Source organism: Schistocerca cancellata, chromosome 4 (genome assembly GCF_023864275.1).
Source record: "Schistocerca cancellata isolate TAMUIC-IGC-003103 chromosome 4, iqSchCanc2.1, whole genome shotgun sequence".
NCBI classification, from domain to species: Eukaryota; Metazoa; Arthropoda; class Insecta; order Orthoptera; family Acrididae; genus Schistocerca; species Schistocerca cancellata.
The window spans coordinates 215,780,869-216,063,438 of record NC_064629.1 but is presented as its reverse complement, the minus strand read 5'-3'; the positions used below and the strand labels follow the sequence as shown (position 1 = coordinate 216,063,438).

General features: G+C 41.1%; 1 protein-coding gene across 1 annotated transcript; it reads right to left on the bottom strand.

Moving 5' to 3' along the window:
* Positions 1 to 39,213: 39,213 nt before the first annotated feature.
* LOC126183299 (Fanconi anemia group M protein) lies at positions 39,214 to 277,181 on the bottom strand. Its single transcript, XM_049925138.1, has 23 exons — positions 276,734 to 277,181; positions 251,179 to 251,241; positions 216,023 to 216,171; positions 210,414 to 210,581; positions 207,961 to 208,133; positions 162,446 to 162,535; positions 151,710 to 151,856; positions 149,867 to 149,944; positions 149,566 to 149,728; positions 141,264 to 141,409; positions 140,836 to 140,952; positions 137,262 to 137,393; positions 125,466 to 125,672; positions 125,242 to 125,341; positions 124,684 to 124,830; positions 119,487 to 119,555; positions 105,003 to 105,098; positions 80,854 to 81,063; positions 78,143 to 78,324; positions 67,644 to 69,422; positions 54,122 to 54,288; positions 44,388 to 44,493; positions 39,214 to 39,488 (listed from the first exon to the last, which is right to left on the bottom strand). Exons 1-23 carry the CDS (start codon positions 276,805 to 276,807, stop codon positions 39,309 to 39,311), a joined length of 4,743 nt encoding a protein of 1,580 aa, XP_049781095.1. The 5' UTR covers positions 276,808 to 277,181; the 3' UTR covers positions 39,214 to 39,308.
* Between the last annotated feature and the right edge of the window lie 5,389 nt (positions 277,182 to 282,570).

Sequence of the window (282,570 nt, the reverse complement as noted above, 5' to 3'; positions counted from 1 at the left end):
AAAATGTAACAGCAGGTGCATTACAAATGGCGACTCATTGAACGGACTTCGACCTTATTGCAGTCTTTAGAGACAGTCGATGCAGATAAACAACATTATTTCGGTATGTGGCAGCATAGCAGCTCACCGTTTCCATGCAAATGGCGTTGAATATGAATGTGATAATTAGCTGTAAACTGTGAACTTTATGCAGGAAAAATTTAACTGCTTTAGACTACAAACCTATTAAAGTCGTCATACTTTTCATAAATCCGAGAACGATCTGTCCCCAATCGATTGTTTCAGATTAAAAGCGCTTTGTTCACCATTGCGTAAATTCTGCGTAATAAAATTTGGCTCTGATGTAACATAAATACGAGTTTACACTGAGTTTAAAAACATGCTTCTGTATGCAACAGTGTTTCATCAAGTCTTCGACGTGTTTGCAACTGTGTTCGTCCTTTAGGTCCCTGTCTACACTAGTGACAAAGGTTTCTACATATTCACATCATCTGATATGCTGAACTGGTAGCAAATATCGCACATTTTGCATTCGCATCAAGAGGATGAATTAATGATATGTGATGCTGCATTAGTAATACCTGAGCAGACAGACTAAGTAGTCAGCATTAGTGAGAAAACGTAGTATAAAAAACGTGGTGGGAATGACAAGCTGTGCAAGCTGAATTTGGAAGGTAGTTCTAACTTTCATAACTTCGCTAGGATATCACTGTCTGATTTTGTAATGGTAGCTAATTTGACAGGGCCAGTTGTTTCAAAGAAAGACACAAATTATAAAAAAAAACAACAACTCATGTGAAGCATAGACTTGTTGTTTCTCCTCGGATTTTGGCAACAGGAGATTCCTATTAAAGCCTTGCATATTTATTCTAAATTTCAAAGCCAGCTATGTCTCTAACATACTGTCCAGTCAAATGAATGTGACCACCTGTTCAACGCCTGAATAAATACCTTTTAGAGTATGGACCACAGTGAGACGTATAGTCGGATAGTGAGATTCTGAAAGGGAGCAACAGGGATGTGGAGCCATGCTGACTCCATTACCATGACCAGCTGTGCTGAGTTTCACAGCTGAGAATCCAATCTATGTGGTCCCACAGATTCTCGATTGGGTTTATATTCAGGGAGTTAAGTGGTCATGGGAACATCATAAACTCATGCTGGTGTTCTTCTAACCACACACATACACTGAGAGTTGGGCGACACAATGCACTGTCCTGCAGGTAGATGACATTAAGCTGAGGAAAAACAAACTGTTTATAAGGATGGACATGGTCCCCAAGGAAAAATGAATACTTGTATAGATCCATTGTGCCTATTAGAATGACGATATCGTGCAAGGAATGCCCTCCAGCCTGAACCTTTCTGAGAGTTGTTGCAGGGTGATTCATCTGAAAAGGCCGTCTGTCGCTTCTCAATGGACGTCTAGTTGCGGTACTGGCGTGCCAATTTCATCCTTTGTCGTCTATGAACAGCAACCAGCATGAGTGCATGAACCAAGTGCGTTCTGCAGAGGCCTATACGCAGCACTGTTCGCTGGACACTCGTTGAGGAGACACTGTTAGCTCGTTGGTTCATCTGTGTGGTCAGTTGCTAAACAGTCGCCTGTATATTCGCCTGTACACATCTCTGCAGCCGTTGTTCACTCTTGAAATCTATGTCTCATCGTGCACCACAGTTGACTAGGCATCAGTTTTGGATATTGTCATTTTTTCATACTCAATACAGCTTAACCACACAGCCACAGAAACAATTTACTAGCTTAGCCATTTTGGACATGCTTCCATCCTTGGGTCAAAGGCAATAATCATGTCTATTTCCACATTATGACAAATACTGCACTGTTTTCCGCATTTCTCTGAGATGTTTTATATAACCTCCACTGGTGGTCCTGCCACCTGCAGTCTGTGAGCGGTTATTGCACACTGATACTGAACATATGTGATGGGCACATTAATTTGACTGGACTGTGTAGTTTCTGCAATTTGTGAAGCTTTGGTTAAAGTATTGAGGGATTATGTGAAGGTAATTCAATTTTATTAACAATATTGAAATATACATTTCATTGATCACTGATTTATTTGTAAATTAAAACTACACCAAATCATCATCATTTTCAAGAAACAGAACTTCTTCCACCTCACTACTAGTACTAAGCCCCATAGCGATTTTCTGTAATATGTTCTGCTTCATGTTAGTATTGTTATAGTAGGTGCTACATACATGCCCGAGATACTCCTCTGCCTCAAAGAGTGTGACAACTTCGAATGTCTGGTTTCTTGTCTATTCCATTTTGTGAAATGTAACAACATGTAATACAACACAACAGAACACAACACAACACGCAACACTGCACAAAGTAGGATAGAGCATAAACAAACACTAGCATTGAATAACGTCATTTAGTGGTAACAGACCAGAAATAAAGTTTCCTGTGATCTATACTGACACAGCCACGCAACACTGTTCTTGTGTTTGGTACATGTTGCAAACATTAGTAATAGCAACAAACAACGTTGCAGACATTATTGCAGAAGCTGTATCAAACACAGTGTGAATGTGAAGTAACAGTCACTTTCGATCACTCCACAAAATTGCTTGAAATCATCTATCCCTTTCAATACCAATCTTTTCACTTATATTTAGTTTGTCAGTTATCTTTGTGCAGTTAAAGATTTGGGTTTGGTTTCTCTTTTAGAACTTATTCGCAACTTTACTGAAATGTTTTTTTAAATGCCTTCTTGATGCCTTCAGCTGACACTATATTTTATGTACTTTTGTACAATTTTGGCCATAGGCCATTGTGAAGTATCTAAAACAGAAGCATTATACACTGGATGTACTAGTAACACTTATGAACTTGACATATGAATAAATCATATACCAAGATATACGAGGGTAATCCCAAACGTAAGATCTCCTATTTTTTTGTAAGTACATAGACCTGTTTATTTCTACGTTGATTTACATCAATTACAGCTTGAACATTTAGCTATTTTTCGACATAACCACAATTTCTGTCGATGCATTTTTGTAGACACCGTGGCAATTTTTGTATGCTTATGTCATACCAGCTCGCCGCCATGCTATTCAGAAAGTTATGAACCTCTTCTTTCACCTAGTCGTCGGAGCTGAATCGCTTTCCGGCCAAATGTTCTTTTAATCTAGGGAACAGGTGATAGTCACTGGGCGCTAAGTCAGGACTATAGGGTGTGTGGGTGATTATGTTCCACTGAAACTGTTCCAGGAGAGCAACGGTTTGCCGAGCGATGTGTGGGCAAGCGTTGTCATGGAGAATGTGTATGTCCTTGCTCAACATTCCTCTTCTCCGGTTCTGAATTGCCCATTTGAGTTTTTTCAGAGTCTCACAGTACCTGTCAGCGTTAATTGTGGTCCCAGCGATTCAGTTCTGACGAAGTGAAAGAAGAGGTTCATAACTTTCTGAACAGCATGCCGGCGAGCTGGTATGACATGGGCATACAAAAATTGTCACAGCGTCTACAAAAATGCATCGACAGAAATGGTGATTATATCGAAAAATAGCTAAATGTTCAAGCTGTAAACTGATGTGAACCATTGTAGAAATAATCAGGTCTATGTACTTATAAAATATAGGAGACCTTACTTTTGGGATTACTCTCATACTAAGAGGATTATAGCTGACTTTATGGACAATCCTTTAATGGAATATTGTGCCATACATGTTTTTTACTCCTATGACAGCATGTTATTATCATAAAATAAGTTAGAAATGGCTTTTCGTTATTTCAGTATCATGTTACTTTGAGCAGTTGTTGTAAAGCTCTGGTATATAAGGTCGATGTTTTTAACGTGCTTACACTAGGAAGATTATAATAATTTTATAGAAATTCGTTAATTAAGCTATGCAGATTTTTATTCTCAACTATATTTAATTGCTGTTCGACACTGGTGTAAATATGAGGGTAATTCTAAGAGTAAGGTCTCCAGAGTGCTAGGAAGATTTTTGTGTAGCTGTTGGCTGTAATGTTTTTTTTTTCCTTGGTCTCTCCACTCTCTACAGAAACTACCGTACATCCGCTGTAGCTTTCAGTCTTTTCTGAGGTAGCCAGTTGTGTTGAAGTTCCTGTTAGCCACTGTTGCCAGGTGCGAAGTTCATGCAGTTATTTGATTTTTGAGTGCAAAGGGCGTTAAACCAATCGAGAGTTGATGGAAGTGTATGGAGAGTCGTGTATGGATTTCAAAAACGTCGGAAAATAGTGCAGAGAGTTTGCAGGTGGTCGTACTGAAATACCTGACGAGGAAAGTAGTGGGAGACCGCCAGTTACCGAAGAGACAATCGCAATGGCTGTGACAACTTGTATTTCAAGATCGGCAGATCACTCTCGATGAGCTCTGTAATGTAGTTCCTGAGGTTTCACGAAGCACCATTCACCAGAATTTGAAGTGTTGCAGAAGACCACAAACGGCAATGCGTTGAAACTTCCCGCCAATTTCTTCAATGCTGTGCAGATGAAAAGAACAACCTTTTGGATTCAATAGTCATGGGTGATGCAACCTGGGCTTTTCCACTTCACACCTGAGACCAAACAACAATTATGTGAGTGCATTCCGATTTAGCCAAGCCTCGAAAATTTAAAAGAACACAAGTCTACCGGTAATGTCATGGCAACTGTGTTTTTTGGATAGAAAGGGGATGTTGTTGGTCGACTTCATGGTTGCTGGGACAACAATAAATGCCAACAGGTATTGCCAGACGTAAAGAAAACCTCAGACAGGGATTCAGAGCTGAAGATGAGGACTGTTGAGAAAGGGCATAAGCCTTCTCCATGACAATGTTCGCCCTCACATCGCCCATCAAACCGTGGATCTTCTACAACAGTTTGGATGGGACATCATCACCCATTTGTGTCTGGACTTGTTTTCCAAGTTAAAAGAAGTCTTGCCTGAAAGTTGCTTCAGTGATGATGATGTGGTGAAAGATGAGGTCTGGGGCTTCTTCAATAGCATGGCGGTGGGCTGGTATGACACAGGCACAAAAAAAAACTGCTACGTTTACAAAAATGCTTCTATCGAAATAGCAATTATGTGGAAAAATAGAAAAAAATGTTCAGACTTCAACACTGTGTACAATTTATTGTAGTTAAATGTTTCTTTTGTTTTTAAAAACATTGGAGACCTTACTTTTGGGATTAACCTCGTATGGCTGTACGTATTTGTACGAATTTATTAATATTAGGTATTTTGAGGTTGGTGTCTTGCAAGTGTGCAGTAAAGGTGGATGGGGTATTGTCGCTTATTGTTGTGTGTCCTTTAAAGTTGTGCTAACTTTCCATCCACACATATTACATAAGTTACAGAAGGTAAAATCACAGATGCGCTGGAAGAAATTGAAATTTACATTCATATAAAAGACCAATCAGACAGAGTTCTAAATGGACAAAAATAGCTGCAAAATGGAAAATTACTGGACAGTTTTCTACCAGTTCTATGGCGGAGCATTATAGAACCACAGAAAAAATAATAATTGGTATAATGACTAATAAATATGACTGTTATGCGAAACATCATACAACCAGAGAGCAGGTCACAAAACGTATTATTCGATTTTTATGTTTTTAGTACTGTTTCATTAGAGTTCTGTGACTATATATATATATATATATATATATATATATATATATATATATATATATAAAAAACTTTGTAACAACTATTAAAAATGATATGCTCCCACAACAATAGGACAAATATTTACAAGTTATTTTAAAGATATTACAAGCAGTCATATTTACGCCAGTGATGAACGATAATTAAATTTAATTGTGAACCAAGACTAATACAGCTTAATTAGTGAATTACTGTAAAATAATTATAACCTCCTAGTGTAAGTACGTTAAAAACATCGACCTTATACAGATTGTTTCAGAAGTGATGGTCAATATTCAGGGATATGACAGGAATGACCATTAGAAACAAATAAGTCATGTTAAAGTGAAATCTAAATCGCACAACTTAAGAGCTGTGAGCAATTTTTGATCTTAGGTATTATGAAACAAATCTCTTCTACTGCAAACTCTTTGCTTTCCATATTTTAGGATGTGGTAGTATGAACTAAAACAAGAAAAAATGTCCAGTAAACATGTACTCTAAAATGCATATCTTAAGAGCTATCAGCACTTGTTCATCTTCGCTACTTTCAACCAAAACTCTTCTAATGAACAAGTGCTCATAACTTTTAAGGTGTGTATTTAAGAGCACATGCTTACTGATGTTTTTTCTTGTTTTGGACCATACTACCACTTCCCAGAATATGGAAAGCAAAGATTGCAGTAGAAGAGATTTGTTTCACAGTATTGCAGATCAAGAATTGCTCATAGCTCTTAAGGTACGCGTTTTAGAGACTATGTTAACTTGAAGTTCTTGTTTCGAATGATCATTCATATCGATCCCTGAATATTAACCATCGCTTCTGAAACACCCTGTATACAAGAGCTTTGCAACAACTGCTCAAAAATAATGTGCTTCTAAAATAACGAAAATGTATTTCTATCTTATTTTATGACAGTACATGAACCACAGGGCAAAGACATACATGGCATAATATACCATTAAAGAATCGTTCTTAAAGTAAGCTATAATCATCCTATTACATCTTGGGGTATGAATTGTTCCTATCTTAAATTCATAAGTGATACTAATACATCCAGTCTCTAGTGGTTCCGTTTTAGATACTTGAAAATGGCCTAAGACCGAAATCTTAAATCAAACGAAGAGAATGTCAGCTGAAGGTACCATGAAATTATTCAAAAATTCATTGCAGCTGCAGACACTATTAAAATGAAGATTACTAAAATGTATTGGGAGTCAGAACCACCTCTTATTCATAGAGACATAATAGGTTTTGTAGAAGATAGCTTCCACCAACAAATCCTGCGAAACATGTTATGAGATCACGTTTCATCTTAATCTTGACACATTTTTAGAAAAGCCTTTTAGTGCATTCCATGTATTTCAACAGCTCGGGATTAGCTGAGCGGTCTAAGGCGCTGCCTGCAGTCATGGACTGTGCGGTTGGTCCCGGCGGAGGTTCGAGTCCTCCCTCGGGCTTGGGTGTGTGTCTTTGTCCTTGGATGATTTAGGTTAAGTAGTGTGTAAGCTTAGGGGACTGATGACCTTAGCAGTTATGTCCCATAAGATTTCACACACATTTGTATTTCAACTGAGACAGGAGGTAAAATACCTCACCTCTGACAACTAGTTTTATTTAAATGATGAAGTTTCAATAACTACTAATTAATTGAAACATCGATAAAGGCATATCAATAAATTTCATAATATTCTGCCTAGATGAATCCAGTTACAGTTTGGTAATCGTCTGATTGAATATAACTGTTTAATGTACATATATATTCTGTTTGATTTTTAGTTTAGTATTTTTAGCGATGTTTGTTTCTGTATGTTCTTAGCTTTGCCCACTCATTTCAATCCAGTCCAATCAAAATATTATAAACACAATTTGCATGCAAATGGAGCTGGAAATTTACGAGGGACTCCCAATGTAATTTGGGTGCACCTGCCTATATAAGTAGCCATCAAAGTAACTTGAATTTATACAACCCTTAATTTTAATCATTGGAAACGTCGAAACACTGATGTGGGGCTTGGTTGATGCGCTGGCGATAATGTCACTAGCCACTAGAATAAAAGGATCAGCCTGCTGAGGCAACAAGCACTTGTGCTCCTATTTTGCAGTAGCACTTGTGTGGGCAGTTCTTGTGAGAGTCTTGGCAGACACGTTAGCAGACGACAGATGCGCATATGTTTCCAAGACAGTGTTGCATTGTTTTTGTCAAGGATGAAGGTGGCAACACAGACTCATTGGGGCAGCAAGATATTTCTGTGCATCGATCATATGTTATTATTTTGTATGGAAGAATAAAAAACAAGATGATTCAGAGTTCTTGTCTGTCATTTATAAAGTTAAAACATTAACTCAAACATCCGTATAAAGCCATGTACCTATGACCCAGACACCAAATTATTACAAGATAAATATATCCACAGGAATTGCGGATTTGGGAATCTACATTATTATTGGCTGCTCGTATTAATACCATTAAAATAATAAATAAGTAGTTCTTAACTTATGAATGATAGTGGCGAAGATGTAAATATGCAGGACAGTTCAGTAGTTCATGTAGAATCGATTATGAATTCTGAAATGTATATAAATAATGAAAATATCCTGTTTTTCAAAATGAATATCTGGGGTTTAAGGCTTTGTAGCATTTATTACATTCAATTTACAATTAGAAATATTACAGCAACTTAAAGAGCAAGTGAAACAGTTTTGTTTGTACACGTGTGCAAATACAATGTTGTCTGCATCTTCCAGATGATTTTCTGGATCATGTCGTTTTCAGCGATGATTCGACATTTTAGCTACGGAGAAATAGGAAAAGCATAATGTACACATTTGGGTTCCGCAAAACCCCACGAGATGCCACAGTTGCAATTATACTCCCTTAAATTGAATGTTTTTTGTGGGATATCCCGGTGGAAATTTAATGGGCACTATTTTTTCGGCGAAGAAATTGTAACTGGGATTTCTTATCTGGCTCTTTCCTCAAGAGGAAGAAACTGAACTATGAACTTTTTTGGCAGCAAGACGGTGTTCCTCTTCACTGGAGGAGGAGATTAGTGTTTAACGTCCCGTCGAGAACGCGGTCATTAGAGACGAAGCACAAGCTCGGATTAGGGAAGGAAATCGGCCTTGCCCTTTCAAAGGAACCATCCCGGCATTTGCCTGAAACGATTTAGGGAAAACACGGAAAACCCTAATCAGGATGGCAGGATGCGGGTTCGAGCAGTCGTTCTCCCGAATGCGAGTCCGGTGTGCTAATCACTGCGCCACACCGCTCGGTCCCGCCTCACTGGCATAACTCAGTATGCGACTGGTTAGAGAACGTTGCTCCCGACCGCTTGATTGGCCGTAAGTGGCCGAATAACAAAGCTTGTTTCGCGTGGCCTCCACGTTCCCCTAATCTGATGCCATGTGATTTTTTACCTTTGGAGGTTCATACGAGGTGTATGTGCCTCTGCTACGAGCTGGACTACCCAACTTAAGAAATAGAAATGAAGCAGCTGTTGCACCAATTACTCGAGACACGCTGATCACGGTTTGATAGGAACATGCCTATCGACTCGATGTGTGCCATGTGACGAATGGTGGTCACGTTGAATACTTGTAAGAAAAACTGTTTGAGCTACTCTTTGATTTGATGTACTATTTATAATTGTAAGTTAAATATAATAAATGCTACAAAGACCTAAGACTCCTATGTTCATTCTGAAACACCCAGTATAACGCTTAAGTGTCAAGAGATTGGAGAACAATGAAAACAAGAACAACTATCAGTAATGGAATGTCAGCAGTAGTTAACTGTTTGAGTATATGAACCAAATGATCCATAATGTGACAAACCATTAAACAAAGAACCAATGAATTAAGTAATAACGTGAAACGAGAACCACATTAAACAAATCAAAACCCCCAAAGGTCAGAAAATCAACTCAAGGAGAGTGTGCTAGAATGTCAGAAGATGGTCGAGCATACACAGAAAGAACTTACAGAAACATTCACAAAGAAACATACAGATTTAAGTAATGAAATCCTTGCTGAGCAGAAAGAAATTAAATCTAATCTCGACCAAATTACAACTCAGCAAGCGAAAGGTCGAAAGAATTTATTTTTCACTCGATCAAGTAGCAGTAAAAAATGAATGAACACAGCATGGAGAATGCGAACACAAAAGGCAACTGTTCAAGAAATGAGCAGTGGCTTATGAAACGAAGTTTAGCACCTTAACTTTTATGAGCCCTGAGCTGCCAGTGACGGACGGTGGGTTAGTTACCGCCTGCCAGACTCTTTTGTCTTACGCAATACAGCAACCCCTGCGGTTCACAGCTCTGCTCAGTCTTCTGGGAGGCGGCAGTAGTGGCTGGTGGCGGAATTATCGACCACAGAAAGCGAGTTCCCCCTGAAAGCGTATTTGTCTAAACAAAGGGTCAAGTGTTCCTACTAAACGGTGTACAGTGTGGACTTTAACTTAGTGGAATAAGTCGAGAGGCGAGGTGCTTGTTTAAATAAAGACGCGTCCAAAGTTAGATTTAGAAGGAGCAGTTACCATACACCTCTGAGTGAATAGGAGTCGGGGAAAACACGTCAAGTAGGTCAGCAGACAGGCCTGGACCTGCACAAATATCCTTTGTCTCCGATGTCATAGGGTTAGTACTCCAGAACTGAAATTTTCTGATGACATAGGGCCTCTTCATCTACATCTACATCTACATTTATACTCCGCAAGCCACCCAACGGTGTGTGGCGGAGGACACTTTAAGTGCCACTGTCATTACCTCCCTTTCCTGTTCCAGTCGCGTATGGTTCGCGGGAAGAACGACTGTCTGAAAGCCTCCGAGCGCGCTCTAATCTCTCTAATTTTACATTCGTGATCTCCTCGGGGGGTATAAGTAGGGGGAAGCAATATATTCGATACCTCATCCAGAAACGCACCCTCTCGAAACATGGCGAGCAAGCTATACCGCGATGCAGAGCGCCTCTCTTGCAGAGTCTGCCACTTGAGTTTGTTAAACATCTCCGTAACGCTATCACGGTTACCAAATAACCCTGTGACGAAACGCGCCGCTCTTCTTTGGATCTTCTCTATCTCCTCCGTCAACCCGATCTGGTACGGATCCCACACTGATGAGCAATACTCAAGTATAGGTCGAACGAGTGTTTTGTAAACCACCTCCTTTGTTGATGGACTACATTTTCTAAGGACTCTCCCAATGAATCTCAACCTGGTACCCGCCTTACCAACAATTAATTTTATATGATCATTCCACTTCAAATTGTTCCACACGCATACTCCCAGATATTTTACAGAAGTAACTGCTACCAGTGTTTGTTCCGCTATCATATAATCATACAATAAAGGATCCTTCTTTCTATGTATTCGCAATATATTACATTTGTCAATGTTAAGGGTCAGTTGCCACTCCCTGCACCAAGTGCATATCCGCTGCAGATCTTCCTGCATTTCGCTACAATTTTCTAATGCTGCAACTTCTCTGTATACTACAGCATCATCCGCGAAAAGCCGCATGGAACTTCCGACACTATCTACTACGTCATTTATACATATTGTGAAAAACAATGGTCCCATAACACTCCCCCGTGGCACGCCAGAGGTTACTTTAACGTCTGTAGACGTGTCTCCATTGAGAATAACATGCTGTGTCCTGTTTGCTAAAAACTCTTCAATCCAGCCACACAGCTGGTCTGATATTCCGTAGGCTCTTACTTTGTTTATCAGGCGACAGTGCGGAACTGTATCGAACGCCTTCCGGAAGTCAAGAAAAATAGCATCTACCTGGAGCCTGTATCTAATATTTTCTGGGTCTCATGAACAAATAAAGCGAGTTGGGTCTCACACGATCGCTGTTTCCGGAAACCATGTTGATTCCTACGTAGTAGATTCTGGGTTTCCAAAAACGACATGATACTCGAGCAAAAAACATGTTCTAAAATTCTACAACAGATCGACGTCAGAGATATAGGTCTATAGTTTTGCGCATCTGCTCGACGACCCTTCTTGAAGACTGGGACTACCTGTGCTCTTTTCCAATCATTTGGAACCTTCCGTTCCTCTGGAGACATGCAGTACACGGCTTTTACAAGGGGGGCAAGTTCTTTCGCGTACTCTGTGTGGAATCGAATTGGTATCCCGTCAGGTCCAGTGGACTTTCCTCTGTTGAGTGATTCCAGTTGCTTTTCTATTCCTTGGACACTTATTTCGATGTCAGCCATTTTTTAGTTTGTGCGAGGATTTAGAGAAGGAACTGCAGTGCGGTCTTCCTCTGTGAAACAGCTTTGGAAAAAGGTGTTTAGTATTTCAGCTTTACGCGTGTCATCCTCTGTTTCAATGCCATCATCATCCCGGAGTGTCTGGATATGCTGTTTCAAGCCAGTTACTGATTTAACGTAAGACCAGAATTTCCTAGGATTTTCTGTCAAGTCGGTACATAGAATTTTACTTTCGAATTCACTGAACGCTTCACGCATAGCCCTCCTTACGCTAACTTTGACATCGTTTAGCTTCTGTTTGTCTGAGAGGTTTTGGCTCCGTTTAAACTTGGAGTGAAGCTCTCTTTGCTTTCGCAGTAGTTTCCTAACTTTGTTGTTGTACCACGGTGGGTTTTTCCCGTCCCTCACAGTTTTACTCGGCACGTACCTGTCTAAAACGCATTTTACCATGGCCTTGAACTTTTTCCATAAACACTCAACATTGTCAGTGTCGGAACAGAAATTTTCGTTTTGATCTGTTAGGTAGTCTGAAATCTGCCTTCTATTACTCTTGCTAAACAGATAAACCTTCCTCCCTTTTTTTATATTCCTATTAACTTCCATATTCAGGGATGCTGCAACGGCCTTATGATCACTGATTCCCTGTTCTGCACTTACAGAGTCGAAAAGTTCGGGTCTGTTTGTTATCAGTAGGTCCAAGATATTATCTCCACGAGTCGGTTCTCTGTTTAATTGCTCGAGGTAATTTTCGGATAGTGCACTCAGTATAATGTCACTCGATGCTCTGTCCCTACCACCCGTCCTAAACATCTGAGTGCCCCAGTCTATATCTGGTAAATTGAAATCTCCACCTAAGACTATAACATGCTCAGAAAATTTATGTGAAATGTATTCCAAATTTTCTCTGAGTTGTTCTGCCACTAATGCTGCTGAGTCGGGAGGTCGGTAAAAGGAGCCAATTATTAACCTAGCTCGGTTGTTGAGTGTAACCTCCACCCATAATAATTCACAGGAACTATCCACTTCTACTTCACTACAGGATAAACTACAACTAACAGCAACGAACACTCCACCACCGGTTGCATGCAATCTATCCTTTCTAAACACCGTCTGTACCTTTGTAAAAATTTCGGCAGAATTTATCTCTGGCTTCAGCCAGCTTTCTGTACCTATAACGATTTCAGCTTCGGTGCTTTCTATCAGCGCTTGAAGTTCCGGTACTTTACCAACGCAGCTTCGACAGTTTACAATTACAATACTGATTGCTGCTTGGCCCCCGCATGTCCTGACTTTGCCCCACACCCTTTGAGGATGTTGCCCTTTCTGTACTTGCCCAAGGCCATCTAACCTAAAAAACCGCCCAGTCCACGCCACACAACCCCTGCTACCCGTGTAGCCGCTTGTTGCGCGTAGTGGACTCCTGACCTATCCAGCGGAACCCAAAACCCCACTACCCCATGGCGCAAGTCGAGGAATCTGCAGCCCACACTGTCGCAGAACCGTCTCAGCCTCTGATTCAGACCCTCCACTCGGCTCTGTACCAAAGGTCCACAGTCAGTCCTGTCGGCAATGCTGCAGATGGTGAGCTCTGCTTTCATCCTACTAGCGAGACTGGCAGTCTTCACCAAATCAGATAGCCGCCGGAAGCCAGAGAGGATTTCCTCCGATCCATAGCGACACACATCATTGGTGCTGACATCAGCGACCACCTGCAGATGGGTGCACCCTGTACCCTTCATGGCATCTGGAAGGACCCTTTCCACATCTGGAATGACTCCCCCCGGTATGCACACGGAGTGCACATTGGTTTTCTTCCACTCTGTTGCTGCCATATCCCTAAGGGGCCCCATTACGCGCCTGACGTTGGAGCTCCCAACTACCAGTAAGCCCACCCTCTGTGACCGCCCGGATCTTGCAGACTGAGGGGCAACCTCTGGAACAGGACAAGCAGCGATGTCAGGCCGAAGATGAGTATCAGCCTGAGACAGAGCCTGAAACCGGTTCGTCAGACAAACTGGAGAGGCCTTCCGTTCAGCCCTCCGGAATGTCTTTCGCCCCTGCCACATCTTGAGACGACCTCCCACTCTACCACAGGTGAGGGATCAGCCTCAATGCGGGCAGTATCCCGGGCAACTAGAGTCGTAGTCCGATCGGGGATGCGTGGGACGAGCTGGCCGTCCCCAACAAACCCCCATCCGGACCCCCACAGTGATGCCCATTGGCAACAGCCTCAAGCTGTGTGACCGAAGCCAACACTGCCTGAAGCTGGGAGAAAAGGGATGCCAACTCAGCCTGCATCCGAACACAGCAGTTGCAGTCCCTATCCATGCTAAAAACTGTTGTGCAAAGAACGTCTGAACTAATCTACAGAGAGCGCAAACAAATCGACACAAAATTTAAACGGTTATTAAAATACAAGACTGCCTAGTAAATGCAGTAATGCTGCTACTTGCGCACTGCTGACACACTGCTCGGCGATGGAAGGAGACTACGCGATTTTACACTATTCAGGTACTAAAACGCGATGCTACAACTCTCAAATACTATAATACGCCCGAAATTTATGAATTAGACAATGAAAGTACCAAAAACACGCAAAGAAATTAAGAATTAAACTATGTAACAAATGAGTGAGCTGGGAGTATACGACTTGCTGCTGCAGCTGCTTATCCAACGGCGGTAGGGAGCACACTGTATATCCACACCAGTATACCCTGGTCGCTATGTTCGACCACTATCTTGTATTCCAGGCTGCTCATCTCGGATTCTGATATCATAGTAGAGCACGCCAGTATCTCAAGTTTGAGCCACATGCCACAATTCCATACTGTAATAAATTGTCTGACAGGTCTGAGTTGGATTGTAACATCACAGAACAGTGTCAGTATGACCAGGTCGCCATGCTCGATCGCCATCTTGTGTTCCAGGTCAGCCATCTTGGATACTGACATCATAGTTAAGCTGGTGCTCGTATTCCAAATCTTGGATTGTGACGTCATAAAGCTTGTCCCAGTTTCCCAGGTTATTCAGTATGACAATGCACCATTTTGGAGTTACCATCAGTCTACAGGGTGTTACAAAAAAGTACGGCCAAACTTTCAGGAAACATTCCTCACACACAAAGAAAGAAAATATGTTATGTGGACATGTGTCCGGAAATGCTTAATTTCTCTGTCAGCAGCCAGACTAAGGAGTTACCGTGTGAAGCAAAGGCTATAGTTAAAACCACAACACAAACAGCTGGGTTTTAGTGGTGTCATTACCAGGATTGCTGATGAATGGCATCGCATTGGGTTCATTGATGAATCACAATTCTGTACGCCCACAATGACCATCCTCAATAAGTATGGTGGCAACCTGTAGAGAGGCCCCATTCTTCCAATGTTCCGAAGAGTCAAAGCAGTGTTACTCCTGGCATTATGGTGTGAGTAACCATCAGGTGTGTCTTCATGTCATGGCTAGTAAATATTGAAGGAACTACAATGGTACATCACAGGCATCCTGTATCCTCGTGTGTTACCTCTCATGTGGCATTATCATGGTGCCATTTTTCAATAGGGCAATGGTTGTCCTCACGATACATGTCCCTATGAACTATCTAAGTGATGTTGAGGTAAACCTGTAGTCAGCAAGGTCCCCATATCTATCTCCAATGTGTGGGAACACCTCAAATGTCAACTCCACCTCAGTGCCGGTATCTAGGATATCTACGACCAGTTACAACAGCAGAGAGCCAGCTTCCGTCAGGAGGGGGACACAACAGCCTTATTACAGCCTCCCCAACCGAATCAGTGCATGCATCCAGTCATGTTGATAAGTGTTTTCATACTGCCAAGTTATTTGTTAATTTGACTCGATTTTGCAATCACTGCGAACATCACATACCTGTCAACCCATTAAGTTTCATTTCTTTTCCTCATCTACACCTATATCTACATGGTTACTCTGCAGTTCACACTTAAGTGAATGGCAGAGGGTTCATCGAACCATTTTCATACTACTTCTCAACCATTCCACTCTCGAATGGCGCGTGGGAAAAAGGATCACCTAAATCTTTCCGTTCGAGCTGTAATTTCTTTTATTTTATTGTGATGATCGTCTGATGATTTTACTAGACGGTAAATTACCGCATCATCTGCAAACAATCTAAGGGGGATCCTCAGATTATCACTTAGATCATTTATATACACTCCTGGAAATTGAAATAAAAACACCGTGAATTCATTGTCCCAGGAAGGGGAAACTTTATTGACACATTCCTGGGGTCAGATACATCACATGATCACACTGACAGAACCACAGGCACATAGACACAGACAACAGAGCATGCACAATGTCGGCACTAGTACAGTGTATATCCACCTTTCGCAGCAATGCAGGCTGCTATTCTCCCATGGAGACGATCGTAGAGATGCTGGATGTAGTCCTGTGGAACGGCTTGCCATGCCATTTCCACCTGGCGCCTCAGTTGGACCAGCGTTCGTGCTGGACGTGCAGACCGCGTGAGACGACGCTTCATCCAGTCCCAAACATGCTCAATGGGGGACAGATCCGGAGATCTTGCTGGCCAGGGTAGTTGACTTACACCTTCTAGAGCACGTTGGGTGGCACGGGATACATGCGGACGTGCATTGTCCTGTTGGAACAGCAAGTTCCCTTGCCGGTCTAGGAATGGTAGAACGATGGGTTCGATGACGGTTTGGATGTACCGTGCACTATTCAGTGTCCCCTCGACGATCACCAGTGGTGTACGGCCAGTGTAGGAGATCGCTCCCCACACCATGATGCCGGGTGTTGGCCCTGTGTGCCTCGGTCGTATGCAGTCCTGATTGTGGCGCTCACCTGCACGGCGCCAAACACGCATACGACCATCATTGGCACCAAGGCAGAAGAGACTCTCATCGCTGAAGACGACACGTCTCCATTCGTCCCTCCATTCACGCCTGTCGCGACACCACTGGAGGCGGGCTGCACGATGTTGGGGCGTGAGCGGAAGACGGCCTAACGGTGTGTGGGACCGTAGCCCAGCTTCATGGAGACGGTTGCGAATGGTCCTCGCCGATACCCCAGGAGCAACAGTGTCCCTAATTTGCTGGGAAGTGGCGGTGCGGTCCCCTACGGCACTGCGTAGGATCCTACGGTCTTGGCGTGCATCCGTGCGTCGCTGCGGTCCGGTCCCAGGTCGACGGGCACGTGCACCTTCCGCCGACCACTGGCGACAACATCGATGTACTGTGGAGACCTCACGCCCCACGTGCTGAGCAATTCGGCGGTACGTCCACCCGGCCTCCCGCATGCCCACTATACGCCCTCGCTCAAAGTCCGTCAACTGCACATACGGTTCACGTCCACGCTGTCGCGGCATGCTACCAGTGTTAAAGACTGCGATGGAGCTCCGTATGCCACGGCAAACTGGCTGACACTGACGGCGGCGGTGCACAAATGCTGCGCAGCTAGCGCCATTCGACGGCCAACACCGCGGTTCCTGGTGTGTCCGCTGTGCCGTGCGTGTGATCATTGCTTGTACAGCCCTCTCGCAGTGTCCGGAGCAAGTATGGTGGGTCTGACACACCGGTGTCAATGTGTTCTTTTTTCCATTTCCAGGAGTGTACATCAGGAACAGCAGAGGGCCTATGACACTACCTTGCGAAACGCCAGATATCACTTCTGTTCTACTCGATGATGTATCATCTATCGCTACGAACTGTGACCTCTCTGAGAGGAAATCGCAAATCCAGTCACACAACTGAGGTGATACTTCGTATGCACGCAGTTTGATTAATAGTCGCTTGTGAGGAACGGTATCAAAAGCCTTCTGGAAATCTGGGAGTATGGAATCAATCTGAGATCCCTTGTCTATAGCACTCATTACTTCATGGGAATAAAGAGCTAGCTGCGTTGCACAAGAACGATATTTTCTGAATCCGTGTTGGTTATATATCAGTAAGTCATTTTCTTCAAGGTAATTCATAACACAGCTCTACAGGGAAGTTTGAACGAAAATGGGATATTGTTATGATACTCATTACGAGTATATTTGTACTTTTTCCAAATTGGCTCTGGTTTTTGAGATATAGGTTATTTGTGGAAATGAGAGTTTCATGTGGATAATATCGACTGCAGGGTCCATATATGGTGTAATGTATTTGCTACCTGTTTTTTAATTAGTTATATTGTACTATCTTTATTAAACAATTGTGCTCAGGGAGTGCATCTGTGTGGTTGAGGATTACATCATGCAAACATCACACTGTCAGCATGTGTTCAGTCCTGTTGTGTGGTGCGTGTGTTGAAGATATTGAGGGTTGTGCAGATTTGAATTCGGCGGTACTCGACATTCATTTGTTGGCCGAGGTAATCCCTGCAACAGCCGATAGGTAGCGTTCAGTGTAAACAAGAAAAATGGCGATGGTCGAAAGTCACACACATGTGCAGTGCAGCTTCAAGGAGATAGAACCTTTTCATCGTGACGTAGCAAATAAGAGGTGAGTATTCATTTCACACAAAACAATTAATGATGTTTGTTGGATGTGATTGACATGCAAATACAAGAAAGTTCTGCATAATATGTAGTATTTGTGCAATTTTGTTTTAGGAAAACATGAGTTCTTCACGCCGTCTTTGCGTGAACCATCCAGATGAGTTCTGCTACATTTGTGGTGAATACGTTCTTCAAAAGAACAGGAAGAATATCACTCCTTTTGTGAAGGAAGCGTATCTGGCATATTTCGGAATTAAACTTGGAGATCAAGACAAGGCGTGGGCATCCCATAAAGTTTGTAAATACTGTGTGGAGTGCTTACGGCAGTGGACAAAACGAAAAAGGAAAAGCTTAAACTTCGGAGTGCCTATGGTATGGCGAGAGCTGAAGAACCATACAGATGATTGCTATTTTTGCATTGTTAATGTGAAAGGTTTTAATAGGTTCAAAAAACGAAAGTGGGAATATCCCGATTTGGAGTCAGCAAGAAGACCGGTGGTGCACAGCAACGATGTTCCTGTACCAACCTTCACAACATTACCCACGCTAACATCATCAGATGACGAGGTGCACGGCGAGGAATGTACAAGTAGTGGTTCGGAATACGAAGGACGTGAGACACAACCCCAGCAGTTCGACCAGAAGGAGCTCAGTGACTTGATACGAGAACTCAATCTTTCAAAGCAAGCATCAGAACTCTTAGCATCCAGGCTTAAGGAAAAGAACTGTCTTCATCCAAGTGTTAAAATAACAGCTTACCGGACGAGAGAAGAAAACCTTCTTCCATACTACAACCAAGAAGAGGTTATAGTGTATTGCAGCAATATACCTGGACTTTTACTTGAATTGGGGCTGCCGGAATATAGACCAGAGGACTGGCGTCTCTTCATAGACAGTTCCACTAGAAGTTTAAAATGTGTTGTCCTACACAATGGCAATCGTTACGCATCTATTCCAATTGCCCACTCAACAAAACTTTGTGAAGCATATGCTAACATCAAGATGGTTCTGCAGAAAATTCAGTATATGCAGCACCAGTGGTTGATTTGTGTTGATTTGAAAATGGTGAACTTCTTGCTTGGACAACAAAGTGGATACACAAAGCACCCATGTTTTATCTGCATGTGGGATAGTAGGGCAAAGCACGAACATTGGAAGCAGAAAATATGGCCTCCAAGGGAACATATGGCTGTTGGTGAAGCAAACATCATTAATGAACCTCTGGTTAGTAGGGACAAGATTGTTCTTCCACCATTACATATTAAGTTAGGACTAATGAAGCAATTCACCAAAGCTTTAGACAGAAATGGTAATTACTTCACATACATCTGCAATACGTTCCCTGGACTCAGTAGTGAAAAACTTAGGGCAGGAATATTTGATGGTCCTCAAATTCGCAGGCTCATCAACGATACCAATTTTACAAGTGTCATGACTGTCACTGAAGCATCGGCCTGGAACAGTTTTGTCGTTGTTGTAAAATGTGTTTTGGGCAATCATAAAGCTCCCAATTACGAGGAACTGGTCAAAAACATGCTCACTAACTTTCAAATCTTAGGAGCTAACATGAGCATAAAATTGCACTTCCTTCACAGCCACTTGGATCGATTTCCTCGTAATCTAGGTGATTTCAGTGAGGAACAAGGAGAGCGGTTCCATCAAGATATGAAAGGAATAGAGGAAAGATATAAAGGAAGATGGGACAGGCATATGATGGCAGATTATTGCTGGAATCTGCAACGTGACTGTTCTGAAGAGACCTATAAAAGGAAAGCGTGCAGGAAGCGGTTCGCCATGGACGGAAAATGATATACTTATAGAGAAACTTTTCAATTATGTTTTATACGTGGACAAATGCCTATCAGGTTTTCATAGAAGCTATTTATAAAGATTATTTTCTTTTTTCATTGTAGTTTGTAGCGTTTGAGTTCAGTATTAGCAATTTTTTTCTAATTTTTTGAATAAATCATGCATTATCTCAAAAACTAGAACCAAACTGCATAAATGTTTGCTATATTCGTCCTCAGCACCACTAACCCATCCTAAAGCCACTCAAATATCCTTGGCAAGAAAATGAGTGTTGACCAATGTAATGTTAGAGTACAGAGTATGCACCAAACTCCTACTGCAAATTGAGGTCAGTGATATGGATCTGTAATTTAATGGGTTACTCCTATTTCCCTTCTTGAATATTGGCGTGACCTGTGCTACTTTCCAGTCTTTAGGAATGCTTCACATTTTTGTCAGGCAGTGTATTTCCTTTCTTGTGCATTTGTGTGGCGTGTACAGCTTATCAGTCGGTAGGTATGGATCTGTCATCGTGCTAATCATGTCCGTTCAATGAGATAGCCTTATGCCACCTTACTGGGAAGGCCTGTATGCCCGCACGGTACCACCCTTCTGGTCGACGTCGGAGCCAAAGTTCTGCTGCATTAATAACTTTCCCATCATCCACATGCATCTTCCTGTGGAGTGCATCCTTCACTGGGCCAAACAGATGGGAGTCGGAAGTTGCGAGATCTGGGCTATAGGGCTTATGGGGAAGAACAGTCCAACGAAGTTTTGTGAGCTCCTCTCAGGTGCGCAGACTTGCGTGAGGCCTTGCATTGTCATGAAGAAGCAGAAGTTCGTCTGAATCTTGTGCCGACGAACACCGTGCAGGGGACATGGCTATGTACGGTCGGCTGGCATGCGGGAGGTCGGACAGGTCTGCGCTACCGAGTTTCGATGATGACCGGCGTCTCGCGCAACAACTCGCCGTGCTCTTGTTCTCTACCAGGTCTCCGTAGACATTCAGCAACCGCCTATGATTATCTGCGCTGTACTGTTTTTCCGCCAAAAGAAACTCAATGACAGCATTCTGCTTGAAACGCACGTTCGTTATAGACGTCATTTTGCTAGGTGTAGCGTCGCCATGTATCTGAAACTTCACGAAACTACAGAGGCTGGAGCGAGAATATTCCAGCGATGTGCTACAGCAAATTCCGCATTTGTTCAAGCGAAACTGGCGGAGAAGAAAATGTGTTGCTGTAATTATTGAATGCCTCTCGTACTAAATTACCCATGTTGGCACTCGTTCTTGATTTGGATACTAGAATATTTATTGCGTCTTCTATGCTGAAGGACTTTCGGAAAGCCGTGTTTAGTAACGCCACTTTGGTGACGCTGTCGTTAGTAACATTACCACTGTTATCGCACGGTAAAGGCTTTGATTGCCTTGCTGTTGGAATATTTTTACATACTCTCTGGATCACTCTACATTTTATACCAGATTTCGAGACAATTTCGTCGCTGGTCAAAAAATGGTCTTGGTGTTTATTAATTTGGGAATTACCTATATTGTTTTCATACACTCAAAGATGATTGTTGAATGAAGTTTTGCTTCATGATACTTTGAGTAAACTAGTTATCCAGGCACTTTTTTGTTTTATGAAGGTAATCACCTGCTGTAAGCTAATCGTGATAAGTTTCTAAATAATTTGTATTTCAATGCAAATTTTAATCGTGTGTTTTAATGTTCCTTGGATTGCGTGTTGCATGAGCAATTGCTGTCACCACGCCGAAATATTGTGACATCAGCCCTGGTAGCCACCAAGATCACGCACCAATCCTCACCAATAGCTTCAAAAAATACACTCATCAAAAAAAGTTTTACATCACCCCGGTTCCCAGAACTCCTAAAGATAGACGTTGACTGTGGATCTTGTACCACAGAGACAGTCATTTTGACTGATCAGAGATGTCACTAAACCCGCCCAAATATGTAAATTGCCATGCGTGAGCAGCGCCTATTAGACGGAAGGGGACCGACAGCCGATCAGTTCCAGTCATTCCACCAGGAAGGAGGTACACAGCTCGTGTTGTCTGTAGTTCAACCATGTCTAGACGGTCAATACTGTTGTTCGATCGCGTCCGCATTGTTACTGTGTGTCAGGAAAGGCTCTCAACAAGGGAAGTGTGCAGGCGTCTCGGAGTGAAACAAAGCGTTTTCGTTCGGACTTGGAGGGGATACAGAGCAACAGGAACTGTCGATGACATGCCTCGCTCAGGCCGCCCAAGGGCTACTACTGCAGTGGATGACCGCTACCTACGGATTATTGCTCGGTGGAACCCTGACAGCAACGCCACCATGTTGAATAATGTTTTTCGTGCAGGCACAGGACGTCGTGTTACGACTCTAAACTTTACTCAATAGGATGCATGATGCGCAACTTCACTCCAACGTCCATGGCGAGGGCCATCTTTGCAACCACGATACCATGGAGCACGTTACAGATGGGCCTAACAACATGCCGAATGGACCGCTCAGGACTGGCATCTCTACACTGGTGAGTGTCGCATATGCCTTCAACCAGACGATAGTTGGAGACATGTTTGTAGGCAACTCAGTCAGGCTGAACGCCTTAGACACACTGTCCAGCGAGTGCAGCAAGGTGGAGGTTGCCTGTTGTTTTGGGATGGCATTATGTCGGGCCAACGTACGCCGCTGGTGGTCATGGAAGGAGCTGTAACAGCTGTGCAACACGTGAATGCCATCCTCCGTCCAATAGTGCAACCATATGCGCAGCATATTGGCGAGGCATTCGTCTTCATGGACGACTATTCGCGCCCCCATTGTGAACATCTTGTGAATGACTTCCTTCAGGATAATGACATCGCTCGACTAGAGTGAGCAGCATTTTCTCCAGACACGAACCCTATCGAACATGCCTGGGTTAGATTGAAAAGGCTGTTTATGGATGATGTGACCCACCAACCACTCTGAGGGATCTACGCCGAATTGCCGTAGAGGAGTGGGAGAATCTGGACCAACAATGCCTTGATGAACTTGTGGATAGTATGCCACAACGAATACAGGCATACATCAATGAAAGAGGACATGCTACTGGGTATTAGAGGTACTGGTGTGTACAGCAATCTGGACCACCACCTTTGAAGGTCTCGCTGTATGGTGTTACAACATGCAATGTGTGGTTTTCATGAGCAATAAAAAGGGCGGAAATGATGTTTATGTTGATCTCTATTCCAATTTTCTATACAGGTTCCGGAACTCTCGGAACCGAGATGATGCAAACCATTTTGTGACGTGTGTAGTTTGGTTTCGATAAAATGTAGCTGAATGCGTATTATATCACTTTTGGGATGCTTAAGGTCTCTATGGCTCAATTCATGTAAGTGATAGACTATCCACATTTCTCTCGAAAGTAACATGGTATTGACTAGTGTTACCGATGACAATTCTCGTACAAACTACACAACGATAAACATCTCTATCTTGTCACCGCTAGAACAAGTAGTGGTGCTGTAGGTTATAGGCGCTCGCTCCGATGCGTAGGGAATGTCTGGACGATGGTCGTCTGCCGACTGCCAACACAAACTGTTCTGAGACGGGTGTAAAGTTCATTTCAGCTTTATATTTTTTTTCCAAAGAGGTAAATTTTTCAGAAACATAACAGTCCAGTGGGAATCATCATAGGTAGTAAACTTTTCAGTACCCATCTTAAATTAAAAACAACATTGGGGACTACAGATCAGATCAGCTAAGTTGGTTACTTGCTCCAAGACTCTAGGAGGGTGTTTATGCCATAAATATTTTGATTTTAACCAACTTTGACTCCATAAGGAACCGTTGTGCAAAGCGACTGTAGATTAATTAAGGAAGAACAGGAATACAACAATCAGTCGCCACCCCGCTGTTTTTTTATTATTCTTGCATATTCAAATGTCAGCTATAAATAGCCATATCCAGTGCTAAAATAGAAGGAAATTACAGAATCAGAACTGATTTGCATAAAACAGTAAGTAAAACACCACATTATCCAATAACAATTGGTTGGTTTGTTGATTTGGGGAGGGACCAAACAGCGAGGTCATCGATCCCATCGGATTAGGAAAGGATGGGGAAGGAAGTCGGCCGCGCCGTTTCAAAGGAACCGTCCCAACATTTGCCTGAAGCGATATATAGAGGAAAACCTAAATCAGGATGGGTGGGGGCGGGTTTGAACCGTCGTCCACCCGTATGCATCCAACAAACTCGTAGACGTACATCTCACCATATGACTTTACTGGTGTATAAGCAGAAGGAAACTGATGTTTTTGTTTACGACAAGTACAGCAGCCTCAGTTTGCATCAAGTAGTAGAAATTATCTCTTCTATATTACAAAAGTAACTACCCCAGTTTGTTTCCAATATATTTGTTTACAACCCTTTTAAACAAATAAATTTAGCAGGTATATTCGCGTATCCATTTAAAATAATCAAGGAATGCCGATCTACGATATAAAAAAATACTTTCCGGCAGGCCTTGAGGACCCAACGATACCGACCGGCCGTCGTGTCATCCTCAGCCCTCAAATGTTCAAATGTGTGTGAATTCCTAAGGGACCAAACTGCTGAGGTCATTGGTCCCTAGACTTACATACTACTTAAACTAACTTATGCTAAGAACAACACACACACCCATGCCCGAGGGAGGACTCGAACCTCTGGCCGGAGTGGCCGCAGAACCAGTGACATGAAGCCTCTAACCGCGCAGCCCTTGAGGCATCACCGGATGCGGATACGAAGGAGCGTGTGATCAGCACACTGCTCTCCCAGTCGTCGTCAGTTTTCGTGAACGATATCGCTACTTCTCAATCACGTAGTTTCTCAACTGGCCACACAAGGGATGAGTGCACCCCACTAGCCAACAGTACTCAGAAGATCCGGACAGTGGGCCCATCCAAGTGCTAGCCAAGCCCGACAGTGCTTAACTTCGGTGAGCTAACAGGAACTGGTGTTACCACTGCGGCAAGGCCGTTGGCTGATTTACAATATGTTTGTTTATATATTAGTGGTGAAGCGATTCACCAAATCTTACGTAAAAGATCATTAATAGGTTCATACAACTGTGCTGTACATAACTGTCATATCACATTAGAAATAAAAAAAATGATTTTTTAAAGATCGTATTGATAAACTATATTTCCATATCAATTTGAAATTCGTCAAAAGCTAAAATCTAGCATAGTCGCTCATATTACAGTGGTTCAGTGATCTGCTAAATGACTAATATAAGAGCCGGCCGGAGTGGCCGAGCGGTTCTAGGTGCTGCAGTCTGGAATCGCGCGACCACGCAGGTTCGAATCCTGCCTCGGGCAAGGATGTGTGTGATGTCCTTAGGCTAGTTAGGTTTAAGCAGTTCTAAGTTCTAGGGGACTGATGACCTCTGATGTTAAGTCCCATAGTGTTCAGAAGCATTTGAACCACTTTTGACTAATATAAGATAAATATAAGCAGGTTAATAGAAATCGTTTTTATGAAGATCTGTTAACCGCATAGATAAATACTGTCATAGATACAACTGTCTAGGGGGTGATACAGTCAGGTGAGCTGCAGCCCTGTACATCAGTCAGGCTCTCCAGTTGGGGTGGCTTCCACCGTAAGCCAGAATGTCAATCCCTCCTGCTACAGGCCACATATTCCCAGCACTGGCCACATATCTTTTATCACTGTACTTACAATTAAATATTACGATTGCACCCTCAATTGAACAACATTCAACAATGAGCAAAGTATCGGAATTATCCCCTCCTGACAGCTGTGGCTCTGAAAATAAAAATATCTGTACCATTCTTATACTGGATATAATTTTTTCAAGCAAAAAAAAAACCTATCATTTTCCATATGGCTATACCAGTTTTCCACATCAAATCCATACCTTCCTTACAATAGGACATAATCATTTTCTTTGCACATATTGGAACACACATGTACTTTATAAGCCAGCTGATCATAGCAAACCTATCATGCACCCCCCTATGATTAAGTATAATACTTCACCAATAACTGAACACTGGTGGTGCCAAACAGTGCTGAGCGAAAAGCTGCGATGGATGTATATGTCTTATAAGTTTTTCTTGCTAGTGGTACCAGTGTGTCTTAGAAAGAGAGAAGTCATCGTCTTACAAGCCACCAGATGATAAAAACACTATCGGAACGACTGTTACTTTCACAATCGGTCTTGCTTCTACCGCCACACAGAAGTATCCAAGTTAAAAACTATACAGGCTTTATAAATCGAGGTAGGCTATTGCTTCTGAATGAAGTTGTTTTCCACACGAATATGGTGACAATGAATATAGACAATGATTGCTGAGGTGTATATTAACAGACCAACAGTAGAGGTACACATTGTTGGCGGTCTAAGCTCATAATAAAATACCACCAGATTTAGGATGTGATGCTGCTAAGGAACACGGTATGAAGCCGGTATTCGCAACACCCTCACCCGGCCACTAGATATTTCTCAAGTAGCTGTAACACATTCCGTCTCGATGCCAGGTCAGAGGTTCTGTGATATATCCACTGGCTTACAGTCGATGGTTGGTTGAGAATAATCACATACAGTAGATGGTGTGCTATGTGACAAATCACTTTAAAAAAAAAAATGTAATGCTAGACTGAGGTCATAAGAAGTGTGCATTATTTTCATATCTATACTGTTATGCTTTCCGATAGAAATGCTGTCTTCCAGCCACAGTACAGCAAAGAAAATATACAGGGTGCTGAGAGGAAGGCCTGTCAGTAACAAAATAGAAAATAATTCCCCATATTTCAGCTATCCACAAATATGGTCAAACATTTTGGAAAGCACGCTACCAAAGCACGTGAAAGGGAGCTGTACCGAATAGTCAACAGGGTGGAACCAGCAAACCAAAAACTAGCTCAGATAAAGCCTAAAGAAGCAGACAAATGTGATGCCTGCAACTATTGCGTGGACCCTCGGGATGACAGGTCACGCAATCATAACGAAGCGACAGACAGACCACGTCGTCTTCCTGCTGGACCTCTGGGAGGAGCATAAAGGTGCTCAGCAGCACCCACAAGAACTTCCAGACCTTCCTCTGGGTACCCTGCAGGCAACCATCGACGACACCCTCCCCAACGCCATGTGACCACCAACAGCCCTCCCATGATCATCCGGACAGCAACATCCAAAGTGAAGTGTAGTAATTAAAGTATAAATCTAAAAAGTACAAGTGAAAGTAAAAAGTGCTCCGAAACTGATCAAGGAATATAGCAAAGTAAAAAGAAAGAAAACGTGCTTTCTCTGTATATACTCCCATGTCTTAGACTTCACTGGTACAATTTCCCACACTCCACAAAATAATAGGTTTAGTTTAAAAATGTTTAAAATTGTTGCTCCAGTGCGGTAGAAGCAAGACCGATTGTGACAGTAACATAGTCGTTCCGATAGAGTCTGCAATTTGGATTAAAGTCTTCCCATTCATCCACATACCTGTGTTGGATCCTATGGAGAAGTCTTTTAATGATTACACCTGCTAGTGAATCGTAGTCATGGCACTCTCATATCTCGAAACGAGTCACCTTTTTTTGAACCTACCTGCTATAGTAAAACTAGGATGCGTTTTTTAAGGCAGTCCCTATGCATTGTGCAACTGTTCCTCAGACTCTGCTGTGCCATCTCTGAAGCTTTGTGTGTGTGATCGTTCCCATTTAAATCGGAACTGAGAAGAAGTCGAAGAGCCCTATGTCTACCACCTTCTGCAAATCGTGCAGAAACAGCGTATGCCGAGTTACTGTGACAGGACCGTGTTTTGGCCATTCGCTGGGAATGAGAAGAATAATGTCATACCTCCACCAACTGTCTACAATGAAGCTTTCTCCTGCAACACGAGGTCGTAGTATAAAGTGACAGTATGGAAACTGGGAGAAGGATGAGGATTCTGCTACTGTATTACGAAAGAAGAGAACCACCTGTCTCTAAACTTACTTGCATCTGTGTTAAAGGGTGACAGAGAGTGGATGGAGTGATCGGGTGAGATGGAGTTGTAAGATTTAATGGTAGACTGATGACGCATTCTAGAGAGGGATGGAGATGTTGCTAGAGGTCATCTGATCATTTTTCCCGTTGTTCTGTCAGACTGCATCAATTGTGTGACACAACCAGTTTTCGACTCATATACAACTGCCTGTTCTGTGTGCGACTTAGAGCACTATCTACTCGCAATTGTTAACAGCAAATCTCTCAGTCATAAGAGGACTTCCACCTCATGTGCGCTGAAGCATGATCATCCTGTTGCCACACATTCCTCTAAATGAACGGATATTTATGCGACGTACTTCATTCCCCTGCCACATCTTGGACATAAAATCGAGTCTTCAGTTTCATAACTACAGTGATCCTAAGTTAGCGACAGGTGTTTGAGAGGTACTGCAATCCCACATGTATACATCTGCTTGACAGATGTCCTGTTTACAGAGTTAGTGACAGCATGACGTGTGATTTCACATGTCAAACACTGCTGATACATGTTTATCTGTTTCCTTGTAAGAGGCATTCTCAGTTACTAATGATCATTTTATAGGAGTGATGCGAGCATAGTATAATTTCTGAACCATGACCGGATGTGAACAGTGGGCACAATACACCTCTGGAAAGCTATATTGTTTATGTATCTCAAAGAATCGATGATTTAAGGAAGTAGTTTCTTCATTTTACAGTTTGCCACCATAGTTTATCATAGGAACCCGCAAGAAGGATGTAGGTTATGTGCTGGAAAACAAATACCGTCTATTTACTGGCATCAAGTATAAGTGCCGACCCCATTAAATATACAGGTATTGATCCATTCAGTTCCCTGCACAGACTAGTGTAAAGTGTCAACGCCTGTACTGTAGGAGGAGGAAGAGGACTATATCCAACAGACTATCATCACTCCCTGTGACCCTGTGTCATTGTTTGAAACATTGTTTTTCTGCTGTAACACGACCAAACAGTGTATGACACACTTGGTACACTGCCGTACATTTTGTTTTTTTCCATAACGACTTCGAGGTCTGTCTCAGGTTTGAAACTGACATTAATTCGCTTTGATCCATTGACTCTCACACAAAACTAGACATCGCACAGTGTTAATCATGTTGTTGCTGCTGCTTCCACAACACCCACACTGGATGATTGAAATAAAAGACAGTCACAGTCTACGAAAACTGGAAAAGTTTTGCGGCATTGTGGTGTGTTTCCAAATGGGTCTCCAAAGGTGACTGATGACCTCTGCCTTTAAATTCGTTTGTCACAGGGCAGAGGGGGGAATAGCTGATGGCTCTGTGTTTGGTTTCAATTAATTTCTCATATTGCAGTCATGTCAGTGATCACTGTTTCAGTGGCAGCCATCCCCAAAAGGTGTTGCCCCTCCACCAAGACTCTCTCTCCATCTCAAACAAGCAAGTCAATCAGTCATTATGTGGTAATCAACAGCATACCAGTGGACGAATGGGATGGAAGAGACACCACTGATGTACTGTAATAATAAGCATCACAGTCGATAGTGTGATCAATTTTAGCAATTTTACCATAATTTCAACACCGACCAATGACGGGGCACCATGCTTCCCAGTTTCCGTATCATCGCTAAATCACCCCTTGTCTACTTTGTGAGTACCATTGCGAATGTAGATAGACGACTGTGCAATACTGCATTCAGTGTTCATTGTTATGATATAATAGCAGACAGTTAAGAAGAAGAAGAAGAAGAAGAAGAAGAAGAAGAAGAAGAGGGCGAAATGGGTAGTTTTTATGCATAATGGAGCTTCAGACGGATGGACTTTGAAGTGTTTTATGTAAATCAATTGCGCTATCAATTCTGAAGTATAGTTCTAGAGTCTGGGATCAGCACTGAGAAGACATTGGTACGAGAGAACATAAACACATGCATTCCTAAAGCTACATGGTTCTGCACTTAAAAAGTACACTATAGTGTTAGAGTGGAATGGTTTCCGACACGTATATATGTAAGTTTTCTGTCGGATGAAATTAGCGGAGTTCTTTATAACTAATAGTTTTTTATTCTCTGTTGGGTGGTACATGATAAACAGAATCTTTGGGTGACAAACATGGATGCACTATGAGAGATGCAGATCTCCTTCAGACTACAGTACCTGTATAATACACAGGTATATTATATATTACAATATCAGGTATATATTATAGTTTGGAGATGCATCATAATACAGTAGCAAAATCCTTGTCCTTCTCCAAGTTCCTGTACTATCATTTTATACTACGACCTCGTGTTGCAGGAGAAAGCTTCGTTTGGCACTGGCCTTACACACTGTACACGGTTGGCTGGGCTATGACAACATGTTCCCATCTCGACCGATTGGTTGAAACATGGTCCTGTCACACTAACTCAACATACCCTGTTTCTGCACATTTTGCAGAAGGTGGTAGATATAGCGCTCTTCGACTTCTTCTCAGTTCCGATTTAAATGGTAACGATCACACACACAAAGCTGCAAAGATGGCACGGCAGAGTCTGAGGAACAGTTGCACAATGCATAGGGACTGCCTTAAAAAACTGCCTTAGTTTTACTATAGCAGGTAGGTGCAAAAAAGGTGACTCGTTTCGAGATATGAGAGTGCCAAGAATACGATTCAATAGTGGGTGTAATCATTAAAAGACTTTATTCCAAATTGCAGAGAGCATTTCTATCAGAAAGCATAACAGTATAGATATGAAAACTAATGTACAATTCTTACGGCCTCTATTTAGCATTACATTTTTAAAAAAAGTGATTCTTCACATAGCACACCATCTACTGTATGCGATTATTCTCAATCAACCCAGTGGACATATCACAGAACCTCTGACCTGGCATCGAGATAAGAGTGTGTTACAACTACTGGAGAAATATCTAGTGGCAGGGTGAAGGAGTTGCAAGTACTGGGTTCATACCATGTTCCTTACCTGAATCACTTTCTAAATCAAGTGATTTTTTATTATGAGCTTACACTGGCAGCAACATCTACCTGTAGTGTTGGTCTGTTAATATACACGCCAGCAGTCACTGCCTACGTTCAATGTCGTGCTATTCGTGTGGCGTGCGCACCTGACACAGCTGGTCATCATTCCGTCTTGGACCTCTGTAGGGAAGAGATCGCTGATATGCCATGGTTGAATTTCTTAACAAAAGTTAGAAAGTGGTTTTACATGCATTGAGTGTTTGTGAATTGCATTATTTCAGCTGTTTAAGCGTTGTAAGCATGTTTGTAGAGCGTTATACATGGATTATTTTGGCAATTATACACGCAGTGAACGTGTCTGTACATCAGTGTACTGCATTATTTTGGTAATTTATGAGTAGTTGCAGGTCTGTTGGCTATGTATTGTGACTCCAACCATGACAGGGCGAGTGTTTTGTATCAACGTAATAAATAAACTACGTGAAACCCATCCCTAAATAAACTGTTCCAGCTTCCCACTGAAAATGAATAAAGTACACTCCTTCTTCTCCAGCAGCTGGACAGAGATTGAGCGTTTCTTACCAATTCCAAGGAAGAGGTAATGGTTGGATCACTTAGGTTCAGTGGAGGTATCCCAATTGACCTATTTTCCCACCATTTTCTTAGGTTAGTGGAGGTAGCTCAACTGGCCTATTTTCCCATGCTTTTTTCCCGCCATTTTGTTAGGTTAGCAGAGGTAGCCCAAGTGACCTTTTTCCCACCTGAATTTGAGCTTCCCACCATGACGTCATTGTATCATTGCCACATCTATGGCCACTATCTTGAATAAATTTGGCAGAAATGCACAGTGGGGCCATGTCCTTGTTGCTCTACTACTCAGGTTTACTACTGAACAGGTGCCAGATTTTCACTTCCTGTATGGATTCTCAATACAGTGTAAGAGCTGCACAATGATGCCACACTGAGCTATTCCTACAGTGTTGCCAGTCACATCACAGTTCTTTTGCATTATGTTATGAATGACAGGTCCCTAATAAAAAACTGCATACTTCAATGTTACATTTGGTGGTAGCATGCTGCATGAATCATAGAATATACCAGTACTCAACGACAAGCAGCCAGGGAGCGTTATATCAAAATACGTGGTGTGTTCAAAAAGCAACAGCATTTTTAAATTTTGGGTGTTATATTAGTCCGATTACGATTTTTTTGTTTTAAGTACAGTGCTAGGCAAATCAGATATTTGGTCTGTTGTCAAGTGTCAAAAAAATTACATATGTTTTGGTACTATTGGTGATTATTTATTTTGTATAGAAATGAATCACAGACTCTGTATTACAAATTGGGATAAGAAAGAATACAGCCCAGTGAAGTTTTACCAATGTTGCAAACTGCTTTTCGTGAGTCTGGTATGAGTAACAGAAGGATTTGCCGAATGGTAGAAACATTTCGAAGAAGGCCGTAAAAATTATGATGACGAGCACCCTGGTCTGCCAGCACATCATCGACTGATGAAATTGTGGAAAAGAAAAAGTGTGCTGAATCATAGTCAGAGGAGTTGCTGATGATGTTGGCATAGGAACTGGCCCATCCCAGGACATATTTTCACATTTTTGGATACGAAATGTGTGCCAGCTTTATTTGTTCCTAACCAGTAGAATTTTGAACAAAAACAGCAGCGAATGTTAGTCAGGAATCGCTAGACGAACTGAACAATGGTGAAGAACTACTGAAATGTGTAAAAACAGGTGATTAAATGCACATTTTCACATATGCCATAGAAACTAAAGCTCAATTGTCTCTGTGGAAGCACTCTGCGTCACTCAGACCAAAAAAAGCTTGACAAGCCCAGTCAAATGTGGTGGCTATGCTCACTGTGTTCCTCAATTCTAACAGCATAATGCACCATAAGCTCTTTGTTCATGAGGTTGTACGATAAATGGTGAGTACAGTTCAGTACAAGTTCAGCGACATATGTATGATATGGAAACCAGGGTAGATTCTGACGCAGATAGCAACCTCATCTCACGGTCACTTCTGGTCTCAGTTGGCACCAGACTTAATTTCTTCAAGGTCACCAGAGGAATCACTACCCTGTCCACAGTCAGGCATTTGTATGTAATACATTAAATATCAGCTTTCCCTTTATCACTGGGCTAATGGGAACAAATTGAAACGGCAACTTCCCCCCTCCCCCCACCCCCAATTAGGAGAGAAATTGCGTGGGCCTCGTCATTCGAGGTCTTTGCGATGTGGTGAAATGATCATCGGCAGCAGAGTTATACTACTTAAAAATGACAGCAAATATTACCACAATTTAAGGGGTAAGAGACTATCAAATTAGTGCGTGGTTGAATTACTATAAATTCATGACATCATGGCATATTCTGCAAAATGTAGATTAGTCCATTCACTCATCCAGATGAACTATATGACAGGGTATTATCCTACTTCAAAATTACCATAAAAATCGTATAAAATTGCCACCTTCAAGTTTCATATCGCAATTAACACAACTGTATTGGGCATTTTCTGTAAGCACTACAGCTTCCGTTGCTATTTTTAATTGTAGCCGATTTTTCCATGAATACCCACTCAAAGTATGAGATTGAGCAACCAATAGACTATTTCTAAGAGGAACATGTCCCTGCATTATTAAAGTGTGACATCATAGTTTATTAAAAACAACTGCACCAGTGATACACATCCCACTGCCATTTACAATTTTGGTCGATTTTCTCTAAAGACACATGAATAAAAATAAGACTGAACAGTTACCACAGTGCAACAAATAAACTATTGCTACAAGAAACTTGTCCCTGTGTTACTGATGTGTGATGTCACAATGTGTTAAAAAAACAATGACATAAGCACTCCATCTCCTAATGCTGTTTATCTTTTTTGACCGATTTTCCCCAAATACAATGTTTCCATTCTCACAAATATGTAAACACATGATTTTAAATGTTTAATAATTACCAAAGTGCATTATTTTAACAAAATATGTCAATATTATCAACTAAACAATTTCTGCAAGGCATTATTTAACAATAAACACATTCCTGCATGCACAACAACATAAACCCACATCCCTCTATTGCTATTTACAATTTTGTTTATTCTCCCTCGTTATTCCAAAGACACAAATGCAAATACGAGACTGACCAATTACCACTGTATGACATTCAAACAAATCACATTGATATACCATGCTAAACAACTAGCACAGTGCATTATTTTAATAAATGCATCCACATCTGTTAAAAAAATAGCACAATACACACCAAGTCCCTACTCAATTTTTTCAAATTTAGTTCTTGATAAAATACTGACAAGTTTCCTGAGAATGTGGTAATAGTCTTCCAAAATTAAGATCAATAAAATTAATCTATTAAAATCAAATCTTTGTTTTGACAAACAGGGATCTGAACCTGCTAAAATGTTGGCATTTCCTGTAAGATTACACGAGTTCTTATTTGAAAAGATCATAAAATTTTACTTAGGACACAAAGATATAATTATTTCAATGACACAAGCTGAAGATTAGAGTCATTGCTTTAATATATCTTATTAACAGGCTCAACCACCATGCAGAACAATTATTATAGACCCTTAAAAAAAGGTAAATTTGCTGATAACAGATGTATACTATTAAAGTACCTAACTTCAGAACCAAAGACATGGAAAGTGTTGCTAAAACATTTATGCCACAGTTGTTCCAAGAAGATCAAAAGATACACTGTGTTCCGTGATCTGAAGGTTCAATGCAACATGACACAATTTTTCTGAAACTGTGACTGATGATAAGACAAGCTCCTACAATTTTGAACTGCAAACCTACCCATTAGTGAAGCCAGTGGAAAACACCACAGCCAGTGTCATTGAGGAAAAATGATGCACCAAGTGAGAACATGTGAAGAAGACACTCATTTGCTTCTTTGGTGTGAAAGAGATTGTGCATATATAACTCATAAAAACATGGAAAACTGTTAATCAAGATCTTTAACTGATGTTTTGAAGAGACTGCACACAAATGTGCAACATAAATACCCCAACATGTGGTGGGTGGGAAATGGTTGCTGTCAATATCAAGCCCATGCTGCCTTGCAAAAATTGAGGCAAAAATTAACTTGGCAGCTCTTCTTCGATCTACCTATTTCCTGTACCTGGCATCTGCCCTGTCTCTTATTCCCATGTGTGCATCAGAAGTTATAGGTCAATGTTTTGCTGATGTGTATTAAATTAAGGAAAGCCATAACATCATTTCAGCTGGGAGACATATCATTTTTTCTTTGATGAACCTCCTGAACATTACATCAATCAGTCAAGAATAGAGTTAAAGAGATTATAAAATTATGATTCTTATCCCCCTATATTCAGTTCAGTATTTATAGAATTCACTCTCTTTGTACAGACAAGCACATAAATGTTCTCCAACACACCTAAAAGTACACAGAATGGACTCTGCTCTTTTTATGACTATTGCAAATATGTGGACCTTATCAATACTCTCAGAATTCTTCTTGAACAAAGTGCGGAGTGGCAACACACCCTCTACCTTACCTTCATTGACTTTGAAAAGGCTTTCAACTCTGTCAATAAGAGATGTGGGACAGGCTCAAAGATCTAGATTTTGCAGACATTTTCTTAATGGCACAACGATATTAAGACATCGAAGAGAAATTGGCCAGGTTACAGAGAGAGGTAGAAGTTGCATGCCTCAAGATAAATGTTTGCAAAAGGAAAGAAATGCGGATTTGACCATCACGAATAGGCTGGCCATTAATGGAGAGGACATAGAACAGGTCCAATCTTTCCTCTATTTCGGAAGTATAGTCACGAGTATAGGAGGCACTGAGGAGGATGTCTGCAGTTGCATCTGCAAAGCAAATGGTGCATTTGTACAACTGTACCCTGTTTGGAGAAATGGGAACATCTCAAAGAAGACCAAACTCCGGCTTTTCAATAGCAATGTGAAGGTTGTTCAGTTGCGAAACTTGGAAGGTGACTAACCACATCAAAAACTAGCTCCAAGTTTTTATCAGTCACTGTCTCTGGCATATTTTAAATGTGAGATGGCCAGATATAATGACAAATGAAGATCTCTGGAGGGAGAAAAATCTGCAACCAATCAATATACAAATCAAGGAAAGAAAATGGAAATGGATTGGACATACATTGAGGAAAACAGATGGAGCTGTTGAAAGGGTGGCATTGGATTGGAACCCTCAAGGAGTTAGAAAACGTGGTTGTTCCAAACAGACATGGAAAAGGACGATCGAGAGAGAAGCTGCAGAGGATGGGAAAACCTGAAATGAAGTGAAGAGTCTTGTTAGAAATCGTACCAGGTGGAGGAACTTCGTCACGGCCCTATGTTCAGCAACATACTATAACTTCATAACACAGCTGAAAAAGAAATCGTACATGCTAAATAGTAAATGTGTGTGTGAAGAACTGTCAAACGACATTCGAAGAAGCATTCATTACTACTATGAAATTCACATGCGTTTTCGCACAGTGGTTTTATTAATATTTTAAAATATGGTATCGATTAACACTGATGAATCAAAATTTTGCTGTGTTCTTTTCCATCTCTAGCTCAAGAAGATGTTACACATATTTTTTTTAAAGAAAAATATGTACTATGATGGGTAATTTAATACTTAACTGGTCTCTTTACTTAACTGGACATTTCTACGAAAAAACATAAACAGATATAACATAAAATACTGACTGGCATGTCAACATAAACTTCTTGGATGTCATCGTGACAAGTTGTGAGGTAGCAGCACTCATTTTTACTATGAATACTGCTCTGCTATCAAAACCATTCATTTAAAAAGAGGAGGAAGTGGATAAGGAGAGGGGCTGGCGAAAAGAATGGGCAAGAGAGGAGATGGGTAGGGAGAAGAAAGTTAGGAGGGTGCTAAGGAACAGGAAATGGGAGAAGTCACGAACAGTAGGAGCAAAGGGTCTGGGAGAAGATGATGGTGATAATGTAGACCAAGAGAACTTACAAGGGGAAGAGTGATATGGGATAGAACATGAAGGAGAGAACCTAGAAGATGTGGAGGGGAAGGAAGGTAGAAAGAAAGGAAGGAAGGAAGACAGACTACAGTTTAATGTCCTGTTGTCATCAAAGTCATTAGGGATGGAGCACAAGCCTGGGTTCTTTCAAGTATAAGGAAGATTATAGTTTAATGTCTTGCTGACAGTGAATTCATTAGAGACAGAGCATAATCTCAGGTTGTATCGGAGATGGGGAAGGAAATCAGCCATGCCCTTTCAAAGAAACCATTCTGCATCTGACTGGAGCGACTGAGGTAAATCATAGGAAACCTAAATCACAGTGGCCAGACACAGATTTGAATGTGGAAGGAAAGGAGTAGACTGTTGAAGAGGAACGACAAGAATTGCAAAAAGTAAAAGCAAGTTGAAAGGAAGAATGGTGAAGTGGAGGGGGAGAATGATGAAAATGCAGAGGTGGAGGTGGAGGAGGAGGGGGGAATAGACAAGAAGTGGCTGGTGGTAGTGGTGGTGGTGGTGGTGGTGGAGGAGGAGGAGGAGAGATGAAAACATAAGGAGAAGATGAAAGAGAGGAGGAGAAGATGAAATGGAAGAAGAAGAAGAAGAAGAAGAAGAAGGAGGAGGAGGAGGAGGAGGAGAGGGAAAGGGAGAGGGAAAAGGGGAATGGGATGGGGAAGGGGCGGGAGAGAAATGGGGGTGGGAGAGAAAGGGGGGCAGGAGAGAAAGGGGGAAGGGAGAGAAAGGGGGGACGGAGATAAAGGGGGGAGGGAGAGAAAGGCGGGAGGGAGAGAAAGGCGGGAGGGAGAGAAAGGCGGGAGGGAGAGAAAGGCGGGAGGGAGAGAAAGGCGGGAGGGAGAGAAAGGCGGGAGGGAGAGAAAGGCGGGAGGGAGAGAAAGGCGGGAGGGAGAGAAAGGCGGGAGGGAGAGAAAGGCGGGAGGGAGAGAAAGGCGGGAGTGAGAGAAAGGCGGGAGGGAGGGAGAGATAGATAGATGAGAAGGTTCAAAAGAAACAAGAGGGGATGGGAGAAAGAAAGAGAGGGGTGGGGGAAAAAGAAAGAGAAGGAAGGAGGGCAAAGAAAAAAAGGGAGGGGGGAAAAAGAAAAAGGCGGAGCAAGAAAAGAGGGGAGAGGGTAAAAGAGAGAGAGAGAGAGAGAGAGAGAGAGAGAGAGAGAGAGAGAGAGAGAGAGAGAGAGAGAGAGAGAGAGAGAGGGGGGGGGATAAAAAAGAGGGGAGGAGATAAAGAAAAATAAGGGAGGGGAGAGAGGGAAGGGCAGGAAAGGGAAAGGGAAAGGGTGGATGATCAAGTGGGAAGGAGAGAAGGATTTGATGGTGAGGGGATGAGGATTACATGGAGGGTTGATGAGGATCAGGTGGTGAAGCTATAAGGAGCAGGTGGGAAGAGAAGCAGGTGCAGGTGGTGAGGTGTGGGGTGGAGCAAGTGGCGTGGGTTGGGGCAGGGGACGTGGTGTGGGGCAAGTGGCGTGGGGTGGGGTGGGGCAAGTGGCGTGGGGTGGGGTGGGGCAAGTGGCGTGGGGTGGGGTGGGGCAAATGTGGAGGGATGGATGGGAGAGGTGGAGGTGGAGAGGGTGAAGGTGAGGGTGGAGTTGGAGCAGGTGGGGAGGGAATGGAGAAGGGTGGAACAGTAAGTGGGTGCAGGTCAGAGGTGAGGAGGAGGATGTGAGAGGATGAGGGGTTAGGGGTCTTTGTGGGTGAAGTGAAAGGTGAGCTAGTTAGCAGGAGGAGGAGGAGGAGGAGGAGGAGGAGGAGGAGTGGGAGTGGGAGTGGGAGTGGGAGTGGGAGGTAGAAATGGTGAAGTGAGGGGTATGCAGGTTAGGTGGCTGACGTGTGTAGGAGAAATGGGGACTGAAGAAGGGGGAGAATAGAGAGGATGGAGGCAGGGGTATAAAGAGTATATGAAAATTGGCAACAAAGCTTAAAGGGATGGTGAGTAATGATGCATTAACGTCTACTGACTGCAGCAGAAAACTGTAAAATTAATGGGAGGTACTATCAAAGTAGTATCACCAGCATCTTAGAACTATGACACTTTAATATATGGTTCATGTAAAGATCAAAGGTAGTAAGATAGGTCTTTTGTTACCATAAACAACATCAAATATAGTAATTTTTAACATTTATTTAAAAACTCAACACAGTGAGTAAAGACTAGATGTTTATTTTAATTTCCAAACTAAATCTTCTCAATCAGTTTCATCTGTATTTGAATCATGACAACCAGTAATACGTCTCCATCTTTTAGATGACTTTTTGAGTACTTTTCTGCGTCTCTTTCTTATATAAAGCCTTGATTCCTCAATATCACATTCATTTTTATCAGAATGCAGTGACTCCACCTCCATGTCATCAACACAAAAGGAATCCTGAAAAGGTACAAATAAAACGTACAGTTTCATAGCAAATTAATTAAGTTTATGTCTGACCCAACATGCATTTTCCATACGTCACATCACAAATGAGAACAATCATATTACAAATGTGGAATAATCAAAAATATACTGTGTGTCCCAGGAGCAATGGTCAATATTCACGCACATTTCAGGGATGATCTAGTAAACATGGGCTCTAAAATGCATACTTTAAGAGGTTTGACCACTACTACATCTTCAATACTGTGAAACAAATCTCTTCTACTGCAAGCTATTTCATTTTCACATTTTGACAGGTAGTAGTATGGACCCAATTTAAAAAAAAATGTCCAGTAAACATGGGCTCTAAAGTGGATAACAACGACCTATGAGTACTTGCTCATCTTCGCTACTGTGAAAAAAATCTCATTTACTGACCACGTGCTCATAGCTCTTAATGTGCGCATTTTGCAGCCCACGTTTACTGGACATTATTCCTTGTTTTGGACCACACTACCACCTCTCAAAATATGGAAAAGAAAGCGCTTGCAGCAGAAGAGATTTGTTTCACAGTATCGAAGGTGAAGTAGTGTTAATAGCTCAATCTTAAGGTACACATTTTTAAAGCGAGCCGATGTTTATTAGTTTTTTCTTGCTTTGAATGATTGTTCCTGTTATATCCCTGAATACTGACCATTCCTCCAGTGACACCCTATATTAGTGAAGTGAGGCAACTGTAACTGAATCTGTTATTCACAAATAGTGCTGACTCCATTGCATCTAAAATGTAATTGGTGAAAGAAAAACACCTTGTGTTTATCCTAGTTACACAGTTGATCTGCTGTTTACTCCTAAGTGTATACTTCACATGAATGTGAGTTTATCAGTTTTGCTAATGAAAATATTTTTCTAAGTACAAAGATTTATTTGAGCAGAAAGATTACTTTGTACATGCAAGGAGGCTTATAATACACAAACAATGTTTTCAGAACATTTATAAGAGTTGTTACTAAGAATATATGTTTATAACTAATAGTTGAACATATGTATATTTACATTTTTCTGTCTTATTTGGAGAGAGTTACTTATACTATAATCTGAGCTCAATTTTGAGTTCAAAATATTGTGTAAAAGTAAATTGGAAATATCTTCAGACCTTGTGATGCAGTTGTTGTACTGTTTTTAAGATGTAGAAGGACTTTTATTTGTAAGTACAAATCTCATTACCAAATTATGCAATAAATTGCAGAGAACCATCGAAGTTTCACTATTAATTTTATTTATTACTTGATGACTAGTTTCAAACTAAGCTTATTATCAAATTATCCAATAAGCTACACAATAATATCTATTGAATGAAGTTCAGCCCTGCGATGCTTTACAAGTTGTGTTTAACTAGAATGAAAAATCATGGAGCTGTCGTAATGGGTGTTATTGCATAGTTTATCCAATGATTTGATAATGAGCTTAGGTTTGAAACTAGTTATCAAGTAATAAAGAAAATTAATAGTGCAACTTCAACAGTTCTCCACAATTTATTGCATAATTTGGTAAATCATACAGTTGCTGAAATCATGACTTCCAGAATGCTGGAAATTAGTAAATCTTATTACCATCTGGAATCTTACTCGTTACTGTTGACACCACTTCCCATACAGCACCTATTACCATGGGCATGGCTAGAAGTCTGCACTGATGTGGATATATCTGTGAATGTTTACAGTAATAGTTACTTTGTTGATAAAAGGTTGTGAGAATTCTGATATCTGTGGGCATATCAGTGCGTATCTGTAATAATCTACTGAAAAGTTAGAGGCAGTGTCAATATTATCATCAATTTTTGTCAAATTGTATTAACAGCAACCAACAAATGTGACTGCATGAAACAGCACCATACATCTATCTATTGTAATAGTAGCTGAAAACTTGCAGTCTGTGGGCATCCTTGGATTGTCCACAAGGCTTAGGTTTGGTGGAAATCTGTTTCTTTCCTTACCTTCTAGCTAGAATGGTAGAAAACATTACTAAGAGGTTTGACAAAATTAACAATCTAAACATAATGTCATTTGAGGTGAAGCAAGACAGCTACAGATTAATGCAAGAAAAGAAATTATATCATCGATTTGGAGGAAATCTGGTTAAATTTTTTATGGGAAGGAGAAAATCAAAGGTGTGGAGGGTATGAAACTTGGAGATGAAAATGGGTACAAAATTTCATCTCAGCAGAAGGGCTTAAATATTAATAAGGAACAAAAATAATTTGTGTTAATCTTTGATAAAGAAGGAAATGTGTTCAAATTTGACATGACTTACTTCGAAATATGTTCAGCTGTTAATTTAAAGCAAAGCTTCAAAGCTGAATGCATACTTAAGCAGACAAAAATTAGGGACTGGCAGAAACTTGTTGTCAGAGCTATGGTGTATAAAACAGGAGCAAGATTGTACCGAATGGTTGAAAGTGCTTTCCAAAACTTTAATATCTAAAGATGAATAACAAAGACTTGTAGATAGAGATTAGGGACAGTGGGGTACTATTTTTCTTATCCATATAAATTTCTAGCCATGGCTTTACTGCTGTCAAACACTACCTCTTTCTTCTTCTTCTTTTTCTTTTGTTTCACCGTCTTTGAGGTATGCTGGATAAATAATTTCTTTTTGCACTGTTCTTTTCTTAGGGTCCAGTATTTCTTCATTCTTTCTGATCTTCTTTTCCTCTCTTCTTCTGAGATGAAACGGTTTGGACTTTTGTGTAGATTTGTCTTGGAACCTTATGTTTTCATCTTTAGTAATTAATTTCGATGTTCAATTGATAAGTGAATTTTCTGAAATCTTTAATTTTACTAGGCCTTTCTCAGCTTCTTTAAACCAGTTGGGTTTTGTTTTGCGGTTACAGAAAAAGTCAAAGATTTGTTTGGTTAATCTGTTGGAATTCATTCTGCGAAGATGACCATAAAATTTTATCCTCCTTTTTCGCATAGTATCTGAAAGTTTTTCAGTTTTCTTGTAGAGTGTTTCATTTTTGATGTATATAATTTTATTGTGTTGAAATTTTGGTCCTATGATTTTTCTTAAAATTTTTCTTTCCTTTAGCTCAAGTTTCTCCATTTGGCCTTTGAAATTCATGTTTAGTGTTTTTGCTGCATACAGTGCTTCTGGCTTAATCACTGTCTTGTAATGTGTAATTTTGGACCCCCATGAAAGGGATTTTTTGTTGTGTATTTTTTGTTAGTTGGAAGGCCAATTAAAGTTTATTTTTCCTGGATTCCATTGCTTTGCTTTTCCAAGCATTCCAACTAATCCATTCTCCATGATATTTGAATTCTTTTACTATTTCAATCTTTTGCTCTTTAACTTTAAGGTATTTACATGAGTGCTTGATGTTTGTCAATATTTTAGTTTTATCAAAGGAGATGTGAGGACCTATTTTAGCTGCTTGTTTCTTTAGTTCAATTTTATTTATTTATTGTTTTACACGTCTATTTCCATAGGACCAAATCTGCAAGATCATGGAACATATCAACAACAAAACAGTAATGACAGATAAAATAAAATGTTTATGAACCCAAAAAAAAAAGACAAGCCATAAGTTTATGTGAACACAATCAACAATGTAACACAAGAATCATCTTAATTTTTCAAGGAACTCCTCAACAGAATAGGAGTAGTGATCCATGAGGAAACTCTTCAGTTTCAATTTGAAAGTGCATGGATTACTGCTAAGATTTTTGAATTCTTGGGTAGCACACTGAAAACAGATGCAGCAGTATACTGCACACCTTTCTGCACAAGAGTCAAGGAAGTGCAATCCAAATGCAGATTGGATTTCTGCCTAGTATTAACTGAGTGAAAACTGCTAATTTTGGGAATAAGCTGATATTGTTAAGAAGAAATGACAGTAAAGAATATATGTATTGAGAGGCCAATGTCAGAATACCCAGACTAATGAACAGGGGTCGACAAGAGGTCTACGAATTTACACCAGTTATTGCCCAAACCACCCATTTCTGAGCCAAAAATATCCTTTGAGAATGGGAAGAGTTACCCCAAAATATAATGTCATATGCCACAAGCAAATGAAAATAAGCAAAGTAGACTACTTTTTGTGTTGAGCTATCACTTACTTCAGATACCGTTCAAATAGTAAAAATGGCAGCATTAAGTCTGAATGTGGGCTTTCCATGAAAGTTTGCTATATATCTGAACACCAAGAAGTTTGAACTGTTCAGTTTCACTAATCATAGCCCATTCTGTGAAATTAAAACATAGGGTTTTGTTGAATTGTGTGTTAGAAACTGTAAAAACTGTCCTGCTGTGATTTAGTGTTAGTTGTTTTTCTACAAACCATGAACTTATGTCATGAACTTCACCATTTGAAACAATGGCAATGTTGCACACAACATCCTTTACTACCAAACTAGTGTCATCAGCACACAGAAACATTTTCAAATCACCTGTAATACTAGAGGGCATAACATTTATATAAATAAGGAACAGAAGTGGCCCAAGCACTGGTCCCTGGGGCATCCCCCACTTCACTGTGCCCCACTCAGACCACACATGTCACAAAGTGTCAAATTCTAATTACTTTTAGGTGCACTCTCATCACCAATATTCCCATGTGTCACAAATTTCTTTACCAAAGATATCAGACAACCATTCTACAATAAACTGCATATTTATGGAATATGTAAGTGATTTTGGTTTGCTTGAAACTGCAATATATATGTAAGATTAACACTTAGGTTGTGAACTGAACAAGGTTAACAACCAATCAATCATCGAGGTAGCGTATATCTGATGTTATGCCATTCTGAGTTTTGTTTTCTTTCTCCCTATTAATTGAAACTCAGCTTTGTTATTAAGATGAGACTGTAAACATGCAGCATTTACACCATGTCATTGACAATAACTTACCCTTGCATATGTATCATTGAAGTCATCTGCATCTGATGATGTATCTAATTTGTTATGTTGTTTTATTTCTGGTATTTTGAATTGGCCTCTTCCTTTCATTGGGCTTCTGTAAATGGAAAAAGTACCTGTTGACAGCACTGTAATTCACTATAATCTCATATTATAAATGAAAACTGTAACCATACATACAAACTTTATAACCTAAGTTCTAGTTTATAAATTTTTGCACTTCACATTTCCTTGACCTTAAATCAAATTTCTGAAATGGCAAGTTAGCAAGCACCTGCAGTGAACATGTGTTGCGAGTAGCCTAGTGACAGCAGGACAATGTGAACACAACTATAAAAGTGTGTGAGGGCCAACAAACACACTATGGAATAGTTCACTGACCATATCAACTAGGAGGTAACAGTACTCGAGTGAAACACAACAATCTTGCAAATAACCCATGGCATGTAGGCTTTCTTTATGTGCCATTACCTCAGCTTCACAGGCAGATGTACTGTACTTTGGTGTAAGTTTGAAAACAACTGAATTGTGCCGATTCCTTGAAGAAGTCAAGTTGTCAGGAGCAGCATTATAGACTGGTGAATATTTTCATGGTATTCTCTAGCACAATTAGTGCAATGGAGATGCATTTTTGAGCTATTTGATTATGGATCCATACTTGCAGGCCTGTTCACCCATAGATAATGATGATTGTTTTCCATGGCAGAGGAAGCATTTATTAGCAAGTTAACTTGTCTTGTTATACCACTTAAATTGTCTACACATGACAAAGTGCACGATAAGAAGTATTTTCCAACTTTCAAACAGACAGTTTTCCAGATAAGATTAGATTCAGTTTTTATTGCATAGACCCAGAAATTAGATGATTCTCATGGGTGTGGACAAGTAAGAAAATCTAAAATAAAAACATAAAACATTTGAGTATAATACTCACTACCGTTGTCAGGAGATTTTCAAAATACGTGAATGCATTACAGTGAAGTGGAACTGCTAATATTTACAGAATTAATACATTGTCAGAATGAAATATAGTTACGCACTTCTAACAAATTTATCATACAAAACATACCTAATCTTGACTGTTATGACCAAGTGCTGTCAAAACTGCAATCTAACAGTAATTTTTATTAAAGCTGGTCTAACAGTCCTTGTTAAGTTATTCGTCTATAGGGAAGAAGGAGTTGCCTACAAAAAGCTCTGTCTAAACTGTCTTTTTAAAGTAAATTGTTCTTATTCCAATACTGATACTATGTATTGAGCTATTGGTTGGAAATAGACACATATTACTTGCAACAAATTTCGTTAAGGAATAAATATACTGAGAAGCAGTGGTCAGAATACAAAGTTCCTTGAACAGGTTTCTACATGACATTCTCGAATGTACACCACAAATGATTCTCATTATACGCTTTTGCACGCAAAAAAATTTTTCTCAGTTAAAACTTTTTCTCGGTTTGACGCACTAGCCCAGAATATGTCACCATATGACATAACAGAATGAAAGTAAGCAAAGCATGCAAGTTCTTTTAATAAATCTCCTACATCTGACATCATTCTCACTGCAGATACAGACTTGTTTAGGTGCTTCAACAATTCTGCTGCACGCATTTCCCAGTTGAATTTATTATTGAGTTGTAATCCCAGAAAATTAATAATGTCAATCTCTTCGAACTGTACGTCTTCATATGTTATACATATGTGGAAGCAAATCTCCTACAGGTTCTGAATTGCATATAGTGGGTCTTTTCAACGTTTAATGACAGTGAACTGGATTTAAATCATTTGTTAATGTCAGTGAAAACTTGATTAGCAGCCGTTTCTGAAACGGTACTTAATTTACTACTTGTTGCAATGTATGTATCATCTGCAAACAAAACAAACTTTGCATCTGGTAATGTAACACACATGAGATCATTATAATGTATTCACTAATAGTCTCATCTAAAACTATAACCAAACAAGGATTCAGTTCATAGATTTTTTTTTTTTAGAATTTTCTTTCCTTTTCTTACAGTAGCTGGATGATTAAAAGTAATCATTTCTAAATTATTATCTAATTATGTTCGACTGTGTGCATGATATAGAGTGTGTTTGAGAGAGGGCATGGAAGACATATGTGGAGTGTGAGAATGTCTTATCTTATTGAAAACTACATAAAAAGTAAGTATGTGTGGGGAAATTTTTGTCCAATCATGAGTCGTGTGACTTATGTCCAGTGTGCATATTTTGTGTAAGAGCAGCCAGAACAGAAAGTTAGGTATTAAATCAATTTATATATATTTTTTTGGGATAATTCAAACTTTGTTCTATTTTACTTAAATTTTGTTTCATAAATCCAAAAGTTCTTTTATAATTTGCTTTTTGTAACCCTTTTGAATGAACTGGGAATTACTGTGAGTATTTGAGGACTGGAGCTTCTCTGGCTATCTGTCAAAATCATTAGCCAATAAGATTCAGCATTTCCTGCATTTTAGTGTAGGGCTTTGTACTGTGCTTCTGTGTCTCAAAGAGTTGCTCATTAAGCTCCTTATTGTGAAGAACACGTGGAAATATGCCACACAAATTTCAGCTAAGATGAATGAAATCTTTTGTTCTTTTATCATAATTATGAAACAACTACAGTTTTATGCCTGTTAGCAAAAGTTTGGAAATTTTAAATGATTTTGTTTGGAAGTTATTTGTGTGTGAACTTTCTTGTTGTACAGCAACTCCACATGGCATGTTTTGTGAACATTCTCCAAATATTATCGCAAGCAATTCCTCTAACAAGGGAACCTCCCCATCGCACCCCCCTCAGATTTAGTTATAATTTGGCACAGTGGATAGGCCTTGAAAAACTGAACACAGATCAATCGAGAAAACAGGAAGAAGTTGTGTGGAACTATGAAAAAATAAGCAAAACATGCAAACTGAGTAGTCCATGCGCAAGATAGGCAACATCAATGATGATGTGAGCACAGGCGCGCGGTGGTCCCGTGGTTAGCGCGGTTAGCGTGAGCAGCTGCGGAATAAGAGGTCCTTGGTTCAAGTCTTCCCTCGAGCGAAAAGTTTGCTCATTTTATTTTTGCAAAGTTATGATCTGTCCGTTCGTTCATTGACGTCTCTGTTCACTGTAATAAGTTTGGTGTCTGTGTGTTGCGATTAGTAGACGAAAGGACATGCCTCTCCAATGGGAACCGAAAACATTTGATCGCAAGGTCATAGGTCAACCGATTCCTCCACAGGAAAACAAGACTGATATATTCTATACGACACTGGTGACGGCATGTGCGTCACATGACAGGAATATGTTGTCGACCCACCTAACTTTACACGTGGCGAATGGGTAAAAAGATTCTTTTACCTTGCCCGATTTAGGTTTTCTTGTGGATGTGATAATCACTCCCAAAAAAGTGATGATGACAGGAATATGTTGTCGACCCACCTAACTTTACACGTGGCGAATGGGTAAAAAGATTCTTTTACCTTGCCCGATTTAGGTTTTCTTGTGGATGTGATAATCACTCCCAAAAAAGTGATGAAAACATAAGAGTTTGTCACATAAACTGCAACAAATGAATGCAACAGTTTCACAGTCGCACAGTTTTCTCTGTGCTCTGTCAAAACATATGTTTTTAAAGTTTTCAAATTTTTCCGTGTGTAGACCGTCAAATCCTGCATATGTCCAAGCAAATCTGAACATGTCCTGGAATTTTGGAGAGTGAAGTTGATTATTTGTGAGTGCCTGAACTCTGATAATTGTCTGAAAATAAAAATTTCACTCAAGGGAAGACTTGAACCAAGGACCTCTCGTTCCGCAGCTGCTCACGCTAACCACGGGACCACGGCGCTCCTGATCTCACATCGTCCTTGATGTTGCCTATGTTGCCCATAGACTACTCAGTTTGTATATTTTGCTTATTTTTTCATAGTTCCACACAACTTCTTCCTGTTTTCTCGATTGATCCATGTTCCGTTTTTGAAGGCCTATCCATTGTGCCAACTTATAACTAAATCTGAGGGGGGTGCGATGGGGAGGTTCCCTTGTAAGAAGACCACTGAATGACTTGAAACAGTAACTCAGGAATAGCTGTGGGTCAGTGGCTGTGCCAAATGTGGAGTTTATTCTGATTAGATTTGTAAACTTCTGTCTGTTTTCATGTGAAGACTTGTTTTAAAACAGTACAAAACTTGCAATGTTAATGTTCTTTGACAGTAAATGTGGACTTGAAAGAAATTTAAAATTTGTTTCAGAGGAAATAGAACCTAATTAATCGAACTTTAAACCTTTCACCCAAGTTATTAGAATCCCAAACACCAGATATTTTCACCAAACTTATTGATGCTGCCTCCAATCTTGAGTTATGTGGCGTTGTTTGGTAGATAATTAGTCAACGTTTTTTCAACATCGCTTTTCAGTGGCTGAAACAGTTACAGTAACTATCACCAAATAATGAAGGGAACGGTCTTCAAGAAGCCTATCAAGGAAGGTGAAGTGCAATTTCTTCACCAAAACTCCAAATGTGGACTTTTAGTAGAGTAACAGAGGTAAGATCCCACCCCACCACCAAATGATGCAAAAAAAATTGCATATATTAATGTATTACCATCAGAGGTCCTGGATAGAGACCACTGACTGGTAATAAACAACAGAAAAATAAAGGTGGGAAAAAGAGTAGAAAACCAAGAAGGTGAATAATAGCATAGAAGCTAAAAGATGGAAGACTGGAAGCATTTTCAGAGCACAGTTGTAGAAGCAGCAAAGGAAGTGTGTGGAAGAGCTGGTAATAGGAGGAGATACAAGGAGACACTTCTGTGGAATTCTGAAGTTAAAGAAGCAGTTTTCTAGAAGATAAGGTGTTTACAGTATGGTTTCAACAAAGGGCATTAGACACAATGGAAGAATATAAACTGAGAAATGAAGAGGCACAAAATGTGATTGCAGAGAAAAAGAAAAAAAAATGGATCACAAAATGGACCACGATGATGGACAAGATAGTAAACAAAGTACGAAAATACTGTTTGGAATGATAAGAAATGGGAGAAGAGGAATGGCAGAGAATATAATAATGGTTGATTATGATGGGAATAAGGTAGAGAAGGAAGATTTTAAAGGGTTGTGGAGGATATATTTTGATGATTTGTTGTATTGAGATGGAGCAGTGGAAGAAGATAAGACATGTGTGGGAAATAGATGGTGAACTGGACATGGAAAAGGATCTAATGTGGGTAGAAGTGGAGAAGCCACTGTTGAACATAAAAAGGAGTAAAGGTACTGGGATTGGATGAAATAAGTGTGAAAATTGACAGAACAGTGGAAAGTGTGGGTACATAGTGACTGTATATAGTTATGAGAGCTGTATGGAAGCAAATGAAAGCTCTGTAGGCCTGGAAGACAGGAACACATTATTATTATTATTATTATTATTTCTTTACATCCAACTGGCTGAGGAAGTCAAGGACATGTAGCATCAGGATAAAGTTGACATTATACCAATCATACTATCAACTACAGGAGTCATACCACACAATATCCACCAGTACATCAATGCAATACAGCTACATCCAAACTTATATATACAACTACAGAAATCCATAATTATTGATACATGTTCAATTACCCGAAAGTTCCTAAATGCAATATAACATATACCGTACACTTAAAAGGAAGTCACACTTTATTATTATTATGGGAGAGATCTATCAATGGCTTTCCTGGATTCAGAGAAAGCATATAACATTGTATCCAAAAATAAAGTGTGGGAGGCATAAAAAAGGAATGAGGTGCAGAATCAGTGGGTATTGAAAATAAAGGAATTGTACCAATAAAGTGCAAGTTTTTCAGACATGAGAAGAGAGAGAACAGGATAGCTGACACAGTTTAAAACAAGAAAGTATACTGTCTTCATTACTTTTCATAGTGGTGGTTGGTGATGCAATGATACAAGTGGCAAGAGAGACAGGAGACAGGATGACAGCAATGATGTGTGCAGATGATATGAGAATATGGGGGAACTAGAAGGAGAAGGTACGGAGGCAAATAGGTGTTTGGAAATAAGTTGTGCAAGAGGATGGCCGCAATTTTATTGAAAATAAGTGTGAGCTAGTGGTCACAACTAGAAAGAACGATACAGGTATTATAAACACAACACAGTGTGGGGAGCAGCTGATAGAGGTGGGAAGCTTCAAGTTCCTGCTGAGTATAAAACAGGAAAATGGATGAAATTACAAAGAGATAAGTGGACATGCAGGATAGCAAGACAACCTGATAGCTTTATGAGCAGAGTGAGATGAATTATATGGAACAAGTCCCCCAGAATAGTAGGAAGGTGATATAACAAATATACAGAGGGGTCCAAAAAAATGTATCCACTGTTTAAAAGTCCATTACTGGCAGACTAATTGACGGAGTTGTCTCATCTTTGGTAGTGAAATAGTTTGTAGTTCCGGCAATCGCCACACAAGCGTTGTATTGCGTACTTTTGACAGTTGCCAGATAGTCAGTGTTTTGTTCTTAGTTGCACCTAGTTACTCGAGTAAACATGGCTGGCGCAAGGCTTACATTCTATGAAAGGAAGTCAAATTTGAAGTGGTATTTTAAGTATGCAAACATTAATGAGGTTCAACAGCAATGGCGAAATGAATATCAAACAGAGCCACCGACACGTTTAACAATTCGTCGCATTCGAGACAAATTTGAAGCCGAAGGCTGTGTTAAAGATGTGCACAAACAACGATCTGGACAACCTGTAACAATAACAAGTCCAGCTAACTCCCGTCCTGTGTTATAACAATTCACTCGCTCACCACAGAAGTCTGTGAGACAGTGTGCCCATGAAACTGAAGTGTTCAGCGAATTTTGAAGACAAGGATGACCCAGATCGTAGAACGGAGTACTGCAAGTCGTTTATTAACATGGTGCGCAATGATGAAGAGTTTGCAGAGATGATTGTGTGGTCTGATGAGGCACAGTTCACACTCAATGGTACAGTAAATCGCCACAATTGCATCTACTGGGCCGCCGAAAATCCTAACATCGATGTAGACAAAGCCGTGAATTTGCCAGGAGTAAATGTGTGATGTGGGTTGTCTTACAGGGGCTTGATTGGGCCATTCTTCTTTGACGTCACAGTTACCAGTGAGGTGTACTTTCAAAAGCTTCAGAAATCCATTTTACCTGCCATCCGAGACTTGTATGGAGATGGAAGAGTTTACTTTCAACAAGATGGTGCCCCAGCAGACTACCAAAATCGTGTTAGGGTGTACCTCGTCGAAAATATACCAGGAAGATGGGTAGACTGTAGAGGTGCTGTGGAGTATCCACCACGTTCCCCATACCTAACTCCTCTGGACTTTTACCTGTGGGGAACACTAAAGGACATCGTTTATTGACAAAAGCCACGCACATTGGATGAACTTCAAGAATCCATCATACATTCATGTGCAAATATTCAACTGAACGCGTTGCAGTCAGTAGTTTGTGCTGCAGTTCGGTGGCATTGTTTGCGTGTGGATGTTAATGGTGACCATTTCAAACACCTACAGTGATATCTTTAAGTTGGACTTTAAGCTACACTTTCACCAAAAATGAGACAACTCCGTCAATTAGTTGGCAAGTTATGGACTTTTAAACAGTGGATACATTTTTTGGACCCCTCTGTATTATACACCAATTCTACTGCACAGGTGCAGAAATCTGGGTTATGAAATAAGGTGAATAAAGTAAGGCATCAACAAGTGAAACAAAGATTTTTTGACAAATTTGATAGGTGAAACAAAAATGGAAAAAAAAAAATTAGAAATAAATGTGTTAGGAAGATAACACATGAAGAGCCCGTACAAGAGAAGATTGAGTGGCAAAATTTAAAATGGTATGGGGATGTGAGGAAAATGGATGAGATTAGGATGCCCAGGAAGATGCACAAGAAGAAGACAGGGAGCAGGAGGCATGGAATGAAGGCCAAGGGACAAGTAGCCAAAAGAAGTGGAAGAAAGCATTCAGAAGAGAGGAGAAGACTTGCCAGAATAGCAACAGAGAGGTGGTGCAAAGACTGGAGACGAAAGCAAGGCTTGTATTCCAAGCAAATCCAGCCAGTGATGGCAAACTGTACATGAGACTGCTTATGGTGGTTGTGCTGCAGGCCGAGTGCAATGTGTTTGGTTTCTTTCTGATGGCTCTGCGTAGTAATATTGTGACAGCAACATACTCTATTATTGTGCCACTTGGTTGGCTTTTCCGAAATTTTTTCCATTGTTAAGATTCCTTTTTCACAATCTGTGAAAACAGTGAATTAAAATGATATAAAGGAGGTACAATCAGAATTATAGTCATATGTTGAAATATTTACATACCAAGATGCATTTCTGATGCCAGGAAATACAGGGTGTACATAAAGAATATCCCAGTTTCAATGGTATGTTATAACAGTGTAATTTAGACTATTCACAGCAAATCATACATCAAATTCAAAGTAAACTAACATAGTTTATCATACAAATGATCAATATGTGCACCTTCAGTTATATGGCACACATCCAATGTAAAAACCAATTCTTTACAAACTTTGGTTAAGAAGTCCAGAGTAATGGAAGCAATAGCACTTTCAGTTCCGTGTCTCAACTCTGCCAAATCATTAGATAGTGGAGGAGCATAAACACGATCTTTTATAAAGTCCCAAAGGAAAAAAAATCACATGGCATGAGGTCAGGCAAACGTAGAGGACAGCAGAAAAGAACTCTATCATATTGACCATTATGAACAGTCCAACAGTCTGGGACTTTGACACGTTCAACCATTCTCGTAAGAGATGCCAATGGGGAGGGGGGCTCCATCCTGTTGCTAAATGTAGTTTCTAGGTTCACTTAATTGGGGAAAGAGCCATTCTTGCAACATATTCAAAGCTGCATTCCCTGTTATGATAGCTTCAGTGGGAGGGATGGGGGGAGGAATCCCTCTGATACTGTACAGGTTCATGATGTTGTTCTGACCCTCCAGATATGAACAATGTGTGTACTTACCTTCCCACTTGGATGGAAAGTTGCCTCATCGCTGAACTTCAAATGATCAGGTAAGTTATCTTCCCACTATAACACTTCACTTGCAAAGTTATAATATACATACATACTTTAAAGCATGTATCAAACTTTAAAACATGTACCAACTGAAGGATGCATGTGTAACTCTTCCTTTAGAACATTCCATGATGTCATCTTTGGTAACAGAAATTCAAGACTTGCCTTCTGAACAGAATTCTTAGGACTATGAAGGTAAGATGCCCTAACATGATCATTATCCTTTTCGGACACTTTCGGTGATACCAAGGTTTTCTTTTTACACATACAACCACTTGTTTTGAATTAACTATACCATCAACTGATGTTTTTGGGACACGGAGTATCACAATTAAACTGTAAACAAAATGGAAATTGAACTGAATCTACAGTTTCACTCTCAGCAAAGTGGAGAACACAAAACACTTTACGTTCAGCAGTTCACATTTTGATTATGTGGCACCATAAGTGGGAAACAACAAAGCAGTACTTGTGCATGCACTTATCTAAAACTGTTTGAGTTACTCATTAATTGGGACCTCGAACCAACACTCTACAATGCTTACAGTTCATACTAGTGAAATTTACAACTGGGGCCTTCTTTTAAGCACACCCTGTAGTAACAATAAGCAAACAATAAAATAAAAAAGAAGAGGCTTATATTAAAATACTAAACTATTAACAACATAACTTACCTGACAGATTCTAAATACTTCCCAACCATATAATCAGAATCCTCTGATGGAATCTCATTCAAGAAACTGGCTTCATATTCACTGTTACCTTCTGATTCTTCATCCTCTGATATTGTAAGTGAGGCGATTGACACTTTACACTCATCATCAACAAATCTGATCTTATGCTGAAAGTTCATACACACAAATTATAAACAAACACAGTATAATTCCATAATTCTTTTCAATTACATGAAATAAGACAACTAATACACCACAGTACACAGTTTTATGTGCTGGCTAAGGAAACCTAACAGCACAAAGACAATTTCATCTGCAAAAATTTATTGTTATGATTTAAATAATATTTAGAAAAACTAAATACTTTTGGATTAAATGATACACACACACACCTATACCTATGCCCCTACATAGTGCTGGTGGGAGTTGGACTGGTTGTGGTGGGGGTAGTGTAGGGTGTGGAGGGGGTTTGGGGGGGGGAGGGGGTAGATGGAGAGGGAGATGGTGGGAGACTGGGAGAAGGACTGGGGGTGAATGGATAGCAGCTCGGAGGGGACAGCCTGTCTGACGACTAGTAATGGAGAGTGGTGGGTGGTAAGTATGTGAACTTGGCATTTAATGCACAAATGTAGTGGCCTTATGGGAGCAGAGGGTCCAGATCGCCTGGGTTGTGAAGCAGCCATTGAAATTGAGCATGTTGTGCTCAACTGCATGTTGTGCCACTGGATGGTCAACTCTGTTCTTGGCAACAGTTTGGTGTTGGCCATTCATCCCGGTGGACAGCTGGTTGGTAGTCACACCAACATAAAAAGCTGTGCAATGTTTGCAGACTTGATAGGCTGGGATATCTGTGAAAGCAGTCATACCATTTACCAATTAACATCCCCACACTGCCTTCAGCGTGCGCCACTCCCCACCGGGGCTTACAATCGTTCATTACGTGTTGAGTCCATACACATGCCATTTCTTCCTGCTGCATTCCAAGCCAGCAAACTAGCTGCCTCCCTCCGAGCTGCTAGCCACTCACTCCTTCTCCCTCTACCCAAGCTGCCCAAGACTACCCCTACCACAACCAGTCCATTTGCTGAAAATCTTTAGTTCACCAGCACTATGTAGGGGCATAGGTGTGTGTGTGTGTGTGTGTGTGTGTGTGTGTGTGTGTGTGTGTGTGTATATAGTTTTACACTAGTTCGTCAAAGATAGCTCCAAAAGCTAGCAAGTTTTCTTTCTTTTGTGTGTGCCTATTGATAATATAAGGCTTCAGCTTATCGGTGAGTAGTATCCTTTAATCCAAAAGTATCTAGATTCTACAAAAAGTTTTCCACAACATTTTAAAAAAAGCTAACATTTACTTGAATTGAAAACTCCCTCAATGTATCTGATTGGAGGCAAGCAGTTAGGGACTGCTGGTTTTAATTTTACTGATATTTCAGCTGCGTGCCTTCTCATCAATGTCTGTGTTCAAGATGTTATTTTTAATATTTGCAGTCAGTAAAAAAGTGTATACAGCCACAGATATTAAAATTAATAAATTATCATAGCAAAATATTAATTGCTACTGTCCACTGCATGGACAAACGTAATATTAAAATCTTTGCCACTGAGTCACCTTCCTAGGACACTTATCAAAAAGCTGTTGAAATAAGGTTGCTGGATTTTTAACAATGGCTGCTTCTGTTCAACACATTTTGGAAACTGAACCAACATTTAATTAGTTCACATGTAGCTCCATTTGTTGACAAAGCACTTTCTATTACTCATATGTTCTATGCATAGACTACTTACTACATGATTGACAATTAATATTAATATTGGCATGCTTTAATGTATATGGCTGCAAGCACATTTTCCATAAATTTAGGTATTTAAGAGCGTCTCTGACTCACTGAGAAATTGTCTGGAATGTACACAGCGAAATCATCAGTTCAAATGCGCATTGGACACCCATCCTGATCAATCTGATGAGTGCACTACACTATGTGAAAGCAGTGAGTAAGGATAATGGATGTAACTCATGAGGGGCCAACATTGGAGGAGGAGTAGGAGGAGGAGGAAGGTGGTTGCACATATCCCAGTATTTTTGGTGATATAAATTGCTAATAAACGGGAACAAACAAAACACGTCACAAATAAAGTCGTCTTTGGCATGCCTGAGGGAGAGGGAAAGGGGGGAGGGGGGAGAGACAGAGAGGAGGAGAAATAGAAGTAGAAGTAGTAGTAGTAGTAGTAGTAGTAGTAGTAGCAGCAGCAGCAGCAGCAGCAGCAGCACATATGTGTGTGTAAATAAAACTGGATTCAAAGTTACCAAATGTTAGCCATAATAAGTAAACAATGTAACAAGTTAGAACAGAATCAGAAGAAAAAAGGCTGGCTGTCATATTTAGTTTGTTCAAAGACATGGGAAATTATTTTGGCCTGTCTGTTGAAGATGGTAATTTTAGGCAAATATTGCACTAATTTTCTGCCAATGCCTTCTTTCTAGCCTCCAAATATTTTTGAACCACTTTTCTTTTCTTTTTTTCCATGTGGGAGTAGGCAAAAGTCAGAAGGTCCCAAACTTGATCAACAGGGTGGATGTTACAAGATCTAGTACTTCAAATCGCTTAATTTTTCCAATGCCAAAGTACTTTTGTTAGCAAGTGCACTAATATAATTTTGTCATCATCCTTTTCCAATCCTGCTCTTCTCATGCAGGATGAAACAAAATCCATGCACTTGGATGCTATAGGTCTATTCCTTGTATACAAACAGAACAAAAAAGTCTAACAAAATTTTGTTCCATGTATATTTTCAGCAAGATTAGGATAAGAAAGGAAGGCAACACTGAAATCACATGTATGAAAGGTATCCTGATCCAATACTGTTTAACTCTGCTGTCCTGTTAGTGCAAAGGGTTGAGTTTTGTGTTTGTGTACTCAAGTTTGATTCCATGTGTAGGTGTAATTTTTTAAACTTTGATCTGCTCAGTAATCAATAGCACACTGTGTTTCTTTAACAATACATAGCCTACAACTACATTTCTTATCTTTAATGCTGAACACAACAGTTACAGATTGGACATGTCAAAAACATTCATGAACTACATTCAGTTAGAGTAAGCAGTTGCAATATTTTAAATACACTATCAGTGACAGTGCCTTCCACAAAACACATGGAGTCTTCAGAGTAGATGCTCAATCAGATCTCCTCTAACTCCAAACATTTGTGACTTGCTGGATCATGCTTCTCTAAATTCTTCACAGCATAGATGCATCCGCACTCACAATAGAAGCTTGGAAGCATCCTTCGAGTTCTTCCACATTCATCAGCATAGTAGAATAAATGTAGTAGAGTTTGGTAATTATCTATAGCTGACGATGTAATATCTTAAAGAAATGTAATGGAGATGAAAGTGGTAACCATGGTAGTCGGTACAACATTTTTTTTGCAAAAGAATACAGTAAGATGATGATGATGATATGTGATCTGTATGGTTCCCAGAGAATTACTTAGGATAAAGGAAGCAGTGACCAAGAAGTTGAAGGGTGGCATGACACTTTCTTTTTCTTTTTACTTTGTGGGAAGGGGTATAATAGAAAATGGAAGCAATGCTGGCAATGGACTGGAAAACATGGTGTAGTGATGTGCTTGGAAGAAGAGAAAACATTTCAAGGCAAAATACATCATTAAAAGTGGAATAATAAACATGATTGTACTCCTATTTGTGTGTTGGTATTATACAATTTTGTGTTTATTGTATAAAACACACAGTACATGCTGTATAACAATTAAGATTTCAGATAGCGCATGACACAGCACAAAATTATAAAATTACCCTTAGACACAGTATGCTAATGCAAAACTCTACCCACTGCACTAACTGGACAGCACAGTCACACATTATTGAATCAGGATATCTGCTACACATGTTATTACAGTGATGCCAAATTGCCTTTGTTTGATGTCCATTTTCCACTGAAAATATGCACACAACAAAATTTTGTTAGAGACTTTTTTCTGCATTTTTAGCACACAAGGAACAACGCTGTGTCATTTGAGTGCACAAATTTTGGTTCATCATCTATATTTTTTATCCATTTGATCCAAATGACTTGTGTAGTATTCATCTGTTACTGTCTTACACTTCTTAAGGTAATCAACAAAAATAATCCCTTTTGCATCCAAGAAAATATTAGCCACAGATTTTCTAGCAGATGAAATAGGCTTCGCCTTTTCTGTTGCATCCAATACATGCTTTGATTTCCGTACTGTATATTGAAGCTGTGGACCCACATCTTTTTCATAGTACCAAACCAGTACACAAATTCTGTTGCATTTTCCAAAACACAGATTACTTTTCATATATGTTTTTTGTCAGCCTTCAACAAATACAGAACCCATCTTGCTAAAAGCTCTCTCATAGTTGATTCTTTGTGTGAAATATACCATACTCTGTCTTCTAATATGATTATGGAGTCCGCTATTTATTACACCTGTAACTGTTGATCAATCAGCACCATTTGTAGACTTATGATATTTTAATCTGTGGTTGCAGTTTTGGTAGATCTTTCATGTGTGTCACATTTAGGAGAAGTACATCCATATTTAAATTCAGTTGTCCATTTTTTACATTTGAAGTAAACCATCTAAAATGTAGAACTTTAGGCTGGCAGATACAAGGGTGCACATGAACTCAAAAATGAGTCAGAGAATATTTAATATTTTATAGGTAATGTGGTGAAGGACTGAATTAAAGAAGTTTCTGAAGGGGAAACTCCTGCTACTCCACTGAAGAGTACCTTTACAGTAACTCTTATAATTAATGTTTTCACAACGTATAGTAATTTAACCCTCTGAATCTGTCACACGAATGGTATACCAGGGACACAGTGACCCTCAATTATTTGCTAGAGAAACAGCCTGAATATAGAATATTTTATATTGAAATAGTGGCTCTCATATAATAAAAGCATTTTATTCCACCTCTGTCATGTACTTTTTTGATCAATATTAGGACAGATATATCCAAAATGAGAGAACAAGTAAAAACTGCCATGGAAGCTTTTCAATTAGGTAATTTAAAATTGATCCAGAAGGAAAGACTTTATTTGCAGTTTATTTAGATGAAGAAGCTATTAATGAAAGGTACATATTACACAAATATTTTTAAGTGTTCTAACTTATTCATAAATTTATTCATCCACACTCTGGGAATTTGGACTACAATGTTACGGGTAACTGGCAGGCCTTTCCTATTAGGGAAAGCCATGTTAAAATAATGACTGTGGATGACTGTATTTTCTTCATCATTGTCTGAAATTCAGCAGACTGACCAGTTTCACTATTGTCCGTAACTTGCAGAAGCACCAGCTTCAGAATCACTTTCATCATGAAAGTCACTTACGCCACTTTTACAACTGAGTTGTTCTAACAATGCTTCCTGTATAACATATTCTGTTAGTAAAATGTCATTTCTACATGCCATTTTCACACAAATGTTCTTCACCCTCAGCTACTGGATACTTACACGATGTGTACTCTGGGATCACAATGACTCTACAACAAATATTTCTCCACAAATTAATTAAATAACAATGTCTCACAACTTCGAATGTTCACCTCAACTAGGCCTCACTCAATGCTGAAATTACACTGGTGGCAGCAGACTGTGTGTGTGCAATGGTGCACGCAAAGAAACAAACTACTACAGGGTCAGACTGACTCCGATGTACACTTCTAGGGTTAATTTAGTAAGATGTACATCCTTTCATTTCCTCCCACATCACTGAATTTCTCCACGTGATACAGCTCCACGAATAGAAACAATGTAATGTATATGCGACACAAGTTTTACATACATAGATCATGTGGTTTGAGAAAATGAAGCATGGAGGTTACCTGGAAACAGTAAACTGTGGTACACTGTCTTCCCCACAAAATGAATGGTAAAACCTAATTGACTGCAGTCTGAATCTTCAGCAGCTGAGTCTACAATTATTGTGAAATGTTTAGATTCACTTATGTCCTTGAATATCTGTTGCCTTGCAGACTTTCCCATTGTGCCAGTAAATTATCTCTGTGTTTTAAATGACACTATGTATTTCCCCATGCAAGATTTTTTAGTCCGATCTATATGAAAAGCTAAGAACGTATCAAATTTGGCATTTAGATCCATAGATAAGATGAAACTGCTGTTTCTAAAGGAGAATTTTTTTCTGATTCTTCTGAAACAATAATTCATCAACGAAAGTAATTCACTATACACTGTACCTCTCTATGAACATTTCTCTATTTCACTTATTTATTCTACTTAGAAGAACCTAGTCAGTATATGGAATAGAGCATTTCTTAAGCTAAAGTTTAAAACATGATGATAAAATTCACTTATGATTTAATACTGTTACTCTGCCATTACAACGCTTCAACAATGATGTGATGTCTGGCTTTAAATAACTCTGTTTCAGACATCTTGTCCTTAGTGTCTGGTCAGTCTATTTGTGTCACTGATCCTGATGGAATGACAGTCTCACTAGTTACAGATTAACTCTACAGGCAAACTGTGATGTGCTCTCTGCTGCTTGTTTGAAGGCTTCATCTGTAAGACTGCAGCCTGCCCCTTGTGGCTGGGCTTCATCACTCCACATGCCACTGAAGATGGGTCATAGCTGTGACTGACAGAAGGTGTGGGCCTGATGGGCCTTCCTCTGGTGAAGGGCGAAACCAACTGAGAGTAAACAGCCATCTTCTGCTTACTGGCCTCCAGGTTTTATGTGTACTGCCTTCCTTGCTGTACACTTTGTGTGCTGAGGGAGCCCTGCCCTTCTGCCATCATGACATCCACCATCCAGAAAGTGCTGCGGGTACAGGTCTAACAACATGTCATCTTTGGGAGTGCTGAGGTCCAGTGTATCTACACAGGCATATCCGCAGTTGCAGATGCAGTCACCTCTCCTGTTTCAGAGGGGACACCTGAGCCTGTAAGATCCGGACAATCACAGAACATGGGATTATTGGTAGTTGGGAGCTCCAATGTTAGGCATGTTATGGGCCCCTTAGGGACATGGATGCCAAGGAGGGGAAGAAAGCATACTGGGTGGAGTCATTCCAGATGTGGAACAGGTCCTTCCGGATGCCATTAAGAGTACAAGGTGCAGCCAACTGCATGTGGTGGCCCACATTGGTACCAATGATGTGTGTCACTTTGGATCAGAAAAAATTCTCTCTGATTTCGAGCAGCTGACAGAAGTGGTAAAGGCTGCCAGTCTTGCTTGCGAGATGAAAGCAGAGCTCACCATTTGCAGCACAGTCGACAGGACTGATTGTGGACCTCTGGTACAGAGCCAAGTGGAGGGTCTCAGTCAGAGGCTCAGATGGTTCTGCGACCATGTAGTCAGCAGATTCCTCAACTTGCTGGGCAGCTACATGGGTAGCAGTGGCTATGTGGTATGGACTGAGTGGTTTTTTAGGTTAGAGGGTCTCGCGTAAACACAAAAAGGGCTTCAGTCTCAAAGGGTGCAGGTGGAACAAAGGAAGAATGTAGAGAAAGGAACCATCAGGATAATAATTGTAAACTTTCATAGCTGTGTTGGGAAAATGCCAGAACACCAAGTGCTAATAGAAAGCACTGATGCTTAAATTGTTACAGGCACTGAAAGCTGACTAAAGCCAGAGATAAGTTCAGCTGAAACTTTTGCAAAGAATTTAATGATGTTCTGAAAGGATAGGCTAAATGCAGTTGGTGGTGGCATGTTTGTTGCTGTTTGACATAGTTTATCTCATTGCAAAATTGAAGTAGATAGTTTCTGTGAGTTAGCATGCATAAAGGCCATTCTTGGCAACTAGAATAAAATAGTAATTGGATACTTTTACTGACCTGCCAACTAAAGTGATACAATTGCTGAAAGGTTCAAAGATAACTTGAGTTTAATTTCAAACCCCTACCCGACTCACAGAATTACATTTGGTGGTGACTTCAATTTACCCTTGATATTTTGGCGAAAATACGTGTTTAAATCAGGAGGTGCGCATAAATCATCATCTGAAATTGTGTAAAATGCCTTCTCTGAAAATTATTTCGAGCAGTTAGTTCTTGAGCCCAAGCGTATAGTAAATGGTTGTGACAACACACTTGACCTCTTAGCAAGAAATAATCCATTGTTAATAATGAACATCAAAACAGATACAGGGATTAGTGAACACAGGGTGGTTGTAGTGAGACTGACTATTGTAACTCCCAAATCCTCCAAAACTACACAAAAAATGTACCTATTCAAAAAACAGATAAAATTCTTTTGTTGTCTTTCTGAGAGAGAATCTCTATCTTTCCAAATTAACAATGTGAGTGCAGACCAGATGTGGCTTGAATTCGAGACTTATACCAAATAAATTAACAAACAATGGAGCTGATCCTCCTTGGTACACAAAACAGGTGATAACACTGTTGCAGAAAGAATGAAAAAAGGATACCAAATTTAAATGAATATCAAATCTCCAAGACTCGCGATCTTTTACTAAAGCCCCAAATTTCATGCTATCATCAATGCAAGATGCTTATAATAGTTTCCACAATGAAACTTTGTCTCGAAACGTAGCAGAAAATCCAAAGGGACTCTGGTTGTATGTATGGTATGCTAGTGGCAAGACACAATCAATGCCTTCTTTGCACGACAGCAATGGAAATATTTTCGATGACAGTTACTAAACACAGTCTTGTGAAATTCCTTTGCCAAAGAAGATGAAATAAATAATCCCCGATTTGAATCAAGGAACTGTTGCCAACATGAGTAACTTAGACGTAGATATCCTCAGAGTAGTGAAGCAACTTAAATCACTTAACAAAAGCAAGTCTTCCAGTCCAGACTGTATATCAATTATATACAACTGCTTGCTCGGCGAAAGATCTGTACCTAAAGACTGGAAAGTTGCACAGGTCACACCAATAGGACTAATCCACTAAATTACAGGCCTATATCATTAACGTTGATATGCAGCACCGATTTTGGAACATGTACTGTGTTCAATCATTATGAAGTACCTTGAAGAGAACAGTCTATTGACACACAGTCAATACAGATTCAGAAAAAATCTGTTCTTGTGAAACATAACTGGCTCTTTACACGCACAAAGTGCTGAGTGCTACAGATAAGGGATTTAAAATTGATTCGGTATTTCTAGATTTTCAGAAGGCTTTTGACACTGTACCACACATGTTGTGAAATTGCATGCTTATGGAATATCGTCTCCGTTGCGTGATTGGATTTGTGATTTCCTGTGAGAGAGTTCACAGTTCGTAGTAATTGACAGAAAGTCAACGAGTAAAACAGAAGTGATTTCTGGCATTCCCTGAGGTAGTGTTATAAGCCACTGCTGTTCCTTATCCATATAAACAATTTAGGAGACAATCTGAGCAGTTGTCTTAGGTTGTTTGCAGATGATGCTGTCGTTTATTGTCTAGTAAAGTCACCAGAAGGGCAAAATGAATTTCAAAAGGATTTAAAAAAGATATTTGTATGGTGCAAAAATTGACAATTGATCCTAAATAACAGAAAGTGTGAGGTCATCCACATGAGTGCTAAAAGGAATCAGTTAAACTTCTGTTACATGATAAATCAGTCAAATTTAAAGGCTGTAAATTCAACTAAATACCTAGTAATTACAGTTACAAATAACTTAAATTGGAAAGAACACATAGAAAATATTGTGGGGAGGACAAAACAAAGACTGTATTTTATTGGCAGAACACTTAGAAAATGTAAGAGATCTACTAGGACACTGCCTACACTATGTTTGTCTGTCCTCTTTTTAGAGTACTGCTGTGTGGTGTGGGATCCTTACCAGATAGAATTAATGGAGTAAATTGAGAAAGTTCAAAGAAGGGCAGCACGTTTTGTGTTATCATGAAGTAAAGGAGAGAGTGTCACTGAAACGATACAGAATTTGGGGTGGACATAATTAAAACAACACGAAATTTCAATCACCAACTTTCTCCTCTGAATGTGAAAATATTTTGTTGGCACTGACCTACATAGGGAGAAATGATCATCATGATAAAATAAGGGAAATCAGAGCTCGCATGCAAAGATCTAGGTGTTCGTGTTTTCTGCGCGTTGTTCAAACTGGGATAATAGATAATTATTATGAAGGTGGATTGATGAACCCTCTGCCAGGCACTTGAGTGTGATTTGCAGTCTCCATGTAGATGTAGGTGTAGATATCTGTGCACCCCTCAAAGTTTCATGGTACGTGACATAATGCTTTACCTTCCCCACTCAGTTATAAATTGGTTATACAAAGGCATGTTTCATCAGACCAACACCCAGCTTGGCTGAAGCTAACACTGAGAAATACAGTTGTGCCCTCTGGTACATTGATAAAAAAAGATGTTATTAAATTTGCTACCACAGGATTGATAGGAGGAGAGGGCACACTCTGCATAACTTTAATTTCTGAAATTGTCCTAGTGGCTATTCCTTGTCAGCTTGCAGTGGTACTGCTTCGATTCTGTAATGTCCCAGTTCCCCACTTTTCTGCTCTAGTGCAACTTGTTATCTAACAATTTGTTCTGTCATCGTGGTAAGAGAATCACTCATATTAGTGGAAAACGTTTCCATCGGCATATTGCTTACGCTACTCGTGCCAATCCAAAAAATTGTACAAGGGAAGTTAACACCAGGTTCAAATTTAAGGTACATAATACAAAAGGAGTTACTCTAATTCTTATGGTGTATCATAGCCCATCTACATTTGTTGCAATCCCATGCCAAAGGACCCCAACATCATCAAGTAAAACATCTGACTGGAACAGCCTTGGTACACAGCACCTTGTGCCCAGGAAGATTACAAAATGCTCACCTAAAAGTCATCAAATATATTTTGTGACAGTTGCCTCTGAACTTGGAGAGGTCATGAGGTTAACGATACTGTACCAGAGTTACTTTCAAATTGAAATGAATGTTGTTGCAATCTACCACAGCCAACAAATTATACAATGAGAAAAACACCTTCTCAATCACCACCCTTCATTTGGAATTGCAGGTTACAAGTTGAGAGAAGTTGACTGCAGTGATGTTCATGTGATGACAATGTCTGGTGTTGTGAAGACCACTCCTGGACGTAGGTTGTGATGACGACAGATGGCGAGACTCCCATTTCTATACACTAGTTGTCGAGAAGCCCATTTCTGTACTGACCTCAGGTCAGGAGGTCAGTGGGAATTGAGATTCAACAGGTGAGGTGGTAATATTACAAGTGAATGAGATCAAGCTCTGAGGGCTGGTGAGTGATAAAGTCTTACAGCTGAAGGCAGCAGTGAAACACTGGTACTTGTAATAACATTTATTAATGTGATTCCTCCAATGAATTCAGTCTTCGCTGGGGGCTGCTCAGTCAGCAGTCCAACAGCTCACGTAGCTTGTCAGGCAGGCTGCCTGACAGTGGGGTGTAGTAACAGGGGCTAGCAGGACAACCTATGGACATGCCTCTGTTGATACAAAGGGTCTCAGCAGTCTCGTAGATGATGCACACTTAGACCTGTACCCACAGCACCTTCTGGATGGCGACTGTCGTGAAAGAGAAGCAAAAGGCTCCAGACTCCCTAAGCACATACAGCATATAGCCAGGAAGGCAGTAGCCATACAACCTGGGAGGCCAGCAAGCAGAAGATAGAGGCTGGCAAGAACATGGCTGCATGCAGTCAGTTGGTTTGGCCTTTCACCAGAGGAACACCCAGCAAGTCTGCATTTTCCATCAGTCACAGCTGTGATCCATCTGTAATGGCAGTGTGGAGCAATTAAGTCCAACCACTGGCGGCAGGTTGCAGTCTTGTAGATAGAGTCTTGAAACAGACAGCAAGCAGCACATCACTTTTCGCTTATAGAGTTAATCTGTAACTAGCAAGACTGTCATTCTATTGGCATTGGTGACACAGATAGAATGTCCAGGCACTAAGGACAAGACATCTGAAGCAGGGGTATTTAAATCCAAACATCATGTCAAGACATCACTGAACCATCATTATAGCATGGTAGGTGGCCATTTGCCCTCGTTTAACCAGAGGTGTCAGCTGTCCTGTCCACACCGTGACAGTCTTCGCTGTGAAGACCACTCCTGGACGTAGGTTGTGATGACGACAGATGGTGAGACTCCCATTTCTATACACTAGTTGTCAAGAAGCCCATTTCTGTACTGACCTCAGATCAGGAGGTCAGTGGGAATTGAGATTCAACAGGTGAGGCGGTAATATTACAAGTGACTGAGATCAAGCTCTGCCCCATCAGTACTAGAATGCCTTGGAGCGGCATTGTTAGGATGATACATGTCATCAGTCCATATTGTAGAGTTTGCAGAATGACATTCTGGATGCTGTCATACTGCACCGTTTGCGCTCCATGCTATGACTCCACTCGCTGTGTGGCAATGAGTTATAAGTGTTGCCCTGGTTTTGCAATATTTGCTCTCTCTGTGTGCTTTAGATTATGATTGTGACATAGTCTGAGTTGGACTTGGTTCTCTTACTGTTTGTGTCAAGCCAATAGCTTTGAAAATTTATTAGTGAACCAGGGAACAGGGTTGCTGTGCAACAAAAGTTTAGACTTGGATGGCTGGGGGTTGAGGGACTAAACATTGAAGTCATCAGTCCCTTGGTCAAGTAGTAGTTCATCTGGAGTTAGTGATGTCTGACAGAAATTTGATCAGATCATGAATAAAATTGGGATATTGGACAAAATATAATGCATAGGTGAGATACAGTTTCATTCACCTAGCTTCACAGTTAGTCAGTTAGTACCTAGTGTATAGTGTCCAGCAATCAGGAGAATAATGACCACACATACTCATTTATTTGTTGGATGATAGTGAACTGGTGATTGGTCAACTTATAATGCAACCACATGCAGTATTAAAGAATAACATTTCTGTTTCATGACATGGTCATTTCTATGTGGTTTTCTCATTACTCATATCTGTTTTAGAGAGATTTTTTTCTCTACATCACATAGGCTGCAGTGCCTACACCGACATCTGTTTCCTTTTTCGTAATTATTAACCATCAAAAGTATCATCCTAAGAAATGCCAATTGACAAAAAAGAATACCAAAAATAGTTTTATAATTTCATTCAGTAAACAATGGAATTAATCAGAACTGCAAAAATGATAGAACAAATTTAAAAAAGCCACAAGTAATAATGATAACTTAAAAACCATAATGCTAGGTATTGGCGTGGAAACAGAACAGTATTGAGATTACATATACCAGTAAACATTTTCTCAGAAACAGATCTAGTAGTAAAACAGGACATATATTTGAATGTTAAATTTATAAATGCATCTTTAGACTTAAATAACACAATTGAACTCAAATTAATATACACACTATGGTCATAAGCTGTTTACTGTCCGCTGCACTTACACACTAGTTGTAATGAAATAGTTCTTACACATTTTAAAATAATATGAGTGTCCCTACTACTATCAAAGATGTCTACATGTCTAGAGTTTAACTTTGAGGTGAATAGCAGCATTAACTAAAAATAGGATGAAACTTACATGCTTATGTTTCTCTTTTCCATTTTTTGCCTGGTTATCCTCTAGTTCAGCTGTTTTTCTTGAGAGTGTCTTTCGATGATTTATGCTGGTTTGCTTGTTGCACACAAATACACCATCTAACGATGATGAATCACTACTGTCATGTGTAGAATGTGATGCAGAAGTATCTTCATTCTCTGTATCACACCTCTTCATGTATGTAGAAGGATTTGTTTTTGTTTCCTGATTAGCAGTTGTTTTTTTATTGTTGTGAGAAATTTTAGTTGATGTCTTTTTTTCTCCCTGGTGTGCATTAGAATATTTGTCTGTTATTGCCTCTGTATCACTTGGTGAAGTACTTCCAGGACACCACTTATTGTGAGAAATTTTAGGCTCTGCCTTGTTTCCTCCATGTTGCATGCTAGAATACCAGTTAAATATTGATTCTGTTTCACTAAGTGAAGTACTACTACGAAAACACCCAATGCTTTTTTTGTAAGGTTTCTTGCATATTTCACTGTCTCCAGAATCTGAAGAGAGTGAAATGCATTTTTGTGGTTCTGTCTCAGGTTTTTCCATTCCATTTCCTCCAACAAAATGTTCAGTAACCATTCTGCAAGGTGAATCAAAGACTTCTTGCCTTTTGGCTTGATCTGTGTGTTGAGCTTCTGATTCTTCATCAGCACAGACTTTTTGGTTTTTAGATTGTTTTGTGCATTGTGTTATGGATTCTTCATCAGGAAGGACTTGTTGGCTGTTAGACTGCTGAGTGTGTTGAGTTACTGATTCTTCATCAGCACTGTCACTGTCTATACCACTGAAAAGTAATTCTTCCTCCTCTGGGACTAATTTAAACATGAAATTTAGTCCATCCTTTAATTTTGAGTCATGTACTTCTAAAGAACTTTCTGTTATTATTTCTTCTCTTGTACTCGTATCTTTGTGATTACTTTTCAGTGTAAGCTTTGAACCACTAGTAAAAGTGCGAGTAGGATTTTCTATCTTGAATAATGTTCTCTTACTAATTTTTGGGGTGGAACAGACTGGATCTTTTCGTACCTTCTGGGAGAGTACTGGGGATGAATCACCTATATCTGAACCTATATCTGAGTAATTAAATATTTTATCACTTAAGGGGCTTACGTGAACTGATGATTCCTCTGCAGTTTTGAAATCTGAATTTTTGTTACAGTTTATGCTGTCATTACTACTTTTAATTTGTGTATATGAAATATTTTCAAAAGCTGCCTTTGATGTACTAGGGACTTCTAAATCTATTGCAGTGTGACTGCTAATATTTGAAAGACACGGTAGTTTAATTTCATGAAAATGAGATTGTGTAGAATCAATATCATGAAAATATCTTTTATTTGTGTCTTCATACTCTGGTGATAAATGCAAGTCTGATAAAAACTGGTCTATGTTACAGACCAAATTGAATTTTAAAACACAATTGAAATTCTCACTAACTGGTTCCTCGTAAGTTGCACACAATCTGTCTAGGACACCAGGGATGAGAGGAGGTTCTGTTACATCTGTAACAGAAACTGAAAGCTGTTGCAATTTTGTGCAAGATATCACCGGTTCTGAATAGCAACAGTTCTGAAATTTGAAACTTTTTATAAATAAATTTGCCATATTACTCAATTCTTGCACTTTCTTTAAGCAGTTTCTTGTCTCTTCTTTCAAATCATCTAATTCGTTGCATTTGGGTGCCACGAAATAACATTCTGTATCAACTGGTATGATGGTCTCATCTTCATCTTTTCTGTGGTCCTGAGTGACATTACTTTTACCAACCTGGAAGAAACAAAAGAAGTTACTGTTTTCTGTACACAATTTAAGAAATTATTTCAGTAGTACATCTGTGAAAATATATACAGGGCAAGTCACATAAGACTTAACATCCCTTTTATTTCCTGTATAGTGCAAGGTAATGAAATGGAAGTTTTCAGCAATTGACAATGTGCAGAGGGGCATGTGATCTTGTTGCACAGTTAATACTCTAAATTTTGTATCAAATAAGATAGTGAAGCAAGTATGTTTTTTATGCAACAATGTATTTCAAAGGGATTTGAAAACTCTTAAGAAGACAGCTACAGTGATGTAACACTTGTTAATGTTGGCATTACATTTTTTTTCAAAAGTAGTTAAGAAATGTGTAAAAAATTGAAAGCCAAGGCAGTTGGATTCAGCTATTGCAGTGTCAACAACATCAAGAGTTGCTTTCATGTCAGGCTTTGTCATTATTTGCAGCAAGAAGATAGGCCTATGTTACTAGGATACATTGTACTTCCTATTTCAGTTAACTGTCATTTTCATAGTGCTTTCTACCAAAAAAAAACCCTTTAATTTAGAAAAGAGATGGTAATCACTCAGGGTCAAGTCCAGGCTGTAAGAGGAGTGCTCAAAGACTTCGGCCGTAAACTGCCAAAGAAAATCCTTCGACAACACAGCAGAAAGCAGGATAGTAGTATTGCAAAAAAGCAACACAGTACCACTGGACAACAGCCCTTGCCATTTGTTTTGAACTGTGCATAATGGTCGGTGAAGGCTCTGACAATAGGCCACTACATTTATGGTATCTTCTCTATGTCTTAAGTCAACGAATTGTATGCCCTTTGATACCAAAATACTGTGGCCATAACATTTTTGGTCCTCAGATATTGTTCGGCTTTTTTTGATTTTGCTCAGGATTGTGAATGATACCATACCATTGACTGGAACTTTGTTTCTGCACATCCTTATTTCCTACAGGCAGCTGGCACAAGTGGTGAACACTACTGGCCTTGCTTGCGGGGTGCAGGCAGAGCTTAAAATTTCCAGTGTTGAGTGGTGGTGTTTGGTTTGGAGTCGGGAGGACAGTCCCAAACAGAGGCTCCATTGATTTTGTGACAGTCTTTGCTGCAGATTTTTTGGACCTGCATTATAAGGTATTCCCCTTGGTAGGTGATGGGTGCACTACACAAAGAAAGCAGCTACTCAGGTAGCAGAATACGTATGGAGTGCACATGCCGCCACCCCCCCGCCCCTTTGTTTATTCAGGCTAGGCAATAGTTTGACGTAGGGCTCTTGATTAAATATCGATATATTGATATTTTTTCAAAAAATATCAATATATATTGGCGATATATCAATATTGAGTGCCGATATTTTTATTTTACATTATTTTTTCGCAGTTTTTGGTGAATATTTGAAATTGTTCTTTTGAAACGGTTGTAGATAATTGTACTTTCACTGTGTGAAGGAGTTTTACTACTTTTTGAGCTTTTATCACATCCAGTGTTTCTCTTTGACCCTGTGAAGCAAGTATAGGTAGCACAAAGAAGAAGTCCAATTGCACTGTGGGTTCGCGATGTGAATGGAATAACAAGGTTTCCAATGTGAAAACATAGCACACCAGTTGCATTGAAATTTTTTTTAATGTGTCTAGTGTGCTATTTCTTCACATCAACATTCTTCAAAAACAGTTGCTGAAAAAGATGAACAAAACCCCAAATGACAAGGCTAGTCTTTGTGGTGAGCTGAGACATGTGATGTGAAATGCTGAGGTAATCAGCAATTGCTGCTACCAACAGAAACTGGAATGTTCAACTTTACCACTAAATTCTGACACTACAATTGCTAGTTTTCTGGTGTGTACAGAAATTAAAAAACTGGGAATTTGACATGAGATGTTTCGGACAAATCTGACATGTGACAAAACCAAATGACAGACCCATCAGACAAAGTTTTTTGTGCCACTTCCACGCAGTTACCATCATTAGCAAAGTTGTTAACGCAAAGCGTGAATGTGCATAATTTTCCTTTCAATTCTTGTTCTAAGAGGGACAGGCAGGGTGCTAACTTGTTGATGTACAGGATATCAATAATAAATCAATACCTAAATATACAGCTCTAAAACCGGCAAAATATTTACAATGTGCTGCTGACATTTTTGTAGGCTGGTACATTGATATTTTTTCTGGCAATGTATCGATAGCCAATTTTTTTTAAATATCGATATATTGGATTCCTGATTTTTAAAAATATCAACAGTCCTAGTTTGCTCCCCAGTCAATACGTACAGAACGAAATCAGATGACATACAAGGTAGAGACACTTCCAATGTCAAAATTTTAACAGTAAATTGCTGAATCATTTGAAACATATTCACTAAATTTACTGCCCTCCTGGAAAGGTATTAGACTCAAGATATACTAGTAACTGAGAGTTGGATGAAACCTGAAATAGAAAGATGCAAAATATTAAATGAGACATGGCATGCATATCAAAAAGATATGTTAAATACCGCAAGGAGGGGGTGCGTTAATTGCAACTGCCAAAAAAATTACATCTGGTGAGGTATAAAATGAGTCTAAGTGTGACGTTATCTGGATGTGAGTAATAATGCTATGTGAACAAAAATTAATAACTGGATGTTTTGAAAATCCACCCAATTCTGATGTAACAATTGCATTATCATTGAAAGAAAGTCTTTCCTCACTAGTGCGGAAGAATGCTGATCAATACGTATTAGGTGGAGGTGATTTTAACCTAATGAGTTTAGACTCTGTTATTTACGGATTCATTGCAGGTGGTATGGCCAGATAGTCTTGCAAAAAAGTTCTGAATGTTTTCACCATAAACTGCTATGACATATTTTATATCTTGTAGCTACAAATAGGCCTTATTGACAGTGTTAATACAGAGGCAGCGATCAGCAATCATGAAGCCATCATAGACATGAAAATTACTAGGGCGTTAATAATTTCATCAAGAAGGTTAATGCCAGAAAGTGCACATAAACAGTTGTTAGCATTCTGCTTAAACAATGAATGGGGACATAGAGGAATTATGGGCAAGTATGAGGAGTAGTATGCACTGAGTAAGCAAGAAATTTTGAAAAATCAGTGATTTTTGCACTCTGTTCAAAAAACCATAGAAATGTTGACAGGCAAAACTCACTAGAAATTCATGCATCCATAAGAAGAGATGCGCTAAGCACACAACAACTTCTACCATCTGGTATTACAGAAAGATCTTCCTGAGAATCGTGGAAAATTCTGGTCTGATACAAAATCACTAAGCATGTCAAAGGTTTATATTCACTCACTCATAGACCAGTCAGCTGGGGCAATAGAAGACAGAAAAACAACAACAAAAGTTTAAAATCTTCCATAAAAAATCATTCAAGCAGGAGGACCATACAAAATTGAATACCACACACTCTTTCTTATGGAGGACACACAAACATGCATCAAAGGCATTGAAAAACAGCTGAAAGATTTGAAAACAAATAAGTCACCCGGTCCAGATGGAATTCCAATTCAGTTTTACAGAGTGTGTTCTTCAGCACTGGCCTCATACTTAGCTTGTGTTTATTATAAATCTCTCACCCAGCACAAAGCCCCAAGCGACTGGAAAAAGCACAGGTGGCTTCCACATGTAAGAAGGGTAAAAGAACAGACCTGCAAAATTATAGACCAATATCCTTAATGTCAGTTTGAAACAGAATTCTTGAGTATATTCTAAGTTTGAACATAATAAATTTCATGGAGGGAGGAAAAAAGAGCTTATTTCCACAAAGCAATATGAATTTAGAAAGCAGTGCTCATGCAAAACATAATATGCCCTTTTTTCACATGATGTCCAGCGAACCATGGATCAGGGGAATAGGCAAATTCCATATTCCTACATTTCCAGAAAGCATTTGACACAGTGCAGCACTGCAGGTTGTTAATGAAGATCTGAGCATGTGGAATAGGTTTCCAGATATGTAACTGCCTCAAAGACTTTTTAAGTAACAGAAACCAGTTGTTATCCTGGATGACAAGTGGTCATCAAAACAAAGGTATCATTAGGAGTGCCCCAGGGAAGTTATACTACCTCAGCCAGTCTTATTAGTACAAAAAAGCTATCCCAAAAGATCTCTATTTGTATATGAAAAAGACTCATATTTCTAACTTACTCAAAGAAAAATGTGTACAATTTCATGCCACAGATATTTACAAATTAGAAATGATATGAAGATTACAAATAATGGTGACCCGCGTAAATCTTGTGGAATAAGACATCAGTATTGTGACTGGTGTATTACATATTTCCATTTAATTTCACAAACAACAAAAAACTTGAGCATTCAACAGTAATGTCTTGTCCTGAAAAGTTTCTTTTACAAGTCAGTGGCCAAAGCAAAAATACAGTTATCTACTTTTGTTGGTGAAACAATTAGTAGCAAATGGAACATGTAGCACTATTTGTTTTAGTCCTTGTAATTTATAGGTCCTTTGACATCACACGCATGTAACACTAAGGTGAGAAAGAAAAACAACTTGGCTAATTAAAGAAAAACAACTTGGCTAATAAGTGAATAAGTTCAAGGATTCATTTATTGAGGAAAACATTGAATTCACTAACTGTTCTCTTTTAAGCACTTCTAAGATAATTCTGTGTGTCCCACAGTAAGAGTCAGTGATAGCTTTACTGTTAGAATAGCAAGTAATAACAGTGTGTTCTGTGTTCAACAGTCCTGTTACCTTTGTCCTTAAAAAAACTGAGTTCTGAAGTTCATCAATTATTAATGCCAGAGGCCCTCATAACTTCCATGTACACCAGAACCTTTCACAGCCGAACAGGAGACTTTGTTATCATTTATTCCCAGGTTTCTGGGTTTTAAACAAATTGCTTGACTGGGTTGTTCTTTTAGACTGTCTAGACATTTATTCATAAGAAAAATGTCTGCTCTAAGTAATTACTTTTCCGCCTGCTAGCCAAAATATCCACTGGTATATATTTATTCTTTATGCCATATTATTACAGGTCTAGTGTGTGTGTGTGTGTGTGTGTGTGTGTGTGTGTGTGTGTGTGTGTGTGTGTGTGTTTCCACCAAAATCTTCTTTTGCTAGTGTTGCCATTATCTTTATTTATTTTTATTTATACGTCAAATACCATAGGACCAAATTGAGGAGCAAAACTCCAAGGTCATGGATCGTGTCAGCACATGAAATTACAACATAAAAGTAATAACAGATACAAATAAAAGTATATGAACTCAAAAAAAGTCAAACCATAAGTTTAAGCAAATTTAATCAACAATATAACATAAGAATCAGCTTAATTTTTCAAGGAAGTTCTCAACAGAATAGAATGAGTAACCCATGAGGAAATTCTTAAGTTTCAATTTGAAAGCATGTGGATTACTGCTAAGAGTTTTGAATTCTTGTGCTAGCTTACTGAAAATGGATGCAACAGTATACTGCACACATTTCTGCACTAGAGTTAAGGAAGTGCAATCCAAATGCAGATTGGATTTCTGCCAAGTATTAACTCAGTGAAAGCAGCTAATTCTTGGGAATAAGCTGATATTGTTAACACAGAATGACAATAAAGAATATGTATATTGAGAGGCCAATGTCAGAATACCCAGACTAGTGAACAGGTGTCGACAAGAGGTTCACGAACTTACACCACTTATTGCCTGAATCTCCAGTTTCTGAGCCAAAAATATCCTTTTAGAATGGGAAGGGTTACCGCAAAATATAATACCATATGACATAAGCGAATGAAAATAAGCAAAGTAGACTAATTTTTGCGTTGAATGATGACTTACTTCAGATACTGTTCAAACAGTAAAAATGGCGGTAAGAAGTCTTTGAACAAGATCCTGAACATGGGCTTTCCACGAGTTTACTATCTATCTGAACACCTAGAAATTTGAGCTGTTCAGTTTCACTAACCATATGCCCATTCTGTGAAATTAAAATGTTGGGTTTTGTTGAATTGTGTGTTAGAAACTGTAAAAACTGAGTCTTACTGTGCTTTAGCATTAGTTTATTTTCTACAAGCCATCAACTTAGATTATGAAATGCACTATTTGAAACCGAGCCAATGTTGCACACAGCAACCTTTACTAGCAAACAGAAGTATTTTAGAGTTACCTATAATATTAGTGGGCATATCATTTATATAAATAAGGAACAGGAGTGGCCCCAACACTGATCCCTGGGGCACTTCCCATTTTTACTGTATCCCACTCAGACCCCGCACCACAGTCATTCTCAACACTGGGAATAATGACCTTCTGCTGTCTTTTGTAATGTCTGTATGTCCTTATTCCATTTACAGAAAACAACAATACTTTGAACTCTCTCTCTCTCTCTCTCTCTCTCTAAACACAGTGGATCATTATATATACAACTGTATAATGATATTTACCATTAACATTTACAAATATTAGAAATACTTATACTATCATTTACATTCAAGAAAATTTCATATTTGACATTACATAATTCTCATATACCTGTAAAGCACGCTAACAACGCCATGACAATTGATAATTCTCTAGCTCAGTAAAGCATTCTTAAAATGCCACCTAGCAGATGCTAGCATTACTTGTAAACTAACTTGCACCACTTGTTACTTACAGGACTCTTATGTATCAACTCCAACATTTACATCTCACACTAACCTCATGCAGGAAATGAAAATTAATTATAATTTGTCAGTACAGATGCCACTGACATTCACTCAAGAGTACTCCATTCTGTTAATCTAATGATAAAAAAAATATATGTGACTCCTAGATACGTCACAAAGTGTAATATGAATTCTATTGTTCTCTATATACTTCAGTGATCTGACGGACAGAGTAAGCAGCAATCTGTTACTCTTTGCTGATGACAGTGGGCTTGGAGAGATTTTCTATTTGGTCTGATAGATGGTAACTTGTTCTAAATGTGGAAAAATGGAAGTTAATGAAGATGAGTAGGTAAAACAATCCCATAATGTTTGAATACAGCATTAGTGGTAAGCTACTTGAGGCACTTACATATATTAAATATCAACCCATAACATTGCAAAATGATATGAATTGGAGGGAGCACATAAGATCATTTGTAGGAAAGGTGAATAGTAGACTTCAGCTTATTGGAGCTATTCTAGGAAATTCGTTGCTCATCTATAAAGTAGACTGTTTACAGAACACTTGTGCAACAAATTCTTGAGTATTGCCAGAAAGTTTGGGATCGTCCATAGCTCAGATTAATGACGAAATTAAGATGCATACAGCTAGAATTGATACCAGTAGGTTTAATTAACAAGGTAGTATTGCAAAACACTCCATGCACTCAAAGGGAATCCCTAGAGCGAAGAAGACATTCCTTTCACAAAAAACTGTTGACAAAGATAAGAGAACTGACATTTGAGATAGACTCCAAAATGATCCCACTGCCATCAACACACACTGTGTATAAGAACCACAAGGACAAGATAAGAGAAATCAGGGTTTGTAAGGAAGCACACACACAGTCATTTTTCTCTTGCTCCATTTGTGGGTGGAACAGGAAAGGGAATTATTAACAATGCTACAGCATGCCCTTTGCTACGCACTGTATGAGGGCTTGTTGCATATATATATATGTAGATGTAAATGTTAATAAAGAACTGATCATCAAGTTTTAGGAAAGCATACATTTAGTACATAAATAGCAAAATGTCTATCCCATTAAATTTTGTTCCCAATCATTGATGTGAATTCATCAATCACAGCTGAAGGTCAGCCTATTTGTTATTTACCAAGAATATTCACTAATCTGCCATTAAACACTGCGCATTATTTTCAAACTGAAGCTACATTCATCAGACTTCCATAAATCTGAATTATCTGTTTGCAAATTTGGCAGTATGAACTCTTTTTCCATTCAGAAACTATATTACACTACAAACCAAAGACAAATAAACAGTTACCCGGCATATGACGTGATGGCCTGGTCAAAGATGGGGGAGGGACGGCATTTAAAGGCAGGTTCAAAATGAAAAAGAGAAATAAACTGAATTTTGATTGTATTCTGAAATTACAGGCTACATAAGGGCTCATCCAGGACAGACTGTAAGGTCATCTGCCAGTGTGAGTGTGAGTTGGAAACAGGGATAGGAAGAGTTAGAGTAGGTGGTTCACGATCAAGCTAGTTGGTGACGGGTCCGGGAGAGCACGGAGAGAGGTAGGCTGCAGGAAGCCGTCCGCATGGTCTGGAAGCTGAAGTACAAGAGAGCGACTCAACTGCGTTCTATTCCCCAGGATGCGGCTAGCAACACAAACCCCATGACCCCTTTCTCACGCCTCTTATTGGCAGACACGTGGGGTTGGTTCATTCAGTACAGTGGTGCCATGACGCTTGTTTACTCAACATAGCGCTGGAAATGTGTGATGTTGATGCTATGGTTCTCACAAGTTCATAGATGCTACAGGATCTCACAATAGAGCTTAGTTGTAAAACACTGAAAAAGAAATAAAATTTTTGTTTTGAACTCTAAAAAATTCCCAGGCTGTTGGATGCCCTGTAAACAGTAAACAACTTCTGCTGCTCATTATTAGTGTCATACTGGAGCCAACAGTTCACAAGGTCTATCATATGGCAATGGAGGTGGTATGAGAATTGAGCAGCACGGTCAAATCAAAACATTCTTTACTTTTGGAATGACCTTCATATGTAACTTAAAGCACATCACCAGAACATTATTCACAACAAAAAGCTAACCTTTCTTATTCTACTTGAGGGTATTCCCACAGGCAATTTGAACGTTTTGTCGAACAATAGTGATGCATCTTCAAGTTTTTTCCTTTTTGCTTCTGTTGTTTGTAGGCCTTTTGCTTCAGCTGCCCTCTTTCGTTTCCTAGTTTTTGGTTGAAGGTTTGCACTGTCCATTTTTTTTGCCAGTTCTGTGGAAGGGTGCAATAATTTAGCAAATATCATGTTAACTAATTAACTTAAAGCTACAGACAAGACTTTAACTATTGGTATTAAGGAAGCCAGTTGATTAAAGCATTGTACTGACTTTCTAGGCAGTTTATATAGGAAGTAAAAATTAATTCAGAAAATACTATACATCAGAGAATAAGATTACAACACTTTCTACAACAGAATACAACAATAAATAGTCACTGTATTGCTTCTGATGTCACTGCGATTGCCCATGCTGAAAATGAGCCTAGAAATGAAAGACACTAAATATGAATATTGAACACCCTGGGTGGAAAACCAATAATGGAAGGAATAAAAGTGGAAGGCAGGTTGCTCCAGGCACATGTGCCATACGGGGCAGTGCTCCAGCACTGCCCCATATGGTACCAGTGCCCATCAGCTCACCTGTGGGCATGTGCAAGTAGTGTAGGCTACTTGTTAGGTGTTCTTACTGCACATGTTCTGCACATACACAAGCCAATTGGTCACCCCTGCCTGTAGGTGCTCACCCATCGCAGTATCATTGCGTAGGCTGCGTTCTGGCTGTCTGACTGCCTACATGTCATCTGGTTGCACACCTCTGCCCACTGCAGTCTGATGGAGTTGACTGGCCGGGGCAAATAGAACAGAGGAAGAGGAAGAGGAAGACAGCGACAGGAGAGGAGTGTGTGAATGCAGAATGAGTGTATGAGAGTCATGGGAAAATGGATGGAGGTGGGACAGGACCTAGCAGGTCATCTACATACACGTGAAGAGAAGCTCATGTTGGCACAGGTTGTGAAGCAGCCATTGAAATGTGTGTTTGTTTGTGTTTTTTGTATTAGTTATATCTGAAGGAGGACATTGTATAGTAGGTTAGCAATATTAACATTTATAACAATAATGGAAATTCCTGAATGGAACAATACATAAATGAAAGGAAAAGCAACCACTCACTCATAGCGGATCAATTCTTGGAGCACAGAAACACGTAACAGAAAACAGCATTCACAGCAGCTTTTGACCACTAGCTCTTTTCTAGAACACAGCCACCCAACTGCACACTCCTGTGACCAAGGCCAGACTAATTAAAAGAGGCAGGTGACCCTGCAGCTGCACAAGACGAAAAGAGTACAGGGGGTGCCACAGAAAGAGATGTAGGAAGAGGGAGAGGGGGACAAATGCGAAGATGAAGAGAGAAAAGATGCTTTTGTGTGTGTGTGTGTGTGTGTGTGTGTGTGTGTGTGTGTGTGTGTGTGTGTGTGAGAGAGAGAGAGAGAGAGAGAGAGAGAGAGAGAGTGTTCGAAAGAAGCAAGACCATGATCATAGGGAATGTTGATATATAGGGAAGTGATGTTAACAGTGGAGATTTAAGCCAGGGGTATCTCGAGAGAACAGGATGGTTTGGAGAGAGAATTTTCACCTGTGTAGATCAGACAAACTTGCACTGGAAGGGAGTATCCAAATGGCCCATGTGATGACGCAGCTGTTCAAGTCATTTGTGTTGTGGTGTGCAGTGTGACTGGAAACTGGATGGTCCACTTGCAGAACACGCTGCACACCACAATACAAATGATCTAAACTGCTGCTTCAGCATGCATGCCATCTGGGTACTCCCTTCAAGCACAAGTTTCTCTGAATTATGCAGATGGATTTTGTCTCTCCAACACATCTTGTACTCTCAAAATCCCCCTGGTTTAAATCTCCACTAACCTGTTCCCACTGCTTCACCCGTCCTTTTTCCTTTCTCTCTTCTGTCCATACCACTCCTCCTCCGTCTAGTTCATGCACTACTTTCTACCGCCCCCCCCCCCCCCCCAAACGCTCTCTCCCCCCTCCCCCCTTTTTTCTCTCCACCCTCTCTACTCTTTACTCTTTTTGTTTTGCTGTGCGACCATGGAGTCACCTGCCTCTTTCCCACTACTCTCTCCTTGTGACCCCCCTACCGTCTCCCCACTTCCATCAGCTCAGGCAAATGCTTTCAGTAAGTGAGTATCAGTAATTAGTCTTGCCATGGTCACAGAAGTGTGCATTTGGGTGTCTGTGGGATTGTGTGGATGAATGTGTTGTTTTGCTAGAAAGAGGTAGTGCTTGAAAGCTAACTGTGAATGTTCTTTTCTGTTGTGCATTTCTGTGTTTCACATGTTGGTCTGGTATAGGTGAGTGGTTGCCTTTTCCTTATTTTACGTAATATTAACTGGGACTAGAAGATTTGGAAAACAATGTAAAAGTTATAAATTAATTTCACTGTTTAGTATTTTCATATTAAATTGTACTCTTTTATGGCTTGCAAAAAAGAATTATTTGAAGAAAATTTAACAGTTTATTTTGATTTAATACTAAATTAGCTTTTATGTGAAGAAAGGTAAAGTGTAGGTTAATTTGTGATGACAGCAAATAAAGATTCATATTGTTCCCATGTTTTAAAAAATGGCACTATGATTTTACACGCAAAGTCTGACAGAAGTCCTCAACTATTTTCAAGCGATGTCTTCTACATCCTCCAAACTGAATACATGCAAGCTTACCAGCAGTTTGTGTTTGTGGTAAATTTTGTTGCTTTGATTCAATGAGGTTAAACAAAGATTTCATATCATCTGTCAGGAATGAGTGGCCAATTAGAAATGTTTTTTGAAACTGTGGAGTCCATTGGTGATGCATCAGGAGTCTCTCTGTTACCGGACTTTTGTTTCCAGGTAGTTGTGTGGTTGGATGATGAAATATATCTTGAAGTTCATCTGGAAACAAACATTAGAATTTTTTTTAACTGTGAATAATTAGATTACACTGATATGTAACTTAAAATAATAGCAGAAAAAATCTGCCCTAAAATCAGTACTGTAATATTCCTTCAAACCAGCATAAGCCAACCATTTGGCAATATGTTGAAATGTTAGAACTAAAAAGTTTAGGCTACAGCCTAGACAAACCATGTAATTTTAAAATGTGTGCCTCATTCATTTTAGCAACAGTTAAAATAAAATCAAGATCCTCCCTTTCAATGAGCAGCTGCCCTCCAGTCAGAATATGACATTCACTCAGTTAAAATATAGCTTAGTGAAATATTTATGTCATAAACACAACAGAATGGTGCACCCTTCAGTAAGAGTACAACGCCACATTCCAGATGGCAGCACTATACAAGTGATAAATCAAAGTCATTTCATTCTAACTTGGTGAATGGAAATAGGAATGCAACACCTGGGCAATTACTCCCACTGTCTGCAGATGTCCTGTTTTATTTTCAACCATCCCTCTTCTGAGTCACTCATGACTTAACTCAACAATGAGATGGGAAACAAAAAGAGGCATAGCATTTTGTTCAACTTTGTATCCCGTGAAGATCTCTTTTGCTACAATGTCAATTTTTTCATTTCTCTGAATGCCAACATGCTTTGATGTGCAATTGAATAAAATGTACTTCCCTGCCTTTCCTCTAGGAAATGGGAGTCGTACATTTTGGGCTGTTTCATTTGGTGGTACATTTACTGACGAGCATGGAACACCCCACATAATTGGTGGAGATAAACTACTCCCTTGTTCACATCTTATCTGCTCTTGTGTCTACATTTCTGCAGCAAAGATTATTAATTCACTGATGGGGAGGCTCCTGAAGAAGTTGTCACAGAAAACAACTGAATGATCCCCTATTCATAACCAAATGTCAAAACTGTGCAGTCACTGTAAAATATTATAAAGTACTTACATGAAAACAAAATTAAGAGTGGTTTCTTTTCTAAAATATCTCCACATTAAATCTACTTTGGTCCTTAGCAAGAATACTCAGCAGCATCAGATAATCCACAGTGGAACTGAACTCACACTCTAAGATGCTATGTTCCCAAGTGTCTGTGAATTATCTCCTCCAATTCTCCATTTCATGACTTGTGAAAAAAACTTCATTTAGGGAGATTTGATCCTTTCCAGGCTTCATGGAGTCATATTGAAATAAAATATCTTTGAAAGTAAGAAGCTGCCTTGTCTCTCATATTAATATCAAAAGAGCAATGTCAATTTCTGTAGTAGTCCTTGTGAAGAACCTGAGCCATCTTCATAGCCGAGGATGCTAACGCATGCCTGTGTGCTTGGACTTAACTTTGGTGGAAGCAACTTCAGATCACAGCCAGGGGGGTGGAAACTATCATTATTATTACCCTGACAAAGGGAGGAGAGGTCGTGGCATCATGGGAGATGTTTCCTCATCACCAGATTTTGCACCAATGACTGGATTAAATTCCAAACCTTCCTGCAGTGTCTCATGGAGTGATTGCATGTGACTGTTGATGGTGATCCATCTGTCGGATGAATATGTTCAGCTCGGCTGTCCACTTGGTGCTATTCAAGAGGAGTGGCCTGTGTACCAGCACTGGGCATCAACCTCTTCCTTCTCTAATCATCATCATCATCATCATCATCATCATCATCATCATCATCATCATACAGGGTTGGCAAAGAAAACTAGCCCAGAAAATATTGTAAATATGACTAGTGATGGATTGACCCTTGTTAATTAACATCATAGAAGATGCACGAAATGGCTACCATTGATGTTGAAGAACCAGAAAACTCCTGATTCCACTAAAAGCCATTGGCAGAACTCAATAGGAAAAAATTTGACAGGGCACTTCACTTGTGGATAGCGGTATAATTTGTAGGGCTACAGATGCAGGTCATTTTTGATAATGTTTGGACAGAATTATCTCTTACTTCTCACTTGCACAAATACTCTTGAGTAAGGTTTTCTAGTGTTTGAACTCTTTTAGGATAGTTACAGTTTTTATTTGCTACAGAGCCCATTTCACACTATTTTGCCACTAAGTTTCGCACTACAGACCTTTTCTGGAGGTTTTGCCAAAACACTTAAAGTCTTAAGCAAACAGTTCCGCACAAATTTTTGATTAACTGCACTTTATGTAACAATCGACAATGAATGTTTCACTGCGAGCACCATTTTGTGTTGCGTTCAACAGGTCACTAAATATATATGCTCCTTTTACTCACTCAAAAGTAATGACACAGTGAAGTACTTGGGACAGAGCAGGCTGTTCCAGTCCAAGAGCTCTGCTGCGAGCAACTGGGCACCAGCAGACAGGAATGAGTAAACAGCTCATGCACAATGTCACAGGTAGACAGGGCTGGGCAAGCAGCTTTCATGACGCACTTTGCACAAAACACTGGCCAGGAAGAAGACCATGTACAAGGCAGTACTGGGTAGCTGATTATAATTAACAAAAACATTAATATTAGCCAAACGTATGAACACTTTATTTAGTTTTTAGAAATACATTTCTGTTTATTCATGATTAATGAAATATTGGGTGTCAGTTCTTGAGCTGCCACAAGATGCACAATACTCTTAAGTATTGGGTCCTGCTGCTGGGATCTTTCTGCAGTTTTTATTCTCTTCATTATAGAAGACAGTTGTTCACAACCATAGATTAGATTAGATTTACTTTCATTTCAACTGATCCATAGTGAGGAGGCCCTACAGGATATAGAACGTGTCGCAAAAACAATAATAAATGACAAATATTTACAACTAAATCAAATAAGCTAATGTACCCTCCACAGGTCCCAAGTGGAATGATTGTCTTTTTTTTTAATGAACACTCATTTACTAATATGACATTAATGTACTGAATTTAAAAAAAAATGTTTTTTTTATTTATAAGGTAATAAACATTTAATAGAACTACTACAATACTTATTTACCATGAACACATTACTGCATTGAAATTGTGCAGAAGACACACACACACACACACACACACACACACACACACACACACACACACACACACACACACACACAAAAATCAGTTGGTTCTACTGAGAAATTCATCAGTGGAGTAGCAGGAATTGGCCACGAATAAATCTTTTAGGCTTTTCTTAAACTGAATTTCATTGGTTGTTGAGCGTTTTATGCAAGTTATTGAAAATTTGTGTTTCTGAATAATGTACACCATTTTGTACAAGAGTAAGTGACTTTAAATCCTTGTGAAGATTATTCTTATTTCTAGTACTGAGTCCATGAACTGAGCTGTTGGTTTGAAAAAGTGATATATTTTTAATGACAGATTTCATTAAGGAATAAATATGTTGGGAAGCAATAGTTCCTTAAACAGGCCTCTGCAGGACGTTCTTGAGTTCACACCACATATAACTCTCATTGCACATTTTTGTGCCCAGGAAACTTTAGCTTGGCTTGATGAATTACGGCAAAAAATTATACCATGACATTAGGGAGTGAAAGTAAGCCTAGTATGCCAGCTTTTTCATTTTTATACCCCCTATGTCTGACAGAATTTGCGTTGCAAATAGAGATTTGTTTAGACGCTTCAGCAGTTTTGTGGTGTGCTCCCCCCGTCCCCAGTTGAATTTATTATGAAGCTGTAATCCCAAGAATTCAACACTGTCCACTTCTTCTATCTGCTTGTCATCATATGTTAGGCATATACTCGTGGGACACCCCTTACAAGTTATGAAATGCATGCAGTGTGTTTTTTCAAAGTTTAGTGACAAGGAATTGGCTAGGAAACAGTGATTAATGTCCACAAATATTTTATCAGCCGATCTTTCTAAGACTCCACTTGATTTGCTATTTATTACAATGATTGTATCATTGGCAAACAAAACAAACTTGGCATCTGGTAATGTTACTGATGAAAAGGCCATTGATATACACAAGAAAAGGAATGGGCCCTCAGATGGAACCTTGTGGGATCCCACATGTAATTAGTTCCCAGTTGGATGATGCTTGATAGCTTAATACATGTCTCTTTCCTAATAACACCCTTTCTTTCCTGCTAGAGATATCAGATTTGAACCATTTTGCAGCATTTCCTGTTACACCATAATATTCTAATTTACTTAAAAGGATATTGTGATTAACACAGTCAAATACCTTTGACAGATCACAAAACATACCAGTTGCCTGCAATTTTTTGTCTAATAAATTAAGTACATTTTCACTGTAAGTGTAGATAGCCTTCTCAATATCAGAACCCTTTAGAAATCAAAATTGCGACTTTGACCGTATGTTATTTGTGATAAGATGGTTATAAGGCCAATTGTACATAACCTTTTCTAAAATTTCTGAGAATGCTGCAAAACTGAAATTGTATGAAAATTTGACACTATTCCTTTATCTCCCTTCTTAAACAGTGGCTTAACTTCAGCATATTTCAACCATTCAGGAAATATTCCACTGATAAATAACTAGTTACACAGATAGCTTAATATGTTACTTAACTCAGAATCACACTCTTTAATTAACTTTGTTGCTATTTCATCATACCCACTAGATGTTTTTGATTTTAAAGATTTTATGATGGACATTATTTCTGCTGGGGTAGTGAGAGTCAAATTCATATTATGGAAGTTACTTGAAATGTCTGGTCTGAGGTATGACATGGCAACATCTACAGAACATGACAACCCCATCTTTTCAGTAACAGTTAAAAAAAACATTTGGTAATAAGTTCTGCAACACTATAAACATTTGTCACCAATGTATCATTTACTCTTAATGCTATTTGCCCCTCTTCACGTCTAGTTCTACCGGTCTCCTCTTTCACTATATCCCACATTGTCTTTATTTTGTTATTTGATATGACAATCTTTTCTTGTAATATATTTGCTTCGATGTCTGTATTACAGTCTTTAATATTTTCCAGTATGCCTTATAATGTGCTATAGCATCAACATCAGAACGGTTCTGGATTGACAGATACAGTTTTCTTTCTGTTTTACAAGATACCTCTATTCCTTGAGTAATTCATGGCTTCTTTGTAGATTTTGCTCTAACCTTGGTTAGTTTTGGAGGAAAACAGTGTTCAAATAATGTAGGCTCTTTATTAGCAAAAGTGTTATATTTTTCATTCATGCCATTAGCAGTAAACATCACTCCAGTGAATGTCTCTGAGGGGTGTCCTAAAATAATCAATTTTTGGATTATTGATTACTCTCTTGAGTTGAGATTTAACAGATTTTATATCCTGTTCAGTACTAACATTTAACTGAAGGAACCGCATGTCATGGTCTGAGAGGCCATTCACTACTGGTTTTGTAATACGAAGGTCGTCCACAAAGTAAGTTCCCTTTATATTTCTATCCGCAGCAGTGCTACGATTGCAGTTCCAAGCACGTGCGGCAGTTACTCTGACTTAAGGAGAAGACATGTACACCATTTTCAGATTGCTGCTGCTGAAGTGTACTTTGTAGTGCTTCTTTATAATGTCAGCCGTAATTGAAAATGCCGCCGCATGTGAAATCAGATCTGTGATTCATTTCCTAAATGCAAGGAAAGTTAAACAAAGGAAATTCATTGGCAAATCTGCAAGGTTTACAGACAAAATGCTATGAGTGAATCAATGGTTAGAAGATGGGTCAGACTGTTCAATGAACAATGTGATCAAGTGCACGATGAAGAACAAAGTGGACACCCGTTTGTGGTTACTGACGAACTGGTTCACACAATTGAAGAGAAGATTGAGCACAACCCTAAGTTTACACTTAGTGCCCTTGCTATGGAAGGTCTGTGGTTACTGATGAACTGGTTCACACAATTGAAGAGAAGATTGAGCACAACCCTAAGTTTATACTTAGTGCCCTTGCTATGGAAGTTCCAGAAATCTCACGATCACTAATTCATGGAATTGTTACGGAAAAACTGAAATTTCGAAAACTTTGCTTACTGACCAACACAACAGATGGGCAGTGCACTTCAGTTTTTGACATGCTACAATGAAAAAGGCAATGGTTTTCTTTCTCGGATAGTCACAGGGGATGAAACTTGGGTATCGTATGACACTCTGAAACAAAACAGCAATCAATGGAATGGAGGCACACTTCATCCTCAATGAAGGTTAAGCCTAAGCAAATCTTGAAACCTCGAAAAGTCACGTGCACCATATTTTGGGACAGAAAAGTCATTTTGCTGATTGATTTCTTACCATGAGGCCAATCAATCAATGCACATGGTTACTGCAAGACCATTAAGAAATTGTGCCACGCAATACAGAACAAGCACCGAGGATTACTGCCAAAAGGTGTTGTTTTTTCTATGATAATGCCTGACCTCACACGGCAAATGTGACCAACCAACTCTTATGGGAATTTCACTGGGATGCGTTTGATCATCCTCCATACAGCCCGGACCTCGCTCCTAGCGACTTTCATCTCTTCTTACACCTGAAATCTGTCCTTGGTGGTCAACACATCAACGATGATGACGAGCTGAAAGAACATTTTGCCACATGGTTGAATACACAGGCACCAATCTTCTATGAAGAAGGCATATAAAAACTTGTGCCACGCTATGACAAGTGCCTACAAAATTTCGGAAGCTATGTAGAAAAGTAGTTTAACAGCTGTACATTTTTGTATAATAAGTATTTTTTATGTATCTGTACATGTTTGTTTTACATAACCAAATGAAACTTACTGTGTGGACATACCTCGTATAATTTTGTTCACTGGACTTTTCTATAAAGATATTATCAATGGTTGTTTGTGAGCAATTGGCTACCCTAGTTGGGAACTTTACAGTGAGAATTAAGTTGAATGATAGTGTTACTAACTCAAATAAGCCCTTATTGGGAGAGTCTTTAAGGAAATCTACATTGAAGTCACCAGCAACCACTATTTCTTTGTTTTCTGTTGTTAAAAGGGCCAATACAGCTTCAAGGTGGTTTATGAACTGAAGCCAGTGTTTCCACCATTTCCTGTGATGGGCAATTCTAATGTTCATTAAGAACAAACATTACCCCACCAATCTTATAAATATTTTGCAGGGCAGCTTAATTTTACTCACCCCGTACAACATGCTGTAAATACATTCATTACAGTCACCTACACTCATCACATACACTCCACACACAGCTCTCAAACATCGCAAGGAAAGGAGCCATTGTGTGTGAAGGAAGAAAAGCCTTTCTAATTAGGTGTCTGAACCTATCCCTCGGCATCTCCCATATGATTCTTTCTTTTTGTAAGGAACCTCAACAAGCTATAAAGAACTGTGCAATTATGATTCAGCGTCATATCACAAGCCTCAGACAGTGCCAGATCTAACTCCCACATAGAGAATGGGCAGTTGGAAGCATTACTACTGATGGAATTGGAGTCACAACTGTTCCTTTCTATGACTCTTCTGAATCAGCAAAAAGCTAGATCCAGGTTGTTGTTATTAGCAGTAATTTGAGCCAAAGCTCGGCCTTGTGATGATTAATAACTCCCTAATTTTTGGGCATACTTTCGTTCTCATTACAGTACCCATAGTTCACCTCCTATTCCTTATAAATTCCTTCTGAAAGTACAAGGTTATTAAATGCAATAAACCGATTTCTTCACTGTAGCTATGTTTACTGACTATTGTCATGAAAATCAACACTCATATACAATAAATTCAAAAAGCTTTGTATTATTGCAGCTGCACTTCAGATTTCTGCTACAAGAGTGCAGCAGCGAGCAGTTAGGCAAGATGGCGACAGGCATTGAGAAAATACATACTGTGCTTGAAATACACATAGCCCACAGAAGTTGATGAACAGAATAAGTAATAGCTGAACATTCCACAACCAACCATTTGGAAGATCTTAAGGAAATGAATGAAGCTGAAGCCTTACTGCTTATAATCACTGCAAGTCCTGAATATCAATGACAAAAGTCAGACTTTTGAACTTTTGACACAGTTACAGCAGTTATGGAAGAGGAAGGGGTTCATGAGAAACTCACAATCAGTGATGAAGTAACATTTTTTGAGAATGGCACAATGAACAGGCACAATGTGCGAATCTGGGGGAAGAGAATCCCCACTCTATTGTGCAGCATTTTCTACATTCACCAAAAGTTTGTCTACTGTGGAGTCTCAATATTTAAAGTTTACAGTCTCTTTTTCTTCTGCAAAAACAGACCTTCATAGGACCTATGTATCTGCACATGCTAGGAAATTGGCTCATGCCACAATTGGAGATCAACAGTGTGGACTTCATCTGCCAATAGGCTGGTGCTCCACCTCATTTCCAACTCGATGTTCGTGAAGTCTTAAACAGGAAATTGAGAAACCAATGGATCAGTTGTGGTGGGGTTGACGATCATCAATTCATTTCATGGCCTCCACACTCTCCCAACATAACCCCATATGATTTTTTGTGTGGGGTTATGTGAAAGATTTAGTGTTTATGCTTCCTCTACTAACAGAACTATGTGCTCGTACCAACAGTGCTTTTGAACAATTGACAGGGAAATGCTGCACTGAACATGGGAAGAATTTGATTATTGACTTCATATTTGCAGAATCAGTATGAAACCACATATGAAGCACTTGTAATAAGTAAAAAAAAAAAAAAAAAACTTTTTGGGTTTTTCTATGTGTGCGCGAAGCCCTATGACGATATGTCAAATAATAAATCTACAGCACATCTGTTAAATAACTTCAATAATTCATTCGAAGAATTCTTGCGATGATGTTGCATTCCTCGCTTCAGTAATTTACAATATGTTACTGTCACTATCCTGAAGATGATGTTTACAACAGTAAATTTATGCCTGAATCTTTACTGTGACACTCTACTCGTTCTTTATTCAACAGCATCACTCCACACAGAGGCACTGATGCATAACTGGTGTGGTGCCATGATCCATCAATTATTGGTCACTGGCTTGATGTTCAAAGAGCTTCAGTTAGCTGTGCAGCTTAACAACAATGACAACAACAATTTTTGTGTGTTCATAATAACTTTATGAACTTGGATTTCATAAATTTTTTTGTACATCTACAACAATAATATTATGTCATAAATATACTGAATACATACAAAGAGTAGCATTTTAGATATTATTACACAAATATTTACCACCACTAATATCCTGCAATACATAAAATGTGTCATCTCACCTTTTAGTAATGTTTAAGAGTAAATTCGTACAGTCAGTAGTGCAGTTGTCATTTCTTTAGAACAGCCAGATACACAGCTCAGCAAGGAGCCACCCTCCACTGATGACACACCAGGAGCGTAGCAAGTTGATATTTAGCTTTCTCTGTGTGCTTTTATAGTTAATTCCACACATTAGTAGTATTAGGATGGATAGGATGTGTGCATTCAGGATGTGGACACAAGAGAAACCAGCCGAAGATTGTGAACAGGTGAAGACTGTTTGGTCATGGTCAGCCATCTTCAAACTGCCAGCTCAGGTTGTAGCAGTAGTGGAGAATCTGGTACATCACCTGGACAACCTGAGGTTGGCTTGTTTCAATCAATGGTCCTGCTGCTGAAGTACCTAGCAGTGTACATGATGTAGAGGTTCCGTCCTCATTCATGTAGCTTGAGACGGAGAGTCAATGTGGAGGTTGGTTGTCTGGCTTAATCCATTCACCCTGTGAGTGGACAGGTGGCCACTCTTTCAGTAGGATCCAGGCAGGCACATGAGGACACAAGTTTGCTAGTTATGGGCAGCTCCAATGTTAAGCATGTTCAACGGTCCCTTAGGAAAATGGTATTCAAGGCTGGAAAGAAATCCAGGGTGTGCTCGGTTTTTCCGTCATGGGGCTTCATGTGGAGGAGGCCCTCCCTGCAGCTATTAAGAGGGTAGGATGCAGTCATCTGTGAGTTGTGGCTCACATCAGTTCCAAAGGCATCTGTGGCTTAGGTTCTGAGGCCAGCCTCAGTTCGTATGGGTGACTGGCGGAAGTGGTGAAGGCTGCTGGTCTCACTCGCTGGTTGCAAACAGAGCTCACAATTTGCAGCATCATACCCAGAGTTGATTAGCATCCTTTCGTTTGGAGTGAAGTGGAAGGTCCAACCACAGGATCTATTGCTTCTATGACGGTCTTGCCTACAGATTAATGACCCTGTGTTATGTGAATGAGAATTAATTGTAGGACTCCCCTTGATAGGTCAGGGGTGCAATACACAAAGGAAGCTGCTACTATGGTAGCAGAGTACTTTTGAACACACTTGGGTTTTTAGGTTTGGTAGTAGTCTGAGGTCTTTTGATGAACACTTGCCAGTTGATACAAAGAGAGTGAAATCAGACTGTGTATTAAGTAAAGACATTCTAGCTGTCAAAATTTCAATAGTAAAATGAAAAAGTACTTGTAACAGAAGTCCTGAATTTACTACCTTGTAGAAAAGTTGTTGCACTCAAACTATTCTCAGAACTGAGACCTGGTTGAAACTTAAAGTGGAAAGATGTGAAATATTTAGCAAGACATGGAACATTCACCAAAAAGGCAGATTCGAAGTTATAGAAGGGGGTGTGTTCATTCCAGTTGACAAAAATATTATATCTATAGAGGTGGACACTGACTAACTGTGAAGTTATCCAGACAAGAGTAAAAGGCCAAGGTGAACTCAAGGTAATTATGAGCTGTTTTTACTATAGACTCATTCAAAGAAAGTCTATGCTCAGTAGCGAAGAAATACCCAGATCATGCAAATTTCTTTGAAGGCAACTTTAACTTTCTGATCATAGAATGGGACGTCTATGGGTTCATTGCAGGTGATACAGACAGACAGTCTTGTGAAGCAGTTTTGAACACGTTTTCCAAAAAACTGTCTTGAGCAACTAGTTCAGTAGCCCACACGCAATTGAAACATTTTAGATTCTGTAGCTACATATAGGCCTGACTTTATCAATAGTGTTACCATAGAGACAGAGATTTGTGATCATGGTATCATAGGAATGATGTTTACTAAAGTTAATAAATCCATCAAGAAGACTAGAAGAGAATTTTTGCTAGAAAGAGCAAACGAGGAGTTGTTATGAAGCCACTTACACAATAAATGAACATCATTTTGTTCTGATACAAAGGACATAGAAGAATTACAGATTGTGAACTGCATTATGGAGAAGCATGTGCTGAGTAAGTGGATTAAGAACAAAAAAAACCCACCGTGGTCAGAAAATTCTGGGAAAGTGGAGACTGTTGCTCTCTCAGTTCAAACAAGAATGTGCAAATGACAACAGGTTAAAGTTATTAGAAATCTGCGTGCCTGTGAAAAGAATGTCATGTGAATCATGCAACTACTTTCACTGTCATGCCTTAGCAAAAGACCTTGCTGAGAACCTGAGTAAATTCTGGTCCTACTTAAAATTGCTAAGCAAGTCAAAGGCTTCTATCCAGTCTCTCAATGACCAGTCTGGTGTGACAGTAGAAGATAGCAAAAGGAAAGCTGAAGTTTTAAATTTCATTTATCAGAAATCATTCAAATTGAAGGATCATACAAACACACCATCATTTGATCGTTGCACAGACTCCTGTATGGAAGATGTAGTAATAGGCATCCCTGGTGCAGAAAAGCAAATGAAAGAATTGAAAGCAAACAAGTCACCAGCTCCGGATAGAATACAAATTCAGTTTTGCAGAGTGTTCCTCGGCACTGGCCTCATACTTAGCTTGCATTTATTGCGGATCTCTTACCCAGTGCAAAGTCCGAAGCAACTGGAAGAAAGTGCAAGTGCCTCCTGTATATAAAAATGGTAAAAGAATGGATCTGTAATATTACAGACAAATACCCCTAACATCAGTTTGCTGCCATATTCTTCAAAATAGTTTGATTTTGAATATAATAAATTTCCTTGAGACATAAAAGCTTTTGTCCACAAATCAGCATGATTTAGGGAGCATTACTTGTGTGAAGCTCAGCTTGCCCTTTTCTCATGTGATATCCTGTGAACCATGGATGAACATCAAAACGGAGATTCCAAATTCCTAGATTGCTGGAAGCATTTAATATGTTGCTCCACTGCAAACTGTTAACAAAGCTCTGAGTGCACAGATTAGGTTCCCATATATGTGAATGGTCTGAAGCCTCTTTTTAATCTGACATACAGGTGTGGGCAGTAATCTGTGATTGTTTGCTGAGGACATTCTGGTGTGCACGAAGATGTCATCGTTGGCATCAAAGCAATCAGAGGTGTGCTGCTACATTTGTTGCCAGTAGGTACAAAGAACATATGAGTATTATGGAGAAGCTTCATGAACTCTGGAGGAAAGTCAACATTCTTTTTGCAGAACACTTAGAGAAAATTTGGAGAACTGTCATTTGAAGCTGACTGCAGAACTGTTCTCCTGTGCTAACATACATTTTGTCTAAGAACCATGAAGGCAAGAAAAATTAGGGCTCATATGGAGGCATACAGACCATCATTTTTCCCTCGCTCTATTTGCAAGTGGAACAGGAAAGGAAATGATTAATAGTGGAACAAGATGTCCTCTGCTACACATCATGCAGTGTCTTAAGGAGTATATACATATATATGTATGTGTACGAATGTATGTATACAAAAATAGTACTGTTGATTACGGCATTCAGAAACCTTTGAGTGGATATAAAAATCTTTTAATTAACTACCATTTCAGCTTGCCCTTAAGAAGATTTCCATGAAATTGCTACTGCTATAGATTTGTCTTCCAGCAGCAAGTGGGCTATGACCTGTAGCTCTTTTGTTACTCATAATCCTATGATACTGTATTTACTCGAATCTAAACCACACTTTTTTTCCGGTTTTTGTAATCCAAAAAACCGCCTGCAGCTTAGAATCGAGTGCAAAGTAAGCGGAAGTTCTGAAAATTGTTGGTAGGTGCCGCCACAACTAACTTCTGCCGTCGAATATATGTAGCGCTACACAGGCATGCTTTGCAAAGATAAATACTGGCGCCAAAAGCTCTGAGGGGGGGGGGGGGGGGGGGAATATATATATGGGTGGAAGACGAGCTTTTTTTCTCCGCCCCGAGTTTCGACCACTGCATTTTCATACATTATACAACGAAGTAAATACAAATTCCGTATTGTTCATCTTCGAGTGTAGCAGCATTTCAATGTACTATGAAAATCCGACTGGCAAGAATGTTTGGGATGTTTATCAATATGGCCAACTCTAAATTCTGAATTTTTTCCTACCTGTGAGAAGAGATGGTTGCTAATAGGAACTTTTATGAATTGTGAATCACATGCAGTATTCTCTTCACCATAATAATAACACGAATATAAACATTTTGCCATGTATTCTTTCATGTTTGCTGCTATCTTATTTAAATCTTGTCTGCCTAATAAAATACGAAACTAGTGTGAGACAACAGCAAACACGGAAGAATATACATATCATGTCATGCTTATATTCGTATTATTCTTATGCCTAATAGTGATACAGTCAGAAATGAAGCACGGCAATTGACTAGATTTTTAAATCTAAAATGACTAATTTCTGTGCAGAATGTAATGTACAAAAGAGGCGTCTGCAAAGATTTTCAAACGGCAAAAAATTTTAGCTAAACTCTCGTTCAGAACATCTTCTATCATAAGCAGTCTATTATTTGGTTCTTGTTGATCATTATCAAAGAAAGTAGCAGTGTAAGTAACAACAAATAGCAGTCTCTTGCCATTGTTTCACTAATGAGACAATTCCTCTCTTTTTTTATCGTAAGCGGCGGTAGCGCACACAAAAGCAAGCCATGCCGCGAGCGGCAACAGGTCGTAAACACACATTATCAGAATGCAACAAATAATGCATGAGACAGTACAATAATGCATTTTCAGCTTAGAGTGACATAAACACCTATAACAAAGAGAACAGCACTTATCAGATCAAAGAAAAATAAGCAATCGATTCAAACCAGAGAAGCACATGAAAAAGGAAGGGTACCCATATAAATACGGACGGAGCGCCTGACGCATAGCAATTGCTACCTGGTAAAGCTAAGCTTACGACTCAAACCAAACTACCGTAGCTGTATCGTCACTCATTCGACCTAAATTGTTTCTCATATTACAATGGGCCAACTTTGTTTCAATTTGGAGGTGTGGCCTAAAACTTTTCTCTCCCTTGAATTTCGAGTCTCAAATTTCAGGTGTGGCTTAGATTCGGGAAAATTTTTTTTCCTTGATTTCGAGTCTCATTTTTCAGGTGCGGCTTAGATTCGAGTGTGGCTTAGATTCAAGTAAATACGGTAATCACATTTTGTTTGTGTATTGTAATGATTTATGTCTGTCTCTAGTTATTACCCTAATTTATTCATTTTCTTTTAGAAATACAATTGTCTTAAAGGCATGCTGTGAACACAGTCAGCAAATTATACTTCATGAAGAACTTGCTACACAACTGGTATTTGTTTATATTAGCATTTCTTCTAACTGGCCTGAATATTGTACCCATATAGATTATGGGTGTCACACCCCCAAATATCAATCCTACAGTATATTGAAAATGCAAGTGGATTAATACTTAGTGTATTTGCCTTAGGACCGGAGTAGTTATATTTGTATGGCATTTCAGTAAGGAAATTTTGCAGGTAATATTTTTACAGATGCATCTGACATGTCCTTTCCACATAAGACTTTTCATCCATTACAATGTCTAAAAATTCATGTATATAATATTTTTCAGCTGTAGACAGAGATTCAATATTTGTGTCCACTTTAGACTGGTTATAATTTAACAAGAACTTCATTTGAAACTTCCTGGTAGATTAAAACTGTGTGTCGGACCGAGACTCGAACTCGGGACCTTTGCCTTTCGCGGGCAAGTGCTCTACCGACTGAGCTACCCAAGCACGACTCACGCCCCATCCTCAAAGCTTTAATTCCACCAGTACCTTGTCACCTACTTTCAAAACTTAATTTGTTTATTTATCACATTACAGGGGACCATGGAAGCCAATGTTATTTGGTCATGGAAAGAGTTAGCATACATTATGTCCCAGCAGGAATGATCAGTATTTACAGATGACAGGAATGATCATTTAAATAAAAAAAGTCTAGTAAACATGGGCTCTAAACTGTATACCCCAAAGCCCATGAGCACTTGTCCAGTAAAAGAGATGTGTTGCACAGTGGCAGAGATTAGCAAGTGCTCACAGCTCTTGAGGTATGTACGAGGGTAATCCCAAAAGTAGGGTCTCCCTTTTTTTTTTTTTAAAGTACATAGACCTGTTTATTTCTACAATGGTTTACATCAGTTTACAGCTTGAACATTTAGCTATTTTTCGACATAACCACCATTTTTGTCGATGCGTTTTTGTACCAGCTCGCCACCATGCTGTTCAGAAAGTTATGAACTGGCGTAATTGTTGCTTGGTCTCAGGTGTAAAGTGGTACGCCCAGGTTTTGTCATTCGTGACAATTGAGTCCAGAAAGTTGTCCTGTTCGGCTGCAAGGTGGTGAAGAAATGCGCAGGAAGCATCAACTCATTGCTGCATGTGGTCCTCAGTCAGCATGCGTGGCACCCATCTTGTGCACACTTTCCGGTAGTTCAATGTTTCAGTTAAAATTCTGTGAGCGGTGCTTCAGGAAACCTCAGGAACCAATGTGCAGAGATCAACTAGGATGATCAGCGATCTTCATGCATGCTTTGCTCAACCTTCAACACTGTCTCCTTAGAAATTGACGGTCTCCCGTTCCTTTGTTAGTTGTGAATTTCGGTCCGACCAGCTGCAAACTCTCTACACCACTTACAAACATTTTGACATCCATGCACGACACACCATACACTTCCATCAATTGGCGATGGATTTCAATCAGCGCAGTGCCCTCTGCGTTCAAAAACTGAATAACTGCGCGCAATTCGCACTTGGCAGTAACATCCAACGGGAGCTCCATTCTCAATGGCTGCCAAGCCAAGACTGAGCGCCTCAGTGCAGTGTGCGCATGTTCACACAGCGGGTGAAGCACTCTTCATAACAGTGTGACCAACTGCCACAAAAACAGAGTTCTGTACTTATAAAAAGATAGGAGACCTTACTTTTGGGAGTACCCTCATACTTTAGAGCCCATGTTTATTGGACTCTTTTTGTTGTTTTGGTCCATAGTGCCCCTACTCAAAACATGGAAAGCAAAGAGCTTGCAGTAGAAGACATTGTATTACAGTACTGAAGATGAAGTACACGGACCTCTTAAGTGTATTTATTTTAGAGCCCATGTTTACTTGACTTTTTTGCTTTGAATGATACTTCCTGTCACATCCCTGAATACTGACAATTCCTCCTGGGACATCCTGTATAATTTACAGAATGCTGATTATATAACTTATAAAACATAATAAAAGAATTAATAAAATATGAAAAACAGAGAGTATGTGAACAAGTGACCAATTGCAGAGAAAAGCTGTCAACTAATGCAAGGAACTTTTGTACAAAATAGAAGGACTGTGCCACAAAGAAACTTTTCAACTTGGATTTGAACACTTGTGATTTAACAATCAGTTTTTTTTTTCAGTCTACTAGAATTCTACTGAAAATGAAACCTGCTGAATAGTACACAGCTTTCTGTACAAAGCGTAAGGAAGTGTTATTGAAATGTATATAATTTTTCCGTCTATTGTTCACTGAGTGAATGTTGCAGTTTCTGAAACAATATATCCCAGGTTGGAATATAAGTACAGGGACGGGAGAGTTAGAATTCTGAGAAACCTGAATAATGGCCTAAATGAAGTTCATGAATTGACACAGCATAATAGCCTGACTGCTCATTTCTGGACTAAGAATATTCTTGATAAAGAGTATAGAGTTGCTCCAGAGTATACTATACGAGATAATAGATGAAGTAAACAAAAGCATTTTTGTCCCAGTGTTAAAGACAGTGGAGCTCATTCTTATAGTGAAGACAGTACCATTTACTTTCTTCGCGAAAGCTTGAAAGCTATATGTCCTAGAAAGCCTCCCACCTATCCTCAACCCTAAAAATTTATAATTGTTGACTTCACTGACTATTTGACTATCTTTGGACAATAGAATTTTGCTTCTGCAAGACTTTTGTGTCAGAAAATGTATTCACAGAGTTTTGTTACAATTAAGCATTAATCTGTTCTCCAAAAGTCACGCACTGATGTTACTGAATACGCTATTAGCTACATCATTTATATTATGTTCCATGTCTTTCACAATGTGTCTTCTGTAAACAGAACATTTTTTACATCATCTGTTATGTGTAGTGGCAGATCATTAACACATATCAAGAAAAGAAATCGATCCATTACACCAGCCTTGTCCATATTCAGTGCAAGTTTATTCATGATAAGGCCAAAATTCTCTTCATTGTTTTGCAATTCTGTCTTTCAGTACAGCCCCAGCTAATAAATGCTGTATTGTCAGCACAGTTCACTAGCTTTGAGTAATGTGGTAGTGTTACGCTACTAATAGCCCAAAGAATACTATCCTGTGGGACTCCATACTTGAGAGTCTTGCATGTTGATTTTACTATTAGGATCTTACTATCACTCTTCTGACTTATTTTAGCATGTTGTCTTTTATCTTGGAGGTAAAACCTTAGGAAATTCAGTGTCAATCCTATCTGAAGTTTCAAGTTTGGATAAAACTACTGAATGATTCACAGACTAAAAGATCTTAGACAAGTCCAGAAAAGACCAAATGAATTTGTTTCCTTCATACAATCTGCTTAGCAGTTAATGGAAGAAAAGTTGCTACTGCTGTCACTGTGCATCACCCTTTTCAGACCTTCGCTGCGAGTTCTTTAGTAGGTTGTATTTGAAGAAGAAAGATTCCAATTGGTCTGCAATTATTCTTCCAAGCAACTTGTCACACACTGAAGTCAATTAAATTGGTCTATAAATAATCTATGTCAGTAATTGTTCTCTTTTATACACTGATCATATCTGAGTGATTTTTAACAGGCTTGGAAAAACCCCACGGCAATTTCAACTGCTTATTAAATGTGTTAGTGATTTTATTAATCCATTTCTATTTTCTTGAAATAATGCAGATGATACGTCATTCCAGCCACAAGATGTTCCATTTAGAGTTTTTAGATGATTCTCATTACCTTGCATTCTGTTACACTCCTTAGAGAAAATGAGTTACTCACTATAACTGAGTTTATTTCTCGTGCTGTTTCATGAATTTCTAATCTGTATGACTAACTAAAATGTCCTGCGAAGACCTCACATACTGCCTTTGGCTCACTAATCAACATTCCATTTTCTCCTAGTGCAGTATTACTGTGACCTGGATACTTTCTTCTTTTCACCATCATTGCTTACTATATTCCAGGGTCTTCTAATAACATTAGTAGATTTGTTTATCTGTTCAGCATAATAATGTGCTTTTAGAGTCTTCAGGGATTCCCTATACTTTTTCTGCTGCTTTTGTACTTTGCCAGGAACTACTGGAATTCAGTGTCCCTGAACAGCACACAAAGGTATTTGCTATTTTCTTTTAATTTGTGTTTTCACTGACCACTGGTGTGTGTGTGTATGTGTGTGTGTGTGTGTGTGTGTGTGTGTGTGTGTGTGTGTGTGTGTAAGCATATTAGGTTACCAAACTGTTAACACAGTAGTGAGGTAGGACTAATACTGTTAATTAATAAAAGTACCTACCTCACCTTTAACTTTTGCCCCATTTATGTGTAGTCCCTTACGATAGGAGAATCGTAATTTTAAAAATGAATTTCTTGCAGGAATGTCAAGAATTTACCATATCATCATCACCTAGATAATTAGATACAAAAAACTAGTTCAGTTGTGAGATGTAAAGGTCTCATCCTAGGAATCATTTAGGTAAATCTCAAAAAATATTAATTTTGATGGCTGAACAGGGATCTGACAATCACCCCCTCCTCAGTTTCTTTGATGATGTTCTTAACCATTAAGCCACTTCCCTCAGTGCCATGGACTTTGTAGCATATAGGCCATGATCATTAAAATATGAATTCATACTGAGAATTGAACTGAATGAAAGCATACTTGAGGGTAGTTAGAAAAGACCTGGGGTGGGGGGGATTTTATTTGGTAGTTATTTGAAAAAAAATTCTAAAAATAATGTTCTTTTACAGTTACATACATGATCCAGCAGACTGTTAATTTTGCCATTCCGTCAGAAAAGTGTAATTTATTAGACTCTGCAAGTATTTGACAAAAATTTCTTCCACTCAAGTCATTACCATAGTATGAATATTTGTGTTGGTCTCAAATGGCCAATAGAGCATGCTTTATCTTCTCATCCCTTGTGAGACTGTTTTTGCAGTTTGGTTTTGACCTACATGTTGAACCCTTCAAATGAAAATGACTATGAACTGTATTTAAAAAATTCTCCATCTATCACAAAACACATCACACTGGTCACTTCAGATGGTTATCAACAAATTACCAGATACTGCATCCACTATTTATTAGGAATATTCAACAAAATCACTACAAGATCGTACTCGTTAGCACCGATATAGTTCATCAAAATTTACAGTGATAGGTTTTTGATTGTTTTGTTCTGTGACCAAAGTGAAATATTAACATGTTCAAGAAAATTAATTTTCCCCTGCATTTCTTCTATAGCAACACAATGTAACTACATATCATAAATTAGTCTTCAACACTCAAACAGATTGATCACGAAATAAAATTCACTGAGACGAGTGTCATATCGAAAACATCGCATAATCATGCACGTATGTACAGAGACACTATCGAGATCTGTTGTTGTTGTGGTCTTCAGTCCTGAGACTGGTTTGATGCAGCTCTCCATGCTACTCTATCCTGTGCAAGCTGCTTCATCTCCCAGTACCTACTGCAACCTACATCCTTCTGAATCTGCTTAGTGTATTCATCTCTTGGTCTCCCTCTACGATTTTTACCCTCCACGCTGCCCTCCAATGCTATATTTGTGATCCCTAGATGCCTCAAAACATGTCCTACCAACCGATCCCTTCTTCTAGTCAAGTTGTGCCACAAACTTCTCTTCTTCCCAATCCTATTCAATATCTCCTCATTAGTTACGTGATCTACCCACCTTATCTTCAGCATTCTTCTGTAGCACCACATTTCGAAAGCTTCTATTCTCTTCTTGTCCATACTAGTTATCGTCCATGTTTCACTTCCATACATGGCTACACTCCATACAAATACTTTCAGAAACGACTTCCTGACACTTAAATCTATACTCGATGTTAACAAATTTCTCTTCTTCAGAAACGATTTCCTTGCCATTGCCAGTCTACATTTTATATCCTCTCTACTTCGACCATCATCAGTTATTTTACTCCCTAAATAGCAATACTTCTTTACTACTTTAAGTGTCTCATTTCCTAATCTAATTCCCTCAGCATCACCCGACTTAATTCGACTACATTCCATTATCCTTGTTTTACTTTTGTTGATGTTCATCTTATATCCTCCTTTCAAGACACTGTCCATTCCATTCAACTGTTCTTCCAAGTCCTTTGCTGTCTCTGACAGAATTACAATGTCATCGGCAAACCTCAAAGTTTTTACTTCGTCTCCATGAATTTTAATACCTACTCCGAATTTTTCTTTTGTTTCCTTTACTGCTTGCTCAATATACAGATTGAATAACAACGGGGATAGGCTACAACCCTGTCTCACTCCTTTCCCAACCACTGCTTCCCTTTCATGCCCCTTGACTCTTATAACTGCCATCTGGTTTCTGTACAAATAGTAAATAGCCTTTTGCTCCCTGTATTTTACCCTTGCCACCTTTAGAATGTGGAAGAGAGTATTCCAGCCAACATTGTCAAAAGCTTCTCTAAGTCTACAAATGCTAGAAATGTAGGTTTGCCTTTCCTTAATCTTTCTTCTAAGATAAGTTGTAAGGTTAGTATTGCCTCACGTGTTCCAACATTTCTACGGAATCCAAACTGATCTTCCCCGAGGTCCACTTCTACCAGTTTTTCCATTCGTCTGTAAAGAATTCGCGTTAGTATTTTGCAGCTGTGACTTATTAAACTGATAGTTCGGTAATTTTCACATCTGTCAACACCTGCTTTCTTTGGGATTGGAATTATTATATTCTTCTTGAAGTCTGAGGGTATTTCACCTGTCTCATACATCTTGCTCACCAGATGGTAGAGTTTTGTCAGGACTGGCTCTCCCAAGGCCGTCAGTAGTTCTAATGGAATGTTGTCTACTCCCGGGGCCTTGTTTCGACTCAGGTCTTTCAGTGCTCTGTCAAACTCTTCACGCAGTATCGTATCTCCCATTTCATCTTCATTTACATCCTCTTCCATTTCCATAATATTGTCCTCAAGTACATCGCTCTTGTATAAACCCTCTATATACTCCTTCCACCTTTCTGCCTTCCCTTCTTTGCTTAGAACTGGGTTGCCATCTGAGCTCTTGATATTCATACAAGTGGTTCTCTTCTCTCCAAAGGTCTCTTTAATTTTCCTGTAGGCAGTATCTATCTTACCCCTAGTGAGACAAGCCTCTACATCCTTACATTTGTCCTCTAGCCATCCCTGCTTAGCCATTTTACACTTCCTGTCGATCTCATTTTTGAAACGTTTGTATTCCTTTTTGCCTGCTTCATTTACTGCATTTTTATATTTTCTCCTTTCATCAATTAAATTCAATATTTCTTCTGTTACCCAAGGATTTCTATTAGCCCTCATCTTTTTACCTAGTTGATCCTCTGCTGCCTTCACTATTTCATCTCTCAAAGCTACCCATTCTTCATCTACTGCATTTCTTTCCCTCATTCTTGTCAATCGTTACCTAATGCTCTCCCTGAAACTCTCTACAACCTCTGGCTCTGTCAGTTTATCCAGGTCCCATCTCCTTAAATTCCCACCTTTTTGCAGTTTCTTCAGTTTCAATCTGCAGTTCATAACCAAGAGATTGTGGTCAGAGTCCACATCTGCCCCTGGAAATGTCTTACAATTTAAAACCTGGTTCCTAAATCTCTGTCTTACCATTATATAATCTATCTGATACCTTTTCGTATCTCCAGGATTCTTCCAGGTATACAACCTTCTTTCATGATTCTTGAACCAAGTTTTAGCTATGATTAAGTTATGCTCTTTGCAAAATTCTACAAGGCGGATTCCTCTTTCATTTCTTCCCCCCAATCCATATTCACCTACTATGTTTCCTTCTCTCCCTTTTCCTACTGACGAATTCCAGTCACCCATGACTATTAAATTTTCGTCTCCCTTCACTACCTGAATAATTTCTTTTATCTCGTCATACATTTCATCAATTTCTTCATCATCTGCAGAGCTAGTTGGCATATAAACTTGTACTACTGTAATAGGCATGGGCTTTGTGTCTATCTTGGCCACAATAATGCGTTCACTATGCTGTTTGTAGTAGCTAACCCGCACTCCTATTTTTTTTATTCATACTTAAACCTACTCCTGCATTACCTCTATTTGATTTTGTATTCATAACCCTGTAATCACCTGACCAAAAGTCTTGTTCCTCCTGCCACCGAACTTCACTAATTCCCACTATATCTAACTTTAACCTATCCATTTCCCTTTTTAAATTTTCTAACCTACCTGCCCGATTAAGGGATCTGACATTCCACGCTCCGATCCGTAGAACGCCAGTTTTCTTTCTCCTGATAACGACGTCCTCTTGAGTAGTCCCCGCCCGGAGATACGAATGGGGGACTATTTTACCTCCGGAATATTTTACCCAAGAGGACGCCATCATCATTTAACCATACAGTAAAGCTGCATGTCCTCGGGAAAAATTACGGCTGTAGTTTCCCCTTGCTTTCAGCCGTTCGCAGTACCAGCACAGCAAGGCCGTTTTGGTTAATGTTACAAGGCCAGATCAGTCAATCATCCAGACTGTTGCCCCTGCAACTACTGAAAAGGCTGCTGCCCTCTTCAGGAACCACATGTTTGTCTGGCCTCTCAACAGATAACCCTCCGTTGTGGTTGTACCTATGGTACGGCCATCTGTATTGCTGAGGCACGCAAGCCTCCCCACCAACGGCAAGGTCCATGGTTCATGGGGGATCTATAAACACTATAATAATTTTAACAGAAAAGAGGAAGGTGTTAAATTAGACAAAATTCGGATGTCAACACTGCAACGTACAAATGATGATTGATTACTTTCAATGTAGAATTTTGGCAATACCAGTGATAGTCTCATGGCCGACATCACTTGATGAACACTGTGGTGCTCTCTATACCACCTATGTAATCGGCGCTCCCACGAGTTGTGGTTGCAGTTTGACATTTTTACCTCTGAAGATGTCTCCTGCAGTCAGTGAGAAAACATTAGGAGAAACTTTTATAAATCGATGACAGCCTAGTAGACTGGAAGTTTTGCCTAGTACACTGGAAGTTTTAAGTGAAGTCAGTACCAGCCGTGAAAGCTTACACTGTATGATCAGAACTTCAGATAATTCAGCAAGTTTGATAAATTTAATGGTATAAAGTGAGGCTGTATAAAATTTTCATCAGCAATGACATTCCATCCACTGAGGTTGTGAAGTACGGGTTATCATGTATTAAAGCTCTTCATTATTACAACATTTTAACAACAATGGTGGTAATAATAATCAGAAGTAATCAACACATTATACTACAGCAACCCACGATGAGAATATGCTCTCAGTGTTGCAATATTAAAATGCAATGACAATGTGTCTGAAGTGTGAAAAATTACCATACACATTGCATTTAGGTACAGTTGCTGACATCTTATTCCCTAAAACATGATGGAGAAATTAATAAAATATTTTCACATGAAGAATGTCTCAAAAATTTGGCTTCAGTAAAATGAACAATTACTGTTGGTGATGGTGGAATGGTTGCTGTTAGTGGTCGTACCCGAATGAGGGCATCAATTTAAGACAGTGATACACAACATCTATGCATGTTTCACACTCTTAACTCAAATCAACTATGAAATTTTCTCTTGTCATCTGGAGAAATATTTTACAACAAAAAATATTTGTAATTATTTAACGTACCTTTTTTTGCACCATACAGGAAAGCTGGATCCATTATAGGGAGATGAACTGAAAGTCTTTGCCTTATTGCTGTAACTGTGCATTTGTCTCCACTCTCTGTAAGATAGATTGTAAATTTCTATTATCCAGTTATAAATCAAAAATTGTGCACACAAAACCTATAAATCATAAATAATGAGAATGCTTTCCTCTCTTGTGGAAATGCCATATGGAAGAAAATTTTATTACTATTACTACTACTACTACTACTACTACTACTACTACTATATTGCATTACAATGAAGCTTTAATACTTCTTTAGCAACACATGATAAGTACTCAAAGTTTTATGAATCCCCTCAAAAAGATAAAGTTACATGATTAATTTTATGTTGTTTGCAGGTACTTGCTTGTAGTTCTGGTACACACTGAAATCCTCATGCCGCAGTATGTCACTACAAGAGCAAAAAAATGGCACAGCCCATTGATAAAGTGGAATGTTGTGCAGCAATTAATTTTTTACACTTAAGTAGGAATAATAATGTAACGACTGATGCCGAGCTGATGGAGGTGTACAACAATACACCATCATATGACATATAATGGTTAGGTGGTGCAGATGCTTCCAATGTGATCAGACAAGTCTGAATGATGAAAATAAAGTGACAGAGCACTTCCCTGTGAAAACTGGGACTTGCAAGAGGAGTGGTGGTCCTGGTGCTCAAAGACCGGAGCATAATCATCAAGGTGATATTGGAAAAAGTGAAAATCGGTCATAGGTCAGTTTTCCATATCTTGCATGACATTCTGAACATTGCAAAGCTCGGTTTCTTCTGGGTTCTGCAGCTGCTCACACCCATTCACTTAGTCACCATGTATGACTGCTGGGTGTAACAAAATAATCTGAGACAAAGGAGCAAACCAAGCACTGAAAAGATGTGGTTCACCATTGCCAAAAAAGGCAAAAAAAGCTAACCACTATTGGTCAAGGTTACATTAAGTGTTTTTTTTGGGACTGTCATAGTCTGATGCTCATAAATGGCAACCGTCACAGGAGCATACTGGTGAAATCTCCCGATGAGGTTCCACGAGCCTGTCAAGGGGAAGCACTGTGGGAAGCTATCTAAGGGATGGGTTTGCTCCATGACAACAAGTCAACTTATTCTGCACAGGACACAGTCACAAGAGTTTATTCTTCAGGTTATCAAATTTTGCCTCACCCTTGTATGTTCATGGCATGCACCCAGTGACTTCTTCCTTTTTTCTTGGATGAAGAAGCCACTGCATGGGATGGCCATTTCATAATGATGTGCATGGGATGGCCATTTCATAATGATGATGAAATGATTTTCAAGGTGGAATGTTTCCTGAACAGTCGAACTGCAAACTTCTATGACAAAGGGCTATGCGAAGCCATTCATAATTGGTATAAATATGTTAAACTGAAGGGTGAATATTTAAAGAACTAACATCATTAACAAGTTTAGTAGTTTCAGCTTTTTTTTATGTGATAAAATAGAATTTTATTACTACCCCTTGTACATTCTTGGTTTACATATATATTTATGTACACAATCACCGAATTTCATTTAGTTCCTCAACATACTCAGTTCCAAACTTTACCTGAAACTCTGTAGTGTCTCAAGTATGGGATTCAAGAGCTTTCTATCAGTAAAATATTCCACTTTCCCCATCACATATGAAAGAAAATCAACCCACAGACACAATACACGATAGCACATTTATTTTACGGAAATGGTATAAAATTTTGGCTTCTCTAACTTCCTTCCACATTCAAATCATTTTTAATACCAGTCCACACATAACAACTTGCAACAGCTCAACACTTGCTACCTAATCTGTGACCTTTTCTCCAGCTTTCCAATGGGTTTCATATCATCTCCTTTAACATGGCAGTGACATTGCTGCATATTTTGAAATTTCACTGGACAAATCTTGCTACTCTTTTCTATATGCTTTCCAGGATTGAAATCAGGCATGATTAGTATATGCCTCATCCAGAACTGCAGTACTCCTGATGAGGCCTTACCCAGGCACAGTATGTCTCTTGCTTCACCTCTCTGGAACAGCCCCTCAAGATTTTCACCACTTGGAAGAGGACACTGCCTGCCTTGGCAAAGTATCCCTCTCATATGAGGATCTCAGTGTACTTTGCCATCACTCTTAAGATACTTAAAATTAGTTGATACAGAGTGTCCCTCCCCTGCTAACTTGTATTAAAATTTTGTCACAGATTTTCTGATGCAGAAACTAAATAACTAATTCTTGCTTACATTAATACTCATTCTATTTTACCATGTTTTTTAATTTTGCAAGGTCATCTAGGAGAGTCCCACAGTTCTGTAATTGCCAAATTCTGCAACATACTACTAGATCATCTGCAACCAGTCAGATATTAGAGTGGATCTCTGTGCCTATGTTATTTTATACACACTTTCCTTTGCCGCCCCTGACTCTAGCTCTATTTTCTCTGAAACATCTCTCTTACTTTTATCCTTTGGGTTCTGCCCTGCAGGTATGCCAGTATCCCACATACTACTCTGTCTTTTGCTCCAGTAGTTCGTAACGTAATTAAAACGAGCTCATGATAGCCCCTATCAAATGTCTCTGATACATCTATAGTGTTGTTGTTGTGGTCTTCAGTCCAGAGACTGGTTTGATGCAGCTATCCTGTGCAAGTTTCTTCATCTCCCAGTACCTACTGCAATCAACATCCTTCTGAATCTGTTTAGTGTATTCATCTCTTGGTCTCCCTCTTAGATTTTTACCCTCCATGCTGCCCTCCAATACTACATTGGTGATTCCTTGATGCCTCAGAATATATCCTACCAACCGATCCCTTCTTCTAGTCAAGTTGTGCCACAAATTTCTCTTCTCCCCAATTCTATTCAATGTGATCTACCCATCTAATCTTCAGCATTCTTCTGTAGCACCACATTCTGAAAGCTTCTTCTATTCTCTTCCTGTCTAAACTATTTGTCATCCCCGTTTCACTTCCATTCATGGCTACAATCCATACAAATACTTTCAGAAACGACTTCCTGACACTTAAATCTATACTCGATGCAAACAAATTTCTCTTCTTCAGAAACGCTTTCCTTGACATTGCCAGTCTACATTTTATATCCTCTCTACTTTGACTATCATCAGTTATGTTGCTCCGCAAATAGCTAAACTCATTTACTACTTTAAGTGTCTCATTTCCTAATCTAATTCCCTTAGCATCACCCGATTTAATTCGACTACATTCCATTATCCTCATTTTGCTTTTGCTGATGTTCGTCTTATATCCTCCTTTCAAGACACTGTCCATTCCATTCAGCTGCTCTTCCAGGTTATTTGCTGACTCTGACAAAATTACAATGTCATCGGCGAACCTCAAAGTTTTTATTTCTTCTCCATGGAGTTTAATTTCTCCTCTGAATTTTTCTTTTGTTTCCTTTACTGCTTGCTCAGTATACAGATTGAATAACATAGGGGATAGGCTACAACCCTGTCTCACTCCCTTCCCAACCACTGCTTCCCTTTCATGCCCCCCTACTCTTATAACTGCCATCTGGCTTCTGTACAAATTATAAATATCCTTTTGCTCCCTTTATTTTACCCCTGCCACCTTCAGAATTTGAAAGAGAGTATTCCAGTCAACATTGTCAAAAGCTTTCTCTAAGTCTAAAAATGCTAGAAACGTAGGTTTGCCTTTCCTTAATCTATTTTCTAAGATAAGTTGTAGGGTCAGTATTGCCTCACGTGTTCCAACATTTCTATGGAATCCAAACTGATCTTCCTTGAGGTTAGCTTCTACCAGTTTTTCCATTCGTCTGTAAAGAATTCGTGTTAGTATTTTGCAGCTGTGACTTATTAAACTGATAGTTCGGTAATTTTCACATCTGTCAACACCTGCTTTCTTTGGGATTGGAATTATTATATTCATCTTGAAGTCTGAGGGTATTTCGCCTGTCTCATACATCTTACTCACCAGATGGTAGAGTTTTGTCATGGCTGGCTCTCCCAAGGCTGTCAGTAGTTCTGATCGAATGTTGTCTACTCCCGGGGCCTTGTTTCGACTTAGGTCTTTCAGTGCTCTGTCAAACTCTTCATGCAGTATCATATCGCCCATTTCATCTTCATCTACATTCTCTTTCATTTCCATAATATTGTCCTCAAGAACATTTCCCTTGTATAGACCCTCAATATACTCCTTCTACCTTTCTGCTTTTCCTTCTTTACTTAGAACTGGTTTTCCATCTGAGCTCTTGATGTTCATGCAAGTCATTCTCTTTTCTCCATAGGTCTTTTTAATTTTCCTGTAGGCAGTATATATCTTACCCCTAGTGATATACGCCTCTCCATCATTACATATGTCCTCTAGCCATCCTTGCTTAGCCATTTTGCACTTCCTGTCGATCTCATTTTTGAGACGTTTGTATTCTCTTTTGCCAGATTCATTTACTGCATTTTTGTATTTTCTCCTTTCATCAATTAAATTCAATATCTTTTCTGTTACCCAAGGATTTCTATTATCCCTCATCTTTTTACCTAGTTGATCCTCTGCTGCCTTCACTATTTCATCTCTCAAAGCTACCCATTCTTCATCTACTGCATTTCTTTCCCTCATTCTTGTCAATCGTTACCTAATGCTCTCCCTGAAACTCTCTACAACCTCTGGCTCTGTCAGTTTATCCAGGTCCCATCTCCTTAAATTGCCACCTTTTTGCTGTTTCTTCAGTTTTAATCTACAGTTCATAACCAATAGATTGTGGTCAGAGTCCACATCTGCCCCTGGAAATGTCTTACAGTTTAAAACCTGGTTCCTAAATCTCTGTCTTACCATTATATAATCTATCTGAAACCTTCTAGTATCTCCAGGCCTCTTCCTTGTATACAACCTTCTTTCATGGTTCTTGAACCAAGTTTTAGCTATGATTAAGTTATGCTCTGTGCAAAATTCTACCAGGTGGCTTCCTCTTTCATTCCTTAACCCCATTCCATATTCTCCTACTACGTTTCCTTCTCTTCCTTTTCCTACTATCGAATTCCAGTCACTCATGACTATTAAATTTTCGTCTCCCTTCACTATCTGAATAATTTCTTTTATCACATCATACATTTCATCAATCTCTTCATCATCTGTGGAGCTAGTTGGCATACTGTGGTAGGCATGGGCTTTGTACCTATCTTGGCCACAATAATGTGTTCACTATGCCGTTTGTAGTAGCTTACCCACATTCCTATTTTTTTATTCATTATTGAACCTACTCCTGCATTACCCCTATTTGATTTTGTATCTACAACCCTGTATTCACCTGAACAGAAGTCTTGTTCCGCCTGCCACCGAACTTCACTAATTCCCATTATATCTAACTTTAACCTATCCATTTCCCTTTTTAAATTTGCTAACCTACCTACCCGATTAAGGGATCTGACATTCCACGCTCCGACCCATGAAACGCCAGTTTTCTTTCTCCTGATAACGACGTCCTCCTGAGTAGTCCCCGCCTGGAGATCCAAATGGAGGACTATTTTACCTCCAGAATATTTTATCCAAGAGGACGCTATCATCATTTAACCATACAGTAAAGCTGCATGCCCTTGGGAAAAATTATGGCTGTAGTTTCCCCTTGCTTTCAGCCGTTCGCAGTATCAGCACAGCAAGGCGGTTTTGGTTAGTGTTACAAGGCCAGATCAGTCAATCATTCAGGCTGTTGCCCCTGCAACTACTGAAATGGATGCTGATCCTCCTCTTTAGGAAGCACACGTTTGTCTGGTCTCTCAAAAGATACCCCTCTGTTGTGGTTGCACCTATGGTACGGCTATCTGTATTGCTGAGGGACGCAAGCCTCCCCACTCCCCACCATCGGCAAGGTCCATGGAAGGGAGGGGTGGGGTGGGGGGGACACACATCTACAGTGATACTCACTAATTGTCTCCTCACCCCTCTCATGTAATGTCACTTCCACATCCTCCTGGAAGTTGCGATTCACAAGTAACTTGTTCCCTAAATACATTCAGAGTGTTTCCTTGAGCCATTGTGTTGTGCTGCATATTACATCCCTCCCAGAGATGGAATGCTGTTAGTTCCTTTTACATAACTTACATAATTAGAGGAATACGTAATATTTACCTCGTGAGCTACTGTTTCTCATATAATGTCTGACTCAATCATTGTTTTGCTACTAGTTCTCTCCTTATTTCGTTTTAAGTGATGTGTGTTTCTGACAGCTTTTATTGACATTTTACTTTACAACTTCCTATTTTTTTGTTACAGTATGCTGGATACGGCCACCTCTTGCTTTCTTCTGGTATCCACTGTTCCTGTCCACTCTTTATTTATTCCTTAGACTTTCTCCACTTGTCATTTACTGTTATCCCAGTTTCTACCCACCTCACACAGTTTTATATTACAAAAGCTTTTAGTTCTGCTACCTATGTTAAATTTTAACTTTAATATCATTTCTGTTTTGTTGCTACTGACACTGTAACTAAACTCCTAATTTCCATCCTAACTGATTTGTGGTCACTAATGCCCGCCACTACACTTCTTTGAGGATCACCTAATGTTTCAACACTAATAACCGACATGCAAGCAAATTATTCTATGAAGAGTAGACAATAAAGCACCACATGCAGAAAAACATGTAAGAAAATATCTATCAGCGTCAATTTGAAACACATCAGTATATGAAATGAAACATCCAAAATTCAACGCAAAAAGTTCTGTTCTATTTGACGTAGAGCAAAACAATTTATCACTGGTAACTGACATGATCATCTCCAGGCACAGTAGCATATTTCTGTTGTTCCTCAGCATCAATGACTACCATAGCTAAATTCATGAAATTTTATTTTATCCAATACATGTTTCAAAGGCTAGCCATCATCTACATCTACATCCATACTCTGCAAGTGGCGGAGGGTACCTTGAGTACCTCTATCTGTTCTCCGTTCTATTCCAGTCTCGTACTGTTCATGGAAAGAAAGATTGTCAGTATGCCTCTGTGTGGGCTCTAATCTCTCTGATTTTATCCTCATGGTCTCTTCGCGATATATACATAGGAGGGAGCAATATACTGCTTGACCCCTTGGTGAAGGCATGTTTTCGAAACTTCAACAAAAGCCGTACCGAGCTACTGAGCATCCCTCTTGCAGAGTCTTCCAGTGGAGTTTATCTATCATTTCCGTAATGCTTTTGTGATTACTAAATGATCCTGTAACAAAGCATGCTGCTCTCCATTGGATCTTCTCTATCTCTTCTATCAACCCTATCTGGTACAGATCCAACACCAGTGAGCAATATCCAAACAGTGGGCGAACAAGTGTACTGTAACCTACTTCCTTTGTTTTCGGACTGCATTTCCTTAGGATTCTTCCAATGAATCTCAGTCTGGCATCTGCTTTACTGATAATTAATTGGATATGGTCATTCCATTTTAAATCACTCCTAATGCCTACTCCCAGATAATTTATGGAATTAACTGCTTCCAGCTGCTGACCTGCTATATTGTAGCTAAATGAGAAAGGATCTTTCTTTTTATGTATTCGCAGCACATTACACTTGTCTACATTGAGATTCAATTGCCATTCCCTGCACCATGCGTCAATTCTCCTGCATTTTAGTACAATTTTCCATTGTTAAAACCTCTCGATATACTACAGCATCATCCACAGAAAGCCTCAGTGAACTTCCGATGTTATCCACAAGGTCATTTATATATATTGTGAATAGCAATGGTCCTTCGGCACGCCTGAAATCACTCTTACTTCGGAAGAGTTCTCTCCATTGAGAATGACATACTGCGTTCTGTTATCTAGGAACTCTTCAATCCAATCACACAATTGGTCCAATAATCCATATGCTCTTACTTTGTTCATTAAACGACTGTGGGGAACTGTATCAAACGCCTTGCGGAAGTCAAGAAACATGGCATCTACCTGGGAACCCGTGTCTATGGCCCTCTGAGTCTTGTGGACGAATAGCGCGAGCTGGGTTTCACACGATCGTCTTTTTCGAAACCCATGCTGATTCCTACAGAGTAGATTTCTAGTCTCCAGAAAAGCCATTATACTTTAACATAATACATGTTCCAAAATTCTACAACTGATCGACGTTAGAGATATACGTCTATAGTTCTGCACATCTGTTCGACGTCCCTTCTTGAAAATGGGGATGACTTGTGCCCTTTTCCAATCTTTTGGAACACTACGCTCTTCTAGAGATCTACGGTACACCGCTGCAAGAAGGGGGCAAGTTCCTTAGCATACTCTGTTTAAAATCGAACTGGTATTCCATCAGGTCCAGTGGCCTTTCCTCTTTTGGGTGGAGGTATGTTATACATGGTGGGTGTTAGTGGTGATTTTGTGCAGTGATACAAGATGTAACCAAGTTGTTGTAATTTGCAAGTTTAAATGCAGCAGTATGTGTGCTACATTCTTCCATTGAAAAGTGAAATTGCTTGTACATCAATCACAACATAACCCCCTGGCCATCTCACATGCTGCTACAGAAAATCACCAATGCTTACTACTAATAGCAGCCATGTAGAAGATGCCTTTCACCTCATAATGGTTAACCATCAAAACACATAGTAAATAAAGTAAAACTTCATGAACGACACAGAATTTTGTGTTTCTTCATTCTAAATGACAATCACAGTCCTCAAAATGTAATCCATAATGGATTTTGTACAGGGTATAATAAATTCCCTTTACAGGTGTTGAAGATCTTTAGTGGGGACCAAGACAGTTAAGTTTAGCATTTTTGTGCCACTGACTACAGTATTGGCGACTGATGACCTCAGAAGTTAAGTCACATAGTGCTCAGAGCCACTACAGTATTACATACATACATATCCCACAAACCACTGTACGGTCCTTGGCGAAAGGTACCCTGTACCACCACCAGTTGTGTCATTTCCTCTTCCACTTACAGACACACCGAGTGAAAAATGAGTCTGTATGCCTCCATAAAAATCTTAATTTCTCATATCTTACCTTTATGGTCCTTACGTGAAATGTATGTTGGCAACAGTAGGATCATCCTGCAGTCAGCTTCAAGTGTTGGTTCACTAAATTTTCAGAATAATATTCCTCGAAAAGAACATTGGCTTCCCTCCAGGGATTCTGATTTGAGTACCAGAAGCATCTCTGTAATACTTGCATGCTGTTCAAATCTACTGGTAACAAATCTAGCAACCTGCCTCTCAATTGCCTCTTCCTCTAATCTGACCTGGTGTGCATCCCAAACACCCTCACATTACTCAAGAATAGGTTGCACTAGCATCCTATATGCAGTCTCCTTCACAGATAAACCGAAGTAGACTATTCGCATTCCCTACCACTCTTATACTCGTTCCATCTCATACTGCAGACATTACCCTCAGATATTTAAGTAACATGACTGTGTCAAGCAGAACAATACTAATGCAGTATCCGGACGTTACAGGTTTTTTTTTTTTTTCCGTACTCATCCACATTAACTTGCATTTTTCTACATTTAGAGCCAGCTGCCATTCATCACACCAACTAGAAATTTTGTCCAAGTTATCTTGTATCATCCTACAGTCGCGTATTTTTGACACCTTCCCATACACCACAGCATCATCAGCAAATAACTGCACATTGCTGCCCACCCTGTCAGCCAGATCATTTATGTATTTAGAAAATAATAGCACTCCTATTACACTTTGCTGGGGTACTCCTAGCGAAGACCTTGTCTCTGATGAACATTCGTCATTGAGGACAACGTACTGGGTTCTATTACTTAAGACATCTTCAAGCCACTCACACAGCTGGGAACCTATTCAGTATGCTTGTACCTTCATTAAGTCTGCAGTGGGGAACTGTGTCAAATGCTTTTCAGAAATCTAGAAATAAGGGATCTGTCTGTTGCCCTTTATCCACAGTTAGCAGTATATCATGTAACAAAAGGACAAGCCGACTTTCACACAGACAATGCTTTCTGAAACCACGCTGAATCATAGACTTGAACTTCTGGGTTTCTAGAAATTTATTGTATTCAAACTGTATTAAAACTCAGAATGTGTTCTAGAATTCTGCAGCAAACCAATGTTAACGATATTGGTCTGTAATTTTGGGTGCCATTTCTTTCACCCTTCTTATATATGGGAGTCACCTGCACTTTTTCCCAGTCATTTGTGACTTTGCACTTCGGTGAGAGATTCACAATAACTGCAACCTAAGTAAGGGGCCAATGCCATACAGTACTCTTTGTAAAACTGAATTGGGATGTCATTCAGACCTGGTGATTTATTTGTTTTCAACTCTTTCAGTTGTTTCTCTACACTAGGGATGTTTGTTGTTTGTCACTATGTTGTCCATATGGGAGTCTGTGTGATGGTCAAACAACCATAGGTTTTTACAATTCTCCTGTGTGAACAGTTTCTTAAATGCAGAATTAAAACTTCGGCTTTCATTTTGCTGTCTTCAACTGCCACACCAAACTGGTGAACGAGTTACTGGATGGAAGCCTTACGACCCACTAAGCGATTTTACATAGGGCCAGAATTTTCTCTGGTTCTCAGCCAGATTTTTTGCTAAGGTATGACGGTGGTTGAAGTTGTACGCTTTATGCATAGATCTTTCCACAGATGCACAAATCTCAACTAACTTTTACTTTTTGTCATTTGCTTCTTCTCTTTTGAACCGCACGTGCAACAGTCTTTGCTTCCTCAACATTTTCTGAATTTCATTACTAAACCATTGTGGATCTTAATCCACTTACTTGGCACATACTTGTTCAGAGCACAATTTACAATCTGTTTAAACTTTGTCCATAACTGATGTATGTTCACCAAACTGGAATTGAATGATCGCAATTCATTGTCTAAGTGAGATGCTAACAACTGCTCATCTACTCAGAGAAACACTCTCCTGGCATTCTTGACTGATTTATTAACTTTTGTAACCAGAGTTGCTATGGTGACCTCACGATCACTAATCCCTGTCTCCACACTGACAACATCAATAATGTCCGGCCTGTTAATAGCTACAAGGTCTGAGATACTTCCAATGTGTGTGGGCTGCTGAAGTAGCTGGTCAAGACAGTCTTTGGAAAATGTGATCAGAAGTACTATGCAAGACTGACTGTCTGCACCCCCTGCAATGAATCCACAGAGGTCCCAATCAGTACTTAGGTTAAAGTCGCCTCCAGCTAGTATTGCATGACCTAGGTATTTACACACTACTGATTGTAGACTTTCTTTGTATGACTCTAGAAATGTCACAGCAGAATCAGGTGGCTGGTAAAAACATCCAACAATTAACTTGGTGTCACCTGGACCTGTTATACACAACTAGGTAAGTTCACTGTCACACTCAACTTCAACCTCAATAGAGACAATATTTTTGTCAACTGCAATGAACAGTCCACCTCCCTTGGCATCTATTCTGTCCTTCCAATAAACACTCCATTACTTGTTAAATATTTCAGAGTTTTCTACTTCAGACTTTAGCCAGCTCTCTGTTCCAAGAATAATTTGAGTGTGATTAATTTCACATAGGGCAGTAAATTCAGGAACTTTGTTATGAATACTTTGACAATTTACTGATAAAATTTTGATATTTGAAGTGCCTTACTCTGAACACTGTTTGATGTCCCAATTTGAGTATCAACTGGTGAGTACCTCAAACTACTGCCTAGTCTAAAAAAGCCCCATGTGTACTCAACAAGTATTCCGCTACCTGAGTAGTTGCTACCACTGTGTTGTGCACCCCTGACCTGCCAAGGAGAGTCCTAAAGTTCCCCACCTGATAATGCAAGTCAGGAAATCCACAGCCAAGACTGCCACAGAGTCAATGAAGCCTTTGGATGAGACCCTCCACTCAGCTCCAAACCAAAGGAGCCACATCAGCTCTGGGAACAACGCTGCAAATTGCATGCTCAGCTTGCACCCCGAGTGCGAGGCCAGCTGCTTTCACCACCTCCACCAGACACCTGTGTGAACTGAAGGTGACCTCAGAACCCATTTGACAGACACTGTTGATCCTTCACAACTTGCAGACGACTGCACCCTGCATGCTCAGCAGCTGCAGGTAAGGCCACCTCCAAATCTTGAATGAGGCCCACCGGCAGACATATCAAGTGCACAATGGCTTTCTTTCCACCCCTGAATGCTAGCCTAAGTGAATCCATAACACACTCAATGTTGGAGCTCCCAATAACTAGCAGGGAATGGCCACCTGTTTATTCACAGGATGAATAGATGGGGCCAGACACCAAGCCTCCACACTGGCCCTCTGCCTCCAGCAACACGAATGCGTTATGTCCCGCCACTCACCCTGCTCTGAGGGCAGATCTATGCATCAAATACACTAGGAGATGCATTGGCAGCAGGGCCTGTGGGTGCAATAAGTAATATCTGAGGTGTCTTGCGTGATGCACCAGATTCTCTGCCACCATTACACCCTGAGGCAGCAGCCTGAGAGGGCTGACCATAGCCAAAACCACATTAAGCTGTTTGCGAATTGCAGCCAGCTCCTCCTGCATCAGTATACAGCATGCAGACATCCTACCTATCCTAGCAACACTAACTGAAGAAGTGAACTATAAATGCTGACAGGTACCTAGATATACAATTTGTTACCCTCATGACCTGTCACCAATTGATGCTGGCAATAAATCTCTTAAACACGAAAACATGCATAAAAATTTAAGCAGTATATACTATTAAGAAAACACAGCAAATGATAAATATGTGACTTGGTGCCATGGAGATGTGTCACAAGTGACAGATGGAGCCAGACTGACTGGCTAACTAGGCTGCAGTGAATGGTCACTTGTCTTCAAAAGAAACAAATGATCAAGTAAAGCGCTACTGACTGCCTAAATATACAGTTACAAAATGTGAGATTAAGCCTCTAAAATATGAAACCATGCACAAAATTTAAGCAATACATACTATTAAGAAAACACAAGAATAGCTAAATATGGAACTTGCTGCCATGGAGATGCGTCAAAAGTTAAGGCTGGAGTCAGACTGATGTCCCATGGCCACTATATGTTTATTTACATGCCATTTGTGATCTGCCCAGAGATGTGTGTACCTGCTGCTGTTCTTATTGTCTTTGTTCATACTGTACTACTGTCTAGTAGTCATCATTCACTACAGAACAGAATGCAAACTGTACATACATTTCATTTTTAGTGTGTTGCTGTTAACCATGGTGAATTACAGATTTGTGGAATACGCCAATATGATCTTATTGCATGGTTAACTTGGTGCAGTAGGAGGGTTGCTTATTGGTTGTCTTCAGAGCATTTTCCACACCACCTAACAGCTACGCACTCCCTCTTTGCTGCGGTGGACAGTGCGCCTCAGGTATGGGTACATTCACCACCAACAGAGTCGACTGTGGTGCTAGACAGCGGTGCTGTACACCCAACTTTGAAAAGTCTGCATCCCATGCAGTGGAAGAAGATATGACAATGAGTACTAGCAACACAGCACGTAGACTGAGTTTTAATCACCATACAGTCTGGTGTGTTCTGCATGGGTAGCAGCTACACCCATACCATCCCCAGAAGATACAAGCAGTGCAGCCACAGGATTTTGCATCACAAGTCCACTTCTGCAGGTGGTTCTTGCACCACTGTGTGGACAAGTCTGACTTCTCATGGTAGATCCTTTTCATGGATGAAACCAAGTTCATGAGGGAAGGTGTTCTCAGTTCTCACAACAGTCATGTATGGGCTGATAAAAACCTGGCTACTGTGTGCCGCCACAGGTCGCAGGAACAACACAATCTGAACATTTGGGGTGAGTTCCTGGATGGATGTGTCATTGGGTCATACCTTCTTCCATGAGTGCCACTTACTTGCAATTCTTTGTAGGTGCACTGCACAGGCTCTTGGAAGATGTGCCATTGCACATGTGTCAAAATGTGTGGTTGCAGCATGATGGCGATCCACCTCATTTTTCATATGCAGCCTGAGATCATCTGGACCATCGATTTGGACAACAGTGGATGGGTCATGGTGACCCGACTGCCTGGCTTGCACATTCTCCCACATTTAACCAGCTAGACTACTACCTGTGGGGTAACATCAAATTCTTGATTTACAAGATCCCTGTGGCATCTGGCGAAGACCTACTGGTATGGGTTATGGCTGTAACAGATGATGGAGGACCAGGGACTGGTGATCAGGTGTACCAGAACATGGTATGGAGATACCGTATCTGTGTTGACGTCAGTGGTCATCACCTCAAGCCTTTCTTCTAAGTGGACCCAGACAACAAGCAACAGAAGTCAGAGAGCGACATGTGCTGTGTGTAGCAGGACAACAATACATTTCCAGACAGTAGTTCCTATGCTAAAATTAATCATATTGGTCCCTACAACAAGTCCTCAAAAAGGGGGGAATCTAGTTACACCCTGTAGATACAAAGAAATTACTTTGAGGCCGATTCTTGTTTTTTCCTCATGCAACAACATCAATATTCTCATACAAAAATGTTAAACCTAACATACCTTTCTCATTGTCATGGAGTAAAGCTGATTCCAAGATCTCTGTTGTTGCAGATTCACATTTTTCAGTTTCTGGAAGAAAATGTTGATTTTTTTTTTACAACAACCTCTCTGTATGTCCACAAGGAAAAAGTGCAAACTGTAATTGTGCAACAGATTTAATTTCTTAGTACCTAAATTTAATTAAATATTTTGGAATTTTATGCCATGACATTTTAATCAACAGTTAGTTGAAACAAAATACTATTGGAGCACATAACAGGCAGTTTCAAACTGTTGTCTGGTGTTGCAGTGTTATTTATAGGAAGGTTTATAGCTGCCTGACGTATGAAACAAGAGAAGCAATGCAAGAAAAGTATGGAAGGGTAGCTGTGATGGATGAGGAGATGGACGCGCAAAGTGGACTTCTAGTAGAGGAAGGGGGAGGGGGAGAGGGAGAAGCAGTTTGGTAACAGGACAGGAATGCGACAGAGTCGAGATGTAGGCAGGGGAAGTTGCATGTGGAGAAATTATGCTGGGGAAACAATGTGGGTGAAGGTTAACTGATTGGACTAGAGAGAAGAGGGGGAGGAGTGGGGAGGAAGGTATGTAGACAGGAGTAGATGTGGATGAGGGACACAAGAGATTGATGTCATGGGGACTGCAGAGAAAAAGGCTGTGTTGTAAGAAAACTAGCATCTATACAACTAAGCGAAGTTCATACTGGGAGAGGGGTGGGGGATCCAGGTGGCATGGGTTGTAGGTAGCCACTGCAGTTGACCATGTTTGCTTAGCAGCATAACGTACCACTGGTTAACTGACTTTTCTCTTAGCCAGTTTGGTAGTGGTAGCTAATTCATGAGGCCAGCTTACTGGTGTGCACACCCACATGAAATTCTGTGCAGAAGTAGTATCATGACTGCTAAGTGACATAGACGCTTTCATAGGGTACCTGTCTTATAAAAAGTAAGATACGCCTGCGACAGGATGGAACAGGATGTACCCTATTTTATAGAATATAAGATGCACTGTTTTCTTCGGAAAAATTGCCTCCAAAATTCAGGTGTGTCTTATATTCAAAATTAATATAAAAATGTTCGTTTTTTATTTAAAATTCCTGCCAGTCTTAAAAATGGCCATATATTCAATGTCACAAGAGACCTATCTCTACCTGGCAATATTGGATTCAATTGACAGCAGCAGTGCACCGATGCAACGAACATGAGTTGCGGGGATTCACAAGCTTGCTAACACTGTCTCCCTCCCACCCCATCATTACAAACCCAGAATACTGTCAAGCCTATGATGCATCACTGTAGTCTATGGTGTCAGTGAACTTGAATTAAAAGTGATCTGCGTTATCGGTAACAGTACAATATTTTTGTTAATAGCTAGTTTTGTAATTGAAAAAAATAAAGGTATTCATATGAGGCGGGCTACAAATTGAAATTAATAGCATAGGCAGAAGAACATAGAAACAGTGATTAGCAGGCTAGTAAATGGAAAAAAAGAGGAAGACTCCATGTGCAAATAGAGGTCTGAATGCAAAATGACCAAAACGAGAAGATGACGTATAGACATGGATTCAAGGACACCGTCAAAATGGCATGGGAATTAATACAAAAATGGCTCAAATACATACTCATAAGCTAGCAATACAGTGTAACTTAATAGACTTTAAGGGTGGAGCTGACTGGTGCTACAGGTTTGTGAAGTGTCATGGACTTACCATGCAACCCAAAATGAAAATATCTCAGAAAGTGCCACAAGAGTATGAAGAAATTATTAGAAATAATATTATCTTTTCATCGCTTTATTGTTCAACATCGAAAGAAAATCTGCGTGGAACTAAGCCAAACAACAAATATGGATGAAACTCCTCTGATATTTGATGTGCCGAGTAACAGAACTGTTGCCACGAAAGATGCTAAAACTGTAAGTATAAAAACAAGTGGACATGAAAAAATCCACTACACTGTTGTCCTTTCATGTTGTTTGGGTGGTACTAAACTTAATCCAGAGATCATTTTCAAGCACAAAACAGTGCCAAAACCTTCTGAAATACTGCCAGGTGGTGGTGTTCACTTACATGATAAGGGTTGGATAGACGAGGCTGGTATCAAATTATGGATTAACTGAGTGTGGGAGAGAAGGAAAGGTGCTTTATTGAAGAAGAGTTCTCTTCTTGTGCTAGATCAGTTTAGTAATCATTTGAAAATTATGTGAAAGAGTTTTATTCCAGGAGGACTTACTTCACAATTACAACCTTTTGATATCTTGATAAATAAACCATCTGAAGTGTATATGAGAGAGGAATGAAACAAATGGATGATGGACGAAGTCCAACATGAATTCACGCTGAATGGAGCTTTAAAATGACCTACAATCAAACAAGTGTGTCAGAGGATAAAACAGTCATGATCTAGAGTGAGAGAAGACATTATTGTTAAATCTTTCAAGAAGTCTGACATAAGTAACACTCTTGATGGCAGAGAAAACTATGAAGAAGAAGAAGAAGAAGAAGAAGAAGAAGAAGAAGAAAGTTCACCTGACAATTTTAAGAGATTTTTAGGTCAGTTTGATTTTATAAGCAAAGAATTTTTTTAAGTCTGTCTTTTCAATCTAATAATAGAAATGTTAAAAATATTATTTTTTAAAGAAATTGCTGAAAAATTAAGGTGTGTGTTATAGTACATAGCATCCTATAGTCCATAACATATGGTAATCCTTTCACAAGGATATAATCAGTGAGGCAAGGCTGGTGGCAGGTATGTCATATGGATTGTTGGGTGGCACAATAGCACTTCTGGAAACACGGAAAACATTTTTTGGAAACATGTTTCTCATTTTAAGACATTTTGAAATGTAGCTGAAGGCCTGGTGGAGCATCTGGTTAAGCTGTTCTGGAACAGTTCATCTAAGCTGATAAGTGAGGGTGACTGGAGAAACAAAAGGTTTCATGAATGTAGGATGAGAGAGCTGTTTCTGTATTAAGTTTGGTATAGGAGGAAGGATAGTGGCTGTCTGTGAAGGATTCATTAAGTCAGTCAATATGTGCAAAGGACTGTTCATCACTGAAGGTGTACCTCTGCGAGTGACTTTTTAGCGTAAGAGGGATGAAAGCTATCAAACTATGGTATTATTGATGGTTAGTAGGTTTTATATGGATGGAGGTTTTATGAAGCAAACCAGAGGGGAGCCAACATCCAGGAAGGTGGCACACTGGGATGAGGCCAACAAGGTAAATGGAAATGACCATATAGAATAGTGTGGTTCATGTAACTGATATTTATTTATTTATATGGAGATACATAAAGACTTAATGTTATGCAGTGGTACAGCCAAGATGTTGGATGTATGCAATCTGGTACTGCAGTTACAGACTGATCATAGGTATTTGATTTGTGAAGAGATGTATTGAGAAGACAAGCAACTAAGAAGCTGATGACGTAAACGAAGCACATGAAAATCGCGTCACCTATCCAGTTTCGTCGAACCTACCTGAACATAGGAAGGACTTATGTAATCAATTACCAAAATGTTACACATATATCTTATATAAGCATTCATAGTTAGCTGCAGTCATACAGAGATTTCACAATTTGTGCTATGTTGAAATATGTCTCAGAAAAGATTTGTAGTACTAAAGACTGAACTAGTTTTTGTCTAATTTGACTTGGAGATACTGTTTTAAATTTTTGGGCTGCATGTAGGCAGGACACAGATTTCCTGCATGCTGGAATAGATTGTTTTCCCAATGTAGATGCTTATCCTAGATGATACTGAGGTCTTTACCCATTTTTAAATGGTAACTGTATACCATTAAGAAATATTGGAGATAATGTTTCACAAAAATGTCTGCTTATTGACTTTTAATGTTATATGAGGATGACTTGTTACTTCTTAAGGTTTGGTTTAAGATGTGGGTTTTGTGGCCATCATTATACTGAATGAAGATTGTCATTCACACCTGAGCAGCAACAATTTCTTAGGGCTAGTGCTTAGATACAACTAGATGGCATCAATGTATAAGTGGCAGTTATAAGGATGAAGAATATATGAAATATCTTTGATATACAGTGAGAGAAGCTATGTACCAAGGAGTTAACATGGGTGGACTCTAGACAGCACAAGCTTCCATGATGACTTCTTTGAATCACAGATGACTGACTGACATCTGTTTTTGAGATAACTGTTGGCCCACAGAATTACACTGTTTGAGAAATTCACCTGTTTCAATTTCACACTGAAATAATAGTGCCAAAGTCTTGCTGAAATCAAGCAGTGTTAAAATGGGCACTTCATGTCTGTCCATGGCATGCTGGATGTCTTCAATCAGTTTGATTGATGCAGTTGCCATGCTATGGTGTTTTCAGAAAACTGACTGATATTTAGTATGGATATGAAAAGTTTCCAGGTAAACCATCAGCTGTTCATGAACAATTTACTACAACTTTAGATATTGCAGGTAATGTGCTGATTGGTCTACAGTCTGGTGATTTTGACAATCTAAAAGCTTTAACATGGAGAAGTGGGTGGAGAATTATAAGCTTCCATGCCATCAGCTGGATAATCTTTTAGCAGTTTGTCAGCTATTAAAGTCATACAGGTACTGATTGTGCGCATCACACACAATCCCATCTTTCAAATTTTTTAATCAGTCAAAAAACTATAGTTCACAGAGTACACCTGCATAATGCTATTAGTTATTATTTTATGTAAATTTCAATATTTTCTACGTAAAATGACCATAAATTTAAATTTGATTATTATTTATTGAGATTTCTTTCACAGTTGTGTATAATTTCTTGGTGGCGACTAGTTTTGAACTTTAACATTCATTTCAAACCACTGTCTTTATTTCAAGTGTTTCTTAGAGCACAGTTCCACTGATACACTTGCGTAACATCTACATAATACAGATCCACATAACAACAGTGATATGACTATACAGTACAGTCAACATACTATCTCACATCAAAGGCCAATACTACAAATTGTAGGACCACTGTTGCTATGTGGATCTGTAACATGTAGATGTTATGCGAGTCTATCAGTGGAATAGTGCCCTAATAAACACTTAAAAAGCAGGCAATGATTGAGGAAGAATGTCAACATTCAAAACCAGTTACCACCAAGAAATTGTATACAACTGTGACACAAACCTGAATGAATTAATAATAATTATTATTATTTTTTAATGCTTTACTTCTTAACACACCTCCAAATTTCTTGAATGATTTAGCCCACATAGTTTTCAGGTCCATTGTTTTTGGTTTTCTTTTTCCCTTCTTCACAGCTTTCTCGGTTACTTTCTCATCTACCTGGTTAACTCTTATTATAATTTCGTGGCACTTAGGATTCAGACCTGCAACAATAAACATGAATTGTTTGGATTGGATTTAAAACTTACATATAGTGCTAGCATTCTGTTGATAGAAGCAGTGCATCTACTTATAACCTGCCAGATTGGGGAGCTACTAGAGACAGGTGAGTCACAAGGAAAAAGAACAACACCAGGTTTCTGAATTTCATCTTCATGACTGTGAATATAATGTATTAAACAAATGAAGAAAACTTATTTCACAAGTTTTTATTTCTTCCATTTAAAAGATTCCTCAGTAAGCTACTTTACAAGACAGTAATTTGATACAATACCTGTTGTTAAGGAGTGCATATCATTACTTATGGTTAGAAAATATCCACGATACTAGAAATTAATCAGGTAAAATTAATAGTTGATTGTTACAATAATAAATTATTTCCTACATAGATTTACCTGTAGGCACCATACGTGGACTGTTGGGACACAAGACCATTCGGCTGTCTATTATGTGTTTACTTACTGTATCCTGTTGATGCAAACTTCTTTTGTAGCGCTAAAATTGCAACAATAGAAACACAACATGAAGAAAAATATCTGACTGGTGTGAATAATGTATGTTCAAACTTGGCTCAGTAGGAAGAGTCATGTAGTGTTTGCTTTAAAAAGTTCACACTGACCTGTAGCTCAGCCCCATCAGTTATGAGCATAATTATTTTCCCTTCCCTTTTGCGGCCTGTTCTTCCAATGCGTTGCATAAGTCGAACAGGAGACGTATGTGCATCAAAACATATGATTAAGTCCACTTCACCAATATCTAAACCTTCTTCCCCTACGCATGTAGAAATCAGGATATTGAAACTACCTGATCGAAATTTTTCCATCACCTGATTAACAGAATAAAGAGACAGAGTAATCTAATAAACATTATACTATAAACAGATAATATATATAAAAGTTGACAAAAATTTAAAAAAATCTTTCCACAACTTCGAAATAGCAGTGATAATGCAAGACTTACTAATACAAAATGAGAAAGGAAAGATTACTAAAAATAATGAAAGTAAAATTAACGCTACATTTCAATGATAAAAATTTTGTGAACCCAATGGAGTAAAATCTGTTAAAGACAAAATACGTTTTGATGCAACTGGAACTGATTTCGATGTCTGCCTATTGGTCCTGGCCAGTTGCAACATGAAACATTTGTGCAAGCCCACACACGGTATACCCCGCAGTAATAAGACTGTGTGCATGGTCCAGTGGTCTTGTTGAGTCAGGCACAGCAGGTCACAGAGAGTGCAAGGCCTGCATCTGTGTAATATTTTGGCTGGATGTCATCCATTTACAGTAGCTGACTGGTATGTTGCAAGGAAACTGGTAAGTGCTTTCCCAAATTGGAAGGAGTAATCATTGTCTCAGGTAATTGGGTTTTGAAGATCCTGGCTATCTGTTTGGTTTCAGAAGCTGGGACTTGATGGAACAGTGCTGTTGTCAGGTGCTCAATACCACTGTCTTTACAGTCCTAACAGTGGTCAGGGTGGAGCCAGGGTTGAAATGCTGATCCAGGGCTGATAGGTTGTGGGTGCAACCCTGGCAGTTCTGGACTGTATTTTCTATGGTGGTGTCAATGCTGGACCAGTACACGAGATATCACACCATTGTCTTCATTCTGCAAATTCCTCAATGTGCCATGTGGAGTAGCTTCGGTATGTGGGAATGAAGTGCAGGTGGAATTACCACCCGGTGTTCACATCTGACCACAGCTAATAATAAGACACCATTAGTTATGTTAATCCAATGTTGTAATACAAATGTGTGTGCCATGCTAGGTCTTTGCCTTCAGACAGGTGCTCTGGCCAACCCCAGTGCACAGCAGACACCACCATGTGAAATAGCAGATCATAACATTTTTCTGTTGCTACTTCAAATTCCATAACTGGGAATTTGTTGAGGGTGTGTTGCTAATTGGTGCCTATGGCACAACAAAGCACTTTGTGCATGTCAGACTGTGTAGCTGGGCAACATGGCAAGTGCAAACGTGTGTTCACATTTGTATGGTGGGCCTATTATGCATGTCACAGTTACAGTTACTATGGAAGAATGTCCAAACACTGCAGCTGCTGCACTACCTTACAGTGAAGTTTCAAGCAGGAACCAAATAGTAAAATGAGGGGCTTGTGGTTGGTGAAACTTGGTACCATGGAGACATTGGCACTGGCAAGATAAGAGTGCAGTGTGCTAGCAATTGTTGTTTGTTTTGCCCACCAGCCAAGACAGGTCTTGCTAATGACCCAGTTTGTGGTATGCATCACAAAACAGGCAGTGATGTCGTCAATACCTCGAGCCACAGACTTACCATAATTTGATTATACTAACTGTCCTGGGACAAGGCAAAGACATGGAGGAAACTTTTGTATGAGTTTCCATTCACTATGGAATATACTGACAGTGGATAAGGCGCTTCCATTTGTGCACATCTACCAACAATGAGGGTGGTGGATTGTTAACTACTGCACTGACTACTGAATACCATCTCGTTGTACTACCAGATGATCGGGTGCTCAATAAATCAGATGACAACATTGACTGGTTGTCATATATAGCACAATGGCTACTACTACTGCTAAGAAGAAAGTCGACATGAGAAGTATTGTTAAACATAGCTTGCACTGATGCTGTACTTTGTGAGCTTTGGCACATCACTCAGAGTTGAACTAGAGGACTCTAAACCCTTCACATTAACTTCTCCATCAGGTGCTAGAAGCATAACAACATCACACTCTAATAATTCCGCATACACTGAGTCACATTGTTTACAGGAAAAAAAAAAAAAAAAAAAAAATCGCAGCTGTGTGCTAAGCCTTATAAGTCAGCTGCCCGTGCTGCATATGTTTGCTTACATCGCTTAAAAACTCAAATTTGAGCCTAGCCACAACGGTGCAGTTTTTCATGGCCGTACTAGTCAGTCAGCAAACCAAAAACATCAGAAAGCCTCTGATGTTATCCTGTAGGTCAGTTATTTGAATTACCTTGCCGTGAAAAGCAAAACAATGTAAATAGAACTACCAACTATCATTTGCCGTGTCAAAGCAAGCGGATGGCTGAGGGGTGGTGGTGATATTGCATATGAAAACTGTTGCTGTTTTTGCAGTAGTTGTCACAGCAATTTGTGCTGTTGGTGTCGAAATTCTCACTGCTTTTCTTGCTGTTGCTGTTGTTGCTCTCCCAGCTGCTTCTGTTGCAACTTCAACTGATGTGGCCACAACTTCCTTGTCACCACTTTCTTTCATACTCTGTCTACGAGGCAGACAGTTCATGATCACTTGCGCTAGTGGTGACACAGAGGCTGGTGTAATAAACAAGTGGTTCCTGTGGACGATGACTGAGTAGTTCACAAAACACATAGCTGGCCAAATGCTAAGTCCAAAAAGTAGCAAATGTCATTGTATGCATGCACAGAACAGTCCAGGGAGCAAACCAAATAAAAAAATGTAAACATAGACAAGGTAAGTCAATCTGCTATCAGTGGTGCATACTGAAGGGTTCAGAGAACAGTGAGGAATTGAGGGACAAGTGCAGGGTTGCGGTATTTACTGGTACTCTCACATCAGTGGATTCGTTCATATGATACGCCCACAGGGCTGTGGAGTGAGCTACAGCTGTGCTATGAAGTCTGAGTATGTCTAACTTTTCCTCCAAATTGATACACAGGCTGGGTGCAGAATCCAAATCACTGAAACGAAATGATCATGCGGCATTGCTGGCTGGGAAGCCCCAACTGGGGAAGTTCGGCCAGTGAGTTGCAAGTCTTATTTCAGTTGGAGCCACACTGGGTGACTTGCGTGCTGGTGAGGAGGATGACATGATTCTGCGAACAACACAACTCTGAGTCCACAAGCGGAGTATATCTCCAACCCAGCCGGGAATTGAACACGGGCCTACTGCATGGTAGGCAAGCACATTAACACTCGTTAACACTCAGCTAAGTAGGCAGACTAGCAATATTGTTTTAGTATCCAACAGTGATCCAAATAACTGTTGGATACTAAAACAATATTGCTATCAGATAAGTTATAAATGGTCTTTTTGATATACCAGATGAACGGTCACAGCCATGACTGTATTCACAATGTGTCTGCAAATACAATGGACTGCTCAGAGAACAAGTAGGTTCATAAATAATCAACAGTTCAACGATTTAAACAGCACTTTCAGAAAGTTGACTGGTAGTCCATTTATTTAGAACTCAATATAAATTCTAAACATAACTCATTAGTAATGACATTGTAACCCATTTTAAAAAAGGTATTTCCAAAAAGAATATACAGCATGCACTTCAAGGAACAGGTTACAGAGGCACAGATTCCTACAGGCATAAAAACAACAGTATAATTCTAAATACAGTTTTTGAAATTGACAGAATTAAGAGTTTGGGCAATAAAGTCAAAAGTATGCGGGGTGTAATAAGAAGTGACACAGGAGTAACTTTCTCCAGATCCTTCAGTTTTGTCATAAATCTTAATAATACTTAAGTTGCGACAAAGTCATCTGGGGAGCTTTTGTAGTGTTATGTATGAAGGCACTTCATTAGATGTGTTTAGTTTAGTTTAGTTTTTTAACAACAAAGGCTTTTCCACCATCTTTTGGATATGCATTCAGGATATTATTAATTCCCATTCTGATATTTTGACCAAAAATTTTTCAGCAGTTCTCAAGATGAGTGACTTGCAAGTATATTAAGTACCTCTACACATTACTGTGGAGTAAACGTACATGCATCGGGGATAACACTGTTAGCAGACAGAGCATCAGTCATAGATAAAACTTTATGCCCATTGTTACCAACAGTGTTATCTCTGACACATGTGTTTACTCCAAATTATTGTGTAAGGCGATTAAAAAAAACTTGCAAGTGACTGGCCTTGAGAATGGCTGAGAAGTTGTCAGCCAAAATACTGGAGCAAAAATTAATAATATTTCAGATGCATGCCTGAAAGATTAATGAGTATTTGATCTGCTAGGAAAACTTAAAGAAACAAGGGATGTGTTGTTTTTGAGTGACCTACAGATATTACAGTAGTGTATAAGGAGTTCTCACAATTAGTAATAATAAAATGAATACTAAGCAGGAGATCGCAAAGATTTTTAATGACCACTTTGTAAGTGTAACTAAGCGGACAGGCTGTAGGTCAGTTCTTGCTGAGGCAACAGTTATCTTCAAGCAACAAGTTCTTATAACTTGTAATCCCATAACCACTAGAGAACTCTAGAGAATCATTGTTTTTTAATATATATTTGCCCTGTTAATACAGACTGATATTGTGAATATTGAACTAGACTAATCTTGGACCACTTAATCAAATGGGCAAGTATAATTCCATTTTGAAAATTATATTGCTCACAACGAGAAACAAACTGATGCCTTCTGCCAACACTAGGCATCATATTAAAGACATGATGAGCAGTATTTGTTTCGGCTGACTCCAATTATACAGTGCCAAAACTACATTACACATATCTGGCTTAACACCAGAGAAAGTGCACCCGACAACCCATAGGAGAGAGACCTGGTATCTGAGTTGACGATATCTCAAATAAGCCACTGAAAACCTGATCTAGAGAAATAAGTAGAATACTGCGTGAGTACATGGGCTTCAAGCTAACTCAGAGACACACTGCTAGGATTGCAACAGGTCGGTGTAGGCCACACAAAAGAGCAACAGGAATGTCCAGAGAACTTAAATGGGACTACTTGGAGGAAAGATGATATAATTCTCATGAAACACTGTTGACTAAATTTAGAGAATTTGTATTCAAAGACTGTGTAGCCATTCTGCTGTCACCACTGTATATCTTGCTCAGTGATCATAAGAATGAGGTTAGAGTGTGTCCAGAGGCATATATACAGTCAAATTTTCCTCTTTCAGTATGCATGTACAATAGGAAAGAAAATCAATAATATTGGAACTATGTACCCTATGCTGTGCATGGCTTGAGGAATATACAGGGTGTCTCTCATAAGAGTTGCAAAGTGCATTTTCTCTGGCATTTTAGCAGATATTTGCAATTTCATTTCTGGGAAGTGTAGATACTGTTTGCCCAAACAGATCCTACTTGTCATGTCTTTCATAGAACCCCAGCATCAACAGAATGCACTAGTTTGTTTCGTTTCAAACACACTAATTTTTAAATCGGAACTTTACGCACCCACTCGATTCAGCACTACCACATTAGTCTGCTGCAATATTTATTTTACTGATACATATTAACGGGAACAGTAAAACACAAGGAATAAGCAGCACTCCAGCAGTGAGTGAGCAGTGCGCTTCTGCATAGTAGTAGCAGTCAGTGCAGGTCAAGGCAGTGTTGTCACTGGAGTACTCGTTACTGATCATATTTTACTGTCCCCCTTAATATGTAACAGTAAAACCAATATTGCACTGGACAAATTTGGGACTGTTCTGTTGAATGGTGAAGTAAAATTTCACTTTAAAAATAATTTTGTTTCTAACGGGAAAAAACTGACACTTTCAGAAAAATGGTTCAAACGGTTCTGAGCACTATGGGACTTAACATCTGAATTCATCAGTCCCTTAAACTTAGAACTACTTAAACCTAACTAACCTAAGGACAGCACACACATCCATGCCCGAGGCAGAATTCAAACCTGTGACCGTAGCAGCAGTGCGGTTCTGAATTGCAAATATCTGTTGAAACACCAGAGAAAATGTGTCTGATGACTCTTAGGAAAGGCACCCTATATATGTAGGCATAGGACATATTTTCTGAGAGAATGAAATATTCCATTGTAAAACCTCTTTCCACAAAAAGTGATGCCACAAATATAAAACTACTGCAGACCAGTTTCCCTTTTAGCTGCTCTTTCAAAACTACAAAAAATTATTTCCTGTAAGGATTGTCAAACTTCTTAACTATTTAGGCATTATTAACAAAAGGTGGTTTGGGCTTCTACAAAAAGTATAACTGAACAGCCTCTTTTCACATTTGTAAATGACCTCTACAAACAACTGCGCAAGTATTGTTTTCCAAGGGGGTTTCTTATAAGATTTGACAAATGTCTTTCATTGTGATGATGAGAAGCTAATATTTTACAGCCTATCATTACAACAGACAAAAATAAGCTGGTTTTCTAAGTCATCAACTAATTTACTATCATTTCCCTTTCAACTAATATGTCTTAGAAATTTATTTCCTATGAGAAGTTGCCTCTTTCTCAAAATATCTTAACCGAGCGAGGTGGAACAGTGGTTAGCACACTGGACACGCATTCAGGAGGACAATGGTTCAATCATGCATCTTGAGTTAGGTTTTCCGTGATTTCCCTAAATCACTCCAGGCAAATGCTGGGATGGTTCCTTTGAAAGGGCATCATCAACTTCCTTCCCTGTCCTTCTGTAATCTGATGAGACCGATTACCTCACTGTTTGGTCTCTTCCTCCCAACAGCCCAACCCCAACCCTCAAAATATCTTCATTGCCCAGAATCGAGAGATTACAATCATTTGTGAATAAGTCCAAGAACATCTTATTTCCAATTGTAAGGACTGTTGGGAATACTTGGCAGTGCTTCCTTATACACACTTTATTTCATATGCTTTCTTCTAAAGAAATCTACTCTCTGCGAAGAATGTGAAAGTCCACCTGTCTCCAAACATGAGAATAACATAAATTGAGTTGACAAAAATAAAACCTGCCACTGTGCAATAAAGTGTAAACTACACTGCTGCTAAAAATTTTAATTGAGTATTGAAAGTAAATTAAGTCAGATTCTGATACATTTTCTACTCATTAATAGAGGCTGCACATGCAAGTTTATCAAATAAGTGGCGTTCTCAAACAGTTTCACATTTTTTTTGAAAGTTATTATAACTATTACAGAAATATAATTATTGCCATTTAGTCATTGAGGAGTTTGTGTATGAATTATTAATAGGTATCAACCTTTTTGTATGATGCCAAGTGGGCTCAATAACCTGTACTTCAGATGACATCTTTCGTCATTGTAGTTTGGTCAAGTTTTCACTATTATGTGATGTACAACTAACTATTTGTAACAATTGCAACAGCATGTTCCACATCCAATGCGAGAATGTTTTATGGATTTATGGAATACATATAAAATAAATGAATCATGCATGTAATACTTTAGGAATAATCTTAACACTGAGTACAAAATCAAATAATTATAATCATGTAATTTAACTTCAATAAATTTAAACTTAACTAATAACTAGCAAACTCTCATTCTATAATGTGATCTATTCAGATTGTAAGGGTAGAAATCTAGAGTATTTGAATGAGTAACAGCTTGTAGATGGAAATGTACCATGTATATTTCTGTTCCAAGTGGTTACACAGGAAGATAAATGATGGGTGCATAAGTAGAAACATAAAGTTTAGGAAAATAATCAAAGTGGGGCTTACAGAACTGTAATCGGTAAAGTCTACTGCAATCATAAAAAAGATGAAGGGAGGGATGAAGAACGGCAAGATCCTGACAGGGGAAGGGGGATTGTTCTGGAGTTGGTGTCCAGGGAAAGACTGTTATAAATGCTGTACTTACTCAAAAATATGAAAGTAGAAAACTAAATCTGTTGTGACTCTGATATAATAGCTCTTTTATCTATTGATCAGAGTCATTGTTTTAGTAGGACAATAATAATTCCATATGACTCAATATCCTGGAGCAAGTCTTTCAACTGGGCAGCACTCTGGTAACTTGTGTGCCTCTAACTTACTTTAGTAATCCTATTAGGGAAAGGGAACTTACAGTTTAATGTGGAATCTGAACCACGTGTCATTCCTGGTTAATCCCCACATCACTGTGAGGTGAAGTTTAGGTTAAAGGCAGACAGAAAAATTTGTTAGTGACCATGATGAAGTGCTTACACAAAATTAACTGTCTGGGTCGCACTTGTATTGTCCACATAGATACTGCATTTCAACAGGCTCCCGTCATCGGATCAAAACACAAAGCTAAAATCAATACAATGATTGCTTGGTATGCTTAAGTCCTATTTTTGACATGATACACTTTATTGATTTTTCCCTTGTGTTATGATTCAACAATGGCAGTCTGCCGAGATATGTAATATATAAGCTGTCCCAGAAGGTATGGTCAGTATTCAGGAATATGACAGGAGAGACAGTCTCAAGCAAAAATGTCTAGTAAACAAGACCTCTACAATGCATAACTTAAGAGCTCTAACCACTTTTTCAGTAGAACGACACATTAGCAAAGATGAACACGTGCTCACAGCTGTTAAGGTAATCATTTAAGAGGCCATGTGCACTAAACTTTTTGCTTCAAGTGATCATTCCAGTCATATCCCTTAATACTGACCATTCCTCCTGGGACACCCTGTACATAGATAAATAAACTGAGATGCAAACAATAAATTTTGTATAACTGGTTTTGAAGTTTTACACATGAGTAGCATTCTGCTAATGTGTGACATATTAAGATTGTGGATATTTTCTTGGTGCAGTTGACTGATGTTATGGTTTCAGGATTATAACCAAGTTGGTGGTTCCATTTTGTACACAAAATGGAATGATCAACCCAACAGAAACACAGAAAAATACTGAAACAACAGTTGCTTCAGTACTTCCGCAACCAAGCACTGGCCGCACCAAATGAAACAGCGTGTCTGGATGCTCATGAGCAAGCTTATAACCACAGGCTGTGCGATTAACAGGAGGACATTCTCAAACATAAGAAGCCAGTAATCTCCAGCAGACCACTGGTATGATTTCTGTGGATGGTTTCCGGCTTACTTATTATTATGAACTTATTGCAGTTTAGATCACATCAAAGTGTGGAAATTTCTGATAGGTAACTGAAGCATATTACTTCACTCACAATGTATCTGATTACACAGTCCATACTTCTTTTTCTGATTTTATTGAGAGAAGAAGAATGGAAGACTGGAGTTCAATGTTCCTGCAGCAATGAGGTCCTTAGGCATGGAGCACAAATTATGATTGAATAAGCAAATTATTTCCAAAGGAACCATTCTGGTATTATCAGAAAGTGATTTATGGAAACCACAAGGAGCCTGATGATTGGAAGGGGAATTGGACCCTAGTCCACCCACATTCAAGTCCAGAGTCTTAGCCAATTATGAGACTCTACGATAAAATGGAATGCAGTTGTTGTTGTGGTCTTCAGTCCTGAGACTGGTTTGATGCAGCTCTCAATGCTACTCTATCCTGTGCAAGCTTCTTCATCTCCCAGTACCTACTGCAACCTACATCCTTCTGAATCTGTTTATTGTATTCATCTCTTGGTTTCCCTCAACGATTTTTACCCTCCACGCTGCCCTCCAATACTAAATTGGCGATCCCTTGATGCCTCAGAACATGTCCTACCAACCGATCCCTTCTTCTGGTCAAGTTGTGCCACAAACTTCTCTTCTCCCCAATCCTATTCAATACTTCCTCATTAGTTATGTGATCTACCCATCTAATCTTCAGCATTCTTCTGTAGCACCACATTTCAAAAGCTTCTATTCTCTTCTTGTCCAAACTATTTATCGTCCATGTTTCACTTCCATACGTGGCTACACTCCATACAAATACTTTCAGAAATGACTTCCTGACACTTAATCCTACACTCAATGTTAACAGATTTCTCTTCTTCAGAAATGCTTTCCTTGCCATTGCCAGTCTACATATTATATCCTCTCTACTTCGACCATCATCAGTTATTTTGCTCCCCAAATAGCAAAACTCCTTTACCACTTTAAGTGTCTCATTTCCTAATCTAATTCCCTCAGCATCACCCGACTTAATTCGACTACATTCCATTATCCTCATTTTGATTTTGTTGATGTTCATCTTATATCCTCCTTTCAAGACACTGTCCATTCCGTTCAACTGCTCTTCCAAGTTCTTTGCTGTCTCTGACAGAATTACAATGTCATCGGCGAACCTCAATGTTTTTATTTCTTCTCCATGGACTTTAATACCTACTCCAAATTTTTCTTTTGTTTCCTTTACTGCTTGCTCAATATACAGATTGAATAACATCGGGGATAGGCTACAACCTTGTCTCACTCCCTTCGCAACCACTGCTTTCCTTTCATGTCCCTCGACTCTTATAACTGGCATCTGGTTTCTGTACAAGTTGTAAATAGCCTTTCGCTCCCTGTATTTTACCCCTGCCACCTTCAGAATTTGAAAGAGAGTATTCCAGTCAACATTGTCAAAAGCTTTCTCTAAGTCTACAAATGCTAGAAATGTAGATTTGCCGGTCCTTAATCTTTCCTCTAAGATAAGTCGTAAGGTCAGTATTGCCTCACGTGTTCCAGTATTTCTACGGAATCCAAACTGATCTTCCCCGAGGTCGGCTTCTACTAGTTTTTCCATTCATCTGTAAAGAATTCGTGTTAGTATTTTGCAGCTATGGCTTATTTAACTGATTGTTCGGTAATTTTCACATCTGTCAACACCTGCTTTCTTTGGGATTGTAATGCAGTAAAATTACTATTTATTGCAAAAACAACCACCATCTACATTGTCACCTAAGATCAACCAAAGGCTTTTGAGAGTGTACAATTACAGAACTAGTATTTTGCCGCATGTCAGTCAGCACTGGGATCAGATCTTGATTACATTTCCATATTACACAATAAAAAATAAAAAAACAATGTTAATCTTACAGTAACAAATGTTAATCCTCTTTTAATTTTACAGTATCATGAAGACCTTTTAATATTTTTATTTATTTATTTTGCAGGGTCTAGGTAGTGAAAAAATACCTACTGCTATGTTATATTCTGATTAGCACAACCATATACAGGGTCAATGAATGCAGAAGTCTTCAATAGAGATCAAAGACATCTGATTAATATCAACTCAAGTGGAAACTGCACAGTTCTATGTGGTCTTCCATATGCAGCCCCCTGTGACACATTTCCATCGTGTGAGAATTGCAATGAAGTAAGTACAGCCTGTGGATTTCATGTGGTTGTCTAAATTAATAATTACTGAGGATGCTAACACACTTCTCCAAACAAGCATTGCTATCTTGACCACACTAATGTCAATAGAATTTTAAATTTTCATTTTAAAAACGTCAATAACATTTCACCAATGTATCAGAAAAGGCACTTATGACATTGTACTGCTGTTTCTTTGTACTTTTATGTACATACACCTTATGACAATTCACTTTGCTGACTCTCTCCCTGCCTCAAATTTTTCAGAGTAATTTTTTCTTTTTGTCTCTCACCTCACTACAACTGTTGCTATTGCGGTTCCCTAAATTATGTACATACTGCAGTGGCTGGAATGACATTTGAAAATTGCTTAAGGTCTGAAATTTCAAATTTATGGAAAGTCAGGATCACTTACACATGGCATGAAACATCCATTATGACACTTAGAAATTAGCTATGTATCTGCGAATGATCTAATATTCTAGGATAGTTACATACCCTGTGTACAGACCTGCAGTTGTTGTTTCTGAGTAATACCATGAGACATTTTGCCTGTAGTTGCCTGACCCATGAATGGAGTTGGTCTCATCAAAGGTTCAAATACCTTTGCCAAGTTGAATGCTTCAATAACTGTTTCTCGGTACTGTCAAAAGAAGATACAATGTGTGAAGAAAGATGAAACTGTGTGTAGTCACAAAAACAACAAGACTTATAAAGATTTTAACATTTAAATATTAACACCACAAATATTAGCAATTAAATTTATTCCTGCGTGAAAATTTAGCTTTGTAGGGTTTCAATAATTCTAGATTTTCAAAATAAAAGTCAGTGTTTATGTGACTGGTTATTTAAGCTTATTTCTGCTGCTATCTTGCGTGCAGAAAAAGTCGATATTCACATTTAATTGCAGAATTTTTCTTCGTAGCACAAGCACTGGTTGAAGCACATTAGTGTGCATGGCATTTGTTAGTTTACACCATTGTGGTTGCTATTACAGCCAAGTGAGAAAGGTTGTTAATGAGATGATGTATACTGTAAATCTTTGCAAATAGTACTGGTTTATAGTTGTAGATTCTTTGACCTAAATATCTTCATTGTCAGTAATACTTACGTCTTCTGGTTTCTCATGAGTGAACAGTAGAGTGATGTGCAGACAGCAAAGCAAGTGGTGGGTTGATATACAGAAGGGGGAGGCAGTTTAGCACATGATAAGTGAACCTAAAATGTCATTATACCATGTGTATCTGTTAACCAGTTTTGGCATATATGTTAACATTTTGCTGTAGTGTTCATTATGGGTGAAAAATAATATGTGTGTGTGTGTGTGTGTGTGTGTGTGTGTGTTTAAGAGGGGGGGGGGGGAGGGGAGAGGAGATTTACGCATTGCTTTTTAGTGAGTGGTCTCATTTCCTCCAAAGTATTTACAATCTATCAGAGCTTCCCTACAAATTTGTCTGGAGAGTCTGGAGCATTAGGAGAGACACAAACTGGGGACAGTGCAAAAAATTAAAACCTCTTTGCCTATAATGCTTCACACACCCTAGCAGATATGGTCATACCACTCTAGGAGACATGTGCAGTGCCTTCAGTACACTGTAATTTTGTTCCATGCAATCCACTTGCTCATAATTTACATTAACAATTTCATCAATAGAGCACAGCTGAGAGCAACAGAATTACAACAGTGCATTACACTGTGTGTGTGTGTGAGGGGGGGGGGGGGGGCACGCACATACGCATGTGTAGGACAGTGTACTATAAGAACTTCATACTGAGTGCAACAGTGCATGCACATGCATGCGTAGTTTTATTCACCTTTCACAGCAATGTACTGTAAGTACTTATACTTAGTGTGACATTTTTATTGAGAACAATGATATGACTGTAATTTTACCACACATTACATATCAAACAAAAAATTCTTTCAGTTTATACTTTCTCTGCAGAAATAGTTCTTGGGAAAGACATTGGATGTCCTCGAGAAATTCACACAATATTTCATCACCACAAGAAATTGAAATCTTCAGGTGTGAGGAACACACTACTGGCTTTCTATTTAGGTGAGTCTAAGCAGGAAAGCTACAGGTGTGAATGCACCAAATTCAGTGCCCAATAGAGAAGTTTTCCTGATCAGTAGCAAGAAGGACAGCTATGCCACCTGTCAGACGATGAACCAAGGACTCTGCTGCAAGTACAAAGGCTATTGTTCCTACTGTGCACCACTGCTGGTTGCCCCAATGCCCTCTGTCAGAAGCTGCATGCCCAAATACAGGTCCACACTGGGGTGTGACTATTCTTGTCATTGCAATCCGAATATTTAAGTCACCACCGAAGTGTCATCTCTTGGCTGACTAAAGGTTTCCTCTCTGTGGTAGCTGCAGCATTAATACTTCCATTGCTGTATCCCATGCCAAGCAAAGTTGAAAAACTGTATCTTCATTCACAAGATTTGTCGAGCTGTGAATTTGCTGCTTCATTAAGTATGCTGTCCCAGTGTGAAGAGGTCAATGAGAGAATTTAGGTACTTTTGTAGTCCACAGTGTGCCCCACACTGAGAAAATGCTTGGCCACTGCAGGTTTCTCTGGTTGCTCCAGATGTGTGTACTGTCAATGTCCAATGCTTCTGTCTTCAAGGTGTCAAGTTTGTCTGATGTATGACAGCTACAAGGAATCTTCCCTCCACACCAACACATCTAGAAAAGGTAGTTCACTATTTTTCTCTATCACAAATGTAAACTTTATGTTAGAATAACAAGATTTTAGATGTTTTAGAAACACCTCGAGCCATGCAGTGCTGTGGGTCCAGATTACGTAAGTGTCATCCACAGATTGCAAAAAGCGCATAGGTTTTAACGTCACCAACAAGAGCGCTCACGTCTCAAAATCTTTGATAAAAAGATTAGCCACAACAGGTGACAAAGGATGACCCACTGTGACAATGTTAGGCTGTTCAAAGTATTGGTCACTGAATAAAAAAATAGGTTGAGGTGAGCACAAACATACACAAATCTAGAAGTTCCTCTTCCAGTTTCTTGTCAATGAACAGCAGCAATTCCTGGAATAGTTGAAGGTTGAAGTTTACGGGCGCTAAACAGCGTGGTCATCAGCGCTGGAATAGTACTCGAATGAAAAGTGACACCCCAACAAAAATTATTAATATTTCTGATGGTGTCATAAGTGTCTGGTGGAGTCATAAGTTCTAGAGGTGGTGAATGAAGTCTTCTGAGTTTTGTATGTGGTGCTCGCATTTTCCTTCTAAAAGGGCTCAATCGCACTGCCATATGTTTGCCACGTACTATGTTGGAGCCTCAACATTACTCACAATTGTTCAAAGTGGTATGCCACGCTCATGAAGTTTAAGGAATACTTCGAGTCTGAGAGGGCAGGTGCCCGAGTACATAGTCTCTTGGTCACAACATTGGAGATTGAGATGTTGTTCTGGAGTTCTCAAGCTTTTCATTGGGGCACTTATTTAGTACGCAATATGCAGAGCCATCTGATAGTGGGTTCATCTTGCTGAAGCACATCGATTTGGAGAGGATGACAGTTGTGTTGCCTTTTTCTGCTGTTAAGGTCATAATATCAGAAGTCTCTCATAGGAAAAGAAGTGGTGACCTTTCTGTAGTTAAGATACTGTCTTTGATCTTTGGTGCCCATGTAAGAGTATGACAAGTCTCCCACTTGGTCTTCTTGGTGGTGTCAGGCTTCAGTTACAGTCAGCAGTATGTTCATCACACCTGAATATGTTGGTCACTTGTGCTGATGTAATATTGTGGGAATTTCATGACGACATCCGATGTCTTGCCCAACAACAATTTCTATGACTAATCTGTTGGAAAAGCCTCAAGAAACATATTTTCTCTATTGATGCTAACATCACTAGTAATAGAATGATGCACTGTGTATATGAAACTGATAATGGTAAGCCATCAGTTATTTACAGTTTCAGCAGACTAAATTGCCAGCGCACACACACACACACACACACACACACACACACACACACACACACACACACACACACACACACACACAGAGAGAGAGAGAGAGAGAGAGAGAGAGAGAGAGAGAGAGAGAGATCATACCTGACAAAAAATTATTACTTTGCTGTCGGAATCAGTATTGTCAGTTTTACAGAAATGCTCCTTCAGCAATTCTTCCAATTTTTCAAACTTTGGATGTGATGGTAGTGCTTTTTGTTTCTGAAATGAAAGAAACAAAGTTTAGAAACATGGAAACATTCACGAACATCTATCAACACTACAGCAGACGAATTACACATGGCATTCTTCACTTTTCAATAGGCACCAATTGCATTACTCTGCAATATTACTGTTTTGAGATTCTGGTTTCTTTTTGCCTCACACTTTTTTGAACAAGTTACTTTACTTATCAACAATGACATCTTATGAATGGAGCTGAACATACTTTCTTACATACTTAGAAATTAGTATTATGATTAACTGATACTTATCTGTATTTGGTACTTTTGATTTTGAGGAAGGAAACATACATTTTGTGAGGAAGCTGGTAAATTAGGATCAAGCATTTTGAGTTCACCAAGACCCTGTTCCACTTCTTCTATTAAGGAAATCAAAGCATCACATTTTGAGAGCTTTGTTTTTACAAGTGGCTGGCTTTTGTCTTCTTTCAGTATTCCTGAAACAGATGGTGATGACTGTATACAACAGGTGCTTAAAGCAAAATTGTCTAACAGAAAGATGTCTGCAAATTTACTGCTCATAATTGTATACCGAAGACTACAAGATCTGATATAACATGGAAAAGATTGGTGTGTGTGTGTGTGTGTGTGTGTGTGTGTGTGGGGGGGGGGGGGGGGGGGGGGGAGGGGGGGTGCACATGTGTGTAAGGGGCACTTTAATTTCAATGAGTATAACAACAGCACAAATGGAAAATGCAGCACATTTTCATGCCATGTCTGCTGCATCTGCATTCAGAATGGCAATAAGGAAGTAGATGAGAGAGTGAGCGAGTCAGAGATCATTGGAGGGAACGTAAGAACAAACGGGCTGAGGTATGAGGACTGCAGCCTTGGCACCAGCGTCAGTGGTCTTGTTTCCTGTCAGACTGATGTGACCAGGAACCCACATAAACATCACAGTGGCTCCATCAAGAGTGAACAAGTGACAGCTTCCCTGGACCCGTTCCACTAAAGGATAGACGGTGTACAGCAGACAGAGGCTTTGAAGGGCACTGACAGAGTCGGAGCAGATGATGCAATAGAAACGCCTGTGTTGCCAGATGTACTGTGTGGCCTGATACAGGGCAAAGAGCTCTGCTGTAAATACTGAGCAGTGTTCCGGAAGCCGAAAAAGGGAAAACGTTGGTGCAAATAATGAAGGCACACCTGACACCACAGTCAGTCTGATAGCCGTCAGTATACACAAAGGTACTATCGCGGAGTTCCGTGCAAAGGTCATGAAACTTATGGCAATAGAGTGAGGCTGGAATAGTGTGCTTAGGAGGTGAATGAAGGCCTGGGTGAAACGGGCTGCCACATGAAGCCAAGGTGGTGAAGGGTTCACACCCAACGGGAAATTTGCAGGCAGCTCGAAAGCTGCCGGAGCAAGAGCCGGAGGCAAACTCAAGGAGGTAATGGGGAAGAGGGACACACCCCATACTGGTGATCAAAGGAGTCATCGTAGTTGTGATGGCATAAGCTGTCGCCAGCACACTAGTCGGCAAAGATGTAGCAATAAGATCGATAGTAGGCGCTCCATCATTAGCTCAGTCACTGACGCACCAACACGCACTCCAGTTTGGTATCTGTCATTCATCGCATAGTGTGACTTGTACTTCACCAGCAGTCAGGCTGACGTGGGCTAATATTGAAGAGCTTGTACCTCAACACATGGACACAAAGTTAAGTAGCAGCTATCTGTTTCAGTAAATAAAGAACCCTGTTAATACATGTGTGCAATTGTATTGTAGAAAGAGGATACCAGCCACCAAACAACTTTCTCTCTCTCGATTCCTATGGTACATGGCGATGAGGACACTACAGTGGTGACAAGAATACAACAGTGGCAACAAGGATAATTCAGTTGCGATCAAAGTTAATCAACTTGGCTGAAGATTTTGCTTGCTTCTCTTGTATTTTAGCCTGCAGGGGTACTCATTTCTATTTCCTCAATTGTTGTCGTGTTTTTGTACGTATTCCAGGAGGGGAGCAGCAGAACTAATCAAATTTTTCTTTGCGGAGGCTTTGCTTGCTTTTTTGCAATAACGTATTTTTGTAAACCATGGCTACCCCACCCCCTCCATCCCCTGCCCCCGTGCTACAGCTGCAGATGGATCTAATACAAGTTTTTCAGTTTCAGAAACAACAAATTGGTACCCTACTGATGATGGTACAACAACTACTCACTGCACAAGCTGTGTTGGCCACACAACAGACCAACCAACCAACCAGCCCAGCGAGTGCCGCCGACCAGTATACCAACGTTCCGGCAATTTAACGACACAGAGGAGGAATGGCTTGAATACTGAACACATTTCCAAGCACATTGTCAAGTTCATTGTATTGAAATTACTGTAAAGTTACAATACTTTCTTTCAACTGTGGAGTTACCAGTGTTCAGGTTAACACAAAAGCTATTCCCAACCGTGTCTCCTGACAAACTCAGCTATGACAAAGTAATCGCTGCATTAACTCAGTACTATGATCAGCAAGTCAAATAGCTGCAGCTACATATAAGTTCTTTGCTTGCAGAAAAATCCAGAACAGATGTATCACCAGTGGTGCACAGAATTAACAGGTATGACAAGGAAGTGTAAATATAAGTGTAGTTGTGGCACCTTTTACAGTGATTTAATGATTAGGGATACCGTAACATTCAGTATCCCAGATAATAGAATATGGGAACAGATCTTAAAGTACTCTGATCCATCACTTCCCCAAGTTTTGTAAATCTTACAGCTATAAGATTCGGATGCCATGTCGACCAATAAATTTGACTAGGAATCAATTTGTCATGCTGAGTCGCCTCTTGTTCACGATAGCCCCAAGCAGCCACAACAATGAGCATGTAAATAGCTGTGTGGACAGCCACGTACACATGTAAACAGGCCTGTGAATTTAGTGAAGTCTTGCTGTAGATGTTTTGCTCCTCAAGACAGGATTGCCCATCACGTAACACAACGTGTAACACATGTGGAAAAAAAAAGGCCATGTCCGAGCAGTTTGTTTGCAATGGCACAAAAACGCCAATTTTGTCTGCTCTCAGAAAAAAACAGGCTCGTTCACATGCAGTGAAAGTAGGTTTTCTAAAACTACAACAGGTTCTGATAAAAGTAAGATTAAGGTTGTGCCTCCTTCTTGCCCTGGTGCTGTGCAACGACATTCTCAAGAACTATTTGTCTCATTATGAATTGCTGGCTGTCGTGTGAACTTTCAGTTAGACACAGGTACCACAGTAACTTTGATTAATTGTGCCACGTACAAACAGTTAGGCTCACCGTGCCTTTCTAAAACTAGCAAGCACCTCATTGCTTACAATGGACAGGAAGTTCCAGAGGTTGGACAGTATAGTTTGCCTGCCCTGTACAAATCTCACACTAGGACTGTGTTGAAATCAAGAGACAGTGAGAACATATTCAGTTTAGATGTCTTTGATTTGTTTGGCCTTAGCATTCAAGACAATGTACTTTCAGTGTTGGCTTTTGAGCCAAGAGACAACGTAGCTAGCTTGGTTAAAGAATTTCCTGAACTATTTTCCGAAGGAACAGGAAAAGCTAATAATTTTGTAGTGCATGTTACATTGAAAGACAATGCACAGCCTAGTTTTTTCGGGCCCACCCCATTGCAATTGCTTTAAGAGACAAAGTAGCCAGTGGATTGAAAGAATTGCAAGATAATGGTGTAATTGCTCCCATTCAAGCTAGTCTATGGGCAAGTCCACTAGATTTGTTGCCTAAGCCTTCTGGTCGCATTCGCATTTGTGTTGACTTCAAATCTACAGTCAACCCACAGACAGTAGTTGACACTTACCCGTTATCTTGCCCTGAGGAACTCATGGACAGGCTTGGTGCAGGAGGTTACTTTCCTATGATAGATTTGCATGATGCCTATTTGCAAATTCCATTGGATGAAGAATCACAGAAAGTGTCTGTTGTAAATACACACTTAGGAATGTTCAAGTATTTGCATTTGCCCTTTGGCAGTGCTTCCGCATCTGCTATTTTTCAACATTGCTTGGAACAGCTGACTGCAATAGTGTCATTTTGTTCAAACTACCTTGATGATATTGTTGTCTCAGGTCATACACCAGAGGAACACATTGCCAATTTGTGTGCTCTTTTTCGAGTGTTGTTAGAAGCAGGACTCAAGTGTCATCTTGAAAAGTGTGACTTTTTAAAACTGAACTACAATGCTTAGGTCATATGATAAACAGTCTGGATGTGCACGCTCTACAATCTCATTTGCTTGCAATTCGTGGCCTGCCTGTTCCTGGCAATGTGTCTAAACTGCAGCCATTCATACCGAATGCCGCTCAGATCACAGCTCCATTGCATCGCTTGCATCACATAAATGTAGCTTTTGTGTTGACTGAAGACTGTCAAGATGCATTTCAGAATCTCAAAAATGCTTTGTTCAGTGACAGATGTTTAGTGCATTTTGACCATGCCAAGCTGACACTTCTTCCTATGGAATCGGCGCAGTGCTTTCACAAAGGACTAGTGCACAAGACACATCTATTGCTTTTGCCTCAAAGTTGTAAACTCAAACTCAGTGCAATTATTCTCAAATAGAAAAAATGCTCTCACTACTGTGTATGGTGTGACAAAATTTAATCACTTTCTGTTTGGTCGGAAGTTCTATTTAGTGACAGATCACAAGCTGTTGCAATCCTTGTTTCATTGGTCAAAGCCGGTTCCTACACGCACTGCTCAAAAATTGCAGCGTTGGGCTTTGCTGCTTTCACAGTATCAGTATGAAATTGTGTACATACTAGACCTATGGCAAAGCGTGGCAATGCAGATGCCCTATCTCCCCTTCCAATTGGCCCAGACTCTGATTTTTATGCATCTGCCACATCTTGTTGCCAAATCAATACCCAAGACTCTGAATTGCTGGAATCTTTTCCTTGCACTACAGAAAAATTGCACAGGCCACAGAAGCTGACCCAGATCTCAAGTTTTCTTTGCATTATTTTCACACGTCTTGAGCTTGTTCACTGAACAGTATCCAGAACTCAGTTATGCACCAATATTTTGCACATTGGTATAGCCTTTCAGTTCAACATGGTGTGATTCTAGTTCAAAATGGCAGTGGATAATCACGTGTGCTCATTCCAAAAGTGTTGCAAAAGGATGTGTTGCGATTGCTCCACCAAGTCATTGGGGAATTGTTCGTACTAAACAGTTAGCATGCTGGCACTGTACTAGGCAGGGCATGGATGCCCATATTGAACAGATGACATCACAGTGTCTCGCATGCCTGAGATGAATGCACCAGCCCCAGCCATTCAGAATTGTACGATTTCATGGTTGGACTGTGGGCTGTGTGGACATCGCTTGAGATGGCAATAACTGGCAGCATAGGCAAAGAAAAAAAATGGTGCATGATCCTCAGGTAGTTGGGTTTACCTATCTGAAGCTTTCCACTGCTGACATTACTATTCACACACAATGACACACTTGTTCTAGATTATTGCCTTGGTTTGCTACTCAGGTTTTGTTCGTACACTGTTGAAGATTCTATGGCTTGACATTTGACTTCCTCTCAGTGTGTCCTTTCAGATTTGTGTACAATTAGCTGTCATCTACCTGGCCTTTTTTGGCCACTTACTGTGTCCCTGGGAAAGCACATAGTGACACTCCCCCACAGGGGTTGTGTGTTACAAGAAAGACAGATTCAAATTTAACCACCAAAAAAAGATTCTATCATCACGTTAATTGCCTAACAGAAGCTGACTGTTTTAAAAAATGGCTCTGAGCACTATGGGACTCAACATCTTAGGTCATAAGTCCCCTAGAACTTAGAACTACTTACACCTAACTAACCTAAGGACATCACACACACCCATGCCCGAGGCAGGATTCGAACCTGCGACCGTAGCAGCCCCGCGGTTCCGGACTGCAGCGCCAGAACCGCTAGACCACCGCGGCCGGCTGACTATTTTACTTATGAGCCTTACTATGGAGAATCCATTCCAGAAGACTAGAACAATCTTAAATCCATAGTATATCCCAGTATATTTTGCCTGAATCAATCTCTCTCTTCACCCCAATGTCATCCACATTTTCCACATAGTATATGCTCCAAAAATAAATAAATAAATAAACCTAGCCATCCTGGATGCCCAAAGCTGGTTACAATGTTCTCACAGAATCTCAGCTCTTGTTGCCTGACACTTCCAACCCACTGCCAACATCCTAGCTTCTCACTTCTCAAATAAAACACACACACACACACACACACACACACACACACACACACACACACACACACACACACACACACACACACACATATTCACATTTCTTAACTGTTCCCACACCAATATCACCTGGATCCCATGATGTCACTGTTAACATCACTTCCCTACACACTAACATTCCCTGTGTCCACAGTCTTGCTGCTCTCTCTCTCTCTCTCTCTCAACACCCCCCTTCCCCTCCAACAGCCAACAGACTCCATACCCACCACATCATTTGTTGTAAACCTACAAGCTACATACTTATGCACCAACTACTATTCCTTTGAGGGGAATATATACAGAGATACCTGTTGCATGGTCATGGGCAGCCACACAGCACCATCCATCATGATTTATCTAGAGGAAATCTTCCTAGCCATAGACAATCCCAAACACTACAGACATCTGCCCAATCATACCCTTGCTCATCAACAGTACCTGCATTTTAAAAGCTGCCATCTCTTATACATTAGAAAGTCTGTCCAATATAGGTTCATCATGGATGGACAGGATATCTGCAGTGATGAGTAATCCCTTAACCAGTAGACTGAAAGCCTTATGCTTTTACAGACAGAAACGCATCCTCTCCCCCCCCCCCCCCTCCTTTCTAAACCTATACCATAAACAGAATCTTCATGCCATATCCACAAATGCCCCTAAATTTGCTTACCATTTCCATGAACCAGCTGTAAAGGTGCACCCCTCTTTATCACCAAATCTCATCATGAACTGAACAACTTAATAACATTCTTCACCAAAGCTTTGACTACTTATCATTATGTTTGGAAATAATGAACATCTTACCCACAATCCTCCCCACTGCTCCCAAAGTGGTAATCTTCCATCCATCAAATCTACAAAATCTAGCCCTATGCCACCTATCCAAGGTAGGGCCCCCTGTGAAACACTCTTATCATATACAGTCACTGCAATAACAAATTACAGCCAGAGCATGCTAGTGATGTGGTTCGTTGTTTCACAATGATGGTGTGTTTCCACTATTTTAATAGTCAACTGTATGTATGCAAGTCAAACTACTGATTTGTTGCCTTTATAGTGACAAATGACAACAAATATTTTTTAAGCCCATCTAACAAGGAAATGAACGGCTGTTACTGGTGAATATTTTGTGAGTTTTTACTCCAAGAATTACAAATGAGAGTCCACTGAAGATTACAGCTCCAAAACCTAAATCTCCAATTGCTGTTCATCTGGGGCAATTATATGAAACCTGAAAATCCATCATAACAGCATCATGGAATGGTTCCATTTAAAAGTAATTGCCAAAAGTGTTAAGACATCATCCCACTGGAAGATGAGATGATCAATCCATGATCAATCCCTGTTTTGTAGAATGCAGTTGGCTGCTGAAGGATCCACAACTGCACCCACTCTTACACTTCCTCGTCCGACGGAAACCAACGTCCAGATGTATCTTTCTTCAGGTCACCACAGATGTGAAAATCACATGGCGAAAGGATCCAGGCTGTGTGGGGTAAGTTGCAATGTTTCACTACCAAATCATTGAAGCATAGCCTTCGTCCCACTTGCAATGTGGTGGCAAGTGTTATCGTGCGACTGGGTGATTCCGTCCAGCAGCATTCCAAGAGCCCAAGGGCAAATGTCAAAGCCAACAGTGAAAACATCCCCCATCTCCCCAACCAAAGAAATCCAAAGCTGTTCACACAAGTTCTGGTAAGGTCATGATGACCATCTTCTTCAACTGCAGCAGTCCTCTGCTCATGGAGTTAATCAAATGTGTAACCACAATAATTGTGCAGTGCTATGAATACATTTTGCAGAAACTGCTATGTGCTATAAAGTCAAAACACCCAGGAATGCTGTCAGAGGAAATCATCCTGTTGCATGATGACACCCACCACCTCATTGCCAATCGGACGAAGGGTAGACTTCAGTGATTTGGTAGCAAAACACTGCAACGCCCTCTGTACAGCCTGTATCTTTCACCATGAGATTTTCACAACTTTGGTGAACTGAAGAACGTCATGCATGGATGTTGGTTTCAGTAGGATGAGGAAGTGCAAGAGAGGGTGGGGTTATGGATCCATCAGTGCATTCTACAAAACAGTTATTGATCGTCTCATCTCAAAGTGGGATAAATGTCTTAATGTGTGTGGTGATTACTTTTGAATGGAACCATTCCATAGTCCCATTGTGGTGCCATTCAGTTTTCATTTGACTGCCCCTTCTACATGACAAGGTGACATGTGACTGGTAACTGTAATTACATTACATAAATAACTCAATGTGCAACATCTTCCTGCCTGCATCTTTGTGAACATATTAAAACCATATATTCTCTTTGAAACATTTATTGTGTCAAATAGTAAACATACATTACAAAATACATACCATTAATAAATTTCACAAATGATCGAAGTCCATGCAATGTCAGAAGCTCTAGCGCATGAAATAACGAAACTGAAGCTGCAAAATCTGCATTTGCTGCTGCGAGTTGGTGAGGTGAAATGTGTTGTGGAGGATGTGAGCGGGTGTATTCCCACGACTTCAAAACCTAAATAAAAAGGTATCATACTGTTAGCCTTTAATGCCTCTTTTTATTCTTCCATAAAAATAAACTGAAAAGAAAAGAAAGAAAGAAAATAAAGAAGAGGAATTAAGGAAAGAAGTTAGAGAGTAGTATTAACTATACCTTATATTTGGCCAGTGATCGCACAGTGCCAGACAGTAATCTGCTCTGTATAAGTGGTCTCACATATATTTCTATAATCTGTAAAATAATTTTCTCAAGTCAATCATCAAATAACTTCCAAAGCATCAACGTTTAGACTAGCCAATAGGACAAACAAACCTACATGGCAGCATTTTTAGCAACAATTACAGAAACTGCTTATGAACTCAAAATAACATGTGGAGTTCCTTAAGGCAACCAAGATGTTTCCACTGTCAATGGTACCACAGTCTTTTAACTGTATCAGTAACTGATAAACTGAAGTTTACTAACAACAAAATATCAGAGTAAATTAACTGACTTGAAAGTATGAGTGCTGATCAACAAAGACTGAGACTGATTTTTTTCCTGTAGCTTCTGTGATAGTTTCCTAATGTACCACGAATATTTGAAATGAGAGTTTTTTTTTTTACATATAATGTCCATAGCTAGCAGCACTCTCATATTAGTAGGTTGGTGGTAATGCTCTATTTTGTATACATTCTTTGCATTTTGCATACTAAACAATGGAGGTGATGCAAGAGGAGCAGTACGGTGCAACAAAATTCTGTGTTCATTTACACCATACAGCCACTGCAGCTTACAAAAAGCTGCAGCAAGTGTATGGTGAAGATTCTCTACCTCATGCAACAGTGTTTAGGTGGTTCAAGGACTTCAAAGAAGGCTGCCTTGTCTGTGTTAAGCAAGTTGAGCCTGGTGTTTCGACTTCTTTAGTGACTGAAGTCAACATGAACACAGCTGCTGTGATTGTCCATGAAGATTGATGGATAACATTATTTAACCTCAGTGAAATGTTGGCAATTTCAAATGGCAGTGTCTTTACAATTATGCACAATCATCTCCTTATGAACCACGTTTGTGCACAAGGTACCACGTCTGTTGACATCCGAACAAAAGGCTGTGCAAATGGAGACAAGCTGCGAGGTCCTGCATCTCTTTGCTGATGGAGGGCATCTGTTTCTGGAATCAATTATCAATGGTGATGAGTCACGGCTGCAACATTATGATCCTGAAGGAAAACAAGCCATCATGGAAATTGCCATGTTTTCCAACACCAAAAGAAAAAAAGGTGAAAGTTGTTCCATCTGCAGGGAAAGTAATGGTGATCACATTTTTTGACTGTCATGGAATGATTTAACAGCATGCAGATCCCCTACATTGTTGTTACAGCAGCATATTACATGTCAGTATTGAGGAGGCACATTGCAAGGAAATGACCAGAGCTCGGTGGCGATTTCACCATGACAATGGTTGGCCTCACATTTCAAATCAAGTCATGCAGTTTCTGACTCAGTTTAATAATAACTGTGTACCGCATCTGCCCTGTAGCCCTGATCTTGCGCCCTGTAATTGCTTTTCATTCCCATCACTAGAGGCAAAGCTTTGGGGTATTTAATTTAAGAACTACCATGCACTGCTCAAGGAAAGTAAGACAATTCTCAAGGACCTAACAAAGAATGGCCTGCACCATGTGTTCAAGGACTGGCAGAGATGCTATAAAAAGGGCATTCAAGGAGGGGGAAGTACTTCGGAAAAGATCATGTAAACATTGAAATGAAGTAATACACATCTGTGAAAAAAATCAGTCTCAGTCTTTGTTCATCAGCTCTCATACATAACATTTATAAGTGATCAACAAAGATGATACACTAATTTGGTAACCAGATGCACTCATGAAATATAAAATTTGCTTTAGCAATGACTTTGTATGCCACTACAAGCTGCTGTTTACACTTGGAGCAAAACTGAAGTACAAATCATATTTTAAATATAAAAGTAAGCATATATGTCAATACTGACTTACATTCATAAATTTGTCAAGAACAGTTTTCAGGTAGCCAGTTATCTTAACAATGACAGTTTCAATATTACGTTTGTGTGTGTATTGCGCAACATCTGGTGATGTCTCAGTACGTGCTTCAATATGTGATATTTGGAGATTGTTTATCACCTGAAATAGTAATAAAAAGTAAACAAGAACAATTAAAACCAGTTTACACCAATCTAGGAATTATTGCATGCAACAACATTATTGCAATGAAGATATAATAAAAAGTTACAAATATATTCAACTCTTATCTTAACTGAGGTTTATCAATTCAAATACGTTGTCTATAATTTACATTTCTGATTTCTTTCCTGTTGTTTTTTTTTAAAATCATATATCTCTAAACATGAGTGAAAAAGGTTAGAACTTCAGATACCTATGGGCAGTAGTGTGCTGTTCAGTGTGGTGTTTGTGGCGACTGTAGTACTCACAGTAACGCGAGTTGTGCTGCATGCAAAGTGGCGTAGCTGTTAAAGAGTCACTGGCTGGTGTGCTGCAGGCTGTCACTTCAAACCTGAACACCAGTAATTGTCTGTTATTTAGTATTTATCATTTCTGGAAAGTTCTCAAAATATCTTATGTTTTATATTCCAGAATACTCCATTTTTGTGTAAACAGCAGCATTCTCCATCCTGGACAGCTGTTCTGTCTGTATGTATGTGTTTTGAATGAATGTGCTTTCAGTGCTAAGTGCTGTACTTCACTCATAACCCTGCTTCTGTATCTGGACTTGATAAGGCTAAAATGTGACATTGTTTGGTGTCTCTGTTTGGTGGAGACACTGGGTACTTCAAACCATTGACATAACCCTGTCCAAATAATACTATGTAGAAGATGTCATATATACGGGCAGGAACCAGAATACAAAAGAATATCGTTACCAAGGTCTGTGTGTTCAGAAAACCAATGGATTTCAAAGCAGAAACAAGCCAGTTGCATGTCAGGTATTCATTAATTTTTTTTTGAGATGCTGGTCAAGAGCTGATGTAAGGATTTGACCGGGTTACCAAATAAAACTAGTGGAATGACATGATATGTTCAACAAATGTGTATTTTTACTTGGATGGCATAGTCCAGCAGTGGTTTGAGAACAACGAAGAGAAACTTGTTAGCTGGAACAAATTCCAGGGTGACATTTGGTGTCAATCATCAGCAAGTCCGCTTAGCAGAACAACAAATGAAGAACAGGGCCCAGTGTCATGGAGAAATTACACAGATTACATACAGAACGTTTTGGCCCTATGCCTCATTGTCAGTTACAGATTCTCAGAGGCTGACAAAATCTCACACTTGATGAAAGGAGTTACCGAAGACCTGTGGATCACCGAAGATCTGTACCAAGCTCTTCTGGTAAGGATGTCATAACAACAGGGGAATTCATCAAGTGATGGCAGAACAATGAGGAAATGCAACAGGAAATACACTCCTGGAAATTGAAATAAGAACACCGTGAATTCATTGTCCCAGGAAGGGGAAACTTTATTGACACATTCCTGGGATCAGATACATCACATGATCACACTGACAGAACCACAGGCACATAGACACAGGCAACAGAGCATGCACAATGTCGGCACTAGTACAGTGTATATCCACCTTTCGCAGCAATGCAGGCTGCTATTCTCCCATGGAGACGATCGTAGAGATGCTGGGTGTAGTCCTGTGGAACGGCTTGCCATGCCATTTCCACCTGGCGCCTCAGTTGGACCAGCGTTCGTGCTGGACGTGCAGACTGTGTGAGACAACGCTTCATCCAGTCCCAAACATGCTCAATGGGGGACAGATCCGGAGATCTTGCTGGCCAGGGTAGTTGACTTACACCTTCTAGAGCACGTTGGGTGGCACGGGATACATGCGGACGTGCATTGTCCTGTTGGAACAGCAAGTTCCCTTGCCGGTCTAGGAATGGTAGAACAATGGGTTCGATGACGGTTTGGATGTACCGTGCACTATTCAGTGTCCCCTCGACGATCACCAGTGGTGTACGGCCAGTGTAGGAGATCGCTCCCCACACCATGATGCCGGGTGTTGGCCCTGTGTGCCTCGGTCGTATGCAGTCCTGATTGTGGCGCTCACCTGCACGGCGCCAAACACGCATACGACCATCATTGGCACCAAGGCAGAAGCGACTCTCATCGCTGAAGACGACACGTCTCCATTCGTCCCTCCATTCACGCCTGTCGCGACACCACTGGAGGCGGGCTGCACGATGTTGGGGCGTGAGCGGAAGACGGCCTAACGGTGTGCGGGACCGTAGCCCAGCTTCATGGAGACGGTTGCGAATGGTCCTCGCCGATACCCCAGGAGCAACAGTGTCCCTAATTTGCTGGGAAGTGGCGGTGCGGTCCCCTACGGCACTGCGTAGGATCCTACGGTCTTGGCGTGCATCCGTGCGTCGCTGCGGTCCGGTCCCAGGTCGACAGGCACGTGCACCTTCCGCCGACCACTGGCGACAACATCGATGTACTGTGGAGACCTCACGCCCCACGTGTTGAGCAATTCGGCGGTACGTCCACCCGGCCTCCCGCATGCCCACTATACGCCCTCGCTCAAAGTCCGTCAACTGCACATACGGTTCACGTCCACACTGTCGCGGCATGCTACCAGTGTTAAAGACTGCGATGGAGCTCCGTATGCCACGGCAAACTGGCTGGCACTGACGGCGGCGGTGCACAAATGCTGCGCAGCTAGCGCCATTCGACGGCCAACACCGCGGTTCCTGGTGTGTCCGCTGTGCCGTGCATGTGATCATTGCTTGTACAGCCCTCTCGCAGTGTCCGGAGCAAGTATGGTGGGTCTGACACACCGGTGTCAATGTGTTCTTTTTTCCATTTCCAGGAGTGTATTTTGACAAAAAAACTATGAACGACTTCCAAATGTGGTTTCAATGGCAGTTGTGGAAGATAACCACAACCTTGCCTCTCTCATACATTGGATAGTAGGGGAAGAGATACAGCAGTTTATGGCAGCCAAACCAAGTACGCAAGAGATAGCAGCCATAAATGTTGACCCTATACATCAGACGGTAACCGCTGTAGAAGTAGTGTATTGATCCTTAGCACCAATCTCTACCACCAGTCGAGCATGCCAGGTAGAATGGACTTGGCCAACTTAGACTTACACCGCTGTCATCAAACAACAAGCCAGTATCTGGCCAGAGCAAGTACAAACAACTCTGCTGCTAAGTATGGTGTCCCACAGCAGAACGCATATTTAGAGGACAGATGACAACATACTGGTATGTTTCTACTGTGGATGCCCTGGAAATGTTGGATGGACAATTGCAGAGAAAGAAGGCAAGTTTTTGACTACTACTATGCTGCCAGACATCAACTATCACAAAGTTCTATTCATGCCAGACAACTGCACATGATTATAGTCGATCTGTGGGACTAAGCCTGTTGCTGTATCCTGCACAAGGTTGTTCCTAAACATGCCATAGTAGTTCCCTGTTGTTGTACAGAGATATCAGCTGCTCATCTAGCTGCCGAATTCATGAAAACTAAGTGAGCAACCATCTACGGATGTGAGGCCGCTACAGATAAACAATCTTCCATGGACGACAGTTACCGTGATGTAAGGAGATCTCATAGATGTCATCACTGACAGCACACCTGTCTGGGAGCTAGTTGGGTACTAAGAGGCTTCCTTTTCTGTAATTTTGAATGCTTGTTGTCACCAGCTAAAGAAAACAGTGTTTCATGATATGAAAGAAACTGTGCTGAGTCTCAAATGGGAAAAACACCCAGCTGATAGGAACACTTACTGCAAAAATAACTACCAATGAAAAAAAACAGCCCTTTAAATTTGTTATTTTTATGGAATATTGTCACTCAGATGCAATTTCTTGCACCCATCACAAGCAGTCATAGACTGTGGATGATCAGAGCTCCAGATTGACGAGGCTAGTCTACCAATTAGCCAGTCATCATATACAGTGGCACTGGCAGAAATGACGAACAATGTGGGAAGAAGTGGAGACGATGCTGCACAATGACATGGAGACGATGCTGCACGATGACATCATTGAATCTTAAGAGAGTCCTTTATCCTCTCCAGTGGTTCTTGTGAAGGAGGAGGATGGTATGTGACATTTCTGCATCAACTACAAATGACAGAACAATTTCACAAAGAAAGGTGTCGGTGTGGTGCTGCCATTGATGACACCCTAGACTGCTTGAAAGGAGCAAGTTTTCTCAACTATGGACATGCAGCAAGGCTACTGGAAAATCAGAAGCTGACAGTGAAATGACTACTTTTATAACACCTGACAGCCTTCAAAGTTATGCTGTTTGGACTATGTAAAGCTACAGCCACCTTCGAATGAAGGATAGACAACTTATTTCGATGTATCTTGGCTACCTGGATGACATGGTCTCTCTTAAAACATTCAAAGAATGTCTAAGCCACCTGACAACCACGACGAGGTGTGTTCAGACTACAGGCCTTCACTTAAGTCACAAAAAGTGCTTCTTCATCACCCAAGAAATAAAAGTCGGAACACCTAGTTAATGGCGATGGAATCCAGAGAAAATAAGAGCAGTCTCAGATTATCTGACTCCTCGGCAAACTCGTGACACGAGACCTTTCTTGGAATTCATAAATAATTTCTGTACCGAGCCACATGTTCATTGCAAGAAGTACTGCAGATAGATGGCAAATTTTCCTGGAACAAGGTGCAAGAAAGATAGAAAGATCTTTCTTTGTCTTTAAGGAGGCACATCATCTCAAGTCCTTGCATTGTACGACGAGAGTGACAAAACAGAACTTTGTCAAGAAGATAGACATTCAAAAGCATTATTGATATCCTCCATATGAAGTCCTACTACAGGTAACTGAAGAATTCTCAACAACTGCGAAGCTTCGAGAGGAGGGGCCACCTTCGACGCTCATCTTCTTGAAGAGGACGTGGCAACACAAGTAGACTACAAGGAACTGCCAGAGTTGCCATACAGAGGATCAGTGACAGAATTCAGATCCAGGGTACAGTAGCCAGCTCCAATGACAACATCTGAAACAGCAGGTCACCATGTCTCCGGGAGAGGAAGCAGTGCTGCGAGCTCTGCTGAACACAATATGGTGAAACGGTCAATAACCCTGGCTGACATGTCGTGGATCATCAGTTCGTGCCCAACTATTACCAATTGCTTGTCATTTAGTATTTATCTTTTCTTATGCTTGTATATTCTGCGATATTTGATGTTTGTATAAACAGGAGCACACTGCTCAGGAGTGCTGTTCTGTCAGTGCGTTCATGTTTGTAACAAACAAGCTTCCAGTGAAGTGGTGTAGTTCACTAGTGACCCTCCTTTCATATATGCGCTTGGTCGTGGTCACAATGTGACACTAGTGGTGGTGGTGGTGGTGGTGGTGGTAGTAGTAGTAGTAGTAGTAGTAGTAGTAGTAGTAGTATCCTGTGTGAGAAAAAAATGACAACCACCGAGAAAGGGAGGATAAAACATACGGGGTAATCCCAAAAGTAAGGTCTCCTATTTTTTTATAAGTACATAGACCTGTTTATTTCTACAATGGTTTACATCGGTTTACAGCTTGAACATTTAGCTATTTTTCGACATAATCACCATTTCTGTCGATGAATTTTTGTAGACACTGTGGCAGTTTTCGTATGCCCATGTCATACCAGCTCACCGTCATGCTGTTCAGAAAGTTATGAACCTCTTCTTAAGTGTCCACACACTTATGATGACATAGGACCTAAAGCCAAAGGTAGCAAAGCAAAATCAGAAATACTGAATCCAGTTCCCAAATGTTCCTTTACAAAGTAAATTACAGTGGTACTGCCCTGGCTTAATCCTCACACCATTGCAAAGATGACTGATATAAATATTTGTGTCCATGGGGCTGAGAAACAGCTGAAGTCCTTCAAAGTAGAAGATGCTCCAGTGTTCAGTGGAATCACTATCAGATTCACATACACCATCTTTGGCCGAGTCAGCCCCTCTTAACCCAAAGTGGTTTAACAATAAAATTTGTAAAATGCTGAGGGAGCAAAGGCTATTCCTTCTTCGGTTCAGAAGAGAATGTGTAAATGACATCAGGCAGAGGGTAGCAGAGATTTGTGCATCTGTAAAAATACCTAAGCATGAAGCATACAACAACAAACACTGTCTGCCAGAGAACCTGAGAAAATTCTGGTCCTATGTAAAATTGCTAAGTGGGTCTAAGGCTTCCATCCAGTCACTCATTGGCCAGCCTGGTGTGGAAGTAGAAGATAGCAAAACAAAAGCCAAAGTTTTAAATTTCGCATTTAGGAAATCGTTCATGCAGGAGAATTATACTAACATACCTCCATTTGACCATCACACAGACACCTGTATGAACAATGTAGTAATAGGCACATCTGGCGTAGATAAACAACTGGAAGAGTTGGAAACAAATAAGTCACCAGGTCCAGATGGAAACCCAGTTTGGTTTAACAAAGACTAATTTATGGTACTGACCCATTATTTTGTTTGAAATTATCCCGAATCTCTCACCCAAGTGAATGGAAAAAACTGCAGGTGACTCCTGTATACAAGAAGGGTAAAAGAATGGTGTTGCAAAATTACAGACCATACTGTCCAGAAGGTGCCAGCATATGGAGTAAGTTCCCATATATGCGAGTTGCTCAAAGACTTCATAAGTAACAAAACCCAGTACACTGTCCTTGAAGGTGCGTGTTCCAAGACAAGGTTATCTTCAGGAGTGCCCCAGGGAAATGTGATAGAACTGCTATTATTTTCAATACACACAAATGATCAACAGGGTGGGCAACAATTTGCAGTTGTTTTCTGATAATGCTGTGGTGTATGGGAAGGTGTCACCATTGAGTGACTGTAGGAGGATACAAGATGACAGATAAAATTTCTTGTTGTGTGATAAATGGCAGCTAGCTCTAAATGTAGAAAGTTAATTGAGGTGAATATTAAAACAAACCCTTAATGTTAAAGTGCAGCAGTAGTAGACTCATGCTTGATGCTGTAACATCATTTAAATCTCTGGCTGTAACACTGCACAGCAATATAAAATGGAACGAGCATGCGCAGACTGTGGCAGAGGAGGCAAATGGTAGACTTTGGTTTGTTAGGAGAATTTTGAGAATGTGTGGTTCATATGTAAAACAGACCGCATACTGGGTGCTAGTGCAATCCGTTCTTCAGTACTGTTTGAGTGTTTGGGATCCGCACCAGGTCGAGTTAAAGGCAGACATTGAAGGAATTCAGAGGCGAGCTGCTAAATTTGTTACCAGTAGGTTGTAACACCACACAAATATTATGGATATGCTTCGGGAACTCAAATGGGATTCCCTGGAGGGAAGGCGATGTTTCTTTATGAGGAACACTAGTGAGACAAATTCAAGAACTGGCATGTGAAGCTGACTGCAGAATGATTCCACTGCCGCCAATCTACATTTCGTGTATGGGCCATGAAGATAAGATAAAAAATTAGGGCTCATATGGAGGCATACAGACAGTCATTTTTCCCTTGCTCTACATGTGAGTGGAACACGAGATGAAATGACTAGTAGCGGTACAGTGTACCTGCTGCCACACACTGTACAGTTGTCTGCTGAGTATAGATGAAGATGTATAGACGAAGATGCACATGTAGATTTTGTGTCTAGTATATCCACTTAGATGATAAAATTGGTCACATGATTGGCAATTATATACGTCATCATGTTAAACAGAGTTCACAATGCCCTAGAAACCCTGAATCAGTGAAGAAAAAAAGTGTCTTACACACTTTATTCAGGAGACAAATGTCTGTTTCTTGTATGGGATTTTCTCTCATTCAGTCTCTGGGACATGCAGCAGTAGAGTTCCAATAGAGGATTATGACTGTTGAAGTGTCCTAGATGGCAAGGATGTGAGAGTTCATTTAAGATACCTCTAAGTATCACATTTTGTGAGAAAAATACAGAGTACACCATAACTTTCCTACAGCTATGTATCATTGCAGTAACTGGCAGTTGTGGAGTTGTTAAAATCACTGACTGGCAGTGCTCTTTCACTGGCATTTTGCCCTTCCATCACTAAGATCATCATTTTCATTGCCAGACTATCCCCTTAGGACAGGAGACTCAGATAACTTAAAGTATGCCTCCCATAGACACAAGTATCTTGGTCTTACTCATATATACTTGGATCTAAAATTTTCTATACAGGCATCCTGAACATATTCACATAACAATGTAGTATGTATGGCAGTCTATCGGTGAAGTTCAAAGTTGGGAATACAGTTTCTCATGTCAACATTCCTGTATAAACTTTCTGCCTTTTTTATACTGTGCTAGGTTTAAATGATAACTGAAGATTATGGTTACGTCCCCCACAATCATGTGTAACAGTCAATCAAATTATTCGATGGAGAAGTCATGCAGAGACTAACAAATTTAAATATTCTACCACAGATTGTGTTGATGTCTGTGACAGGTGGATGCTAACAGCATCACCAATTATGTTTTGAAGTAAACAGATTCTACTGTAGCCTCAGAGCATAGTGCACTTGCTTCAAGCACCACTATGATTATAACCAATGGTTAAGTTAAAGGAATAGTACACTACCTTATTTCACTGGAGTCTTTGATGACAGAATTTCAGTAAGTTGATGCATGGGACAAAAGTTCTCTCTCTTCAAAAATATTTATATATTTATTTGTGAGGTTTTGCTCTGCAACCACTGACTGGTCCAGGTCAATACATTTAATCGGGCATTGGATTTTTGCATGATGTTCTGACAATCTACATCAGTCACAACTTTTTGTTATAAGGATGTAACATAGGCAAGATATATCTATCTATATTTTGTACTGACAAATATTTCTGTTCCGTTACACACACATCTTGTTCTAATTTTACCGGAATTATGGATACGTCTTTTGATAGTTGTAAAAAATTGTTGGGGTCTCTGGACTTTCATTTTTATGACTTCACACCTAAGGGATATGAAAGGTAGAGTCAAAAGTGCCTAATTAAAATAGATTAGGGAATATAACAGCATGTCCTGTGCAGTTCTACAATTGCTGCTGCAATCGGAATAAATTTTATTAATTTCAAATAAACCTGTGACCAACTATGTCTTTTGCCAGGTACAGCATCTCTCTCATTTTCTTGGAGCGTCACAAGATAGGTTCAATACTTATTTGCCCAGGATTCTGGCCATTTTACTATATGTAGCCGAGAAGTCAGGAGTACTTTAGGGATATCTCACTGCAATGCTTGAACATCTGTGTGTTTGTTTGTGTTTTTCAGAGAGTATACGATGTTCACCATAGCCATTCATTTCTAGAGCAATATTCTACACACTGTTTTATTGCCCTTCATGGCAAGCTATGCTGGACTTCAAGATTTCAACAAGATAATGCCTGCGCACACAGGCTGAGAGTTTCTACTGCTTGTCTTTGTGCTTGCCAAACACTACCTGGGCCAGCAAAATCACTGGATCTCTACTCAGCTGAGAACATTTGGAACATTATGGGCAGGGATGTCCTACCATCTTGGGATTTTGATGATCTAATGCACCAAATGGACAGAATTTAGCACAATATCCCTCAGGACGATATCCAACAACTCTATCAATCAATACCAAGCTAAATAAATGCTTGCATCAGGGCCAGAGGTAGATCAAAGCTTTACTCATTTCTCAATTTGTGAAGCTTTTTCTCTTCTCTATTTGTAAACTGTTTGTAAAAATCAATTTTAAGTGTTGGCATAATGTTGAAGCAATGTTATAGAAGTGTTGTAGTTTGCACCCACAGTTCACCAATGTGCATCCACAGTTCACCAATGTTTGCTACCCTGTGGGATGTATGCACATTCTTTTAGAGATAATAGCTCAACTGCTACACTACAGAAACAATGAGCTGCAATCGGCTGGCCAAATACCACCAAACCATCTTTTCCAATGAGTCTCACTCAAATTGTGAGGGCTGTGTTTAAATGACAATTGACATTCTCAGCAATCACTGCTATATCAGTAAAGTTACGGAGCTTGAACAGTTAACCTTCAGTGTATTCTTCAAACTGCTTTCTAACAAGGCTACACTCACACAAGTTTCCTGGACTGTTCCACACAGCTACTGTGCAATTCATATACTGTTTTTTTCTTGTTTGTCTTTGTTGGCATGCTGTGCACTAAACTTGTCTCGAATTCTTGTCAATCAGTAACTCATCATCCATGTTGCTTATCTAGTAACAACTACAACTGCACTTCTGATTCGGGTTGAAGTTGTCTGGGGTGGCACTGCTGAGTGACAATCAGAGATTGTTTGAATTAATATCATGATGGATAGATACTATTATCACAGCATCATTACCAAGTTCACCAATTACTTATTTTTTCATTAAACTCTTCATTTAATTGTTTACTTCTATCATTGTAGATTACATACAGGCAACATTTCATTCATCTCCAAATTTTTTTTATAGTGTTGAATTTTGGCATAGTAGTCTACACGACGTATCCATCTGCAGAAGTGGCTTTGGAATCTGCATTAACTGTAGTTGACAAGGAGATATTTTGAAGATATTTGCCTTTTGGAAGAGGAATTACAGAACTAAACCATGTATATCAATGTTGGCTTCCAATATAGTATTTATTACCATCACCAGATGAGTTTAAACAAGTCCTCACATATTGAGAAATAAAATTATTAACCTATAACCCAAGCAAAATTTTAAACTTAGGACAAATGGTAAAAAGCATCATACCTCTTGGATTGCATTAAAATTACTTCCTGGTGTTGCAGATAATGCCAAAATTCTGAAAACAGCTGATTTACTTCTAAGCTGTTTTATGACCTGAAAATAAAATAGAAAAAAATTCAGAGCAAAGCTTTCAATACAGAAAATATAATCCTTACAGTAACTAGCATCAAAGCAGTGTGACAAGCTGTCATATTTTACCAACTTATATGTTAATTAATTACCAAACTTTTAATTAGTCTCTTCAGTTCCTGCTGAGATTTTCGAATCCTTAAAAAAACATACTTTTAAATTACATAAACATAAAGATGACACGCTAAGTTGCAGAAATAGGTGCAATGAAAGGAAACACACACACAAAAAAAGCATGCACACCTCTTGCACACGACTGCTACCTCTGGCCACTCTAACCAGAATGCAGCTGTGTCATGTCGTGCGAAAGCAGCAATCCAAAGTGGGATGGCGTGGGGTGGGGTGACAGGGGAGGAGGGGGCAGTAAGGTGTGGATTTTTTTTTTTGGTTGGGTTTAAGGGCGCTCAACTGCTGAGGTCATTAGCGCCCAGTCACTGTTGTTTGAGCACATGGAATCTGGTAAAACGCAAGGGGATGGAGGGGACACCAGAAGGACCCGACAAAGATGCAGACAAAATAAGTAAAAAGATTAAATGTCCTTGGACAAGCCAGTTAAAGTTATAAAACGCAGAATACGAGCAGCTGCTCGAGCGTCATCAGCTAAAACAGCCGGTAAAGTAGATGGCAGGGACAGGACAACACGAAATTGACTAAAACGGGGACACGACAATAAAACATGGCGCACTGTTAATGCCTGACCACAAGGGCACTGCGGGGCTGGGTCACCGGAGAGCAGGTAGTGGTGGCTAAACCGGCAATGCCCAATCCGCAACCTGGTCAGAAGGACCTCCTCGCGCCGAGATGGTCGGGAGGATGTTGTCCAAGCGGTTGGTAGCGGTTTTACTGCCCGGAGCTTGTTTCCTTGGAGGGATGACCAAGCATCCCACCACAACGACACAAGCCTCTTACAGACATCCCCAGGCACTCCCACATGTCCGGGAACCCACAGAAAGCTGACAGAACCACCGTTATCAGCCAAAGAATGGAGGGACTGCTGTATCCGTTTTATCAAGGGATGGACCGGATAGGGAGCTCCAAGGCTCTGAAGAGCACTGAGTGAGTCAGAGCAGAGTACATATGATGAATGGTGGTGGCGGCGGGCATACTGGACGGCCTGATGGAGAGCAAAAAGCTCGGCCGTAAAGCTGGAACATTGGTCGAGGAGCCTGTATTTAAATGTGGCGGCCCCGACGACAAAGGCACAGCCGACACCATCGTCAGTTTTGGAGCCATCGGTGTAAATAAAGGTGTGACCGGCAAGTCGAGCACGAAGTTCGGCAAACCGTGAGCAATACATTGCAGCCGGAGTACCATCCTTCGGGAGTGAGCTGAGGTCGAGATAAATATGAACCGGAGCCTGGAGCCAAGGTGGTGTCGGGCTCTCACCCTCTCTGAAGGTGGTAGGGAGGGCAAAATCCAATTGTCGAAGCAGGCGACGGAAGCGGACTCCGGGGGGCAGCAGGGCAGACACATACAACCCGTACTGACGGTCGAGAGAATCGGCGAAGAAGGACTTGTAAGAGGGGTGGTCGGGCATAGACGACAGCCGGCAGGCATACCGACACAGCAGTACGTCGCGCCGGTAGGTCAACGGTAACTCGGCAGCTTCAGCATAAAGACTCTCGACAGGACTAGTGTAGAAGGCTCCGGTCGCAAGACGTAACCCCCGATGATGGATGGAGTTGAGCCGGCGTACGAGGGACGGCCGAGCGGACGAGTAGACGAAGCTCCCATAATCCAGCTTCGATCGGACTATGGACCGATACAAGCGAAGCAGGACAGTGCGATCCGCTCCCCAAGATGAACCGCTAAGAACTCTGAGGACATTAAGGGAACGTGTACAACGGGCTGCCAAATAAGAGACGTGTGGAGACCAACACAGTTTCCTGTCCAACGTGAGCCCTAGAAACTTAGTTGTGTCCACGAATGGGAGAACAACGGGACCGAGATGTAAGGATGGCGGAAGGAATGCTTTATATCGCCAAAAGTTGATACAAACCGTCTTTTCTTCAGAGAACCGGAAGCCATTTGCCACGCTCCATGAGTAGAGGCTGTCTAGACAACGCTGAAGGCAGCGCTCCAGGAGGCATGTTCTCTGGGCACTGCAGTAGATCGCGAAGTCATCGACAAAGAGAGAGCCTGAGACATTAGGTGGAATGCAATCCATAATGGGATTGATCGCGATGGCAAAAAGGGCTACGCTCAAGACGGAGCCCTGAGGCACTCCGTTCTCCTGGAGGAAGACGTCGGACAATACGGAGCCCACACGTACCCTAAACTTTCGATCCGTTAAAAAGGAATCAATAAAAAGGGGCAGGCGACCGCGTAGGCCCCACCTGTGCATAGTGCGGAGGATACCTCCTCTCCAACAGGTGTCATAAGCCTTCTCCAAGTCGAAGAACATGGCTACCGTTTGGCGCCTTCGCAAAAAGTTGTTCATGATGAATGTCGACAAGGTCACGAGGTGGTCAACAGCGGAGCGGCGGCGACGAAAGCCGCATTGGACATTAGTAAGTAGCCGTCGAGATTCAAGAATCCAGACTAACCGAGCATTAACCATGCGCTCCATCACCTTACAGACACAGCTTGTAAGAGAAATGGGGCGGTAACTAGAAGGAAGGTGTCTATCCTTCCCGGGTTTGGGTATAGGAACAACAACGGCGTCACGCCAACGCATGGGGACTTGACCTTCGGTCCAGACGCGATTGTAGGTACGGAGAAGGAAGCTTTTGCCCGCCGGAGAAAGGTGTGCCAGGATCTGAACGTGAATGTCATCCGGCCCCGGAGCAGAGGACCGGGACAGTGCAAGCGCACATTCGAGTTCCCGCATAGTAAAGGGGGCATTATAGGTTTCCAGATTCAGCGAGTGGAAGGAAGGTCGCCGAGCCTCTTCTGCCTCTTTCCTGGGAAGGAAGGCAGGATGGTAATGGGCGGAGTAAGGTGTGGATGGGGGGAGAGTGGTCAGCACTGCCTGGCATAGTGTGCAGCGACTAGTGGACAGAATGAGGCTGACAGACGCAGTGTTGGGAGGCTGTGGTGGAGGGCCGGTGGGGAAAAGGGTGGGGAATGGGAAGTGGAAAAGGAGAGAAGCAGGGAAGGGGAAAATGCAGGTGGGTGTGTTGGCAGAGAGTGACACACAATGAGCATGAGGGGACATGAATTGGGAGGAGGTGATAGGACATATGGGGTGGAAAATGTTGAGTAGAGGGTGTATGGACATTAAGTTAACATAGGTTGAGGCTAGGATGATTTCAAGAACAGAGAATGTGTTGTAAGCATAACTCCCTTCTGCACAATTAAGAAAAACTGGTGGTAGGATCCAGATAACCTGGGTTGTGAAATAGCTCTGAAATCAAGCATGTTATGTTCAGTTGCATGTTGTGCCACAGGGTGATCCACACTGCTGTTGGCCACAGTCTGGCAACGGCCATTCATTCTGATGGACAGTTGGCTGATAGTCATACCAATGTAAAAAGCTGTGCAATGACTGCTGCAGAGCTGGTATATGATATAGCTGTTTTCACAGGTGGCCCAGCTTGTGATGGGATAGGGTAAGCCTGTGACAGGAATGGAGTAGGAAGTGCTGTGTGGGTGGACTGGGAAGGTCTTGCACCTGGGTCTTTCACAGGGATATGATCTCTGTTTCAAGGGGATGGGATTGGGTGTGGCACAAGGATGGACTAGGTTGTTGTGGAGGTTGGATGGGCAATGGAACACCACTATAGGAGAGGTGGGAAGCATCTTACATAGGATGTTCCTCATTTCAGGCCATGATGGTCGATAATCGAAGCCCTGAAGAAGAATACAGTTTAATTGTTCCAGTTCAGCGTGCTACTGGGTAACAAAGGGGGTGCTTCTTTGTAGATGGTCCTTGGGTGGTGGTGGAAGGATTGGAGGTGTGTGGGGATATGGAAAGGGAAATCTGAAGACTAGGTCTGAGGGAAAGCACTGGTCTGTGAAGGCCATTCTAAGACCTTCAGCACACAGGACAAGGGAGTTTTTGTTACTGTAGATATGCGTAGATATGCCGACTCCAAGCAGCCAGGCTGTATGGAAGGGACTTTTTGGTGTGGAAGGGACGGCAGGTGTCAAAATGCAGATACTGTTAGTGGTTTTAACGTGGACAGAGGTGTGGATACAGCCATCAGAGAGGAGGAGATCAAAGTCCAGGAAGGTGACACACTGAATTGAGCATGACCAGTTGAAGTGGATGAGAGAGAAGCTGTTGAGATTAAGAAAGAATTAGGATAGGGTGTCTAAGCATTGGCCCCTACCCTCCCAACATTGCACCTGTGAGCTGTGCCCTGCCCCCTAGTTGCTTCATGCCTCACCATGCCTCACCAGGCAGTGCCGACGCCTCCCCCCCCCCCCCCCCCCACCTGTACCCTGCCTTCCCCACCCCACTCCAGATTGTTGCATCCTCTTGACGTGACAGTTGCATTCTGGCTGGAGATAGCAGTCACGTGTGCATGAGGTATGCTTCCTTGTGTGTGTGTTTCCTTCCTGAAGAAGGCTTTGGCCGAAAGCTAATCTTTTCATTGTGCCTGTTTGTGGCTCAACATGTCATCTTCATGGTGAGTAACAATCTATCCCACTCATAATATTTTGTGTGTGTGTGTGTGTGTGTGTGTGTGTGTGTGTGTGTGTGTGTGTGTGTGCGTGCGGGCGTGGGTGTTGGTGTGGGCATGGTTGCCGCTTACGGGTTCTCAACTGCGAGGTTATCAGTGCCCTTACAAATATTAAATGAAACGAGTGTGCATAAAGTTACAAAAATTGTTATCACAAAGTGACGAGGAAACCTACAAAATGACATTCATGCACTCACTGCCACCACACTAGCATATTCACTCACACAGCCACTCTATCTCACTTGCTCACTTGCCTTAATACAATGGAGGAACGGTGAAAAGTGTTGTACCTCAGATTAAAATGGAAGTAAAACCCCCAGAAGAACTGTTTTTTTTTTTTTTTTTAAGGAGGCACAGGAGGAATGAGCCAGTCATCCTGTTAACACATTAAAAACAGCTTCCTTAAAAGTTCCAGAAAAAAGTTGGACAAGTCACAATACCTTAAAACTCTGACCACATTCATTTGAACATTACTTAAAATAGAGGGCAGATCTGTCAGCAAATCTACCACTGCCCACTTCTCAGTAAATAAAAGAGACTCTAATAAAATGTGGCGCACAGTGATCTGTATGCCACAAGAGCCACACACTGGAGCGTTCTCTCACTGGAGCAAGAAGCCATGCATCATAGGACTGTGATCTATGCAAAGATGAGTAAGGAGGACCTCATCGCGCTGACGTGGCTGAAAGGAGGTACGCCATTGCTACACTGTGCTCTTTACTAGATGGACCTTATTGTCTGTCACTTCTAGCCACTCATCCTCACATTGACGCAATATTGTTCGTATTCCAACTAGGATTTTCCAGTGTTTGATAATCACTATTTTGTTTCACCAAATGAGAAGTATTGCATTTTAACTACACTGAAGTGTCAAAGAAACTGGTATAGGCATGCGTATTCAAATGCAGATATAGAAAAACATGCAGAATATGGCACTGAGGTTGGAAATGCCTATATAGAACAAGTGTCTGGTACAGTTGTAAGATTAGTTACTGCTGCTACAATGGCAGATTATCACGATTTAAGTGAGTCTGAATATCCTGTTGCAGTTGGCACATGAGTGATGGGACACAGCATCACCGAGGTACCGATGAAGTGGGGATTTTCACGTACGACCATTTCACGAGAGTACTGTGAATATCAGGAATCTGGTAAAACATCAAATCTCTGACACTGCTGTGGTCGAAAAAAGACCCTGCAAGAACGGGACCAATGACAACTGAAGAGAATCGTTCAATATGACAGAAGTGCAACCCTTCCACAAATTGCTGCAGACTTCAATGCTGGGCCATCAACAAGTGTCAGTGTGTGAACCATTCAATGGAACATCATCGATATGGGCTTTCGGAGCCGAAGGCCCACTTGTGTACCCTTGATGACTGCAAGACACAAAGCTTTACGCCTCACCTGAGCCCATCAACAGCGATATTGAAATGCTGATCACTGGAAACATATTGCCTGGTTGGACAAGTCTTGCTTCAAATCGTATCGAGCATATGGACGTGTACGGGTATGGAGACGACCTCATGAACCCATGGACGCTGCATGTCAGCAGAGGACTGTTCAAGCTGGTAGAGGCTTTGTAAAAGTGTGGGGCATGGGCAGTTGGAGTGATATGAGACCCCTGATACATCTAGATATGACTCTGACAGGTGACACATACATAAGCACCCTATCTGATCACCTGCATCCATTCATGTCCATTGTGCATTCTGACGTACTTTGGCAATTCCAGCAGGACAATGCGGCACCCCATACATCCAGTATTGCTACAGAGTGGCTCCAGGCACATTCTTCTGAGTTTAAATACTTCCGCTGGCCACCAAACTCCCAAGACATGAACATTATTGAGCATATCTGAGATACCTTAAGACGTGCTGTTCAGAAGAGGCTTCCACCCCTTGTAATCTTACAGATTTATGGACAGCCCTGCAGGATTCATGATATCAATTCTCTCCAGCACTAATTCAGGCATTAGTCGAGTCCATGCCACATCGTGCTGCGGCACTTCTACACAATATTAGATGGGTTTCTTTGGCTCTTCAGTGTATATTCTAAGCATTAAAGTCCACAGAGGCAGTGCTTTGGGAACAGGTATGTCCATAAGCAACAGTCTATATTCAGTTACATTATCATCAGTGATATATCTCAATATGCAGTAAAATAAAGTAACAAAATAATGTTTTCGCCATGGTTGCAGCAAGCTATCTGATGAAGGCCGCCTACAAAAACTGCCAAAATACTGGTCACTTTATTCTCATGGTACTATCACGCGCTGGAGGAATTCTACTCAATGTGATTCTGCCTGTAAAAACATATTGTCATAAACTGTTAATATTATTCTTGCTGCATGGGACATTTATGCATTGTTTTTATCATGCCACCATCCCTTACATACACTGTTTGGAATACCTTTAACATTTATTCTTTTTAGATTTTTTAAAATGTGGAAACTTTTAATATGTAATCAGTATCTGTATATATGGTCTGCAACTATGACATGCTTTGTTCCCATGTTTTCAAATACACATACTTGATAATCAAAACTTTCCAAGTATCATGATTACCCATGTGATATTTGTATAGATGTTCTGCATGTTTATATAGGTTTTTTTTTATTTAAACTGTATACTATAGACAAGGGGATATTATCAGGGACATGGAAGGTATCAGAGAAGAGGTGAAGAATTATTTTGAAATCTTACTGATTGGGGATGGTGTACAAGAAAGTGACACCAAAGTCATTGAATTAGAGAAACAGCAGGATCCAATCTCTTGGTTAGAAACTGGGAATTCCCTGAAACAGATGAAAAGTGGGAAGGCAGCTGGAGTAGATGAGCTGACAGCAGATATGATTAAAGCCGCAGGAATACATGGAATACAATGGTTACACAGGGTGCTGAGGGTGATATGGAAAGAAAACAAAGTGCCGGATGAATGGAAAAAAGGAATTATAATACCATTGTTCAAGAAAGGTAGTGGAAAGAAATGCACCAACTACTGACGAATCACACTGTTATCACACTGCCTTAAGATAATGGAAAAGGTCATAGAAAAAATATTGCAGAAAATTCTAGAAGACCAGTTAGAGGAACAACAGCATGGGTTCAGAAGTAATAGAGGAACAATAGATCTCATTTTCTCCATCTGGCAGTTAATGGAGAAATACTGGGAAAAAGGAAATGACTTGATAGTAGTATTCGAGGATTTGGAGAAAGCGTATGACAATGTAACAAGGGATAAAATATGGGAATGCTTAAGAAAACATAATGTTCCAGATTAATTAATTAAAAAAGTCCAGATGCTGTACGACGGTTGTGAGAGCAGTGTACAAGTAGGAGGTGGAAGATCAAAATGGTTTAAGACAAAGAAAGGTGTTCAGAAAGGCAGTTCGCTCTCCCCTTTACTCTTCATTACACTTATGGACTCAATCGTGAAAGAAATCAAGGAAGAAGGAAATGAAGATCTCAACACTTTTGTTTTTGTTGATGACATCACCATTTGGGGAGAGACAGAAATGGAGGTTCAGAGGTGACTAGATTACTGGAACAAAAAAAAATTCAAGTTACCTATGAGTAGGAACAAGACAGTGGCAATGCAGATGACCAGGACACCCACACCTTTTCACATCAGATAGAGGGGGAGAAGATTTAATGTGTGAAAAGCTTCAATTACCTGGGTAGCACCATATCACACGATGGAAGTTCTAAACTAGCAGTCTTAAACAGAATTAACAAAAGAATCTAGCTTCCTCCACCAAGTATGAAATCTAATCTTGGACAAGGAAGTCCCTCAAAAAGCCAAACAGACCATGTATAAAACTTATCTCCTGTCAATCATGATGTATAGCCTAGAGGCCTGTGTCATAAATAAGAGCGAAGAGAGTCAAATACAAGCATGTGAAATGAAGTTCCTTAGGTCAGCTCTACAAAAAACTAGGAGAAACAGAGTCAGGAATGATTATGTAAGGAGAGACCTGCATGTGACATTGACTACAGAGGAGAGAATGAATACTTTGGGACTGAAGTGGTTCAGTCATGTGAGGCGAATGCACCCGACTCGAACTCCACGCCAGTATTTGGAGATGGAGGTACCAGGAAGAAGTCCAATTGGGCGGCCTAGAAGGAGATGGACAGACCAGGTTAAGGAAGATCTCAAGAGGAGAGGAGTAACATGGGAAGTAGTGGAGAGGGAAAAGCTATACCAGGACAGAAACCAATGGAAACATATCGTTCACAAAGTTCCTACCCAGCCCGCTGGAAGCAAATGATGATGATGATGATGATGATGATGATGATGACTGTAGGTAAGAGGGAAGTTTAATGTCTGGTAAAATATTAATGAATGACAAAAATAAATTTAAAAAAAAAAGAAGCTTGAATTTTGTGTGTATGTTTGTGTTTCTGCCAGTGCTTTCATTTGGTACGTCACATCATCTTTGTTTTTATGTATAAAGAAAGATGATGAGACTTACCAAACAAAAGCGCTGGCAGGTCGATAGACACACAAACCTGTCAGCGCTTTTGTTTGGTAAGTCTCATCATCTTTCTTTTTAAATATATTTTTCCCACATGGAATGTTTCCCTCTATTATATTCATATATATATATATATATATATATATATATATATATATATATATATATATATATATATATATATATATAATAGAAGGAAACATTCCATGAAGGAAAAATATACCTAAAAACAAAGATGATGTGACTTACCAAATGAAAGTGCTGGCAGGTCGACAGACACACAAACGAACACAAACATACACACAAAATTCAAGCTTTCGCAACAATATGTCTGCTTGTGTCTGTATATGTGTGGATGGATATGTGTGTGTGTGTGCGCGAGTGTATACCCGTCCTTTTTTCCCCATAAGGTAAGTCTTTCCGCTCCCGGGACTGGAATGACTCCTTACCCTCTCCCTTAAAACCCACATCCTTTCGTCTTTCCCTCTCCTTCCCTCTTTCCTGATGAGGCAACAGTTTGTAATGTCTGCTTGTCTCTGTGTACGTGCGGATGGATCTGTGTGTGTGTGTGTGTGTGTGTGTGTGTGTGTGTGTGTGTGTGCGCGCGCGCGCGCGAGTGTATACCTGTCCTTTTTCCCCCTAAGGTAAGTCTTTCCGCTCCCGGGATTGGAATGACTCCTTACCCTCTCCCTTAAAACCCACATCCTTTAGTCTTTCCCTCTCCTTCCCTCTTTCCTGATGAAGCAACCGTTGGTTGCGAAAGCTGGAATTTTGTGTGTATGTTTGTGTATCTATCAACATGCCAGCGCTTTCGTTTGGTAAGTTACATCTTCTTTGTATATAATCCATTTGGAGTCCACTAACTAAAAGTGGACACTGCAAGATCCAAGTACTGTGACTCGCACCATATGAGACAGTAATGTATCTCGAAAATTGGAAACTGCTCTGAACAGACATTTTAAGCTCACTTTGTTCCAACTGAGTAGCACTAAAAATCAACACGGCTAACACAGGTTTTTTTCTTTAGTTGCAGTCTACTGTTCTCATATTCCAAAAAAAATCTCTTCTTATGCCCTTACGACTTCTTTTCTCAATTATGAATCAACTGCATGTATGATAGTAGTATATTGTGCCCTAATGTATGTTGCACAACATTCCACAAATGCTGTGACCACTGCCTTCCTTACCATGTTTATTGGCACCTACATAACATTTCTTTGAATCAACAGGTGCTTATATACATCTTTAAGAATTTGAACATCTTTTGCTGTTGAGATCATATGCATATGGATTTTACAGTACCACGAATATCAAAACAGGCACGACATGTTTTCCATGACAGTAGCTACTCAAGATATCTTGCAAACGAACTCCACCACACAATCATTTTGTCTATAAATCCTAAGATGAGTGAGGATAAATACCAGCACAATGAAAAATATCCTCAACTCAGAGCCATGTGGGACTGAAATCTGCCACAACTCTGGCTCAAATGTTTAATATATGCTGTTAGTTTCAAAAGACACAGTTTGGATCACATTTCTACAAGTTCTCTGTTTTCAGTTAGAAAACTGATAAGAAATTTTAAAGATTGTTACCTGAAGATGACAGAATGTGATCAACAGCCTCAGCATCTGACAGAGGTAAAGGTCTGGCTCAGTAGGCAACAGAGACTACAGTAATTTCATCTCAGTGAACAGTATCTAGATTGCTACATGTGTCTATCTTGTCAACTGTTACGCTTTCCCACTATAACATGCCAGGAAGGAACAAATACAGTGTAGAATGTTAACATGTTTAAATATAAATTTTCCAAGTCAATCCCCAGAAGTGCTTCAAGCAACATAGGCCTCCTCAGAAATCATTCTTCAACTCACCAAATAAAAGATTTTGTAATTTATTTCATTTTATTTATTTATTTACTTTTTTACAAGAGACTCTATATTTGCACAGTTTTTGCACTAAAAATGATTTACTGCTTGTGGGGTGCAGATATGTTAAAAATATGACACAAATAATTGGAATCATGTAAGAATTTTTTGTTCAAAAGAAAACTTGGAGCTAGTACTTCCTGTCATTTTCCCAATGGGTTGATAACCAACTGCAGGAAGATCAGAGAATATACGTCACCTATACATAATGAAAACTTAACATAGCTGTGCAGTAGCTATTATGCTATTATGACCTCAGCAGAGAGGGAAAACATTCAAAAGTGGAAGAAAACATCAAAACAACAAGAAGTCAGCATTGATGTTGTTGGGGACATAGTACTTAATCAGTTAGATAATGATGCAGCATCGGACAGCATTGTTCAGTGGCAACATTAAAAATATTCCCTGTGAGACACCAGGGTTGTAAGGAAATTAACATGAGTGTATATATATATATATATATATATATATATATATATATATATATATATATATTTGACTTTGCGCCGGAAGTATGGATGACTATCAAAATAACACAAACACCCATGTTTAAAAACAGAATATATGTTTGGGTGGTAACATTGATCATTCATGTGCTGTTACTGGCATTTGTTATTTCCGTACAGGAAGTTTAACTATTGAATATTTGCAGATGGCATTTTTTTTTTTTTTTTTTTTTGGTTGGGGTTAAGGGCGCTCAACTGCTGAGGTCATTAGCGCCCAGTCACTGTTGTTAGAGCACATGGAATCTGGTAAAACTCAAGGGGATGGAGGGGACACCAGAAGGACCCGACAAAGATGCAGACAAAATAAGTAAAAAGATTAAATGTCTTTGGACAAGCCAGTTAAAGTTATAAAACGCAGAATACGAGCAGCTGCTCGAGCGTCATCAGCTAAAACATCCGGTAAAGTAGATGGCAGGGACAGGACAACACGAAATTGACTAAAACGGGGACACGACAATAAAACATGGCGCACTGTTAATGCCTGACCACAAGGGCACTGCGGGGCTGGGTCACCGGAGAGCAGGTAGCGGTGGCTAAACCGGCAATGCCCAATCCGCAACCTGGTCAGAAGGACCTCCTCGCGCCGAGATGGTCGGGAGGATGTTGTCCAAGCAGTTGGTAGCGGTTTTACTGCCCGGAGCTTGTTTCCTTGGAGGGATGACCAAGCATCGCACCACAACGACACAAGCCTCTTACAGACATCCCCACGAACGTCGGATGACGGGACACAATGGGAGGCTGGCCGAGGCAGGAGGACTGCAGCCTTGGCTGCAGCATCCGCAGCCTCATTCCCAGGCACTCCCACATGTCCGGGAACCCACAGAAAGCTGACAGAACCACCGTTATCAGCGAAAGAATGGAGGGACTGCTGTATCCGTTGAATCAAGGGATGGACCTGATAGGGAGCTCCAAGGCTCTGAAGAGCACTGAGTGAGTCAGAGCAGAGTACATATGATGAATGGTGGTGGCGGCGGGCATACTGGACGGCCTGATGGAGAGCAAAAAGCTCGGCCGTAAAGCTGGAACATTGGTCGAGGAGCCGGTATTTAAATGTGGCGGCCCCGACGACAAAGGCACAGCCGACACCATCGTCAGTTTTGGAGCCATCGGTGTAAATAAAGGTGTGACCGGCAAGTCGAGCACGAAGTTTGGCAAACCGTGAGCAATACATTGCAGCCGGAGTACCATCCTTCGAGAGTGAGCTGAGGTCGAGATAAATATGAACCGGAGCCTGGAGCCAAGGTGGTGTCGGGCTCTCACCCTCTCTGAAGGTGGTAGGGAGGGCAAAATCCAATTGTCGAAGCAGGCGACGGAAGCGGACTCCGGGGGGCAGCAGGGCAGACACATACAACCCGTACTGACGGTCGAGAGAATCGGCGAAGAAGGACTTGTAAGAGGGGTGGTCGGGCATAGACGACAGCCGGCAGGCATACCGACACAGCAGTACGTCGCGCCGGTAGGTCAACGGTAACTCGGCAGCTTCAGCATAAAGACTCTCGACAGGACTAGTGTAGAAGGCTCCGGTCGCAAGACGTAACCCCCGATGGTGGATGGAGTTGAGCCGGCGTAAGAGGGACGGCCGAGCGGACGAGTAGACGAAGCTCCCATAATCCAGCTTCGATCGGACTATGGACCGATACAAGCGAAGCAGGACAGTGCGATCCGCTCCCCAAGATGAACCGCTAAGAACTCTGAGGACATTAAGGGAACGTGTACAACGGGCTGCCAAATAAGAGACATGTGGAGACCAACACAGTTTCCTGTCCAATGTGAGCCCTAGAAACTTAGTTGTGTCCACGAATGGGAGAACAACGGGACCCAGATGTAAGGATGGCGGAAGGAACGCTTTATATCGCCAAAAGTTGATACAAACCGTCTTTTCTTCAGAGAACCGGAAGCCATTTGCCACGCTCCATGAGTAGAGGCTGTCTAGACAACGCTGAAGGCAGCGCTCCAGGAGGCATGTTCTCTGGGCACTGCAGTAGATCGCGAAGTCATCGACAAAGAGAGAGCCTGAGACATTAGGTGGAATGCAATCCATAATGGGATTGATCGCGATGGCAAAAAGGGCTACGCTCAAGACGGAGCCCTGAGGCACTCCGTTCTCCTGGAGGAAGACGTCGGACAATACGGAGCCCACACGTACCCTAAACTTTCGATCCGTTAAAAAGGAATCAATAAAAAGGGGCAGGCGACCGCGTAGGCCCCACCTGTGCATAGTGCGGAGGATACCTCCTCTCCAACAGGTGTCATAAGCCTTCTCCAAGTCGAAGAACATGGCTACCGTTTGGCGCCTTCGCAAAAAGTTGTTCATGATGAATGTCGACAAGGTCACGAGGTGGTCAACAGCGGAGCGGCGGCGACGAAAGCCGCATTGGACATTAGTAAGTAGCCGTCGAGATTCAAGAATCCAGACTAACCGAGCATTAACCATGCGCTCCATCACCTTACAGACACAGCTTGTAAGAGAAATGGGGCGGTAACTAGAAGGAAGGTGTCTATCCTTCCCGGGTTTGGGTATAGGAACAACAACGGCGTCACGCCAACGCATGGGGACTTGACCTTCGGTCCAGACGCGATTGTAGGTACGGAGAAGGAAGCTTTTGCCCGCCGGAGAAAGGTGTGCCAGGATCTGAACGTGAATGTCATCCGGCCCCGGAGCAGAGGACCGGGACAGTGCAAGCGCACATTCGAGTTCCCGCATAGTAAAGGGGGCATTATAGGTTTCCAGATTCAGCGAGTGGAAGGAAGGTCGCCGAGCCTCTTCTGCCTCTTTCCTGGGAAGGAAGGCAGGATGGTAATGGGCGGAGCTTGAAACCTCCTCGAAAAAGCGGCCAAAGGCGTTGGAGACAGCCACCGGGTCAACAAGGACCGCAGTACCTGAGGTCAGGCCAGGTACCGAGGAGTGGGCCTTAATGCCCGACAGCCGGCGCAGGCTACCCCAAACGACGGAAGAGGGAGTAAAACTGTTAAAGGAGCCGGTGAAAGAGGCCCAACAAGCTTTTTTGCTGTCTTTGATGACTCTACGGCATTGCGCTCGGAGTCGTTTGTATTCAATACAATTCGCCAACGTAGGATGGCGGCGAAAGGTGCGTAAAGCACGTCGTCGAGCACGGATAGCGTCCCTACAAGCCTCGTTCCACCAGGGGACGGAAACGTGACGTGAAGAAGTAGTACGAGGAATGGAACGTTCGGCAGCATGGATGATAACAGCCGTGAGGTATTCGACCTGACTGTCACAACTGGGAAAATCGTGGTCCGGAAAGGTCGCCGGGGATGAGTAAAGTCCCCAGTCAGCTTTCAGTATGTTCCAGCTCGAAGGACGTGGGGATCGGGTGTGGTGCAGGAGACGAACGACACAGGGGAAGTGGTCGCTCGAATAGGTGTCAGAAAGGACATACCACTCGAACCGACGGGCAAGAGTGGTAGAACATATCGAGAGGTCCAAGTGGGAGTAGGTATGAGTGGAGTCCGAGAGGAAAGTCGGGGCGCCGGTATTGAGGCAGACAAGATTGAGATGGTTGAAGACATCTGCCAAGAGTGAGCCTCTTGGACAGGATGCAGGAGAGCCCCAAAGGGGATGATGGGCATTGAAGTCGCCAAACAATAAAAACGGCGGGGGAAGCTGAACGATCAGGTGCATCATGTCAGCCCGACTAACAGCAGACGACGGTGGAGTGTAGATGGTACAAACTGAAAAAGTAAAAGCAGAAAGAGTAATGCGGACAGCTATTGCTTGGAGTGGGGTGGTCAATGGGATGGGATGGTAATAGACGTCGTCCCGAATGAGCAACATGACCCCACCATGAGCTGGGACACCGTCCACAGGGGTGAGGTCATACCGCTCCGAGGTATAGTGGGTAAAGGCAATACGGTCAGTCGGGCGCAACTTGGTTTCCTGGAGTCCAAGGACGAGCGGACAGTGCAGGCGGAGGAGCAGTTGTAATTCCTCCCGATGAGATCGAATACCTCTTATGTTCCAATGAAACAATGCCATCACTAGTCAAAAAGTTGGGGGAACGAGACGGGGGAAGAGCTGGTCACCTCGATGGCCGCGGAGGGCCAGGTTGCGAGGGAACAACGCTACAACCGACGGGAGGCGGATCCGGTTCCATCGACTGGTCGCCAGCTGCGGCCGCTGTCCCTGGTTGTGTAGGAGGGGCAGCATCATTTGCCGACGAAAGGCCAGCTGAGCGCCTGGCAGCAGAGCGTCCCGGCGAAACTGAGGACGGCCGGGAGCGGCGACTCACGGATGGAGCGTCAGTCGAAACGCGCCAGGGTGGAGAGGGGGATAGAGACTTCTTCTTGGAGGCCTTCTTGGAAGGCCGAGGAGGCACAGGGATGGTGGGCTGGACCCGAAGAAGGTCCTCACGCGCGGGGTCCGTTTTGGAACGCCGGACCTCGGAAGCCGGGGTCCGGAACGTTTCCCCCGATGGACGCCTGAGAAGAGGATCGCTTCTCAGGTGGCGTGTGGGGAGATGGAGGAGGAAGGGTGGCCCCTGGGGCAGAGGGGGTGGGGGCCACGGGGGAGGAGGATTTGGAAGGGAGGGATTTGGGAGGCGGAGGCAGAGCCCCCTGATGGGCGGAGGAGGCGGAGGGGGGACAGGAGAGGGGTGAGGATACCGCGGAAGGAGTGGACACAACTGAGGCAAACGAAGTGGTCAATGGCACGGGATGGAGGCGGCCGTACTTCTTCCTGGCCTCAGAATAAGACAGCCGATCCAAAGTTTTGATTTCTTGTATCTTCTTCTCCTTCTGATATGCGGGGCAGTCTGAGGATCTAGGCGAGTGGACGCCAGGACAATTAACGCACCGAGGTGGTGGGGTGCATGTATGTTCCTCACGAAGAGGACGTCCACAATCGCCACAGAGGGGCTCAGCCTCACACCGTGACGACATGTGCCCAAAGCGCAAACACCTAAAACAGCGCATAGGAGGCGGAACGTAGGGTCGCACGTCACACCGGTAGCACATTACCTTTACCTTCTCCGGGAGAACGCCCCCCTCGAAGGCGAGGATAAAGGCCCCAGTGTCGATGCGACGGTCTTTGGGGCCGCGCTGGACTCGCCGGACGAAATGCACGCCTCGGCGCTCCAGGTTGGCCCTGAGCTCCTCATCAGATTGTAGCAGGAGGTCACGATGAAAAATAACCCCCTGCGTCCTATTGAGTGCCAGATGTGGGACAATGGAGACTGGGATGTCCCCTAGGCGGTCGCACGCCTGGAGCGCCGCCGACTGTGTGGCGGACGTGGTCTTGATAAGAACGGACCCTGAACGCATCTTGCTGAGAGCCTCGATTTCCCCGAAGATGTCCTCAATGTGCTGAACAAAGAACATGGGCTTGGAGGTGGCGAATGTCCCCCCATCGGTTCGAGAACAGACCAAATAGCGGGGGAAGTACTTCGCTCCAAGCCGGCGGGCCTGTCCCTCCTCCCATGGAGTGGCCAAGGGGGAAGGGGCAGGAGAACCAGAACTAGAAACGGTACCTTTTCTTTTGAAAGACTCGGCCGCAGAGCGACCCGATACGTGGTGACGTTTCATCTGCGAAACGTCCGCCCCGATACCACCCACTCCGACCAGGGGCTCTCCCCACGGGCGCCACCCAGCCGCAGCAAGGGCCACCTGGCAGGATGACCATTGCCGGGAGTCCTGATGCCCCAAGGAGACGGGCATCTACTCCTTGGCCGACGTGGGGAGGGTGCAGCTCAGGTATCGGCAGTACGATCCCTGTGTTGTCAGGGGGCTACAACCTAGAGGGTACATGACGACCCCACCACAACGGGCTGGCTACCGTGCTGGATTTCTGGTGCCATGGAAAGTCCATCATGATCGCTGGTGCAGATGGAGACGCACTATGGGCGTAACTGGGACAACCCAAAAGGCGTTTAGGCCCAATTTGAGTAATAGTGGGTATGGTTACAACGCCGGTGCAATGCTGAGTGCCAAGGTCTGAGTGCACTTAGGACCAGTGGTACACCACGTAAGGTGTCCTTCCCCAAAAGGCTTGTACTTCTGTAGAAATTTAGAAAAATGGAGGTCAAACCCCAAGGGGGACCATCACATGGAAGGCCGAAATGGTTGAAACTCCTTTTAGTCGCCTCGTACGACAGGCAGGAATACCTCGGGCCTATTCTTACCCCGGACCCGCAGGGGGCTTGCAGATGGCATAGTAACTATAACAAAGGAAAAATTGTGCAAACACTCCAAGCAGTCTTTAAATTAGGTGTGATTCAATGGGAATAATTATGCCCCAAGACCATGATGTAATCCAGGACAGAAAGAATGTTAGCATCTATCATAACGTCATCTGTATTTTACTGCAGATCTAGATTTCAGCTAGCAGTGCAGCTTTCATCAGTGCTATAAATACAAAAATAACACAGGAATCAGATACTGACAAAGCAAAAGAGCCAAGAAGCATGTCACAGTTGTACAAAGTGCCGACTGCACTACTATATACTGTTATAGGTAGTCACGTAGACTCAGCGTAGTTATAACAAGACATATTACAAGGTAACATTGATATGTACAGGATCAGTCAAACTGAAGCTGCTGTTTACAGACCAATACAGTCAACATCAGTTTACACCATGCTGGATGGCCAATGTCCTCTATTTCCACTATCCATATACAGGATGAATCACCTAACAATTGCATTGCAAATATTTTGGGACATGGAAGGCACTATTTATGCGCTGCTTTTACAGAACTGAACTTTAGGCAAGAGCAACCAATACACAGATTTTAAGACATTGACGGAAGTGCAGTTTTTTTACAACAGTTAGAAATTTTTAAATGGGACAATGCCTATTAACAGTAATATCCTAAAAGTAGTGTAAATGAAAATGTCAGTGGTGCCTGTGCAGGAACCCAGTGCAAGTAGTTTATGAGTTATCGTTTTGTGACCACTGTATACACTGACAGCTGTTTGTTTCACCTTATTGCTTAGATGCTAGACAACGATGTTATGTTTGCTAACATTGTGGTGTGTGTACACTGCAATTGCATTGGGACAGTCCTGTCACTTATTGTGTAATAATGGACATAGTAGGACATGCTAAAACAACATGCTTGGTGGACATGCTCATGGTTTATGGTGAATGTAGGACGGATGTCATTCATTCCTGTGCTGTGTATGCCAAAAGGTATCCCAATAGACATCAACCTCTTCAAACAATTACAAATTATACGAAATGGCTTATTACTGCTGCCTGCACTGCAATTTCTGTTGAAATGCTAGAACATGTGCAGCAGTCATTGCATGGCGCACTGCAAGTTTGTATTAATGCTAATGGTAGTCATTTTCAGGTCAGGCTTTGAGGGTACTGGTTCTTTATGTGTCAGACCCCGCAGATGTACTGTCTTCTGTTTGTCCTAGGTAATGTCCCATTTCACGACACAACTACTCCAGAGATGTATTAACATCAGTGTAGGGCTGCACATAAGCACCTACGTGAAATTCACATTTGTTTACAATGTCCAAATTACAGTACCTCAAACTACTTGCACTAGAGTCATGCAACAAATACTATTGACACACTAACTTAGTCTACTTTGATTGTGGTAATGTCAACACACACTGTTGCATTGAAATATTTGTACCCTTTGTAAATAGACACACATTTGAAACTCATAACGTTGTGTATGGGCTGCAAAAGTGGGTTCCTGCCTACAATTCCAATCTGTAAAATCTGCGTATCAATGCCACTTTCCATTATTGAAATATTTGCAGTGCAAGTTTTATGTGGTTAACACTGTATAAAAAAAAAAGTGGGTTAAGATAAAATTTATACATAAGAATAAAATGAATCCAAATAATAATTACAGTAAAACACAATTTTGTCAGGAGGCACATAAATTAAAATAAGTATTGTGACAATATTGCAATACATTGAGTCCATTATTATGAAGTACATTATAATTTATTAAAAAGCTTCATTCCATAATTTATTAAATCTGGAGTAACATACTGATGTAAAAATTATAATTGCCCATTCTTTTCTTTATTTTATAATTTAAAAATATTAAATATAATCACCAATACAAATGAATTTTGAAGTAAGTGTCATGGCTGCCTTTCGAAAGTAATATACCATAAAATGTTTATAATATGCTTGTTAGCAAATTTAAAAAATATATATAAATAGCATACATTGTTGTTAAAAACTACATTACAAAGTGTGCAATCTGTATATACTGGAAGTATGACTTAGATTTTTACTTATACAGTTTGTATTCATTTGGTACACAGCCAAAATTACTACATAGGGCTAGGTCCCGCTAGGGTGAATCCATCCCTCCTGGGTCACCACCATGCCTTATATCAAGTAGGTGAATTCCAAAAAGTGCTGGAAAGAAGGAACAGGGCTGATAAATCTAATTTTGCCACCCATATGATTGACGGCAGATTGGTTGGTTGGTTTGTGGGAGGGGATCAAACAGCAAGGTTATCAGTCTCATCAGAATAGAGAAGGAAGTTGGCCATGCCCTTTCTAGGGAACCATCCTGGCATTTGCCTGAAGCGATTTAGGGAAATCACGGAAAACCTAAATCAGGATGGCCGGACACGGATTTGAACCGTCGTCCTTAGATTGCAGACAGTGTTGCAGATCTGACATCACAACTGAAATTGCTCCACAGAGATGAGAAAGGCAGATTTTTTGAATTTGTTTGAGGATATAAAGATTTTTTGCCATCAGAGACCTCGAACTATCTTGCTCAATGGGCAAGTGTCAATGGAAAGCACCCATTTTTTGGAGCTTTTTGAAAGCTACCTTCGTAATAGAAGACGTGGTGGCAACCCAGGAGGAACACTTTCACCCTAGTGCACCCATCCCTATGTCGTAATGTTTGACAGTGTACCATATGAATACAAACTGCATAACTAAAAATTGAAGTTGTCTTTCCAGTATTAACAATTGTACACATTGCAAAGCGGTTTTTTTAGCGACAATGTACACTACTAAAATTTTTTGAAATTTGCTAACAAGGGTATTATAAACTTTTTATTGTATTATACTTTTGAATGGTGGCTATGATGGTGATTTCAAAATTGCATTATGTAGTGTCTACATACATTTGTGTTGGCAATTATATTTTATATTTTTTGATTATAAAATAAAAAGAGTGGTCAATTATAATTTGTACACAAGTATGTAACTTCTGATTTAATAATTTAAGAAATAAGGTTTTTTATTGCATTTTAATGTACTTCATGATAAGTGACATTTGTTGCAATACTTATTTTTATTTATACGTCTCCTGAAAAAACTGTATATTATTATAATTATTATTTGGATTCATTTTGTTCTTATGTATCAATTTATCTTAATCTACTTTTTCATATATAGATAATGGAAATAGAGGGTGTTGGCCATACAATATGGTATAAACCAAGGTTAGCTGTATGGGTCTGTAAACAGCAGCCATGTAGTAGTGCATTCAGTATTTTGTGCAACTGTGACATGGTTCTTGGCGGTTGTGCTCTGCCAATGTTTGATTCCTGCGTTATTTTCCTATTTATAATAGTGATTAGAGCTGCGCTGCTAGTTGAAATCTAGATCTGCAAAAAATAAGGTGATATTAAGACTGATGCTGACCTCCTTTCTACCCTTGATCTGTTAAATGTTCAACAACTAAATCACAAATATGTAAAAGTTAATAATCATCTCCCACAATGTAGCTGTACAAGTTTGTTTGTTTGTTTGTTTGTTTGTTTGTTTGTTTGTGTGTGTGTGTGTGTAGGAGGGGGGGGTGAGTGTGAGGGGACAGGTGGGGGAATGGGGGTGAAGGATAGGGCGCATATACATGTGTGGGTGCACTCGAATGAGGATTCGTCCAAAAGCTAGGGAAGTTTTCAGTCTTGTTTCTGTAATATACCACCTCTACTATCTAGTGAGTTGTTATCTTTACAAAGATTTCTTCAGATCCGCATCAGGGGACGTACGTATGGACACAAATTAGCTGGCATGGGTCTCACGGCAAAGTAATGTGAAAAGCTAACAAGGACGGCATGCACAGATTGTTGTATGGGCAGAACACTTGCTTCAGGTGTTTACTTGCTTGCGGCTCTAAGTCTGTGCAGTCAGTTCTTATGCAGAGATGTACTAACACAGACATAGCTTTCATATCACACCGCGTTCTTGGTTCTGCATGCTACCTACACTATGTGATCAAAAGTATCCAGACACCTGGCTGAAAATGACTTACAAGTTTGTGGTGCCCTCCATCAGTAATGCTGGAATTCAATATGGTCTTGGCCCAGCCTTAGCCTTGACGACAGCCTCTACTCTCACAGGCATATGTTCAGTCAGATGCTGGAAGTTTTCTTGGGGAATGGCAGCCCATTCTTCATGTAGTGCTGCACTGAGGAGAGGTATCGATGTTGGTCAGTGAGGTCTGCCACGAAGTCGGTGTTCCAAAACATCCCAAAGCTGTTCTATAGGATTCAAGTCAGGACTCTCTGCAGGGCAGTCCATTACAGGGATGTTACTGTTGTGTAACCACTCTGCCACAGGCCGTGCATTATGAACAGGTGCTCAATCGTGTTGAAAGATGCAATTGCCATCCCTGAATTGCTCTCCAACAGTGGGAAGCAAGAAGGTGCTTAAACATCAATGTAGGGCTGTGCTGTGATAGTGCCATGCAACACAACAAGGGGGTGCAAGCCCCCTCCATGAAAAACACAACCACACCATAACATCACCACCTCCGAATTTTACTGTTGGCACTACACAAGCTGGCAGATGATGTTCACTGGCCATTCGCCATACTCACATCCTACCATCGGATCACCACATTGTGTACTGTGATTCGTCACTCCACACAACGTTTTTCCACTGTTCAATCATCCAATGTTTATGTTCCTTACAACAAGCAAGGCACCATTTGGCATATGCTGGCATGATGTATGGCTTATGAGCAGCCGCTTGGCCATGAAATCCAAGTTCCCCCCCCCCCCCCCCCACCCCACCCCACCTAACTGTCATAGTACTTGCAATGGATCCTGATGCAGTTTAGAATTCCTGTGTGATGGTCTGGATAGATGTCTGCCTATTACACATTATGACCCTCTTCAACTGTCGGCAGTCTCTGTCAGTCAACAGATGAGGTCGGCCTGCACACTTTTGTGCTGTACATGTCCCTTCACATTTCCACTTCACTATCACATCAGAAACAGTGGACCTAGGGATGTTTAGGAATGTGGAAATCTTGCATACAGATGTATGACACAAGTGACACCCAATCACCTGACCACACACCCCATTCTGCTCTCTCAAGATGTCTAATGACTACTGGGGTTGCTGAGATGGAGTACCTGGCAGTAGGTGGGTAGCACAATGTACCTAATATAAAAAATGTATGTTTTTGGGGGTGTCCGGATACTTTCGATCACTTAGTGTCTTTTGGTCATACATATAGGTTGCATTCTGTGATTTCTCCATGCCAGGCTCTATGCGATGTTAAGACTCTCTGCTACTCCGTAGTTTAACACATACATCGAGTTTTTCCTCTTATGGAATCTAACTCCCCAGCTTCCATGTTGTGCACCCAACATTCGCTACAATAGTGACAATTGTGCTGACAGGAGGGCTTCACAGTACTGTCATGCCTGTGCAGATACAAAACTTTCCATACATTATTTAAAAGTTAATAATGACATTAATAACATTCCACAATTGATGACAGATGATGTGTATAAATCTATTTGAGATACGAAGAAAGGGAAGGTGTAGTTCTCAGATTCAGTAGAGATTATTACAGATGATGAAGAAATAATTACAGAATGATTGTGGAGGAAGGAAACTATCCAAAATTTTAATAATACTGTAACTAATCTAATGCACACGAAATTAGGTGGGAAAGATAAAAATATACATACATGAGCTTCTTTTCTGTAATGAATAAGATAAACACTAAAATTGCCACCAACTGAATATAGAAACAATTGGCTTTAGAAATGAATATAGCACAATGGTACACTTGCGTGACGTGAATGAAATTGCTGAATGGAGAAATGAGTACAAATTACCACTTTATATGGGATTCAGAATTTTGTGAAAGCTTCTAAGTTTTAACAAAATCTGTATTAACAGCTGACAAATATCAGTGTACTGAAGAATATACATGTTAATGCTCCAGCTTCCATCACATTTCAGCATAAAGGAAACTCAACTGAAAGTGTAATAAGTCAATGGGATTCAGTACTACCAAAATACTACAGGAGGTTTTCAGATCCATAAGTTGGAAAAATGAAGAAGGAATAACGGAAGGAACTGTACTGTCTGCCTGTAGTACACATGAGCTACGGAAGAACTTAATAGCGTAAGTTTAAAAGTAGGTCTGAAAATAAATTATTCTAACCCTATAATAGAATATATGGGATTCAGAACGAAGAATATACATGTTAATGCTCCAGCTTCCATCACATTTCAGCATAAAGGAAACTCAACTGAAAGTGTAATAAGTCAATGGGATTCAGTACCACCAAAATACTACAGGAGGTTTTCAGATCCATAAGTTGGAAAAATGAAGAAGGAATAACGGAAGGAACTGTACTGTCTGCCTGTAGTACACATGAGCTATGGAAGAACTTAATAGCGTAAGTTTAAAAGTAGGTCTGAAAATAAATTATTCTAACCCTATTATAGAATACACTCAACACACTAATACACTGAGTTCACAAAAGTCATAGGATACCTTCTAATGTTGTATTGGACCTCCTCCTGCCTGGTGCAGTGCAGCAACTCAATGTGGCACAGACTCAACATGTTGTTGGAAGTACCCTGGAGAAATATTGGGCTATGCTGCCTCTATAGCTGTCAATAATTGTGAAAGTGTTGCCAATGCAGGATTTTGTGCACGAACTGATTTCTTGATTACGTCCTTTAAATGTACAATGGTATTCATGTTGGTTGATCTGGGCGACCAGATCATTCGCTCTAATCATCCAGCATGTTCCTCAAACCGTTCGCGAACAATTGTGGCCCAGTCACTAGGCGCATTATCATCCATAAAAATTCCATCATTGTTTGGCAACATGAAGTCCATGAATGGCTGCAAATGGCCTCCAAATAGCTGAACATAACCATTTCCAGTGAATTATCACTTCAATTGGACCAGACAATTCAGTTCATTCCATGCAAATACAGCCCACACCATTGTGAAGCCACCAGCAGCTTGCACAGTGCGTTTTTGACAACTTGGGTCCATACCTTCACGGGGTCTGCGCCACACTTGAAACCTACCATCAGCTTTTACCAACTGAAATCGAGACTGATCTGACCAGCCCACAGTTTTCCAGTCATCTGGGGTCCAACTGATATGGCCACAAGCCCGGGAGAGGCACTGCAGGCGATGTTGTGTTGTTAGCAAAGGCACTAGCACTGGTTGCCTGCTGCCACAGACCATTAACACCAGATTTTGCTGCACTGTCCTAATAGATACATTTGTCGTATGTCCCACATTGATTTCTGTGATTAATTCATGCAGTGTTGCTTATCTGTTAGCACTGACAACTCTGTACAAATGCTGTGGTTCTCAGTCATTAAGTGAAAGTCATCAGCCACTGTGTTGTTCGTGGCAAGAGGTAGCACCTGAGATTTGGTATTCTCAGCACACCCTTGACACTGTGGATCTCAGACTACTGAATTCTCTAATGATTTCTGAAATAGAATCTCCAAAGTGTCTAGCTCCAACTACCATTCCATGTTCGAAGTTACATCCGAAACCTTTTCACATGAATCACCTGAGTACAAATGACAGCTCCGCCAATGCACTGCCCTTTTATACGAGGGTGAGTCAAATGAAAACTTTAAATTTGTAATAATGAATCGAAATTTCGTGCCGTTATCTTGCAAGTTGGTATGCGTGCTACAAACAGCATGCAGAATGGCCTGTAGGTGGCAGCATAGTGCAGATGCACACATACCATCGCAGTATCAGTATAAAGATGGCCGCCCCACTTGCGACTTGCACCAGGGAAGAACAGCAATTTTGTTGTTCGGTTTTTGCGTAGTGAAGGTGTGAAACCTATTGAAATCCATCGATGAATGAAGGTTCAGTATGGTGATGCATGTTTCTCACAGCAGCAAGTCTACGAATGAAGTAGGAAGTTAGCAAATGGTGTGACTTCAGTGGAAGATGCTCCTAGCCCAGGTCAGGCACAACGAGTTGTGACTCCACAGAACATTGCAACAGTTGAAGCCATAGTGAAGGAAAACCGCCGAATGACACTGAATGACATTGTAGCATGTTTACAGATTAGTCATGAGTCAGCACAACACACTGTGCATGATGTGCTCCAGTTTCACAAAGTGTCTGCAAGATGGGTGCCAAGGCAGCTGACTCCTGAAATGAGAGAACGATGTGTTGATGCTTGTGAAGAACTTCTTCGGTGCTTTGAACGAGAAGGTGACGGCTTCCTTGCAAGAATAATTACTGGGGACAAAACCTGGGTTCACTTCTACCAACCAGAAACGAAGAGAGTGAGCAAGGAATGGCGCCATTCCTTATCACCAAAACCAAAGAAGTTTCGAACAGAACCATCAGCAGAGAAGGTTATGCTGACTCTCTTTTGAGATGAAAAAGGCGTCATTTTGGAATATTACATGCCTAGAGGGACTACTGTCACCAGTGCATCATACACAGATCGTATCATACACAGATTTCCTAAAAAATCATCTGCGGCCTGCAATAAAATCAAAATGAAGTGGACTGCTGTCAGCAGGTGTCCTTTTGCAACATGACAATGCAAGGCCCCAAACTGCCCGTACAACAGTTGCAATAATCACAGGTCTGCATTTTGTGTGTCTTCCTCATCCACCATATTCACCAGACTTTGCCTCAAGTGATTTCCATATGTTTGGACCACTCAAAGACGCAATGGGAGGAAAGAAATTCCGTTCTGATGAAGAGGTACGCCACGCGGTGCATGAGTGGTTGCGCGGTCTACCAAAAGAATTTTTTTCTAAAGGAATTTATGCACTTTGTAAGCACTGGAGGACTTGCATTGAGCGTGGGGGAGATTGTGTTGAAAAGTGATATAGCTTTGTACCACTTCTGCACAATAAATAATATTTAAAAAAATATTTAAGGTTTTCATTTGACTCACCCTCGTACCTTTTGTATGTTATACTGCCTTCATATTTATATGTGCGTATTGCTATTCCATGACTTTTGTCACCTCAGAGTACTCTGAAAGGGGAACAGTACAAGTCAACAATGAAGTCATACAATCATTTGATGAGCTTTGTATTTAGAGTTCTTGAAGACAACAGAGTGAACAGAAAAGGAAATAAATAAACAAGTAAAAGTAATATGGAGTGTTTCTGGTAAACTAAATATAGTTTCAAAACTAAATTTCCATTGTGTATGAAATTGGAAGTTTACAATCAGCATGTATTTCCAATTCTGACTAGTGGTTGTGAGACATGCCCTTTCTATGGAAACCAATCATAAACAAAGGGTCACTGTGTAATCATTGGAGAGATATGTTGGGATTTACTAGTAGAGACAGGAAAATGGACAATTGTAACAGGTAACAGACTGAAAAGTAAGACATGATTAAGACCAAAGTGGAAATAAAGCATATTCGCACAGAACAGATAACTGTGCAAATGGAGGGTAGGTGCAATAAGGAAGTTCCTGGCAAGATTCCAAGAGATAAGAAAAAATCGAGATGATTACCTGATGGGATGTGGGTAGGTATGACTACAACTGTAACACTGGGGTCACATGTGTGAGACCTCTCCAAGTTTTGATGAGGGTGTACTGTTGGAGTGCAATCAGTTGGAAGAGGTCTACTGAAGACTACCCATGTGATGAGTTTATTGAATGCAAAAATATCCAGAGACAATGACAACAACCACAATTCAGGGGGAAAAATAACACTGGCAGAAACCAATTTTTATGTCACTAAATACTGAGGAACAAGAGAGAAAATCCAACACAAGTCACAAGTGGCATTGGCAGGAGTGGGGGAGGGGGTAATTCAATTAACAAATTAATGAACCTATTGTTGAAATCATAGTCCAATAGAAGGCTGTACAGACTGCCATATATGACCCTGTGGCAGTTATCTAATCTTAGATACTCAGTAATAAATAACCATGATGTTAACAATTTTGACCAATGACAGCTGCAAGAGACTACACAAATCTAATGAGTCATTCTTCAATTTGTTTTCAACAACAGGTCAAGTTACGTATACTTCTTAAAAAAGCTGTCCACCACTGTCAAGATGTGCATAGCATGTGTTTCTTTTTGTTGGAAACTTCTTCTCCATTCTCTTTTGAGCACAGGAAATCTCTATGTACAGCCTCTAGTGTAAAGGAGGTAAAAATAAATGTACCCTCCCAGTGCAGATTAATAGAGCACACTGTGACTCCAATCATGAATGTGACAATGCAGCTTGTATGCACTGTCCATTGTGTTGACATGCCTCAAAGAGTCCTTTCAAGCTAAGACTGCACACACATTCTCTCACCACTGAGGTGTGCAGGATCTGTCTGACACCTGACCATTGCCACAGAAGAGTTTCGAGGTGCCAGGTACCAATACACATATCAGGCATCCCAGGTTTTTCCTGGATTTCTCAGTTATAAATACACTTTTCTCAGGTGAAAATGCACTTTACCCCAGTTGAAAGTATATTTTTACTGTGTTAAGTGACAGCATACTTTCCCTCACAGCTGTAAACCTTATTAATCCTTTTAATGGTGAATGTTTTATACACCACCATAGAACATCCTGGCACTTTAGGAAACGAAAACAAGCAAAAAACTATGTGTTTTTGAAAGGTCACTGATGTGCAGCAACATTTACACTGCATATTTTTGTATTATGAAAATATAAACATGAGTTCCACCCAATACAGCACAGTAGCTTCCAAAGCACTGAAACTGAGATTGTGATGCACTTTTGTCAGCCAATCATAGCTCATGCCACATGACCTCACCAGCCAAAGACAGCAGACATTCAGAGCATAGGACACGTGATGTTGTCAGCCAACATCACTGTTAAGAAGCGCGAACACACAAATAGTAAAAGTTAATGGTTTAAATGAATAAACATACAGTATAGCTACAAGAAAAGCTAAGCTTCCACATATAATATTGTTCATCAAAAGCTTTTGATATTTTTTCAGGGGGTATGGTTACACAGCATCCTACGAGCACAGCTTAAGTTGTAGCAGCTGACTATTTCTGAAAGCAAGATTATCAATTTCACCGTGCATCGCACATTTCATGAATTACCTGGCTGAACATTTGGTCTGTCGAGCACTTTTCCATAGAAAAGCAAATTACGAGTGAAACTGCTCAACAACTCACTTCACATTTTGGTTGGTGTTACTCTTTAAGATACATCAAACAAAAATGTGCCAGTAAAATTTTAAATAATGGCACAAATGGCTCATCTTCTGGGCCTGAAATTTTTCTAAGTGGCTGGTCATCAGTGTTAAATTTTGAATGAGAGTCTAATGTTCCATGATTCAATAAATTCATCACACACTCCCACATGTAACATAATTCATCTTGAGTAAAAGAAATTTACTTTGAAAGTAATGTTTCTCAAACCACCATTTACAATATTTTCCTATGACCTGTTAGAAATATACACAGTTGTGTCATCACGTTCACTGAAACAATTCTCGCCAGAAAGACACATTGAAAGCAGTTTGTTTTTATGAAGTACTGCATATTGCTGTTGGCAGATGTTTGTGTGAACACTGCGTTTTTTTGTTGTAAATGGCGCATTTTCTCTGCAGCTGAAGTTTTATTTTAATGTTATCCTCTCGTTTGTTTTATTGCAATAGTACTATACCACAGTAGCGGGGCAAAGTAAAACTTTTTTGTTAGAATATCAGTTCTTACCACTCAAGCTTACAAAAATTTAACTAAAAACCAAAGTAAATAAAAATTCCCAGAATTATAAAAAATTTCCAGGTTCTTCCCGGATTTCTCCTCGATGAAAGAATTCCCATATTTTCTCCACATTTCCTCATTGTACCACAGTGTATACACTCTGTGCAGAGAGTTAAAAAAGACAATAATGGCTTGGAGGTCACTATTTAGCATCATTTAAGACTTAACTGTATAAAGTTTATAGATGTGGCAAGCATTATTACAAAATTAGAATCTGGGAATAGAATATATGAACCACTTACTGTAGAAAGGCAGTATGTCCACATTTCCTACTTCTACAGAAGAGAGAAAAAAATCGTGTAAAATCAATTTAGTGCAATTTCTCTCCTGACATGTATTTCTGGTTTCTTGATGTAGGTATACTTGTTTATTATACAAAGGTAGAAGTCAAGTATGATGTATGGAGAAAGAGGGGAATGACTTTGTGTAGGACAGGTTCTCTTTCTGCAGTACACTGGATTTTCAGGTAATTTTCGAGTTCAGTTACTTGTTTTAAAGCATTGTTTGTTGCATATTTCTGAATAATACTTGAATTTTGTATGGTTGTATTACTCATTTATTCTCATCTACATCATGAGATACTATTGTTTCTGACCACAATGTGACTGAATTCCAAAACTAAATCTTGCCTTGAGGGATATAAACCAAAGGTTTCTTATTTATAGGCAGTACGGATCTGTTGGCTTTGTTTGAAGGAAGTTTCAAAGTTTGTTCAGCTTTTTCTCAGCCTAAAATTGTCCATTGTCAACCCAGCAATAATCATGTCACACATAACTCTACGTGGATTTTTAGCTGAAAAGGTCTTCTCATGGTATTTCAAAATAATGAGAATCCATTTCAGGCATCTATGAATGACTTTACAATATGAATAATCACTCAGCCAGGTTCTTTTATAAAAGGTAGGCCACCAGGAACTGTAGTCGATAAAAGAATCCATTTTCATTTGAAAAATGGAAAACATGTAATCATTTTTTGAGGAATGTTTCATGGCTTCAAAAATGTCAGCCACTGTATAGTACCTTTCCTGCTTCCACCAACATGTCCTGGACTAGTTCCCTATCTGCAGTACATGGAAAATTGACGGCATTTCCAGACCCATGTTAACGAGCAAAAAGGTTTCCTTTTCATGGTGAACAATGGACTGATCCACTCAGAACCATAATCATAAAAAAAAGGAAACATAAATTTTGGATTAGTTGCCTTTCTGCAGAAAGAAATTCACATATGGTAACAAAGCCACTACCAACAGTGCTGCATTTATTGATGATTTATTCAAAATAAATTTATAACTGACTTCTGAAACATAATTTAGTATTTCTTGAAGTTTCTTAATTATACTCAACGATTGTATGTTTTCTTTTTTAATTTCTGTGCATGGCATCAATGTATAATTTGATGCACTAATTTGTTTTGCATTATGTATAGTGAATTATGGAAGGGAGATTAACCGTTGGGTGGCTTGCGGAGTATAAATGTAGATGTAGATATGTTCAATGAATATGGCATAAGATATGGAACACAATATTGGACCACACATGGATAACAAATGAAATTAGCTCTGGCCTTTTCACAAGAAACACCACAGCATTTGCCTTAATCAATTTAGGGAAACCACAAAAAATCCATCACAATAATAAGTGGATGAGGATCTGATCCTCAATCATACACCTCCCATATGCAAGTACAGTGCCTTAATCACTGTACCACCTGGCTCAGTGACACAGTGAATGAAATTTTTCAGATATAATGATGAAAATCAAAATTATAGCACTGTTTTTTACTTATATAATGCCACAGAAAGTTTTTGCATGTGGATCATTCAATAAACTGACAGCTCACTAAATAGTCTCACAAAATATTTCAGTCACCAGAAAATGAGTCTTTATCACAAAGTGTTTCGCTATTTAGTCTAAGAAGTTACATACTGTTCCTGTTAACTTAAAAAGGCAACTGCACTGCAGATTTTGTCATATTCTTGAACAGACGAAGCGAATGTTCCATTAACAGTGTTTTCTGGATATCTTATTTAATGTGGTACATATACAACAACTCCTGAGGGTCAGCAGTGTAAGTGTAGTCAACACTGCTTGAAACTAAAAGATAGAGATTTTCCAAGTCTGGTAAATTTCCCTGAAATAATGCCAAGTTTCGTTAAGCGGCATCTGTAAGCTTAATCATTATTATAAATTTGTTCAAACTGCCAACCAACTGTCACAGGCATTTGTTTGTCGCTGCATATGTTAAGGAATCGGTGTCACATTTCATAGAAATAAACAAAACTGATGAGCCAAGTTACTATAAATACCAGCTTAATAGTGTATTAGTCCACCTTGGAAATAGAATACAGTAACCATTCTGTGTGGTATGGATTCTGTTATAACCTTTAATCACCAATAACAACTCAGTATCTCCTATTCGACTGCCGTGCCGTGACATGCGGCCGGCGCCGTTTGTAGCTAGGTGGCGCTCCTGCGCTCAGCCGAGTTGCGGAGCACCTCTATCACCGTTTGCGCGTACTGTCGTGGCGGCACTGTTAAATGTCGTGGCACTGTCACAACACTTTTCCCCCCCTTGAAAAAAAAACACTCACTTCCTTGGAGACATGGACAGTGCGGAGACATCCATGGCCTCTTTTGAGGCCCCGAGAAGATCCCGCAGAGAGACACGAGAGTACGGTTGAAAAAGTCCAGGACGGAAGCTCGTGCATGGAACGTGCCTCCTGGATGAGATGATGGGTGAAAACTCCGGAACAGCATCCATAGGTGTCATGGACCCGGGGGTGTGCTCCAGCAAGATGGGTCCCGGAGAAGGCGGCATCGCGACTGGGGCCGGTTACGGTGTACTCGAAAGCGGTAGCAACGTCGGCTGCATCAACACGTACGGTAGATCGGCAGCAGCGACAGGACTGGCTTCTCGGGCTGGTGGAGGCGAAGGAAGGGGCGGTGGCACCGGCGTGGCCACCACTCGTGGGCGCATCTGGTCGTAATGGCGAACAACCATGCCGTCGTCCGTACGTATTTCACAAAGCCGGCGGCCACGAAGAGCCTTGACCACCCCTGGAATCCATTTAGGGCGAGATCCATACCCTCGTGCCCACACGTCGGCGCCCACCGAGTATTTTCCCACACTAGGGGACACAGCACAAGGCCTGACAGGGTGAAGCAGGTGCACTAGAGTGCACAGTTGGCGGCCATGCAAGAGTTCAGCAGGGCTGCGATCACCCAGAGGTGTGAAGCGATAAGAAATCAGAAATTGCAGCAGAGCGTCATCTGTGGAAAAATCACTAAGGAATTTTTTCATCTGGCTTTTGAAAGTGCGGACAAGGCGCTCGACCTCCCCATTTGATTGCGGATGGAAGGGCGGTGCTGTAACATGATGAATCCCTTATCCAGTACAAAAATCACGGAAGGCCTGCGAGGAGAACTGAGGGCCATTGTCCGTGACAATCGTGGATAGAAGACCTTCTAGCGCAAAGATTTTGGACAAAGCCAGCGTCGTCGCCACAGTGGTGGGCGACGGGCATCGAACAACAAACGGAAACTTTGAGAAGGCGTCAATCAACAGTAACCAATAAGTACCGAGGAAGGGGCCGGCAAAGTCAGTGTGCACCAGTTCCCATGGCTGCGCCGGATCAGGCCACAGATAGGGCATTGTACAAGGTGCAGCCAGTTGTTGAGCACACTGACCACACACAGCAACCATGTGGGCGATGTCCGAATCAATACCGGGCCAATAAACGTGCCTGCGGGCCAGGGACTTAGTCCGAGAAATCCCCCAATGGCCTTCATGCAACAGTTTGAGAACATCTTTGCGAAGAGAGGCTGGCACCACGACCCGTGGAGATGCGCCATCTGTGGCCAGAAGAACAACACCATCACGAACAGACAGATGAAGGCGCAAGGCATGGTAGTTGCGAAGGGGATCCGATGCCCGGCCCTTGGTCCTGTCCGGCCAACCCCGTTGAACAAAACCGATCACCTGACGCAGGACCGGGTCCCGCGCAGTAGCTGACGCGACCTGCGAACCTGTAAGTGGAAAACCCTCGACCGCATGATGTTCTTTCTCATCAATGTGGAAACAGAGTAGCTCATCACGATCGAAAACCGGGTCGGGGCCCATCGGCAATCGCGACAATGCGTCAGCGTTGGCGTGCTGGGCCGTGGGGCGATAGTGAATCTCATAGTGAAAACGAGACAAGTATTAGGCCCAACGTTGCAGGCGGTGAGCTGCCTTATCCGGAAGTGACGCCGATGGGCTGAACAGAGAGACCAGCTTGTGGTCAGTGATGAGGTGAAACTTAGAACCATACAAAGAAACGCTGAACTTTTTTAGAGCATAAATGATAGCGAGCGCCTCCTTTTCGATTTGAGAGTAACGCCGTTGCGCATCGTTGAGGGTCTTGGAAGCATAGGCGATGGGTCGTTCCGACCCATCCTCATACCGATGGGCGAGAACAGCCCCTAGGCCGTACTGTGACGCGTCAGTCGCCAGAACCAAGTGCTGACCCGGACAGAATGTGGCAAGACAAGGTGCCGACTGCAAATGAGCCTTCAGGCGGACAAAAGCCTGCTCACACTCGTCGGACCAACAGAAAGGGACGTTTTTGCGTAACAGCTGATGCAGAGGATGAGCTACCGCCGCCAAGGATGGAATGAATTTGTGATAATAAGCAATCTTGCCTGGAAACGCCTGAAGTTCTTTGACTGTAGACGGCTAGGGTAGAGCGTTAATGGCCGCAACGTGCTGACAGAGGACGTATAGCCTCACGGGACAAGTGGAAACCAAGATACACAATGGAGGGTTGGAAGAACTGTGACTTGTCCAGATTGCACCTCAACCCAGCCGAATGCAAAACCCGAAACAGTGAACGCAAATTGCGAAGGTGCTCCTCAGTGGAGGCCCCCATGACAACAATGTCATCCAGATAGTTTATGCAGCCGGGAACGGAAGCCGTGAGCTGTTCCAAAAACTGCTGAAAAATGGCCGGTACGCTAGTGACGCCAAATGGTAACCACTGGTACTGATACAACCCACAAGGAGTGTTGATGACGTGAAATTCCTTGGAAGAAGCATCCAACGGCAACTGATGGTACGCCTCCGATAAGTCAAATTTGGAAAAGAACTGGCCCCCAGCGAGCTTGGTAAATAACTCCTCAGGACGGGGAAGAGGATAAGTGTCAATGAGGCTCTGAGCATTGACAGTGGCTTTAAAATCACCACACAATCGCAGACTTCCGTTTGGTTTAGACACCACCATGATTGGCGATGCCCATTCGCTGGAGGTAACAGGAAGGAGAATCCCTGAAGCTGTTAACCTGTCTATCTCAGCCTTGACAGCTGCACGCAAAGCCACAGGAATAGGGCGTGCCCGGAAAAACCTAGGGCGTGCTGTAGGTTTAAGAGTAATGTGGGCTTCAAAATCCTTGGCACGACCCAGACCAGCAGAGAACACAGACGAAAATTCAGAACACAATCCATCTAGCTGTTGATACGGAATATCCTCAGATATGAGATGCACATCATCATCAATGGAGAACCCAAACAACTGGAAAGCATCATAACCGAACAGGTTTTCAGTGCCCGCATTATCCACCACATAAAACATGAGGGGCCTAACAACAGACTTGTAGGCAGTGGAAGCATCAAACTGGCCAATGATAGGAATTTTCTGTTTATTATAAGTTCTCAGATTTCGCGTAACTGGAGACAAGGGAGGGAAGCCCAACTCCAAATATGTGCGAGAATTAATGAGAGTTACTGCAGAGCCAGTGTCCACTTGCATGTGAATATCTTTATCCAGAACACGAACAGTAACAAACAACTTATTTGTTTGAGAAAGCACACAGTTAACATCCATGTCCGATGCCTCATCGACAGGAACTTTAGGGGACTGACACATAGAAGCAATGTGGTCTTTTTTTCCTACATGAATTACACGTGGTCCAACGTTTTGGACACGCGGCCCTGTCATGCTGTACGAAACAACGTGGACAAGAAGGAAGTGCGGAACGAACCTGCTTCTGCGGTTGCTGTTTCTGCTGCGAGCGTTGCGGCCCGACGCGACGTTGTTTACGCGAGTGAACCGCCACCACATCTTCGTTCTCCTGTGAAACAGGCAAATTGTCCGTGTCGAAAGTTGACTGTACAGCGCCTATATCACACCACGCGTCTATTTGCGCACCAGCAGCGTGAGACACTTCAAAGGATTGAGCGATGCTTAGAACTTCCGACAACGATGGGTTTGGCAGTTGTAGGGCATGTTGCTGAACTTCTTTATCAGGAGCAAGCCATAGAATAGCATCCCTAACCATTGAATCAGCATAAGACTCATGATGAGTGTCCGTGACAAACTGACATTTCCTACTCAGACCGTGTAGTTCCGCTGCCCAAGCCCGTTAAGATTGATGGGGCTGTTTACGACACCGGTAGAATGCCACGCGGGCGGCAACGACGTGGGTGTTTTTTCGGTAATAGTTAGACAATAAGTCACACATTTCTTGGAAGGACAGAGAGGCAGGTTCCCGCAGAGGGGCTAACTGAGATAGCAGCTGACAGATCCATGGGTAAATCCAAGATAGAAATAACGACTTACACATAGGAGCGTCGACAACGCCGAAAGCCAAGAAGTGTTTCCGCAAACGCTTCTCATAATCCTCCCAGTCTTCAGCGGCCTCGTCGTACGGAGGGAATGGAGGCGGAGAAGAGGAAGACAGACGATGAGTAAGCGATGTCGACAACGCCTGAATAGCAGCCGTCAGCTGTGTTTGTTGTGCCTGAATAGCAGCCGTCAGCTGTGTTTGTTGTTCAATGAGCGCTTGCATAAGCTGTTCCATGTCTGCCCCGTCACGAACACACAAATCCACAACGCAGTGAATATATCCGACCTCGTCGCCAAAAAGTGTTATAACCTTTAATCACCAATAATTGCGTGGATATTCAAACACACTCACTTAGAAACAATAGCTGGTTACATGATAAAAACTCAGTATCTCTTATTCGACTGCCGTGCTGTGCCATGAGGCCGGCGCCGTTCGTAGCTAGGTGGCACTCCCGTGCTCAGCCGAGTTGCGGAGCGCCTCTATCGCCGTTTGCGCGTACTGTTGTGGCAGCACTGTTAAATGTTGTGGCACTGTCACAACAGTTTCGACAAGCCCCTGGAAGTATGAGGCAACTGTTGCCTATGCACAGGACATGTTATTTACATAAATTATAGACCAGTGGTCTGTGAGAATGGAGGTGGCATTCAATAGAATCTCAGATATGTCCCATCAGGTTCAGATCATGAAAGTTTGGTGGCCAAGACATAAACACAAGTTCACTATCATGCTTCTTAAACCACTGAAGCATGAGTTTGGCCTTGTGAGATTGGCAGTTACCCTACTGGAAGAATCCATTGCCACCAGGGTAGACATCAAGCATAATGGGATGCAGGTGGGTCACAATAATGTCCAAGTAGCCCACAACTCCCACAGTGCCTTCAGTTACTACCATAACTTGCATGAAAACCCAGGTGAATGTCTGCTATAGAATAATAATGCCCCCATCGACCTGCTTCCATGGCACAATGTATGGTTGAGCAAACCTTTTGCTTGTATGACAGCATATCCAGACAGGAACACCAACCAGATGTAACAAGAAATGCAATTCATCCCACCAGGCAACATGTTCCCATTGATTCACACTCCAATCTTGATGTCCTACTCCCATTGCAATAACTGACGATGTAGTTAAGTCAACATGGAAACACGTAGGGGTCATCTGCTGCAGGGCACCATGTTCAACAATGTCTGCTGAATGGTGTCCTCTAAAACACTCATCCCTGCACCAGCACAGCACTCTGCTGTCAGATCTGCCACAGGTCACCACATATCCCGTTTTACAGTCTCTGACTCCCATGTTCTGTTATGATGTGAACGTCCAACACCTTGTCACCCATTCATTGTTTCACTGTAATTCCACCAGTTTTTATTGATGCTCAAGATAGTAACATGCGAACAGCTTCACTGTTTTTAAGATGCGTGTTCCCAGATGTTGGACCATGACAATCTGCCCTTTTTGTAGTTTCTTATTCCAGTGGTCTTCCCAATTTGCAGAGCGTATCGATGCTAGAATGATACCCTATTCATCTCTGCTCTGCTTATATACATACTTTCCTTATTAGGTTACATGCCCACAACAACACCAGGTGTCATTCATTCTAACAGTAGGCAGCAGTCATGTTTCGGCTCATCAGTGTATGTAAGGAAAGGGCACTGATAAAACATACTTATTCTAAAAATGTGGCTTCAGGCCAAATACAGGTTGAAACGAGAAATATTCTGATGGTCTTGTTTATTGCTGAATCTATGAATTCAAAGATGGCAAATTAGTACTGCATACAAGACCTGTTTCAGATGCCTAACTGAGGTTTATTCTGGAGGAAATGCAACAAAATTGAGTGATGAGATTGCTTGGATGGTAGGCATCTTATGTGAATGATACATAATATCCCACATGACATTCTGCATTTGAAGATGTGAAGTGTGAAACAACACACACACACACACACACACACACACACACACAGAGAGAGAGAGAGAGAGAGAGAGAGAGAGAGAGAACCAATATCAGAAGTTAGTGATGATGTTGTTGTTGTTGATGTAGTCTTCAGCCCAGAGACTGGTTTGATGCAGCTCTCCATGCTACTCTATCCTGTGCAAGCATCTTCATCTTCAAGTAACTATTAAACCCTACATCCTTCTGACTCTGCTTAGTGCGTTCATCTCTTGGTCTCCATCTATGATTTTTACCCTCCACACTGGCCTCAAATACTGAATTGGTGATCCCTTGATGCCTCAGAACATGTCCTACCAACCGATCCCTTCTTCTAGTCAAGTTGTGCCACAAATTCCTCTTCTCCCCAATTCTATTCAGTATCTCCTCATTAGTTATGTGATCTACCCATCTAATCTTCAGCATTCTTCTGTAGCACCACATTTTGAAAGCTTCTATTCTCTTCTTGCCAAAACTATTTATCGTCCACATTTCACTTCCATACATGGCTACACTCCCTACAAATACTTTCAGAAAAGGCTCCCTGACACTTAAATCTATACTCTATGTTAATAAATTTCTCTTCTTCAGAAACTTTCCTTGCCACTGCCAGTCTACTTTTTATATCCTCTCTACTTAGACCATCATCAGTTATTTTGCTCCCCAAATAGCAAAAATTAGCTACTACTTTACGTGTCTCACTTTCTGATCTAATTCCCTCAGCATCACCAGATTTAATTAGATTACATTCCATTACAATCATTTTGGTTTTGTTGATGTTCATCTTATACCCTCCTTTGACGACACTGTCCATTCCGTTCAACTGCTCTTCCAGGTCCTTTGTCATCTCTGACAGAATTATACTGTCATCAGCAAACCTTGAAGTTTTTATTTCTTCTCCATGGATTTTAATACCCACTCCAAATTTTTCTTCTGTTTCTTTACTGCTTGCTCAATATATAGATTGAATGACATCGGGAATAGGCTACAACCCTGTCTCACTCCCTTCCCAACCACTGCTTCCCTTTGATGCCCCTCAACTCTTATAACTGCCATCTGGTTCCTGAACAAATTGTAAATAGCCTTTCGCTCCCTGTACTTGACCCCTGCCACCTTCAGAATTTGAAAGGGAGTATTCCAGTCAACATTGTCAAAAGCTTTCTCTAAGTCTACAAATGCTAGAAATGTAGGTTTGCCTTTCCTTAACCTATCTTCTAAGATAAGTCATAGGGTCAGTATTGCCTCACGTGTTCCATCAATTCTATGGAATCCAAACTGATCTTCCCCCAAGGTCGGCTTCTACCAGTTTTTCCATTCGTATGAAAAGAATTTGTGTCAGTACTTTGCAGCTGTGACTTATTAAACTGATAGTTTGGTAATTTTCGCACCTGCTTTCTTTGAGATTGAAGTCTTAGGGTATTTCACCCATCTCATTCATCTTGCTCACCAGATGGTGGAGTTTTGTCATGGCTGGCTCTACCAAGACTATCAGTAGTTCTAATGGAATGTTGTCTACTCCTGGGACCTTTTTCGACTTAGGTCTTTCAGTGCTCTGTCAAATTCTTCACACAGTATCATATCTCCCATTTCATCTTCACCTACATCCTCTTCTATTTCCATAATATTGATCTCAAGTACATCACCCTTCTACAGACCCTCGATATACACTTTCCACCTCTCTGCTTTCCTTTCTTTGCGTAGAACTGGTTTTCCATCTGGGCTCTTTTCTCCAAAGATCTCTTTAATTTTCCTGTAGGCAGTATCTATCTTACCTCTAGTGCTATATGCGTCTACATCCTTACATTGTCCTCTAGCCATCCCCACTTAGTTATTTTGCGCTTCCTGTCCACCTCATTTTTGAAGCGTTTGTATTCCTTTTTGCCTGCCTCATTTACAGCATTTTTATAGTTTCTCCTTTCATCAATTAAATTCAATATCTCTTCTGTTCCCCAAGGATTTCTACTAGCTCTCACCTTTTTACCTACTTGATCCTCTTCTCTCTGAAACTCTCTATAACCTCTGAGTCTTTCAGTTTATCCAGGTCCCATCTCCTTAAATTCCTACCTTTTTGCAGTTTCTTCAGTTTTAGTCTACAGTTCATAACCAATAAATTGTGGTCAGAGTCCACATTTGCCCCTGGAAATGTCTTACAATTTAAAACCTGGTTCCTAAATCTCTGTCTTACCATTATATAATCTATCTGAAACCTTCCAGTGTCTCCAGACCTCTCCCACATATATAACCTTCTTTCATGATTCTTAAACCAAGTGTGGGTGTGGGTGTGAGGGGGGGGGGGGGCAGGTTCAGTTCCCCGTACTGCCAGAGATTTGCCATTGGTGGGAGGAATAACCCTCAGTAAGCCAACTGAGGAGCTAATCAACTTATTAGTAATGGTTCCAAGGCCAAAAAAGCCGACAACGACCAGGTGAGCAGTGTGCTGACCAAATGCCCCTCCATACCACATCCAATGACACCATTGGCAGAGGATGACACAGTGATCAGTTGGGCCTGATTGGCCCATCTGGGACAAGAAAGCAGAACTTTACATTTATCTTTACCAATTCACAGTTGATCACTATGATTGCATGCATATGATCTGTCTTCACTATAACCACTCCTGTGAAAGGTGACTTCAATGTGTACTAGCTAACACAGCTGACAAACTTTCAGAGTCTAAGATAATGTGGGCCCTGTTAACAAAGTTATGAAGTACCCCTTCACATGGAGATGGATGGTGACACGTACCAACCTGAAGATACAAATCAGTAAGAGTTTGCTTCCTACAAAATGTATTTCTCAACATACTATCAACCTACCTTCTGATGAACACATCAAAGAAAAGAAGGCAGCCATCCTTTTTCACTTCCATATAAAAGCAAACACTCGGGTGGATTAAATTCAGATGTTCTAAAAAACTGTTTGAATTCTCACTGCCATGAGGCCAATGGACAAAAGTATCGTCCATCTAAAAAAGAATGTAGGTTTCAATAGTGCCAACTCTGATGCACATTCCTTGAAATCTTCCATGAACAGGTTGGCAATAATATGTGACAAATGGCTCCTCATCACAGCTCCAACTGTCTGCTCACAGAAGTGATTACTGAATAAAAAGCTAGTGAAAATCAACACATGTTAAATAGGTTGATTAATTAAACACTAAACCTAACCACAATTAAGCAGAGGAATGGGAGTGGAGAGAAAGACCACATTAAAACTTACTAAAATATCAGAGTCATTCAAACATAGTCCCTTAAATAGAAGTAAGAAATCAGTTGAGTTATTCATGTGATGCAGACACCAACCTAGTAGTGGACTCAGCAGAATAGCAAGGTGTTTTGCTACACAGTATGTTGGAGCACCAATTTTACTGTAAACATGTATAAGAGGAAAACCTTCCTTGTGCATCTTTGGAAGGCCACATAATCAAGGGAGAACAGCATAATATAAGACTCTTGGTAGTCTCTTGCAACACAGAACTTCTCTGCAGGAGGTTGTTAGTCTTCCTAGCAACACTTTTTGTTGGGTCAGAATAAGAAAGTGACTGACAGCAAAGCACAGCTGAGTGTGGAAGGGGGCAATGTTGTTGATTCGACTGTGCATGCTCATGAACTATGACTGTAACAGCAACAGCTGTGCAGTTCCATACCGACTTTCTTCTCTCATTGCCTTTTAATGTGCAGTACTGAGTTCACTTTACAGGGTCGTAATATCCTTGTTGCTTAACTTACCCACCAACCTAATAATATTAACTTCTTAAGTACTTGCCAATCACTGTAGTGAGCATATACTCATTGTACTTGTGCAGAGGGGTATTCCTTGATAACAAGATGAGATTTATTGTGGAAATGCGGTAGATACCATTTACTCAAAAATGTCAAACACTAAAATAAAGACAAATTATGTCAAAGGGTGAATGCCACTTAGTTCGCAGCCATTTATTCGTTGCCATAACTGATGTTTTATCTTTATCTGTATGATATGGGGCATATACAGGGTGAGTCACCTAACGTTACCGCTGGATATATTTCGCAAACCAAATCAAATACTGACGAACCGATTTCACAGACCGAACGTGAGGAGAGGGGCTAGTGTAATTGTTTAATACAAACCATACAAAAATGCACAGAAGTATGTTTTTTAACACAAACCTACGTTTTTTTAAATGGAACCCCGTTAGTTTTGTTAGCATATAAACAAATATGTAAACATTGCCATTTGTTGCATTGTAAAATGTTAATTACATCCGGAGATATTGTAACCTAAAGTTGACGCTTGAGTACCACTCCTCCGCTGTTCGATCGTGTGTATCGGAGAGCACTGCAACATACATCGCGTTTCTACAGAATGATCGGCCAACGTTGCTCGAAAATGTCCCACTGGAAACGCGTCAACGTATGTGGTATCAGCATGATGGTGCACCTGCACATTCCGAAATTAACACTAGGCTGACCCTTGACAGCATGTTCGACGGGCGTTTCATATGACGTGGAGGACGCATAAATTGGCCAGCCCGTTCTCCTGATCTTACACCTCTGGACTTCTTTCTGTGTGGTACGTTAAAGGAGAATGTCTACCATGATGTGCCTACAATCCCAGAGGATATGAAACAACGTATTGTGGCAGCCTGCGGTGACATTACACCAGATGTACTGCGGCGTGTACGACATTCATTACACCAGAGATTGCAATTGTGTGCAGCAAATGATGGCCACCACATTGAACATCTATTGGCCTGACATATCGGGACACACTCTATTCCACTCCGTAATTGAAAACGGAAACCACGTGTGTATGTGTACCTCACCCCTCATGGTAATGTACATGTGCGTCAGTGAAAAAGACCAATAAAGCGGTGTTAGCATGTGGACGTAATGTGAAGTTCCAGTCTCTTCCGTACCTAAGGTCCATCACCCTTCCCTTTGGATCCCTACGTAATTCGGTGCTCTCCGATACACACGACCGAACAGCGGAGGAGTGGTACTCAAGCGTCAACTTTACGTTACAATATCTCTGGATGTAATTAACATTTTACAATGCAACAAACGGCACTGATTACGTATTTGTTTATTTGTTCAGATGTGCTAATAAAACTAACGGGGTTCCATTTAAAAAAACGTAGGTTTGTGTTAAAAAACATACTTCCGTGCATTTTTTTATGGTTTGTATTAACCAATTACTCTAGCCCCTCTCCTCACGTTCGGTCTGTGGAATCGATTCATCAGTATTTGATGTGGTTTACGAAATATATCCAGCGGTAATGTTAGGTGACTCACCCTGTATATTACAATGACTGATGGCCGATTTAAGTTTAGCAATAATTAATAGTTGCCCCTTCAACCACTTCAGAAAACTATTACAGTTCATTTCCTAGTGGTAGCCACTTGTTTTTTCTCAATTTGTAAACAAGGAGACTGCTGGGTATGAAATGAGATGAAATTCCAGTGTGCAAGACAATCACTTTTGCACCCTTTCCCATAGGAACAGCACAACTTCCACATATACTATCATTTGTCCATTCTTTTCTGATTGAATGACTGGGGGTGATCCAGTCCAGGTTTTGTCGAGCAGCACGATGTCTTCCAATGGTGCTTTAAGAATGTTTCTTAAAAACTGACAACACCATGCTATGGTATCACCTCTCTCCACTATAATTTTCTGTCTATTAACTTTTTAGTACCAAAAACCAAGGGCTCGGAAAACAATTAACAAAAAAAGTCTTGCTGCCACTGAATAATCCTGCCTCGCAAAAAGTAACACACAGTTTTTTTATAGTTGCATGTTCTTTCCTCTCCTGGTATTCATATAATGGCAATGAACAGCATTTTGCTGGAATGAGTCCAAATTTGTTACTTTTGAATCTTTCCTCTATTTATCAAGTATCCGTAGCTTAGATGAACCGGACTCTTCCTCTTCTGCAGAGTATTTTTCCTTACCAACTTTCACAGTGTTTTCATGTATCTTCAAGGCATCTACAGTTCTTTCCGACTACCATCATTAGCGGCAATAGAGTCATACTATTGTCTCTCTCCTCTTTTAAATAGTTGTGCACCAAGCACACAAAACATGAGCAAGACATGAGCAGATCACTCAGCTTTCTGTTTAGCAATTGTACTTTTCAGCGCACTTCCATTGCAAGTTTCAGATATACTGTAGCGCAAATTAACTTGCCACACAGAGAAACAAAGCACACAAAGAATTGGCTCATAATTGTTTAGCTTACTGGCCACAAGTGTCATTTGTGGCTGGTTATAGCAGCCATAGCAGAGAGACCTGACAATGGTGAAAGGAACAGAAGCACGTTCTCTTATTGGCTGTTGCTATGGTAGCACCCCTGTAAACAGACAGATGTCAATCACTTCGTTATTCTGATCCAGGTATGGTTTGTGATACACTGGATTAGATGTACATCTTTGGACTGTTATCCTACTCGTCCAACACAACTGTAGCATTGCCCTTGTCTACAGGTAAGGTAACAATATTATAATCCATCCTGAGTGCACACAAAGCAGCCCCCTCAGCTGCTGTAATATTACTCTTGGACGAAAGCGTCCCAGTCAACAAACGACATGCTTCTCTCCCAACCTCCTCGGCAGCATCAGGAATGTAGAGGTGTAATATTACATTTTGAACCACAGAAATGTTCAAACTTAATCAACTGCTGGGTAGTGACAGAATGAAATTCCCAGTCAGATTGTGACCAAGGAGAACCATCCAGACAATCCGAAGAGGACACCAAAACTGACAAAGCAATCATCAAATGAAGCTGAAATAACTCCTTGGAAACATAATCCAATTGTCCGTGTGTACAACAGATCCTTACACAAACAAGAGCTGAACTAGTCCTGTTGCTTGATATGATTAGTGGCAAGAACATTAATACAATTAACAACTTTGAAAAACATTGGAATGACATTTTGACCTCAATACCATGACAAAAAGAAAAGTGCACATTGAAATCTCACTCTTATAAAGCAAAGACAACCAACATCAGAAATAATTGATAGTGAATATATTGATTAAGGACCAAAATTAACTTATACTTGCAAGTTACTTTACACCTTTATGTTTGCTAACTTCTGATTGTTTTAGTGATGTATTTAAGCAATATGCCTACTATAATTGTAAAATGATCTGTGGGTGAATAAACAACTAACTGTAAACACTTGTGGAAAGACATTTCAAAATTATGTTTGGAAAGACTGAAGTTTAATGTGAAGGATCTGGAAATGTGTGATTAGTGACCAACGTGCAGTCAAATCAGTGGCTTGGAACAAAAAAAGCAGAAATTTATAAGCCAAACCACAAGCCTCAGAGGGGCTCTTGTAAAGAAAAAAAAAATTGTTTCTCATAAAAGTAGGTCAAACCTTTCAGAGGGCAAAAAGAGACATTACCTGAACATATGCATGGTTTCCTGTCGCTTTGTGTGCTTCATCCACAACCACACACTTGAAATCCCCAGCTTGACATATATTGTTTGATACATCATTCATTAAAATCTGTGGGGTACAAAAAATTACTCTCTTTTCTTCCCATTCTTTTCCACGTGATTCTCGCTTTGTTTGACCTGAAAAATAAGACACATACCAATGGCAATAATGCATAGATTTGAAAAAAGAAAGCTAACAATATCAGAATCAATTCTGAGTAGAAGCAAAGCAGCCTACTCAGCTACTTAACATTATTCTAAAGCAAATGTGCCACAGTCAGTACATAACATGCTTCTCTCCTAACCACATTGGCAGTATCAGGAGGATACAAAAAGTAAATAGCCACAGAACCATCAACTAGCTAACAAAGCTATTAAAAATTTCTATTTAATAATTTCCAACTCTTGTCACCTATTTTCCTCCACTGTTTTCTTCCCCTTTCTCTCTGTTTTATTTTTAATTTTACAATTTTACCACTTGCATCTTACGGGTGTTTCCAGTTTTTGGCTTCCACCTTTCACTTGTTAATAGGCTACAGTTCAACACTAGTGCTTTGGAATTTGAGATAACTGTTTTAATTTAGACTCCTAGTTTGTACCTTTTAATTTATTCAGCACTGTGCTTCTAAGTGACACCCTTCTCATTACATGCTTTGAATATTTATATATCTCTTCAAAATCCTGTTCTGTCTTCTACATCAAATTTTTATTCTGATAAAGTGTCACAGGATCCAAAAGGACAAGTATGAATTTTTCAATAAGTCGATCCCAACACAGTTGTTGCGTGAAAGAACTATGAGAACTGTATGCTGTGTAACTAGATGGACAAGATACAATAATGTACACAAGAGTCATGGTCATAGTGTCTACTTATTTTGTATCATAAATAAATCAGTACCCACAGAAGTTCAGCTTAACAATGCTCACTTTTTGTGCGCTAACAACAGAGCAGTATCTCAAAATAACAATTATTTTAAACTGCACCACCAATTAAATATTTAGCTGTTAGGAAGCTTATAAATACTGGAAGAATTCGAAAATGTGGAGAGTCAGATCACATTAACATCGCTGAGTAAATAACCACAATTTGGAAAGTCTGATTTTCAAAAGCAGCCACAACAACAGTAAACATAAATTTGAAGTCTAATACTGAATTGTGTGATTGTGTTGTAACAATGCTTCATATACATGAGTGCCCTGTCTAGTGTTACTTCCAGGTATTTTAGTGCGGGGTTTTGTTTTAACTGGGTCCCCCTCACTCAATGTGCAGAGTTTTTTATGCTTGATTTTTTTAGGGAGAAGGTGCAGACAAGTATGGTTTTTGGCACGATTTAGCAAGAGTTTTTTTTTAATAACATAATAGCTGTCAGTCCTGTAAAGGCTTTGGACAGATTTTGCTTGACACTCCTGAAATTTTGTGCCCAGCAACATTGTCTGCATAAATGAAGCTCCCTGTCTTGTTTCACAGGGGTTAGTCAGTAGTATATATCTTAAATAGTGTCGGAGCCAGGACATTCCTTAAGTCAGTCTATTTCTATATATCCTTCACCGACATATACAAGTCATTTAAAATCCACAAAGTATCTGCACTTCTGGAAAAGATTTTCTTTAAAGCAGGTAAATTTAAAGTTTTAAGTTATTCGGTAAACTTTTTAAAAAAGTATTCTGTGGTTGATTGTATCATAGGCAGCCGTCAGGTCGATAAACATTGTCCCCATAATTTTCCATTCTTCAAAACCATTCTCAATATGCTGTGTCAAATTCAGAACTTGGGATGTGCAGCTCTCACCAGCTCTGAACTTGGTTTGTTGTGGCATTAAATATGGCTCAATGGTACCTATTAATCTGTGGAGGATCATTCTTTTGAACAGCTTATAAATAAGCCAGAGCAGTGAGATGAGCATGTAACTCTGGCACGGTTTTAAAAAGGTAATAACTCCCACATTTTTACAGATTTTTGGTAGCTTGTGAGATCTGGTGTAGCTGTTCAAGAACTCCACTATCACTTACATGATGTGCTATCAAACATTTTGATCAACCTAAATATTACTGAGGCCAGATGCTTTACCATTTTTACCATTATTTATTGCTTTGCTGAGATCCTCTATGTTAAATGGTTTTTATAGCTAATTTTATGTTTTCCCAGTTTTTTAGGTGCTGTTATTTTACCAGGTATACATGAGTGTCACATGGGCTTAACACACTGCATATATCTCCTCACCTAGATCCTAATTTAGCTTAGCTATAGGAATTAGGACTGAATAGTGAAAATCAGTGAAGAAGTAAATAAATTAAAAGAAAGTTAAGGAGGAAAAGAATACTATATATGAGAAGAGATGAGAAAAAATGTAAAAATACAAATAATACAACATATTGTACTTAATAAAAAATAATAATTCTTTAGTTCTTAGAACTTACCTGTCATAATAGTTATAGAGTCTTTAGGTAAACCAGTAAAATTAGTGCAAGCATTTACTTGCTGATGGACAAGTGGTTTAGTTGGGGCCATAAAAACAACTTTTCCTTGAGGGTACCAACGATAAAAATTGTACATCAATACTGCAGCAATGAATGTTTTGCCCATGCCTGAAATACAGAAATGTTCTCATTAGTCATTAGTTAACATGAGAATTTGATATACAGAATATTTTACTAGTAAGTGTTAAGGAACTGTACGATTGTATCTGAGATATATGAAATGTGCACCCTGCATGTGGTTTTGTCTATACATCAAGATAACAGTACAATGGAGGGGACTGCAGAAAATTTGATACTATTTATGTATCAACAGGGTTTTAAATCTTGTAGATATCACAAAACTAAACACTACTCAAGATTACACAGGAATGTTTTTAGAGAGGAACATTCTTGGCAATGGTAGGTATTTTTTAACATGGGACAAAGGATGTTACAAAAAGAAATGAAATTTGCTATCAAATAATTTACTGAAGACATGAAGGACTTGAACTGGCTGTAGAGATGAACAGACACAACTAGAAAGAAAGGATGGAAGATTATGGTTTAACATCTAATCAACATTGAAGTCATTAGAGACAGGGCACAAACTCAGATTGTTTCATGGATGGGGAAGGAAATCAGCTGTGCCCTTTTAACGAAACCGTCCTGAAAATTTGTCAAGATCGATATAGGTAACTCATAGAAAACCTAAATCTGGATGGCTAGATCCGGATTTGAACTTTCATCCTCCTGATTTCAAGTCCAGTATGCTAATCACACAACCAGAAAAAATATTGCAGAATGTAAGGGAGAGTATTACTCCTAGTATGGGACACTTTACTGCTAGGCCTCATGTGAGGCACCTCCACTACTGCTGGGAGGTCACTCGGATCTTTGGTTCTGAGTGCAATGGTTCTGAGAGTCCATTTTCATATGAGCCCTGGATGCAAGTTTTTATTATTTTGACCAGATGCTAAGAAGTGAAGAAATGATCTGTTGTCACATTCCTTCCATCAATAAGGAATTGAACTTTAAGCTTCATGACAACACATTTGGAAAGGATCTGATTCTCTGGTTGATGTTCATGCATCCAACAGACATTTAGTATCTGTATCTGCTGCTAATCAAAATTTTTTGCCTAATTTTATCTTGCTAGCCATGTATTGGGTAATTCTGCCTCTGGCCTTAATGGGAAACAGTTTTTTTTTTTTTTTTTTTTTTATCAATTGTGATGCTTTGTTCTATGCTGTAAAGCATGGAACAATTTTCACTGAGATGATTCAAAACTTTTGATACCAAAGAAAATGTTGGTTTTGAGTCTTACTGACCTGCTCGCTGATGCCAAAGTGCAAAAATTTTGTAACATCTGTAAAAATTTCAGTACTTTCTTGTGTGACAAATTGCAAGCTATTTTCAATATCTGTATTACAACTTGCACACAACCAAGTGCTTTAGGTAAACTGAGACATAATAATCAGCTCAGAAGCTTCAGCAAGGGTTATGGCATCACATCAGAGTCACATGCAGTGTAACTTAACATTTGCAGTACTCTCAAGTGACACAGATGTGGAAAGAAACGTATGGCTAGACATTGAGTGAGAAATAAAAGCAATGAATAGACCCAGAAGTCTGTATTATCTATAGTGCAATCTCTGCTGAAATGAAGTAAAAGTCACAAAATTTCAAATATTTATAATAAAAAAAGGCTGCTGTAGTTACAGACAGACAAAATTTCAAAACGGTCAGTTTGACGGCTTCCATGGTTCTAGCATTAAACAGCACACTACAATAGCTAGTAATTTATATCACTGTACTAACAATAAAAATTTCCATCATTATTAAGCACAATATAGGTGACACCCATAAAAAAAATTAATACTAACCAATCATAGTATTCTTGAGTGGTTTTTAATCTCACTGCAAATCAGTTAACATCTACCACACTTTGAAATAAATCTTTTAAGAACAGAGAACTGAATGACAGGTTTCATTTTAGTAGTTTTCTATCTTCACAGTAAAAAATTACATACTTGTACTATTGTAAATTGAATACTTACAATCTGGTGTTATTCTGAAAAATCTATATTTTGTGAATGAATACTTTACAATCACTAGGGAGTACAAAAAAGAAAGAAAATGCACATCTAAAAATACAACTTTTTCTTTTTAACTGACTTGTCAGTGGGTTCTTCGTGAAATATTGTAGATAACTACAAAAGAAAAGACAATTTTTGTCTATATTTTGGCTTACAGGTCAATTTTAGTTAGTTTCATGTTCCATGGATCATTTGAATGATAAATCATAATGATGTGGAATGAGTCATTTTAAATTTACTTTAATTTGTAAATACGGGCTCGTGGTGGATCTTTATAAGTTTTAGTTATTGTTATTGTTATTATTATTGTTATTATTATTATTATTATTATTATTATTATTATTATTATTATTATTAAATATATAGATGTGAGTTAAAAATTCCTACCTACTATGTTTTACACATCACAATAATATAAAAAACTTGAAACATCCTGGCAGATTAAAACTGTGTGCCTGACTGAGACTCGAACTCGGGACCTTTGCCTTTCGTGGGCAAGTGCTCTACTATCTGAGCTACCAAAGCACGACTCACGACCGGTCCTCACAGCTTTACTTCTGCCAGTATCTCGTCTCCTACCCTCCAAACTTTACAGAAGCTTCTAGTGATACTGTTTTAACACTGATTATAAACTATTGTTAATACTATACTTTGTTTTGAAATTTAATTATTACAAATGAGTTGAGAGATGTCTGTAAAAACATGGCTATTGACTTAACCCGCGAATTTTTATTTTATTTTTTTAGTTTGATCTACAACCACTTGTCCTCCCTACAAGGACACATTAACTTTGAATATTGCAGTACTTATGCAGTTAAGAAGAGCAGTGCAATGTTCCTCTGGACATACATACGTGTCAGAAGGAACAGGCACTACTACAGCCATTATGAAATACATGAAATGTTTTCACACTTGCTAATACAAACAGCCGTCTGCTGTATATGGGAATGATGACAATGAAAACTTTGTGCTGGACCGGGACTCGAACCCTGATTTCCCACTTTACATGAGTGGTTGCCTGAACTGTTTTGGCTATCCACACACAACTCATGGTCAGACCAAAACTTCCATGTATACAACCTGTACTTGTACATACATTATGTAATTCCCATACAGGAGAGGACATTTTAATTGAAAGTCACTGGCTGTTATCAGCGAATAAATACGATGTTGCAATGCCTATGTTGCTAAGAAAAATGATGCAGTGTTCCTCTGGACATGTATGCATGTCCAAAGGATATTGTCACATTTATAATATTTGATTATTGTATTTATAATATGGTATTTATCTGACAATATCAGGCAGCAACTTTCAATTAAAATGTTCTCCACTGTATAGGAATTACATAATGTGTGTACAAGTACAGGAATGTGATGCAGGAATGATGACATATGGAAGTTTGGGTCTGGCCGTGGGTCGTGCACTGACAGCCAGAGCAGTTAAAATGACCGCCTGTGTAAAGTGGGAAATACAGTTTTGAGTCCCAGTCCAGCACCAATTTTCATTATTGTCATTCCCTTATACAGCTGATGGTTGTTTGTATTTGCAACTGCAAATATTTTTCATGTACATCAGGTTTCCCTTCAAGAAGATGGTTGTAGCATGTAAAGGGATGGCATGTAATACAGTGCTGCTCTGGTCACTGATCTGCTCATGTGTGCTGGCTTGCTGTCATGTCAAGGGAAATCAAGGAATGGACAGGCTGGATGTGAAGACTTGTTGTCAATGAGTGTAGTTTCGGGTTGTTGCTGTTGCAGTGACCATGATACCCTTCTTAAATGCTTTAATTTTTTGCGACAGCATAAGTCATCCATTATGGACAAACTGACAGAAAAAGCCGAGCATTTTGGAAGTTGAAAATTTAGGACAATTTTCATCCTCTGAAACACTATGCAGTTATGTGATCCCAATACATGAAAATTTTATTTAAATCATAAACAAACAATTACGAAATTGGTAGTTTATAATGAAATAGTAGTTTAATGGAATGTGAAACTTTGCAGTGATACTGAAAACCGATAATTATTTAATGTTAGAATTAGATCTTAGGCAACGGTCTTGCCGCAGTGGATACACCGGTCCCCGTGAGATTACTGAAGTTAAGCACTGCCAGGCGTGGTCGGCCCTTGTATGCGTGACCATCGAGGTGGCCATGCGCTGTTGCCATTTTTCGGGGTGCACTCAGCCTTGTGATGCCAACTGAGGAGCTACTCGACTGAATAGTAGCGGCATCGGTCAAGAATACCATCATAACAACCGGGAGAGTGGTGTGCTGACCCAATGCCCCTCCTATCCGCATCCTCCACTGAGGATGACACGGCGGTCAGATGGTCCCGGTAGGCCACTCGTTTTTTTTTTTTTTTTTTATCTTAATTTTTCATCAAGATTGGCAGTTGTATATACAAACATAATGTGAACACCTATTTCATTTGTAAAGAACTAAGCACCAAGATGTAAGCTCAATCAATGTGATATGACAGCAACCACAAAACTGTGGTCTATGACAATGACAATGACACTGACATCAACTGATCAGATTTAATGGATACTTTCCATACAATCAAGTGCAAAATGTTGTTGGGCATGGGTTAGTGGAAATTGAGGCCATGATAATTACAGGAATAAAGGGTGTGTTGCTAGGATGCCAGGACATTTCCCATCTACGTAGTTTTGAGAAACTCGTGCTGGGATGTAGGTTCCAGGTCACACATGTTGTGGAGCAGTGGTCATGACCATCTGCCAAGTATCCACCTTGTCCACCTTGATGAATGGTCACCTTCAAACAATGGCCAAGAGCAGAGTTGATCATCCACTGACCAAATACGCTGCTGAGCACAGCATGTTCTCCTTCAAAGGCAGCTTCAAAACCCATCTCTTCTGGACAATTCTTCCCCAGTATCAGTTTTTCTGAACTATGTAGACAGGAGTTGTCCTTGCAGCACATCCTTCATTCCTGTAATCCTCCAGGTGTCAATCTCCACCAACCTCTATCCTACACACACTTCCACACAGCTCCAGAATCTTGACTTCACTCATCCTACACCCACATTCTCTTCCTCACAGTCTCTCCTTCCTCTGCTCAATTAACATATCCCAATCTACTCTTCCAAAATACTTGTCTGTAGAGGAATGATCATTTGACAACATTTAGTGTAGACATCTGTGTTCCCTTCATTTAGAAATAACAAGTAAATTAAATACTTTTGTTCAGGTTCCTCAGTTCATATTTTACATTGCATTATTTGTACAAAAAAACATTACCGATACTGGTAGTTCACAGTCTGACTATTTCATATTGTCCAGTTTCAGTAATCACTGCCAATTGATATCAATCATGTATTTATTAAAACATATGACTTAGATGGCAACAGTCTATTGACATATATTTGGCTATTTTAGAAGGTAAATTCATCTGCACACTAGGTCACATGCACAAAACGAAAAAGATACCATCAAAAATTTTTGAGACTCACCTGTCGGTAGACAGACAAGTGTGTTATGATACAAAGCACTCTGAATAATGTTGAACTGGTAATCACGTTTTGGGATGTCTACTGGATACTTCCATGTGCGCCCTGCACTAACGTCAAAGCCTGGAGCTTCTTCTCCCATATACAGATGTCTGAAATACAAGTACAAATATAAGTTAATTCAAAGTGAGTGAGTGAGAGAGAGAGAGAGAGAGAATATTACAAATAAATGTTAACAGCATACACTGAGTAATTATCTGTTCAACTACTCAATTTTCTTGTTTCATTGGTATTAAAAAGTACATATCTTGACACAGTGTGTAGGAACTTCCTCTTTACATACTTTCCTATGGATTCCTATAAAGACTTGCAACTAAAATTCACACCCATGCATTTTCCACTGTACGTCTTAGCTGATTTCAACCTCAAGTCCTCTTCCCTTCATTATTTTCCATCATAATTCTCTTACATTATTTCTTGTTACCTTCACCTAAAACATGAAGGTAAAGGTATCTCGACAAATCATTCAGATACCAACTTCTGTACCTGAGCAACATGGGAATTCTACTACAGTAGTTTATGAGAATGACGTAAAATACGTTTGCACAATAGACTTTTCAGTTTGTCAGCTCCAACCAATAAATTTTTTAAGACTACCAGAGTCTTGATTGGGTTTATTGATCCCATAGTTTTCCATTTTACAATAACACTGATCATCCTGAATCTGGAAAGATATATTGCTTGCATTTTTTTAGTAGGAGGCTTTTCATCCATGTGAAATAAATACTGCTGCAAAGAGTTACCAAATACTCATATAAAACCTCAAAAAAAGTCCCAAAGTGATAAAGATATAAAAAATTAGTGATAAACTTATAATGATTCACAAAAAAGTCTCAGTGTTTGAGCCCCAACTGAAAAGCTGTGGAACCCAAGTAAAACTTAGCACTGAAAGTTGACTAAAGTGAGAAACTGACAACACTGAGATGTCAATGGAAAAACTAAGTGTTTGCATGTGAAATGGTCTGGGTATGAACAACAATCACAAATGAGATTACAGTGATAGTTTAAAAATGTAAGCCACTATCATGTAGCAGTTTCAGCTGCAGAACTGAGAACTTCAGAGAAAAAAATTTGTTCTCACAACTTATGTTTCCAAATCATGCAATAATACTTTTCGGAGATTTTAATGGCTCCACATTGATTGTTAAAATTTGGTAGACAGACATAAAAGTTTTCTATGAAAATTACCTAGAACTGGTAATTTGGCACAATAACCACGAGAGAAATGGAATAGACCTGATGGCAATAAACTGACTTGACCTCTTTGTGCTCAGGGATCAGTGAGCACAAAGCAGTTGTGTACACAATAAATACCACAGTACAAAGAGACAGAAAAGCAAGCATAAAATTCTATATGTTCTTTAAAACTGATAATGATGAGGTTATCTAATTTCTCAGACAAAAATTCAAATTATTTAATTTGGACAGTGAACAAAAAGAGCAAAAATAACTCAAATCCAGATGAATAATCTCCTTGGTACACTGTCAATATCAGAAAACTTCTTAAGACACAGTGCCAACTACACGGAAGAGACAAAACTAAGTATAAATCTTCAGATACACACACTGAAAAAAAAATTGATTTTATGTTACGTCTGCCATTTACACAAAAATTACTCTCAAGACACTTGTGGATGATGGATGAGACAGAGACTTGTGGGGAAGCATGTACTGCCTTCCATATCTCACTTGCTAATGGCTCTATAATTGGTACGTGGTGCTGACGTGTTCTGGCTGCAAGCGTTTCTTTATGCCATCTGCACCCAGTTCTCCTGCATGACATCACTTCCATTTTGCAATTGTAATAACTGTTTATATAATAACCTTAATATCATTAAGTCCTAGTATACAGAGAAGACAGAACTTGACACATTTTCAAAAATTCAAAGTAAATGTTTTTGCAGTTATTACACAATGTTTTCATGAATGATAGGGAAGATAGATAGGAAGTTCAAATTTGGCAGAAACTTGCAATTTTGCACGTGGTATTCTTTCATTAGGCTGATTTTTCTTTATTTACAATATTTACAGAATAATTTTAGTAAAAACAAATGCTATACAAAATGGAGTAGGATCTTTGTATATTAACTACCTCTTGGTTCTGGCTTACAGTTCTGAAATTATAATATGTGGAAGAGTCTAAAATTTAATGTTATGATGTGTCTTTCGGCTACTGTGAGCTAAATATTTCAGCCACAGTCACATTTAAATGATTATTTCAGAGGAGACAGGTGTTCGTGTCATGTCTTTCAATAATTCTATTTGTTTTATTTTACAAGAGAGGGTGACGCATTTTATTTGACTTCACTCAAATGAAGATTTACTATAAGTAGAAAATTATTAGTTGACCACAAAGTCTCAAATGTAAAGGCAATGACCACTTTCAATAAAAAATTGGTATGGTTATAGGAGCTGCAGGCACTAGCTGTTAAGTGGTGGGTATTCCCTACAACAGTGCAGCAGTGAATGACATCTGCCCCTGTGGACCGCTAAAAGAGGAGTCAGGTCCACGCACTGACACAGTCTTAAAATCTCTCCACACTCTGACTTGGATGTCTAAAACTTTGCAAAATTTTTGTTGTGTGCAGTATGGGATTTTGAGTTTTTAACAATGTTCTACCAATGAGGAAATCACACTGAATTTCCATTAACTGTTTTCTGTAATGCCATCCACATGAAATATCACGTGGCAAAAAGATTTATTTATACACGAAGAACAGCTTTAGGGTATAACTGTAGTTTGCAGAAATTCACTTCAGGATGAGCATAATGATGATGAAACTTGGCTGAATGCAAGTTACAAGACAACTTTTCTGATCTACTTAAGCTGTGACACTAGGGAAATCTGAAAGACAGTTATTAGAAAGGAACTAAAATTAAAGCAATTTTAAACCAAACACTGTGACTGTGATGGACTTAGTCTTTGTGAATGTGCTTTAAGCATTTTTGAGACAGTTATTTTACTACAGAAATGTGTTAGAATGACTGGTAGAAAGTGTTTTTCCTTCCTTTAAAGAACTTGTGTTACAGAGCTGTAGCAACAGAGCGGTTGCAGTAAGACACCTGAAAGGAGCTTACAGGAGGAAGTCATTTTCCAGTATTTTTCTGGTGTCACTTAACAACCATGTGTTCTGTCCCTGTAGAATGGAAAGCAGTAGTTCATAGTTTGACAGTAGTGAGCTAACGTGTTACAGGCAGAAAAAAGTTGTGAATGTTGCTAGGCTGAAGAAATGAAATAAAACTATAAATATATGAGAAATTAGGGCTTGTATGGAGGCTTATAGACAGTCATTTTTCCCTAACTCTATTCGTGAGTGGAAATGATTAGTAGTGAAATTTGAACATGTGGTCATTTACAAGCATTCAGAAAACAAAAGTGGAATGGCTTCATTTAAAAATTTCATGAAAGCTGCAGACCCAGTTATCACCAAACTCAAATATGTGCCTTACCAAATGACAGACATGATAAATATTACCTCCTATTATTCTGTAAATCAGTAAATAAAAGATACTGATTTATAACCATCTGATGCTTTTGTCTGTTCATTTGCCATATCTATGTCACATCTTTACTTCATTCCTCCAATAAACCACCACCCAGTTTTACCTCTAATATTCCCCAGCATTTGCCCAACACTCACTGATGTCACGTTACTTTCCTCCTCCCTATAGCAACATCACAATCTGCATCAGTTCAAAAAATTTTCCTATTCCCAGCTAAATTCCAGTCCCAAATCCTGTTCCTTAAATGCTACCTAAGCCATGGAATCCATTCTTCCTTTCACAATTAGCTTAAAATTTTCCAATTCTACCAATCTGTATCCCTCACAAAGTTGGTACTAGAGAAACAAATCACCATTGCACAGGCATCCTTCAAGCACCTCTGCTCAATTCACAAGATACTATTACTGTGCAATATGACCTACCTACACCATATCTCCCCAATCGGAAACCCCTGCCCTCCAATACTTGGAAGAACATCTCATACACCATCTCCAAAAATTATCCAATTTATTGACACCTTATTACTGATTCGGAGCACCACTACCCATAAAAAACTATCTTACCCCCACTAAACCCCCCCCCCCCTTTCAAACCTTCCAAAAAACTAAGACAATGCCACACTCCCCAAAACTGCTTCCCACAAAACCCAGAACCTAAACAAATCCTGTCAACCTGTCCACTAGGAACTCCACTTATACATGTTTCAGTCCTATCCAAAGGTATGACCTTCAGCCACACACCCAATTTCAGCCATGCTGGACTCGTCATATACCTGCTGCTATGCCTTGCTCCACCCTCCCCTCCCCTCCCCTCCCCTCCCCCAATCCCTACAATGGAAACATGTCTTTGCTACCAATCCCTCCAACCAATGTCAACCTAATCCCAACATTCAATCTTTTCCCTACCAGTTACCAGTTCTCATCAACATCTAAAATGTGACCCTCCCTGCCTCCCACCTAACTACCACCCCTCCCCCCCTCCCCACCAAATTACCTTCCAGGAATTATTTAGCTCCAACTCGGCCTCACCATCCTTTCCTGGATGCCTTCCAACAAAACACACACTTCTTAGTGAAAGAAAGAACTACCAGCTGCATCCTCAAGACAGGCTTCCTGCTGACAAATGCTCTACCATTGTTGTGAGAACCACAGTGACTGCATGACAGAATGCATCTACTCTGACTGACCACCACCTCCCATAGCCTAGCCTTTCATATCAATCCTAGCAATACAAAGGCATTTTACATAATGCCACAACACCCATTTCCGGATAGTGGTGGCATACTTTATGCCCACCCTAACAAAATATTTAAGTGTTGTTGAATTATATAAACAATGTAGTTTCTAAAAAAATACCAATGTGTAAGTAGGGTTCAGAGCTTGAAAATACCTTTCAATTCACTCTTAGCAATATCAATAATGTGTACTACTGATTTTATGACCACCACAAAAAATTTAAAAAACACAAATCAGGTGAACAAACATGCCATTTTTGACCTATTACCACCTGTGTCTCTACTCGTTACTGCTGATGCCACATCTCTATATGCCAACATCAACCAGGCCCATGGCCTTGCAGCAGTCCAACACTACCTCCTCATGTCCTAACTTCAAACCCATCTCATTATTCCTCATACATTTAATTACATCTGCAAGCACAACTGTTCCTCCTTTGAGGGAAAGATATATAAAAAGAAAATCCACAGAACAGTCATGGGCACCCACATGGTCCCCCCCCCTAGGCCAATCTGTTTACAAGCCATCTAGAGGAACCCTTCTTAGCCCCCCAAAACCTTAACACCTGGTCTGCTTCAGGTTCTTTGATAATATCTTCTTGATCTGGACCTTGGGTGAAGAAACACTATCTTCTTTTCTTCACAGTCTCAACATTTTCTCTCCCATTCACTTCACCTGTTTCTCCTCAGCCCAGTGTACCACCTTTCTGGACGTTGACTTCCACCTCTTTGATGACTTCATTCATACTTCTGTCTGCATCAAAGCCACTAGACATCAGTAGCACCTACATTTTGACAGCTGTCATCCCTTCCACACCAAAATATCACTCTCACATAGTCTGGCCACCCGTGGACAGCACATCTGCAGTGACAATAATTCCCTTTCCCAGAATGCTGAAGGTCTCACTAAGGCCTTCACAGGGGTACTAATACCCGACACCTAGCCTGCAAACACATTTCCCTTGTCACGTTCTCACAAACCTCTAATCCTCCCACCACCATCAAGTCCAACCGCAAAGGAGCACTTCCTCATCACCCAATATCACCTTGTATTGGAACCATGTCCTTCACCAGGGCTTTAGCTGTTAATCATTGTGCCTGGAAATGAGGGATGTCTTACCCAAAATCCTTCCCACCCCTCCTAAAGTGGTATTCCACCACCCATCCACTCTACACAATATCCTGGTCCATGCCGATCCCACTCCCACTCTTAACCGTTAGGCAAATGAGTCACATCCCTGTGGAATAACCAGGTGCTAGACTTGTCCGATTCATCCAACCAGCACATCCTAGTACTCCAGTCCTATCACAAGCTTATTCTATGCCTCCACAGGCAGGGCCATGCGTAAATTCAGCGATGTCATATACCACCAACTCTGTTGCAATTGCAGCACAGCATTTTATGTGGGCATGATGACCAACCAGCTATCAACCAGACTTGATGGCCACCATCAAACATTCGCCAACAGCAGAGTTGACCACCTAGTTGCAGAACACGCTGCTGAGCACAATGTGCTTGATTTTAATGGCTGCTTCATAAACTGTAAGATCTGAATTCTTGCCCCAGCTCCAGTTTTTCTGAACAATGCAGGTGAGGATTATCATTACAATGCATCCTTTATTCCCCTAATCCTCTGGGCTTCAGTCTCAGTTAACCTGCTGCACTAACACCCTCTTCTCTGCAGTTCTCTCTTCCTTTGTTTCCCCTCTCCATCCACTTCCCCATATCACGAACATCATGCACTGCACGAACTCACTGGTACCAGAGCATATGTGTCACATTTCTACTCTGTGCACCTGCTGCCCTGATCCCCAACCTCCTATCTTGCACACCTGCTATCGCCCTCTAAGCAGTCAACCATCCTCCCCCAAACACTCTCACCCACTACTTGCCTCTTTTCTTTCCTCACCCATTCCATCTGGCACAGCTCCCTCTACCTGCCAAATTGCAGTCCTGGCACTGTGTATTTAACCTGCACAACATGGCTGAGCAGGTGTCCATGTAGAGAGAGAGAGAGAGAGAGAGAGAGAGAGAGAGAGAGAGAGAGAAGCTCATCCTCAGTCATGATTAAAGCCTAACATTTTTTTTTTTTTTTTTTAGTTAGGCAGTAAGAATTTCTCCCATTAATGAAATCCTTAAACGTCTACAGTTTTTGTGGCCTCTATGCTCTCTTTCTTATGCATAAATTCTATTTAGGCAAAGAGAATAATTATAGAAGAAATAGCAAACAGTCACAATTACAATGAAGCTCATGTCTCCTGTGTTCAGTTTAGCCCTTGTGTCCACATTGGGTTACCCGGATAACCTTTATAACTATAACACTCAATTTTTCAGGTGTATTCAAAGTATTGTACACAAGCCTCAGATTATTCCTCATTTGCATCTTTATAAATTCATAATAAAAGCAAAATTTAAATACTTTCAAAGAAGAGCATTTAAATGAGAAGGAAAATAATGCACTTTCTAATCTATATTTGGGTTAGCCAGGTAACCACATAACTCCATTAGAACAGGTGTGAAGTTCGCACTTCATTTTATATAATATATTCATATTTTTATTATTCATTAGACAACCAAGTAATAATACAACTAATACAGTCATAAACTTGGGCAAAATATATCAATTTTTACTATATGTGACAGAGTACATTACATAATATTATATGGCTACTAAAGTTTGCTGTTCATTACAGTGGATAGTTAAACTTGGAATTATTACTTATTCACAACATCCATACACTGTTGTTGCCATGCAGTGTTCATCACATATTGGTTTTTTACATGTCTTGCAACTTTTTCTTGTTTTCCTCTTCTTTTTGTTTGAGTGAGATTTGCATACAAAAATCACCAATGATTTTTAGCCATTCGGAAGAATCTCATTTTAGCTGAACCTCCACTCGTTCAGTAACCAGAATTAGAGGTCCTCCTATCATGCACTTAATACCTGATTTCATGGAAAAAAAATTTCTCAGGAAATTAGGATTTGTATATCTAGAGATAATAGAAGGCATTGCCAAATGTTTTCCCAGATCCAGTAGAGACAGGCTCATTTTTTGCTTGAGGATTGTTTTCTGTCTAAATAATGTATGCTACTAAGCAAATGCTAGCAGCCATCGCTCTGTCCTCCGTTTTACACTGTAATGAGAGCACAACTTGTCCATATTATCAGCACTCCCTTATGTGCTGTTATAATAATGTATAACATCTGTCTCTGAAAGGGGGCCAGGAGTGGATGCATCATAAAGCATTGTGGGTAACACTAGAACTGCTTTTTTCTTCTTTGGAACATATGAACACAGAGAAATGTTATCTTCACTGAATCGAAATAAAGATGACAGTTCTTGGCATGAAGAGGAAGGTTGCATTTCTGGCGGTATATAGGGCTTGCTTCTTCTCACAGTGCCAACTATGGACAAATCCCAAGTCATCAACAGCCTTGCTAATGGTAGAGTTGTGAAAAAATTGTCAGTGACTGTATTTCTGCCAGTACCTTTGAAATGGTAACATAAATCTTTTACTACCCTCTCTTCTTCATTAGTTTCTCTTCTGGAAGCAGAGTTACCTGTATAAATTTGGCCAGTTATTGGATAAGAATTTCACAAATCACAAACCCACCAAATCTTCAAGCCATGTTTGACTAGATTTTAGTAAATCTTGCCTTTCCTTTGTAAGGAAAAAGCTGCTCATCAACAGTGAGGCAATCAGAGGGCACATAGATTTTATGAATATTTGAATTTAGCATTTCAAATATGGCAGATATTGCAGCAGCTATGTCACTTTTCAAATGCTCAGCCCTATTGATCACATTATCAAATCTTATAAATCTGCTCAACTGCCAAGGTCACCTGTTGACGAATAAGCTTGCACAATACAATGGGAATGCATTTGTTTTCCAGATTTCCTTCATGTGTTCAGCATTAGAAAATCTTACTCCAGATTTAATATATATACCAAGATATGCATCAAATTCTTCCAGTGTCAATAGCTTCCACTCTTTCACTCCTCTTCTGAATTGATGTTATGGTTTGTGAATATCTGATTTGGCTTCCTACTGGTTTCACATACTATTATATCACACATTTCTTTTGCAAATATACTTTTTAAGGTCCTTATAAAAAGAAGTTTTGTTGTACGTGTTGGACCAGCCCTTTCCTGCAAAATATTATGCTTCAGCAACTTTCTTGTCCCAACAGATTTCTTAAGCCATTTAGTTCCATCTGTATCACATAGAATGCCTGCAGAAGATACAACTGATTCACTGTTTTTGACAGCTCTATCATTTTCATCGCTACTATTATCATACGTCTCTCTTTCAAATTCAATATCACTATAAGAACCAATGGTATCTTCACTACCTGAAGCAGCAGCATTTTTCATACATGAAGTCCATTTGTATGCAGAATCTTTGTCACTGAAATCTATAGCGTCATCCTCTTCTGTCTCAACAATAGACCATAACTTTCTAATATACTATTCTTTTACTTCATAGTTTAATCTGCTGTATTCAGATTTAGATAATTCCAGCTGATCAGCCATAAGAATCCAGAGTTGAGGTGTAAACAATAATGAACAATTCATAATGTTGTGCAACAGTAGCCAGCAATAGCTAGAACACCTTGTTGCAACTATTTCGTATATGCCCTGAACTGAGTGTTGCCAACAGTGACAGTACGACAATAAATTCATTAGGTTACACTGGTAACCTGGTTATAGGACAAAGTATAATTTTTTTAGTGTGGACATAAGGGTTAAATACATAAATAAGAATAAACTATACATGATGATCTAAAAAACAGATGGATGCCCTCTGCCTTGAAGATGAAAACACAGCTAGGGCTGCTGCCCATATTCCTCAAAACGTGTTGGAGAAAATAACATTAATAGCTGATTTTATGTAGTTTAAACAGGTAGCTGTTTGATCTAAAATTACCCGCAATTTCCACAACAGCACGCTGCTCCACAGAATATAAAATGTTCAAGATAAATATCAAGATATTGTGACAAATTTTGGGTACTGTCTTGTCTTCTTACACAGATATTCTGCAAATAATTCTGCAAGATTATAATTTCTATCCATTTTATCATACTTATTATTGTCCCATCACTACACTGCATTTTTCCTTTTTGTATGTGTTGAATTGCTGTATCTACTTATTTCAACAATGTTTCAAGAATGTAATGACACACACACTCTATTATTGTTTCTATTTCTTAATGTGTTAAGACACTTAATATTGTCTCTCTATAGTACATACCAGTGTTGCCTGACATTCTGACTAATGAACTATGATGCCTACCCTGTGTAAGTAAAATGGATGGAAGACTGGAGTTCAATGTTTCATCAAAGAAGAGGTCATTAGAGATGGAGTACAAGCTCTGATTAGGAAAGGATATGATAGGACATTGGGCACACCCTTTTTGAAGGATCCACTCTGGCAACTGCCTTAAGGGATTTAGGTAAATCATAGAAACAACAATCAGGATGTGTGGATAGGGATTTGAACCACCTCCCTATCTAATATGAGTCTAGTGTCATATTACTGCACCATCTCTCTTAGCCACAGTGTATGTGCTTGTTTAGTTTTCTTCATGTTCCAGTTCTTAATTCCCTCTTCTGCAATCTTAACAGTACACTAACACTTCTCTTCAACTACAAAGTCATCTCTGAAATTTTGTCACAATTTGTATTCTTCATGTCCGTAGTGGTTTTTAGTATAATGTTAATTATCTTGCAATTTTTTTTAGCAGTAGGTAGTTTTATTCATTTGATGGCACTTTAAGGCTTTTGTTTGAATTTTTCATATGTTCCCTATAAAATAAACCAAAAAAGAGTGTTTTCTATAGTTTACTCACAGTTCATACAATGCTCTATTCTTAAATTTTTTCTTTTGGATTAATGTGCTCCGTGCTGCACTGCAGACTGAGTGAAATATTATTAACTATAGTTTATGGTCCACTAAAAATCTCAATAAGGATATTAAATATGGAATATTCCAACATCAGATATGAACATTTGTATATATATAGGGTGTCCAAATCTTTAGTTTCAAAATTGCACAGATGGCAGAGAATTCTAAACTGTGTACTTTGAGATGTGGAGCTAGTGGTTGGATATGAATTTTTATTGATACAAACAACTTACATTTTCTAGCAATAAAATAAGTGCATAACAACTGTTTGAAGTGCAAACTGCCAGTATCAATGCACCGGGGTTCATCTGCAATGAGACCCCCCACCCCCAGATCCGCAGGTGGCCAACAAGAAATATGCATGAAAATAATATATCACACCCCGGTAAGAACAGTGATACAACTGAAAAATGCAGTACTTGAGAAAACTAAACTTACAGAATTAATTCTATAAAAATCATACTGAAGTAGTATAAGCTGCTTTTAAATTTCAAGTAAGTACTGTTGCCAGTAAATTCCATTATCGTTTTCATGCACACTGGGGAACTTGAGACATATTTTACAGTGACATAAACTAAAGATGCAGTTTCTTGACTGGTGTCACTTTTCTTGTTGGGGGGGGGGGGGGGGGTGCATATAATAAACAACAATTTTGTAAATGGATGAGGGTTAAGTAGGACAGAGCTGTCTGGAACAATGATAATTGGAGGAGGTAAAAGCAATTACAGGAAATATAAACAGGAGGCATAAAATTGGGTCAGCATAAAAGTCAGAGTTATAATTAGTTTTGTCGTGTTAGAAACCTATATTGGTGCACAGTTGACATGTCATATAGTCTTTTACAAAAAATTTGGCCCAGTTCTGGACAGTCTGGACTTCTCCACAATCACACTTAATATTGTTTTCTGTACTGTAGCCCCATCTTGCCATATTAAACACTGATCTACCCACTCCTGATCTCAGCCTATTCAAAGATTTCCAGGTCATCCATTCCTTGTCATGTTCTGGAGGCAGAGTCTCAGAAACTCTTTTTCCAACCAGAGGGAAGGGAAGTCTATCCTTCCAAAGTTGCACCCTGGCACTTTCTGCCGTGGTAGTAAGTACCTATCATGTTCTATGGAAACTCTTCCTTGACTTCAGTTGCTGCGAATGTAGTTTATGCCCATAGAGGGGATAGGTTTGTTCTTATTCCCCTTTCTTTCATTCCTTATTTGCCGCAATTTCTCTTCGATTGGGTGGTGGTGCTATTTCTGCAAGATGGTATATCCATTCGACAGGAGCAGATTTCAAACAACCTATTATTAACTTTGCAGGTGTTGTTGAGAGCTACATCTACCTGTTTGGCATGTGATGAATTACAAAAACAGGGAGAGCAACCTCTGCTGTAGAATAGGCTAATGAAAGTGCACAGGTTCGGATGGTTTCACGTTGACTGCTCCACTGTGATTTGGCCAATTTTCTTAACAGATTGTTCCTGGTGGGAACTTCCAACTTGCAATTCAAGCAGTGTCTCTTGAAAGTAAGAGATTGTCCAGTGTCACTGCTACGTATTTTGGAGTGTAGCAATATTGAGACTCACCTCCTGACCATGCTATAATCAACTTACAAGTAGCTTCCCTATCTCTCAAATGAAAAGCACACACTTGAATCTTTGAAGAGTAGGGTTTAAGCTGACTTGTGCAACAGTATCTTGATAGATTTTCAAGGATATTCTGAGACCTTTTCAGGCCCACAGTTAACCATTATATATGTTAACACAGAAGGCATAGCAGCAGCCAAAGAAGAGCTGCCACAAGGTCTACGCAGTCAATGCCAGTGCCAGGTATTGTGCATACAAGAGACACACACAAGTTGCGACCTGCGGAAATGGAATGCGCCTCACCATTGAAAGACCGTATAATAAATATGAAAGTGCTATTTTTGTTCATCCAGACATTCAGATCCTGTCCATAGCATTAACCAAGGAAAATATCAAAATTCTCACTCCAGAAACAACCAACTGTACCATTTCATCCCTTTATAAACCACCCACTGCCAAATTTATGGTTAATAAACCCTCCAATTCTCATAATAAAAGAGTGAAGATTGTGATTGGTGATTTTAAGAGCCATAGTAATGTTTGGGGCTACGATCATGAAGATCAGAATGGGGCCGCAGTACAAGAATGGACAGAACCAAATCATTTGAATCTAATCCACGATGCAAAAATACCAGCATCATTCAACAGCCCCAGCTGGAAGCGACGCTATAATCCTGATCACGTATTTAGTAACAACAGTATCAGCCAACAATGTGTAAAATCTGTCGGTCCCCCAATATTTAATTCACAGCACAGACCAATAATCTGTGACATATTTTCTGCTGTTATATCTCACAAAGCACCTTTTCGAAAAGGGTTTAACTTTAGGAAAGCAGACTGGTTGGGATTTTCAGAATTGCTCGACATCGAAGCGACGTATATAGAACCAGCACCAGAACACGATGACACCTTCACTGCTGCTGTAAAAAGCTGTTCCAGAATGTCAATTCCTCACAATTGTTGAATATCTCACATTTCTGGACTTACATCAGACCAAGCCACCCTACTCACAGAATACAGGAACTTAGTTGAAGAAGATCCTTTCAGTGAAGCAACTGTGGAAGCACGGAACAAACTCACTACTTCTATAAGAAAGATAAAAAGGGATCAAGGGATCAAAACCATAGAAAACTCAGATCTAAAAAGAGACAATCAAAAAGCTTGGAGACTCCTGAAACATCTAAGTAATGATCCTTCTACAACAGCTGCAAAGAGAAAAGCAAGAGGAGGACAATCTACTTACAACATCATTCAGTATGGAAGAATTAGATAAGTCTATTAAACAATATAAGAATGGAAAAGCAACTGGCTTAGACGATATACGAACAGAGCAAATAAAGCACTTTGGCATAACAACAAAGAAATGGATTCTGCAACTCTTTTAATAGAGGTAGGTGGGAGATCTACATCTACACAGCTACTCTGTAATGCATGCATCTGCAGTGAAATCCCATCCTTCTCTAAGTTCAACCCCTCAGCTGGCACGAGAAAACTGTAAAACAACGATATAATATACAACTCACTTCCAAATACACAAAGAAGAAGTCAAGGCAAGTCAAATGGGAAAGGGGTCTGAGTGTAGCAAATATCAGAACAAGACATGACAGGTAATGAAAGCAAGGCACAAAGGACACAGCCAAGGATCACCATGAAGCTTAGCATGCAGCAGGAGACATCCTTCTCATAAACACTTCACTCCTAACCCAAGTAATGTTGATTCATTATAGCTGAGAATAAAATCCACTCCCTCAGGGAAAGTGTAAGATCCATCTGGCTGCATTTTTAAGTTATTTCTCATATGTCACATGGCAGTAGCACAGATACAAATATCAGTGCAATAATAGACGAGAATACAAATGTGCAACACACGTAAGAGACCATAATGTATCACCCAACAAACACAAATAATTAAGAAATGTAGCACATGATACTAGTTGTTGACTACACATTGATGTCTAGATCTTGTATCCACTTCATAGCATGAGGTCTAGCTTAAACAAAGTTCTCATCTGATCCACTGTATTTTCTTACAGGGTCAACTTTCATGATGTGGTCCAGAGTCTGCTTAGGTCTTATAATCACAACTTCGGCTGTCCCCAAGTCCCCATATATTAAGTATGGCCATGCATTTTGTTAGTTTCGTGTTCTATGTACCATTTCCATGATAAATCGTAATGATGTGGGACGAGTCATTTTAAGCGACATCACAAATTAATTTATAAATATGGCTACAAACTAAACATTTATAAGATTTAATAACAATAATAATAATAATTATTATTATTATTATATTCTACACATTAGAATAACAGAAATTCTGCTATAGAATAGAAAGAGTCGTCAAGGAAAACTTTTTCAGTTTGTTTCTAAATTTTACTTTGCTATCTGTCAGACATTTTAAAGCACTGGGGAACTCAACAAAATTTTTTGTTGCAGGGTTCTACACCCCTTTTTGTTCTGCAACCTTAATGTGGAGTAATTAATGTCATTTTTTTCTCGTATTGTAATTATGCACATCATTGTTCACATACAGTTGAGTCTAGTGCAGTTGTTTCTTGGGAATTTTTACCCTTGATATGGTTCAGAGGGATAATTTATGAGATAATGATTACTGAGTTTTCCCAGTCATTTTTCCAGATGTCTATTCTGTTAAATGTGTTCTGTCTCCTCATACACCTGCTGTTCCATACTGGCTTCTGTGATTTCAAGTGTTTATTTGGCAAATTCATTACTAAACATTAAATAGGTAAATTATTTGTGTGGTCTATTTATAGTATTTTTTCCCACTCTTTAATGGTTGTTTTTGTCATCTTAGCTTTGGTGGAGCTATGTTACTGATGACAAAGAGCCATAGTACTGGAGTTGAGCCTTAACGTACTGGTGATTACATGTATTATTTCATGGTGCATGCTGGCATGGTGACTATCTTGCTAGACTGGAGCACAGTATTCAGCAATGGTGAAGACTATTTACACTGCTGCCATTCACAATGTGGATGAATTTGCACCCTGGGAACTGCTAGACAATTCTTTTATAATATTATTTTGTGTCATTTGGTTCTGGTCAACATATCTTTTGGTTCTGATCAACATTTTTTAGGATGTTCCGTATACATTAAGGGCCTCTCCAGCATAATGTCCAGATGTTAAGTAATATCTTAAGCTGTTTATTGGTGACATTGCTGAGGTGAAAACCATAAACTCTAATCTTAAGTAGATTCAGACACAAACATCATCTTCCATAAGGGTCTCAGGATCATCACCAGAGTCCTTGGCCCTGGTTCCAGAAATTTACTTTGCCCGCTATGTCCACATCATTCACTTACCTGAATTTTTTTATAACTGTGTAAGGCATATCACTAGCATAGTGACAGAATAATAATGGTACCAAAACTAAACCTTGGAGTAGCCTATTCTCAAACTTAGATGACTCAGTAATATCCATTCCCCTAGTCACTTTAAAATTGCACTTGCTGAGCATGTCTTTTAAGAGCGTTGTAAGCTGAAATTATGGAATCACTTTCTTCAGTTTCAGACTAAGTCCATCCAACCACACTATATCGTAGGCAGCTGTTAAGACTATCCAAGTCTACAAATGCCACAGATGTTTTCAGTCCTCTGATGGTGCAATGTTCTTCAGGAATAGAATGGCAAAAACTCCACACAAACAGCGATTAAGCTGGATCAGTGATGTCTCATGGTTCTGACCACCAGCAGAAAAACCAAAACAAAAACAAAAACAAAAACGTGCTTTTAGTAATCAGCAAAATACTAAGAATAATATGTCTGTCAGAACCTACATTTGTCACAGTGCTGTAAGGAGAGAGCACTCCATGAGGATGTGAGCCACTCTCAGCAAAGCACTGTAGTCTAATTGTAGGGATGTCTCACTGTGCATCATAAAACTGTGAGTCATAAATGTACGACCAATATGAAGTCAGTAGTCTCTTTCTGGGACTATGGAAGGAGGAATGCCATACATCAGTGGTCAGCTCGATGGTGAGCATTTTGTTGGAGCGAGCATTAGCCCACCATTCCCTGTTCCAGTTGCAACTGATAACAAGTCTCACCTGTGTTTGCAAACAAGTGCTTGGTATCTCCACTGCCAATGTCGGCCATGTGATCACTTTACAGTGATTAGCTGTCTCTTTCCCAGGATTCCCACATGATTCAGAACCCCAAGGAAAACACCTTGAGCATGCAGTATGGCTGACTGATTGATTTATTGAGGGGGCTTTTGGGACTACACGCCAAGGTCACCAGTCCCGCAATTCAGTAGTTAGTTGCACAAGATAAAGGTGTCCACTAAAAGTGGGCGAATCTAGTCAGAGAAGTCAAACTATAAAGCAAAGAAGGTAAAAACAAACACAGTAGAAGGCATAAAAGAGCACAGAGCATGCAAAATCCAAAAACTGGAAAAACAGAGAGATAACAGAGCGGTCTTTGCCAGGGGACTGTTCATGGGTCTCAGACCCAGAAACTGTGGTGTCACCGCCAGACACCACACTTGCTAGGTGGTAGCCTTTAAATCGGCCGTGGTCCATAGTACACGTCGGACCTGTGTGTCGCCACTATCAGTGATTGCAGACTGAGCGCCGCCACACGGCAGGTCTAGTCTAGAGAGACTCCCTAGCACTCGCCCCACTTGTACAGCCGACTTTGCTAGCGATGTTTCACTGACTACATACGCTCTCATTTCCCGAGACGACAGTTTAGCATAGCCTTCAGCTACGACATTTGCTACGACCTAGCAAGGCGCCATATTCAGTTACTATATGTCTTCTGAACAGATAATATTGTGAATCATGTACCGTCAAGAGTGACGTTCCTCATTAATGGATTAAAGTTAAGTATCAAACTAATTATGTCCGCTTTCTGAACTCTCATTCCTTGTCATGTTCCAGACCTCACGTCAGTATAGTTCTTCTCCCCTCACGCCGGCCTGCGTGAGCTAAAACGCGTGCATTTCGGCCTCCACTAGTACCACAGTGTTGGCTCTTCAGCCAACACAACATTGGCGATGAGTCAAAACGGTGTTCTTATCTATACTGCCCTGATTTACTTGTGTAATGGCTTCGGCACAATCTCCAGATGTACTGTCCAAATTTTTCGCTTACAGAATCAGCAGACGCAAGCCTGACTGGATGCCCTTTGACAGCTCGTCCAGGGTCAACGTGCAATGCAAAACGATGCGGCAGCTGCCGCTTCACCGCTAACGCAGCCACAACATGCTGTTGCACCGACTTTCAGACCTTTTGATGCTGCACTGGAAAGCTGGACGGAGTGGTCATGCCAATTTGGATTCCATCTCGCCGCCTACAGAATTCAAGGTAACGAGCGGCAGCCTTTTCTCTTGTCGTCCGTCAGAGTGCAAACCTACCATGTGATAGTCAAATTATTTCCCCAACGCGACGTAGCAACTCTGTCCTACGATGAAATTTTGTCTGCATTAGATGCATATTTCAAACAATCAGTCAATGTAGTTGCGAAACGGTATACCTTCTTTCGTACCAAACGTACGGCAGGTCAGACTAATCAGGAGCGGGTTGCAACCTTGCAAGGCCTTACTAGGGATTGTGCTTTTGAGTGTCAATGTGGACTCCCATATTCAGATACTATGGTACGTGATGCAATTGCACAGAACGTTTCTGATGTTCGTATAAGGGAACAGATTTTGAAACTAGTCAATCCCTCCCTTCAACAAGTGCTGGACGTATTGGATCGGCAGGAGACACTTGACTTTGCTCAGGAATCATTTGAAACTTCGCCAGCCGTGTGTCAGGTTAACCGGCCCACCGGGCGAGCTGCACGGAGCAGTAAACAGCCCTCGCGCCGCTACCGCCAGGCTCTCAGCCACTTGTGCCGTGCCGGCAAGCAAATGCAGTGCTCAAATCATGCCTGCAGTGCGCTACTAAACATTCGCATGAGAATTGCTCGTCACGCCATGCTATTTGCTTTTACTGTAATAAAAAAGGACACGTCAGAGTGTTTGCCAGAAAAAGCTCAGATCAGAAACTCAAAACCATTCCAGGCCCTTTGCTTCGCGTCGGAATCGGAATCGCACCAAGGACACTCAGGCTCGCAAAACTTTGCCCATGGAAATTCATGTCGTTCATTCCACTCTGCCCAGTGCCACTCTCTCTAACAGTGACTGTGTTCGTCCCACAAATAGTGTGCGTTGACATCGCCGGAACTCCCGTCAAGTCACACGTGATTTTGTACCAGTGTCAGTTCATGTTGCACGAGACAGTCGCTCTTTTCGTCAGCAGGACAATAAACTTTTTGTAGACTTGGACATTAACGGCAAAGTGATACCATTCCAGCTCGATACCGGAGCTGCAGTTTCACTGATCAATCAAGACACTTACAAACAGCTGGGCACACCTCCGTTGCGTGCCGCAAATGTTAACTAGCTATTCACGTCAAGAAATCCCTGTGTTAGGACAGTGCAGCCTTCTTGCAACATACAAAGGACAAACAAAACTTGTGTCATTTTACATCCTTCGTTCTTCTTCTGCAGTGAACTTGTTTGGTTTCGATTTATTTCAGTTGTTTAACTTGTCAATGGTAAATCAGGTCCTATCAGTGAATCAGACTGTGCCTTCAGACAGTGTTTCTTGTCTATGTGCAGATTTGCAGACATTTTTGCACCGGGCCTCGGTTGCACTAAGAACTATAAAGCACATTTGGAACTGAAAGTAAACGCAACCGAAATTTTTCAGAGCGCGCAATGTTCCCCACGCATTGCTTGATGAGGTTGCAAAAACATTACACGATTTGGAATCACAAGGTGTAATTGAACATGTGCATACTTCTCTCTGGGCATCACCCTGAGTAATTTTACCAAAACCTTTGGGAAAATTGAGACTTTGTGTGGACTTCAAGGCAACAGTGAATCCACAACTAGTGGTTGCAACTTTTCCTTTACCCTGCCCAGAAGATCTTTTTGACAACCTGTGCCCGGGCAAATATTTTTCGAAGTTGGACCTAGTGGATGAGCTTTTGCAAATACCGGTGGACGAAGAATCCCAGCGCGTTTTGGTGGTTAACACGCATCTTGGTTTGTATCAATTCAAACAACTGCCATCTGGATGTGCATCCGCCCCTGCATTGTTTCAGCAATATCTATAAACTGTTTGTGCGTCGGTCCCTACTGCTGCAAACTATCTGGACGATATTGTGATCACTGGACAGACGGAAGAAGAACATTTAGCCAATCTCAGAGCATTATTTCTGGTCTAGCGACATAATGGTCTTCACTTACAGAAGGACAAATGTGTGGTTTTTGCTTGTGACTTGCCACACCTGGGACATGTACTCAATGCCCAAAGCATACATCCCAGTCCCACGCACCTCCGTGCCATACAAGACTTGCCTTCACTGCAGAATTTGAAGCAGCTACAGTGTGTGCTGGGAAAAATCAGCTATTATCATAGATATGTGCCCCATGCCTCCTCCATTTCAGCTCCGCTTCATCGCTTACGCCGTAAAGGTGTTCCGTTCGTCTGGACGACGGAATGCGAACGCGCCTTTCACCGGTTGAAATCGGCGTTGCTTTCCAATACTTGCCTTATGCCATTCGATCCCCAGAAGCCCCTTTTGTTGATGGTGGATGCATCGGATTTCGGGATCGGTGCTGTGCTTGCGCACAAAGATGGCTCGCACGATCGCCCTATTGCCTTTGCATCCAAATTGCTCTCGTGCGTCTGTGCAAAAAAACTATTCACAGATCGAGGAAGAAGCATTGGCTCTCATATTTGGTGTTACAAAGTTTCACGACTTCTTGTATGGTCGTCACTTTACCATAATCACAGACCACAAAACTTTGACATCGCTTTTTCATCCGAACAAGCCTGTACCTCCACGTACAGCGCAGAAATTCATTCGCTGGTCTATTTTCCTCTCGCAGTACCGCTACGATATCTTGTATCAGTCCACTGCTAAGCACGGAAACGCCGATGCGTTGTCCAGTTTGCCTGTTGCTGAGGATAGGGCATTTCATTCCTCCAAACTTGCTTGCATGTTCATTGATTCGGAAACCGATAGACGTGGTCGAATCGTTTCCGATTGATTTTCGTCGTGTAGCTACAGTAACAACTTCTGACCCTGTCCTTGCTACCGTTCTGTGTTTTGTTGCTACGCAATGGCCCTTGTCAAAGTCACGGATAGGGGACCCGTTGGTTCGCCGATTTTTTGCTCACAAGGAGAGACTTTTTGTTCGACGTGGTGTTTTGTTTTTGCGTTCTGATAATGATCAGTCCAGGGTCGTGGTCCCACGTTCGTTACAGTCCTCTGTTTTAAAGCTTCTCCACCAAGGATATTGGGGTATAGTGAGAACGAAACAACTTGCTCGTCAGCACTGTACTCGGTTCAGAATCGATGCCGCGATTACGAATATGTGCTCTTCTTGCATGGTGTGTGACGAACAACAATCAGCACCACCACGGAAATTCTTTGCATGGCCAAAAGCCACTTTCCCTTGTCAACGCTTACACATCGATTTTGCTGGTCCATTCTGGAATGCTTGATGGTTGGTTGTGATAGATTCATTCAGTAATTTTCCTTTTGTTGTCCGGATGTCTTCCACGACATCATCCGCCACTATCCAAGCGTTATCTGCTATCTTTTGCATTGAAGGTCTTCCACAGACAATTGTTTCCGACTTCTGCAAGGCCAATGGTATTCAACATCTGATGTCCGTGCCGTCTTCGCCACAGTCAAACGGTGCCGCTAAATGATTGGTCCGAACTTTCAAGTCACAGATGTTGAAGTTGAAAGAGTCGCATTCTTGGGAGGGCGCGTTATTGCTCTTTTTGTCCTCTTATCGCTCTCAGTTCCGAGATGGTCGTTCGCCGGCTGAGTTGCTCCACGGTCGCTATCATCGAACCTTGATGTCTTTGCTACATCCACCACATAAGGTTCCTGTGCAGCGACGCTGCCTACTACCACCACTATCGAGGTTCACGGTGTTGGTTCGAAGGGCGCATTCTTCGCTGCCTCAGGCACACTATGTATCTGGTTTTGGGGGCCTTTGGTGAGGTGCGCTGGCATCTCAATCAGCTGCGCCTCTGTCGTTGCACGGGATCTGCTGCTCACCGTCTGCTTTCAGCGTCGGTGCTGTCCGGTCAGCGCCCTGGGGACCCATCTACTGGCTCGCCTCAGCCCCAGGTGTTACTGATGCTGCCTTCCGTTTTGCCCCATGGTGGCGCGCCGCCACCACCGCGTCTTCTCCCGCCGGCTACGCCCGCAGTGGACGCGTCGCTCCAGCCGCCGGGCACCCCTCTGGGTCACGTGCCGCCGATCGCTCCCCGGGACCAGTTGTCCTCCGACATGGAACTCTTGCCCGCTCCGGACCATATGTCGTCTTCACCCGTCGAGTGCCCCCGTCCGATGGAGGTCGACCCTTCCGTCCCTCCTGTCTCTCTACCGGCGCATACACCGCATGTTGGCTTGCACCCTGGAGTAGGTTTTCAGGTGTTCCCTAGCTCCCCTCAGTCCGAATGGCAGGGTGCGGGTGGCACAGCCTCACCTGTTGTTAGGCTCCCCACCTCATCGCATACGTCAACATGCGGTCCTCCCCACGGTGGGCGGAGGCCTTATACCACAACCGTCCGCCGATTTGTGGGGGAGGAATGTGATGTCACCGCCAGACACCACACCTGCTAGGTGGTAGCCTTTAAATCGGCCGCGGTCCATAGTATACGTCGGACCCGCGTGTCGCCACTATCAGTGATTGCAGACCGAGCGCCGCCACACGGCAGGTCTAGTCTAGAGAGACTCCCTAGCACTCGCCCCACTTGTACAGCCGACTTTGCTAGCGATGGTTCACTGACTACATACGCTCTCATTTCCCGAGACGAAAGTTTAGCATAGCCTTCAGCTACGTCATTTGCTACGACCTAGCAAGGCGCCATATTCAGTTACTATATGTCTTCTGAACAGATAATATTGTGAATCATGTACCGTCAAGAGCGACGTTCCTCATTAATGGATTAAAGTTAAGTATCAAACTAATTATTTCCGCTTTCTGAACTCTCATTCCTTGTCATGTTCCAGACCTCACATCAGTATAGTTCTTCCCTCCTCACACCAGCCTGCGTGAGCTAAAACGCGTGCATTTCGGCCTCCAGTTGTAACACGGTGTTGGCTCTTCAGCCAACACAACAGAAACCACAAAGAGAGGCCCCAACAACAACTAACCTGTCCCTGGGAGTAAAGCAAAACCTTGTAACTGAAAGTAAAAACCACTTTCAGGTAGTAAACTGTGGACCAGTTCAACCATCCATGAATTGTCTGCTAATATTAAGGAATCTGGAAGGCTATACTTAGTATGAAGGGCCAAAAGGATGATGATGATGATGATGATGATGATGATGATGATGATTGGTTTGTGGGGTGCTCAACTACGCGGTCATCAGTGCCCGAGCAATGCCCCAATTTTTTACACAGTCCAATCTAGCCACTGTCATGAATGATGATGATGAAATAATGAGGGCAACACAAACACCTAGTCCCCCGGCACAGAAAATCCCCAATCCGGCTGGGAGTCGAATCCGGGGATCCCGCGACCCAGAGGCAGCAACGCTAGCCACTGGACCATGAGCTGCAGATGGGCCAAAAGAATGAGACATTCGACCACTACCTGGGGTACCGTCAGTCTGGCTCCACAGCACCATTGTGAGGATGGCTTGTTACACAAGAGAAAACAATGGGTGAGCCTAGTATGACCAATGTGTATATGGCAGAAGACAATGGACTCCAAGAAGAGTGGAAGGAAGAGTGCCAAACTGCAGTAGTCTCACTGGTTGCGCGGAGTTTACTACTGAGAGCAGTAGTGCCCCAGATGTCATTCCACTTCTGGGCAGAGAGAGACTTGACGTGTATCTGCGTATCTGCCTCTGAAATCATGAAAGAGAATGGGAGCAAGTATCTGCCTCTATGGTCAAATGCTCTGCCAGTTCATTTCCTGGGATGCCTGCATGATTTGGGACCCAGAGAAAGACAACTGAGCAGGTGGCACAGCCAAGGGCAGAGACCAAAGTGTGACAAGAGTAGCATCAGTCTACAGTTTACAGGTTGCCGAGTCAGTACACGTTAAAACACGGTGAAGGGAAGCCTGAGTAATAAAATGGGCAGCTCTGTTAATGGCTAGCAGCTTTGCTGTGAACACACTACATGATCATTGACAGTAAATGGTGTTCCATGCCAGTAGGAGACATATAAGCATATCCTGTCTTATCTATCGCTTTAGAACCATCTGTGTAGAAGATGGTACACCTTGGAACTCTTCAAGGATGGAATGTAGAAGATGCCAGAATATCATAGGGGTGACAGAGACCTTAAGAACCTGGAATAGGTCGGTCCTAATCCATGATCTAGGCACCATCCAAGAGGGAAGGTGGTGAGGGAGGAAATACACAGGGCCCATTCCAGTTAATAGGATGGCGATACCGACAGTGTGAAGTGAGATGCATTCAAACCAATGCAACCTTAATGCTGTCATTTTTACTATTCGAACAGTATCTGAAGTAAGTGATTGTTCGATACGAAAATTAGTCTACTTTGCTTATTTTCATTCACTTATGTCATATGGTATTATATTCTGGGATAGCTCTTCCCATTCTAAAAAGATTTTTTGGCTCAGAAGTGGGCAGTTTGGGCAATAAGTGATGCAAGTTCATGAATCTCTTGTCAACACCTGTTCACTAATCTGGGTAGTTTAACACTGGCCTCTCAATATATATATTCTTTACTGTCGTTTCTTGTTAACAATATCAGCTTATTCCCATGAATTAGCAGCTTTCACTCAGTTAATACTAGGTAGAAATCCAATCTGCATTTGGATCGGACTTCCCTAACTCTTGTGCAGAAAGGTGTACAGTATACTGCTGCATCCATTTTCAATACACTACCACAAGAATTCAAAATTCTTAACAGTAATTCACATGCTGTCATATCTAAACTGAAGAGTTTCCTCATGGGTCACTCCTCCTATTCTGTTGAGGAGTTCCTTGAAAAATTAAGCTGATTCCTATGTTATACTCTTGAATGCGTTTACTTAAACTTATGACTTGACTTTTTTTGGGTTCATAAAAACATTTTATTTCATCTGTTATTACTTTTATGTTGTAATTTCATGTGCTGACATGTTCCATGACCTTGGAGATTTTCTCCTCAATTTGGACCTACCGAACTGGGCATGTAAATAAAATAAAAAACCAGCAATCCTATCTGAAGGCGGGTATCAAGGCGTTGGCTCCATCATATTTGTAGAGGGGAATCCCCACTTCTGCGAGGAGACTGTCGACGGAACTAGTGCAAAAGGCACTGCTAGCCAGATGCGCCCAATTATGATGAACAGGGTCAAGTAGTTTCAGAATGGAAGGAGCCGCTGAGCCATAAGCCTAACAACCATAATCTAGTTTGGACAAAACCAGAGAGCAGTACAGAGGGAGGAGAGCAGCTCGGTCTGGAACCCGAGATGTCCGCATGCAAGTAGTCTTCAGATGGCAAATATGGGACAGCCACGTCAGCTTTTATTAAAAAAGAGGCCCAAGAAACAGACATGTGTTACAATATCTAGGCACTGGGTGCATAAATAAAGTTCTGGATTGGGCTGTACTGTGAGTCAACAGCAAAAATGCATAATGCGTGTTTTGGAGAGAGAAAACTGGAAGCCATGGGAAGAGTTCTACACAGAGGCCCATTGGATGGTGCCTTGGAGCTGGCATTCAGCAGATGCTACAGAGTGGGAGCTGCACCAGATTTCAAAAATCATCGACATACAATGCTGCGGTACCCGGAGGCCCAACAAAGGTTACAAGTCCATTGATGGCAACAAGGAAGAGTGTGACACTTAACCCACAAACTTTTGGGATACCATTCTCTTGGATCCAAGAGGTGCTGAGTGAAGTGCTAACTCTAAGCCGGAAGAGCTGTTGGGATAAAAAAATCACAGATAAAAGTTGGAAGAGGATCGCAAAAACCCCTGTCATGGAAGGTAACTAAAATGTGATGGTGCCAAGCCATGTCATATACCTTATGTAGGTCAAAGAAGACCGCGACAAGGTGTCAGCTTTTAGCAAAACCCTGTCGGACTGCTGTTTCCAATCTGAGTAAATGGTCAGTTGTAGATTGTCGAAGCCACACTGATACAGGGACAAAAGGCCCTGAGATCTGAGTATCCAACATAACCAGAAACTAATCATCGTCTTGAGTAGTTAACAAAGTAAGTTGGACAGGCTAATCGGTTGGTAGCTGTCGAGAGATGTTGGGTTTTTCCCATGCTTAAGTATGGGGATAACTATGCTCTCTTGCCATTTCAAGGGGAAGACACCAGTGAGCGTGAGCCAAATGTGGTTGAAAACTGCTGTAGCCATCAGAAAGATCGCGGGAGGCGCACATCGGCACGGCGCATCACGGATGGTAGTTGCCGCACGTCGAGTCCCGTCCACCAGAGGGCACGCGAGAATTCGTACGTGACCTCTGCCGGTGGAACAACAACAACAACAACAACAACAACAACAACTCAGGCAGCACGGGCCGTGCCCAGTCAGTTAACATCGGGCATGCCTAGGACACAGTCTCCATCTACGCTAAGTGAAGTGCGACGTAAAACATGAACAGTGTTACTACACAACTGGCGATGAGTAGGGTCGTTCTTTCGCGTGTTGCGTCGTCGTTCCGGTTCCGCAGCTTATTCACGGCATGGAATATTTAGTGCGGGCTTTGGTTGAGCAGCAGACGGAGCTCATGGCCACCATGAAACAAGTGCTTCTGGCGTTGCTCTCCACGCAGTCTGCTCCAGCACCGTTCCCTCCTCCCTTTCCCCCGTATGACAAGACGGCGGAGGATTGGGACGCATATGAACATCGCCTTCGGCAGCATTTCCAGGCGTTTCATGTTGCCGATGAGGAGGTATGTCATGCTCTCTTCTTGTCTTGGATACCTCCCTCGCTGTATCAAGTTTTGCAGCAGCTAGCGCTGTTGCAGGAACCCTCTTCCTTGTCTTTTGATGCATTGTGTTTATTGCTGTCTTGATATTATCGCCGCCACACGCATGTTGTGGCGGCTAGGGTAGAGTTCCATCAATGCAAGAAACAGCCCCATCAGTCTTACCGGGCGTGGGCTGCTACCCTGCACGGTCTTAGTCGCAAATGTCATTTTGTCACGGAGCAGTCGTGAGAGTCGTATGCCCATGTTATGGTGCGCGACATCATTGTTCGTTCGGCCCCTGATAGGGAGGTCCGGCAACGGGCCCTGCAGTTAGAAGACCCTTCCTTTGAGGATGTCCTGTCCATTGCTCAATCGTATGAAGTCTCTCACGAAGCAGGTCAACAGTTGGAAGGGTGGTGCGATGTCGCGGCGGTTAAGGGCGGCGTGGCTGCATCCACTGCGTCCGGAGTGGACAACGTGCGAGCGGTACAATCCGGCCATTACGGCCGCTCCCGCACGGCGAGTAAACAGAATTCCGGCCGCCAGCCCGTTGCCGTCCTGTGCGTCGTGCTATATACATCATGCTTGGTCAGAGTGCCCCCAGCATTGGGCCGTTAGTCGTAAATGTAATAAAAAAGGACACATTGCTAAAGTTTGCCGCTCAGCCTCAAAAGAATCGAAGGAAGCCGGTACAGAGGACATGGACATTGACATTCAGGAAGTTTCATCGGGCCAGGCTCCCGACGCATCGGCACACAAACTCTTTATCGAGGTGTCGGTTCGGTCACGCCGATTACAACTGCAAGTAGATACGGGCGCGGCAGTTTCTTTGTTGAATGCGCAAACTTATTCCGACCTTGGATCGCCCCTGTTGGTGCCAGTTTACCAGCGTCTCCGCGGTTATGGTAAACAGTTCATTCCCCTACTGGGTCAATTCACTACCGACGTGACTTACAAATCAGTCACTCAGCCTATTACTTTTATTGTTGTCAGTGATGCGAGCTCTGCTAACCTTTTTGGCCTGGATGCCTTTCAAGCTTTCGGTTTTTCTATTGCTCACACCATACAGTTAGTCTTAGAAAGACGTTCCCTATCAATCATTGGAATCTTTGATCTCAGACTTTCCAGATATCTTTGAGGAGGGCCTGGGGCGTGTTTCAGACTTTGAAGCTCACTTAACGTTGAAGGCGTCGGCTCGCCCGCGTTTTCTCCGCACGAGGCAGACCCCTTGGCTCTCCGCCCTCAGGTAAAAGAAGAGCTAGACTGGCTGACAGCCCTTGGGGTCGTTCTTCCCATTTCTTCTAGTGAGAGGGCTTCACCCCTCGTTATTGTCAGGAAACCCTCGGGAAAATTATGTCTTTGTGGCGTTTTCAAGGTCACCATTAATTCCCAATTGGTGGTGGACACCTATCCTTTGCCTCGTGCTGATGAAATGTTCTCCGCCGTGGCGGGAGGCCAATATTTTTTGAAAATCGATCTTTCGGAGGCTTATCATCAGATACCACTTGATGAAGACTCCAAAAGGCTGGCAGTCATCAACACCTCGTTTGGCCTTTACCAATACCAGCGGTTGGCCTTCGGAATATCCAGTGCCTCGGCGATATTCCAGCGTTATCTTGAGCACATCACGTCAACAATCCCTCATTGTATTAATTACCTGGACGACATAACTGTCACAGGCTGCAGCACGAAGGAACACTTGCACAACCTTCGCACCCTCTTTCTCAAATTCAGGTCCGTGGGCTTGCGTTGCAACCTGCGTAAGTCAAACTTCTTCCAACCGTCCATTGAGTATGTGGGCTACACCATCTCTCGGCACGGCGTCCAGCCATTGGGAAGTTTGGTCCAAGGTATCGTCGACCTTCCTCGGCCCGCTTCGCTGAAGGAGTTACAAGCTATTTTAGGCAAGATTGCCTATTACCACCGGTTCATTCCCAGGGCTTCCACCATAGCCCGCCCCCTGTACTGCCTTCTGCGCAAGGGTGTTCCTTTTGATTGGTCGCCTGCATGCGAGCGAGCGTTCACTTCGTTGAAGGGCCTCCTCACGTCAGCGCCTTGTTTGGCTACTTTTGACCCCCATAAGCCGTTGGTCCTGGCTACAGATGCTTCGCAGTATGGGGTGGGGGCGGTCCTGGCCCATCGCAACGCGGATGGTTCCGAGCAACCACCGGCGTTTGCGTCTAAAACTCTTAGTCCCACGCAGGCCCATTACTCCCAGGTGGAAAAAGAGGCTTTGGCTATTGTCTACGCTGTTACCAAGTTTCACCCTTTCTTGTATGGCACAAAGTTTCAGTTAATCACTGACCATAAGCCGTTAATATCGTTATTTGGCCCCGCCTCTCAGATTCCGGATAGGGCGGCCCACAGACTACAGTGCTGGGCCTTGTTCCTCTGTAAGTACCATTATGACATTCATTTTCGCCCTACCAGACAACATGCCAACACCGACGCTCTTTCCCATCTTCCAGTGGGCCTGGATCCTAAGTTCAATCGAGAGGAGATTGTATGTTTTCATTTAGATGTGGCGTCCCGCCAAGCGGTTGATGGCTTCCCAATCACTAGTTCTAGAGTCGCCAGGGAAACGGCAGCTGACCTGGTTCTCCGGCAAGTAATTCGCCTCATTCAGCAGGAGTGGTCATCCCGGCCTCCAGGCCGGGCCTCGGACCCTCTTCGTAATTGTTTTATTCTACGCGACTGCCTCTCGGTCTTGGAAGGAGTTCTCCTTCTGGCTACCGATGATACAGCTCCTCGCGTGGTTGTTCCTGCAAGTTTACGAAGGGAGGTCCTCACGTTATTACACGAGGGGCACTGGGGTGTTTCCCGTACTAAAACCTAGGCTCGCAGACATGTGTACTGGCCCGGTATTGACAGAGAAATTGAGCACTTGGTGGCCGCCTGTTCCCAGTGTGCGAGCCAACAGGCAGCGTTCTCTTCATGGCCACCGGCAACCCAAGCATGGGAACGTGTTCACATCGATTTTGTGGGCCCGTTTCTCAATGGCATTTGGCTCATTGTCATTGATGCTTATTCCCGATTCCCATATGTGGTTCGCTGCTCCTCAACCACTTCAGAAGTTGCAATCCAGGCACTAGCAAAAATCTTTTCTGTGGAAGGTCTGTCAGTCATCCTGGTCTCGGACAATGGACCTCAGTTTATTTCGCAGACCTTCCAGGATTTTTGTAGGCGCTTTGGTATTCGGCATGTTTGCTCTCCCCCCTTTCATCCACAATCGAATGGGGAAGCCGAGCGCATGGTGCGCACATTTAAGACGCAGATGAAAAAGTATGTGCACGAATTTCCTGCGGAGGAGGCATTGACGTTTTTCCTGACGGCATACCGGACCACACCAATGGGAGAACGCAGCCCCCGCAGAGCTCCTCCACAGGTGCCAACCTAGGACTCTGCTGCACCTCCTCTGGCCTGGTCCTCGCCAGTCTTCGCAAAACAGAGTACCTGGCTTTCCACTGGGTATGTCGGTCTGGGAACGTGGGTTTGGTCGCAATCCACGTTGGATACCGGCGGTGGTCCTGAGCCGAAATGGCCGCTGGCTCTATACCTTGCAGATGGGGGACCGGGTGGTACATCGTCACCAAAATCAGCTACGTCCACGTTTGGGCACCCACACTCCGACCTCTCGGGCACCGGCTTCCCCATTGCCGGCACCCGTGTTGGTTTCTCAGGGGACGTTACCGCCTCTCCCCGCTGTGACTCTGCCGCACTGCGATGGTTCTCAGCCTTGGCAGCCTCCAGTAGCTCCAGCACTGGCATCGTCATCGTTAGAGATGCACCAGCGAGAGCCGGGTCCCCTCGCAGGCCCGGTTTCTCAGGAGGCTGGTTCACCTGTGGTCGTCCCTTCCCCATCGTCCCCGCCACTGGGTCTTGCCCCTCCCGAGCTGGACCAGGATCCGGAGTTCAACAGCTTGTCTCCCGTTCTGTCCCGGGCTCCAGTGGTGGGACGACAGGGGCCTCTTTGTGTGGGTCACTTCCAGCCGTATTCAAAGGTTCCGGCTCGAGGTTTGGCAGATCCCCTCGACTCCAGCCTTCCAATGGACGTGGAGGTCATCACTCCTGCCCGACGCTCCACTTTCCGACACAGTGGATCACAGTGGCTTCAGCCCCCGAAGGAGGAGGAGTGCAGTAGCCATCAGAAAGATCGCGGGAGGCGCACATCGGCACGGCGCGTCACGGACGGTAGTTGCCGCACGTAGAGTCCCGTCCACCAGAGGGCATGCGAGAATTCGTACGCGACCTCTGCTGGCGGAACAACAGCAGCAACAACAACAACAACAACAACAACAACAACTCAGGCAGCACGGGCAGTGCCCAGTCAGTTAACATCGGGCATGCCTAGGACACAGTCCCCGTCTACGCTAAGTGAAGTGCGACGTAAAACGTGAACAGTGTTACTACAATAACCCAGAGTAGATGTTGCCTCTGGGTAACATTCAATTGTTGGATCATCTCGTTGTGGCTGGAATACGGGCCGGGGGCAAGTCACATGAAGAGGTAAGAGTCTGCAAGAATTCTCATTCAGTGAAGGGTTCATTACAGGATTCAGCTTGATAGGGCTTGAAACAGAGGGGGGTTTCTTCATCTTGTTTCTGCCAGAGAAAGACAGCAGGATAGGAAGAGGATGCCAATGCTGTCACAAAGTGTTTCGCGATGTGTTCTGCAAAGAACAATGGATCAGTGCACAGAACACCATGTAATATAAGATCCTGGACAGTTGATTGTCGCTAGCAGCCCAGAAGGCTACAGAGTTCGGACCAAACCTGGGTTGAAGAGGCACACATCCCCAGGGAGGAAACACAGTGTTCCAAGCATTCCTTTTTACTCTGCTTAACAAGGTAGCAAGCCTTAGCATGGAGACTCTTAAAAGCGATAAGGTTAGTCTCTGAAGAGCATTGTTTAAATCGTTGCAGCACCAATTGGTGGCCCTGGGTTGCAACTGCTGAGTCCTTGGTCCACCACGATACCGGTCGATGATGAGGGAGACCTGTGGATAGGGGGATAGCAGTACCAGCGGCATGAAGAATAATGTCAGACATCTTACAAGACCGCATCAATGCAATCCGAGAGAGAGGTGTCAAAGTGCACAGCAGACGTATATAAAGGTCAATTGGCTCTGCAGAATGCCCAACATGGGGGCTTGTCTGCCTGGAGGCAGCAGGGGGCAGTATGGCTGAGATCATAAAGAAGGTCACTGAAAGCAGACACTACTAGGTGGTGAAGGTAGCACAGCAAAATAGCCTGCAGACAGCTCATAGAATCATTGCAAGCTATCATGGGTTTTCTTCTTGATGAATTTTGGGTATCTAGCAATAGCCACCAGTTCAGTTCCATCATGAAGACTCATCTGGTAAAAGGGTGTTGTTCCTGGTCTCAACATTGATGAAAGCATAACCTGTCTTTTCTGTATTTTTAGTGCAATTGGTAAAAATTATTTCACGGCCTCAATTTTCTTAGAGGACTGAAAGGAAACTATGTCCGAAGACAATATGGATGATGGAGAGTTTAGACCCTTGGAATAGGTCTAAATGGACCTGTGGTCGGGTTACATACTGTGGCACAACATGCGGTCACCCTTTGGGTACATTCAAGAGGAGGGAGGTGAAAGTCACTATGAATTTGGCGGCCTGTCCTCAGTTGATTTTTTTTTTTTTTTTTGCGAGTGGGTGTTACATTCCTGACTGGCCAAAAAAACACCTATGCAATTGTTGGATGATAGTTGCGTAATAGAGAAGCAAATTGTAGCATGGAAACTGCAGAGACAGGCTTCCCACTTCTGCCAGAAGACTGCCATCTGAGCTCATACAAAAGGTACCAGTGACTAGCCTTACCTCAGAATAACTAATTGTATCAAACAGTCACAAAGCTGACAGTGCTGCTGAACCATATCTCTGGTATCTGTAGTCAAGTTGTGACAAGACCAGTGACCTACAGAAGCATATGAGGGTTGTACAATAACCAAGCCACGAGATATGGATATGAAGGTGGTAAGCGTTAAGCTTACATGTGGGACTTGTTTTAAGTTGGTGGATACTTGGTGATCATGTCAGTTTATTGTCGAAGAGACAGTAAAAAAAAAAAAAAAAAAAGGAGGACTGTGTGAGTACCTTACGGTAATGGTTCCCCAAGCAGAGGTCTGGGTCACGTAAAAATTGGTAGCAATGATAGGAGGTTTAAGAAAAGGCGATCCTCACAGTTCCTTGAAGTTGACTATAATCTAAGGCCACAGAGTGGGGAGCTGTGCAAAATCCAAAAATCATCTACATAAACAGTGGGAGTAACTACCAGACCCAGGGTGCAAACAAATTTGTTGTTGGGTCTAAGGAAAAGTGTAGCATTCAACATTGAGCTCTGAGTGATAGAATTCTCTTGGACTTGCAGGGAGCTGAGGAATGAACAGACTAACCAACAACATAGAGGTGACAATATGCTGCAAATAAAAATCAGTAAAGCTGTTGGGTCTTGTCCACTCGTCTCGTATAGTGTGCCTGAAGGATGTGGCATTCTCAGAATGCTGTACAACAATTCAAGCAAATAACATTAGTAGTTTTATTGCTATAAAGCAAATTGACAATACTTAACTTTGGAGTTACATCGTTGTCGCAAGTAACATGCAAACAGTAATAGTCTTTGCTATAAAGAAATCCAAGTAAGCACTTGATATGGATCACTACAATCTGTTCTGCGAGTGCCGGTCTACTACCGTCCACTGATGTCTGTACACAGAGTCGATTTCAGTGGGCAAGGCTGGCAGGAGTGGCGCTTATATTCACTTCTTGCAGGGGGCTCACCTGTAGTGGTGTGGTCCTCGTCAGCAGGCTACTGGCTTATATCGTGTCAACGCCTTCTCTGGTTTTGCATTCTGCATCTTCGTTCTGGCACTTGTGGTTACACCAGAACAAAAGCACCTTGAAAACCCCAAACATGGAGTATGGCGAAGTTGTGTTGTGACAGATAATACAACGGGTAGTGAAAGTTTTAATTATCACCTCAGAAAAAGTTACATTATTAATTTTTTGTTTGCTTGCAAGCACACGTCTGCAGTCCTGGTGCACAGTGAAATACCCTTGCTGCAGTACTGTAGAAGGCCACTAGCCAAGCCAAAACCAAAGGGATAAAGTGGAGTATCATGCTGTAACTAGCTTTCTGCTGCTGAAGTGGAACACTGGGTCAGTCCATCTTGAGCTGGGGAAAGTGTGAAGCAACAAAGCACCATCATATGACACAATGTTTATCTGGCACAGACACTTTCTGTGTCTGAATTATGATGAATGAAGTGGCAGACCATCTGAGTGTTTTGGGACTGCTATTCTGTTGTGCTACCAGGTTACATTTGCAAAGGAGCATATCATCACAGGAGAATACTACCAGAATCTCCTTATGAGGCTATCACGATGAAGTATCACCGGATTCTGTCCAAGCGGGTGTTTTGCTCCATGATGACATCCTAGCTCATTCTACACAGGACATATGCTGTTTCTTTGAGCTATCAAATTTTACCTCACCCCTCTCTATTCCTGACATGGCACCCATTGATTTCTTCCTCTTTCCTCAGATGAAGAAACCATCTGTAGCAGATACTTCCGGAGTAAAATGTTATTTTCAAGTGGGCCACTTTCTGAATAGCAAAACACAGACTTAAGCAAATAAGATCTCTGCCGAGTCATTTGTGGTTGAGAAAAGTGTTGTGCATTGAAGGATAAATGTGTAGAGAAGGATTAGCACAGTTATCAAGTTCTATGGTCACACCTTTATTATTTTTGAGGTGATAATCAAAACTTAATGATTACCCCTTCTACAGTATGCTCTGTCCAAATAAAAAAGACAGTGATAAGGTGTTAACGCTTTCTAAAAAAACTGCTGAACTGCCATTCCCAAATGGAGCAGGTAATAAGTTGTGAACCAGAACGCCACACTGATAAATGGGCAAAAGGTCTTGCGATTCAAGGATCCAGCACAATTGCTACGCCACCATCCTCTTCAGCAATCTGCATAACCTGTTGATGAGACTGATTGGTCTATACACACAAATGAAAGCTGAATTTTTACCTCGCTCACACAATGGGATGATGTTACTGACAAGCCACTGCAAGTAGAATTCAATTCCCAAAACCATATATTGCAGAAAATCATGAGCAAGTAGTGTTCAAAGTAGAAACAGCTACGCCCACACCTTGGAGGGCGATGCATGCATTCCGAAAGCTGAGATACATCATTTCCAGCATTCTCCCTTCCTTTGCTTGACTAAAAAACAAGCCCTTGCACGCACCCACTTAAAGGTTATGAGGTTGGCCACTGATGGGAGCAGCCTTTTATAACACTGGCAATCTCTTCAATGATCTTAGATTCCTGCCACAATTTCTTCAGACCATAATGGTACCAGCTACCTTTGACGAGGACCAGTGGAAAGGGGAAGAGGGGGTGGCACTGTTTCAGAGGTGTGGGTGATGGCACCATGGAAACCTCTGAGGACATTACCAATTATTCTAGAAGGAGAGGCTGCAACAGTGGCATCCTATGATGTGCCAAGAGTCATGGTTTGTTTAATGAATGGTGATATGGGAGCAAGAACAACACTGTAAACTGATTGTTGCAACCAATATTGTTGTGCAATCACCATTGTGTTGTGGTAACAGGGTTGGAAGTGCGAACTGTGAAATCAATACTTGTTGAGAAACATAAGTTCAGAATCATGTGGGGCAGAAAGGTCCAGTCTCAGCGGAATTACCATTACTTTATATTTCTTATTATTTGTGTGTGTGTGTGTGTGTGTGTGTGTGTGTGTGTGTGTTTTTTTAAGTAAGGGGATTGAGAGTTCATTATTTATTTAATTTTGACCATACAGGTCTGGGAAACCCAGTGTGGCAATACGTCCATAAATGTTAGCTCCAAGTTGAAAAATTGTGTATGTTCTGAAAAATTAGCTTACCCAACAATATTTTCAGGAAATTCAACACGACATTCTTCAGTAGGTGAAGAAGATTCGGGAACACTGGAACAGAAGATAAAGATAACATTTTAAAAAAATAGTTACTGTGCAGACAGAGATGTACAATTCAATGCGAGAGAGGGGGAGAGAGAGAGAGAGAGAGAGAGAGAGAGAGAGAGAGAGAGAGAGAGAAAGGGGGGGAGGGGGGGGGGTTAAGCAATACCATAGCTTTTAACTTTGGAAAACATACCATAAATTATGAAAACAGATACAAGGAGTAAGAAGACTCAGAGCACAATACAGAGTTGATGTAGCAAAGAATTTCATGAGGAAACTGCCCTGGCTGTGTTACATCAGCATACATTAATGATTGTGAAAAATGCACCAATAAATATACATGTGACTGAAACTAATTACATACAAATGATCAGGTAAATGGCTACATACAAACAATTAAAATTACAAAATGATGTTCCATCTGATTTTGAGAATTAAATATTGTAAAGGTCACACATTCTGTCAATGCAACCTCTAAATGTCATGGTATGATCAAAGAGGGTAGGAATGGGTCTGAGGAATCTCTTTTCATGACATTTGTATGCAAGTCCTAGAAGCATACACAGTTTCAGCCAAAATGTTACGGTAGTATGAAACATCAATTTCATTTCAATATCCTTAATAGTTCTTGTAGGCATTAAAGTTATCACTTAGGTCATACAAAAGAAGGCCCTACTGAGGTCATGTGTGTGGTCCCTTTCAGGGAAACTGGTAAATTGTTCTACAAACCCACTGAGTTTGGCTTCATTCATGGTGGTGGTGGATATGTTGGGATGGGTGCATGACAGCAAGGTCTTCAGCACCCATGCGAAAAAGAGTTTGAGACAAGTGTCAGAAAATGACTCAAAACAGGAGTATAAAACAGCAAAGAAACTGAAAGGAACACACTGTCTAAAACAATGTGTGTACCCACACAAAAGCACAAAACGAAGTATCATACCAATTTTAAAACATCAACAAAACAGAAGAAAGTGACACAAGGAGTTAAAACAATCAGGTCAGATGGATGTGGCTGGCTGACCACAAAAGAAGAAGAAGACGAGCCAGCCACTCCACAACACAGTAAAACCTCGAGCCTAAAAGCTTAGGCCAGAGTCCAGACACATCACAAAATTTTAAAACTTTAGTCACACTAATCTCATCATCATCTGCCCTTGCATCATGGTATGAAGTGCACTCTGTTAAAACATGCCATAGAGTGATGTGTATGCCACAAGCATCACAAAACAGGGAATCTTCTCGCCATAGTAAAAAGTCATATGTAAGAGGGCAGTGCCCGATGCAAAGATGTGTAAGGGTCACTTCATCCCGCCTGAAAAACTGGCAGGAGGAACGCCACAGCTGGATAGCTGACTTCACCTACTGCAGCTTATTGTCCATCACTGCCAGCCATTCCTCACCCCACACCTGCACGAACTTCCTATGTAATGCAAAACTGACAGCCTGCAACGGAACAGGACAATTTGCCATACCTTGTTCTCCGTAGGCCTCCTTGGCAGCCCAATCAGGCTGTGCATTTTCCTGTATCCCTACAGGCCCTGGCACCCAGAAGAATGACACCTGCTTTAATTGCTGCTGGAGCAAGTATGGTTGGTCATATATCAGTTGGGCCAACTCCTTAGCTGTGTACAGATTCTGTAAAGAGTTTAAGGCACTGAGGGTAATGGAGTAGATGAGAAACCATTTGCCCTGAATATGACGCATCTGCTCCAGTGCCTTCAGGATCACGTGGAGCTCCGCTGAGAAAATGGTATACTCAACAGGAAGGAGAATCCTTGTGACATGGTCAGGGAACACTACAGAGCAGACAAGGGAATTCCTTTGTTTGGAGCCATCAGTGTACACTACTGTGAAACTGTGATGCATATTTAAAATGTTAAGAAGCAGAGACTGAAATGTAAAATCTCACATATGATCTTTCTTAAAATAGGTCAAGGCTAAAATAAGTCAGGTCCTCTGGAGGAGCCAAGGAGGAAATCTGCTCCAACCTCGATGTAGAACATGAAGATCAACCACATCCATCTCTAGATGGCAACCCTGTGCACGAACCCCATAGGGCCTCGTTACCCGTTGCCGGTTACGAAAAAGCCTTTCCATTGGAGGCCAAGCAACAATGTGGTATGCAGGAGTATATGGTGTGGACAGTGTTTTATATGCCTGGCGCACCGTAAATAACTGTCACTTGATGTAAAGTGGTGGTTCACCAGCATATGCAAAGAGGCTCGGTATGGGGCTTGTTCTGAACGCCCCAGTGGCCAACCGAATCCCTTCATGGCATAGCCCTGCATGGCCTATCATGGCAGGTTTCCTCTGACTTATGTACCTAAACCTATGCGGTGCTACAAATGCCAGCATTTTGGTCACACAATGCTGAGTCGTGGGGGTGAAGCGACCTGTGGGAAATGTGGAAAGGTAGCCGATAAAGCTGGGATTGACTGTCTATCTCCAGCAGTCTACGTTAACTGCTCTGTGAGCCGCCCAGTCTGGAGCCAAGACTGCCCTGTTTTTGCAGAGAAACAAAAAATTCAGGAACTGAAAGTCACTAAGAGGATTCCCTATGCAGAAGCAAAAAAGGAATATAAGGCAACAAAACCTCTCGTCTTTACCACTTTGTGCATTTCTGTGGTGCAGAAACCTGTTCCTAAGGTCGACGCTTTGATGCAGATGATGTCCAGTGAACAACCATCCACCACCAGCACCTGTACTTGCATGTGTACATGCCAAGACAAAGTGAGTAAGGATCAAGCAATCCAAATAGCTGGCACAGAAAAGACCAGTAACAGTTCCTTTGTGAGTGTCAAGAAGGCACACGACAAGCAGAGCGCCTCTCAGTGCCCCCTTTCCCCCTCATCCTCGAAGGAAGGGGGTACAGGGAAAGGTTCACGACATTTGGGTCAAAAGCTGTCGTGAGCGTCATCAGCGATCATTCTTTCACGTCTGACTGATGAGGAGGACATCATGGAATCAGATGCCTCAGATCCAGGCAGTCCCTCCACTCCAACTCGCTCTAAAAGTGCTTCACCTCCACTGTGCAAAGATAGGGGTAAATCAAAACCACACTGATGAAATGGCGCCCATACTACAGTGGAACTTGCAGGGGTTCAGGACGCATGTGGAGAAATTCCATCTCTTATCTCAGGATAGACCACTGTGTCTGTGTCTCCAGCAGACTAATTTCCATCACTCGTACACCCCTGAGCTACAAGGCTATGTACGCCTCAAAAAGGATGACCCGAGTGGAGAGAGAGCTGGAGGAAGTGTAGGTATTTTCGTCAGTACCAACTACCACTTCTCACCTCTCTCACTTACAACTACTTTACAAGCAGTTGCCAGATCAGTGCATGTGCATCATCCATTAACAATCTGTTCCCTTTACTTGCTCCCACATGATGAAGAGGACCTAACCGACCTTATTATACAGCTCCCATGCCCCTTTATCCTCTGTGGTGATTTTAATGCACACAATATACTTTGCGGCTCTGCAACTACCTGCCCAAGGGGTAGAGAAATTGAGAGGCTTCTCTTGTCATCATGTGCATACTTGCTAAATACAGGACAGAACATATATTTCTGCACAGCAGCTGCGTCGTTCTCTGCCATTGATCTCTCACTTTGTTCTCCAGCTCTTGCTCACACTGCTCAATGGGAAGTGGTCTATGGCTTGCACGGAAGTGATCACTTCCCGATCTGGATTCACCTGCCAAATGGAGTGGAGCCTGAAAGGAAATTGCTGCAATGGGTGCTCGGTAGAGCAGAATGGACACTTTATAGCCAGTTGGCCCAGTTTGAACATTGTGCCAATGTTGAGGCATGAGTGGTTCATATTACCAAAATGATCCACTGTGCTGCTGCAGCATCCATCCCATAGTCCACGGGAAAACAGAAGATGCAACCTGTCCCTCTGTGAAGTGACAAATGGTGCTCTGCAGTCAGGACTAGGTTTGCAGCTCTGCGTAGGTTCAAGTGTCGGCCAGCTGAAGAGAATCTTGCAGCCTTTCGGGTGGCAAGGGCAAGTGTCGCCAGATTATTCAAAAGAGCACGAAGTTGTGGCAACAGCTCCTGAACATCATTAATTGTTCCACCAAGAGTTCCATTGTATGGGAGACCATAAGGAGAATTTCTGGGAGAGGAGGAAGGTGTCCCATAACTGCTGTAATGGGAACAGCACTCTCCAAACCAGTCCACAAGACAGTGCCCAGACTATGGCAGCCTATTTTGCCACACTTACTGCAACAGTCAGTCAGGATCCAGGCTTCCAGCACCATAGAGCAGTTGCTGGGAGGTGTAGTTTGGACTTCCGGTCCACCTCTGATGAAGATTACAACTGCCTATTTTCCATGTGGGAGCTGGATTCTGGATTGTCTACAGCTCATAACACATCCCCTGGTCACAACAGAATCCATTACAGTATGCTCTGGCACCTCACAAGGTGAAACAAAGATACACTCCTCGTACTTTTGAATGCCATTTGGGCGTCAGGTCACTTTCCCGACTCGTGGTGTGAGACAATTTTAATTCGTCTTTTCAAGCCTGGGAAAGACCGTACATGCCCAAGTAGTTACCATAGTGTTGCCCTCACTAGCTGTATGGAAAAGATGTAGGAGTGGATGGTCAACCTCCTCCCTGTCTGGATCTTAGAGTCCTTAGTTGCTTTCAGTGTAGATTCAGGAGGTACCACTCCACCTTTGATAGCCTGGCCCTCATGGAGGCAACTATACAACAGGATTTCCTACACCAGCATCACCCTCTAGGTATATTTTTTGACATCAACAAGGTCTACGATACATGGAGGTGTCTTATCCTTGAGCAGCATCACAAATGGGGTTTTTGTGGCAGTCTTCCCATTTTTATCTGGTCCTTTCTCTCACCACATTATTTTCGATATCGACACAGCAAGGTTTCTGGGCCTTGTATTTGACTGTGAATGTACATGGTTGCCACATCTTAAGGATCTTAAGAAATGGCCCCTTAAGGCTGTATGTATTTTAAAATGTCTTAGTCATAATACATGGGGAGCAGTCAGGACTTGCCTGCTGCAGTTTTACGGGGAATTTGTGCGATCTTGACTAGATTAGGGGTGCACGATGTATGGGTCTGCAAGACCCTCTTATTTAAAGATGCTGGATGTTCAGCTATGTCAGTGTCCATAATATCACAGCATATGACCACACCCTTGCTGGAGTTGCAGGAGTTACGCAATTCAACAATTATGTCATACTTACCCAATTTTTCAGACTTCCTAAGGAGTTCCATCTGCTTTGCCCTGTTAGTCTTGACCAGAAGAGAACCATTCCTCAGCCGTTTTACAGGCTTCAGGCTTCCAGCAAACCCTTTCAAGCCTTCATGGATATAGAAGGGGGACACTTTTTCAAACGCCCTGTCCTTCCTCTTAATCACAAAAAACACATTTTGATTTATGGCTCCTTGAGCCTTGTTACTATAATTCAACTGATTCCGATTACCAGGAGGGCTAGCCTCCCTCATTCATTTTGAGGATTCTGTGTGGGTACTCCCAGGCGAGACAAGAAGAAGAAGATTGCATGGGTTTCATCTTGGTCCCATGAGCAGCCAGGAAAATATGCGTCCACTCAGACAGAGCCCTGTGTGCCTGAGTAAGCCTTATACAACTGAGGTGCGGCAGGCTCCCCAGAGGTTGCCCGCTGATGACTGTTCCACCTCAACAGCCATGCATCTACTCAGTGCGCAGCATACCTTGAGATTGAGGGTTTTATTATAGAGGTTTATTCATCCTCACAATCTGGGCAGTCAAGCCAAGATCCCCGTTCCCTGAGACACACAACATTCCATCGCAGCACTGCTCGGTGGTCACTGAAGCATGCCCAGAGATTATGGTGACAGAGGACTAGCAGCACTTACCAGCCCCAGTTCCAGAACCCCGGGGTCACCAAGCCCATACTCAGCAAATGAATGCTGAGGCTCTGAGGGCTCATTCATGCTGTTCTTTCCTGATGCTAAAATTTTCAAAAATGTTGGTGTACTGTTAAAAAGACATATTTTTTAAGCATTTCTATATGAAGTGCAGTTCGGGTAATATGACTGTTTTTATGTAAGTTCCAGTTTAGTGAACCATTCCTACCTGCAAAGAACTGAAGAATATGTGTGTGATATTTTCTGCGTAAAATTGTGCTGACTGGAGAGGGGGAGGAGGAGATATAGTTGTTAGCTGTAAAAGATGGCAGTGATGACAATGCTAAAGGAAACACGTAGCCACCATAAAACCCAATTAAGATGTTAAGTCCTCTTATACAGTATTTATTAGAAAAGTAGCCTTATATATGGCTACATTTCCTCAAAATTTCAGTGAAATAAGTGAAAACAGCATAACCCCAGAATAATGGAACAGTAATACAGGAAATGCAGTATATCTGACTACATAAAACAAGAGCACTGTTGTAATTTTGTTACACAAGCTGCTCACACATTCTATACCTACATTCAACACTATCTAATGGGCCAAAATACATATATAATTTGTTTTCTTTGGGGAACTGGATGCTATTTTATCATACCACAGTGAGGACATACTCTCATTATTCAGGGAGAACAAGCTCTAAATTTTTTACATCTCCTTACCTCCACATTCTTTATTACCGCCCACACAACCATATACCTCCTTTCTACTTAGCCTTCATCTAAATTAGTGGATCAAAAATTAATACCTTTGAAGTCATGATGTAGAAAACTTGTATCTGGTTGGGCTGCAGGTAGAGGGCTTTAAAGTCAGTTATTTAAATTTCCAAGCCTTATTGTTGCTGATGTAACTTCCGGACTGTATGGCCATGGTTGAAGAAACTTTTCGGTTCCTGATGTTTTTTTCAGAGATGTGCTGGACGTCTTCAAAGGTGCTCTTGGTGACTTTGAGTCTTGGCAACTGATGAATTGGACATCGGAGAGCAACATAAATATTGTGAGTAGTGAGTGTGGTCAAGTTTACACATGATTAGCAGAGATAATCTTTGTCAGACATAAAACTTAGCTATCAACTGTCACCTTTCAAGGGTAAAAACTTATATACTGATTCTACAGAACCACTGTCCTAATATCATTGAGTTTCATGGCTGCTTCTGTTCTGTTAAAATTATCGTTATGATTATACAGAGGGATTCAAAAGTAGCTCTACATACTTTGTGTGTGTAACGTAGTGGCTCACAATGTAATGCCCACCATGAATGACACTGCGCATGATAACTCTGAAGTAAAGCAATTTCAGACAGAACTTCATTTAACATTTTACTCTTATTTTGATGCATACATCACACACACAAAGTGTGTATACTTACATTTGAATCACCCTGTATATTTCAATGGCTTCCCTATATACCAGAGGATAATAGTTTTTCACTGTAGATAAAATTTTGGTTTCTGAAAACTCCACTCCACTGTGTTCTGACTGAAGAGCATGCTCTCTATAGTTGGCAAAGATTTATGTTCTTTCACCCTTGTATTCATGCTTCTCTTGGCTGTTCCAATGTAGACCTTTCTACAAGTATATGGAATCTTATGTATTCCACCTGCTGACAAAGGAGGGTGTTTGAGCTTTACAGATTGAAGTGTTTGACACATTTTCTTAGTTGGTCTAAAAACTGGCCTGATGTCATGTTTCTGTAAAATCTTGCTGACCAGGTCAGAGATACTTTTTTTGATAAAAGGGAGAGAGACTGTGTTGTTCCATGGCTAAGTTTTATCACTGTTTTTATCATTGACAGGTGACAATTGAAAGTTAAGTTTTGCCTCTGACTTTTCACAGTATTTACATCACTCTCCAACACCCAATTCATCAGTCGGCATGATGCAACGTCACCATTAGTACTTCCGAAGAAATACAGTGCAGGTCGGGGCGAAACGTCAGGAACTGAAAAGTTTCTACGGCCACAGCCACACAGGCTGGAAAATCATCAGCAACTAAAAAATCTGGTCATGAAGGCCTTCATTGTTGATCCAAGGTTTATAATGAATAGGAACCACATACTGAGACTGAATACACTGAGCACCCAACAACTGTATCCGACTTGCTGAAGAGTGGTCTGTTATTTCCTTGTCATTGTTTCATATACACTGTAGACATCCTTCCACAGAACTTTTTAACATTTTGGGAGTATGTTATGCCAACAGTCTCAGGTAAGTTCACTTGCTTGTCAATGTAGTACTGGATCACAGTAGAACAAAAATTCATGCCTAAACTACAACAATCACATAGTGACCGCAGTAAAATTTAGGACCAGTGTTACGTCCAAAGTGACAACTATGACTATCAAGAATCTTTTGTTGTTAACTGGACCAAAAGGAAGGGTGCTGCTTGTTATGTTTCCTATCACACATAATCACAAAGCCCATCTGCATGAGAAAACACAGCAGATAGATGCTAGGTGCATTCCATTTGGTAATCTCATCTGAGGGCACATATCAGGGGTCAACACAACTTGTACACAAAAAAGAATGGGATACATGGGATAAACAGGGAATTACCAAATGGTGACTGCACAGAAGCCCAAGAGTTGGGACTGAAGAGGGAAGATCCCCATTTCGACAAGGAGACTATCTACAGGACTAGTCCTAAAGATGCCAGAGACCAATCAAACTCCACAATAATGGACTGTTTACCAGTTTCACATTTAAAGTTTTTGTCGGGCTGTAAACCTGGTAACCATAGTCCAGTTGGGACGAGACCAGCACCTGGTAAATATGGAGAAGAGTAGATGATCCACATCCTAAGAGGTGTGGACATGGAAGCACAGAGAGTTAAGTTTCCACGTGTAGCTAGTCTTTTGCTGGTGAATATGGAGAAGACAAGCAAGCTTTTTATTACAAACGAGGGCCAAAAAAAAGGAACCTTGCAACAACACACAAGTGCTGGGTATCCAAGTAGAATTGTGGGTCAGGATTGACCATGGCACAACAGAAATGTGTGACCCATGTTTTTACACAATAGAAATGGAAACCATGGAAGGTGTCCAAGTGGAAACCCTTTTGATGGTGCTTTGTAGCTGGTGCTCAGCTGAGACTACTGAGTGGAATCTGTACCAAGTGCAAAAGTCATTGACATACAGCGCAGGTGTGACCAGCAGCCCGACAGAAATCACTAACCCACTTATGGCGATGAGGCAGTGTATGACACTCAGTAAAGAGTCTTGTGGGACACAATTCTCTTGGACCAGTAGAGAGCTGAGTGAAGCACCAACTCTGCCCCAGAACAACCAGTGGGATAAAATCAGAAGGTGGGGGGGGGGTGGGGGGGGGGGGGACAGCATCTTCAGCCAATAGTTTCTGCAGTAGAAAAGTGACAGAATACAAAGAGGATGTTGATGGTGTTGCAGAGTGGGTTGCAAGGTGTTAAACAAGAACCATCATGTTGATACAAAGACCCTCCTAAAGGACATGACATGAACCAGTTGTTGACCATTGGTGGCCGGTGGAAGAGTACAGAGCTTTGCCCACACCTGGTATGAAGAGGCATATATTCCAAGGGAGTAAGATATAGTACAAAGGGGAATCCACTCACTACCACATCTGTGTTACTCAATGTACAGACCCTCCAGACAACCTCATAGGGCCAGCACAGTTCCAACAATGCATGATAACCTCACTGCATTGAGGAATGGTCATTAGTGTAGGGTTTTTCCTTTACTGGGGGTAGAAGAGCAGGAAATATGGTGTTGTAGTTCTGGCAAGTGACTGTAATATCCATTAAGCTTCCACTGAATGATCACCTTACAGATGCCAAAAACAGGCGTGAAGGGACCAGGTGGTCTGGTCACACCCCAGAATCACTGCCCATCACTGATGAAGATGGAACCATACCAATGAGCATTTGTTCAGAATCTGGGGTGTATGGGGATCTGGTTCCTCCAGAGTAGCCTTGTCCAGATTCTTCAACTTCTCCTCTTCCTTTGCGACCTTTGCGGCAGACATCCTGTCAAGAGCCCATCTTTGATGTGGGTGGGGATGGATGAAGAGCCGGTGGCCGTGGCACCCACAGACCATGGTTTCTTCAGTCATTGACTGGTACCAGGCCTCTGATCAGTAGGTTTCCAGGGAAAGGTGTCCTGCAAGGGAGCCTCATCACTGGTAGATGCCGGAGGGAGAAGCTGCTCCTCGGCTGGGTGAAGGAACTGGTTCCCGAAGACAATGCCATGCGAAACAAAAGAGAAGAGGATAGTGGGAGAACCAGTTTCAAAAATATGGAGGTAGTGGGAGTGATGGTTGTGACTTTTGCATAATTGGTCATCATGTCAACAGGCTGTAGGCATTCACGTTTTTTCCATGCCCACTATACAACACTTGACCAACAGATTTATATTCTTGTATTTTCTTTTCTTCCTTAATGACAGAACAATCTGGTGGTTTATGTGGTGTTTCATCCAAGTAATACACAAAGGTGGTTGTTCACAAGGACTACCTTCATGGAGTGATCGTCTGCAGTTACCACATTTTGGTTCCACAGTGGGATGACATATGACACAGACTTAAGCATCATCAGAAGGCCTTGTGGATGGTAGGACAAGTACGTTTTCCAGAAGGAAATTCCCTTCACAGCCTATGATAAAGGCACCTGTATCTATTCTATTAAGATCGGGATCTTTTCAGATATTTCGAACAAAATGAACACTTCACTGCTCAAAATTAGCGTTGAGCTCCTCGTTTGTTTGGAGCATAAGTTCTCTGTGAAAGATGATGTGTTGAATTATATTCTGTGCATTTTTCCCAATTTACCTACAATATGTTCCACAAAACATACTGGCTTTGTCATAGTAGGAGTACCTGCATCAGTTAAAGAGCATACTTAATATTGGATAAACAGTTGCCCCTTCCCATAGAGTAGCCAGGGTAGCGAAAGTTGTAGGATTATAACTGCTTACATTGAAATTTATATTCCTGTCTAATGAGATGGCCACATCAGAATGGTCATTGTATTGGTTTAATCTGAAACGTCTGCCCTGATGCCACCCACTCCAATGAAGGACTCTCCCCATATCACTACCCAGCTGCAGCAATGGTCATCTCGCATGATGACCATTGTTAGGAGTCCTGATGCCCCAAAAAGACAGTCATCTAATCCTTAGCACACGTGGAGAGCTAGCAGCTCAGGCATCAGCAGCACAATCCTCGTGTTGTCTGGGTGCTCAACCAAAAGGTACATAACGACCGAACTATGTAGGGCTGGCTACTGTGCTGGCTTTGAAGTGCAAATAAGAGCCTATGCACGTATTGTGCACAGATGAACCTTAACACTGCATAGTGTAGGCATTATTAAAGGTAAATTTAAGGTGGACGGGAGGGGGTGGGGGGAGGGGAGGAAAGTAAAGGAAAGGGACTAATGATGCCAGCTGCCTTCGGACTTTATGCGGAATCGACAGCGATGAATGAAAATGTGTGCCAGACCAGGATTTGAACCCAGCATCTCCTGTTTACTAGGCATCTGCATTAAGCAGTACACCGCCTGGACACTGTGTTTACTGAAATTGTGGGGACTACCTCGGCAAGACTCTTGGCCAACCAACATTCCCACCTAACACCACCTGTCCGCATGTCCGAAAGGACAGACACCACATGTTCATATAACTGTTAAAGGTGTTCTTCCCCAGTCACACTATACTACGAAAAATTTGGAAAGGAAGATCAAACCTAGAGAGAAAGGCAGAACCTAGGGTATAGCCAAGTTAATATAAAAGGCTGTCACCATAAGTAAGAGAGTAAGATGAGGAAAAATAGTCACAGATGAGAGATTGCAGTACAGAAAAGGAAAGGAAAGGAAAAAGGAGCTGCAAAAGCTTGGGACTCTGTGCTCACCACCCATGTACTCGCAAAAGAGTCATGAACCCTGTGAGGGGGCAAGTAGTGTGTAACAATAACTCCCACATTTATAGTCACTCGTCACTTGACTGCAGGGCTGCAGTGTAACTACAGGTGGTTGTGAGTATTATTAAATTTATGGAAGAGTTATGATAGCCATCAGTCTTCTTTCATCAAACTGGTTTCAGATCCACTGCTCATACTGGGGGCTTCCAGTATGAGCATGCCACTGATGGATGGCATATCTGAAACCAGCTCTGTGAAATAAAATCACCTTTAATTACTGACTGGCTACTACTGCTACTGAATTACCTATTTCACAAACAGTTTTCGAAATCTACCTATTTACTATGGATAAAATAATAACTGAATTTATTGCTTGTGATCATCTGCCCATAAGTATATAACCCAGACGTTACGCTCATACTGAGTACTCATTCAGCGCAGTAGATGAATAAAAGTTGGTATACGAGGGTCTACTGCTTCAGAGTTGTAATTTTTATTTTCCATTGGTTTATTTCTTGTCAAAAGCCACCTGCTTCCCTCTACATCGAATCCATTTTCTTGGGTGTAGACTCCATTTCATGTGGTTTTCTCAATAGCTTTTGTTGTATCATGGACTGAATTCTTCACCACTTTTGCCTCTTCTTATGTGGAACTGCCAAGTGTTTTCTATTGAGAATTAACCAATACTCTGCACACACCTTGCTTCAATCTCATTGGTTCCAGTTTCATGAGTGTTACAGGCAATACCCATTTCTTTCCACCACTGTAAAATGAATAGCCCTAGACCTACTGAGATATCAGCTGTCTTCCCATTACCCAGGTGTACACCTTATTCAGGAATTGTTTCTTTATGTCTGATTTTTTCTTTGTATTTCTCTGCAGAACACTATTTTTTGGTATTGTGTTGTCAGAACAATTGATGACTAAAATGTATGATTATCTGAAAGATCAATGAATACGTTAACACTCATTTATTTTTAACTCCTCATGCCCCTGATTTTTATCCTTCCAAGTATAATGACTCAAGGTTTCAGAATTTCTTTCAAGCATGTGGACACTGTTTCTAATTCTGTCTAACACAACTTTCCTTTTCCATGCAGGACTGGCAAACACTGTGTATTCAATGTGGTTAATTTTTTGTTCACAAGTATTTTACTGACCCAGAAAATTATTCAGATTAAAGTGAAGAAACATAATGCTTTTTCAGTACTGTTCTATAAATTTCATCATAAAATTCAAAATACAGATTGAGAAAACTGTACAATTGTTTTCTTATAAAAATTACTGTAATCAATCAATTTCTACCCAAACAGAACTAATATTCCAGAACATAATCTGTTTTTTAGTTCAATACCTAAGAATTTTGTCATATTAAACTCGCCTGAGCAGACTTTGAGTTTTTGCAGTGTATGCTGTTGTAACCCTTTCCCAAAACCACAAATATCACTGTAAGGTCCAATTGAAACTTTAAGGCTGTGTGGAGTGGCCGCGCAGTTGCGTGGTCCCTCCCGCTGGAGGTTCAAGTTCTTCCGTGTGTGTGTGTGTGTGTGTGTGTGTGTGTGTGTGTGTGTGTGTGTGTGTGAGCAACTAAAAAGGACAACACTATAAAAGGCACATGAACAGGCAAGGGATTAAAAGAAAACAGCATAATCAAATGTCCTTAGACAGGTTTGTCAAGTGGATAAAACGAAGAACGTGAGCAGCTTCTCCTGGGTCATCCGCTAAAATTTCATCCAGAGTACATGGCAGGCCAAGATCAATGCGCAGTGTATTAAAATTCGGACAGGACATTAAAATGTGGTGTACCGTCAGCAATTGCCCACATGGGCAGAACAGCGCTGGCACAGCCGTCAGCAGATGGCGGTGGCTGAACCGGCAGTGTCCAATCTGTAATCGGGCCAAAACGACCTCCTCCTGCCGAGAAGGGCATGAAGAGGTCGTCCAAGACGTGGGGAGAGGTTTCAAGGCCCCAAGCTCGTTTTCAGTAAGTGTAGACCAATCGGCATGCCACAGCGATAAAATGCGCTGACAAATGACTCTGCTAAAATCAGATGAAGGCACACAACAAGAAGCTGTCAGAGGCTGGAGGACCGCAGCCTTGGCCGCGGCATCGGCAGCTTTGTTCGCAGGGATACCGACATGGCCAGGAACCCACATAAAGGTAACCGGAGAACCGTCATCCGCCAACTGCTGAAGAGAGCATTGGATCCGATGCACGAAAGGGTGAACAGGATGCGGATCACTGAAACTCTGGAAGGCGCTCAGGGAATCAGAGCAGATGACATAAGCAGAATGTCAGTGGTGGCGGATGTAAAGAACAGCCTGATAGAGGGAAAATAGCTCAGCTGTGAAGACCGAACAATGTCCATGGGGCCGGTATTTGAAACTGTGTGCCCCGACAATAAAAGAACACTCGACACCGTCATTGGTCTTAGAGCCATCTGTATAAATGAAGATTGTATTAATGAGCTTCAAACAAAGTTCAACAAACTGCGAGCGGTATACCGAAGCTGGGGTAACCTCCTTTGGGAGCGAGCTGAGGTCAAGGTGAACACGAAGCTGAGCCTGGAGCCAAGGTGGCGTTTGGCCCTCGCCCACTCTAAAGGCTGCAAGGAGCGAAAAATCAATGTGCTGAAGAAGGCGATGAAAATGAACTCCAGGGGGTAGCAGGGCAGATAGATGCAACCCGTATTGACGGTCGAGAGAGTGATCAAAAAAGGAATGATAAGACGGATGGTCGGGCAATGATAATAGCTGACAGGCATACCGACAAAGCAGTATATCGCGCCGGTAGGTTAGTGGCAATTCACCGGCTTCAACATGAAGACTCTCGACGGGAATAGTATAGAATGCTCCGATCGCAAGACGTAACCCCCTATGTTGTATAGAGTTGAGGCGGCGTAAGATGGACAGCCGTGAAGAGGAGTATGCAAAGCTCCCATAATCCAGCTTTGAGCGGACGATCGACTGCTAAAGGCGAAGTAGGATGGATCAATCCGTTCCCCATGATGTACCGCTGAGAACACGGAGGACATTTAGGGAACAGGTACAACGGACAGCCAAACATGACACATGTGGAGACCAGCTAAGTTTCCTGTCAAATGTAACACACAAAAATTTTGTTGTCTCCACGAATGGGAGAGCAACAGGACCGAGAGGTAAGGACGGTGGGAGAAACTCTTTGTAGCGCCAGAAGTTAATACAGACCGTCTTATCGGCAGAAAAACAGAAGCCATTGGCGACATTCCAGGAGTAAAGATGGTCAAGACAACGCTGAAGACAGCACTCCAGGAAACATGTACGCTGCGCGCTGCAGTAGATGGTAAAATCGTCCACGAAAAGGGAGCCTGATACATCAGCTGGGAGGCAATCCATTATTGGATTGATCGCTATGGCGAAGAGAGCGACGCTCAAAACTGAGCCCTGTGGCACCCCATTCCCCTGGCGAAAGGCATCGGACAGGACAGAACCCACACGTACCCTGAACTGTCGATCAATTAAAAATGTACAAAGAAAAAGAGGGAGGCGACCGCGAAGGTTCCATGTATGAATGGTGCGGAGAATGCCTGCCCTCGAACAGGTGTCGTAAGCCTTCTCCAAATCAAAGAACACAGCCACTGTCTGGTGCTTTTGCAAGAAGTTATTCATAATGAAGGTCTACAAGGTAACCAGATGGTCAACAGCAGAGCGGCGCCTACGAAATCCACATTGTACATTGGTAAGTAGGCGTCGAGATTCGAGCAGCCAAACCAAACGAGAGTTAACCATTCATACCATCACCTTACAGACACAGCTGGTAAGGGAAATGGGTCAATAACTGGAAGGCAAGTGCTTGTCCTTCCCCGGCTTAGGAATTGGGACAACAATAGATTCGCGCCAGCATGTGGGAACATGACCCTCAATCCAGATGCAATTATAAGTACAAAGAAGAAAACCTTTACCCACAGGAGAAAGGTTCTTCAGCATCTGAATATGAATAGAATCAGGCCCCGGAGCGGAGGACGTGACCGGGCAAGTGCACTTTCGAGTTCCCACATGGGGAATGGAGCATTATAACTTTCACGATTCTAGGAGTGGAAGTTAGGTGGCCTTGCCTCCTCTGCCTGTTTTCGGGGGAGGAAGCAGGGTGGTAATGATCGGAGCTTGAAACCTCTTTGAAAAATCGGCCGAAGGCATTGGAGACATCCTCAGGAGCCACAAGGACGTCCTTCGCAGACCGCCAAGCCAGAAACTGGTGAGTGGACCTTAGTGCCAGATGGCCGGCGCAGGCTACCCAAGACAACAGAAGGAGGAGTAAAACTGTCGAAGGAGCTTGTGAAAGCAGCCCAGCTGGCTTTCTTTAATAACACGACGACACTGCGCACGTAATCGTTTAAAGTTAATACAATTCGCCATTGTAGGGTGGCGTTTAAAGGTGCGTAAAGCATGTCGACGAGCACGTAAAGCGTCTCTACATGCTGCCGTCCACCAGGGGACCGGTACGTGACGTGGAGAAGAAGTAGTATGAGGGATGGAATATTCAGCAGCAGTGAGAATGAATTCCATGAAGTGTGCGACCTGACTATCGCAGCTTGCAAAGTTTTGATCCTAAAATGTCACCCTGGAAGAGAAGAGCTCCCAGTCTGCTTTGGAGATGTTCCAACTAGTTGGCATGGAGATGGGGTATGATGCAGGATATGGATAACACAAGGGAAGTGGTCGCTAGAATACGTATCAGAAAGAGCGTAACACTCAAACCGGCGTGCAAGTTGGGTAGTACATATAGAGAGGTCTAAATGGGAATAGGTGTGAGTTGTGTTCGAAAGAAAAGTAGGGGCGCCAGTATTGAGGCAGACAAGATTGAGGTGGTTGAAAAGGTCTGCTAACAGGGAGCCTCTCGGGCAGGATGCTGGAGAGCCCCAAAGGGGACGGTGGGCACTGAAGTCTCCAGTCAACAAAAATGGTGCAGGTTGCTGAGCAATAATTTGCATCATGTCTGCCCTAATAACGGCAGACGATGATGGAGTGTAAATGGTACAAATGGAAAATGTGGGAATGGGGAGAGTAATTCGGACGGCAACTGCCTGCAGATCGGTGTGCAATGTGATGGGATCATAGTAGATATCATCCCGAACCAGCAACATAATCCCTCCATGAGCTGGAATACCTGCCACAGGGGGTAGGTCAAAACGCACAGAGGCATAGTGTGCCAAGTCAATTCGATCGCATGGGCGTAGCTTCATTTCCTGGAGAGCAACTATGAGCGGGCAGTGCAAGCGTAGCAGCAACTGTAAGTCCTCTTGCTTGGAGCGAATGCCGTGAATATTCCATGGAAGAAAAAGAAAAAGGAGAAGCAAGAAGGGATCACCTCGAAGGCCGCTGAGGGCCTGGCTTCGAGCGAGCACTGCTGCCGCTATCAAGAGGCGGAGAGTCATCGTCCATTTTTTCAATAAGTTCGTCGGCCACCATGTTAAGATGGCCGGGAGGGGGAGCTTCCTCCGCCAGTGAGTGGCCAGATGTTCGGCCACCAGCGGTGCGTGCGGCCAGGCGAAACAGATGACAGCCTGGGGCGGCAATCGCTGGGTGGCGCAGGAGAAGAAATGCGCCGTGGCGGAGAAGGAGAACTTTGCTTCCTATGAGCCTTCTTGGAAGGTCGTTTAGTCGAAGTACTGGTCTAGGGCTGGGAGTTCGGGGTACGTAGGAAGTCTTCACGGGACGGTTCCTTCTTGAAGGCCCGTGCATCTGACTTCTGGGTCTTAGTCTTGGCAAAAGCTGATGAAGGTGTTGTGTCTTAGGGGTGACGGGAGGAAGAGGAGACGTTGACCGAGCAATCTTAGCACTGGCCGAACGGATGACCGTAGCGCTAAAGGTCAGATTGCATGTCTGTGTCGACACCTCCCTGGTAGGCAGAGGAGAGGCGAGGACAGTACTGTATTTCCCTGCTGGGAGCAGCATGGGGCTCCTACTAGCAAATAGCTTGTGAGAAGCTGAGGTGGACACTTTCTCTCTGACCCTAATTTCCTGTATACAGCGTTCATCCTTGTAGATGGGACAGTTGCGGGAGGACACTGCATGGTCACGCTGACAGTTCACGAAACGAAGAGACGGAGGTGGACAGTCACCCTCATGGGCGTCCCTGCCACAAGTGACGCATTTAGCCGCATTAGAACAAGACTGGCGAGTGTGATTAAAGTGCTGACACAGGTAGCAGCGCGTAGGTGTCGGGACATATGGGCGAACAGAAATAACCTCATAGCCCGCTTTGATGCGCGACAGCAGCTGAACACTATCGAAGGTCAAGAAAAGTGTCCGGGTCGGTACGAGGTCATTGTCGACCTTTTTCATGACCCTACGGACAGCCGTCACGCCCTGCTCAGCGAGGAAAGACTGAATCTCCTCATCAGTCAATCCGTCAAGTGATCTAGTAGATACCACACCACGCAACGAATTCAAAGTGCGGTGAGCCTCCACCCAGACAGGGAACGTGTACAGGAGTGTGGGCCGAAGGAGTTTTTGTGCCTGAAAGGCGATCTCAGTTTCCAACAACAAGGTACTGTTATGCATCCTGGTACAAGACTTGACAGGTCCGGCTATGGCATCTACGCCGTTCTGAATAACGAAAGGGTTGACAGATGAAAAATCGTTTTCATCCTCAGATCTAGAAACTACGAGGAACTTTGGGGCAGGCGGTAGCACTTTTGTCACTCGTGGCTGGGCAAGTTTCCGTGTGTGTGTGTGTGTGTGTGTGTGTGTGTGTGTGTGTGTGTGTGTGTGTGTGTGTCATCCGTAGCATAAGTTAGTTTAAGTAGTGTGTAAGTCTATGGACTGATGATCTCAACAGTTTGATCCCTTAGGAATTCAAACACATCTGACCATTTTTTTGACACATTCAGTATTTTCACACCAACATTCTTTGAAAGCAAATGTGAATAGTGTTTCTTTCTTTAAAATAGGTTGCTGTTCCTTTAGTTATTGTTCAACTGCATTATACAACTCCTTTGGTATCTTTAAGATATAAGACAGAAAATACATAATGTTGCAATTTCCATACTGCTCCCTACTTTGAAGAGAGGGACCTTTTTTTTTACCCATGTACCTGGAATCCAATTCTTATTTCAAATGTTGAGAAAACATTAAATAGGTAGTTCAAACTTAGGACTCCAGCTTTCATAACTGTTCTTTCAGTCTACAATGGGTCAATAATACAGTAGAATACAGTAGTTGGTGGGTTCACCAACGGTACATCCATCCTGCTAGACATTTCAGAAATTGAATTTGAAGGTTCCATCTCTTTTCTCCAAATATCCTGCTAACTTCCTAAGTAACACTTATAAAATTGAGATACAGTAAATTACCCCGAAGTGCTAACAATGATTTACTCCAGTACCCATTCACCTCATAAGTACAATACCTATATTGATGTTTGCATCTTTGTTGCGACCAAGGCAGTGAAGCCCAGGAGCCCTTCTTTGTGACAAATGAATGTCCACTGTTTCTAAATAGTGGACGTTGAGCTATGGAAAGGGTCTAACATAATAAAGGACTGTCTGTGGTAGCCAGTCACCTGCCTAGAAAGCCCATGTACACCAAAGCTACAATTAGCTAGAGAGGATGAAGCTCTTTAATGTATTTGGCATTTTCCATCACTCAGAGGATTGGTTAACTTACCATTTGCTACAAGCAAAACTAACATTACCTCCTTCGCATCTACTTGTGTGGAGATTGGATACATACAGACGACTTCAAGACCTCATTTAGTGGTCACCATTCTCATGGCGGCAAACAAACAGTATGATGAAGTGAAGACAGATGAGCAAACATTTTCAGTTGTCTGCAGAAACAACCAGCCAAGCATAGGTTACAAGGTAACATAAAGGCACCGGCCACAGAACAGAAGTGAGGAAGAATGAGTTCACAGGTAGCTGGAGAGGCCCAGGTTTCTGTTTGTTTTGATATGACCGGACATTTAGCCAAAATGTACATGTGAATTACGTCTCTTTGGCACACACCACTACAATGACAATGAAGAGACTGGGAACAATAAATATATCATGCTCAATAAATTATTGACTCCTGGAAGTTAGTAATCAACCTGACTTTCAAGCAAGTAGCTAGGTGGCACTGACAAAATAACAGAAACCTATAAAATAACAGCAACATAGTAGGAGTCAGTTTAAATCAGATATCACTCCTATTTCAGTAGACCAGGAGTTCTCAAATTTTGCTTTCGATGTAACACTTTGATAATCCTGATACGTTGATTGAATATATTGTTTATTTTGCAGGTTACCAAATTTTTTTTTAATGTGAGAAACTTGTTTTATTCAATGATAACTTCAATTTTAAATCATAATTAATAACATAGAAATCATAATAAAAGTTTCAACAAATAATCAGTATTGTGAAAATGTTGGAATAAACACCATGTTATTAGTAGATTTTCACAGGGTAGTATTTCACTTCCTGCAGAACACCAGTGTTCTGGGGGACACCAGTGTTCTGGGGGACACAGTTCGGAAAACCCTGTGCTAGATGACATGCCATGAAATACTAAGAACTGTGACCTTTCTGAAAGGAAATCACAAATCTAGTTGCACAGTAAAGACAATACTCCACAAGTATACTCTTTCATTAGAAATAATTTGTGTTCAAAAGCCTTCTGGAAATATGGTATCAACTTCAGATCCCTTGTCGATAGTACTCATTATTTCATGCGAATAAAGAGCCAGGCGTATTTCACAATCTCGAATGATATTTTCTGAACTCGTGCTGGTTATATGTCAATATATTGTTTCCTTACATGTATTTTTATAATGTTCAGCCACAGTAAATGTTCCAAAGTACTACTGCAAATCAATGTCAGTGATATGGGTCTTCAGTTCAGCAGATTACTTTTTTCTTTTTTTTTTCTTGGGTATTGGTCTGACCTGTGCAACTACACATGACTTTGGATGGTAAAGACCAGGAAAGTGTCACAGCTACAAAGCTGGTGGGAAGAGATGTTGCTCAAGTTGGGAAGTTCATGTACTGAAACTTTCACACAAGCCCAATTCAGTCTTTTTGGCCCAAATATTATTCAAAAGTCTGAACCACAAATGATATCAAAATAATGCATACATGTTAAATCATGGAATAGTAGCTATTCTATGGTAAAACCAATTGTCATAAGTTAGAATAGCTATTTCAATCAACTTCATTGCAGTTCACAAATACTACAAATGTCTACCAAAAAGTTATATACATGAACAGTATCTTCCCTTTACACATACACATGAGTCTGTCAAATAAATGCAAATCATTAGTTACAATACACTTAAATTCAGCATCCCCCTCTTAACATGATTAAAAAAAACCAATGATATATATGAACCCTGTCAGAATCATACAAGAATGTGTTGTCAGCTTACTTCAAGAATTTTAACTTGCATGCCTGGATGAACACACATTAATGACAATTGACAGCCATCCAAAATACATTTATTGAATGCAAATATCTTGGCATCAGCTGTGTTAAGTATAGATGTATTACCTATTAGTGATGTGTGAAAATCTGTGCCGGTCTGGGACTTGAACATGCATTTTCCACTTACCTTAACCACTACTCCTATTCATGCACGCCTCCTGAACTGAATCACACTACCACATGTCACAGTACCTACACCCATATACCATAATCCCTTACACAAAGTGGTTAAGGGAACTATGGTATAGGGACATAGAAAGTGTGACATATGGCTGTAGGGGACTATGGTACAGGAATGTAGAAAGTCTGACATATGGATGTTTGGGTTGCTCTGGGAAGTGTGCATGGATAGCCAAAGTGGTTAAGGTGACCACTAATGATAAGTGCGAAATCTGGGTTCGAGTCCTAGTCTGGCACAAATTTTCACACGTCACTAATTGGTGGTATATCTATACCTAACACAGCTGATGCCAACATATTCACATTCAGGAAATTTATTTCAAATTTATTTCAGGTTGGAAGAGGAAAATAAATTTAAAATAGAGTTAAAATACTTCAACTACGGGAATATTTCTCACTCAACAGAATAAGTGAAGATTAGTGGTAGATAGGCATTAAAGTTTATTAACTGTACATGGAAGCTCAGTTCACACCCTGGCAATCTTCTTTGGAGTACACACACAGGTATGTATGTTTGGTGCTCTGAAAAACCCCAAGTCTAACAAGGGGAGGCCATGACACTGGGATCACAGATTTACTTCAGACTTTGTACGCCTTTAGCAGGCCATTAAAACAACATAATGCCCAAGTAGTAAGGTGCACTTCTCTGGCAATTCCAAGAAAATCACAAAAGAAGTTACATAATAAACACATAAAACTTCTTTTGCAATTTTCTTGGAATTGCCAGAGAAGTGCACCTTACTACTTGCACATTGTGTTGTTTTAATGGCTGGCTAAAGGTGTACAAAGTTTGAAGTAAATCTGTGATTCCAACGTCGTGGCCTCCAGTTGTAAGTCTTGTTTGTGTCCCTCAGCCATTTGATATCTCCACAATGGAGAAGATACTTGTGTTTAGTTATTCAACTGATTCTATTGCATCCAAGTTTTCTCAGTATATTACTGAGAAACACATTTTATTTTACTCCAAAATGTTTCCACTTTAAATGAATATTCTGTCTCATACTGATACTAATTTCTTACGTATTTTGCAGAATATATTTATGCAAAGATAGCTTGTGTCCTGTTTTGTATTTGTTTACATAAGGATGGTTTGGATGTTTATTTGGCGTAAATCACATTATAGCACCCACCCACTGAGTTTTTTTGGAGCTAATGTGTGAAATATATACACAATGCATGCCAAAATAATCTCTTTTCTATTATGCATCACAGTTCCTTAATTTAAACTGAAATTTTTGTTATATGTAAAGAAAAGAGTGTTTAATATAGAGCATATACTGGCAATTCTGTTCAGATTTATAAATGGCTGAAATGATTACAAAACAAATCTAGACCTTGTGCTAAGCAACAGATTGGTTTCTGATCAATACAAAGGTTCCATATTCGCACTTGATGATGATGACTGTGATGATGAGGTTGGTTTCAGAGAAATCAATAGCAAGGCTCACCAGCACCACTGCAGAATATGAACTAAATTCTGATCAGTAATAAAGTCTTTCCTTCTTAGCAATCTTCTTGAGACAATAGAACATGGACACATACTGGATGCTGAAAATCTGACTGGTAATGACAACACAAAGAGCAGTTGCTTATGTACATATTAAAATAGAGAAAGAAAGCCTACATGCACGTTCATGCCCCTTGCTCACACTTAAACGAATGATGTAGTCATGATATGACATACTAAATAAATGAGAATTAATTGAAGAAAGTGCTAAAAGTTATTCACTGGTACATGTGGCTGGCTGACCACTTACAGCAAGATAGGATGAGTCAGCCTCTGTGAGACCAAGTAAATCTTTGGTAACAGTTCCATATACAGATGTTAAAAGTGCTTAAATAAAAACCTGCGTCTCAGTTTACCAATATATGTTAACAGAGAAATGGACATGCAGTCACATTTGTAAAACTTATTCAGATAATTGTGGATGGCTTGATCACTGACTAAAAAAGGATGGACTAAGATTTCTAGGAAACAGCATATTTAAATAACCTCTGCTACAATTTGCAAACAGTGAACAAATTATAATCAAGAAAAATTCCTGCCTGCCTTGTCAGAATATAAAATGCAAATGAGATATTTCGTACTGACACTGGTGTGTCACAAGCTATGCACACTGGCAGAGTCTCCTGCTGGATAACATGCCTGTGTGTCAAAGGGCATGTCAAAGCAACTTCTTTTGATCTGTGAGACAGGAAAAATATTTGTCATGGCAAAACTGTAGGCTTCACTGGGTGTAGGTGGTTATCTTGTATCTCCATTCACAAATTCTCCCTCTGACACACAACTCTTTCCCTCTACAATGACATAACAACACTCAAGGGGACAGCACTGACCATGCAGCACTGCCTGAATAAGGCATGAAGTCCATATTTCGACCACTTGCAAAAGTAAGGAACCTTCTGGCCTGTGTAAAAGATAACCCCAGTCTTTGTACATCTGGGGTCTATTACGTTCCATGTAAATGTGTAAAATCTTACAATGGACAAACACAGTGCTGTGTCTTCCTATGTTGGACTGAACATACATGCAACATAAAACTAGAGCAGGAAAATAAACCTGCACTGGCCAACAAGAGCTTAATAGAAAATAACATGTTCGAGTTTGAACAGATACCTGCCCTCTGCTCAGCTAATGGTTTCTGGGGCAGCATTATTAAGGTTGCAATAAGATACAATTGTAGATTAATCGTGTTAATAGAGGTAAGGATTCTGTCCTCGGCATAGCTTGACAACCAGCCTTTGAAGTAGCAGTCTGTATTGCGTACAGTACCGCTTGATGTGAGTTGCCAACTATGTACACAATTGGCTGGACTACTGTTAAACTATTGTAGAGCAGCCATTGTAAGACTTAAATGCCCGCTGTTGAAACCTACGTAAGAAGAGAGACTGTGATACAATGACATTTTGTGCTCACACTGCACTCTTCTGCAACACGAAACCCACATATATTTAACTGTTTGTTTTATAATACTTTTTTAAGCCAAAACATAATATCACAATATAATGCTTTTTGAGACGGAACTAGCTCTTAAAAGAGGAGCCGGGTTTGACTCCCAGTACTGTCAGTACTGTTTGTTGAGGGGACTGGAGTGGGGTATACTCAGCCTCACAATGACAACTCAGGAATTACTTGACCGAGTAGTAATGGTTTCAAGTTATGAAAATGGACAATGGCCAGCTGGCACCATGCTTCTCCATACAGCATCCAATAACACCACTGGCCGAGGATGACATGGTGGCTGGTTGGTCCCGATGGGTCCGGCAGAAGATGCGAATGGACTTTACATTTATAATTTCTCCATCACCTGAATTTTGCAAGCAACAGTGAATACATGAAATAATGACTCAATACTTTTTGCGGAACAACACATTATTAATCACTGCGAAAACAACTCAGTATGTCAAAATCCCTTTTTGGAGACCGAATCGTTTATGGCTAATGATGTTTAGAATTACAAGGTAAGAAAAAATTATGATTGCAACTTAGCCTTAAATGTTTTACTTGAAAACAGTGATCCACTAAATTTAATGACTTTATTTAGGTGTCTAGTCTCTGTTGCAGAGTGACAGACTTCATTCACTTTCCCAATACTTTTTAACTGCAATACAGCCACAGAGGAAGAAGTTAGAAGTAAAAATAAAATCTAAAATAGTTTATAAATAATAAAAAGTCAGAAATACATGTTGGGTTGGATATGAAAAGTTGTGTATAGAAGGAAACTGAAGTAGAGGAAAATGAAAATGGTTAACAACATAAAAATTGTGTATGTAACATGATATTGCCTAAGGTGTTTCAAAATGTTTCAGTTTTGCAAAAACTTAACATTACAATTCATTGGGATGCTTCAAAGACTAACTCGAGTTTATCATCCCCCAATAGCAATGCATCATGAGGTTAGCACGGTTTTTATACACTAAACAACAAAGGAAAATGAAACAGTTTTCCTTGTGAAGTTATTGTATTGCTCAAACTAGGATGTAATATTGATAAAAAGAAACAGACAAAGGCACACACAGCTTTAAATTTGGTTTCGTAAGTCTAATTAGACTGCTTACCCGCCCGCAATCCCATCGAGGGCTTCCAGTAATAAATCATGATCTTCATCCAGCAAACTTATGTCATCTGACATATTGTATCGAACTGTCCTTCCACAATGAACACGTTCTTACACTGATTTATTGTTACAATACGGCGTCTCTTCCGTTTCCATTTCTCTCGAAGTGTCAACTGCTTACCCATCACAATGATATGATAAAGCACAACGATTCACAACTAGCTCTTCTTTAACAATATTTTGAAACAACATGCTCACATTGTTCCTGAGATGTAAACATCAGTCTAGTAACACTGAAATAAGAACACAACACAATACCCTACAAACAAGTGCACCTACGAATGATCACACTGCGCGCCATACCCCCACATGCCGCTGTCAAAACAACACATTTTCAAAGATTATCAGATTTGTCGCCCTCGACTAAAGTTCTTCATGTCATACGAACAACAGTTCGCTGGTTTACAGCGAACGGATAGATGTCTCTGTAATTTGTCCTTGGTATTGTCACAGGGTACCTAGCAGCCTACTTGCACAAGCAGCCCGACAATATTGTACAGCTGTCAAACAGAAAATGACTATAACGACATAAAGATAATAATCGCTTGTGCCGCTGGTTGTAACATGTGATGATCCATAAGATACTGCAGCTGTCAAACAGAAAATGACGATAATGGCAGAAAGATAACAATCTCCAGTGCCATTGGTTGTAACATTTGAAGTACACAATTTGACCAAAAGTATCCGGACACCTGGCTGAAAATGAGTTTCAAGCTCGTGGCGCCCACCATTGGTAATGCTGGAATTCAATATGGTTTTGGCCCACCCTTAGCCATGATGACAGCTTCCACTCTCGCAAGCATATGTTCAATCAGTTGCTGGAAGGTTTCTTGGGGAATAGCAGCCCATTCTTCACGGAGTGCTGCACTGAGGAGAGGTATCGATGTCGGTCGGTGAGGCCTGGCACGAAGTCGCCGTTACAAAACATCCCAAAGCTGTTCTATAGGATTTACCTCAGGACTCTTTGCAGGCCAGTCCATTACAGGGATGTTATTGTCATGTAACCACTCCGCCACAGGCCATGAATTATGAACAGGTCCTCGATTGTGTTGAAAGATGCAATCGCCATCACTGAATTGCTCTTCAACAGTGTTCCAAGAATCTGCTTAAAACATCAATGTAGGCCTGTGCTGTGATAGAGCCACGCAAAACAACAAGGTGTGCAAGCCCCCTCTATGGAAAACACGACCACGCCCACCTTCGAATTTTACTGTTGGCACTACACACGCTGGCAGATGACGTTCACTGGGCATTTGCCATACCCACACCTTGCCATCGGAACACCACATTGTGTATCGTGATTCGTCACTCCACACAACGTTTTTAAATTGTTCAATTGTCCAAAGTTTAAGTCTCCTTACACCAGGCGAGGCGTCGTTTGGTATTTACCAGCGTGATGTGTGGCTTATGAGCAGCCGCTCGACCATAAAATCCCAGTTTTCTCACCTCTCGCCTAAATGTCATAGTAGTTGCAGTGTATCCTGATCCAGTTTGGAATTCCTGTGTGATGGTCTGGACAGATGTCTGCCTATTACACAATACGACCCTGTTCAACTGTTGGCGGTCTCTGTCAGTCAACAGACAAGGTCGGCCTGTACGCTTTTGTGCTGTACGTATCCCTTCACGTTTCCACTTCACTATCACACCAGAAACAGTGGACTTAAGGATGTTTAGGAGTGTGGAAATCTCGCGTAAAGACGTATAACACAAGTGACACCCAATCACCTGACCAAGTTCGAAGTCCGTGAGTTCCACAAAGAGCCCCATTCTGCTCTCTCACGATGTTTAATAACTACTGAGAACGCTGATATGGAATATCTGGTAGAAGGTGCCAGCGCAATGCACCTAATATGCAAATTGTATGTTTTTGGTGTTGTCCGGATATTTTTGATCACATACTGTTCTAACTATCTTTGTGTACAGTTGGAAATAAACCTACGACCTGTGTTGATTTTACACTTCTTTGTAAATAGCCATGTACATCTGACAAGGAAGAACAGGAATGTTTTTGCCCCTCGTTTCACTCGCAGAAATTTAACGTGTCCTCTTATGTTCCTATCTAACCAAGGGATCGGATATGTCCACATACTCGGAAATAAACAGCGGAATATTTGCTACCTGGAAGAACATGAAATTCGTTGCTGCTCGTTTCACCCATAGAAATTTTAGCAATCCTCTTAAGTTCTTGCGTAATTATACATTAGAAATCTCTACATGTTCGGAAATAAACAGTCAGGGATTTATTTTACCCTTCGTTTTGTAATCATCTAATCAGACGAAAATATAAATAACATTAGATATTGTAGGACAGACTTGCATTCATAAGAAAGTCGCTGGAAGTGTTAAAAACGCTAATATATACCGGAGAAAAATTGTGTCACGAAATTTTAACCCTGGATAGCTGATGCCAGTAGGAACCAAAATTACTAATGTTGTGTAGGTCGGCAACACACCATTTTTAAACTGCGGAAACTTGGCGCCACACACTCCGATTGATCGTGGGATTGCCCTGTTGCCGTTCGTAGCTTGATGGGCAGCGCTATGGGTGTCAGTTCACACATACGAACGTCCCTCGCCCCATCATTGCCCCAACGTGATACGCACACGTGTTGAATAGGTCTTGCTGTTTGTCTCCACCTCAGGTCAGAGGCATTCACACATAAGCTTTAGTTTGGAGCACACACACATCACCTGCGATTTAGTCATACAGTAAGCATGGCGGTACAGTATTCGTTTGAAGAACAATGAGATATTGTTTTTGTTTATGACCTAGCCAACGGTAGTGCGCATGAAGCTCGAAGGTTGTATGAGGAACGGTACCCAGCAAGACGCCACCCACACCCACAAACGTTTACAGCAATTCACTGGCGACTTGGCGAAACAGGCTCGTCAGCAGGACATCATGGTGATGCTGGAAGATCTCGAACACGATGGCACCCGTTGGTAAAACTTGCCTCCGTACTGGAAATACGTGGTCGTGAGTGTATGACGGAATAATGTCTTCGTTGAAATGATTCTCCAGTAGTTTCAAGGAGTCCTCTAGTGGTACCACTGTGAAGAGGGATGTCACGTCGAAGCTGACCGTAATACGAGGGTTGGAACTTTAATAGTGGTAACTATTTCTTTACAGCTCATACAAAATAGATTCGTGTTCCAAAGTTTTACTGACCTTCAGAGTGGTCACCAGCATTGTGTATAATCCGTTGCCAGCGATGTGGAAGTCGTAGGATACTCTTAGCAGTGCTAGTTGTGTTGACAGCTCGAATGGCACGGTCTATGGCCCGACGAATTTGTAGCGGTTTTGAAGCGAATGCCGTGAAATGTTTCCTTCAGTTTAGAAATCGAGTTGAACTCACGAAGGCTTAAGTCAGGGGAGTTCAGTAGGTGGTATAGCACTTAGCAGCCCCATCAGTCAAACAAAGCATTAACAGCTTGCACTGTACGTGCTTGAGCATTGTCCTGAAAAATGATGGTCAGGTCTCTACGCTGTTCATTTTTTTGAACACAACCTATAACCTATGACCTTCCAATGTGAGGAAGGTATCACAAGGGAAATTATTTTGGCCTCAGCATACCTTCCTCATGAAGGCAGTTCTCCCCCCCCAACCCCCCCCCCCCCCCGGAGGTGAGGAGACTGGTAGAGACTTGCCATCGGCAAGGTGACCAACTGCTGGTGGGATGCGACGCCAATGCCTACAACCTAGTGTGGGGCAGCATGGACACCAACATTAGAGGTGAGTACCTTCTTGACTTTCTCTTAGCTAACAACTTAGAGGTCCTGAATAGGGGCAATGAACCTACATTCAGGAATAGGAGAAGGTTCCATGACAATGGGTAGCTATGTCAAACAATGACACGTGGTGTTGGAGCCATCCTCATCGAACCACATGTACATTAAATTCAAGGTTGAAATGGGAATCAGACAGACCATGACTTATAGGAATCCTAGGAAAACAGACTGGGAGACATATGGGAGGGACCTTGACTTAGGCTTATTGGAAATTAAATCCATGATAAGGAAGCCAGTAGAATTTGAGGAAGTAGCAGAGGCTGTTACCTCTGCCATAGTGACCTCATATGAGGACAACTGCACAATTACCAGGATGTGTACAAATAGGAGTGTTCCTTGGCGGAATAACAAACTGGAAACGCAAAGAAAACAGGTACGCAGACTGTTTAATATTGCGAGACGTAAAGGACAATGGGCTAAATATTGTGAGGCCCTTGTCAATTACAATGTTGCAATAAGACAAGCAAAGGAGGCATCCTGGAGGGCACTCTGTGAGTAAGTGGAGGGCATGGCTGCACAAGCCAGACTTCACAAGATTCTCACTAGAGTTACATTGAGGAAGGAGGATGAGGAATATACAAAGACAGCACATGAGATGCTGGAATTGCTCCTCAAAGCACACTTTCCTCAATATGCTCTGCCAGATAACACAGACCAGTATGTGACCCCAGAGAGACAATAGTTCTCAGGCACTCGAAGAAAGGACTGGGAATTGGCCAAGGAGTGTGTGAACTTCAACAAAATCCACTGGGCAATGGGAACATTCCAACCGTTCAAGTCATCTGGCCCAGATGGAATTTTTGCAGCTCTCCTGCAACAGGCAGGAGGAAAGCTTATAAGAGTCCTATGCAGGCTATTCAGGGTTAGCTTAGCAGTAGCAATGCTTGGAGGGCAGTGAAGGTTGTCTTCATCCTAAAGCCAGGGAGAATTGTTCATACCAAGGCCAAGGATATGAGACCAATCAGTCTGTCCTCTTTCATTCTCAAAACATTGGAAAAACTGGTTAATGTATATGTTGGGGAGAGGAGGGTAAGTAGGGTCCCTCTACACCTGAACCAACATGCATACTAACCAGGTAAATCATGTGAGACAGCTCTCCACCAACTCGTTGGGAAGGTGGAAAAAGCACTTCACTTCCAAGAAATAGCCCTCTGCATCTTCCTGGATATCGAGGGGGCCTTCAGTAACACGACCTTCGATTCCATGGTAAGGGCAGCAGAGGTGCATGACCTGGGACCACTATATGTAGGTGGAGCAGGGCCATGCTCAGTGGAAGGAAGGTAGAGACTACTATGATGAATGAAAAGTGGTAATTAAGACCACTAGAGGCTGCCCAAAAGGAGGAGTTTTGTCTCCTCTATTGTGGAATCTAGTGGTGAACGAACTCATTGAGGAACTAAATTCCAGACAATACTTCTGCCAAGGATATGCAGATGACCTTGTCATAGTAATACTTGGCAAATTCACTGGCACAGTCAGCAGATGGCACAAGGGAGGTTGGACATTGTGCAAAAATAGTGTATTAAACAGGATTTGAGAGTTAAAAGAAGAGTGTTATGGTGCCATTTACGAAGAGACAAATTCAGTATGCAAGTTGGAATCTAAAGCTTTTCGATGAAACTCTACCTGCAAAAAGGACAGTGAAATATCTAGCGGTAACATTGGATGAGGAGCTAACTTGGACCCCTCATATTAAGAGTATGTGCTCCAAGGCAAAAAGTACTTTAGTGAGTACTAGGTGAACTTGTGGCTAAAACTGGGGCCTAAGCCCCGGGGGTATGCACTAGATATACACCACAGTGGTAAGACCTAGGATTTCCTATGGGGCTGTAATGTGGTGGAAGAAGGTAGAACAGAGGGTTGCTGCTAAAGAGCTTGCTAAGGTGCAGAGATTGGCCTACTTAACCATAACAGGCGGAATTAGCAGCACACCAACCGCTGGAATGGAAGCCATGCTGGATATGCTTCCACTTCCAGATTTAAAATTG

Bases quoted from the DNA above. Each gene is read 5' to 3' on its own strand.
- LOC126183299 (XM_049925138.1), bottom strand. From the start codon at position 276,807: ATGTCAGATGACATAAGTTTGCTGGATGAAGATCATGATTTATTACTG. The intron at 208,134-210,413 runs GTAAGTTCTAAG...CTTATTTTTCAG, and splicing joins CTCTATAACTATTATGACAG to GTCAAACAAAGCGAGAATCA. The intron at 149,945-151,709 runs GTAAGTCAGTAT...ATTATTTTACAG, and splicing joins TTCTTGACAAATTTATGAAT to ATTATAGAAATATATGTGAG.